General features: G+C 50.1%; 97 protein-coding genes across 97 annotated transcripts in view; 39 read left to right on the forward strand and 58 right to left on the reverse strand.

The window, feature by feature from the left end:
• Window positions 1-9,425: 9,425 nt before the first annotated feature.
• On the forward strand, window positions 9,426-10,412 carry N7496_004629 (macro domain-containing protein; the record flags this gene model as incomplete). Its single annotated transcript, XM_056697558.1, has 2 exons — window positions 9,426-10,054; window positions 10,115-10,412. The coding sequence occupies 2 exons, from the start codon at window positions 9,426-9,428 to the stop codon at window positions 10,410-10,412; spliced, it is 927 nt and encodes a 308-aa protein (XP_056556083.1).
• Window positions 10,413-10,872: 460 nt separating this feature from the next.
• On the forward strand, window positions 10,873-11,856 carry N7496_004630 (putative mitochondrial inner membrane protease subunit Imp2; the record flags this gene model as incomplete). The annotated part of the gene is made up of 2 exons (XM_056697559.1): window positions 10,873-11,369; window positions 11,481-11,856. 2 exons carry the CDS (start codon window positions 10,873-10,875, stop codon window positions 11,854-11,856), a joined length of 873 nt encoding a protein of 290 aa, XP_056556084.1.
• A 279-nt stretch (window positions 11,857-12,135) lies between these two features.
• On the reverse strand, window positions 12,136-15,579 carry N7496_004631 (sporulation-specific 71 family protein; the record flags this gene model as incomplete). Its single annotated transcript, XM_056697560.1, has 3 exons — window positions 12,136-12,690; window positions 12,759-15,383; window positions 15,469-15,579. The coding sequence occupies 3 exons, from the start codon at window positions 15,577-15,579 to the stop codon at window positions 12,136-12,138; spliced, it is 3,291 nt and encodes a 1,096-aa protein (XP_056556085.1).
• Window positions 15,580-15,975: 396 nt separating this feature from the next.
• On the forward strand, window positions 15,976-16,855 carry N7496_004632 (GLTP domain-containing protein; the record flags this gene model as incomplete). The annotated part of the gene is made up of 4 exons (XM_056697561.1): window positions 15,976-16,126; window positions 16,184-16,242; window positions 16,324-16,442; window positions 16,549-16,855. 4 exons carry the CDS (start codon window positions 15,976-15,978, stop codon window positions 16,853-16,855), a joined length of 636 nt encoding a protein of 211 aa, XP_056556086.1.
• A 1,134-nt stretch (window positions 16,856-17,989) lies between these two features.
• On the reverse strand, window positions 17,990-19,333 carry N7496_004633 (uncharacterized protein; the record flags this gene model as incomplete). The annotated part of the gene is made up of 4 exons (XM_056697562.1): window positions 17,990-18,369; window positions 18,442-18,916; window positions 18,997-19,104; window positions 19,181-19,333. The coding sequence occupies 4 exons, from the start codon at window positions 19,331-19,333 to the stop codon at window positions 17,990-17,992; spliced, it is 1,116 nt and encodes a 371-aa protein (XP_056556087.1).
• Window positions 19,334-22,107: 2,774 nt separating this feature from the next.
• On the reverse strand, window positions 22,108-24,579 carry N7496_004634 (uncharacterized protein; the record flags this gene model as incomplete). Its single annotated transcript, XM_056697563.1, has 6 exons — window positions 22,108-22,747; window positions 22,800-23,016; window positions 23,072-23,446; window positions 23,507-24,003; window positions 24,075-24,097; window positions 24,172-24,579. The coding sequence occupies 6 exons, from the start codon at window positions 24,577-24,579 to the stop codon at window positions 22,108-22,110; spliced, it is 2,160 nt and encodes a 719-aa protein (XP_056556088.1).
• A 689-nt stretch (window positions 24,580-25,268) lies between these two features.
• Window positions 25,269-25,685, reverse strand: N7496_004635 (uncharacterized protein; the record flags this gene model as incomplete). Its single annotated transcript, XM_056697564.1, has 1 exon — window positions 25,269-25,685. One exon carries the CDS (start codon window positions 25,683-25,685, stop codon window positions 25,269-25,271), a length of 417 nt encoding a protein of 138 aa, XP_056556089.1.
• Window positions 25,686-28,251: 2,566 nt separating this feature from the next.
• On the forward strand, window positions 28,252-30,251 carry N7496_004636 (uncharacterized protein; the record flags this gene model as incomplete). The annotated part of the gene is made up of 6 exons (XM_056697565.1): window positions 28,252-28,530; window positions 28,583-29,383; window positions 29,435-29,482; window positions 29,538-29,859; window positions 29,918-30,055; window positions 30,109-30,251. 6 exons carry the CDS (start codon window positions 28,252-28,254, stop codon window positions 30,249-30,251), a joined length of 1,731 nt encoding a protein of 576 aa, XP_056556090.1.
• Window positions 30,252-30,418: 167 nt separating this feature from the next.
• On the reverse strand, window positions 30,419-32,746 carry sly1 (syntaxin-binding protein; the record flags this gene model as incomplete). Its single annotated transcript, XM_056697566.1, has 4 exons — window positions 30,419-31,881; window positions 31,954-32,336; window positions 32,410-32,635; window positions 32,710-32,746. 4 exons carry the CDS (start codon window positions 32,744-32,746, stop codon window positions 30,419-30,421), a joined length of 2,109 nt encoding a protein of 702 aa, XP_056556091.1.
• A 1,862-nt stretch (window positions 32,747-34,608) lies between these two features.
• N7496_004638 (uncharacterized protein) lies at window positions 34,609-38,161 on the forward strand (the record flags this gene model as incomplete). The annotated part of the gene is made up of 7 exons (XM_056697567.1): window positions 34,609-34,891; window positions 34,960-35,455; window positions 35,942-36,044; window positions 36,120-36,640; window positions 36,710-37,352; window positions 37,410-38,009; window positions 38,075-38,161. The coding sequence occupies 7 exons, from the start codon at window positions 34,609-34,611 to the stop codon at window positions 38,159-38,161; spliced, it is 2,733 nt and encodes a 910-aa protein (XP_056556092.1).
• Window positions 38,162-38,830: 669 nt separating this feature from the next.
• On the reverse strand, window positions 38,831-41,183 carry N7496_004639 (uncharacterized protein; the record flags this gene model as incomplete). Its single annotated transcript, XM_056697568.1, has 5 exons — window positions 38,831-39,368; window positions 39,501-39,821; window positions 39,896-40,266; window positions 40,367-40,913; window positions 41,005-41,183. 5 exons carry the CDS (start codon window positions 41,181-41,183, stop codon window positions 38,831-38,833), a joined length of 1,956 nt encoding a protein of 651 aa, XP_056556093.1.
• A 1,170-nt stretch (window positions 41,184-42,353) lies between these two features.
• Window positions 42,354-46,799, reverse strand: N7496_004640 (DNA-directed RNA polymerase III core subunit RPO31; the record flags this gene model as incomplete). Its single annotated transcript, XM_056697569.1, has 2 exons — window positions 42,354-46,605; window positions 46,705-46,799. 2 exons carry the CDS (start codon window positions 46,797-46,799, stop codon window positions 42,354-42,356), a joined length of 4,347 nt encoding a protein of 1,448 aa, XP_056556094.1.
• Window positions 46,800-47,460: 661 nt separating this feature from the next.
• On the reverse strand, window positions 47,461-48,399 carry N7496_004641 (phytanoyl-CoA dioxygenase family protein; the record flags this gene model as incomplete). Its single annotated transcript, XM_056697570.1, has 1 exon — window positions 47,461-48,399. The coding sequence occupies one exon, from the start codon at window positions 48,397-48,399 to the stop codon at window positions 47,461-47,463; it is 939 nt and encodes a 312-aa protein (XP_056556095.1).
• Window positions 48,400-48,909: 510 nt separating this feature from the next.
• N7496_004642 (uncharacterized protein) lies at window positions 48,910-51,627 on the reverse strand (the record flags this gene model as incomplete). Its single annotated transcript, XM_056697571.1, has 2 exons — window positions 48,910-51,349; window positions 51,410-51,627. 2 exons carry the CDS (start codon window positions 51,625-51,627, stop codon window positions 48,910-48,912), a joined length of 2,658 nt encoding a protein of 885 aa, XP_056556096.1.
• Window positions 51,628-53,244: 1,617 nt separating this feature from the next.
• On the forward strand, window positions 53,245-54,873 carry N7496_004643 (snoRNA-binding rRNA-processing protein UTP15; the record flags this gene model as incomplete). The annotated part of the gene is made up of 1 exon (XM_056697572.1): window positions 53,245-54,873. One exon carries the CDS (start codon window positions 53,245-53,247, stop codon window positions 54,871-54,873), a length of 1,629 nt encoding a protein of 542 aa, XP_056556097.1.
• Window positions 54,874-55,804: 931 nt separating this feature from the next.
• Window positions 55,805-58,410, forward strand: N7496_004644 (SNF1 family serine/threonine-protein kinase; the record flags this gene model as incomplete). Its single annotated transcript, XM_056697573.1, has 3 exons — window positions 55,805-56,202; window positions 56,346-57,178; window positions 57,248-58,410. 3 exons carry the CDS (start codon window positions 55,805-55,807, stop codon window positions 58,408-58,410), a joined length of 2,394 nt encoding a protein of 797 aa, XP_056556098.1.
• Window positions 58,411-58,847: 437 nt separating this feature from the next.
• On the reverse strand, window positions 58,848-59,153 carry N7496_004645 (uncharacterized protein; the record flags this gene model as incomplete). Its single annotated transcript, XM_056697574.1, has 1 exon — window positions 58,848-59,153. One exon carries the CDS (start codon window positions 59,151-59,153, stop codon window positions 58,848-58,850), a length of 306 nt encoding a protein of 101 aa, XP_056556099.1.
• Window positions 59,154-59,493: 340 nt separating this feature from the next.
• Window positions 59,494-60,870, reverse strand: N7496_004646 (uncharacterized protein; the record flags this gene model as incomplete). Its single annotated transcript, XM_056697575.1, has 1 exon — window positions 59,494-60,870. The coding sequence occupies one exon, from the start codon at window positions 60,868-60,870 to the stop codon at window positions 59,494-59,496; it is 1,377 nt and encodes a 458-aa protein (XP_056556100.1).
• Window positions 60,871-61,656: 786 nt separating this feature from the next.
• Window positions 61,657-63,258, reverse strand: N7496_004647 (putative pathogenicity factor; the record flags this gene model as incomplete). The annotated part of the gene is made up of 1 exon (XM_056697576.1): window positions 61,657-63,258. The coding sequence occupies one exon, from the start codon at window positions 63,256-63,258 to the stop codon at window positions 61,657-61,659; it is 1,602 nt and encodes a 533-aa protein (XP_056556101.1).
• A 2,542-nt stretch (window positions 63,259-65,800) lies between these two features.
• N7496_004648 (glycoside hydrolase family 30 protein) lies at window positions 65,801-67,313 on the forward strand (the record flags this gene model as incomplete). Its single annotated transcript, XM_056697577.1, has 2 exons — window positions 65,801-66,659; window positions 66,712-67,313. The coding sequence occupies 2 exons, from the start codon at window positions 65,801-65,803 to the stop codon at window positions 67,311-67,313; spliced, it is 1,461 nt and encodes a 486-aa protein (XP_056556102.1).
• A 693-nt stretch (window positions 67,314-68,006) lies between these two features.
• On the reverse strand, window positions 68,007-69,023 carry met16 (phosphoadenylyl-sulfate reductase (thioredoxin); the record flags this gene model as incomplete). The annotated part of the gene is made up of 2 exons (XM_056697578.1): window positions 68,007-68,755; window positions 68,849-69,023. The coding sequence occupies 2 exons, from the start codon at window positions 69,021-69,023 to the stop codon at window positions 68,007-68,009; spliced, it is 924 nt and encodes a 307-aa protein (XP_056556103.1).
• Window positions 69,024-69,944: 921 nt separating this feature from the next.
• Window positions 69,945-71,437, forward strand: N7496_004650 (phosphoserine phosphatase SerB; the record flags this gene model as incomplete). Its single annotated transcript, XM_056697579.1, has 3 exons — window positions 69,945-70,748; window positions 70,803-71,060; window positions 71,114-71,437. The coding sequence occupies 3 exons, from the start codon at window positions 69,945-69,947 to the stop codon at window positions 71,435-71,437; spliced, it is 1,386 nt and encodes a 461-aa protein (XP_056556104.1).
• A 701-nt stretch (window positions 71,438-72,138) lies between these two features.
• Window positions 72,139-73,386, reverse strand: N7496_004651 (lipoate synthase; the record flags this gene model as incomplete). Its single annotated transcript, XM_056697580.1, has 1 exon — window positions 72,139-73,386. One exon carries the CDS (start codon window positions 73,384-73,386, stop codon window positions 72,139-72,141), a length of 1,248 nt encoding a protein of 415 aa, XP_056556105.1.
• A 599-nt stretch (window positions 73,387-73,985) lies between these two features.
• N7496_004652 (uncharacterized protein) lies at window positions 73,986-75,764 on the reverse strand (the record flags this gene model as incomplete). The annotated part of the gene is made up of 2 exons (XM_056697581.1): window positions 73,986-74,996; window positions 75,069-75,764. The coding sequence occupies 2 exons, from the start codon at window positions 75,762-75,764 to the stop codon at window positions 73,986-73,988; spliced, it is 1,707 nt and encodes a 568-aa protein (XP_056556106.1).
• A 176-nt stretch (window positions 75,765-75,940) lies between these two features.
• N7496_004653 (uncharacterized protein) lies at window positions 75,941-76,177 on the reverse strand (the record flags this gene model as incomplete). Its single annotated transcript, XM_056697582.1, has 1 exon — window positions 75,941-76,177. The coding sequence occupies one exon, from the start codon at window positions 76,175-76,177 to the stop codon at window positions 75,941-75,943; it is 237 nt and encodes a 78-aa protein (XP_056556107.1).
• Window positions 76,178-77,707: 1,530 nt separating this feature from the next.
• Window positions 77,708-79,514, forward strand: N7496_004654 (putative ribosomal assembly complex component Ipi3; the record flags this gene model as incomplete). Its single annotated transcript, XM_056697583.1, has 2 exons — window positions 77,708-78,052; window positions 78,135-79,514. 2 exons carry the CDS (start codon window positions 77,708-77,710, stop codon window positions 79,512-79,514), a joined length of 1,725 nt encoding a protein of 574 aa, XP_056556108.1.
• A 1,482-nt stretch (window positions 79,515-80,996) lies between these two features.
• N7496_004655 (uncharacterized protein) lies at window positions 80,997-81,599 on the forward strand (the record flags this gene model as incomplete). The annotated part of the gene is made up of 1 exon (XM_056697584.1): window positions 80,997-81,599. One exon carries the CDS (start codon window positions 80,997-80,999, stop codon window positions 81,597-81,599), a length of 603 nt encoding a protein of 200 aa, XP_056556109.1.
• A 156-nt stretch (window positions 81,600-81,755) lies between these two features.
• On the reverse strand, window positions 81,756-83,069 carry N7496_004656 (putative sulfate/molybdate transporter; the record flags this gene model as incomplete). The annotated part of the gene is made up of 1 exon (XM_056697585.1): window positions 81,756-83,069. One exon carries the CDS (start codon window positions 83,067-83,069, stop codon window positions 81,756-81,758), a length of 1,314 nt encoding a protein of 437 aa, XP_056556110.1.
• A 509-nt stretch (window positions 83,070-83,578) lies between these two features.
• On the reverse strand, window positions 83,579-84,525 carry N7496_004657 (putative short-chain dehydrogenase/reductase; the record flags this gene model as incomplete). The annotated part of the gene is made up of 3 exons (XM_056697586.1): window positions 83,579-83,641; window positions 83,699-84,423; window positions 84,483-84,525. 3 exons carry the CDS (start codon window positions 84,523-84,525, stop codon window positions 83,579-83,581), a joined length of 831 nt encoding a protein of 276 aa, XP_056556111.1.
• A 1,037-nt stretch (window positions 84,526-85,562) lies between these two features.
• N7496_004658 (amino-acid permease) lies at window positions 85,563-87,291 on the reverse strand (the record flags this gene model as incomplete). Its single annotated transcript, XM_056697587.1, has 2 exons — window positions 85,563-86,985; window positions 87,041-87,291. 2 exons carry the CDS (start codon window positions 87,289-87,291, stop codon window positions 85,563-85,565), a joined length of 1,674 nt encoding a protein of 557 aa, XP_056556112.1.
• A 983-nt stretch (window positions 87,292-88,274) lies between these two features.
• N7496_004659 (alpha/beta fold hydrolase) lies at window positions 88,275-89,225 on the reverse strand (the record flags this gene model as incomplete). The annotated part of the gene is made up of 1 exon (XM_056697588.1): window positions 88,275-89,225. One exon carries the CDS (start codon window positions 89,223-89,225, stop codon window positions 88,275-88,277), a length of 951 nt encoding a protein of 316 aa, XP_056556113.1.
• A 1,538-nt stretch (window positions 89,226-90,763) lies between these two features.
• On the forward strand, window positions 90,764-91,755 carry N7496_004660 (uncharacterized protein; the record flags this gene model as incomplete). The annotated part of the gene is made up of 2 exons (XM_056697589.1): window positions 90,764-90,985; window positions 91,048-91,755. The coding sequence occupies 2 exons, from the start codon at window positions 90,764-90,766 to the stop codon at window positions 91,753-91,755; spliced, it is 930 nt and encodes a 309-aa protein (XP_056556114.1).
• Window positions 91,756-93,301: 1,546 nt separating this feature from the next.
• Window positions 93,302-94,963, forward strand: N7496_004661 (sugar porter family MFS transporter; the record flags this gene model as incomplete). Its single annotated transcript, XM_056697590.1, has 2 exons — window positions 93,302-93,512; window positions 93,612-94,963. 2 exons carry the CDS (start codon window positions 93,302-93,304, stop codon window positions 94,961-94,963), a joined length of 1,563 nt encoding a protein of 520 aa, XP_056556115.1.
• Window positions 94,964-95,317: 354 nt separating this feature from the next.
• N7496_004662 (ankyrin repeat domain-containing protein) lies at window positions 95,318-99,165 on the reverse strand (the record flags this gene model as incomplete). Its single annotated transcript, XM_056697591.1, has 3 exons — window positions 95,318-96,184; window positions 96,236-98,587; window positions 98,824-99,165. 3 exons carry the CDS (start codon window positions 99,163-99,165, stop codon window positions 95,318-95,320), a joined length of 3,561 nt encoding a protein of 1,186 aa, XP_056556116.1.
• Window positions 99,166-100,225: 1,060 nt separating this feature from the next.
• N7496_004663 (uncharacterized protein) lies at window positions 100,226-100,837 on the reverse strand (the record flags this gene model as incomplete). The annotated part of the gene is made up of 1 exon (XM_056697592.1): window positions 100,226-100,837. The coding sequence occupies one exon, from the start codon at window positions 100,835-100,837 to the stop codon at window positions 100,226-100,228; it is 612 nt and encodes a 203-aa protein (XP_056556117.1).
• A 158-nt stretch (window positions 100,838-100,995) lies between these two features.
• N7496_004664 (uncharacterized protein) lies at window positions 100,996-101,768 on the reverse strand (the record flags this gene model as incomplete). The annotated part of the gene is made up of 2 exons (XM_056697593.1): window positions 100,996-101,294; window positions 101,528-101,768. 2 exons carry the CDS (start codon window positions 101,766-101,768, stop codon window positions 100,996-100,998), a joined length of 540 nt encoding a protein of 179 aa, XP_056556118.1.
• Window positions 101,769-102,808: 1,040 nt separating this feature from the next.
• On the reverse strand, window positions 102,809-104,029 carry N7496_004665 (F-box protein; the record flags this gene model as incomplete). Its single annotated transcript, XM_056697594.1, has 1 exon — window positions 102,809-104,029. The coding sequence occupies one exon, from the start codon at window positions 104,027-104,029 to the stop codon at window positions 102,809-102,811; it is 1,221 nt and encodes a 406-aa protein (XP_056556119.1).
• A 2,698-nt stretch (window positions 104,030-106,727) lies between these two features.
• Window positions 106,728-109,360, reverse strand: N7496_004666 (uncharacterized protein; the record flags this gene model as incomplete). The annotated part of the gene is made up of 15 exons (XM_056697595.1): window positions 106,728-106,854; window positions 106,956-107,069; window positions 107,122-107,176; window positions 107,239-107,332; window positions 107,405-107,573; window positions 107,652-107,706; window positions 107,754-107,832; window positions 107,890-108,217; window positions 108,431-108,474; window positions 108,539-108,580; window positions 108,644-108,704; window positions 108,796-108,833; window positions 108,889-108,911; window positions 108,972-109,068; window positions 109,136-109,360. 15 exons carry the CDS (start codon window positions 109,358-109,360, stop codon window positions 106,728-106,730), a joined length of 1,551 nt encoding a protein of 516 aa, XP_056556120.1.
• Window positions 109,361-110,008: 648 nt separating this feature from the next.
• N7496_004667 (uncharacterized protein) lies at window positions 110,009-112,476 on the forward strand (the record flags this gene model as incomplete). Its single annotated transcript, XM_056697596.1, has 2 exons — window positions 110,009-110,545; window positions 110,662-112,476. The coding sequence occupies 2 exons, from the start codon at window positions 110,009-110,011 to the stop codon at window positions 112,474-112,476; spliced, it is 2,352 nt and encodes a 783-aa protein (XP_056556121.1).
• Window positions 112,477-113,786: 1,310 nt separating this feature from the next.
• Window positions 113,787-114,676, forward strand: N7496_004668 (uncharacterized protein; the record flags this gene model as incomplete). The annotated part of the gene is given in 2 exon segments (XM_056697597.1): window positions 113,787-113,897; window positions 113,915-114,676. 2 exon segments carry the CDS (start codon window positions 113,787-113,789, stop codon window positions 114,674-114,676), a joined length of 873 nt encoding a protein of 290 aa, XP_056556122.1.
• A 1,203-nt stretch (window positions 114,677-115,879) lies between these two features.
• On the forward strand, window positions 115,880-117,499 carry N7496_004669 (glycoside hydrolase family 43 protein; the record flags this gene model as incomplete). Its single annotated transcript, XM_056697598.1, has 1 exon — window positions 115,880-117,499. One exon carries the CDS (start codon window positions 115,880-115,882, stop codon window positions 117,497-117,499), a length of 1,620 nt encoding a protein of 539 aa, XP_056556123.1.
• A 121-nt stretch (window positions 117,500-117,620) lies between these two features.
• Window positions 117,621-119,372, reverse strand: N7496_004670 (uncharacterized protein; the record flags this gene model as incomplete). The annotated part of the gene is made up of 2 exons (XM_056697599.1): window positions 117,621-117,785; window positions 117,858-119,372. The coding sequence occupies 2 exons, from the start codon at window positions 119,370-119,372 to the stop codon at window positions 117,621-117,623; spliced, it is 1,680 nt and encodes a 559-aa protein (XP_056556124.1).
• Window positions 119,373-121,199: 1,827 nt separating this feature from the next.
• On the reverse strand, window positions 121,200-123,090 carry N7496_004671 (amino acid transporter; the record flags this gene model as incomplete). The annotated part of the gene is made up of 7 exons (XM_056697600.1): window positions 121,200-121,231; window positions 121,285-121,915; window positions 121,968-122,085; window positions 122,149-122,210; window positions 122,263-122,729; window positions 122,805-122,853; window positions 122,914-123,090. The coding sequence occupies 7 exons, from the start codon at window positions 123,088-123,090 to the stop codon at window positions 121,200-121,202; spliced, it is 1,536 nt and encodes a 511-aa protein (XP_056556125.1).
• Window positions 123,091-124,038: 948 nt separating this feature from the next.
• Window positions 124,039-125,075, reverse strand: N7496_004672 (phytanoyl-CoA dioxygenase family protein; the record flags this gene model as incomplete). The annotated part of the gene is made up of 2 exons (XM_056697601.1): window positions 124,039-124,212; window positions 124,269-125,075. 2 exons carry the CDS (start codon window positions 125,073-125,075, stop codon window positions 124,039-124,041), a joined length of 981 nt encoding a protein of 326 aa, XP_056556126.1.
• A 2,864-nt stretch (window positions 125,076-127,939) lies between these two features.
• pex6 (AAA family ATPase peroxin 6) lies at window positions 127,940-132,492 on the reverse strand (the record flags this gene model as incomplete). Its single annotated transcript, XM_056697602.1, has 3 exons — window positions 127,940-128,390; window positions 128,460-132,210; window positions 132,303-132,492. 3 exons carry the CDS (start codon window positions 132,490-132,492, stop codon window positions 127,940-127,942), a joined length of 4,392 nt encoding a protein of 1,463 aa, XP_056556127.1.
• Window positions 132,493-135,933: 3,441 nt separating this feature from the next.
• On the forward strand, window positions 135,934-138,962 carry ace1 (putative C2H2 transcription factor (Ace1); the record flags this gene model as incomplete). Its single annotated transcript, XM_056697603.1, has 4 exons — window positions 135,934-136,483; window positions 136,584-136,828; window positions 137,196-137,449; window positions 137,507-138,962. The coding sequence occupies 4 exons, from the start codon at window positions 135,934-135,936 to the stop codon at window positions 138,960-138,962; spliced, it is 2,505 nt and encodes an 834-aa protein (XP_056556128.1).
• A 1,827-nt stretch (window positions 138,963-140,789) lies between these two features.
• Window positions 140,790-143,941, forward strand: N7496_004675 (PX domain-containing protein; the record flags this gene model as incomplete). Its single annotated transcript, XM_056697604.1, has 7 exons — window positions 140,790-140,895; window positions 140,985-141,214; window positions 141,301-141,609; window positions 141,674-142,310; window positions 142,369-142,465; window positions 142,517-143,657; window positions 143,717-143,941. The coding sequence occupies 7 exons, from the start codon at window positions 140,790-140,792 to the stop codon at window positions 143,939-143,941; spliced, it is 2,745 nt and encodes a 914-aa protein (XP_056556129.1).
• A 1,258-nt stretch (window positions 143,942-145,199) lies between these two features.
• Window positions 145,200-146,640, forward strand: N7496_004676 (uncharacterized protein; the record flags this gene model as incomplete). Its single annotated transcript, XM_056697605.1, has 4 exons — window positions 145,200-145,530; window positions 145,600-145,777; window positions 145,830-146,266; window positions 146,327-146,640. The coding sequence occupies 4 exons, from the start codon at window positions 145,200-145,202 to the stop codon at window positions 146,638-146,640; spliced, it is 1,260 nt and encodes a 419-aa protein (XP_056556130.1).
• Window positions 146,641-147,171: 531 nt separating this feature from the next.
• Window positions 147,172-148,476, reverse strand: N7496_004677 (ankyrin repeat domain-containing protein; the record flags this gene model as incomplete). Its single annotated transcript, XM_056697606.1, has 1 exon — window positions 147,172-148,476. One exon carries the CDS (start codon window positions 148,474-148,476, stop codon window positions 147,172-147,174), a length of 1,305 nt encoding a protein of 434 aa, XP_056556131.1.
• A 681-nt stretch (window positions 148,477-149,157) lies between these two features.
• On the forward strand, window positions 149,158-150,348 carry N7496_004678 (uncharacterized protein; the record flags this gene model as incomplete). Its single annotated transcript, XM_056697607.1, has 2 exons — window positions 149,158-149,410; window positions 149,483-150,348. The coding sequence occupies 2 exons, from the start codon at window positions 149,158-149,160 to the stop codon at window positions 150,346-150,348; spliced, it is 1,119 nt and encodes a 372-aa protein (XP_056556132.1).
• Window positions 150,349-150,843: 495 nt separating this feature from the next.
• On the reverse strand, window positions 150,844-152,789 carry N7496_004679 (S53 family peptidase; the record flags this gene model as incomplete). The annotated part of the gene is made up of 4 exons (XM_056697608.1): window positions 150,844-151,195; window positions 151,248-151,545; window positions 151,599-151,834; window positions 151,891-152,789. 4 exons carry the CDS (start codon window positions 152,787-152,789, stop codon window positions 150,844-150,846), a joined length of 1,785 nt encoding a protein of 594 aa, XP_056556133.1.
• Window positions 152,790-155,416: 2,627 nt separating this feature from the next.
• On the forward strand, window positions 155,417-156,997 carry trm5 (tRNA (guanine) methyltransferase; the record flags this gene model as incomplete). The annotated part of the gene is made up of 4 exons (XM_056697609.1): window positions 155,417-155,657; window positions 155,727-155,828; window positions 155,886-155,960; window positions 156,024-156,997. 4 exons carry the CDS (start codon window positions 155,417-155,419, stop codon window positions 156,995-156,997), a joined length of 1,392 nt encoding a protein of 463 aa, XP_056556134.1.
• A 390-nt stretch (window positions 156,998-157,387) lies between these two features.
• Window positions 157,388-158,179, forward strand: N7496_004681 (DNA-directed RNA polymerase II subunit RPB4; the record flags this gene model as incomplete). The annotated part of the gene is made up of 3 exons (XM_056697610.1): window positions 157,388-157,578; window positions 157,690-157,817; window positions 158,052-158,179. The coding sequence occupies 3 exons, from the start codon at window positions 157,388-157,390 to the stop codon at window positions 158,177-158,179; spliced, it is 447 nt and encodes a 148-aa protein (XP_056556135.1).
• Window positions 158,180-161,010: 2,831 nt separating this feature from the next.
• On the forward strand, window positions 161,011-163,226 carry N7496_004682 (putative C6 transcription factor (OTam); the record flags this gene model as incomplete). The annotated part of the gene is made up of 2 exons (XM_056697611.1): window positions 161,011-161,396; window positions 161,489-163,226. The coding sequence occupies 2 exons, from the start codon at window positions 161,011-161,013 to the stop codon at window positions 163,224-163,226; spliced, it is 2,124 nt and encodes a 707-aa protein (XP_056556136.1).
• Window positions 163,227-163,675: 449 nt separating this feature from the next.
• On the reverse strand, window positions 163,676-166,948 carry N7496_004683 (fungal specific transcription factor domain-containing protein; the record flags this gene model as incomplete). Its single annotated transcript, XM_056697612.1, has 9 exons — window positions 163,676-164,306; window positions 164,394-164,562; window positions 164,630-164,900; window positions 164,969-165,047; window positions 165,097-165,117; window positions 165,220-165,263; window positions 165,370-165,809; window positions 165,862-166,251; window positions 166,879-166,948. The coding sequence occupies 9 exons, from the start codon at window positions 166,946-166,948 to the stop codon at window positions 163,676-163,678; spliced, it is 2,115 nt and encodes a 704-aa protein (XP_056556137.1).
• Window positions 166,949-167,722: 774 nt separating this feature from the next.
• On the forward strand, window positions 167,723-168,880 carry N7496_004684 (uncharacterized protein; the record flags this gene model as incomplete). Its single annotated transcript, XM_056697613.1, has 3 exons — window positions 167,723-168,022; window positions 168,078-168,551; window positions 168,602-168,880. 3 exons carry the CDS (start codon window positions 167,723-167,725, stop codon window positions 168,878-168,880), a joined length of 1,053 nt encoding a protein of 350 aa, XP_056556138.1.
• A 917-nt stretch (window positions 168,881-169,797) lies between these two features.
• On the forward strand, window positions 169,798-171,222 carry N7496_004685 (VOC family protein; the record flags this gene model as incomplete). Its single annotated transcript, XM_056697614.1, has 1 exon — window positions 169,798-171,222. The coding sequence occupies one exon, from the start codon at window positions 169,798-169,800 to the stop codon at window positions 171,220-171,222; it is 1,425 nt and encodes a 474-aa protein (XP_056556139.1).
• A 974-nt stretch (window positions 171,223-172,196) lies between these two features.
• N7496_004686 (uncharacterized protein) lies at window positions 172,197-173,477 on the forward strand (the record flags this gene model as incomplete). Its single annotated transcript, XM_056697615.1, has 4 exons — window positions 172,197-172,364; window positions 172,429-172,533; window positions 172,589-172,965; window positions 173,021-173,477. The coding sequence occupies 4 exons, from the start codon at window positions 172,197-172,199 to the stop codon at window positions 173,475-173,477; spliced, it is 1,107 nt and encodes a 368-aa protein (XP_056556140.1).
• Window positions 173,478-174,008: 531 nt separating this feature from the next.
• N7496_004687 (mitochondrial 54S ribosomal protein bL21m) lies at window positions 174,009-174,803 on the reverse strand (the record flags this gene model as incomplete). Its single annotated transcript, XM_056697616.1, has 1 exon — window positions 174,009-174,803. One exon carries the CDS (start codon window positions 174,801-174,803, stop codon window positions 174,009-174,011), a length of 795 nt encoding a protein of 264 aa, XP_056556141.1.
• Window positions 174,804-175,255: 452 nt separating this feature from the next.
• Window positions 175,256-176,261, forward strand: N7496_004688 (rRNA-processing protein NSA2; the record flags this gene model as incomplete). Its single annotated transcript, XM_056697617.1, has 4 exons — window positions 175,256-175,258; window positions 175,332-175,342; window positions 175,411-175,953; window positions 176,045-176,261. The coding sequence occupies 4 exons, from the start codon at window positions 175,256-175,258 to the stop codon at window positions 176,259-176,261; spliced, it is 774 nt and encodes a 257-aa protein (XP_056556142.1).
• Window positions 176,262-177,202: 941 nt separating this feature from the next.
• N7496_004689 (serine/threonine/tyrosine protein kinase MPS1) lies at window positions 177,203-179,755 on the reverse strand (the record flags this gene model as incomplete). Its single annotated transcript, XM_056697618.1, has 1 exon — window positions 177,203-179,755. One exon carries the CDS (start codon window positions 179,753-179,755, stop codon window positions 177,203-177,205), a length of 2,553 nt encoding a protein of 850 aa, XP_056556143.1.
• Window positions 179,756-184,840: 5,085 nt separating this feature from the next.
• On the forward strand, window positions 184,841-187,141 carry N7496_004690 (putative cell wall protein; the record flags this gene model as incomplete). Its single annotated transcript, XM_056697619.1, has 1 exon — window positions 184,841-187,141. One exon carries the CDS (start codon window positions 184,841-184,843, stop codon window positions 187,139-187,141), a length of 2,301 nt encoding a protein of 766 aa, XP_056556144.1.
• A 1,911-nt stretch (window positions 187,142-189,052) lies between these two features.
• On the reverse strand, window positions 189,053-190,095 carry N7496_004691 (PWI domain-containing protein; the record flags this gene model as incomplete). The annotated part of the gene is made up of 4 exons (XM_056697620.1): window positions 189,053-189,517; window positions 189,574-189,738; window positions 189,835-189,925; window positions 189,992-190,095. 4 exons carry the CDS (start codon window positions 190,093-190,095, stop codon window positions 189,053-189,055), a joined length of 825 nt encoding a protein of 274 aa, XP_056556145.1.
• Window positions 190,096-190,752: 657 nt separating this feature from the next.
• Window positions 190,753-192,084, reverse strand: N7496_004692 (uncharacterized protein; the record flags this gene model as incomplete). Its single annotated transcript, XM_056697621.1, has 1 exon — window positions 190,753-192,084. The coding sequence occupies one exon, from the start codon at window positions 192,082-192,084 to the stop codon at window positions 190,753-190,755; it is 1,332 nt and encodes a 443-aa protein (XP_056556146.1).
• A 736-nt stretch (window positions 192,085-192,820) lies between these two features.
• Window positions 192,821-193,600, forward strand: N7496_004693 (uncharacterized protein; the record flags this gene model as incomplete). Its single annotated transcript, XM_056697622.1, has 1 exon — window positions 192,821-193,600. One exon carries the CDS (start codon window positions 192,821-192,823, stop codon window positions 193,598-193,600), a length of 780 nt encoding a protein of 259 aa, XP_056556147.1.
• A 51-nt stretch (window positions 193,601-193,651) lies between these two features.
• N7496_004694 (uncharacterized protein) lies at window positions 193,652-194,255 on the forward strand (the record flags this gene model as incomplete). The annotated part of the gene is made up of 4 exons (XM_056697623.1): window positions 193,652-193,718; window positions 193,767-193,918; window positions 193,974-194,105; window positions 194,145-194,255. The coding sequence occupies 4 exons, from the start codon at window positions 193,652-193,654 to the stop codon at window positions 194,253-194,255; spliced, it is 462 nt and encodes a 153-aa protein (XP_056556148.1).
• A 170-nt stretch (window positions 194,256-194,425) lies between these two features.
• On the reverse strand, window positions 194,426-194,959 carry N7496_004695 (DUF924 family protein; the record flags this gene model as incomplete). Its single annotated transcript, XM_056697624.1, has 1 exon — window positions 194,426-194,959. The coding sequence occupies one exon, from the start codon at window positions 194,957-194,959 to the stop codon at window positions 194,426-194,428; it is 534 nt and encodes a 177-aa protein (XP_056556149.1).
• Window positions 194,960-195,499: 540 nt separating this feature from the next.
• N7496_004696 (uncharacterized protein) lies at window positions 195,500-197,103 on the forward strand (the record flags this gene model as incomplete). The annotated part of the gene is made up of 3 exons (XM_056697625.1): window positions 195,500-195,842; window positions 195,899-195,904; window positions 195,962-197,103. 3 exons carry the CDS (start codon window positions 195,500-195,502, stop codon window positions 197,101-197,103), a joined length of 1,491 nt encoding a protein of 496 aa, XP_056556150.1.
• Window positions 197,104-197,167: 64 nt separating this feature from the next.
• Window positions 197,168-198,296, reverse strand: N7496_004697 (uncharacterized protein; the record flags this gene model as incomplete). The annotated part of the gene is made up of 3 exons (XM_056697626.1): window positions 197,168-197,493; window positions 197,539-197,939; window positions 198,001-198,296. The coding sequence occupies 3 exons, from the start codon at window positions 198,294-198,296 to the stop codon at window positions 197,168-197,170; spliced, it is 1,023 nt and encodes a 340-aa protein (XP_056556151.1).
• A 1,366-nt stretch (window positions 198,297-199,662) lies between these two features.
• Window positions 199,663-199,917, forward strand: N7496_004698 (uncharacterized protein; the record flags this gene model as incomplete). Its single annotated transcript, XM_056697627.1, has 1 exon — window positions 199,663-199,917. One exon carries the CDS (start codon window positions 199,663-199,665, stop codon window positions 199,915-199,917), a length of 255 nt encoding a protein of 84 aa, XP_056556152.1.
• A 1,435-nt stretch (window positions 199,918-201,352) lies between these two features.
• N7496_004699 (glycosyltransferase) lies at window positions 201,353-202,877 on the forward strand (the record flags this gene model as incomplete). The annotated part of the gene is made up of 3 exons (XM_056697628.1): window positions 201,353-201,882; window positions 201,940-202,557; window positions 202,619-202,877. 3 exons carry the CDS (start codon window positions 201,353-201,355, stop codon window positions 202,875-202,877), a joined length of 1,407 nt encoding a protein of 468 aa, XP_056556153.1.
• Window positions 202,878-203,137: 260 nt separating this feature from the next.
• On the reverse strand, window positions 203,138-203,547 carry N7496_004700 (uncharacterized protein; the record flags this gene model as incomplete). Its single annotated transcript, XM_056697629.1, has 2 exons — window positions 203,138-203,380; window positions 203,500-203,547. 2 exons carry the CDS (start codon window positions 203,545-203,547, stop codon window positions 203,138-203,140), a joined length of 291 nt encoding a protein of 96 aa, XP_056556154.1.
• Window positions 203,548-204,432: 885 nt separating this feature from the next.
• Window positions 204,433-205,368, reverse strand: N7496_004701 (uncharacterized protein; the record flags this gene model as incomplete). The annotated part of the gene is made up of 1 exon (XM_056697630.1): window positions 204,433-205,368. One exon carries the CDS (start codon window positions 205,366-205,368, stop codon window positions 204,433-204,435), a length of 936 nt encoding a protein of 311 aa, XP_056556155.1.
• Window positions 205,369-206,232: 864 nt separating this feature from the next.
• Window positions 206,233-207,882, reverse strand: tif1 (putative eukaryotic translation initiation factor 4; the record flags this gene model as incomplete). Its single annotated transcript, XM_056697631.1, has 6 exons — window positions 206,233-206,521; window positions 206,579-206,943; window positions 207,010-207,368; window positions 207,450-207,518; window positions 207,601-207,675; window positions 207,846-207,882. The coding sequence occupies 6 exons, from the start codon at window positions 207,880-207,882 to the stop codon at window positions 206,233-206,235; spliced, it is 1,194 nt and encodes a 397-aa protein (XP_056556156.1).
• Window positions 207,883-208,404: 522 nt separating this feature from the next.
• N7496_004703 (putative F-box and JmjC domain protein) lies at window positions 208,405-210,042 on the forward strand (the record flags this gene model as incomplete). Its single annotated transcript, XM_056697632.1, has 2 exons — window positions 208,405-208,691; window positions 208,863-210,042. 2 exons carry the CDS (start codon window positions 208,405-208,407, stop codon window positions 210,040-210,042), a joined length of 1,467 nt encoding a protein of 488 aa, XP_056556157.1.
• Window positions 210,043-210,174: 132 nt separating this feature from the next.
• On the reverse strand, window positions 210,175-211,057 carry N7496_004704 (low-affinity Cu transporter; the record flags this gene model as incomplete). Its single annotated transcript, XM_056697633.1, has 4 exons — window positions 210,175-210,292; window positions 210,359-210,524; window positions 210,702-210,906; window positions 210,971-211,057. 4 exons carry the CDS (start codon window positions 211,055-211,057, stop codon window positions 210,175-210,177), a joined length of 576 nt encoding a protein of 191 aa, XP_056556158.1.
• A 299-nt stretch (window positions 211,058-211,356) lies between these two features.
• Window positions 211,357-212,277, forward strand: N7496_004705 (chromatin modification-related protein EAF6/MEAF6; the record flags this gene model as incomplete). The annotated part of the gene is made up of 3 exons (XM_056697634.1): window positions 211,357-211,551; window positions 211,710-211,934; window positions 212,005-212,277. 3 exons carry the CDS (start codon window positions 211,357-211,359, stop codon window positions 212,275-212,277), a joined length of 693 nt encoding a protein of 230 aa, XP_056556159.1.
• Window positions 212,278-212,577: 300 nt separating this feature from the next.
• Window positions 212,578-215,912, reverse strand: ams1 (alpha-mannosidase; the record flags this gene model as incomplete). The annotated part of the gene is made up of 2 exons (XM_056697635.1): window positions 212,578-213,205; window positions 213,262-215,912. 2 exons carry the CDS (start codon window positions 215,910-215,912, stop codon window positions 212,578-212,580), a joined length of 3,279 nt encoding a protein of 1,092 aa, XP_056556160.1.
• Window positions 215,913-216,263: 351 nt separating this feature from the next.
• On the reverse strand, window positions 216,264-217,634 carry N7496_004707 (uncharacterized protein; the record flags this gene model as incomplete). The annotated part of the gene is made up of 1 exon (XM_056697636.1): window positions 216,264-217,634. The coding sequence occupies one exon, from the start codon at window positions 217,632-217,634 to the stop codon at window positions 216,264-216,266; it is 1,371 nt and encodes a 456-aa protein (XP_056556161.1).
• Window positions 217,635-218,215: 581 nt separating this feature from the next.
• Window positions 218,216-219,730, reverse strand: N7496_004708 (uncharacterized protein; the record flags this gene model as incomplete). The annotated part of the gene is made up of 1 exon (XM_056697637.1): window positions 218,216-219,730. The coding sequence occupies one exon, from the start codon at window positions 219,728-219,730 to the stop codon at window positions 218,216-218,218; it is 1,515 nt and encodes a 504-aa protein (XP_056556162.1).
• Window positions 219,731-220,463: 733 nt separating this feature from the next.
• Window positions 220,464-221,276, forward strand: N7496_004709 (HpcH/HpaI aldolase family protein; the record flags this gene model as incomplete). The annotated part of the gene is made up of 1 exon (XM_056697638.1): window positions 220,464-221,276. One exon carries the CDS (start codon window positions 220,464-220,466, stop codon window positions 221,274-221,276), a length of 813 nt encoding a protein of 270 aa, XP_056556163.1.
• Window positions 221,277-221,867: 591 nt separating this feature from the next.
• N7496_004710 (RidA family protein) lies at window positions 221,868-222,345 on the reverse strand (the record flags this gene model as incomplete). Its single annotated transcript, XM_056697639.1, has 3 exons — window positions 221,868-222,092; window positions 222,155-222,228; window positions 222,294-222,345. The coding sequence occupies 3 exons, from the start codon at window positions 222,343-222,345 to the stop codon at window positions 221,868-221,870; spliced, it is 351 nt and encodes a 116-aa protein (XP_056556164.1).
• Window positions 222,346-223,055: 710 nt separating this feature from the next.
• On the forward strand, window positions 223,056-224,453 carry N7496_004711 (gibberellin 3-beta hydroxylase; the record flags this gene model as incomplete). Its single annotated transcript, XM_056697640.1, has 4 exons — window positions 223,056-223,301; window positions 223,367-223,492; window positions 223,562-224,153; window positions 224,209-224,453. 4 exons carry the CDS (start codon window positions 223,056-223,058, stop codon window positions 224,451-224,453), a joined length of 1,209 nt encoding a protein of 402 aa, XP_056556165.1.
• A 547-nt stretch (window positions 224,454-225,000) lies between these two features.
• Window positions 225,001-226,986, reverse strand: N7496_004712 (uncharacterized protein; the record flags this gene model as incomplete). The annotated part of the gene is made up of 1 exon (XM_056697641.1): window positions 225,001-226,986. The coding sequence occupies one exon, from the start codon at window positions 226,984-226,986 to the stop codon at window positions 225,001-225,003; it is 1,986 nt and encodes a 661-aa protein (XP_056556166.1).
• A 3,783-nt stretch (window positions 226,987-230,769) lies between these two features.
• On the forward strand, window positions 230,770-231,743 carry N7496_004713 (acetate uptake transporter family protein; the record flags this gene model as incomplete). The annotated part of the gene is made up of 3 exons (XM_056697642.1): window positions 230,770-231,131; window positions 231,197-231,356; window positions 231,429-231,743. 3 exons carry the CDS (start codon window positions 230,770-230,772, stop codon window positions 231,741-231,743), a joined length of 837 nt encoding a protein of 278 aa, XP_056556167.1.
• Window positions 231,744-231,991: 248 nt separating this feature from the next.
• N7496_004714 (class I adenylate-forming enzyme family protein) lies at window positions 231,992-233,264 on the reverse strand (the record flags this gene model as incomplete). The annotated part of the gene is made up of 4 exons (XM_056697643.1): window positions 231,992-232,416; window positions 232,487-232,611; window positions 232,678-232,766; window positions 232,857-233,264. 4 exons carry the CDS (start codon window positions 233,262-233,264, stop codon window positions 231,992-231,994), a joined length of 1,047 nt encoding a protein of 348 aa, XP_056556168.1.
• A 53-nt stretch (window positions 233,265-233,317) lies between these two features.
• Window positions 233,318-234,169, reverse strand: N7496_004715 (uncharacterized protein; the record flags this gene model as incomplete). Its single annotated transcript, XM_056697644.1, has 2 exons — window positions 233,318-233,631; window positions 233,737-234,169. The coding sequence occupies 2 exons, from the start codon at window positions 234,167-234,169 to the stop codon at window positions 233,318-233,320; spliced, it is 747 nt and encodes a 248-aa protein (XP_056556169.1).
• Window positions 234,170-235,230: 1,061 nt separating this feature from the next.
• On the reverse strand, window positions 235,231-236,757 carry N7496_004716 (uncharacterized protein; the record flags this gene model as incomplete). The annotated part of the gene is made up of 1 exon (XM_056697645.1): window positions 235,231-236,757. One exon carries the CDS (start codon window positions 236,755-236,757, stop codon window positions 235,231-235,233), a length of 1,527 nt encoding a protein of 508 aa, XP_056556170.1.
• Window positions 236,758-238,090: 1,333 nt separating this feature from the next.
• N7496_004717 (NUDIX hydrolase) lies at window positions 238,091-240,729 on the reverse strand (the record flags this gene model as incomplete). Its single annotated transcript, XM_056697646.1, has 6 exons — window positions 238,091-238,443; window positions 238,716-238,749; window positions 239,036-239,517; window positions 239,806-239,832; window positions 240,063-240,219; window positions 240,703-240,729. The coding sequence occupies 6 exons, from the start codon at window positions 240,727-240,729 to the stop codon at window positions 238,091-238,093; spliced, it is 1,080 nt and encodes a 359-aa protein (XP_056556171.1).
• A 901-nt stretch (window positions 240,730-241,630) lies between these two features.
• Window positions 241,631-243,390, reverse strand: N7496_004718 (MRS7 family protein; the record flags this gene model as incomplete). The annotated part of the gene is made up of 3 exons (XM_056697647.1): window positions 241,631-242,689; window positions 242,758-243,254; window positions 243,324-243,390. The coding sequence occupies 3 exons, from the start codon at window positions 243,388-243,390 to the stop codon at window positions 241,631-241,633; spliced, it is 1,623 nt and encodes a 540-aa protein (XP_056556172.1).
• A 699-nt stretch (window positions 243,391-244,089) lies between these two features.
• On the reverse strand, window positions 244,090-245,825 carry N7496_004719 (glycerophosphocholine acyltransferase; the record flags this gene model as incomplete). The annotated part of the gene is made up of 2 exons (XM_056697648.1): window positions 244,090-244,819; window positions 244,897-245,825. The coding sequence occupies 2 exons, from the start codon at window positions 245,823-245,825 to the stop codon at window positions 244,090-244,092; spliced, it is 1,659 nt and encodes a 552-aa protein (XP_056556173.1).
• Window positions 245,826-246,634: 809 nt separating this feature from the next.
• On the reverse strand, window positions 246,635-248,926 carry N7496_004720 (fungal specific transcription factor domain-containing protein; the record flags this gene model as incomplete). The annotated part of the gene is made up of 8 exons (XM_056697649.1): window positions 246,635-247,070; window positions 247,125-247,204; window positions 247,252-247,391; window positions 247,445-248,193; window positions 248,246-248,325; window positions 248,372-248,486; window positions 248,549-248,654; window positions 248,704-248,926. 8 exons carry the CDS (start codon window positions 248,924-248,926, stop codon window positions 246,635-246,637), a joined length of 1,929 nt encoding a protein of 642 aa, XP_056556174.1.
• Window positions 248,927-250,227: 1,301 nt separating this feature from the next.
• On the reverse strand, window positions 250,228-252,518 carry N7496_004721 (arylsulfatase; the record flags this gene model as incomplete). Its single annotated transcript, XM_056697650.1, has 8 exons — window positions 250,228-250,975; window positions 251,031-251,118; window positions 251,174-251,187; window positions 251,246-251,557; window positions 251,616-251,792; window positions 251,846-252,012; window positions 252,087-252,395; window positions 252,453-252,518. The coding sequence occupies 8 exons, from the start codon at window positions 252,516-252,518 to the stop codon at window positions 250,228-250,230; spliced, it is 1,881 nt and encodes a 626-aa protein (XP_056556175.1).
• Window positions 252,519-253,184: 666 nt separating this feature from the next.
• Window positions 253,185-255,189, forward strand: N7496_004722 (uncharacterized protein; the record flags this gene model as incomplete). The annotated part of the gene is made up of 9 exons (XM_056697651.1): window positions 253,185-253,313; window positions 253,369-253,567; window positions 253,623-253,731; window positions 253,785-253,960; window positions 254,013-254,269; window positions 254,320-254,471; window positions 254,527-254,671; window positions 254,732-254,959; window positions 255,019-255,189. 9 exons carry the CDS (start codon window positions 253,185-253,187, stop codon window positions 255,187-255,189), a joined length of 1,566 nt encoding a protein of 521 aa, XP_056556176.1.
• A 439-nt stretch (window positions 255,190-255,628) lies between these two features.
• On the reverse strand, window positions 255,629-257,257 carry N7496_004723 (DUF2841 domain-containing protein; the record flags this gene model as incomplete). The annotated part of the gene is made up of 5 exons (XM_056697652.1): window positions 255,629-256,080; window positions 256,139-256,324; window positions 256,383-256,847; window positions 256,913-257,092; window positions 257,149-257,257. The coding sequence occupies 5 exons, from the start codon at window positions 257,255-257,257 to the stop codon at window positions 255,629-255,631; spliced, it is 1,392 nt and encodes a 463-aa protein (XP_056556177.1).
• A 4,164-nt stretch (window positions 257,258-261,421) lies between these two features.
• On the reverse strand, window positions 261,422-263,161 carry N7496_004724 (glycosyl hydrolase family 79 C-terminal domain-containing protein; the record flags this gene model as incomplete). Its single annotated transcript, XM_056697653.1, has 4 exons — window positions 261,422-262,226; window positions 262,279-262,791; window positions 262,850-262,949; window positions 263,002-263,161. 4 exons carry the CDS (start codon window positions 263,159-263,161, stop codon window positions 261,422-261,424), a joined length of 1,578 nt encoding a protein of 525 aa, XP_056556178.1.
• A 790-nt stretch (window positions 263,162-263,951) lies between these two features.
• The window catches only part of N7496_004725 (cohesin subunit SMC1), a gene marked incomplete at both ends in the record, with an annotated part of 4,026 nt that continues 744 nt past the window's right edge, over window positions 263,952-267,233 (reverse strand). The window contains 3 exons of the mRNA XM_056697654.1: window positions 263,952-263,969; window positions 264,036-264,710; window positions 264,768-267,233. The exon at window positions 264,768-267,233 is cut by the window's right edge and continues 496 nt beyond it. Of these exons, the coding sequence (XP_056556179.1) occupies window positions 263,952-263,969; window positions 264,036-264,710; window positions 264,768-267,233 (3,159 nt within the window). The remainder of the gene's footprint in view (window positions 263,970-264,035; window positions 264,711-264,767) is intronic.

A 267,233-nucleotide genomic window follows, 5' to 3' on the forward strand; every position in this document is an offset into this window, starting at 1 on the left:
ACACCTGGAGGAGGAGCTGAAGTCGGGATTAGCAGTGGGGAACTGATGCAAATCCCCCCTATACCAAGAGTTGAACATCAAGAATGGGGTGCGCAGAACCATGTCCGATGAATTTACCAATGACTATACCCAGAAGCTCTGATCCACCTCGAAGCTCCCCCCGGACAAGAAAGATAGCCAGATCGACGTAACTACCGACCCATGGTACCTTCCGAAAGGGTTGCTGTTTTAGTCCAAGTTCAAGGGGACCCAGAGACGGAGCTAGTCAGAAAGGAGCGAGTCCCGAAAGGAAAAAAAGGGTACGATGGGCCTGGATCTATTTTCCGATTGTGACTTCTCAGCGCTCGTGTAATTATGATACTGTAAGTACTCGCGTGGAAGTCAAAAGACGTACAGTAACAAATTCTGATGACAGAGCACAAACAGGGTATAGATAGATGGAGCCTAGAGGGGAGGAAAAATGATCGACATCGCGCTGGAGGCGAGTCAGCGACTCAGCGAGAAGAGGGGTGGCCAAACCGTTAGGACCGTTTGGGTCCCGCCCTGAACGGCTTTTAGTGCTAGCGGTTTAGCGGACTGGAGCTAACCAAGTTGATTGTTAGTGTTGTTGGCAGTTTGGCAAGACGAGTCCACTTTGTGACCGAGCAATTGAGCAAGCCTGGCTCGCCTTGGACCATGTTGATCGTTGATGACTCGATTCTCGTCAATCATACACTTTGTTAGTAAGTACTCCAATACCGGAATATCCGCACTTCCTACTAGGCTGATAAAAGTTACCTGTAGACGCCTAAATACGGAGTACAGTATCCTCGTGAAGGGGCTGTCCCAGCCTCCCAGCAAGTGGAGTCTGACCGATCGCTAAGAGGACGATCAGATAATCCTAACCACAAAAGAGGATGAGCGGCGACGCCTTTGCTCAAGTTGGCAAGAGATTAAGATCCGATCCCAATTTTAGTCCGTCCTGCACATCCCATTTTGTGTTACCGATGCTGCTTTTGCTGCGTTACTTGTTGACTCCATCGAACAACACACGAGAAACTAAAAAGTGGATGGGGGATTCATATCCCCTATTTCTTGGGAAAGTCACGCCCGGAAATCCTCCGAATAAAAGAAAAAGAAAATATGATGAAGATTTTTATAATATCATAATGATATTGACAGCGAACAAAAAAAAGAAATAGTTCATGGTCGATCGCAGTGGAATCCACCCACATTCCAACCTGCCAGTATTGTATGCTGGCTGCCGTCCCCCTCGCAGCGATGATCATGAATTCCTACAGACTACGAGTACAGGCCCCGGTACTAATTCGTACGTCGTTCGACTTCCAGACCACCGACTATGGAAAAAGGAAAAAGGGGAAGGGGCAATTTTCACAGACAGCCTTTTCAAGCGACTACTGTAACTTGCTAACCTGCTCTTCACCGCTATGACGATATTATAGGCGCCCGTATAACAAGCATTCAAAATACAGGACACCTCGGGAAGGGGTCTTGCCTTTTTCGAGATTCATTTATCTGATTTTCTTCCTTTAGCATCGAATGGCGTAGGGCTACGTACAAAGTACGATGTCGCTACTATATCCGTCTGCTTGGGACAGCCATTTCAGCCGCGCAGGATTGATTGTACTATCGAGCGTAAGCTCGGAGCCGAAGGTGTTCAGCTAATTTCCAATGGACTACTCCATACCGAGTTAGTACTGTAGTTAGCTAACGTCCATGCACCCGATGCAATTTATCTAGCATATTACCTAGCACCGGGAAGAAAGAAACAAAAACAAAAACAAAGGCCCCAGGAGAGAAAAGAAGAAAAATAAAAACAAAAAACTGGGTGGGGACTCCACTCTGCACGAAGGCCCAGACGAGCGACAGCACGGTTCATGCTCGCTACTCGTCGTAGTCAAACCTCCGTTTAGCAGGACCGTTCCGTGACGCCACAAAATGTCAGGGATCTGGGCCAAGCAAGCCCCCTCCCCTCTTCTCTTCTCTTGCCCTTGGGACCTGGGACCTTTTGGCACCGGTCCAAAATTAGGTCCGCACGCGCCCCAATTTTCAACCATAGGTCTGGGTGGCAGGGTGGACAAGGTGGGAAAAAAGGGGGGCTGTCACTGGGCTTTTGCTTCGCTCGGGGCTTGAACTCTCCGAGGAGTGGGGATTCTTCCGGTAATCAGTCCGATCTTTTAGACTTAAACGAGTCAGTTGACAGCGGCTGTCACAGAAGCAGGTATACCAAAGAGACACCATAAGAGGAATTTATCTGTACATCAGGGGGGAAAGGACGATGTAGCTAGTCATGTACTATGCCTATCTGATCGCTGGACCGTAAATCCTTGAATCACCCCCACTGGATAATCCATGATCGACTAAAGAGAGAGGAGAAATAACGCGCATGGCAGAATCCTGCAGGCTCTGATGGTCTGGGTCCGTGTGCCTGAGACTGACAGGCCAGGATCTAGCGTAACCGGTTAGACAGGGAGGACAGGGGAATATCTGCATCGCGACAGAACGGGATTGCTACAGTACTACATCAACAAAGCGGGCTATGAATCGTGTCTACTGTCTAGTGCTGCAATGAATGGGGCCACGCTATTGCGATTTAATTTAAGAAGACTCGCTTTCGTTGACTATGTACTACTGTAAATCTTTTTTCCCTTCTTTTCCTTCTTTTTTGCCCCACTAGATTAAATTAAAAGATTGATGTTTTTTTTTGGCCGAGTGACCAGGGTGGGATGGACCCCCGAACTCCTCATCGGGACCAACTAAATGTTAGATCTGGGTGCATCATGACGGCGTCATGCTAGAGGTACTTTATTGTATTCTACTTGACGTTGGATCGTGTATCTTTGTATCTGTATCTTTGTATGATGTCTACCTGTACTAGCTCGGACGGATGGAACTAGTGTTAACAGTTCGGCTCTAGCCATATCACTTATCCCTTTGTGTACTCACTATGGAGTGCTCCAGGTGAAGTACATTACTCCATGATCTAATTACCGACAGCCACCCGTCGGACGCACGTGAAGACCGGGGTGGTAGGGCTCTATTGGTTCCAGCTCAACTGGTTAGCCCTACCAAGTACGATCCCGCAAATTGCATCATGTTGGCGAGCGTCTGAATGGTGTTGATGTGTACTAGTATGTTCATAGAGTGACTTCACATATGTGTTCAAGTCTGGAACTACAGTACGGAGTCCTAAGGGGGATAAAGTTCAAACAAGGCTGCCGTTTTAAGGAGAGGGGGTGTGTTAGAGCCACAAGCACTAACTGTGATTCACCTAGCAGCGCTTCTGCATGTTCCAATCTACAGTCCTAGCACACACGGGAAGAAACTTTGCTAGATTGATTGCTATTTAGTTAGTAGTTTCTTGATGCGACTGCTCTGTATACTACAACGCCGTCTTTTTACTATTATTATGTACTCCCTTTCTCCTAAATTCTAGACGTTCCGTTAAGCAGTCCAGCAGGAGGAGTAAGCCCAGTCCCATCAGCATGGTAATCCCCGATCTATCACCCAAATAGAGCAACAGCCCCGAGTCAATGGATCGCCCCCTGCGTCCGAAGCCTTGAGTCATGTAGTAGCTCGAGCTACGAGGTCTATCGCTTTCTTGTGGGGAGTTTAGTGGCCCGATAGAACGGAACTTACTAGACGGTACGGGAAAATCCCCATGGCGACAAGGGGGACCCATTGCACACGACAGGAAAAGAAAATGGGCCACGATGGCAAACCGGACCGTTCTCGGACCCACTATTGATAGACCGCTTCGATCGGCGCGTGGAGGAGAGGAAGAATAATCATTAGTCAGGTGGAAAGAAGGTCAGGATTTGAGGCTTCGATTCAATAGATGTACGGAGTTACAGTAAGAGCTAAGCGCTTCACTCTTGAAAAGGTGAGAAAATATCGGCCATGGCATTAATAACGGCAAGTCTAGTGCGAGATAAACAGACGAACGTACTGGCCGATGCATGTATCTACAATCTTTAGACCAAAGATATAGTATTGGATTGAAAGGCCCCCCATTGTAAGAGTGCCTACTGTCTACAGCATTACCCTCCGAGGACATGCATATTCCACATTGAACTGGCAAGATTGGCGCGTCGTGCTGCCGAGATTCCCAGCCCGAGGGAGTGGGCTGGCCGTTTCTCCCTGCTCCACGCCATCTTAGGCAAAGGATCCGAAAGGAGGGCAAGTCTCCGCCGACCCACAGGCTCAAGGACGCCATTCTGCTTTCTTGTGCAAATCCCGAGCTACCGGAGATTTTTATCCATGAGCCGCTTTGGGATGCAAAAAGTGGACGAGCCAGAAGGTACCATGGTCAGTGCAATAATACAAAGATAAAAACAGTCATCAATTAGCAACAATGAACAAAGTAGGCAAGAGGGGAGGGCTTGGTCAATGCTTCGAGGATCGGAATATCCAGCTGACATGACCATTTACTCATTCCCTACTTGGCGATTCGGTTATTATTTTCCACCCCCCCCCCCCCTTGGATCTTTGGAATCCTTCAAGATTAATCTAAGCCAATCACACCACTTCCAAAGGAATAGAAAAAAGGTTCCCCCGAAGACACAATTGCAGATCCACCTAATCACCGTTGAGCTTAACGGCAAGAGACAGCCCCCATCTCCAGGTTTCATTGCCGGACAATCAGAACCCACAGGACTTCCCACCCATTGCACATCTTCGATCGGCAAGACAGCGAGAAAAAAAAACGGAAATAAGAAGCGGAATCCGATGGAGATTTCTGATGGGCTAACGGCTAAACGACGACATAGCCACGCGACGGAAGAAATTAATCTCCATTTGCTAAATGAGATCCGCCGCCGGTGGAGTCCTAGTGGATGCGACTATTGCTCCAGTTTCTTCTAGGGCCCGTCTTCCAGAACATCGACATCTTCGGAAAATAAATTGCGGCACAATAAACGAGGTAGACGACAGGAAACTATTGAATTGCTCTTGCTTCTTTTTGCCTTCTATCCGGTACAAGCACCTGGTATTTACACCCATCGCCACTAGTATCGTTCTTTCTCCACGATTGACTTCTGCACTCCCGTGTCTAGGAATGGATATGGAGCCGGCGGGTTTTACATGGCATGGCGGTGGCAAGGAATGGATCGCTGCCCGCGGGCTTGTCATGGCATTTGTAATTTATATTGTATAGTCGGGGTCTGCTTGCTTATGATTGCATGACTCAAGAGCCTGTGTCCATTTCGGGTCGAATTTTGACTTTGACTGACGTCGGAAAGGGGAGGGAGGGGAAACAGGAGGCCTATCAAAGTAGGGGCCTGCGCAAGCAAGATTTTCAGTATATCCCTCGGTCCGGCGGAAACACAACGAGATGGCGAATCAAGTTGTTATGAAGTGCATACCAGTGGCGACAGTAGATCAGTTTCTCGCAGGCCGTAGCATGGAGCTAGTGAGTAACGAGTAACGCAAATTACACCTCAAGTAAAGACAAGGGAAAGCCACGGGGATAAGCTATCAAGACATGTAGGTACAGCGCTGGATTCGATAGAGGGAAGTCACGAATCAATCGCTCGTTACGGGGTAGTACGTTTCCATTGCCGCTGAAGCCTGCATATGACAGGCGGCTCGGATGTCCACCATATAGAGCGACGCTATCTCTTGGACTTTTGTCTACAAAGCACAGAGTACGAGGTACATATTATTATCTAGTCCCGGCCGAAAATAGGCCTAGAAATTCCCGAGACTAGGGCTTCGATCTTGATCTGCCATGCGTGTCTTATGGACCGGGATCCTTCCGCTTGTCTTTGGTGGTGCTTTCTTGCATTCTCAAGGATCTCATGCATCCCAAATTATGAGCCAGAGTCATGAACGGCAGCAGATTTGCGACTAGTAAGAGCCAATTGGTGGGCATGGATTAAATTGTCACCGTTTCATGACAAGCACAGGTTCCCCGGCAGCAAGTTGGTCTTTGCTTTCATTCTTTGATACCCCTGGTCGGTGTGATTCCAGTGTGACTTCCTAGTTACATCATCCGCGGCGTTTCTACTCACGGTAAAGTCCACATTAAAGGAGGTTTCCAGTGTACGAACCCCCTTAAAAGGCATTACTGCAGTCTCGCAAGGTAGTGGTGGGTGCTTTGAAAAATCCCTCGCCCGTTGATTACAGACCCTTTGCTTTTGGCTTCACGACTCATACGACAGGGATGTATTCCAAATCTACGCTAGTCGAATATATATATCCAATCCGTATGTTTATCTCAGTATTGAAGACGCTATCAGATGCACTACCACGTAGCTAGCATCTGATTATAGATCTATGTGGAATTAAATGGTATATGACCATCCCACTTTGCCATGTATGTTATGTTAAGAGTTACCATGAGCAAGCTGCAGATGCAGGTTTCCAGCTATTTGTTTACAGCGGCATGTTTGACAGCTGCTTATGCATGAGTGTCTGCATTAGCGATCAGTCTAGCCGGCTTTCATGTACTCCAGCGCCAACCAAACGAATCCTAACGCTGCGGCATGGAAAAAGAGGGGTTCGTTGGTCTCAGATAGGGGAAAGAATAAGCAACTAAGATGATATAGAGGCCGAAGAAACTGAGTTTTTGTGACAGCTGAGTTACCTGCGTGTCGGGATCTAGTCATGATTTGGAATCCTGCCTTAGTACCATCAACTAAATAGGACAGTTGCCTATGGTCATTAGCAAGTTTGCATTGCATGGTCCATATTTAGATACATTTAGCAAAAAATAGCAAATCGAGTAAACGGTCATACAGTACTTTAGCCAGGCACTTTGTTTAGACTATTCTTCTTGCTCTGCCGTACCTTGTCTTTTCCATCCTTTAGGTTCTCTCCGTCGCTAAAAATGGCAGCACTGAACTGTAACCAATAGGGCGACATCCACTGCGTATCCACCTAAGGTGCCCCCGTCCCGAAGGCAGGGTTGAGATTTGACTCCACAAGGAACCAAAGAACAGCTCAATTGATCAAAATAAAGGAAAATTGCAAAAAGAAAAGAACCGGAAGAAAGCGAAAGAAAAAGGTTCAGTTCAACTCCATCGGTCTCTCCAGAAGTAGGGCCACCTAGACCCCAGTGGACCCCATTCTGCTCCTCCTCTTCGACGCCACAAGAGCCCCCCTCAAATGGAGAAAAGAAGTTTCTTAGTCTCCGAAATCTCCTAGCACTAGCCGCAAGCCCCAGCATCGAGCTTGAGTTTCCTGGGAACCTATTACGACCAATGACCATCTTCGGCTCCAAGATCGTTCGCTCCAACAGGAAGGAGTCTGGGCGAACTAGTGTCCATCTGTGAAATGAGACCGATCCGTGCGATCGACGGCGACAGCACAACAGCCGAACGATCGGCAATCTTCAATCAAATCAACCAACGCGACTGGCGACTATCGACCGCTGATCCATGGTTTTCAGAAACGTCAAGTTTATGACAGCTAAACGGCTGTGGTTTTTTCAAATTCCCCACTAATGCGCTCTCAACGATAACCTTTTTCGGTAGCACTCCAGAGGGAAGAGAAACAGGTGATGATGAACAGGAAATACAAGAGCGGGCTCCACTCAGTCGAACTCCACGGAGAATGAGTCCTGCTGATGATGTTCCCCGTAATTGGATCCCCGATGTCTCCTACTCTTTTCATTTTGGTTTCTCTCTCGGCTTCTTCTAGCTCGTTCGGAAGGAAGTTGTTTTGGGTATAGTTGAATGACTCTCAATGGGAGTAGTAAAACTTGTAACTATAGCACACAGTAGTTGACTTGAAAGCTTCTCAATGCTTTACTGGCCAGCGTCTAAACAAGAAAAGAGAGGCTAGGCCAAGAAGTTCCGACCTCTTGGCTCCATTTACACCCATGTTCGTTCCCCGGTGGCTGGGTAATGTGGATGCTCATTGAAAAAACCTAGTGCGTACAGCAATAAGACAGAAGTACCACTTCGTACCCCTCAATTCCTTCACGATACCAGCACTATCAACATCGCCAGAGGTCTGGAATAGCAAAGAGATGATCTTCGGGCGGCTATCAAGTCGGTTTCGCCTCGGTGTCGGCCTCGCATCCGGCAACACCCTCGTACTTTTAGTGCATGCGATGAGTCTACGACGATGAATACCCTTTCTGTACTCCGTACAAAAGGGCATGTCATAGTCTCCCTTTAGAGAGGCAAGCCAAGGTAATATAGGACACTGCGTGTGTATTTTGCACTGCGGGAGAGACCTCAATGACTGTGCTCCGTTACTCTCATCCCAGGGTTCATGTGTCACCGAGGTCGTGTCTTGGCCAAGCTCGAGTTCACTACCTACTTACCTCCATCTTTGACCCACTAGTACCCATTTTCAACCGGAGAGGGGGGAGGGGCCATCTTCAACTCTGGAACTATCTCTAATTGTCCCCCAGTAAGCTTTGCTAAGGACCAGGGTCACCAAACCCCGAGCCTGGCCTGACAGCCCGGGCTGTCCCGCCTGGGGGGGTACTTTTGCTTCTTTGGCTCATTGGTGGCTCATTGAGGCCCGTTAGACTGGTACAACAGGGGGTGGGATTGAGGTCTGGTTGGTTGAGACTGGCAGTGGAGAGGGAAAAATGACAACGGAGGTCAATCAAGAACCGGCGGGCGCGATCAAGAAGGGCACATCCCTTTAGGTCGCGTGCAGATTGCATATGCAATGCAATTTTCCGTATGGAGCGCTTCCGGTCCGATCGAGTCCATCAGCAATAACCATGGCATCTCGCTCAGGATGGTCCTTCTGCCCTTGTCGCCGGGGAAGATGGCCCGTTCCAAAACTTATCTGCTCAAGCGTGGGGCCCTGGGGCTTGTACAAAGTGCATGCTTCCTCTTTCTTTAAGCTTTGCATGAAGGCACTTGGTGTATCTCATTTTTGGGGGGTGTCTCAAAAATATACCTTGTCGTGAATAGTGCGGTAGGTAGCCGTTATGACAGCGGGTAAGTGCTCGATCTGGAGTAGTTTGAGTGAGAGGCGTAGACTGTGGTCTAGAATGCAATTGCTCGTGCAGTACTTGTTTCAAGATTCCAGGGCGACCTAAATCGGCCGTTGTCGCTTTCTTGAGGTAATCATATACGTCTCATCAAAGGATGTGATGTGATTGTTGTAGTGAATTGCGGGTTGGCCTATGGTATGGGTCGCTTGGCAACCGGACCTCTTCCGAACTGTCTGTAAATCTCTCCCAGTTAGCTCTGTCCTAGGAGAAGAATAACAAGGGAATCATAATTTCCCCATTCAAACGAATCTCAGTATTGCAGATGGCTGCGGTTGATATTTTCAAGATAGACTCGAGGTAGACGCCGTGCAACCGTTGTCATCCACGTGACTGCTGTGTTTGTACGTCACTTTGGGTGATGGACCAAGAGTCTCTTCTTTGGCCAACAACCTCCCATCCTCCGCTCTTTCTCTTCTCTCCTCTTCTCTTTCTGCCTCATAGAAGCAAAATCTCACCCTCTAAAATGCCTCTTTCGGTTCTCCGATTATATGACATCCCGACAATATCGGAACTGTACCGAGATGTCAGCCTTGGTCAGAGGCCTACTGATCGGACTCCAGTGCAGTACCTCAATGATATTGTCTCCACCGTTCGCTATGATATCACCAAACTTGACGTTGACTGCATCGTGAATGCTGCCAATAGCTCACTGCTTGGTGGTGGTGGCGTCGATGGTGCTATCCACCGCGCCGCCGGCCGCGAGCTTGTCAGGGAATGTGCCACTTTGAACGGATGTGATGTTGGTGACGCCAAAATCACTTCTGCATACCGGCTGCCCTGTGAGAAGGTGGTGCACACTGTCGGCCCAATCTACGACAAAAAGTACAGCGAGGATTCTGAGAGCCCCGAGACCCTGCTTCGCTCTTGCTATCGCCGCAGCCTTGAGGTGGCTGTCGAAAATGACATGACTTCGATCGCATTTGCAGCTATCAGCACCGGTATCTATGGCTACCCCAGCAAATTGGCTGCGATGGCTGCTGCCGATGAAGTGCGCAAGTTCCTGGAACTGCCCGAGAACAAGGACAAGCTGGAACGAGTGATCTTCTGCAACTACGAGATCAAGGACGAGATGGCTTACAAGAGGGTTCTTCCGTGAGTACAACCTGTTATTCCTACATGGGCTGAAACATGTGAACTAACAGCGATATACAGGAAGGTATTCCCACCCACGGAGGAAGACCTGGCCTCGGACGATGAGTCGGCCAACGAGGGAGATAGAATCTCGGAGAAAGGTTTTACTCCCAAGGAAGACTTAGCTCATCAAGAAGAAGTGGCCGCGAAGGGAGATTCGGACAACATGGAAGATGTGGCTCCCAAAGAGGACCTGACTGACAAGAACAACTCGGACTCTGTCGAAGACGCGGCTTCCAATCACGACCTGCCTCCCAAGGAAGACCAAGCTGGCAAGAATGGTGTACATTCCGAGAACGATGTGTCCGCCACGGATTAACGGGCCTCACAGAAAGACCGAATTCCTGTGCTGGTGCTTCTTGATTGTGATGGCTCGGAGTCGAGGCTCCATTCGCTGCGTCGCTACGGGCACCACGTTTCCATCTTGCTGCCGCGGTATTTCTCCCCTCTAGCACTCTCGCCCCTTGTCTCCTATCTCTGATAGATAAGGATTATGCCTTTATGCCTGTATGAATAACGAATCATGATTGGACGTTCTCTACCTGATGATCCTTGGGTCTAAGGCCATCGTATTAAAACAAACAATGCAAACTTCAAGCTTCTTATCGATTTCCTGTAATCACGAAAGTCTCCGCGGTCATCGACAGTATAGTCCACGAGGATCTATTCTTACAGAGGCCACCAACTACCGACATGCATTCCTAGCTACAATTTCTCAAAGCCAGACCGCCATTGTCCTCCCCTCCGCGCATCCCCAACCCCCGCGCACCTCCGCAAACATGCCACTACCCGACCGCAAACCCCCAAGTCCAACCATGCGCGCCCTCAACCCTAGAGATGCAAAAGTCCTCGCTCAGACAGGGCGCCTTCCTCCCAAGAACGCACCAGCCACTACACCACCCCCTCAACCAGAGCCATCACCAATCCCAGAACCAGGCAGGCCCAGCCTAACCCGCAAAAGGCCGATCCACACCTTCTTCTCCAACCTCCGCCAACGCTACACGCAGCGCTGTGCAGCTCTCCCACGACCAATTCGACTTATGGGCCGCGGCGCTCGTATTTTCGTCCCACTCCTTCCTATCTGCCTATTCTTCTCGGAGCATGTCGCGCAAATAATGTGGGTCAAGGGCCCGTCGATGACGCCGTATCTCAACGAGGACTATGACCAGATGCACACGAAGAGCGATATGGTGCTGGTAAATATGTGGTCGATGCATCGGATACTGCCATGGAAGAATGATCGGAGGTTGGAGAGGGGGATGATTGTTACATTCCGGTATGAATATCGCCTTTTGTGCCTTTGACGGATTGTTGCGACGACTATCTATGCACCGTCGCGTTGAAGTTGCACCTCGAGACTAACTTTATGCCCTCAATGTCTGTTTAGGTCACCTGCCAACTCCTCCCATGTCGCCGTCAAGCGTGTCGTTGGTCTCCCCGGTGATCGCATTACCACTCGTGAACCGTGCTTGAAAGCTACTCAGATCGTACCTTACAACCATGTCTGGTTGGAAGGCGATGCGGAGGACCCAGACAGGACGCTGGACAGCAATACATATGGACCCGTCAGTATCAGTTTGATTTCCGGTCGAGTTGTTGGTGTGCTGGCTCCACGTATGCGCTGGTTAGATTGGACACAGTGGGAATCTGGGCACTCGGATGAGGCTGGTTCAGATAGTCCATTGGGACCTAATTATCGGCAGGAGGTACGCAATCGTGTAGTAAAGGAAGCTGTCAAGTTGGAGCGGCCGCCGGATTTTTGAAAAACGCACTCATGGGGACATGAGCGAGTACCAGTCTAGGGTGAGCATATTCATCCGGGGCAGCATCAGGATGCTGTCTACATTGTATATATAGAGATCTCTTCTGAGATATCACTGTACTATTACTATTCATCCGTGGCGTGTACTATATATAGATGAAGCAAAGAACCATGCCCAAAAAGAAACCAACAAGCTCCCGAAATGCTAGATGCGTGTGCGTGCTCGGGAAGAAGAAGCGAAGAAAATGCGAGAAGAGGAGGCGAGAACAGACAATGGGTATTATAAAGAGACAATCCGAATATCCTCCTGCTTCTCCTGTTGCAAACGATCAATCTCTGACGAGATACTCAAAACCCAGCGGTCCTTCTCGACACGGCTACGAGCCTTGAAAACAATCGTACGACCATGTTTGCCAAGGGCCGACACATGTCGCAAAGTTCGGGTGGCTTTACCCTTTGCGCCTCTCTCTTCAGCACGGAAGTAGCTTTTTCGCAAAGGTTGCCAAATCACAAATGTGATAGCCGAATCCTCATCTCGACTAGTGAATGTGTCTGACGCAAGATAAACCCGTGGGAGGGCGCGCAAGCCTGGGTTATTGCTGTCGAATGTCTGGTTGGCATAGAGAAGGTCGGCCTCAGTGGCTAGACCAGAGTAGATGTAGCAGTCGCTTAGGTCGATGGTAGCATCATGATCTTGGTGAATATGGGGGATTTCAGTACCATTGCGCTGACGAAGCGTGCTTCGGAAGATGACGAGTTTTCCTGAGGTGAGAATCACATGGCATTTGGTGAAGGTGGAGTGGCGACGGGGCTTGCGATAGAGTTGACCAGACATCTGAGGTGTTGTTAGACCAGAACTTTTGCAATATGGATGCTTTTCCTGTGAGAACGGCGTCATCATACCTTGATCGGCCGACAACCAGACAACGCACACATATTGTGTAGATGTGGAGAGGTCTCAGCCTTCTTAACCTCCCACTTCTGTGCAAACTGGCCCATGATCGATTCCATTTCTTCGTCAATCTCCAACAGCTTCAAGTTCCGCTGGCGCATAGCTTGGAGTTCGGCAACATCGTCGAAGCTGCGAGTTCTCCAATACTTCACCAGCGCACCCAATCGCTTAACCCATTCGTCTCTCGTGGCAGCATCATATGCCTGCAGGCGAATGACGAGACCATTCTCAAGCACCAGTTCAAACGTCCGATCATGTTCGAAATCCTTGGTTGTACCGTCATCTCGACGAGTATCCTCTGGTTCGGGGTGGAAGTCCACAGCAGGCCCTTCTGAAATGTTCGGGTCCGCAGAACTACTCCCGAGCTGCATGTTACGGACCTCGCGTACTTTACAAAGGTCAATGTACCCATCGGCCTGCCCGATATTGTGCACATTTCTCTGCAGTTGGGCATATGCCTCCTCGTCGTGCCGCTGAACAAATTCGTGATTTCCATTGGTCAGCCATGTGATTTCGCCATCCTGAATGGGATATGGCTCAATGTCCCAAGACATTGGCATCACCTCCATTATCTGGCGAGCAGAAGGAATACTCGACTCCTCCATCGGGGCTAATCTTGGCGGTGTGGGTGGATATGCTTTTGCCGGTCGACAAAATAGTAGAAAGTGATCCTGTGAGTAGAAGTACAGTCGTTTGTAGAACATCTTGTTCATACGTTGATGCAGCCCCTTTTGTGAGGTAAGTCGAATCAAGAAACCCTCGACTGGTGGAGGCTCCACTTCTTTGGCACCTGCGCTCTTTATGGTCGTAGGATAATGATATCGTGGTCGAAGCTCGAGCTCGTGTGTTGACTGCATGGCGATAGTGCCGTACATGTTCTCCTCATTCGCACCAAATATCCATTCAAGGCGATCATACCGCTTCCAGGCAAGACCCATCTTTTCTGTTTTTGACCAAACCTTGAGAACTTCGGACCACTCGGGGCGACCCTCAAGCATTTCAACACAGCCCTTGATAATAACTGAAGCTGCAAGTTTGTCTTGTGCTGCAGCTCGCCTCAATATTGTAGTGTGGCGATTATCATTACCCTTCACGCCAAGCTCCGCCTCCAGTTGATCGAAAGGGTGTTTGAACACCAGTGAAACGCCGAGATCAGGAACATTGATGGGAAGCTTGCTTGGACGCCGCCAGCCAAGTATCTGCCTGATGAAGGTGTACCACTCGGCGGCATGGACTGTCGACTTGGGACGGATAATGTGGATTTTGGTGCCGTGCCTGCATGGATGCCAGATCACAATAGTCTTGTCGAGAGCCGAATAGAGGTTGACCTTGGTGTCTTTGTGGTTGAGCCGTACTTCATAGTAGGGTTTCGATTTGTTGTGCGGGCTCTGGGCATCTGGAATCACACGGGTTCGGTACATTTGCAATGCAAACGGGGTATCTACAGTTGAACCTTTCCGACAAACGACTAGAAATTCTCGCCATTTGTCCACGGTTCGTGTTTCCATCCTCAAGGAATCGTTCTCGGTGTAATCCTCTGGCAGCGTATCTTGTAGGGTCTCTTCGACAGAAACCAGCATTTTCTCTGCTTTGATGATTTCTCCATCTTGGACTTGGCGCCGACGCGGACGGTTTGCAGAAATTGTTCCCTGGGTTCTGGCAATTCGAGAGCGCAGTCTCTGTTGCTTGTCCATGACATTGTCATCCAGGTTAAACTTTGCCATCTTCTGGGTGATCTTTCGCTGTATTGGCCCATTGCGTCCTGAATCTTCTGGTTCAGAGTCATCTTCATTTTGCGGCTCCTGTCGGTCGAGTGTAAATCGAGATACACCCGAAGCTTTGCTCTTCATCCTTTTTGTATTTCTTGGTCTGGTCTTGAGCAACTGCGTGGTAGAATCTGCTTCACTTGGCACTGCAGAAGCACTTGAGGCCAGTGGGCTCGGATTGCTATCCCCAGTAAACGTCAGGTGCTGGGACTTTTGTGATTTGGATCGCTGGCTTGGTATCGGTCTGTTTGGCTGAATAGTTGACAACGTCCGGACGGTGTCCACAGAACTTGTCATATTCTCCCTCGCTGTCACGAATGATGAAGCGGCCTCTCCATTGTCATATATATCGTCGGTTCTTCCGATGCCCATTTGCGTACTTGCTCGAGGTGTTGCATCGGAGTCCTCTTCAGAAGACGGCTCATCTTCAGACAGCGATTCAATAGTCTCCGTCTCCTCCATGGGGTGGGAGAGAGTCCGCAGCTCCCCCGTTGGCTCATCAGTAGCTTCTTGCGTATCTTCTGCACTTTCATCTTCTGGCGCAGACTCCTCATTCGTATTGCTGAGTGTGATGGCAACCTCCTCCTCCTCCGTATCACCCGCAGGGGTGTCCGCATGGTCAATTTCATGTTGGGTGTAATGGGATGTCACAGGGTCGACAGAAAACGAAAGCGTCTGAGATGTGTAGTTCTTGAACCGTAGTCGTGAGCGATACCATGACTTTCGGTGTCCATTGATCCAACCCTCTGGAATCGGTCCGATAAAGAAGCGCCGACTGGTCATGTATAGGTGATGAGCGGAGGCATGGCGCTGTATCATAGAGATGACCAGTTAGTTTGTTATAGCAGAGCCCGCTTTGATTTTTGTAGAGCTTGGAAATTCAATTTTGACCTACCAGCTTTTGCTCCGTATGGGACCCTTCTTGCAAGCCCTGGTACTGCTCATCTTGCAACGGAGGAGTGCTCTCTGTGGGCGCCGACCCGTTGGGCTGGCCTGATGTGCTCATGGCATTGGGTGTATTACCTACTTAGAGTAGGAGCAAATGACTATAGAGAGTACATTGAGAAAGACAAGCTCTGCAGCGGGGAAAGGGGGGGGGGGAGTGGACAGTAGAATGATCGTCAAGGCACGATAGGACTCAATAAGTTGCGATCGATCAGGATGGAGATCAGGACACCGATGACGTAATGTGCAAATAGTGCAAACTAGCTCCAACGTGTTTGTACTGTTTGCACCGGTTGTTTCAGGGAGCCCCGCTCTCTAATTGGCTTGCGTGGCTCACGGCGGTGAGGGAACGGGACAGCTGTTGACATTCCCCGCCTGGAAGTGGGCTGGTCCTTCCCCTTTGTTGCTTCTTCTTTCCTGGCAATTGTTCCCATTGTTCCATATTTGCGTTCTCACCATGCCTCGCACCAACGAAGTCCATGCCCCTGGCACCTGGTTCACCACCATCCAGCGATCCTTCGAGGAGGTGCCAATTGACGCCGCCAATGGCAACGCTATCTCTACGGTGGAATTCCTCGAGGCCGCTGGTGCCTTGGTCACTCTGTTCGGTTTGTGTTACCCTAGCCCTGCATGCAGAGCTAGTACTAATTCCGGATGAATTGTAGATGTGATTGGCGGAGTTGGTTTGGCTGCTGTCAAGAGCGATCTGTCTGGAAACATCGCGGTATGTTCCCCATCCATGTACGAGGAGCAAGAGGGACGACGAGACGGGATCGGATGAGGCAGTTACTTACTCCTATGGCAGAAAGTCCAAGAGAGATACAACAAGGCTCCCGCCGAGTCCCAAACTCTGCAGGACCTCGTGCGGAATGAGCTGAAGTCGGGGCAACACAAGGCTACCGAGGGTCTGCTGTGGCTGGTCCGGTAAGTGATGAAAATACACTATCTCTCCAATGCAATCGGTGGTTTCACTTATGCACGCAATGTCGTCTGTATGGGCTCTTGCTAATAACATATTTTCTGTGAATAGTGGCCTTCAATTCACCGCCTCTGCCCTCCGCCTGAGCATCAACAACCCCTCCGAGGAGCTCAACGCTTCCTTCTTGGGAGCCTACAAGGCCCCCGGTGGTCTTAGCACTCACCACGGTTACCTGATCCGCAAGGGTACTGAGGTCGCCATTAAGTCTGGTGTGCCATACCGAAAGGACTTCTACTCGAAGCTTGGCGACAACCAGGCCGATGTGTCCGCTGCCCTGGAGAAGGAGGTCAAGGCCCTTGAGGACGTCGTGGATATCTTGCTGAAGTTCCAGGCCACGCCCGAGGCCCAGTGGAAGTAAGATAGTTGTTTTCATACCCTAAGATTGGGCTGTGGTAACACGCATTGTGCGTGAGATCTACCCTGTACATATTGAATCTCTGTCTCTGCGAGTGCATGAGTTTCTGTTTCGTCGTAAGAGCAAATTCCACTTGCCCCGGTGGCTTCAGCGGTAAATAGTATCTATTTTATTGGCCGTCTACTCGTGCGCAAGGTAACCTACTTACCCTTGTGTTGGAATGACCCCAAAGGAGAGAAATTGTAGCTAGTGATAGTCCGTCATAGATATCAACCCTCCTTAATGGAGTGACATGAATGGTGCTCTGAATAGGGATTCTAAGTCCTAAAAATATCAGACCAATGACTCGACAGCAGATGCAAATCTCCTAATTACTCAAACCCTAGGCCAAAAATTGAAGGGCAAAAAAGAAATGATCTCAGGTTATTTGTAGGAATAGCCGAACGCGGGGGTCGAACCCGCAACCTTGAGATTAAGAGTCTCACGCTCTACCGATTGAGCTAGCCCGGCAGGGCTGGTTGAAGAGCGAACAGATTTATGGCTACATAACCCTGTCTTAACAATTGAGCTCAGCCGGGGTGTCCACGTGGCTGTCTTAGCTTGGCTTTGGTGCCCCTTGTACGGAGCACTATCGGGATTAATTAATTGTGAAGAAACTGGGGCTAACTTCTTGATTAATTGCTTTAGCCTCGGCTTTAACATCAATTGGAATCAGGTGGTCGCTAGCTAAGTTTCGGCGGATATATATATATTTTGAGGTCCTAGATGTGCCCTGGGACAGGCAAGCTACCTTCGCGAGCTTATTAAGTGAAGTGTGGTCCTATAGTTAAATCTCGAGATCAGTTGTCAACTCTAGTTTGAACGAAGCTCTAGAAGATACTACACGACCCACAGTGAAAACCGATTCAAATGAAATCCACAGGGTCCTTGAAAAGAGAAGCGGCTCATAGTGCGCGTATTTCCACCATTTCCAAGGCTCCAACCGTCTTGAAGGCCAGCCCAGACCAAGAACCTTAATGCCATTGTACGAAGTCGCTTAAATCATCATATCTATCTGCTACTTGGAAGCACCCCCGTTCATCAAAATTGGAGTATATTCAAAAATTAAGGGTTCCATTAACAAAATGCAATATAATGCTATTCTTCATTCTCCGAGACAAAGAACGTCTTTTGCACGTTCACACCTGAAAAAAACGTCCCCTGCTCCTGCTTCTTCGGATTAAGATCTTCCTGGCTGCTCGTGCGACTCCCTCGATTCGAGGTATGGATAGTCGTAATCACGGCATGGGTGTCTTCCGGGTCCAGATCAGGTCGCCAGTACTGAGGTCCAGCGGGATCGGAGCGAATCGCATTCACGCTCGAGAGAGGCATGCTGCCGCCGGTTCGCTTGCTTCGAGTTCCTCCGTAGCTGGGGTCGCGGAACCAGCGGAATAGAGGGCGGAGTGTAACGAGACTGCCTGCTGCGATACCGAGGCCGGCTTCGACGTTGGACCAAATGGAGATGTCGGTGGTTGCGTCTGTGGAAATAAGGAGCATTAGTCGATATTCTCTCTCTCCCCCAAGAATATATGTATACAAAGGGAACTTACACAAGAAGTCTGTGTCCTTGTAATCGTGGAGATAAGGAATACGGACGATGACCGCAGCGCTCGCAACACAGCCCATACCCAAAATACCAGCCAAGGCGGCTTTCGTCCTGGTATTCATTTGGAGGCTCCACACAAGGAAGATGGGGAGAAGTCCCAAGATGAGATCACAGCAGGTGGCGGTGACACTATAGACGTAGGCCATAATAATGAGGTTATCCACATTCATGCAGTGGCCATGGACATCCGCATTCGGGTTGAGCTCCAGTCGAGCTCGTTGCCAGAAGTACGACGCGGGTTGGCATTGCAGAGTCAACATAAACCAGAAAACCAGACCGACGACCGTGGTCACAGCGATAACTCCCCACAGGATGAAGGCATGAACCCGGGCGACGGTGAGGCGGAGGAGAGCGACGGCGATGGATATCTTTGCGATGGCGCATGCCCAGACGTAACTAGTTTGGCCGAGCCACCACCACTTCGAGTCGAGAGTTAGCACTGGCCTCGTTTTTGTATCCCACTACATGGTGACCTGTCGCAAAACATTGAAAAACTTACAAACATGGCAGTCTCCAGGGTTCCTCGCATCACGAGGTCCAATGACTTCTGACCAATTCCATACAATGCGCCAGTGATTCCGCACAGCGCAAATAGAACGTTAAGACACTAGATAAAGGGTCGTTAGTAAATCCAAAAAAAGAAACCAGGGCAACCCCGCGTAGAGCCAAGGCCACTCATTTACCATTGCAAAAACCATCAGCGCATCATCCCAGCCAAAGGCCTTGACGAGCTTGAGTCGAACAAAGCATCGTAGGCAAACCGAAATAAACGAGATTCCCAAAAAGACAGTAGTAACGATAAAGATCGTCTTACTGCGACCCTCCAATGGTAGCATTGTGATATGTCCTATTGAAAGTGAAAAGTCGTGGGTCACTTGCAATACATGATTTTCCCAAAACACAAGTATAGACGGCCGGTCTTCTTCCTGTCCACCGTCACTCCCAAAGGGCTACCAAACCGAAAGGAAAAAGTTAGGGGAAAGAAGAAAAGAAAAGAGGATAATGAATGAAAATCCACTGGCGAGAGCCAAGCATTAGAATCGTAGTCAGTGGCAAGACGGAGGCCCGCGCAATTCAAGCGGGTCGATGCGGCGCGGATCTCCGTGGGTTCGGGCAACGCGGGTTGATAATAATTATAAGATTATTCGAAGAGTAAAAGAGAAAAAAAATGAACTGTGATATGCACTCTTCGACAAGGCTAGTGGGATCAACGGGCACTTGTGACGATGCTAACGAGATAATAATGGAAGATAGTCTCCATTTATTGCCCGTGTCGGCAGTTTTAGGGGCCTTTTGGGCGTGTGAAGTTGTTAACTACGAGCCGAAGGGGCGGCTTGTGGGGTTCAAAGTTAGTTTTTGCTTGCGTGCACGCGGAGATGGTCATCCACGCTTGGAAACAAGGTGTAACTATGTACTATATCATATCTTCATCCACTGACAAACTGTTATGAACATCTTCGATTGTATCTCGCCCGTCACGAGTCAACAGGCACTGGCTATTTTATGACCAGGCGTGAGGCGTCGGGCACTATTCCATGGAATTCAATAAAATGTGGAGGGGAAAGTTAGAATCATGAGAACCCTGTCAAACCTTCCCCAGGGATAGCGAATCCGGTGAATGCCATTCGCCCCTCTCGCACTCCGTATGGGGGCGACCCATAGATTTTACTGTAACCCTTGATGATTGCTTCCTTGGAACCTCGTCAACTTTGCGGGTTGGCTACTAGCCGACTACAGTACCTTTACTTGGCAACCTGGGCTAGAATAGCTTCGACTCGAGCCGCTCAGACCTTCCTATTTTTCGCTAAAACCCGCCAACGACCCAGGAGTTCGGGGACATGACTCGAACAAGTTCTTCACGCAAAATGGCGGATTGTGAATAGGCTTATTGACCAACGAGATGTGCGCAGCGTAGCATCAAGTGGATACTATTTCTTGGCTTCCACATGCAGAGTCCAGCCGGTCGCGGCGAGCCTCGTTCTAGTAGTTGTTCTAGTCCACAAGAGAGGAAAAAAAGGAGACCGTTGCCACTGCCATGGAAGCAGTGAACAGAGCGTTGGAACGATAGTCTCACTACTGTACCATGTTCTAGGTCTGCGATCTTCGGGGGAGGGGGCGGCGCGTGTCATCTGGGTAGCATCTGTTGTACTACTATTTTGCGGCTGAGCCAGGGGTTGGGATGATACAGCGGATTTCTGAGCCATGACATTTTTCTTTTCCATGGACGCCTTGTAAAGAGGCAATCGCCTCTTGAACTCTACTTTCCAATGGGCTTGCTGCCCTGGCGGACAACCGAGGCAAAAGTGGTCAAAGCTCGTGAACATGAGGGTCTTGGCCTATAGAGGAGGGGCCATGGCGATGTATAAATTCATTGATCTGAACCACATCTCGATATTAACAAGAATCGACCCTCTGAATCGAGATCTTTCTGACTTGCATCTCGTCGGCAAGCCTGGCAAGGAGACATCCGAACAGCGGGAGAGCGTGCTTTGAGACGGCCGATCACTTGTACCCAGGGGGCTCCGCTTGTTAGAAACGAGGTGTGATCTGCAGAGTCAACGGCAGGTCGGAGATTACCTGACGATTTTGTCGTCTCCGCTTTCTCTCCAGAAGAAAGTGGACCATAAGGGAAAGGCATGAGGAGATCGGTTGACAAGTTGACATCTTATCGTGTAAAAGCCAAAAAAAAGGGGATTATTCTTGCCAAGCAACGTGGTTCTATGGTACTGGGACGTCTAGTAGAATTCCAAGTGGGAATTCTTGATACGATGTTGCATTAATCCCTGCCCCGCTAAAATGATGTACAGTGTGTAACTGTCCGGTTGGATTGAAATCAAGCATTAACATTAGGCAGAAATTGGAATGACTACGGAGTATAGTGGCTGGAGAACCGTTAGCAAAACCTGAATCATGATTCAGAAAATGGACAGTATGTAAAACAATGCCAAGAAAAGACCATTTTAGCCCATTTTCGGAGATGAATCCTATCATGGCCATTGGGCTGCTGCCGACCGAATGTTCTTCGGCATCTCCCGACCATGGAAATGTGAGCTCGACCATGTGGCTCTCTTGGCCCTATTGAGATTACTGTATAACTATAACCAAGTCTACAGCCGCTGACTCGCTACTCAGATTCTCTGCGCTCGTGTTCGGGGATTGCCGTTGCGCATTGCCGTTGGATCTGCACAAATACCGGAGCTAGCAGGTGCAAGCTGCGCCCGGCACTTTAGCGTCTAGGTAAGGAGTACGGAGTATAGCTTCATCTCATTCGGCTCCCGAAAGTGAGGACGAGTCCACCACGGGACGTGGGGCGGGATAATAACCATATCGAACCGTAGGGCTATGCACGTTTAAGGGGTAGTTGATACCGGCTGCTTAAACAAAAGTTCAATTCGGTAGACAGATATCATGGAAAAGACTTTAGAGTATGATCAAGAGTGGTTAACCATTCAATCCCTAGATAACCATTCAACGCCCAAAGCTATGCACATTTCAGATAAGGTGCTCAAAACGCCCGTCAACATGTCAAAAAATCAACCAAGGACAAGACTGGGCAGGCAAGAAATAACACGGAGGCGCAATGAATGTGCACAAGAACGAAAGTTATAAATCATGCATTGGCTTGTAAATTGCCAGTGTAAACGCCTTCAAAATCAAGTCCAGCGAGCATCCCGTTAACTCTGTCGATTTCACGACTTAGATCCTCGACATTCACCGCTAGACTGCTCACTTCGTCAAACTTGCGTCGGCGGTTCGCGTCTGCGATCATCTCGGAAACAAAGAATTTCTGTTCCTCGAGGACTATCAATCGTTCTCGAAGGGATTTTTCTTCCGCCTCGAGTGCTGATACGGCACTGCTAGCATCGCTGGCAAGGCTGCTGGTGCTGCCACTAGCAGCAATCCGATTATTATATTTGATGGAGGCAAGCGCAGAGTCTTGCGGTCGAGCCCCGGCTGGAGAGCTATTGATTGGTGTGCTCGGAGAGGACGTACGGCTAGGGGTGAGATCTCCTGCGGGCGCATGTTTAAGAACCTTGGGAAGGGATTTCAAGGGGAGCATGTGAATATGCAAGAAATTGCTGGCTTGTTGATATATAGCTTTCTGTAGTCGCTGTTGAGTGGGGGAGGGGGTTGGTAGATCACGGATCCGCCGAGCCGCAACGTCGTACTTTGCAAAGGAATCGATCAGTCGCTTGCGGACTTTCGAAGCATCGGCGAGCTGTGCCGGAGACGGCGGCCGCCTTGGATCTCTATTTCCTTTATTAGCAAGGCAAATTTCTTGGATGAAAAGTATAGGCATACTGCAATGTAGTAAGAAGCTTTTGGAACCTGGGTAAATGAAGGCGGATGCCTCTTTCGAATTGCACCAAGTTCTCATATGCTCTGACCTCGGGAGGTTTCTTGGAGACATCTGCGTCAAAATCTCGGCGATCGAAAATTGTACTTTTGCATTCTTTGCAAAGCCTCACATCAACACTGATAAGATCTTTTGCAGTGGACTTTTCTGATGCTTTGGAAACTGTATAGAAGTATTAGTAAAATTCAAATTATCAGTACCGCAGCTTCTGACTTACGAGGCGCTATGCTTAATCCAATTTCACTGGAACAGCCCGTGTTTGGATCACCACAGACAACCTGCCCGCAAGTTCTGCAGTGGTGCCTCCGGAACGAATATCCAGAGAAATCTTGCTGGCAAAAAGGGCAACGTGAGACGCTGGCATCGTCCTGCCAGCTGACGACTGTTTGCTCCAAAGATTTCCGTTGATCACTCTGCCATGCAATGGAGAACAGTTTCGTTGAACTATTCTGTATTTGGTCAGGTGGTAGACTAGCCAAAAGCTGCGTCAGACGTGTTAACCGTTTCTCGAGGCGAGAGACTTCGAGGAAATCCTTGTCAACGGTCTGCTTTCGAATCTTCTTGAATGCATCCGTTTGGTCTCTCGTAAATCCTATTGAACATAAGCTTTGGTTCTTTGCCAAACAAATCGCCAGGGCCACGCCACACTCACCAGTATGATCGTTGTAGCCTTCTCTTGATTTGTAGCATGTTTCGCAAACTCGAGCCCAAATTCCTCTGACCGGTTCATGCTGTGCCGACCTTGATAGTTTGATCTGGTACATTGTATGTTCCTCGCAAAAAAGCTTGCCACATTTCCGACAGTTCACGCAACCATTGGTCGCATTGAGTCGTTTACCGCACGAGGGCTCTAGGCAACTATCATAGAGACCAGGAGCTTGCCAATGTTCCTTTGTGATAAGATCTTCGGGATCTAGCAATTTCGGGGTAATCGAGGGCTCGGGTGCTCCTGTGTGGACTGCTAGAGGGCGACTGGCCGCGGAAGTGGTTTGATTCTCGTTCGACTCGAACACGTCCAAGCCCTTGAGCTTCTGGTTCAGCACAGCGAGAGGCTGGAAGCGCCTCGCCTTCTCCATTTGCACCTTGAACCAGTCCTTGACTTCATCTTGTCTGTCGTCTTCTAAATTCTGGTGGATGTCGTCGAGATGCCTGCCGATAGATCAATCGCCGCGCACGAGAATATCGAGGGATAAGGGGGTGAGCTCCGGGGTATTTATTACCTATTAAGCTGCAGCAAAGTCACCTGAGAGACTGTTAGTATAAAACTTCATCGACATCTAGGTAGTAATTCCAGAGCAGAGGGAAGCATTGACGTACCATCTCCTCATTGCAGATCGGACACGACAGCCGAGCCCCCGGGGCGGCCGGGGCTGCTGATATTGAAGTATCGCCATTCTCCAAAGATATGCGTGAAGTAAGGTCTTGGGTTTCGGCTGAGAACTGAGATGCGGAGGTTTGGGAGCTGAGGGAAACGCTGCTGGTGGTCGGCGATAGCACCCTTGGCTTCGGCTGCGGGGACGGGGCTGATGCGAGTGCGCTCGGAGTGCCTAGAACACGACCTCCTCCCAGCGTCCTCCTGGACATGATCACGGGGACATGAGAAGCGCTGTTAAGGAGGATCTGTTTCAGCCCAACACGAGGCGCTGGCTGCACAGGTTGAGGTGTCCGGAGAGAGATGTAGCGTAAGTTCGGGGGTGACGATGCGGTGGAGCCTTGCGCCTGCATATGATGCCTCAGGCATCAACGTCTTTCAGCCTCGGGCGATCAGTTTGAGGACTTTAGCTGAAACAATACAACTTGCAAAAACTATCTTGGTTTCACTACTTACATGTCTGTAGTGTGAATGGAACCTTGATTATAATCGATTATCGATTCTCTATATAGTTATGCTAGTTGTGCTTGGTTTCCATATCGAACGAACTAATACAAATGCGTGGGAGGCAACCAAGGTACAGGTATACAGGTATCTCGATCCCAAGACAAGCTTAGATTCCCATCGAACAAGGCCTAATTCTATCCGATGCAAAGGCATGTTCTACAAGACTAGCTAAAATGACAGTAAGAATTTGCATACTCCGTATTCCTGCTCTTTCATATATACACATGAAGATGGAGGAAACCCCTCTCGAGTTTTGTCTGTGGAAAGCCTCGGTAGACAATAAAAGAGTGTGTATTAATGATCGTGATATTTTCCTGGTTGATTAGAACAGTTCCATAGAAAACAGGTGCTTTTTTTTGTCATTTTTAGGCAGTTTTCATGTTTTTTTCTGGGTCTCTCAGGACCATTTTGCGCCTTTTTCCCGTAGAATTTCGCATCATTCTCGCAGGAGTCGTGAAGTCATGAACCTCTATACACAAGCTTAGATGTAAACCTAAGACGACTCCACCCATTATTACCATATTGATTCCTCAGTCTACCGCTCATAATCCCGGTGGTAGCTGGTACCGGTGTTGGGGTTATCGTACTCTCGGTGAACATGAGTAGTACCATCATCCCGACGGTCAACGTCCCGGTGGCGGTAGACGCCGCTGTTATCAAGTCGCTCACGGTGATGGCGGCGGGAATCATCGGTGCGGTAATCTAGATGCTGATCATAGGCACCGCTGCTGGGGTCGTAGGAAGTGGTGCCATAGCCCGTGTCATAGGTAGTGCCGTAGCCAGTGCTGGCGGCACCATAGCCCGTTGAACCGTACCCGGTAGTGCCGTATGTGCTGTAGCCAGTGGGGTCATAGCTAGTTCCGGTGGTATCGTACGTTGTACCGGTAGTATCGTAATCGTAGTTGTCGTAGGAACTACCGTAGGTACGGTTTCCGTAGCGGCGGTCGGTCATTTTCGACAATATGCTCAACTTCCTCAGAAGTCGGTGTTTTGTTTTGTTTTTTGTTTGTTTTATTGCACTTGGCTGTTCTTAACCTTGAATAGAATTCAAACTCTCATCCATGTTGAATATTTATAATTGATTTTGGTGGCGCTTTGTGGTGTGTTCGACACCACCGGCATGACTGTCCACTGACATCACTCGGCTTAATATGAAGCAAATCGCCAACATGGAGGCAAAGAAGTCGGCCGAAACATGATGGAAATCAAAACAAGGGCTTTCAGAAATTTCGATGATTAGCTCATTTTTCTGGAGAATGTTGTTCTAGGCTGTCGCCTTGGGAGGCGAAAGTGTTGAGCTGGCGGTTGTGGAGACGAGTCGCAACTAGACAGATGGAACATTTCCTGAAGAGGCAACATGAGTTCATATGAGGAAACCTTGTTGAATTGGATCTGATTACAGTTCTTGGAATCTCGATTCTTCTCTTGTCTCATCTTGAAACAATCATAGGAGGCTGGAATACTTGAGAAAACTTGACAGATCAATTGTAGCATTGGGCGAGGATTCTTTGTCGTTTCATTTGTCAATATCTACATATTGCAATCTAAATTATAACCTAGCCAACTTTGACCTACCGGGGTAGCAGGAATTTGCAGCAAGTTAATAGACTTTCCCCAGACCCGCATGAATCCAATCGCTCTTTCTCGTTGGTTTGGATTGCTGCTATAGTATAAGACGGTTCTCAATGGTGGAGTCATCCGAATATAGCTACACCCATCTTGAATGGCCGACACAAAAGCCGCTGCATCTAAAATTGTCTCGCAGTGGCCATTGATGATCTCAGCGTTTTCAGCCGCGTGGTCGCCACATTGATTCAGCAGTGAGAGGCAGACAACCCAACCAAAACTGTACAATGCCAATGCCATAGCAGTCTCAGAGCTCGTATGGGAGAATTTATCTGGCACACAATTCCAAAGATCTTGTGACTCCGGTGCTATCTCCAGAAAGGTATATCGAGGCGACGATGTCAAGTTAGAATTGCTATGGACCAGCTGGCGCCATAGCCCTTTGAGCAATCCTACAGCCACGAGGGGACTGGCCGCATTGCCGGGAATTTGGAGAAGTAGATCAACAACGAGGTCCGATAATCGCTTCTTTCTTGCGTGAAACGGCACGTGAATCCATTTACTGGATGCAAAGGCAGACTTTATCCATTCGTCGAAAGACTGGTAAATCTGAGACAAGGTTAACTATAGACCAGAGCAATAATTTGAGATCTTGTACAGTGATCAGAGATCTTACCATATATAGTCGAATAGTACGAAAAATAGGATGAAGCGTGCCCTGCATACAGGCTTCTGGACCAAGGATTTGTAAAAGAGCGGCTGCCGCCTTGATGTGCTGAGAAAAAGCCCTAGGATGGGTGGGAAGGATGACTTCGGAGTAGGCCAGGATAAGCGCCATTGATACGTTCATCTCGCTTACTTGAGTATTTGAATGTTCGGTAGAGATCATCATATTTCGACGTTGGAAGCAAAGGGCACGATGGTACCATCTGTATGATGAGGCGATTGCGCCTTGGTTTTGTTCATTGGCTCCGTAGAGAGCTAACGTTGCGGCGAGAACAGACTCCCTCCATCCGGAGAGACTCATATGTTCTGCCTCGGAAATATAGATTTCAAGCCATGATTGGCTTTGAGTCTTATTAGAGCCTGACCGGATGAAGAAGGAGATGAAGGATGCTCTGAGTTGCCTCTCTAATAAGTCACTTGGATCTGGAGTGTGTATGCCACTTGTTATTGGGGTACTAGACGAGGCTTGCTGATTGAATCTGCTTGGCTTTCTTTCGGGCTGACGGAGCTGTCTAATGTCTTGATTTTCAGGTTCGATTCTTTCGGACTTCATTGAATCTTGGCCATTAAATGCCAGAAAAACGGCACCGACCACTGAGCCGGGACATTTCCTTCCAGACTTTAGACATCGAGCGCATTCTGGCTGACGTTCGTCACACTGAACAAGTCCATTTCAAATCAATTAGAAGACTTCTTTGATAGCCAAGAATATGATTCACCAACCTTGATTTTCCGCTGCCGGCAAGTTGCACAGCCTCGGCTCATTCCAGCTCTACGAACCATGACTGATCAGGGACGTAGCTATGGGGGGGGGGGGGGATGAGTCACACAGATCAGAGTGAGAAACGCCGTTTTTCGAATTTCAAATTGGTTAAAGCTGAAATCAGAGATTTTTGCGAGATAAATGATCTCGTGGACTTTGGATTAACGATTTCATCCCCCGCTATGTAAGCTGGAAGCCGGCCAGGGCGGAGGCTAACCGGATCAGTCAATTTTTGCGAAATGGGTTCTAAGAGATTGTATCATGATTGGTGAGATTCGAACTAGCATGATGTATGTACTGTATACTGTCTCCAGGTCTTATTAATAATGGTTTTTGCAAGAGCCGTCATTCGAAGACCGAGATTGGGTATAAAAGCCCTCATGTCTTCGTCGAATTTTAAAGATTCCAGATTCAGGGTTACCAGCCAAGGCCTGAGATACTATCATCTTCTAACCGATTCGACATGAGTGAAACGCAATCTTGGAAGCTAGCTGGCGAGCATAAACGCAAGGCTTTGCTGTCTTTGATTCCATTTGAATGGCGCTTGACAGACCCTCTCCCATCACCTGCAGAAGTGCCCGATCTGCGAAATGGAACAATCCAAAGCCATCTATCCAGCCGAGAGATTATGATTACCGAAATGGATTGTCTTCTATTGTTGGAGCAGTTGGCGAGTGGTGCACTTTCCTCTCATGAAGTCACCATGGCCTTTTGTCATCGAGCCGCCGTAGCACACCAAATGGTCAGTCATATGGACTCGAGACACCTGGCACTCTCTAAACATTTATTTACAGATATCCTGTCTACACGAGATATTCTTCGACGCTGCTCTCAGAGACGCCGATGCCTGTGATACATATCTTAAGGAACACGGAAAGCCCATGGGAGCCCTCCACGGTTTACCCGTCAGCCTCAAAGACGTGGTCAATATCAAAGATGTTGATACGACCATGGGGTTTGTTGGATTAATCGGCAATTCCACAAAGATATCCAGTGAAAGCCAGATCGTGGCTTTGCTTCGACGACTTGGAGCAGTTCTCTACGTCAAGACGAGTGTCCCGACTGGTTCATTCTCGGGCGACACGTCTAACAATATCATACAATACACTCCAAACCCATGCAACAGGCGTCTCACTGTCGGTGGCAGCTCCGGGGGAGAAGGAGGGTTACTCGCTCTTAAGGGGAGCCCGCTCGGTGTTGGCACCGATATTGGAGGTTCGGTGCGCGTGCCTGCGGTATGGAATGGGTGTTATGGATTACGACCTTCAACAGGACGGATTCCTTATGAAGGAAGTGCATCTATCGTGGATGGACAGACGGCTGTTCCCTTTGTACTTGGATTCATGGCACCATCAGCTGAGGCTATTACCCTTGCGTCGAAGGGCTTGCTTAGCCTAAGCCCCTGGATGGACGATCCACTAGTCCATGAAATTCCCTGGCGGGATGACATCTATACGAAGTTCAAGGAGAGCGCGTCCGGACGTTCTCGGCTTGCATTCGGTATTATGAGAACAGATCATCATGTCAATGTCCAGCCACCGGTTGAGAGAGCGATGGATATAGTAGTTAACAAACTCGAGTCTTTGGGACATTCGGTATGCTCATATCCAAAGCGTATCATCTATCTCTATGCTAATGAATTCCAGGTCATCGACTGGAATCCTCCCAGTCATCTAGAGGCAGTCTCATTGTGGGCATGTACTCCGCTTCACCCGTTACCACTTCCCAAGACACTAATACCGAGAATAGGACAAGGCCGTAACCATAGATGGAGGCAAATCATTCCATGAGGCAATCAAGCTATCCGGAGAGCCACCACACAGAGTCGACCTGGGGCCTTTAGATGCTGCAAAGCCCGAGCCCGCCACCGTATTCGGCCTCTCGCCACAACCCGAGGCGAACGCAACCGAGATCAATAGCATCAATATTGCCATTCGCAATTACAAAAAATCCTATCTGGATTATTGGAACAGTACGGCTGAGTTTACTGGAACCGGGAGACCGGTAGATGCATTCTTGATGCCTGTGGCTCCGACGCCTGCGCCTGCACCTGGGAAGGTTCGCTATTTTGGTGAGGAGTGATGCCACTATATCTAGGGAAGGAGAAGAAAATTACTAACACCAGCTAGGATATACTAGTGTTTTCAATGTTCTAGACTTTAGTGCTTGTGGTGTGCCGGTCACAGAGGTCCAGAAGGACGTGGATCGATATAGCAATGCGAGATACTCGCCGCGGAACAAGTTGGATGGACTCGTGCATGATGACTGTAAGTTCCTCTTTTGTGGCGATGATTAAATTTCATCTGACACTCGACTGTAGATGATCCCGAATTATCAGATGGAGCCCCGGTCGGCATTCAAGTTGTCGGTCGAAGATTACAAGAAGAAAAGGTCCTCGCGATAGCAGAAGTGCTTGGAAACGCAATCAAGGGTACCTCGGATAGGGGAAACACCAAATTGTAACTATTTTGCTAGTTGAAAATGATGGTATACGTTTGTAGACACGGATGAGTGCTTGTGCTTGCATTATAAGTATGTTTTACAACCATCGAATCTACCTTGCTGAATTGGCTGCCAACGATATCTTTCACCACCCAAAAAAACGCAAAGGGAAAAGCAGACTAGGGTATCTAACTCTCCCGACCCAAAGGTGCCAACGAATCTGTCAGGAACTCGGTCGCGTTCATCAAATCCGTACTACCGTAGACGACCCGGCGACGACCAGTCGTGCGATTAGCGGATGTCGCACCATCCGCTCCTGACTGACCACTTGTCCGGTGTACCCAGTCCTGCAAGTTGCCATATTCATCCATGCTTCCACCGCCGACAGTGAAAACGATGGCCTCGTTGAAGGCCTGGCGACGCTGGCCGAAAGTGGCATTTATGCCAGGGGCCTGGGCGCCCATCCCACCGGGCATCTGAGTGTTTCGCGATGCCGAGGCAGGAGGCATGGCGCCGCGCGCATTGGCACTGCGAGGGTCGAAGTAGAGATAGTTCTCCGTCTTGGCGATAGCCGAACTAGACGCCGCGGACGGGTCCATGATAGACTCGGTGATCTTTGTTACGGTCAGATCCTTGTTTGCGGGTAGGAAGTTCTTCACGCCGGAGATGAGTGAGTCGAAATTGGCACCCAGGGCACCAGAGGTGATGCGATCGGTGAGACGGTTGGAAAGCGAAGAGAAGCCACGGAATAGATCTGAGGACTGCTGCTCTGGGGCGGCGGTGGTCATCATGGTCATCCGGGTAATCTCACGGACCTGCCGAACATAGGAAAGAGGAGTGACATCTGATACTCCGGCCGTAGTCAAGGCCTCCTCGAATTGGGTCATCTCAGCACGGTTCAGCTCAGTCTCTGTGCTGAGGAACCAGATGATAAAGATCCGCAACTTGTCCAGCGGGTTGCTACCCTTGGCGGGGTCGTTGATCAATTCTAAGAGCTGCGACTTGGACTGTTTGGTGATATTCTCCTCCAGCTCGAAGAAGTTGTCCAGCTGACGGTCCTTGATTCCCTTTAACAAGGCAGTGGCGATGTTCATGTGCATATCAAGGACGGCTTTACGCTCTCGCAATTCAGGGAGCAGCGTAATAGCCGCCTTGAGGTGCTGCGCAGAAGCGCTAGTGTCGTTCTGGAGGTCTTCAATAGAAGAAGCACCAGTCTTTTTCGTAATCTCGTTCGCATCATCCTTATACCGTGTCAACTCCGCATCAATGTCTTCCGCGACCTGAGGGAATGGCGCCCCCGCGTTTCGCTGCCAGAAGAAGTCGTTGCTGTTCAGGTCGTACGACTTCTTCGCAACCTTGCCCGAGCCCTGCTCGTCCGCATCCAACGTGATCCGATTCAGGCGCATCTGAAGTACGTCTTGCACTAGCGACTGGTAAGTCCAAGAGTGAGAGAGCATAGGGACCAGATCGACATTGCGGTCCATGATAATCAAAACGGGGCGAGACGAGGGTACTCCGGGCAAAGCTCTTTGGTTGCCCGAGAAGAGATTATCTTTTGAATTGAGAATGTGGTCACGGAGTTTGCGGTCAAGCTTTGTAGCGATCAACTCGGCCGCACCACCCTTGGGGCATCGAATGATTGGGATCGTGCCTGATTGAATCGGTTAGACAAAGCACAATAAACAAGTACGAAACCTTCAAGCTTGCCAAGGACAGCACATACCCATTGTAACGCTCACACTGAACAAGCCACTGACAACCTTATCGACGATGGCATCCAGGTCCTCGTCGCTGGTCTTGCCACTGTTAATCTTATAGTACGCATCATTTCCAAGGCCCAAGCTGAAGAGATCCGGTTCAGCGACAATGAAGTTGAGGTACTGATCAAAGACTTGCGCAATATGCTCCGATGCGCCGGAAGTGGCAATCTGCGAAGCAAAGTCCTCGAGGAGGGGCCGAGGCACGGAGGAGAGGAAGTTCACGTAGGCTGGGGAGTAGAGCCCTTGGGAGAGATCGCGAGTGATGGCTTGAATGTTGGCCTCATTAGGTTCGACAAGGTAGACGACCGGTACATCGGGAATGGGGTATCGTTGGGAGTGGATATTCCTTCGGACGTGTTCATTGTTAGCGATTCAGGTTTCTCACGATGGCCAAGGGGCTGACTGGGAGGATGCCGTACAAATGGATAGTCACACCCCAAGTTCGAAGATCATTGACTCGGAGCACACTGCTGATGACATCCCGGCCCATGCCATCGAACACCAGGACCTTCCAGATCGGGTCGCCATCTTCGTTCAAGATCGGGGTGGATTGAGAGATAAGACCGCTGTGAGCGGATGACTCGTGTGCATTGTCATCTGTAGGCTTCGGATCATGATTCAAGTTCAGCAGCTTCTGGATTGACGCTAGATTACAGGGTGTTCAGTCAGCATTGGATAATTGTCGATATGTCGCGGGGGAGGAGTATGCGGCCACTTACCGACCTGTCGGTCTCGGAGGGACATGGGATGCGCCATGGCAGAGACGAGCACCACGGGCAGCGATCAAGGACACGGTCACAGTTGAAGCAGCTTCACGACATGAGATACAGACTCAGAAAAAGGTCACAAGCTGGCTGATGTGGACACTCTGGAACTGTTGACATCGCCTCCCACTGGTCGCTCCAGCTGGCCGCATCACGGAGAGGATGACATAATACAAGAGCAAACAGTGCAAACGTGGAGATCACATGGGAGTTACCCGCGCCTGTTAAGTGTAAGGGCGTTTGGTAATAATAATACAGTAAAGTACACCCACCTTGCCTTATTTCACAGGGTAACTTACGCGCCATAAGGCGGAGATCTAGTTCTGCCTATTACCGGCGGTCTGTAGGTTTTCATTCCCTTTCACCTCGACTCCCTTTCATCAACCATCAACTCCCACATCCTCCCCCCATCCCCCCCATCCCCCCTTTTCTTTCTACGTAAAGCAAATGGCTATCATGCTAGACTGGCTCTTTGTGTAAGGAGCCTGACTCTTCTCTCACTCGACTGAGTGTTTTCTGAGACCAGTCTGAAGGAGCCTAGAAGGAGCAAAAGACCTGCAGAAGGAACGGGAAACGGACTGGAACAAGTACAAGCTCGAAAGTGAAAAAGACACGCATTTCAGAGAGACATAAGCTCTCGGGATCATTGAAGGTCTCGCGGTCGTTCTATTTCTTTTCTTCAAGAGTATTGCTGCAGGAGTGTCATCTTAAGCCGCTTAAGACGCCAGACCAAAAGACCAGGGGTTGTCGTCAGCCACGGGAAAGAACCACAAATAACCTGCAGAGCCTGAGAGAGCCTGGCAGCCTGAAGAATTTGGCATCCCAGGCCACCAGTGAATGCCTAAGGCAGAAACAACACTCTTTCTAAGACGCGGAAAACTGTGGTCATTCAGAAAACCGTGGTCGTGAATCGGCATATTTAAAGGTACGAACCACAGTACTCAGAGAAAGATTTAGCATACGCTATATTTTGTGTATCAACTCTCAGTTCTCGCGGAGCACTTTGAATCAGCTTCTCATGGTCTTTTCTTCATCACTTTTTAGTTGATCCACCCGTCTGGTCTTCGATCCCCGCAAAATCCCTTCGGCCGAAAGATCTTCCACTATCCGAGTGATTTCCATAGCGGGAAGGCGGTGACACAGCTCAAATCTATTGGATGCACGTGATACCGGGAGTGTAGCAATAAACGTCTCTGAAGAGTTGAATTGAAGTGTGCAGCCACCATCATGGAGCAGTCTTCGGCACAAAATCAGATGCCGGGTCTGCCCCATGCGGGAGCTCCACAGGGGGTCCCATCGGGTGACTATTGGACTTCCCTTGATGCCCTATACCCAGATCCTCAGCTTCAAGCTCAATCAGCGCCGCCGTCACAGCAGCAGAACCCGTCTGCACAGCAGCAAGCTCCAATGGGTATCACATGGGATCATCCTGTATTCCAACAGCAACAGCAACGAGGTCCACAACAGCAAAATCCTCTCACACCTCAGTCGGACCCTAATCACGGCATATACTCGACAATTCCCCCTCCCTCTTGGCAGTCGAACCCGTTACAGACACCAGCTCAATATGGCAGTTCCCCCCAATATCAAACCCATCAACAAACCCCTCAATATCAGCAAGGCCAAATGACCTTTGATCCTCTATCCGAGACCTCGACATTTCCCTCATACTCCTTCCAGCCCGGCTACTTCCATCCACAACAACTTCCTCTCCAAGACTCCTTCCCCGCTCGTACTCCCCAAACCCAACACCAGCAGCAACCACGGCAGCCGCAGCAGCAATCTCATCAGCAACAGCAGCAGCAGCAACCGGGATATTCCGCTAGCGCACCGCAGTCCTCCATACAATACACCATGCCCTCGGGTTTCTCTCAAGATCTCTTGTCCAATACCATCGACCTCACCAACGACGACTACACGAATGCTGAAGCAGGAGTCTCCCACCAAACAATTGATCCGTCGTTCCTCAACGAGATGGCCCGATCGTCAAACGTAGCGCATGCTCTTCCCAACAACTTTCCCTTCGGAGGCTCGGTGGACTATGAGAGGGCCGATGGGCTCTTCAATTATTTCCAGAATGATCTTTCGGTTCAGCCACAATTAATTACACCTCATAATACCGGGGTAGCACAAATGGGTATGAGCCCTATATTGAATGACTTGTTTGCCATGTTTAATTTCTTTTCTTACTAATTGACGATCTAGGCGGACTTGCTCCGAGACCTGCTGGAGTCCCTCATCAACCACTTGCCCCAGCCCCGAAGAAGGTTCCGGCTAAGAAGGCTACGCAAGCCAAAAAGACCGGTGTAAAGGGACAGAAAAAGCACCAGGAAGAATCGGACAGTGGAAGTTCTGACGAATCAGATTTGGAGGTTGAACCCGAGCCGTCTCCGCTTCCTGCGGTTCGCTCAAGTGAGCCTCTTGAAGCTGCGCACTACGACACAATACAAGCAGTCTGGTCTCCGCGTAATTTACGTGTCCCCGCTGAGAAAGTTAAGGCCTCCTTGGTTGCCTTCAAGGATGTCGTGAAAGGGCTTCGCGATGGCTGGAAGGATCAAGTCCAAGCCATGAAAACCGCAGAGAATCAGGGAGACAATGACAAGGCCACCAAAATTAAGAACGCCGTGGCTCTCCAGCGCCGCATCATGGAGAAGATTATCTCCACCACTTTAGAAACAGGCCATCCTGTTATTGTTGAGAAGTATGACCCCCTCCCTTTGAGCTTTTGCTTTCCCCGTTCTACACTTCCCCCCTGTGGTTGGCATGGCCATAGTCTTCCCAAAGCAAATCGAGAGCAACACCCACGTAATTTTGTCCTTTGTCGTTCTGGATTAAATTCACTTTTGATTAGAATTGATCTTGGCTAGAATTAAAGACTCTGTTTCAGTGTCTTGAGGCTCAATACACGGCTTTGTGTAATTGAGCCCAAGCCCGCTGGAGAGGTCAAAAGCTATAAGTGGCAATCACTAAGGAAATTCGTCCGGAATTCCTTCAGACAAGCTACTCTATGCTATCATACAGAATCAGTGGAATTGACCCAGGCCAAGCGGAATGGAAGAGCCTGTTAATGCTCTCGTTTTACAAAGACTCCCTATCATGTTGCATGCTAGCCCATGCAGTCTTTTCGCATCATCTTTGTTTTGTCCTATTTGTCCAATCCAGATCACTAACCGTCATAACTATACAGGATCGGCGAACATCCAGTGACGTTATCGGTGTTCTATTCATTCCTGGCGGATCGTTTCCAGGCCACTGATCTGGAAGGTTCGTTGACATTGAACTTGCTGAAGGTATGTTTGTACCGAGAATTGACTCGAAGTTCAACCCCATTATAGATCCACGTTTAAATGCTAACCATTCTCCAGCTTCTCGCCCGTTTTGTGACTGTAGATGAGGAATTGCTGCAGAAAACTAACATGGCCAAGCTGCTTCCCCGATTTGTCAAGAAGGGAACACCGGCTGTCAAGGATCTTGCGCAGACTATCCTAGACAATGCTGCCGCATCTACCAAAAGGAAGCAGAGTAATTCAAAGCCAGTTAAGGAAGAGTCCCCGGCGAAAGGAGACTCGCCGTCTGTGGAGATCGTGGGCGGCAAACGCCCGCGGGATAGTGAGAGCAATAGTCAACCCGCTACGAAGCGGATGATTGTCACTTCCAATCCTAAAGACACCGTGAAATCTTCCGCTGTTTCAAACGGTCCCATCAAACGTGTCGCGGAGGCCTCCCTCAACGGAAAACTTACAACTACTCCGACAGCCCCTCGCCCCAAAGCACCAATCGCTCCACCCAAGCCAACTGTGATCTTTGGTGCATTAAGTTCAGCATCCAAGAGACTTGGCACGACCAACGCGGAGAGAAAAGCGGCTCAAGCGGCTGCAAAGTCCACGTATGTAAAACCTGATTTACGAATCGATATACTTGCATCGCCTCATGAATATTCTGACATCCACAACAGGCCTCCACCTGAAACAAAAGAGAAACCGGCTGCACCGGCTCCTAAGCCTGCATTCTCATTCGGTGACCTCATGGCGGACCTTAACAAGCCAAAGCAGGCGGTAGTCGTAAAGCCTGCTGAAGAGAAGCCCCCGGAGACCGAGGAGGAGCGCCAGAAGCGCCTACGAAAGGAAGCGCGGCGCAAACTACGGGTCAGATGGAAGCCGGATGATGCTCTGACCGACGTTCGGCTGTTCACGCACGATCCTGATGAAGAGCTTGGCCCTGGAGATGGGTCTATGCGAGGCATGGGGGATGTGAAGGGTGAGGGTAGTGTCCTCAAACTTCACAAGGATCTGGAAGAGCTAGAGGAGGATGATCTTGGTGGTATTCGGGAGACTGTTCTGAATGCCTACACTGGTCTATCCGAGATTCTCATCGAGGCTGCAGATATGAAGAGCGCCAACTTTATCAAGCGTGGCGGTGATGAGATGCCTGTCAGCACGGAGAAGACCGCACAAGATCAGCGCGAGGCTACCACTCTCATGGTGTTCCACGCCTCCCCTGCCGATGTCCCTTCAACCCCGAAGGAGCCCCCTACTGCTGATCCCAATGAAAGCGTGGCTGAAGTCATTCCATTTGGCGAGATCCCGGACAATATCAAGGTATGTTCTGAGTTTTGCACTAGACAAAGGTTGGTTGATTGTTAACGATTGCAATAGGCCCGACAGGAACGCTACTTTGACTATGTCAATCCCAAGCCAGCTGCAGCTGCAGCTTCGGGCTCCGCGCCAGCTCAACCCGCCGCTGCAAGCGCTCATGGGTTCGATTTGCCAAATCTACTCAAGCTCATCAAGGCTGGAACGGCGCCGCAACAGTCTACTCCTCCTCCACAGTCCCAGCCAGCCCCTCAGCAGGCGCCTATGACCGACCTCGAGCGGACCATCAACATGTTCCGTCAGCAGCAGCAGCAGGTCCAGCCTGCAGTTCCTCAAGTCCCGCAGATGCCACAAGTTCCTGCAACACAGCCACAGGCTGTGCCGGGCGCCGTTGATTTCCAACAGCTCATGAATGTCATGCAGCAATTCCAGCAAGGAACTGGCTTCCCCCAGCAGCAGATGACGCAATCGCAGCCACAGATGCAGCCTAATTTCGGGGCCATGTTCTCGCAATTCACTGGTCAGAATCAGCAGGCTGGTCCCTCTACTCAGGGCTACGAGGACCCGGAGCGCAAGCGGATGCGCGATAGTGCTCCCTACGAGGACCCCTACGACAGCCAATGGAGTCGCGGAAAGCGCACCAAGGCTCATGATCCAAAGCCTGTAAGTTTCATTCTGACTCGGTTAAGATGGAGATGAAAGTCATCAAATGCTGACTCTGAAAATAGTACAAGGTCGGACTAGTTGCCTGTCGGTTCTGGAAAGAAGGCAAGTGCCGTAAGGGCGACAACTGCACTTTCCGGCACGACTCTTAGACTCGTTTCGATGATCTCGACTAGATAGGTCATAATCTGGTCGCTCCCGGCAACATCCCCTCCCATACGCCACGAATCCTTCCCCTCCGCATTGTATTCTTACCCTACATCATATCACGATCATGCATAACAACCCCGGGAGAACCTCTTTCAGCCAGACAGTACGAGGTGTTGGTCGAGCTAGTCTTGATAGCGCTGGCGGAGGTCTGGCAGAATCAGGTTTCCTCGGGGTTATTTCGTTTACTCTCGCAACGTTTCGCATGGCCACTCCTGTTTCCCCATCGTACATCGGCATGGGACGGGGTGGCACCAGGCGTTTTCATCTTGATCTTTCTCGTTTCTCGTCTCTTCAGTTCTCGTGGCTTATGGTTCACCAGTATCTCATATTCTTTGCCTACCGCGGGTTGCGGAGGCTTCATTCTTAGCAGGGCGGGTCGCAGATAGGGAGGTCATCTTATGGCGCATGTTTTCTTTTCCTTTCTTTTTTTTTCTCGTGGGAATAGGGGAAGGGAAGGGGTCACCATGTACATTAAGATAATTTATTCCCTGCAATGAAGATTTCGATCCGATATCTTCCAAAGATATCAAAACCATGTAAATGTCTAGCGTATCATAAACTCATCATTTTAGTATCCACCTGCATGCCCAGTAAAAGCCCAATGAATGCTACTACGCAGTGAACATATTCGCCGGCTCCCCAACCAACCGACACGTATTCAGATACATTCTCTCCAGAGTCGCCCTCATAAGCTCCACATCAATCGATTCCCCACCCCAATACCCCAGCGTCTTAATGGCCACACGAACCAGCGCAGCCCACCGCCGCGGCGGATGCAACATCCACACGCCCGTCCGACGAGCATTCAAAGTACCCAGCACAGCAGCGATGATCTGCACCGCAGCGCCAAACGTAGACCGCAGAATACTCCAGATCCACTCGTGGCGGTGATGGTACCACCAGTGCGGGATGAGTTCTGCGCAGTTATCAATCGCCTTTTGGGCTTGGCTGGAGACTTCGTGGAAGAGCTGGGTGTTGCTTTGGAGGTAGGCTGGTAGGGAGTGGTAGTGGACTGCTAGGTAGAGGATTGGTCGGTAGATCTTTTCGAGGGAGATTGCGCGGCGGGCCCAGAAGTAGAAGTGGAGGTTTTTGGAGTCTGGTTCTGGTCTTGGTGAGGCTAGGGCTAGTTTCTCTTGGCTCATGTCGTGCCTAAAGGGGAATATGGAGGAGTGGTAAGTAAGCTGTGTGTCTTGTCTAGTGGGATTATGTTTCGGGGAGCATCGGGGAGCTAGTCAAGTGGCCCTGAAGTCTGATGTATGGGGTTAGATTGACTCGACTTACCAATAATCAACGACTTTGACAGCCTCGGCGGTCCTTTGGACTACGCTTCCAACATTGGTGATCCATTCATCTTCTCCGGATCTCCACATATCGATGAGCATGTCGTTGACTGTTCGGCGGTTGCATATAGCTCCAATATACAGGATCCAGCCTCTTTCTTCATCCGACCTGTTATTATCGCTTGGTGGCTTAGCAGGGCTGTCACTGTCATCCTCCATCTTGTCCTCCGGGGAGGTCGAGTTCGCCTTTGAAGGGAATGGGTCGGAGTAGCCCAAACTTTCTAATCCACTACTCCAAAGAGGAAGTTCGCTTTGCATTTCACTGCGAAATTCAAATTGGGTAAGTGGATACCCATTCAAATAAGGAAGGACTCCCCAAAAAAGATCCAAACTTACTGTTCAGCCTGTATACAAGACCAATATAAACGTGACTCGAGATTATTATAGTCCGCGTCGGCAGTCCATTGCTTCCTGCATAGGGATCGTAACCGAACTTCCAATCTGCAAGATGCCTGCTGGAAACAAAACCATGCTTGCAACGGACGCATCACATGTCTGTGATAGGAGCCCGCGAGAAGAAAACAAGCGATATCAGTGGGCGAAGTATGTAACGAGCCGAAACGCTGTTTCGCGGCATGAAAGTATGCCTCCGCGAGTTCGATATTAGCGTCTGTCGGGGGTGGCCCGGAGAGACGATCTAGATCCTCGGGGATCTCATCCAAGGGTATGAAATTCGAGACAGTGCAGCCTAGCGCGCATGCAAGAAGCTGCAATGCCGGAACAGAAAAAATAAGTAAATATCCTGGTATGTCTTTTTCTTCTCCAAGTCTAAACTCAATTGGGGGTCTTATGGCAAGGCATACACACCACTTGACATGATTGCCCGTCCCATCCTGGCCCCTGCACGGTGACCTCCCTCGCATAGTGCTCGAGCTTTTCTCTATCCAAAACCGGGTTTCGACGGTGGATCAATCGGAGATACTTCTTACATAAACACTGGATATCATCGAGTAGACCAATACCAATCTGTCGGGGCGGGATGCCCGACTGTGGCTGGCTATCCAGCGAATCGAGGAGAAAAGAGCGGATATGTCGTTCAGATTCGGTAATAACCTTATTGAAAACAGGCCACCGGAGCATATACTCGGCGGAATTGGCGGCGTACAGTGCCATGGGGTCATGATCGCCCGGGCGATCTTCAAGTCCGGAACTACTCCCATGTAGATTGTTGCTCCCCGATAGAAGATCGTCTCGGGGGCTATTATTGCTGTGCATACCCATATCAAAAAAGGAACTCCGGAGAGATCGGGTCGAAAAGATAGTGGATCCCCGATCTTGTTTCATTTCCTCTATTAGCGAAGTGAGATGGCTCAGTTGGGACAGGATCTCATTGTTGGTTGAATCAGAACTCGCCCTTCAGGAAGTGGAGATGGTTTAGCTACTGCAGCGGCGGCCTGAAAAGCCAAAAAAAAGCAAGACAATAGAGCCATACACAAACCACTTACTGGACAGGATGCGGCGAAGTCTCGGGATAGATGCAATCAACCCCCTGAATGGCACAGTAGCTACAGATTGGTCTGGTATTGTCGCACCGGGTCTTCCGTAGGCGGCACGTCTGACAAGCCGTGGGGGCTCGTGTCCGACTCTCGCGCTTCCTGACGAGTCTAGGCTCGGCGATATCCATGATGCCCTCGTAGTAAGATCAATAGTTTACTCTATTCAGGAAGTGCAAACAAAAAAATGGTGATCATGCAACAATCTCGGGGAGCATCGGGGAGCCGGGGAGGTGATGTTCTGAGGGTTTCGACAGAAGCAAGTGTGACCCATGGACAGCGCGGCGTACTTAGAGGGGAAAAGAACAACCCTGTCGTCAAAGCCGAAGCGGACTCTAGGCTGGAAACAAAGAACTGGACATTCGATCTTCTAGCTGGATACTGGGCTTGGCGGGTGTTGACGCTTGTGGCGTGGCTGGATGAGGTGTCGAGGTCGGCTCGAACAAAGAAACGGAGGCTATAATGCTGACAACCCACGCTTCGGACCTGCAATGACCATGGTCCGAGCAGGGATCTGATATTTTTTGATTGGAGAAAGCTGGGAATCCTTGATTGCTGTTGGACAGGTTCTCGTTGGGCGTGCTCTCCCCGAACAGGCGCCCGAGCACATCCAGGGAAGTCGAATCATGGAGCGTGTGTGCTGCAGAACCCCAGAATCGGTATTTGGTCATTTTCCGAGTGATAATGATCTTGATATAGGTATCAGCGCTTCGCATTTTCCAATCCAATGTTTGCAGAGGAAGACTGGCTGTCTCTTTGGGGTTAGACCGAGCAGTTGGCTTTCAGTCCTCCGTCATAAAGAGATCAGGCAGGGTATCCCTCGGATTAGAAAACCCAATAGAGGGGCCGTGGAGAGAGTACAAGTGCGATGTACACTGGAGGATACATCGAGGGACTGGCGGATTGAAAACTCGACACTTGCATCCCTGCGCAAAAGTACTATTCGCAGAAAGGGAGACAAATCCTCCCAAATCACGCAAATACGAGGTCTTGGAGAGAACATGGCCACTACCACCGAGTGTGTTCAACTTACTACGAAATCGCAGCTCACAAATAAAAAGAGAATTCGTCTTTTCCATATCATCACTATCGCTAACGTTGCAGAAAACAGCCGCCAAAAGGGCGCTAGTGGGGGGTGGTGTACATGTACAGAATGGGTCTGCCTCAGCAGAAACATGGAGACAGAAAAACCAGGAAGCTCATAGAAACGAGTCCCTCAAACGCCAGGAAGAAAATGCTGATGAAACATGCAAGAAGGAAGGGCATAGGAAGCATCCAGATAGTAGTAGAAGAGATCACCACTACCGGACTCTCTTCTTCCCTCTAGCGGGCTGAGGTGCTTCACACAATTCGGTCCAAGCATCCTCGAACCCAGTCTTCCGCGCGCCAATCTGTCCCTCGTAGAAGTTGAGCTTGCGTACAACCTCCATGGCACCGGTACCCAGACCCATCGTCTTGCCCATGATAATACATTCCGAAACACCCTCGATAAGGTCAGTGCGACCAGCACCACCGGCGTCGAAGAGGTGATCGGCGGTCTTCTCGAACGATGCCAGCTGGAGAACGGAGTCACGCATCTTGGCCAGACCGAAACGAGTGATACCCAGGACTTCACCCTTGTAGGTCATCACGTCGGCCAGGAGCTGCATGTGACGAGGATCAATGTCCATGTCCTTCATGACTTCACTGATTTCAGTAATGATGGTGCTTCGGGCGGCCTCGATACCGAGCACCTCACGAGCCTCCATGACGTTGTTGGTCCTAGTGTGCAAACCGTCCACACCAGCAGTAGTCATACACTCCCTCAGACCGTAGCCTTCCACTAGCAGAGTGTTGGTGGTTCCCTTCTCATCAGTTCGAATAATGGCACGGGCAGCCTGTGGGTGACCCATGATCTGAATGTTGGGCATCATGCGCTTCAGATGCTTCAGACGTAAGAAAGGATCGGCACTGGTAGCAGCGATCTCGGTCTTTGACAGGCCTTGCTTGCTGGCCGGATCAAGGTCAATGATGAGGGAGATAGAGTTGCGAGTCGTTCGGAACTTGAGGTCGTCGCCCTTGAATCGCTTGTGATTCTTAATGGCGGCAAGAATTTGAGGCACCGTGATCTCGAGCTGCAGATCATCAATCGTCTTCTGGTTGATCTTGGCAGTAATGTAGGCTTCATTGCCCGTCCAAATCTCATTGATCGAGTGAATCACATCGCGGAGATAAGTCTTCTCAATGCGACCCTTGACAATACGGGCAGAAGCAATTTGATCCTTGGTAACCAGCTCGCATGCAATGACCGGAGTACTGATTTCCTTGGAGGCGTTGATAATTTCCTTGATACGGGGTACACCCTGTGTGATACTCATACCGGCGACACCAGCGAAATGGAAAGTTTTCAGGGTCATCTGAGTACCGGGTTCACCAATGGACTGGGCACCGACGGCACCGACGGCATGGCCGGGCTCGACTTGAGCTTTCTTGTACTTCAACAGACAAGCAGCGATGAAAGCCCTGAGGGTGGTCTCGGTCAACTTGCCGGTATGGTCCAGGCCCTGTCGGCTTCTAGAATCGGAGGGGTCAATGTCACCACCACGGGAGATCAGCTTCTCAGCCTTGGCCTGAACGTATTGTTCGATAGAATCGAGGAAGTCACGAGCACTCTCAAACTGATCGATACCATGGTCGCTGCGATCCATGTAGCCCAATTCATTGCCCATGAGATCCACACGAGTGAGCTTGGCACGCTCCTTCTCAAGCATCTCCGCGCAGACCTCCATAATTTCTTGCGGCAATAAGCTTCGCTCGTCATTGTCGTAGGTGGTTGACTCGGAGTGGATGAAAGTTCGGTCGAAGTGCACCGGCTTAGCCTTACCCTCCATATCCACGGGATCCAGTTTATCGTCACCATACTGGAACTGCACAATAGCGGCGGACGAATTTCGCACGGTATCATCGTATCTGGTTGAGAGATCCTCGAGTGACTTCATCAACCGACGAGACATGTAACCAGTTTCGGCAGTCTTGACAGCAGTATCGACCAGACCTTCACGACCGGACATGGCGTGGAAAATGAACTCGGTAGGCAGAAGACCAGAGAAGAAACTGTTTCGAACGAAACCCTTGGAAGGAGGCTGACGCGCGTTCTTCGGGAAATGAGGCAAGGTTCGGTCCTGGAAACCATCCTGAACACGCGAACCACCGATAATTTGCTGACCCACAAGGGCAACCATCTGGGACACGTTGATACTGGAACCCTTGGAACCGGATGTAGCCATGATCAGGGGCGAGTTGTACTTGCTGAGCTGGGCAATACACTCGTCACCAGCTTGCTGACGGACCTTACTGAGAATACCAGACAGCTGGTTCTCCATTGTCTGCAGTTCGTCGCAGCCGGGGTACTTCTCCAGTGTGCCGGCCTTGTATTTGGCAATGACTTCGTCACAAGCAGCGTAAGCCGCTTCCACCAGATCATTCTTCGACTGAACCAGTCTGGCACTGGGATAAACATCTCCGATACCGATAGAAAAGCCAATGTTGGTGAACCAGCGGGCTGACAGCTTCGACAGACGGTTCATACCTTCAGCGGCAGCTGGTGGGCCATAATCACGAAGCATAATGTAGAACACATTGTCCTTCTTTCCGGAACCAATGGTGGATTTGTCCATGACACCACACATGACTTCGGAGTTACGAATCACTAGCCAGCCATCATTGGGATCCAGGTCCTTCGGCCGGCCGTCCTTGGGCTGCTTGAATTCACGGCAAGCAGCGTCAAGGTTGACAAGCACGGGGTCCTCCTTGTTAGGGTGCATCAAAATGTTGAAGACCTGTTTACCGGTCCAAAGCATCTGGGGCTTGAGAACGGATGGGGGTGGGAGATCGAATTTCGTTTCATGACCCAACATGTAGAGACAGATCTGGGTGAATGAGCGACGGTCGAAGAAGTTGTCTTTGCTGCTCAGCAGATATGCTGCACTGATGAAATCCTGAATGGCGGAAATGATAGGCTCTCCGTTCTTGGGGGTTGCCAAGTTGTTCTTCACACCCATCAATTCCATAGCTTCAGCCCTGGCCTCTTCCGTCTGAGGAACGTGCAAATTCATCTCGTCTCCGTCAAAATCGGCGTTGTAAGGGTTACAAACACACTCGTTCAGTCGGAAAGTTCGATGGGGTCGGACTCTGGCAAAGTGAGAAAGAATACTGAGCTTGTGCAGCGAGGGCTGTCGATTGAATAGAACGATATCACCGTCCTCAATATGACGCTCGACTGTATCTCCCTCCTGAAGTTCGTTGGCAACGTGCTTGAGGTTACCGTACTTCAGCATCATCTTGAATGTCGAGTCCTTCTTCATGAGGTAGTTGGCGCCGGGCCATTTCTTGGATCCGTTCAACACACGCGCTTGGAGCTTCTCTTTGTTGTAACGGGTCACAACCTCGGGATATGTCATGTTCTTGGCCACAAGTTCCGGGACGGCGACTTCGTCAACTCGCAAGTTGGGGTCGGGGGAAATGACTGTACGACCGGAGAAATCGACACGCTTTCCGGACAAATTACCACGGAAACGACCCTGCTTTCCCTTCAGTCGCTGTACAAAACCACGGATAGGCTTGCCGAGATCAGCCTTGTTCAGGCCCGGGACATCGCTGTTGATGTAGACTGCAATTTGCAATTGCATGTAATCCCAGCATTCCATGATTGTCTGCACTGGAGCACCTTTCAGCAGGGCGTTCTTGAGATTGATATTCGACTGAACGATATCTCCAAGCTTGGCTGTGAGATCATCTTCTGTCGATGCACCTTCTTGGCCCACAGACGGGCGAATACAGACCGGAGGAGCCGGGATGAATTGCCACAGGAACATCTCTGGTCGGGCTTCCTTCGGATCCAAACCCAAGAGCTCACAATCCGTGTTGGAGATTTTCTTAAAGAGCTTCAACACTCGTAAAGCATTCATATCATCCTGGGCCTTCTTGAAATGTTTTTCGATCTCCGAGTTGGAGTTTCTTGCTTCGGCGAAGGATCCGTCAAACACCGTCTTACTGATCGGAGGCTGCTTCTTGACGGAGGTTGAAGAGTTGAATGCGCGGAACTTGTCGTGGGTGATCTTCAAAGCACTAGAACCGGCCTTTTTCACGACACCGTTGATCGCCTGACAGTGTTCGCATTGTCGAGTCTTCCGGCAACGTTCATTGATGCGCTTCGCAATTTGCATTCGCCGAAGGTTATCCAATCCAGGGCGGCGCATCTCACGCAGGAAAGCACGGCGCTCCGCCTCGGGGAGCAGGATGCGCGAACATTCCTTACAGATTTCCTGAAGGATTCCAATCACGCGCTTGAAGTAACCGACATGGAAAGCAGGTAAGACCAGCCTGACGTGACCGAAATGACCGTTACATTCTTTCAACATGTGTCCACAGGTCTTGCACTGTGCCGTCTTGTTGGAAATACCCATGCGCGCATCAAGAGGGCCATTGGAGACAACCGCTCGGTCATGATCGAGGTCGAAGAACTTGCGGTCCGAAACTTCCACCACAGCTTGACTGACAATATCATCGTTGGTCCTGCAGGAGAGAAAAAAAAGTCCGAATGTTAGCGACCGGTCTCACGCGAAAGCAGCACAGCTTGGTTCTCAAGCCGAGAATAAAAGTGGGCCCACATACAAAACGCCAAATTTCAGTTCTTTGATCACTTTGGGAACACGGTCAATGACCTGGGCCTTGCCCAGGTCGATCTGGGAGCTCTCTGGGGGCTGCATTGCGCCGTTATCAAAGGTAGGACATGGCAGGGTGACTCAAAGCTGACTTGATCGTCGCAGGCGGGTGTCAGCCGCGATCAACGGGGATCACAGAGTGACAGATAGTCAAAACCTGCGCAGTAGTGACCTGAGATAGATAGAGAGTAAGAATATCGGGCAAGATCCCGGGGAAAAGTGATGAGAGCAAAGAATTGCGATGGCCGGAAGGAAATGAAGAACACCAACCGCAGCGGGGTTGGTCACGAACTTTTTTTCTGCCGTTGAAGCTCACACCGCCCATAAGCACGGATCAAGCATGTCGCCAACCAATCAGATCACTGGGAAGTAGTTATGCCCTTGCATACTTGTCATGAAGACCTCTGGTCTAGGATCTGTCCTATGGGGTGTTGAGTATCCAAAGCAGTTTCAACGCTGAGATAGCTATTACTCTACTGAGGACATGAAGCTATGTGCTATGTCCCAGGCTAGGGTATCTTCCAGTTCCGTTGTTACCTGCAAGACTCTTGATAGTTTGGCCCGGGTTACCCAATCATCTCTACACTGGAGTAAGATTGGATAGAGATTCTCTCAGGCTACATCGCAACATTGTGAATACTTAGATGATAGATGTATTTGCTTTAAACCCAACTCCAAAGCTATGGACATACTAGTAAACACCACTTCACGACTGATTCAACCTCGAAAACCCACCCTCAGGAGGCTGCAACCAATTCCTCTCATCATACTCCCACCCCTCAGCACCCTCAATAACATGGAAGGTATAAGCATACCGGCTCTTCTGGCTAGTATTCTTCTCACTCTTATGCAGCACATTCCCATGAATCAAAACCAGAGATCCAGCCTTGACAGTCAAAATCTCCAAATCCTCATCACTAGGTTCCTCAACCTTCTCCTCCTCCATACCCTTCGGCACCGAAGGCCCGTCATTCTCAATAAACTCGGTACCCTTGCCATCAGCCCTCCTCACGAATCGGCGGGCGATGTGGCCGCCCTTCCGACCCTTGTGAGAGCCCTTCCACATACCCAGCGTCGCATTGCCGGGTCCCGAATCTTGCAGGGCGTACCACCACCCGACCGCTGATGGCGGGTTCGTGTAAAGGAATTCCGAATCGCGGTGCGAGGGAACCGCGCCGCCAATGGAGGGCTGCTTGCAGATGACCATGCTCTGGAGGACGCGCGGGTCCATGAAGCCGAGCGATTTCGCTACGGCAGCGTTTTGCTCGTTCAGAGAGATCGCCTTGAAAGGAGGCGAGAGCGTGTGCAGAGAGTGTCCGATCTTGTTAACTGCCAGGTTCTTTGGCTTGATCAGTGCGGGGCGACCCGTGAGCGGATCAGGCTCGGAGGTGAACGCGTCCGGCTCGAAGAAGAACCGGATCTTGTCGCCAGAGTTTAAGAAGTAGTCATCGCCCACGTGCTCGGCCTGGTCATCATCGCCAGTGGTGAATTGCGTAAGTGGATGCGAGTCCAACGAGAAGTCGTTGAGAAGAGTGTCGGTCTCGGCCAAGAGAGACTCGATCTCAGCTGGGCTCAAATAGTCAGGGACGACGAGGTAGCCGTTCTCGCGGAACGAGGCCACTTGGGATTCTGTCAGGCCAGCCATTGTGGTGATGTAGAAGAAGAAAGAAAAAGATGGTGGAAATGGCGAAGTTGAAAAGGCGGGGAAAGTTGATAAGCGATATGGATCTGCCGAGATTGGCGAGATTGCGTGGGCTGTCGCGGAAGACCGTCGGTATGCGTATACTAGCTCCGCGATAAGAGCTAAGACTTCTCGAGTAGCCGACCCGTCTGAAGGTAGTTGACTAATTTAAATGACTCTACCTAAATCATTATTGGAGGGATTAATAGAAAAAAAAAGATTAAGAGCCAAAGTCCAAAAGTAGGTATCATTCGTCTTCGTTATACAGAGCAGACACTAGATGAACAATGCAAAAAGGCCAGATCCAAAAACGCCGCCATGCCGGATATCCAAAAGAGAAAAAAAAGCAGTCAAATACACAATTTGAATCATAACCGTAAGTCCGGGTAAAAAAAAGGGCCACCCAAGACAATCACATAACCGTACATAATATCGTCATATGCAAATCAGATGTTGTTTGTTAGTCGTTTCTCTTTAGCTAGCATACCCCATGGTAACCGATGGCCGGGAAGGCGCATATTTACGCACAGCTCGGCTCGGGCTGCACGCCACAGATCCAATGTCGATGGTCTTGAGCTCTCGGCTCAGGGCGTCCATGCCTGGGTTGCCAGTGCTCAGATGGCTAGCGGCAACGGGATATCCTGGAGAGCCGTGGGAGATTGGTACCTTCGAAGGGATGGGAGGACCGGTGTTATAGTCGTACAATGGGGAGCGAGAGCCCGGAGAAGGAGACACGGAGCCCCGCGAGGAGCGTGGTCGTTCTGCTGAGGTTGAGGTACTGTAGCCCCGGCTGTGCGAGTAGCTACCGTAGCTCTCATGGCCCCGGTCCGCACGAGGCGGGGTCCGATCTACAGGTTCACGGGTGTGAACATGGGTTGGTGTGTACTTCTTGCTCGGGCGATCAGTCTCGGTGGTAGTGCGGAATCCCACTCGAGGTGGGCCAGCGGGGCGAGAAGTGTCGTTGCCACGGGATGTAGGTCGCGGGGAGTGCTTGAACCGGATGATAACTTCAGGCTTGCGGCTCTTTCTCTCCGGCTCGGGTGCCCAAGTGTCTGTAGGCAGGTGGTCGGATGGATCAATCTCACGGCCATCGTCGCCGATGATGGGCTGATCTGGGTCACGGACAGGCTCAACCTCAGCCCGCACTGCCGCATCTCTGGCTTGTGAAAGAGACTCATACGCCGGCGACGGTTCCCTGCTGTTAATTGACCTGGAAGAACGCGGATTGAACGAGTCGTAAGAGTCGGGGGAGAATGGGATCGAAGAGCCCCTAGAAGGTGGGGGTCGTGGACTGACGGACTTGCGTGCAACAACCATGCGCGTATCCGGGCTCACGGAACCGCCTCGACTCCTGATAGAGCTTCGATCATCGATGGGCTGTGGAGATGTTCGGAGGGGATAGATAGGTGCCTCGTACGGCATGGGAATTGGCACGGGTGCCTGTGCAGGCATACTGGCCGGGATCATGGCCGAACTGCTCGACGCTGACAATGGTTGAGGAATCATCATCTCATCCTCCATGTGGCTAGTACTGCCTTTACGGCTAGTTCGTCCCTCATAAACCCGATCTTGTTCTTCGCTTTCGTAGCCAGCCACCAAACTCGCTGGCATGGATGGAGACGGGTCCCTGGCATACCCAGGGCTGTAGGGTGTGTAAGGTGAGGGTGATTGGCTGGCGGGCATCTTCACGGGGGATGGTGGTTGGGCCATTCGAGACCTATGAACAGGAGGTGGGGGAGGAGGACCGTCCTCATCCTCATCTTCCACGCGCGGCTGCATCGTGGCGTATTCAGGATGATAAGGATCACTTCGAGGAGCCGGCAGTGCCTTCATGATGCGTGGTTGATATCGATACTCATCTGCTGGTCCTGAGGAGGAGCTTGGCCGTGAATATTGCAAAGGAGCGGGTTCGTCGCCGTGACCAGATGCCCGGGGCGAGAATGTCGAAACATGGCCAAAAGTCATCGGATTTGCGCCATACTGAGGTGAGACGACCGAGTTGTACGCATCCTCTGGGCGAGGAGGCCTGTCGTACAGTGTCCTCCCATGTGGATCAACCTCGAATGGCGGCTCTGAGGTTGAACGATAGTCCCGAGGAGGCTGGTCGTAGTCGATATGACTGCGCATCGTAGGGGTGGGGCGAGGGTCGTATTGAGGTTGAGATTGAGGTTGAGGGTGCTCATTATGATATGAAGGTTCATGGGCCGTGCGTCTCATCGTACCGGCAGGTGGCAGGGCTGGAGGAGGGGCGGGAGCGGAAGTTTGGTTGTCCCAATCTCGCTGATATGGATCAAGAGCATCGTATGTTCCTCGGCTCTGCATACTCGGGGCAGGGGGGTTGTAAGTTGGAGCGTCATATAACGGTTCGGCATGGGTTGACGGGTAAGGAATAGTATCGGGATTCGTAACTGGGGCGGGTGCGGGCATGGTATGGGCATGATCGTGCATAGCTGGTCGTGACGGCTGAGGATGTTGCAGTGGCGGAGGTGCTGAGTGTGTCTGCTCCAGCACAGAGGGCCTTGGAGAAGGGGCAGTTCCAGATGGATCGGTAGGCAGTGGGCGCCTCTTGACTTTCTCTAATGATCGCGGGCCAGATAGTCCCGAGCTTGAAGGGCCAGCGGCAGCAGCCTTGCCTTGAACCCTCTCTGCCGCTTCTTTCCGCTTCACAATGACAGCCTCATCTTGTTGGCGGGTATCATAGTATGTCATCTCAATGCGAACATCACCAGCATATTTGCCTCGGCACTGGAGTGGGTGCCAGTGGTCATTCTGGCTTCCTCCAGGAATGATCAAGTTCTGCAGGTCAATCCAAGTCTCTCCAATCAAATCTGTCTTTTTATCGTCGTTGAAGATGGAGACTTTTAGCTTGAAGTAGTCTGGTGACTCGTGTACTGTAAAACGGAGCTCGTGATCCCTAGGAATTCCGTCACGTTAGTAGTGATAAGCTTGGGAGTGGTTTGTTGTATCAACATACCATCTAGGAGTTTGTCCACCACGTAGGTCGGTTGGAGTCTTCTTTGCTTCTTTGCCTAGTCGTGCGGCACAGTATGGGTTCTGCTTGCCCATTGTCTTGCGATTGGGCAGGTTCTTCGCACGATCGATGATGGCGACCAGTGTACCAATTGGGGGGCCATCGACCGACATATCGGCGAAGATGCCCGCAGCATGGTTGATCTTGGAGAGCTTAGACATGGTAATAGGCAGAGCGATCACTCAGAGGCTCTTCTGTCTCAACCAGGTTGAAAACCAAGCTTAGCTGGGGGGTATAAATGAGGGCAATCCAGCATTGAAGATATCTGAAAAGAAGAAGAGAAGGAGGAGGGGGAAAAGATAAACGCCCTCTTTCTGGAATGTCAAAGTTGGTATTGAGGGGGCTGGGGGGATCCACGCTGGGACTGGAATGAACGGGTGTGATTGGGCAGAGCCCCTGATTCAGGCTGATTCAGGCGTCTCGGCCATGGTGGATCGGGGCGATATGACAGTACGTGACAGTACAGCGATACATGATTATCGATAAACAAACCTTCCCATTTGGGCCTTTCAAAACTACGTCAGCCCTATTGGCACTTTTTTTTCCCACTTCAACTTTTACGCCTCTCCAGCCTCGTTCGGCAGACAAAGCCCAATATGCAAGATAGATTACATAGTCTCCATTTCATTCCACATCCTCACTCATTTCACCCAACCCCAGCCAGAAATCGAGAATGGAGTGGATCGGCGGCGTCAGCTTCACGCAGATTCCCCAGCCACCGCGACCACCGCTAAGTGGACAAGGGGCATCCCACCCCTCCAGGAGGTGCAACGATTGGCGACAGGCCTAGAGTCGTGATCGTCATCCTTCGATAGCGCCGTTTATGAATCCTGTTTCATTCGACCTGCTGGCGCAGCTGTCAGGCACGGCTCTCCACATGTAAGGTTGGCTAGATGTAAATATTGCTATGGCGACGCGCAAAACACACCGCTTCCTCCCCCTTCTTACTGGATGAACGAGTCCTAGGAAAGAGGAATCGAATATTTTTTGGAACTATCGATAATACCGGCAACCTCCTCCCTTCATGGTAAGACAGATCTCGATAGTCAATCATTGCCCGACCCTCCCTGCTTCCGATGTCAGACAGTTTGGCTGTTGCCTGCCTCACTGCCCCGGGGCGATGCCGAGACTTCCGACGATCCGATCACGTAGTCGCCGGGCCATTTCTATTATTAAAGGCGATTTCGGGAAGAAAAACCCGGGAGCCTACAAGCGCGATATACTACGAACATATGATGTAGCCATATATAGATCATCCGGGTGATATAGATGTTTGCCCGTTGGTGATATCTCAAAGTAACGAGTGATATAGTTCCTCAGCAAAAAGTAGTATTTGAAAGGAAGTCATAGTTCCTCTAAGTACAGTGGATGACACCTATTTTGAGAAGAATACTCGCACTGTGAGCTGTCAATATTGCAACAATGATACAACTTCTGCAGTACGGAGTACAGGTGCATACAGCTGTCCATCCTCGATGTTGGACCCCACCTAAATTACCTAATTGAGGTGATACGGAATTATTGACTGCCTTACAGCCTTATTGCCTGAAAGCTTGGCATCGCAGTGTCAGAGATTCTTTCTGCCTCAGGCCCCAAGACCTCTCGCCGCCAATCCCAATCAGGGCGAAACTTTTTTGATCGGCAGAAAAAAAGATCCTCCAGCCTTTACGACCAGACACCTTTGCGCGCGCCACGAGGTTCTGTCTCGGCCTTTTGTGTTACTTCCATTGACTCTTACGCCTTCTACTGGCGCTTGAAATAGCACCCCACACATCACCATGGCGGCGCCCGTCCTGCCCCTGCAGCAGGTGAAACTCGCCTCGCTGCCCTCAACCCGCCTTACGCCAGAGCAACAATACTGGCGCACCTTCAAGAACCCTCTCTTGATTCCTTCGCCGGCTAATGGCCCCGTTAATCTCATCACTCAACCCTCCGCACCCTCCTCCTCTGCCGCATTCCCATCTCTGACACAACCTCCGGACGTTTTCACGGTGACCACTGGCGCCCGGGTCCAGATCTACTCGATTCGCACACGGAAGCTTTTGCGGACGATTACTCGGTTCGACGATACAGTTCGCGGCACAGATGTCCGTCCCGATGGCCGTATCTTTGTGGCGGGTGATGATACGGGTAAATTGCAGGTCTTCGATGTGAACTCGCGTGCCATCTTGAAGACATGGACGGATCACAAGCAACCGGTCTGGGTTAGCAAGTTTTCACCCAGCGACCCGACGGCGCTCCTGTCGGCCAGTGATGACCGTACCGTTCGGTTGTGGGATTTGTCTTCAGACTCGAGTGCGCGGACATTCGTTGGCCACACGGACTACGTGCGAAGCGGTTCTTATATGCCCGGCTCGATGTCTTCGTCTGGATTGCTTGTGTCTGGTTCTTACGATCGTACTGTCCGTATTTGGGATCCCCGTGTTGAAGGCCGTGCGGCCATGACGTTCAAGATGGCCGCCCCCATTGAGACTGTGCTGCCCATGCCGGCGGGTACCACTGTTCTGGCTGCTGCCGACAACAAGATCGGCGTGTTGGATATCGTTGCTGGAAAGCCGCTACACATTATTCAGAGCCACCAGAAGACGGTGACGTCTCTTGCCTTGGCCTCGAACGGAGAGCGCCTGATCAGTGGTGCGCTAGATGGCCACATGAAGGTCTTTGAGACGACTGGGTGGAACCCCGTCTCCGGATCCAAGTACCCCTCCCCTATTCTGTCACTCAAGGTCATCACCTCTGGTATGGCGTATGAGGATAGACACATCGCCGTTGGTATGCAGTCGGGCCTGCTCTCGGTCAAGACCCGTCTGTCCGGCCAACAGAAGGTCAAGGAGCGTGAACGCCAAAAGGAGATGCAAGCACTTTTGGAGGGCAAGTTGGAGGAGCACGACCGACAAGTCGCAAAGAAGCAGAAGCTGCGCGGCTCCGGTTGGGAGAAGCGTCTTCGTGGACGGGACTTTATCGGCGAAGGGGTGGATATCGTGATTGAGGGCCAGGATCGCAAGAAGCGGAAGAAGGAGCAGCCGTGGGAGAATGATCTTCGCAAGGGTCGCTACTCGGTTGCTCTCGACCAGGTCCTCTCATCTACCGACAAGATCGCCCAACTCACCCTCTTCACAGCCCTTCGTCACCGGTCCGCCCTCCGCGCCTCGCTCAAGGACCGCGACGAAGTTACCCTGCAGCCCGTTCTACACTGGATCTACAAGCACATCCGTGAACCCCGTCTAGTAGATCTGTGTGTCGAGGTTGCCATGAATGTCCTCGACATCTACTCGGGTAATCTGGGTCAGTCTGCCCAGATTGACAAGCAGGTGGAGCGTCTGCATAAGCGAGTGCGGGATGAGGTCGAGATGGCCCAACATGCATGCCAAACGAAAGGCATGCTGGATATGTTGAAGGTTAATTAACCGGGACCGTTGCTGATGTGAAGCTGGGCTTGGAGTTTTATATTATTTTGGACCGGTGTCTATTTGGGATTTGGATTTTTCCAGACGGTGTATATGGCGGGCCATTGAGCATGTATATTGCATAGAAAATAAAAGTCGACCATTTCCACATTTCCACCTCTAGCTTTAAGGTGATTTGAGTTTTGCGTACTCCAGCTGTAATCTGCGGTCTCTACTACAGGCTGTCTCCCTATTGGCCTTGTACCTGGTATGTACTATGCCCACTTAGCCCAGGACTATACATCCTCAGGACATTATATCTAGGTGAAGTGGCGGTCTAGATAATACTTATCTTAGAAATTTGGAATACCAAGATAGCTCACAGCTAATGATGAAAATAATGAATAAATTCTTCCAGGTCGTTACTGGTCCTGCACGGAGCTCTCCTTGGTCAAGGTACTTTGGTACTTTGTAAGCCGAGTTTATCCAAACGTCCTCCTCTCAGCCACCACGTCAGGTCCCAACTCGTGATCGGCCAGTTCACCTTTTTCTTTTTCCCCCCACGACAGAATCATCCATTTCGGACTGGTCATCTTTCTCCCCGCTCGCGATACCCGAAATCGTCCTCTTTGGAAATCCGCTACCGTCAAGTTTTCCGGACATTCCAAACCTCTCTCCCTCCTTTCTACTTCCTCGGTTAACCCTTGGCAACGTGCTCAACCCTCCACCCCCTCCATCCGCCCCGCCCCTCAACCATCTGAGCAACAAAAAACAGCTGTTCAGCTCCACCCTCGGTTCTATTGTGGGGAGGGTCGAGACCGACTGATTGGCGATGCTCTAGACGGGAGGAAAAAGCGCAGAAAAAAAATTAAGAAGAGACGGCACAGTCAGCAAGCCCGCTCCGGACCCAAGAAAATCAATCACGTCACGCTGGTCACGCTGTCCTTTCATCATGGCCGCCGCCCTCGACGAGGAAGATCTTTCGATCCCCCTCCCTCCCACCGACCGTCCGCGTGAACGAGGTGAACGTACGAGCAAGACGACTACGAGCTCAAACCCTTCCGCTATGGCAATGCCTCCGCCCTCGCGCCCGACCGGTCGTCCCGACCCCACGACTCAGTCCCCGGCCACCATGCGGGACATGCAGCGCCTCGATCAGTATCAGACCGTCAAGATCCTAGGTGAGGGCTCTTTCGGTAAGGTCAAGCTTGCTATCCACCAGCCAAGTGGAAGGCAAGTCGCCCTCAAGATCATCTCGCGGCGTAAGCTACTGTCTCGGGACATGGTTGGGCGCGTGGAGCGAGAGATTCAGTATCTTCAATTGCTACGACACCCTCACATCATTAAATTGTAGGATCTAGCTCCCCTTGTTTCTTTGATTCTGTTAAAACCTCCGAGGAATTGACGCCTTGTTCCCTTCATTCCCCCCTCCGTTTTAACAATTGCTCTGGTCTGTACTCGTTGACTGACCGAGTTGCCCCGCCTCCCGCTAGATACACCGTGATCGCCACCAAGACCGACATTGTGATGGTCCTCGAATATGCCGAACGCGAATTGTTTGATTACTTGGTTCGAAAAGGAAAATGTGGTGATGATGAGGCCCGCAAGTTCTTCCAACAGATTATCTGCGCCGTCGAGTACTGCCATCGACACAAGATTGTCCACCGTGATCTGAAGCCCGAGAACCTCCTCATCGACAGCACGAAGAGCGTTAAGATTGCGGATTTCGGATTGAGTAACATTATGACAGACGGAAATTTCTTGAAGACCAGCTGTGGCAGTCCGAATTATGCTGCCCCCGAGGTCATCTCCGGAAAGCTCTACGCCGGTCCAGAGGTGGATGTTTGGAGTTGCGGTGTTATTCTCTACGTTCTGCTCGTGGGCCGCTTGCCCTTCGACGACGATTATATTCCTGCTCTGTTCAAGAAGATCGCTGCTGGAAACTTCCACATTCCTGGATACATCTCTCCCGGCGCAGCCCGACTCATTCGCGCCATGCTTCAAGTCCACCCGGTTCACAGAATTACCATTCAAGAGATCCGGGAAGACCCGTGGTTCACTAAGAACCTCCCCAAGTACCTGGAACCACCAGCCGAGGAGTTCATTGCTACAGACGTGGATCTGAGCAAGATCGATCCTCGTAAGGTGGGCGCTGGAAAGCCGGTTCCCGTGAAGCATAAGATTCACCAAATTGCCGTGTCCAAGCTGGAACGAAGCATGGGATATGATCGGGAAGATATCGAAGATGCCTTGCGCCACCCGGAGCCTAGTGCAATCAAGGATGCCTTTTCGATTGTCGTTGAGAACGAGATGATGCAAACCAACTGTGAGTTAATTATTCTCCAATGGGTGAAAACCTACTAGAGGCTTCCTGGCTAATTAATGTTTCACACAGCTCCAACCGACGACAACCTGTTGGCCCAGAGTGTGTCACCCCAGCCAAAAGCACCCGCACCTGCTCCCGCCCAACGAACCCCCGCGACTCCAAGATCTCAAGAGCAACCAGCTGCGACACCTGCCGTTGCACGAACCCCCAGTGTCTCACGCCGTCCCCGACCAGAAGAGACTCAACAAGAAGACCCCGAGGAATTCGAGCCACAGCGTCTCAGCCATGTCCGCATTCTACCTACGAGTCTGCCTTATGTCCATGATCAGCTCATGGAGCAACGTGACCGAGAACAGAGAGCTCGCCTCGAAGAGCGCCGACGGGAAGCCGCTCGTGCCGAAGAGGATCAATCGGGATCTGAACGCAGAGAACTGACTCCAGAAGAGCAAGCCGCCACTGCTCGGGCATTGAAACCCCATTCTCGCAGTGTCGTCGATCTGGACAAGTTGAGGTTCGAGCCGCCGATTGGCCATCCGATCACACAACAGCCTAAGAAGTCTCGAAAATGGCAGTTTGGTATCCGCTCACGGAATCAGCCATACGAGGCGATGCTGTACCTGTACCGAGCTATCGCTGCTCAAGGTGGAGTGTGGGATATTCAGCCTGTCGAATCAGGCACGACCATCGGTCCCGATGCGTCACCAGACAAACCCAAGCCTCTGCAAAGCAAATACCCCGACCTCCCATCAGACTACTACATTCCCAAGGACCCCTGGTTCATCCGCGCCCGCTTGCTGAAAGAAGGCGTCAAAGCCCCGGGACAATCAACCAGTGTCTACAACAGCCGCAGCGACCTCGAAGAGCTCCGTCGTCGTTTCAATATCTCCGGTATCTCCGTCCCGGGCGACGACAAGGACAAAGATATGAAATCTCCCTCGTCCGATAACGGCGGTCTCTCTGCACCCTCATCGGCCACGCAAAATACCAGCATACCCAGTATCTCGCACGGCGTCTGGGTCTTCGTCGATATCCAACTCTACCAACTCGAGGAGAACAATTACATGGTTGACTTCAAGTGCGATGGATACCAGAACGTTATTCGCGCCCATGGAGACACAGAGTGGCACCCTATTAGCAAGCGCTTCATGAACAAGGAGAAGGAGGTCACTAGCCCTTACCCTTTCCTGGATGTGGCATCGGACCTTGTGGCTCAGCTGGCCGTGGCTAGCTAGATGCCCTCGAATTTTATCTTATCTTTATGATCATGACAATTTTTCCCCATCATAGTCACTTCCCTTTTTTTTTCCGGTCTTCGCCTGCTGATGTTTTGTTAATGTTCCTTGCTGGTGTATGTATGTGGAGTATGATGCTGTACATGGATTTATGTTTGCATTTGGTGTGTTATGTTTTCGAAATTTTCATGAGCAAGCGTGTCGGTGATTTTCTTTTTCTTACATGACGTGGAGTTTATTGCTCTAGTATTTTTACCTTCAATATAACTTATGATACTTCTGATCGTGAACAAAAAAACATTTTCCATTACTTAGGCTCTCGAGGTGTTCCAGTTACCAGTCCGCCTTTTATTAACTGTTAATGTTTCCTAGTTCACTGCAACCATCAAGCTGGACCCTCACCATCAGTAAACGTTTCATTGACCACATGAATGGCATCAACTAATCTGAATCTGTCTCAGTCTCCCAACAGCATCATCCATAGCCCGCGCAACATCCCGAGTAAATATCCGCTGCCTTCTCAGCTCAAAACTCGCAAAGCACAAGATTTGCTTAATCTCATTGCACTTGATGTAGAAGTAACTATCCCCCAACGACGATTGATATACCCCAATATCTTGGACTGCCTGGTCCATGACAGATGCCATTGCGTCGGGTGGGACGTAGTATGTGTTGTTTACCCATGACGTGAGGTTTCCGATGAGTTCGTAGCGTAGCTGGATGAATTGGGCGAGGAGGTGCATTGTGAAAGGGAAATTGGGGATTCGAGATGTGGAAAGTGTTGATGGGACGATGACTTGGTATTTGAGGCCTTCCGAAGAGGTTTGGTATGTAGTTATTTCTGCAGGGACGAGGAGGAAGAGTGTTATTGCAGTGGATGGCTTTATAATGCTCCTTTGACTCGAGGGGGGTTGAGCGAGTAAGCAGTCTTTCTTTGAACAAGATTCTTTGGATAGTTATTGAACTGGACACCATTCTTTGTTCAAAGGTAAGAAAGCCCATTGAATAGAAACTTATTCCTTTCCTCCTTACACATAACTTGACAACAAAGAAACCCCCCCCCCATCCCCGAACCTTCTCGACTCACCTAGTCCGCGGACTAACCAGACCATAAAAATTCAACGGCTTCACACTAAACGCCCCATTCGAAGCAAGTTTATAATCCGGATCCTGGAACTCGAACGAAACATCCTTCAAAATACTCGCAAGAGTGAAAACAGACCAGCGCCACGCCCACGCCTTCCCATAGCACTGGCGTTTACCGTTCCCAAAGCCCTTCTTCGCTCCGCTGGGGAGATTCTCCAATCTCTCGCCGAGCATACGCTCTGGATTGAAGATTTCCGGGTCTTCGAAGACGGCAGGGTCGCGGTTGACCGAATGCAAGATTGTGATCATCGTTTGGTCGTGTGGGATTTCGTATTTGCCTCCTGCCAGGAAGACGGGGCTTTTGTCTCCCGTGGGGATAGGTTCGATGTTGAAGCCCGGAGCGACGGCTGATAGACGGAGAGATTCTAGGATGATGGCTTCGCAGTATTTAAGCTCCTTGAGCTTGTCGAGTTGGATCTTCTCATCGGAGCCGATGATCGAGTCGATCTCCGCGCATGCTTTGTCTCGCGCGTCGGGATTCTCCAGGAGATAGTACAGGGCGTACGAGACGAGATTAGAGCTGGTGGCGGCGCCAATGAACATAGTCACGACCTCGTCCACGGCCTCTCTATCGCTGAGTTGTTTCCCAGTCTCCAGATCCGTATTGTTCAGGATTGCATCTAGAAGATCTTTGCGCGATTCTTCCGGCGTCTCCTTGCGTCTCTTGATAATCCCACTCGCAAAATCACGCATGATCTTGATATCATTCTCAAAGCCGCGTGCATAGAAAAGCCAATTCACGAGACCCAGACGATTAGGCCGTTTCATTGCTTCCATCGTGATGCGCTCCAGAGCAGGGATGATAGCGGGATCTGGGCCTTGGAGGACTTCGACCCGCTGATTGAAGAAACACTGCATGCAAGAGGCCATAAGTAGACGATCCAGGTCATCCGTAATCAACACTGGCTGCTTGACGGTCGTCGTCCATTTGCGGGTCAAGTCTTGGATAACGGTCGCCATGTCGTCAAAACAAGCATCCGTGCCGGACTCTGTGACAAAGGGTATCATGATCCTATGTGCGATGCCCCAGCTCGATTCGATGTCGTATGCAGTGAACAGACAGTCATTTGCGCAACGGCGCATCTCGACAATAGGACCCGTGACGCATTTTCGGAATCGTTGCTGGTCGCATATTTCCTCGAGGAGTTCCACACTGCCGATGAAGACGATTTGCTTGCCTAATGCTTTAACCTTGAAGATTGGGCCGTATTCCTTGGCGAGTTTGATCAGTGAGTTCCATGTCTCATTGGGATTGACATTGAAGATGTTCCCTAGGATGGGAATGCCGGGCGGTTGGGGTATCGGGGTAGACATAGTCTGGCTGGTAGAGAATGTAGCGAAAGTCGCTCAGCAGTGGATTAGTTATGGAAATCAAAGAATGCAGACATGGCGGAGGGGCAATAGGTATCTTATAAGTTACAAGCGACCTGAGCCCTCGAAGTGGAAGGGGACGCGAAACCCACACGGGCTGAAAAAAGCACTAAAGGTATTCTCGTGGCTTGCTGAATGTCACACAAGACATTCGTACAGTAAACAATCGCAAGCGATAGGCTTACTCCTGCCGGGAAGCGCAGATTCTCTATGGCACGTCATCCACCGTAGAATACCACTGCAGGCAGTTCAATCTTCGTCCAGACATGTCACACAAATTGTAAATTGGACTGAATATAGCGGAAGCGTACAGTACCTTATTAATGTGCAAAAGCTGAGAGGGAGACGCCTCTGTTTTTTATTTCTTGAGGCTAGACAGAATAAAGCCTAGTTTGGTTCGAGAGGCGTTCGTAGGCGCCCGGCACCCACGAACCCAGTGGATTCCGGTGGTGACCAACTGCGCCATCATGTGGACGAGTCTGCAGAATTATGCACTTCCACCGCGAGGAGGCCATAAGAGGTAACTGTTAATAGAGCTGAATATTTCAAATCTGTACACGGAAGTCATAATTTTCGGAATTTACGTAAGGCAAACGAAAATCAACAATTACTCAATCAATCATTCAGTATCTAGGTGATAACTGACTTCGAGGTAAACACAGACAGCTACTCTAGACATTGTCAATTGTACATGGCGTTTTTATGGACGCCATGGCCAGCCAAGGCCAACTACTCCTCCTTCTTGGCGGGCTTCTTGATCGAACCCCGGGAAGAGATTCGACCACCCACCTTCAGGTGCAGTTTCTTGCGGCGTTGGAGTTGGTTAGCCGCCTCGGCGACGAGGTCCTCGCCGTCTTCACTCAGGTACTCCCCCTCTTCTTCACCGACGTCGTCCTTAACTCCGCCCTCAACTCCGCCTTCATCCGCCTGCTCCGCCTGTTGGCCGCTCTTCTTCTGAGCCGACCGCCGCTTGGCATCCTCCAACACGTCCGGGTGGAAGGTTGGCAGGATTTCAATGTCGGGGAAGCGAACGAGGCTGTTGCGCTCCCGGTACGCCGCATTTTGGGCGACCTTCTTCTCATCCTTGGTGAGGTTGCCTACAGCGTTGGCCTTGGTCCGGCTCTCTCGCTTGGCGTCCTCTTGTTTCTGGATGCTGGTGAGGTAGGCCTCGATGCGCCTGACGATGTCGCGAATGTCATTGAACGAATTGCCGGCGCCGACCTCCCGCTGGAGCCAGTCAGGGACGGGAGCAGTGATGGCGGTTGGGTGTCTGCGGCCGTTCTGGAGAAGACCACTCGGAGCGGGTCTCTCACCCTGTCCATCAGTTCGCAGGGCCTCGCGGCGACGAAGTCGGAGCTCAAAGCTCAGGACGTACCCCCATTCTTCCATGCGGTCCAAGGACTGCAGCAACAGCTCACACTGATTGAAGGGCCATTGCTCAGCGCGATATCTGGCCCGCTGGTAATGTTTTCTGCAATAATAGACCCAAACTGACTCGGGGAATAGCTTTGTGGATGCCTTGTTTCTGCCAAAGAGGTGGGAAACAATCTTTCTGAAGTGGAGGCCATCCGGGCTGGGACTCATGCTGCAGGGTTGGGAGAATTCGCAGAGGGGCTTGAACTTGTCATCGTCTTCCTCCTGCTCTGTCGGTTCTTCGGGCTGAACCTGAGGCGAGTTGGCGGCCAGTTGATCGATATGCTGCTGGCTATGGGCAGGCTGCTGGCCATAGGAATGGGACATGAAACCCGGAAGAGGTGGCAGGAATGGCGATGGCTGGGTCATTTGCGATGGGGAGGAACCGTAATACATAGCCTGTGGCACCTGAGGACCATGGGGGTTTCCTGCGTTCCAAGCACCGGTGGAGAAGGGGGCGAAGTTCAGCGAGGTGATGGGAGGCAGTTGATTTTGACCGTGATTGTAAGGAAGGAAAACCCAGGTTCCAGGAGGCAGGGCGCCGTTGCCATATGCCTGCTGAGGGATTTGAGGGTACTGAGGGTACTGAGGGTATTGAGCGTAGTTCGGAGTGACGGTTTGATATGGGACGTTGTCATAGACCTGAGGGGTTGGGGGTGCGGGAGCAACCGAAGTAGGCGAGTCATGGAAGTCGGAATATCCTCGCTGGTTTCCAGTCGGGACATGGGGCTCCATTTGCATCGGATGCGCATGGGGATGAGGGTGGGCGTGGGTGGTCTGGGTGTTCGGATTCGAGCTGGTGGTCTGGCGCTGCCACGGGTAGTCTTGTCCATCAAGGTCTGCGGTACCGACTTGATCATCTGGGATGCCCGGCAGCTGGCTGCCAGAGGGAGGCTGCCCAGTATTGGATCGATCCATGGCTGGGATAGCTTGAATGATCGTGAATGAATGTTCAGATGTGGGAACTGATGTGGAAAAATGATGCTTGGAAAAAAGATGGAGATGGTAGAGAGATGGGAGAAGGATGGTGGGAGAGGAGATGAGCGGGCAGGACAGGACAGAAGAAGTCGAGGATGGATGGAGGCTAAACGAGGATGGAAATCTCCTTCAAACAGGCTACGACTCTTCCAAATTGGGAATGTTTGCGTTGGTGCCTTCACGATTTCTCGTGTCTTGGCCAGTCTCCACGGTGATTGCCTTGAAGGAACAAACATGACCACCAAAGACGTTGCTGGATGCTTCTATTGAACTAGCAGCCTGGAGAAACAAGTCCAGACTCAGCTTCAATCTCAGGAACTACTATCATCAAAGCTGATAGACCAGGACTCGAATGCCATATGCTATATGGGAGTGCTGCGATTCGCCTTGAATCAACTACAGGTGACGTTGAGATATCCACAGCCCTCTATACCTCAGACCTTTCAACAGTTTATTCAAAAAGCTAACTACATCAGCTACAGACAGTCCTTTGAACATCAAAATTCTACGGCAAGCACAGAGGAGAACATACTGCCACGGAGCCAAGCATGCTGAAGACTTGACCAATGGGTTGAAGTCCTACGAAAAGACTGCTGTGTGTTGAAAACCTCGGAAATCTTCCCACCGAGGCTGCTGGACGAGGATAGGACCATATCTCAATGACTCGCTTTCCAATCGTAGTTATAACGAGTTGCAATCATGGCAAGCAATACAGCAGCATGCCTTCAATATAATAGGCAGAGGATTCCCTTGAACAATGACGACGTGAGTAGCAAAATCTCCGGTTGGCATGAGGCTATCTTTGCGACGATACTTGTCTTGAGTTTGGTTATCTGAAAGTTTATAAACATGGCTAATGAGATATGATTCTACTAGTTGAGCTTTGGAAGTATATTCGTTTAGCCTTCCGGTGATTGACCTTGATCGGAGTCTAATCCAAAACTTCCATACAATCGTTCGAACAACTGAGGTTCCCAAGCCGCTCCAATCAGCCCAAACCTCGAACCCTCCAATATGAACCACATCTTCGATTGGTCAATAGTAAGGTTTTGGCACCCTGAATCCCAATCTGCCCAGAATCCATACGCGGGTGCTTAATACAACCAGAAAAGCTCCTGCTCAAGAGCAACTTGGAACAAGCAAATCTGAACTGTGTCATTGGAGGCTCGCATACCCGATACAGACGGCGGTCAGTACGGAAAAATTCTGAAACTCAAGGCCATTAGGCTTCCTTAAATTTGCAGAGGGTTCTCTGTGTGTAGTGGAGTCTCTCTTCGGCATATTGCCTCGTCGTCCTGCTTACTGATGACTCTGACACCCATCTCCTTATGGTTTTCTCCAAAATATCCTATCTTAATAGTGCACGGATGCACACCGCTTTGGAATATTCAACTTTGAAAGTATGGAGACCTCGATATAGACCGAATGTTGAACAGCATGGCTAGGCTATTCAAATTAGAGGAACGGCGGAGACGCAGACAAAGCTTAGCAGCATAGCCAAGAATTGTAGATCAAATTTTAGAGCCAATGAAATTCACCGATTGGAGGCGATGATTGAATATGTTTCTGGAATTCGAGAGAAGGTTTAACCGACTGTATACCCAAATTGCACTCCGAGAGAGTCTGCGACAGCTGGGTAGACTTCCAATCATGGTGAGGCACACATCAGTATCTGGGATTTAACAAGATGTAAGTCTACCCCACCACTAATGTCGCTACTGTGGGGATATTCAGGTAGCATAGAAGCGGATGTTGACGCTTTGCCAAAGTAGGATGAGCGAGGTACCCCCAGACTGACGTGGTCTCTGTGCTGCCGTAAGGAATTAGCTTTGCAGGGTTCTCCGCTCATCCAGGTCGAGAAAAAAAGTCAGCCTTCCACTAGCAATTGCCGATAGCATTATTCCTGCAGAAAACTAGTGCTTGCATGAAGAAAGTCAGCTTAGTGATCCTCAGCTTAGTGATCCTAGAGAATGGCGCCCGCGCCCAATACGAGAGCGAGGTACCCGTTGACCAATTCCCTATTCGGGTTGCAGTAGAATGTTCGCGGATTGTCGGGTAGAACAATCGAACTAGATCCGCGGCAACTCATCTCCGAGTGTAAAATAGAAGCTTTGGATTCTGGGTGGCTATTGATCCCGCTCGCAGTAGTATCGTCAGGTTACGGGAAATTGCGGGGGTGAAGGATCGCTGCGACGCTATTCCCTGGAGGGAAATATGCCCGCCGATTCTAACACCGGGGTTTGGCGTGGATCATTAGAATGCCGGCTGAATGATGGTGTTAATTGGGAAACCGATATCGTTCATGGTATCCACTCTAGCTGAGTTGCTAGCTGAGTGCGACGGCATCGGTGTGCATTGCTTATTGTAAGCGCAACTCTCGCGGGGTATATAAGGCCATACCTGTGCCGACCTTGGATGATGGAACATATCTTCTCAACAGAGCATCTTCCACTCTACCGAGCTCGTTGTGAACAATTTCACGATGGTATACGCTACCTGGACACTCCTCAGCCTTGCTGCTCTCAGCCATGCGGCACCAGAGAAGCGAGCTGGCTCGGCATCAGCTTACAGCTCCAACTCTGCCGGGAATTACAAGCTCTCTTCCATCGCAGCCCCTGTTCAAGGCAGCGGCAGCCCAGGATCAGAGTCAACCTGGAAACTCAGCATTGATGATACAAGCTCTGGTCACAAGCAGACCATTGTCGGCTTTGGCGCGGCAGTCACCGATGCCACGGTGACCTCTTTCAATACACTATCCAGTTCCAATCTCCAGACCCTTCTTCAGGATTTGATGACCAGCTCTGGTGCCGACTTCAGTTTGATGCGTCATACTATCGGAGCATCAGATCTATCTGGTGACCCTGCATACACATACGATGATAATGGAGGTTCTGCAGACCCTTCCCTGTCAAGCTTCAACTTGGGAGATCGCGGTACTGCGATGGCAAAAATGCTGGCTACGATGAAGTCATTGCAGTCTAATCTGAAGATATTTGGATCTCCCTGGAGTGCACCCGGCTGGATGAAGTTGAATGGTGTTATCGACGGGACTACGACTAACAACAACTTGAACGATGGATACTTGAGCGGGGGCACGGGAACCTCAGGATACGCCAGTGCATTCGCGAACTACTTCGTGAAATACATCCAAGCGTACGCGAACCTCGGTGCTCCTATTGATGCAATCACCATCCAGAATGAGCCCTTGAATAGCCAGTCCGGCTATCCGACCATGTATGTCTACGCAGACGAATCAGCCCAGCTCATTCAAAACTACATCGGCCCTGCCATTGCCAACGCCGGTTTGAACACAGATATCTGGGCCTACGACCACAACACCGGTAAGTCAAGTCCATACACACAAACCGTGATCTCAATCTAACATTCCCAAAGACGTACCATCCTACCCACAGACCGTCATCAACGGCGCCGGACAATACGTCGACTCCGTCGCATGGCACTGCTACGCCTCCAATGTTGACTGGAGCGTACTAACTGAATTCCACCAAACAAACCCCTCCGTCAAACAATACATGACCGAATGCTGGACTCCAGCCGGAACCTGGAACCAAGCAGCCGACTTCACCATGGGACCCCTGCAGAACTGGGCAGCCGGCGTCACAGCCTGGACCCTGGGCACCGACAGCTCTGACGGACCTCACCTTTCCAGCGGTGGCTGCGGTACCTGCCAGGGCTTGGTCACGATCAATGGGGACAGTTATACGTTTAACCCGGCCTACTACATGATTGCGCAGTTTAGCAAGTTTATGCCGCCCGGTGCGATTGTGTTGAATGGGAGTGGCAGTTATACTTACTCTAATGGTGGTGGTATTCAGTCTGTTGCGTCGGTGAATCCTGATGGGACGCGCTCGGTGGTTATTGAGAATACTTTTAGCAATGATGTTTATGTTACGTTGTCGACGCAGAGTGGGCAGGAGTGGAGTGGGAATATCCCCAGCGAGTCTGTTACTACGTGGGTTCTTCCTGCAGTATGAATATGGGGTTGAACATGGATGCCATGAGATTGATGGTACAAACTCTCGCTACTCAATGGCATCGTTGTACCCGTCTACCCACCCGATTGGAAAGACAGAGCTACGAGGCGAGCGAAGGAGGGCGGGTATCGCCAACCAATGTGAATGTTTTCTTGGTCATTATTATATAAATTTCAATCTGATTATTATACATACAAATTAAGAATGTTTGTGATCAAGAAAGCTTGTTCAACTCGTTCGAAACCCGTCCCTGGATCGTTAGGGCTAGAGAGTCACGTGCACACCCTTCCGCTGCTTCCGATCCGCAGACCAAGGCATCTTATTTTACGAAGGACACTGAACACATAGGAGGTATTGAAATCATGATGCAATGATAATATTGTGCTTTTTGTTCTATCATGGAAAGGTCATTATCGTGGAGTAAAGTCCAACTCCCTATGTACAGAATCACACAGATGACAAGAATAGGTGAGGGGGAGTTGGGTTGGTAGGGGGTCAGAGATGTAGATCTCCGACCACCCTATTTTTGTCCAGAGGGGTTTACAACCCCAAGGGAAGAATCATTGATGTCTGGGGGGAAGGAAAATCGCTAAAGGAACAATCGAAGGTGGGGGGAAACAGGTATCATCCAGAGAACGCCGAGGAGGGTATGCAAAACGAAGTATGGAAAAGACGCAAGACAAGGACAACAGATCACTGAGCAGCAGAGGCCAGTGATGACTGCAGTGCCTGAGTCAAAGCCTCTTCCTGACGCTTGCGTTCCATCTCCATCAAGTACTGAGCGTACTTGGAGCGGGGGTTGTGGATACCGCACTCAGTCTTCTGCTGGCCCTTCCAGCGACCAGAACGCTCATCCTCGTTGTCAGCGACGGGCTGAGTCGAGTGCCAGTCACCAACGCTCTTGTAGCCACGGTCGAGGAGCTCGTTGTAGGGGACGTTGTGCTCCTTAACGTAGGCCTTGACTTGATCGAAAGACCAGTTGGCCATGGGGTTAATCTTGATGAGACCAGCCTCGTCGACCTCGATGACGTCGAGGTCACCACGCTTGCCACCCTGGCTACGACGACGGCCAGTGAGAACGGCGTGGACATTCATCTCACGGTAGGCACGCTGGGCAGGCTCAACCTTGGCGACCCAGTCGTAGAGCTGGTCATCCACCTCCCAAAGACGGGAGCCATACTTGGACTCAAACTCAGCGGCAGTGTCAGCGCCGAGAGGCTTGTACACGTGCACGTTGTTAAGAGGGTAACGCTTCCGGACCTTGTCCACAAGAGACAGGGTCTCTGGGAAGTGGTGAAGAGTGTCGAGGAAGATGAGGTCGACCATCTGGGGTCGGGGCACATCCAACTTGGATAGCATGTCCAGGGTGACGAGACCAGTCATGCCAAAGGCAGTGGTCTGGAACAGGTGAGGCAGTGATGTGATGCACCATCTCAGGATATCTGTATATAAAAAAGGGGGGTATTCGAGTCAGACCCTGATCTTCCGGCAAAAGCGGGGTTCCAGGATGGAAGAAAAAGCAATATCAAACATACCTTGAGGCTCGAGGAATTGCAGTTGACGGTTCAGGAACTGAAGGTGAGGCTTGGTGAAGACGATCTCAGGGACATAATCGTCACTGGAGCCACCACTGACATAGCCAGACTCGGTGTTGGCATCCCTGGAATCGATGCCATTGTCCAGGTCGGAGGAATAGTTCTTGGCTGGCATTGTGTGAAGATTGAGGGGGAAATATGATATGCAAGGATGGATGGCAAAGCACGAGTCAAAAAGGATACAGGACTTTTAACACCACAAGGTGGCGTTTTGGAGGCAGATGAAGAAGGCGTGGAGAGGGAGACCAAGTTGACGATTGCAGGAATATAAAAGAAGAGCAAGTGGATTATTGAGCACGACATCATCTCGGAGATTCGTGCCTGGCATTTCTCATCCGGCTCCAGTGCCGTCAAATTCTGCCGGGCTTGCAGGGACGCAATCACGCAATTTTGTTGACCGCCTTTGAGCACGCCATTAATGCGCAGTTGGTCCGTGTGCGCACCCCGAACCAGCCATTTTGCTGTAAGGTTGCCTTGTAAATCCGATAATCGCTGGCATTCTCGGAGCTTCGACTAGCTATGAAGAGTATAGCGTCCAGGCAATAAGGCTTTGTTCAACTGGCTGATAAATCCATTGGGCTAAGAAAAGAAGGGCGTGCACTCCTCCCAGCATATGGGGGATCTCCGCGGCTGACCAATGCATCTTTCCTGTTGCATGGTCGCAATTTGATCTCTAATCAATGATGTTAGTGGATTTCTAGAAGATCGGTGGAATCACTAGAGGTTACCGGATCCGTAAATCAGCTTTCTTGTAGGTTGATGTGCGTCATCATGAAGAGCTCTGGGCGTGGAGGTTCGATTGTCGTTGCCCTTCCATACTGGAACCAGATCGTGGCCCCACGGTGATTATGTGACCAGTCATGTGACATGAGCAGTAGCTGTGATCGTGGTCAAGGTCAGGTGACTTTGCGGGCAGGACCCCCCACGTGCGATCGTCAACCTTTTTTTGTGCAAGAGTCTTGAAGTGTTGTACAGTCCAAAGAACGAGGTGATTCACGTTGGAGGTCCTTGACTCTCTTCCTGTAAAGTTTTCGCCATGGCCGACTCAGCAACCTCCCGCCAGCGGCCTTCGCTTGGCCAGATGCGAAGCAATTCCTTCCTGCAGGACCATCAGCAGTATAAGCCTCCCATCAACCAGACAATTGGAGAGGTACTCAGCGCACAATTGGACGAGGTTACCTTGACCAACCCAATCAAGCCGGATCCAGAGCGTGTCACGGACAGCGGTATCATCCACAGCATCTTCAACCACCAGTCCAACCAACTCCCCCAGGGTACCCCGCGCATCGTCGCAACCATCTTCTACAAGTCCGCCAATCCCGTCCACCCCCACTACCACCCCGATGCCTCGCCTGCTTTGCAACCAGGTGATAAGCTGCCCTCACCACACATCCCTGCTGGATCAGCTCCGTCAGTCGATATTGAGAAGATCCCTCGGGAACCGCCTGCGCCGGAGCCCGAACCGTTGGACCACATCTATGGGCCATACGTCTCGCAGCTGTGCTTGACCAATTTCCTCCAAACTCTCGAGTCCCTGCCCACTCCGTATCAGCGCACAAACACCTCGCACCGCTGCCTGGATCGCGAAGAACACCCCCGTGTGGTGGAAGTCACCATCTCCCCGCCGCCGAACCCGGCTTACCTCTCGTTCAGCGATCTGCGCAAGCATGAGAGTATTTGGCGGTTCGAGCGTGAGTGGAATGTCGAAGTGGTTTTGCAGCAGGAGAGCGTGTTCCGCCGGCATAAGCGGCTGGCAGTGTTCGACATGGACAGCACTCTGATTGAGAACGAGGTCATTGATGAGATTGCCAAGTTTATCGGTGTAGAGAAGGAGGTTTCGGTGGGTTTCCATGGCATAGTAGCTGATGGGTATATGCTGACCATACTGATCTAGGAAATCACCGAGCGCGCTATGAATGGCGAACTCGACTTTTCGGCGTCTCTCAAGGAGCGCGTTGGTCTGCTCAAGGGCGTCCCGGCTGATGTGTTTGACAAGCTTAAATCTGTCATCACCATTGCCAAGGGTGCCCGGGAGCTGTGCCGTGCCCTGAAGGCATTGGGCTTTAAGATGGCTGTGCTGAGTGGCGGCTTCCAGCCTCTTGCTGAGTGGCTCGCTGGCCAGCTGGGTCTGGACTACGCAGTTGCCAACCACGTAAGCGAAGCGCTTACCCTAGCAAACGATTGACCCTTCTAATGCTCTTCTAGCTTGAAATCGATCCGGTCACCCAAACTCTCACCGGAAAGCTGGTAGAGTCCAAGCCCATCATCGATGCCGCCCAAAAGCGCACTCTCCTCAAATCCATCGCTGCCGAGAACAACATCCCTCTCTCTCAGACCATGTCAGTCGGCGATGGAGCCAACGATCTCCTCATGCTTCACGCAGCAGGCCTGGGTGTCGCCTGGCGCGCCAAGACCAAGGTTCAGCTCGAAGCCCCCACTCGCATTAACGGCGAGAGCCTCACCGATATCCTCTACCTGCTGGGCTTGGACAACGAGGACATTTCCGAGCTCGGCAAAGCCACGGAGTAAGCGATTCTGTGAATAGTCTTCTTCTCCAACGAGCCTTTACTCTTCCCGTGCCATTCAGCACAAACATAAATACCCATTACAATACGGCCGCTCTGATTGGGCCATTGATATCCACTTATTTGGAGCTTGGGACGGCTTGAAAACGCGCTAGTCCCCGCGGACATTCTGACTTGCATTTCTATTTGATATACGTCCAGCCCGAAGTCATTGAATTGATTACGAAGCAGAAGGAGTTGGGGTTTGATTCGGTGCTGCGTTCATGCGTTTATAGTCTGCTTTGGGGATGAGAGAACCATCTAGCAGTGTAGGTGTACACCCAGCAGCGCGCGTAGATCACGACCGACACGTAGTCAAGAATTGAAATGAATTGCACAAGGAAACTCGGTTTATGGTATATGATGTATAAGATGAAGGGGTTTTCGATAAAAGACGAGCACGTCACGTAGTCTAAAAGTCGCAACAGCATGAATGTACAGATTGAAAACCCAGCCGTGGTGATACAAAACGAACAGGGCCAGTTGAAATGTTGAATCAGACAGAAGTAAACCCCAGACCCCAAACCAAACCGATGCAAGATCAACGCCGAACGAGGAATGGTGTATAAACCAAACAAACAAATGGTGTCAAGGTTGAAGGAATTGACATGCCATGCATATTATCATATTTTCTTTTCTTCTTTTCATTTCGAGATAGGAAAGAGATTACCTGGCAGCCTCATCAGCCGAAGCCACAGTCTGATCAACGGTGGCAGCTCCAGCTCCGGAACGGCGCTTCTTCAAGACATTCTCAATGAACGCCTCACCAGCCTTGTAACTGCTGCGAACCAGAGGGCCCGAGGCGCAGTACAAGAAGCCCATTTCAAGAGCACGCTTACGCCAGAACTCGAAGCGATCGGGCGTGACGTATTCATGCACGGCCATGTGACGCTTGCTGGGGCGCATGTACTGGCCGAAGGTGACAACGTCGACATTGACAGCGCGGAGCTGGCGGAGCGCATCCTCGAGCTGCTCATCGGTCTCGCCGAAACCAAGCATGAGCGAAGTCTTGGTGATAAGGTCAGGACGAGCCTTCTTGGCCGCATCGAGCACGCGAAGGGACTGCTGGAAAGTGGCACGGCGATCACGGACGTGCGGCGTAAGAGCCTCGACGGTCTCGACGTTGTGAGCATAGACATCCAGGCCAGACCGGGCCACCAGGGCGACCATGTCCAAGTTACCCCAGTAGTCACCAGTCAAGCACTCAACAAGAATGTTGGGTGCCTTTTGCTTGATCTTGATCACCGTCTCGGCGAAATGGCGCGCTCCACCGTCTGCCAGATCGTCTCGGTCCACACTCGTCAAAACCACGTATCCAAGTCCCCAGCGCGAAATCGCCTCCGCAGTATTCTCGGGCTCGTGCGGGTCCAGAGGGGCCGGAGCCCGATTGGTCTTGACGCTGCAGAAGCGGCATCCACGCGTGCAAGTATCACCCATGAGCATGATAGTGGCTGTGGCAGCCGACTTATCACTGCCGCCCCAGCAGTCGGAGATATTAGGACAACGAGCCTCCTCACAAACCGTGTGCAGGTTCAATCCACGAAGATCCTTCTTCAATCGCTGGTAGTTCTTCGAGTCCGGGATTGGCGTCTTCAGCCACGAGGGCAAACGAGTCATTTCCTTCTTGCGGCCGGCGGGTCCGACCATGGCGGTTTTGAGGGCATATGCCTCGGATGGATCGAGGGGCTCTTCTTTGCCCCCAGAGACGAAATCGGAGAACGAAGGACCAGCATTCAGCTTGTCCTTGAAGGTCGTTGCTCGCCGCCGGGTAGTTCCCTCGGGTGTGTTGGAGGTGGCGGAAGAAGCATCCGTCGTAGCGTAGGTACGATGGGCGATGGGGAGGATCGACGAGGGAGATGAAAGGGTCGCTCGCACAGACGACAAGTGTCGTAGACTCCGTGTTGGTACTGCCATTGTAAAGGTGTGTATATGTGTAGGATTTGTCGGAGTCGAGAAATCCAGAAACAGATCCGCGCAAGAAAGATAGCGGCCGATTGAATCCCGCGGGAAACCGTTCTGACTAAGATTGCCCGACCGGGGGATTATTATTCCGCCGGTCTCGGTGAGAGCACCCGACGCCGAGATTAAGCTTGATCCAATCACTTAAGCTTGTTTAGGGTGCGGTAACCGGTGCATAAACATAGAGATCATAGGGTACGTCTTCTTCCCTCGGAATGTAAAAATTGAAAGCCATTATGATTATGCTTTACTATACTACTACCAAGCTAATTGTACACTTCCCACAAACGACCAGAGCAACACTTCCAAATGAGCGAATCGCAATGCAAGGGTATGAAAATAAAACGAATGAACGCATGACGGTGATAACAGCATAGGAAATATTCGAGTCAATCGAAGAATGGGAATCATTACTGGGGGGATGAATGAGAGGCGAGCGAAGGCGAAGTAGACTTGAAAGGAAATGATCAAGGAGAGATGTAGCATGTCATCAAAGGAGAGATGGAGGGAGAAAGAAGGATCAACGAGGGGGTTCAGGAAATTTCGAGGAAGGATTAATATGAGGCATTGGTTTCGAGGACTTGAGCTAGAACCTCAATGGCTGACTTGAGAGTATCGTCGGATTTGCCACAAATAGCAAAGAGGAGGTTGTCGATAATTCGTTCGACATCTTGACGCAGCTCGGTACTGCGTGAGCCCAGGACGCGATCTTTGATGCGACCGGGTGAGGCGGTTGGGAGTTGGATTCCTAGAGTACTGTATGCTTTTGCTGGGACTGCGTCCACGGCATACACATCGTTTCGTGATGAAAGAGAGGGTTTGCGACGATGTAGTTTTGCAAGAGAAAGAAGGTAGTTGCGGGCAATGAGTGCTGCACAGAGGCAGTCGAGCAGATTCTCTGCGACTGTTGGGAAAATAGTTCGGAAGGGTCGTATTAAAGCTTTTTCGTCGTTCTTCCGTAGAAAGACGATCACGGGCGAAGTAAGTCGAAGCATATGGCGAGGGAAATCCTTGACCGAGTGTTCAAGCTCGCCTAGAGTCCACTCATGGTCATCTAACGTCCACTGGCGATCCCATGAGGCCTGCTTTTCATACTTTTCATCTTCCGAAGTGTGGGAGGTTCGACCCGGAGAGTGATTTGGTGGCGATGGAGATGCCTTTGGGCTGACACTGCCTGATCGAATTTCAGGTTGTGGGGATGCCTCGCGCTCGCCGAGGGTGGATTCAGGTCTATCTCCAATAACAGTAGAAGTGATACTGTCAGAGGTCAATGAACCTGGATCGGAGTAGGTATCGTCATCCTTGCTATCTTGGTAGCTATCCATAGAGTAGCCGGATTCGCGTGTACCATATCCACTATCAGACATCTCCATCGGCGTATCCAATGGGGTGTCTGGACTAAATGCAGACACCTCCTCTTGCCGCTGGTCGGGCGTCATTGGAACACACACAGTCTGACGGACTATGGGAGGAGGAAGTGGTGGTGGCGGGCCCATGGGGCCCAAAGATGGTGATGATTGCCGGGAAATGTCCACCAGCCTTGGCTTGCTAGCAACGGCGAATCTCTGTCAAAGGAACGGAAGGTTAGTATGTAATGTAGGTAATGACTATTTGGTTTCAGTGGATTCGAAACTTACCACAGGCTCGTCCAAGGTCCGCCCACCAGGAATGATATCTAGTTTCGGCATTGGTGGATCTTGTTCGATAATCTGGAATTTTCGACGGTTGAATTCTTTGGGGTTGTCGTCTTTATCTAGCGGATCTAGTGGTACACCTTGCAACCATGTCTCACAATACGAGAAGTTGCTCGGGATCCAACTGGCTTCACTCGAGACAGTCGTTGCCCTTGGCCGTTGCGGTCTCGGAGAGGTAGTAGGCATGGAAGCCTTGGCGCTATGTAAAGAGGCAGGTGATGTAACTGGCGTCGGCTCCTCCTTATCAGGCTTTTCTCTTGTCGGTGTTAACGCAAGTGTCTCTTCGCATTGTCGAATCAAGTTCGAGTGTGCCTCGTGGACATTCGTCACATCCGTTCGTCGTTTTTCGGGAGACTTGACTTGCCGATCTGGAGGACGGTAGGCTTGATAGGGTGACTTTTCTTCAGTGGCTGTTTCCTCTGTCGTGTATTGTGATACGTCCACATGATCCATGCCGTCCTGTTGCTTGACGTCTTCTATGCAGTTGGTAACCTCTGAGATACTCTCAGTGCTCTCCACGTCGTCCGGTTCGGCGGGGGTTTCCTCGCTTTTACACTCAAAGTAGGATGCCTCGGGCCCAGTACTTGCCGGCCTGGATTCGGAAATTGGAGGACTGGGCAGCAGGCCAAATGCAGCCATGCTTGCGGATGTTAGGTTTTGGTCTGATCGCCACGTTCTCAGTGCATGGCCGGCCGGCGGCTTGGAAGATTGGGGCGTGTGCCTAGTGGGAAATGGCGGTGCACCATCGCATGACACAGATACAGGCGACGAAGCTGATACTGGAGAACTCGGTAACATCAATTGGAAGGGCTCCTTCATTCTGCGGACTGATCGAAAGGGCGAGATGCAGGATGGTCCTCGATCCGCAGGTCGACGGGGCAGAGACATCGAATGGTGGTCATGAAGCTCTGGTCGAGGCAATGTTGGAGCTGGAACGAAAGACAATGATGTCGGATAATGTCTGCTTGTTCTGCGACGAGGTTGATACGTGGGTGACCACCGGCGTGGCGATGGGATGGGCTCCGCAACGGGGTCTCCAATGACCGTGACATTGTGGCTCAGCGAAGACGGACTAGATGGTTGGTTCCGTATATGAGTTTCCATTCGGGCTGAAAAACATGCGCTATTGGGCATTTTCGAAGGACCGCGGTCTATGGCGGCCATGGCGCCCGGCTCTTTGGTGAGGTGATGACAAGCCCTAGTCCCGGGTTGAATTGAATAGCCTGTCCCAAAAGCAAAGCGGTTGCACAAGAGTGACCCAGATGAGATCGTGATACAGCAACAATCAAGGCCGTCGTATGTTGTAGAGAATTTTGGGATCAAAACAAAAGCAAAGGCGAAACCTTTGCCTATGCAGGGGCTTGAAATGTCCTTATACAACCGGAGTGGCGCTAAGGAACGAAAGGAACCAGTCGCCAGGTGGATAGAAGGGTCACCAGGGCATTGAAACTGTGCAAATCCCCCTTGACAGGACTAGATCATCACTCCCGTCATCAAGAATCCCCGGGCAAGTTGAACAGATTACAGGGTGGACAGTGAGCGTTGCCCCCCCCTTCTTCTAGGAAACCGTTCCCCAGGTCCCTCCCCTCCGGCACGAATCTCAGCTTGCACCAGGCACGGGCCATAGTAATAATAGTGAGAATGAGCTCACGCCCGTCCTTGCATTCCCGCCAGAGGTGAGATCTAAGCCGGGGAGGGTTCATGATTGGCTCTAGATCTACCATCCAAAGAAGCCAAGGGTCTGCAGGAGCCCGTCAACGTGGAAAGGAACCTCGCTCATCGCTTAAAACCGTCATAGTTGGGTGGTCGAGCGGAGCCCAGGAATGAGACAACTGGGATGGAGGGAGGGGGGAAAAAGCGACCGTAGCGAATCAGCGCCCTTGACAAGGGCTATAGGATCGACCACAGGGTGTTGATGAGCGGGCCCCAATTGGATGTATTGCATGTTGTGTCTCGTCGCAACAGGAGAAGGGATGCCCCTTGCATCGGAGCTCCTCATGCCTGGCCGCAGTCTGAAACTTGAATATAAAATGCTTCGCCATGGCGAGAATTCTTTGCATAGGCTCGGCCAAGGAAGAAGCTTTCGTTCAACAATTCGCCTCATTTCTTCCACAGCCTTGTGACTGTCGTAGGTTCTTCTGTGTTGACTGTAAAAGTGTAAAATTATTGTCTACAGTAGTACGGTTAGTTCATACTTTCCTAGCTTGACCCTAATTTCCACTTCTTATCGTGTCCCTTTCCAAACAATGACATGTCCAACTCGGGATGCTAAAATGATAGATTCCACTTTTATGGCTTTCTCTGTACGATTGAATAAATTAAAGTAACCTCCGAACCCCATCTTGTCAGATCGCGTCGCGACTAGAGTTTGGGACTCATCACATTGCGGAGGAAATATTAAGTACCGTAGAGGTACCTGCCTTAGGTACATGTCAAGTGCAAACAGTGCAAACTCCACCTTATCAATCGGACTTATCGCAATGAGAAAAAAAAATGGACGCGGCTGGAGAATGAAGAAAGCTCTCTCTGTCTCTTTTTACTAAACCCTCCAATCCCCTTCATGCACTACACCCCCATTCTCCATGCTTTCCGAATCATTCGTCGCGTCGACGCTGTCTTCTGCGAAAACTCCGACCGCCACGCTACGTGATGTCGGCATTTGCTTGCAGGAATTCCAGCCTTCCCCTCAGCTGCGATCGACTTTCAAGAAGAGCTCCACCACCACCAATTGCCTGGCTGTAAGCCCGTCGCATATCTTCTCCGCCCAGGCAGACAAGGCTGTGGTCCATGTATACAGTCGCGAAAAGGGAAACCAGGAGGCTTTAGTGCCTTTTCCGGAACGAATTCGCAGCATTGCGGTTGCCGGCGCAAAGTATGGAGATGTGCTGGTGTTGGGAACCGAGGGCGGCCGATTGATCCTATGGGAGGTACGACCAATCTCTTGTTTCGGATTACTTGTGGAATAATCTATCATAGTCTGGCCAGCTAACATGAACTACTGGACTTTAGACATGTACCGGACGTCAAGTGGCTACCACAGCTTCTCACCTTCAGCCCGTTACCTCTATCGTCGTCGACCCCACCTCTAATTTCATTCTTTCTGGCTCTGACGACGCCAGCATACACGTCTGGTCCATTCCCAACATTCTATCCTTCTCCAAGCCCGCCCAAGGCCGGGATCGCCAGCCTTCGAACGCACCTATCCGCACCTTCTCCAACCACCGCGCTGCCATCACCTCTCTTGCCGTTGGACACAGCGCTGGCCGCCACAATATCGCCGTGTCGACTGCCAAAGACAATACCGCAATTGCATGGGACTATCAGACTGGACGAGTCCTCCGAACATATCTTCTTCCGTTCTCCGCGACATGCGTGGCTTTGGACCCGGTCGATCGAGCCTTCTACGTCGGATATGAGGATGGAAGCGCACAATCAATAGTCTTTTATCGCAGCAACTCGGCACAGAACCCTCTCCACGACCCGTCTCTACAGTCTACACCAGCTCAGGTGTCAGCCGAAGATCGATGGCTCCCTCCCTCTGCGGACTCGGGTGCCATCAAGGCCCTCGCCCTCTCCTACGATGGGACCACATTATTGTCTGCTCACGAGAGCGGTAAAGTTCTATCATGGAATATTGCGCGTCGGAAATTCACAGCCTCCATCGCCGATTATACGCATCCCGTCACAAACCTGGTCATGCTGCCACCAAACGGCCTGCCGCTCTCTTCGCAGGACCTCAAGCGGACGATACATACAATTGTGAAGCCACGCGTTGACAATTCCTTTGCCGATCCCGCTCATGCGCCTGGCGCAGTCCCAGCCGAATACGCATTCAACACACACATCCTCGCATCATCAACACAACCAAAATCCCGCAAGCCCTCTCAATTCTCCCAAGCTCTCACCCATGCATACTTCCCCGATTCCATGATCGAGGAAGGCCTTGCCGAACTAGCTGCATTGCGTCAACCAGGTGGAAGCGATGTCATCCGCGTCGCGGCTACCAGTTCCTCCCATGCAGATACCTCGGTCCCGGCAACCACGCAGGAGGATACCCACGTTGCAGACCTTGAGGCCGAAGTAGCCATGCTGAAGAAAAGGGTAGCAGTGAACGATACCGCGCGACACGCGAATGCCAGCGAGGTTACGAAGTTGCGCTCGGATCTCGCCCAGCTGCAAGATTACATTAATGAGTTGCATGAGAAGCAGGAGGCAGCTCAGCAGGACAAAGTACAGCGTCAAGCTAGGAAGGAAGAGCGCGAAACCAAGCGTCGTGAAGCTTGGCTTGCTGCGGAGAAGAAGGGTCGCAATGGTGATGCCGTGATGAGAAAGATGGAGATTGACGATGGCATGCTGACGAGCGAGTCTGATGACCAGAGTGATGAGTAGGGGGTTGTCTTTCAATTAGAAAAACATTTTATCTTGCGGTTCCATGTTGATAAAATCGGGGGCTTGGCGTTATAGTGTCTCTATGCATTGCGGCTATTCCGGGATAAATAGCCATGAACAACAAACGTAAACTTTGACCATTCTATATTTTTATGTACACAAATAAACGTCCATTGTCTAATTGCATTTATCTTCTGATTTAATCTCGAGTGGAAAGGGAATTATTTTCTCTGGCCCGATGGTGACCTCAAACACCTGTTCTCACCTCCGGGCATGTAGTTTTCACACTGTTGCCTAGGTTTAGACGCTATACAATTCCAGCAAAACAAGACATCGTAGTAACAGTCGTTTTCTTAAATCCTTCCGTAGATTAGGTAGGTAGATACATATTTAATTAGTCGCGCTCCTTACTTATCCCTAGTTCCCCATCCTCTCAGCCAAGCTTGCGGACATGTAGGTATACCGCCATGGCCAAGCAAATATATATAGACACACACACACACACACACACTCTCTCTCTCTCTCTCTCTCTCTCTCTCTCTCTCTCTCTCTCTCTCAAAGGTCGAGATGAATATCCATCAGCGAGGCTAAATAGATGAAGATTCCTATTCCTGGCACTGCATGCCTCTCCAAACAAAATAACAGCAGAGGCATCAAGGGCCCACGATATCCATAGAGCCAACCCTGTCGGTGCTCGAGATAATCCATCCTGATATACATTTCAGACTATGACGCAATGATTTTGTAATGTACAAATCCGATGTCTGCGTAATTCTGTCCGCCATTTTTGTTAAATGACAGGATAAAATATTGCTCATTAGTTTTTTATCGAAGAGCTAGATTTTAATTTTCATTTCAGGTCACCGGTGTGCCTTGAATCGAAGTAGCAGGGTCGAATGATATCAGGTCCGGGTCGCGGCTATCATTCCGTATTGAGCGTTCATCTGTAACCATTCATTTCGTTCCACGGGAGAGTAACATAGTAAGACAGGTTTTCTGTCCATTGAGTATGGACAGCGAATAATGTAGCCCAGCCAGCAAGTTCTATGATTGGTACCACTTTCCACGTTCAAGGGGCGTATAGTGTTTTGCCATAGTCAGGTCCGATGCAAAGACCGAGCACGTTGCACCGTCAATGCTGATTCGATATCAATTCAAGAACAGACCCGTGTCAACAGCTGCCTTCTCTAACTGGTTCATTGCGGTGGTTCTTCCCCAGAATCTCATTTCGCCTCCGCCATTGAACTAGCTTGCCGCATCAGGGGATGATGTCAAGTTTCGCCTCGATCCTGGAGAAGCACCTCAACTTTTGCCACGAAGCAAATATATATGACTGGGACTGCTATACCCTCGCGCGTGCTAGACTCTTACGATTCTTACGACCAAACGCATCGTATTGCATTGCATTTCCAATATATCTAAGCCTAACGGGCCCAATCTAACACCTTCTCGACATCTATAATACTACCCTCCCCATCCAAAATGTCCGACTCGTACACCAGTTCATCCTACTACTACAGCTCAAGTCGCAACGGCGACAACGGCCCAACAACAACCGGCCACCGCTACTCAACAACCTCCCTAACCGAAGCAGACGGCACAACGATCGTCCGCACAGCCCGACAAGACCTCGGCCAACCCCCCGTCGTCGAAGAACACCGCTACGACAGCACCGGCCAAGAACAACTCGCCCTGCCCGGTCCAGGCGGCTCCTCGGCCGGCGGCGTACGCCGAATCACAGACCTCGACGAAGAAGGCTCGTCCGAGTTATCCGCCTTCGATGCGGAAAGTTCGTTTAGCAGCGGTGCGACACCGCAGTTTGACGGGGCGGCGGTCCCGTTTGGTACGAGGGTCGTTGATGTAGACACCGGTGCTTATGATGAGCATATGCATTATTTTGGTGATAAGTCGATGCGACATCATCGGGAGTTGAGGGATGCGGCTGGGAGGAAGTTTACGAGGGATGTGGATTTTGATCCGTCGGGGAAAGGAGGGACGGCGCATGAGAGGAGGCAGTTTGAGAATCCTGAGACGGGGACGAAGGTTGACAAGGATGAGGATGTGGAGGTTTCGGAGGTTCTTTAGGTTTGTATGGGAGGACTCTGTGGGAACTAGTAAAGCGAATTCGCTGTATATAGGCGGTATGCTAAATTGATCATGAAGTGATGAGATGTGGTGAATCTACTATCTGTATATGTTCAAAGAGATGTATTACCATCTCCATCTTCTCGCCAGCTTAATCTATCGTAGACGAAGACGTCCCTGTGACCAACGGTTACGCGCCTTTTCCCACCACTTGGGAATATCGTAAGCCCAATTGCACAGCATGCCAGCGATAAAGCCAATGGCATCATTCTTAAATCCGACCAACAGACCAACAGTCACCATCATAACTGTCCAGCGACGCTTTCTCTCCTCGTCGGTGCAAATGGGGCCCAGATGCTGTTCCGCAGTACCTATCACGCCAGAAGCGTGACTGAGGTCTCGAGCGCCAGATGTGTTGAGGCTCTCGCCAACACTCACGAGCTCCAGTCCAGCTGCAATGACCATAACGCCGAGGAACGCAGCCGGGAAACGCTTGAGAAGATCAACCAGGGTCTCTCCAAACAGCAGACCGATGATGAGTTTGAGGACTCCCAGGAACACCACACTCGCGCCCGAGCGAGCGCCGAAACGATACTGTGCTGCCAGACCGCCCGATCCATGACAGACGGGCATCGCACCGAACCAGCATCCAAGAATATTCATCCCAGCCACACTGAGACCGATATGAGTAATAGAAGGAGTCTGAACGTTGGGCAGTAGATCATTCGCCAAGTGAACGACAGCCACGATCGAGTTGAGCGTCGTGAGGGGAATCTGGCCAATCCCCGCATCTACGGCACCAACCCACCACTGATGGGGAGTCGGCACGACCAGCCAGGGATGCCAGATACTGAAACCAGGGAGATGAGCCACCAGCGCGGTGCGAATAATCGCAAAGACCAACCCAATGACGAATAACACCAGCGCATACGGAATCTTGCGATAGATACTGGTAACAATCAAAGCGAGGAACGCAATGATAGCCCAGATCCGATTATCCGCCCACGATGGACCGATCCAACCCAATGGGTGGAGCATGCTGGTACAAGCGGAGATAATCAAGGACAAGCCCGCGCCAACTTGAATTCCCTTGATCACCGGGATAGGGATCACATTGGCGAACCAGCGTAGCAAGCCCGTTACACTGAAAATAAGAATGCAGGTACCGACAAAGATACCCGCCGCAGCGATGGAACCATTGGAGAAGTTGCGGGCGATCGCGACCGCGGCGATGGCTTTCATGGGTTGTACGGGGAGCGGGATACCGAAGAATAGACCCGTGAGGATGTTGTAGACTCCCGAGAAAATCAACGTGCTGGCTAGTGAGACGGTGCCATTTACGGCTAGGGCAATGGCGATGGGGAGAAAGGTGCCCAAGTCGCCCAGTGATCCGGAGATTTCAGAGACATAGTTGCGTTTGAAGGTGCGCAGGTTGTGTGCGGAGACCTCTCGTAGTGTTTGGACGGTCATTTTTCAAGGTTCAGTTCGAGGTCTCCTCCTTTTCAGACCATTTACTAAAACCAGGACCAGCCACGGCTGATATTTGAGAGGGGAGGTGAAAGTTGACCAGGAAGTTGGAATACTGGAAGAGTGAAGTAGTCAAGGAAGAGGGGTGAGCTTATCAAGATCGCCCGCTCCGGATTGCGGGGTGACGGGGACTGGCGGCTGACGCGGTGAAGAAGATGCAATTGGTTGGGAGGGACAAGTTACACTGCATGAGAGACTTATCCTGGTTAACTTTGAAGCTGAATCTAGAGACTCGGGTCCTGACAGATGATGCGACACGACATAAACTTGTGTTATGCCCCACTCGTTATCTAAGGCAATCTAGAGTGTGGACATTCCCGCGGAGCGCGGAGTTGTCCTGTTGATAAGATCCAAAACAATGCAAGATACAGCTCTAAGCTGAGCCCCTCTTGATCTCTTTATACAAATCTACCATGACAATCACCCAAGCACTTCTACGACGATATTTCTAATTACCTGATAGTGAAACCACCATCAACGCGAATATCCGCCCCGTTAATCATCCCACTCGAGTCCTGATCAAGATTAGACGACGAGCCAACAACATCCAACTCTCTAAAGAACAAACATACCTGACAAAGAAAAACAACCGCATCAGCAACCTCCTCAGGAAGCGCAAACTTCCCTACAGGAATCGTCTTCAAAAACGCCTCTCGCACAGACTCCTCACCCCACGCCTTCCTGCCCAAATCCGTCCACGCGACCGTTGGCGAAACCGTGTTCGCAGTAATCCCCCGACCAGCCCATTCCGAAGCCATACTCCGAGTTAACCCCATCAACCCTGCCTTGGAAGCACAATACGCCCCATGCCGATGCAGCGCAGCATGCGCAGCTTGACTCGAGATACTAACGATTCTCCCGGGAGGCGGGGGGCTAGTCGAGGACTCGGCTGTCTTTGACGCGGCAAAGTACATGTTGGCAAAGGCCTGGGAGCAGAGCATCGGCCCAAAGACGTTGGTGGTAAGATGTTTCATCGTTTCTTCCGGTGGTGTACTCTCCATATCGCTTAGGGAGACGTAGCCAGCCGTGTTGATCAGGATACTGGGGAACGCCCCCTCAGTTGGAGATGAAGAGTCCGGCACGACGAGATCCTTGTGTAAAGAGGAAAAGGCAGATTGGACTGATTCGGGCGATGTGATATCGCACTCGTAGGTGTGGATGTCATTCACGTTGGAGTCGCCGCCATACCCGGCCTCGAGTAATTGATCTCGGCGGGCGGATTCGAATGAAGCGTAGAGAATTGCGAGGCGTGCGCCTTGTTGTTGTAGTTTATTGCCTATGCTGGACCCGAGGCCGCCTGTAGATGGAAACTGTGTTAATTAGGCCTTGATTATGCTGATGATAACCCTATCCTACCTAGCCCGCCTGGGAGAATGGCTAACCTGCGCGCAAACGCCATTTCGGTTGTGTATCGAACACCGATGGAGATGAATTGTATATCGTTATATGAGGAAATACAACACTCTTGAAAAAGAAAGCAAGCACAGTTAGAATTGTTTATTGAGGGGGTCCTGGCCAAGACGTCTTCCCCTCACGTCCTGGGCCGACATTGCGGGCAAGGATCGACATCTGACGTCAAAAATCCCCACATCGTGTCCTTGTTGATATTACGAAGATGCTCCGAGATGTTGATACTGCGAAGGTGCTATTACTGGTTTGTTGCCATGTCAGAAATCTGCAAGATCGAGATGCTACGAATTAGGGTCAAACTGTGGCTTTGGTAGGAGTTGTCGACCGGCTACTATTAGCCAGTCGGTCATTGGAGACTCGGTTGCTGAGATACAAGCAACGAAATCCCCACTACGATCAGAATTACGAGACTACAGCGGTTTGCTGCTAATCCACCTCTCATAGACTCCAACCGTAAAGGGCCACTTAGCAAACGACCCTACGCAGTGAAGGAGGTGGCGGGCACTCTCGACACATCGAAAGATGTACGAGATGGACAATACATCACTGGTCAGCAATGCTAGGTCGACCGCGAGATACCCAACAGGTTGGATCAAGCAGAGAGTAGTTCCAGACGTACACCAACCAGAGCCTGGAATTGCCATGCAAAAGTGGTGGGTCATAGACATACTCACCAGTGGCCAGCAGCAAACCGCAACCTACGAGGAGAAGAGTCCCGTCAGTAGCATCTGCCCCAGGCCCAGCCATGAGGCAAGACGCAAAAGACAAGGACAAGGAAAAGGAAAAAGGGAAAATGAGGCAGGCATGTCCTTTCGCTGGTATTGTCCAGATCAAGTTCTAACGGTAATTCTCAGAACGAGGTTTACTTTGCAGTAAAACCTCGAACACCCGTCATGCGTGCTTCCTATCAGGAATACTTACGCAGGCCCCTCAAGAAAACGGGAGCCGAGTATATCCACCAAGCCCTGTCCTAGTTCCAACATGTAGTTCCATCCCACCCAAAGTGGGCGAGAAACTCATCGTCCCTTAGACAACAACAACCTCCTCCTTACCAGATGGGTTGATTGTCACATCTTGCTCAACGGTGGTCTCAGTCTCCGATGACGAATCGCTGACCTTCAGGTGCTGGAACCAATCGTCCTTCGACTTGCGCCACCACTCGAACACCGCGATGATGGTGACACCGCCCATGATGACAATCGCATAGTTGAACAGACCCGAGTCCTCATCAATCGCAGCGTTGGAGTACTGAGGAGCACAGAGCACGGCGAATGCGAAAGTGTTCCAAATGAACGTGACAACGGCAGCCACAACTCCAAACCGACCCATGTCCCAGAAGCCAGGGCGGAAAGACGTCCGTGTAATAAACGCACGACCAATTCCAACGAGACCGTAAGCGGCGATCGATCCCGCAGCGGAAGTCGATACCAGACTGGCAAAAGCAACCTGAGATGGGAGCTGCGTGCAAAGCAAAAGTGCAGCAATAGAGGCAATGAAAATGACCGCATTGTGGGGCTGCTTGTCCTTGGAGACGCGCGAGAGAACGTCGCTGAAGGGGAAGACACCGTCACGGGCAACGGCGAAAACAAGACGTGAGACGGCGACCAGGGAGATCGAGGTGTTGAGAATGGCACCGATCATCGAGATGATAGTCATAACAACGTGAGCATGGGGACCAAGCGCGAGCGCGTACATGTTGATGAACGGCTGAGGCGCAGTAGTGTCGTAGAAAGTCTCGATAGACGGCATGCAAAACAGGAACAGGATGATGATCGGGAAACCACACGCAGCAGAGGCAACGGTCGACCAGAAGACACCCTTGGCAGCAGCCTTCTTGGCCGAGATGGTCTCTTCCGCAACGTGACCAGAGGCATCTTCACCGACGAGACAGCTCGAGACGAGGAACCAGGACAGCACCCAGTTCAAGCTGGGAGCTGTTCCTTCTCCATTGTACTCGGAAGTGAAGACGAACTCGGCGGACTGGAAACCATAGGTCCTCGACACGCCGATCGGCAGCCAGATGAAGTTAAGCAGCATATCGATAACAATGACGGCGAATCCCGTACGGAAGACCCAGGCGTACATGCGCGGCGGCAAGAAGTTCAGCGCCGTGGCCAGAGCTAGGAAGCCCAGCGATAAAGCCCAAGCAATGGCACGAGCTTTCACGTCAGAGGTGCTGATGGGGAAGCTGGTCTCTGGGTTGAAAATAACAATCTCTGACACAAGATAGTTGGCCACACCGAACGAATCACTCGCCAAGAAAGCAGTCCATGCAACGAGAGTCCAAGCAGCGATCAGATATGAGACAAATCGTCCAAGACGGCCACCACCCCACGACCTGAAAGCCCAGTAGTAGATAGAGCCAGCCGCGGGATAAGCAGAACACGCTTCAGCGAGACAAGCAGCGGTGATAATAGATAGAATACTACCCGAGACCCAAGAGCTCCATCTGAAAGGTTGTTAGCACCTATTGAATCCCTGAGCGAAAGACCTGAGAAACTTACAAAGCAGCAGGTCCTCCATTGCTAAGGGCAATGTAGAACAAAACTCGAATCCCACCGATACAATACAAAGCCGAGAACGAACAAGCAAAGTTATCAAAAGTACCCCAACCACGCGCCAAAACGGCACGATAGCCAAGCTTCAACAACTCGCGATCATCCTCCTCAGTCACAGACAAGAGGTGGTCTGTGTTCTGACTGTCACGCTCGGTCTTGGCTGCATCCGAGACAGCCTTAGCATCGGCAGAAACCATCTTAGCTGTTGACTGCGAACGAGTAACGCGGATATCACAACGAAAGAGGGAGGTTTCCTCTGTTTTTTCAAGAGATAGCACTGTGCGAAAGGGAAAATCAGGAACAGACTGTCTCGCAGAGTTTTTTTGTTTTCGCGCGGTCGCGCCATCACGTGTGGACTGATTGGTAAATGAGCAAGTGGACTCGGCCACCGGTTTTAAAGTGGGGATGAAAGCTTAATGGGATTTGGGATCGGACTACGGAGTACTTGAGTCCGGTGAGAAGACTGACAGGGGATTATAGAATAAGCATTGTCATCATCTTTGGTGGTTGACCTTGTACTAAACAATGTCCGTTCAAGTCCAGGTCCAGGCTTAATTAAGAAGAAAGGAAGACAAGCATTCAATCAACGAACTAAGAAAAGAACACCTACAATGAACCCCTTTTTTCAGGGACCAACAACCCTTTCATAGATTACATCGTGACATGGTTCCCCTTCCCAGTTTGCAAGATATCTTGAGACTAGCTTACTAGAAAATCGACTATTCCGATATCCGGAGCTATTGCAATACGCCATGCCACTAAATAACCGGCAAGGTTTCATGAAACTTTTTCTTCACGGAATAGAAGAAATTATCACAAAAGCGACAAGTTCGATCATGTCTCACTTGCCAAATCTCATACCAAGATGCTTCCCACATTAGATGACTTTTCTACACCCAAGATGGATAATAATAAAGGAGCTTGGTTGATTCGACATCACCGCTGACTATATGCTGACCAGGTTGCGTTTCATAATCAAATAGAAAACTGCCAGCGCTTTATTGAGACAAGAGGTACATCACTCTCAGCTTCCATTCATACCACAGAGCTCCAAGCTAGCTTCTCAAAAGCGCACGAACTCAATACATACTTAAACATGTATTGCCTTGGAGCCTCCATACACCGACTAGGGTGTACCCTAGCTTCGTTCATTCAAACATAAAATCCATCGGGATCTCTTTCAAAGAGCCTTTGAGACGAGCTCAGCGAGCTCCTGAGCCACAAATTCTGGGGCATCCTGTTGGATGAAATGCCCTGCGGCAGGCGCAAGCAGAGGGCCCTTACTCTTCTCCGGCTCCGTGATCTTTACCAACCCTTCGTTATACTTGTGCCAGTAGGGATTCGTATATGTCATAGACAGAAGCTTTGGGAGACCCATCCGAGCCGAATGCTCTGAGAAAGTCTCAAAGTCATGTCCGACGACGGTGACAAAGGGATGGCCCTTGGGCCCTTGAAGGATGGGCCGGTTACTTGCAGGCAGAAGCGTCCGCAAATTCTTTCGACTCAATCCTTCCTTATTACCGACATCTGGGTGGAAAATCCGTCGGGTACGCTCGCGAGCAGCACGTAAGGCCTCGGGTGTGATTTGAGAAGGGAGACTTTCGGCATCGAAGCCTTCGACGTCTGGATCGGGGAAAATAGACACAAAGTCGGAATTGGCCAGAACACTGTCGAGAAGCAAGAGACCGGCGACCGTGCCGGGATACTCTTGCGCGTAAAGGCGAGCGAGAGCACCACCAATTGAGTTTGCCACCAGAACCAACGGTAAGCTATCCAGGTCCGTAATTTTCAGCCTGTCTTCCGCAATTTGAGAGAGTAGCTGGCGAAGATCCCTCACGACCTCGAGGCAATCGTGACCATGAGTGGGGTCCGTAGCTCCCTCGTTGGCTGGATCGGCATCGGTTGTTTGTCCCTGGCCGAACCGGTCGTAAGTGAGGATAGCTGGTAATCCAGTTCCCTGGTGTTTTTCCTGAAGCGATTTGATGGTTGCCCCCCAAGCAGCCTGTGGGAGCCCCAAGCCGTTCAAAAAGACGATCAGGGCTGGACTGGGTGTCTCGGTAGACTTATAAAAAGTGTAGCTAAGCTTAGCACTGGGCTTAGTTGTGAGGGTGATGAATTCGAGTTCGGCCATGGTGAATTAGGGTAGTGCTCAGTTACTGCTAGTAGATGAGGATCTCTGGAGGAACTCCAATTTTGGGGGGTTGCTTTCAGCTTTAATAGCGATGGCCCTTTACAAGCCACGTAATTATTTAAAAACGATACCGAAGATATTCAAGCATCTATTGGATCATTAATGCACCAAATAGTTTCATGATTTTAGTGCTTATTTTCTGACTTACTGGTTTTGTTCACAAGGCTGCGATCCGGTGCGGCTGGAGTGTGGTGGGACTAGAATCAGACCCGTTCTGCCGACCCCCATCATGGAAGATATAGCTTGGCACGTTAGTGTTTATTTCTCACCTTGGAAATGAAGATGGTCTGAGCGGGCAACTGAAAATTTTGCTGCCGTTGTTTGTTTCCATGGAATATTCTGTAGTTGGGCGATATGGGTGAATAAAAGGACCCTGAAGAACACAGAGGATGGGTCTATGAAGGAGAGCCTAAATAGGAAGGAACAGAAACAATGCCTAACCTTAATCAGGATAAAAGACTCAGGGCCTGAGGCACCAAGGCCTCAATAGCTACATGTACATACATCCGGTGGCATCCGAGTACATAATCAGAGACTATGCTCGCTGCTGGAGCTGGGCGTCACCTTCGTGATTTTTTCTTCATTTGTCCAAAAGTAAACATCACCAGGTGAGGACAATCTCCCACTAATCAGCTCTTAATTCATATGGAGCTTCACGAAAGATCTCGAGCTGAGATGTCAGTCCCTAGTATGATCTATCATAAAACCAGGAAATATTAAGACTAAATCTCAATCCCTTGATACTAGCTTATAACCAAGATTTGGCTTTCCTTGAGGATCTTCAACTGTAGAAGTCGATTGAAGTAAATTCTTTTCGCCGCTTTGTCGCACTTGAAGGTCAATACAATACATACAATCTCAACCTTCACATCGAGCTTCCCACATTCCATCATGTCGCATTTTTGCAGCAAGGAGGCCATGACTTTTGGTCCATGCTCAGGAACCCGTCTTCTTAGCTATGTGGGACCTGAAAACTACTGCATACCATGCTCTTGGTTGGAACATCGCATTCTTCGATCCACTCGTTTATTTATCTCCATATTCCACGTCGCCAGTCTTGAACTCTGGATAGTCTTAGGATATTTTTACCTCTCCCCACCTAGTGATTGTGTCGAATACAATGTGCAAGAAATCCCAGTTAGATTTAGTGCAGCCCTCTGTAAAAGCCACTTCCAAGTCAAAGAGGACATTAGGGCGTCCAACACTGCGGAGGCTCGGACTCCGATATTCTCGTATTGCTGCCTTGATTTTGCTTTTGATGAGCCAGTAGTAGTGATCAGCTACCCTGCAATGTCAAGTGCCAAGCTTATTGGACGCCCTACAAGGGGGGTGAGCTGAGGCGGTGTTCTTGGTTACTATCGTGGGAGAACGGGAATGGTTATATCCAAAGTCAAACCCCCTCGTGGAACACGGAATTTCTAAAATTCTTACGCTCCAGTCTGAACAAAGTGGTGTTTTTCGATGGTGTGGTGATCAAAATGCATTTATTCTCGGCTTCCAGGTGTCTTGCACTAAGTATCGCTTCCACAACTTTGTTTTCCACGGCTTTGGCTACGAAACCGGTCGAGAACAAGCCTCCGAAATCACTATTCACATTCGATGAGCTATGGGAGCTTGAAAAAGGGTTCTGGGATGCTTTTCTTTACCCTGCGAACACGAAACAGACACAGGGAAATGAGTCAACCATATTCGCAGCCGATGTGAGGAAAATTATCCCTAGTGATTCCTGACACGGAGACTGATCCGCAATTATGATAACTAGGTGCAAGGGCGCGTGGACATAACTCGTACTTTCGATGGTGACGAGCTCAACCGCGAGTACATTTTCGGTCTCTTCTCAGACCCGGCGCACGTCAGCCTCGTTGGGGTTCCGATCTCTTATAGTATTACTCAATTCTCTGCCAATGACAACATCGCCAGTGCGACAACGGTAGTTACGTTCAACGCGACGACCTTTGGCGTTCTTATTCCCGTCACTATTGATACATGGATCGAGTTTAACCCGGACGGAAAGATCGCTCAGTACGATGCCACATTCCGCTGGTTCGAATACCTTCTGGATTTCCTGCTTGAAGGAGTTGCGACCAAAATCAACGCAACTTCCCCGGATCAAGCCGTCGCATATGTGTCAGACTTACTGGCGAAAACTATCTGCGCAACCCATGACGAGTACTGCACAGGATCCGACCAGCAATATACCGACAATAGCGCTTGCTATGATTACTTGACCAAGTCGATCCGCTTTGGCAAGAGCTATGAGCTTGGACGGAATACTTTACTTTGCCGCGAGGTTCATGAGCATATGGTGCAGTATCACCCGGACGTCCACTGCCCGCACATTGGACCAACTGGTGGTGGTTACTGCGTGGATGATATGAGTTATGGCCAGACTGTTCTGCAAAAGTATTTCAATGACTCGTGGATTCCGTATGGGTATGGGGTAGATCAGGATATATGGCTGGACAACTAAAAAGGATCGCCAGCTGGAGTAGGCACTAGTGGCCCTTGTCACGACTAGCTATGTATAGCTCCAACTTGAACTTCAGTTGACAATTTGCCGAGGCTAGTAGATATTGAGTATGCACGATCCATTAAGGCGAAATCGAATGAGTTGAAAATTATTATCAGCCTTGTGATGATGTCTGCTAGTGTCTATAATTGCCTCGGGTGGTCACTATCCCGACCATTATTTAGTAATAGTGATTATTGGTGGCTGCCGGCTGCCGGCTGCTCCGGATTCTCCGATGCCAGAAGGCTTCTGGAGTCCTTGGCAGTCTCGCGCTTTTGCCCTGAATTAGATCGATCCGATCCCGTTCCACCTTTTGGCATTGTGGCCGCGTGCTCGGTCAAGGAACCCTTTTTTTTCGTGAAATGTAACAGATTTACATGATGGCAATGGCTTGCTGCGGCAGCAAACTCCATGTGATAGTATAACTAGATCACCATCATTATTGATAAACTAGCCCGACATGACAATCAATTCCTTGTCCTAGTGCTGGGCAGTCGCTCGGTCGCATAGGTTGTAAAACGCCGAGTGACCGAGCATTTTTAATAGAAATACTTAAAGGCCCAATTGCTTCAGTTAATACAATTCAACAAACTTTAGGTTACCGTAGCATCCCCAATCGTCCAAATCACCAGCATGAGTCAAGTACATCACAAATTCGACGGGGGAAACCCGGAACTCGCTATCAACCGCCGGTCTCGGCGGCTTGTGGCTGGCCCGATTCCGGTTAAGTGGCGCTTTTGCAGGTGCCGAAAATCGAGTAGAAGGAATAACCTTCCGGCATTGTTCTTCGCGCCGATGTTAAAAAGTCTATTCATGAACCCGGCGAGAACTGTCAATCATGAACAGTGTCTTCTTTAGCCAGCGATCTAAATCAATAGTGTCTATATAAGAATCCCCCCAACATCATTCTATCCCCGGATTTCCATTACTATTACTCAATCCTTTTACTGAACCGAGGTATCCGCCACTCCCCACAGAGATAATTGTGGGGAAAGACGGTGAATGCTCGAGAGAAATGGCTGGGACGCTTTTCGCTTGCCCGTCTTAGTAACCCAGATGGTCACCAAGCATTGACTACCGTTCATGAAAACGTTAGACCTACTCAAATCTAGAAGATAATTCGTCAATTCAAAGCGAAACTCGGGGCTTTCTGCAAGCCAAGTATCCCAAGTAGCCGCATGGCGTCCTAGTCAAGTATGGTTTATGTGGGGTAAAACGCTGGTCCGCCGAGGGTCAAAGTTTCGCCAATTTTCTGATGATCAACGGGGAGCGGCGACCACCGAAAAGTCCTCGTCGTACTTAGACTTGGCTCGGCGCAAGCGGTGGCCAACCAGTACAATATATCGTCATCAGCCTTTTCTTTATGAAAGAATAACACACTTGCCAATATCAACCTACATTTTTGGATTCAACATTCACTTTGGTTGGAATTTCTAAACAATCCATCTAACAGTTCCCGGCTTTTTTGATTTTTTTTAGCCGGGGGCTCTATAATATTCTCGCCACCATGGGTTTGAAACCATATTTCGGCCTGCAGGGCAATGCACTGCTGCGAGCATGCGTCATGCTGGTAGTATGTCCTACATTTACTTGTTACGGATATAATATGAGTGTTGCTGGTGGTCTCTTGACGCTGTCGGCATTCAACAAGCAATTCCCTCGGATGGACACTATCAACACCACCGGCGCACAGGAGGAGGAGAATTCACAAATACAAGGTGAGTCAATGAGAACGATACCAGGGATCTAAGGTGTCTGGAATGCCATCAATAATCATCTTCGGACTCATCTTTCTAATCCATGCATTGCTATATCAGGCACTGTCATTGCACTATATACGGTCGGCGGTATTTTCGGCGCTCTTTCCTGCGTCTACTTTGGTGATCTCTTTGGCCGACGCAAGGTCATCTTCTTTACCAACCTTATTTCAATCATTGGTGCCATTCTCATGGCTACCTCCTTCAAGTTCGCTCAATTCATCGTTGCCCGTCTAGTACTTGGTCTCGGAACTGGAGGCTATGTTGCAACAGTACCTGTCTGGCAATCAGAACTTTCACCTGCCCACAAGCGAGGATCAAATGTCGTGACTGACGGTATCTTCGTTGGTATTGGTGTCACTCTCGCGCTCTGGATTGACTTGGGATTCTACTTTGTGCAAGGTAGCTCCGTCTCATGGCGATTCCCTCTCGCTTTCCAGGTGGTTCTCTCCGCGATCGCCATGATTTTCATTTATAAGCTGCCCGAATCACCTCGCTGGTTGATCAAAACCGGGCGAATTGAGGAGGCCCGTGTGGTTCTAGGAGCGTTACTCGAGGACGAACCCGAGTCTAGTACCGTCACCGAAAGCATCGAGACTATCGAAGCCTCTCTCGCCTACTGCGGATCCGGTAAATGGACCGATATGTTCACCAACGGGAAGCAACGACTCTTCCACCGTACCTATCTCGCTGCCACTGGCCAAATGTTCCAACAAATGTGCGGTGTGAACCTCATTACCTACTACGCTACTACGATTTTCGAACAATATCTCGGCATGGACCCCGTCCGGGCTCGAGTTCTCGCTGCCGCTATGGGTCTGATGCAGCCTATGGGTGGCTTCCTTGCCTTTTTCACAATCGATCGTCTCGGTCGCCGACCTCTTATGCTTTGGAGTGCAGGAGCCATGTCTATCTGCATGGCCGGTCTTGCAGGAACAACATCCGCCACGGGTAACACCGGCGCCCTTGTCGTTGCTGTTATCTTCCTCTATGCTTTCCAGTTCATCTTCACCGTCGGCTACTCGGGTCTGACGTTCCTCTATGCCGCCGAGATGGCACCGCTCCAAATTCGAGCTGCCGTCAGCGCAGTGTCGACCAGTACTGTTTGGGCTTTCAACTTCCTGCTTGCTCAGGTTACCCCTGTCGGCTTTTCGACTATCGGAAACCGCTATTATATCATTTTCGCTGTGCTCAATGCCGCGATCGTCCCATCTGTCTACTTCTTCTTCCCTGAGACAAAGGGCCGTTCCTTGGAAGAGATTGATGAGATCTTCGCCCAGTCGAACAGTATCTTTGACCCACCGCGTATCGCCCGTGCCATGCAAAGGGTGCACGTTGGTGAAGTCCACTCTGAGAGTGGTGAGCAAAGTAGGTCGAATGATGATGTCCTCAAGGAGGATGTCAAGTCATGAACGAGGATTACGACATCATGATTTTTATTGGCCTTGTATTGGCCGAATATGACATTGGCTCTGCTGGATTCAGAACTCCCCCTCATGTTTGGATCTCCCAATTCTGCTAGAGCTTCTCCTCGAGCACGGGTCACTCGGGGATTATTGAAAAATAGACTATACCCTAGCTATCACATTTTGTGCATCAAAGGAATTATCACATTCTTCTTCGCTCAAATCAACTTTCAGTCGTAGCTATCTGGCCATCTAAATCTGGCTTATGGGCGGTGGCAACTTGTCACTCTTTGAATAATTAGATTATCCCAATTGGAGGTTCTTGTAATTTGATTCATTCGTGTACAAATACATTCAACTTCAACCCGTCCTCTTCTGAGGGCCCAGTCTTTCGTATGCCCTCATGGCACTTTTGCTTGTCGACACAGCCTGAATTGCTCGCCGATTGCCCAATTTCTCCGCCAGATCTTGAGGAGTAAGCCCATTCTGATCTTTCCACCGCAGGGCATAATCGAATTTCTCAGTGTCAAGCAAGAGTTGAATTCCAGCCCCATATACCACCGCTGAGTGCAGCGCTGTCCGGCCTTCGTTATCGGTATAGGTAGCATCGAAGTCGGATATTGTCAGGAGTAGATCCAAGGTCTCTGGTTTCGGTCTACATGCAATGATTCTCTGGAGCAGACTCTGACCATCGTAATTCGTCCAATCCAAACTAAGATCTTGCCTCATTGGGCGAATTTCCTCTGAATCGAAAAGTAGTCTGATTATCTGGGTCGATAGTCGCAGGGCACTGTACTCGAGCGGCATCCGGCCGTCGGAGTCGGTCACATTAGGGTCCACCTTTCCAGAGGCAAGTAGGATCCTGGCAACAGTGTGTTGGTTATGCCTAAACGCAAGATGAAGAGGTGTAACGCCATTTCTGTTCTGGTGATTAGGGTCAAGGTCTTCGTGTTCAAGAATGCGGCGGACCAGGTTGACAAGGCCGTTAGCCGCTGCCGTATGCAAAGCTATGCTTCCGCTCGAATTTTCGATTCTGAAATCCACTCCAAGCTCTAGGAGTTCACAGGCAAGTTTTTCGGATCCATGATAGACTGCTCGGTGTAATGGCGTGTCTCCGTTGTGATCTCGGTCATCCACGTCAACCCTCCGAGACTTCAAAATAATGGCGATCATCGTATCATCTTTCTGGTTTATAGCATTGTGAAGAGGGGTGTTGGGGTCGATATCCTTGATTCAATGTCAGCAGTGTCATGTATGAGTGGATGAAGAGTTGCTCACTACCACATTGCCAAATGACGCCGTCTGGAGGATAGGATACATGTAACTACTATGTTCCCAGTCGTCTAGATTAACATTCACTCGATTCGATTTGAGCATCACTTGTACTACCTTCCTGTTCTGGACTTCAAAGGCTCTTTGGAGGGCTGTCAACTTATTCGGATCGTGTATGTTAGGATTAGTCTTATATCGCCGAAGAAGCATTTCCACAATCCCTGCAGTCCCAGAGTGCAATACGGCACTGTGTAAGGGAGTTTGGCCCGTCTGAGAATTAGGCTCATTGGTGGAAACCTGCTCGCATTCAATCAGCGCTTCACAGACCGATTCGGGCGCAAAATGAATCGCAGTGATCAATGGTGTCCAGCCTTTGTCGTCCTTGACGTTCTTGTCCACGGTAGGATAACTAAGTAGCTGCTTGACGGCAATCTCATTCCCAAACATTGCTGCCACGTGCAATGGTGTCCGGCCATTTTCGTCGAGTATGTTCAAATCTATACCAGTATACTGACATGAGACCTTCAAGGTTTCTTCGTGGTTATATTCAGCAGCCCAAAACAGCAAATTTGGCCCAGCAACACCAACTTCAAGATTCAATTTTTTGCGATGGAGCAATCGGAGCAGCAAGTCCTTGAGCAGTGGACCTTTTGCGGTATGGCTGACGTGGAAGAGACATTGCTCCATCGCGTAGGAGAGGAACCGGAAATGATGCCCGGTCTCCTTTTGAGGTAAAAGGTTCATTTCTCCCAGAACTTTACCCATGTCAAAACCGGGCTTCTTCCTGGTCCTGAGAAGTTTCACTGCGATGTCCTTAGCCGTGCCTGAGAACCCAAGACTCGACTGAATTATCGTAGATGGTGCCAATCCAACTCTCAAGTTGAGCGGTTCGGGACGCTTAACGAGTTGCTTTTCAAAGACACCATAGTTCAGGTATGTGATAATCACATCTGCCATGTGCCTGTGCGCCATATCGACAGTCAATGTCCAGTCTGTCCGAGTACCAGGATCGATCAAAAACTGCTTGACACTGCTGTGTACGAATCTCACGGTCATCCCTTCTTCATCTACCATCAGAAGGCTTCCACAGCAGGCCAGAGTATCGAGAATACTATTGGGAAGCCGTGAGGAGTTCCAAGTCGTGTCCCCAGGGGTTACACTTAACGCTTCGCGCAATTCATCGAGGGTCAACGGATGGTGAGCCACTGCAACAAATTCGAAAATGGTCTTCCGGTACTTGAAGCTTGGGCGGCGCATATCATCTGCCTCATTGAGAACACGAGAGAACGTGGTGGACAGGTCAGGAGGCAGGTCTGCCAATGCTAAGCGGATTGCCTCATCGGTGTCCATAAAGCATAAGCTGTCAATCTGGAGAGCGACCCAAAGGAACATCCCTTGTGAGCCTTCCAGTAATTTGTCTTCGATTTCAAGAATAATAGCCGGGTCTCCTACAGTCAAGCTTCCGGACTCGATGCGAGCTTCGAGTTCTTCTGCGATGAATGTCTCGATATCGGCCGCGTTGTTGGGAACGGATGCAACAACAACCGATGCCAACTTGTTCCACCCCCAGTTGATAGAGAGAGGGTATCTCGGTGTCTGGCGAAGGGTCACACAAATCGATACCGAGAAACTGTCCTGCAAATATCGCATGTCTTCGATCAGGTTCCTCCGGTCTTCAGACGTACATTCATCGAGACCATCAATGACCAGGAAAGCTTTGAAGTCAGAAGGGAGGCTTAAATTCAACATGCGACGCATCGTCTCCCACTCATCGAGGTTTGCCAGATCCCAATCTTCCAACTTTTGGGCCGAAACTGGCCCTTGCTCCAAGAGTTGTCGGGTTAATGAGCCAAGTACAACCCGTCGTAGTAGGCTTTCAGGCAGATCATGGCGGGAAAAGAAGAATATAACGGGAATGGTCTTGGGAGATTGTAGATTGAGGTAATCCACCATGTTTGCCATTAAGACAGACTTGCCTGATCCGAGAGGACCAGTTAATATGAGGGTGCCTGAGGTATCAAGGTCTTTCCATCTCATGAATTCCGGACACTGGCAAAACAAGGTCGTATGTCCTGACTTTCGGGCTTGCTTCCATGGTGTGATATGATCATAAGTAGAGCAAAACTTAAGAGCACGGAGGTATTCTCTCATTCGACGTTGATAAGAGTTTGACTTTCGCGATTTCGTTGACAATATCCTCGTGTGTACATCAGCCTGTTCCTCGATTCTTTGAGCCATGAGATAGTTGACCTCGCCCTTGATTTCTTCGGCCCATGTCTCCAACTGCGACTGATATTCCGGTAGCTCTGGGTCATTCAGTGTTGATCCCAATTTTCCAAAGGCAGACTTCTTTGTAAACTTCAATATGTGGTGACACAGGTGGACAGCCACGATGAAATATTCACACAACGAGGACCGCAAAGTATTTGATCGAGGATATAAGAGAGCGAGTTTTTCATAGCGCGGTGCAGATCGACCAATAGTCATAAAAACGTGTGAAAGCTTTTCAAAATAGTTCGAAAATCCCAAAAGCATCTTGCAGCGCCCTTTCAGCTACGTCCGGTAAGAAAATCAATCACAAAAGGACAACTCACTAGCAGCGACATCCGCACCAGAGTCCAAACACCACATGCGATCAAATTCTGTGAGCCTCCCACCAGTATATCTCCAAGACCCGCAAATTGTTGAACGGATTGCAGAAAGCTTGTTGTCCGAGTGCCCAGACATCGACGGTGTTTTCTCGAAAGCTGCTGATCAATCTCTGCGGTAAGATACATAACATCGTTCGTAGAAGGAGGGGCTCTGCACGCGCGCGCCGTATGATTATCGAATTCCGCCTTTTGATCAATAGACAAGTCGGCTTGAAACTCCGCAATCGCCTGAGAGAGTCGTATTTGTGGTTTAAGGCGCGACGCAGACGCCAACGCCTTTGACATGGTGATGCGATGAAATACTCGGCTCGAACCAGGCTTGCGCTGGTAGCTGGAGCTGGAGGAAACTCGAACTGGGACATTGACAAGGACGGCGCTTAACCCGGGTGGTGATTCGTGAGGCTGAGGTGCTGAGTGGGTGGAGATCTGCGCCACAAAAGGAATCTGTAAGTACTGGCCTATGAGCAGAGCTCGCGACGACTCACTAGAGCAGGCCAATCAGCTGGCGCCATGAATACATGTAATTAGCGATACGATTCAGGATCAGTATCCTCCAAATCTCCCAGGCTACGTAGATCCTATTTACTCGCATCGCAAAGTCAGCTCGCACGCTAAATCGATCTTCTTAGTATACTTCCTTCACCATTATTTGCATTGTTCTCCCTCCATGACTACATAGCAACTTATTCCTCTATTAAACTTTTAGCAATTCGGGGTGTCTTTTTTAGCAATTCTCTAATTTTAAGCTACTTTCGTCGATCAGGACCCAAGGGATCGCTCGAGAGATAACTCTAAGGCCATCTAGGAGCGCCCTGTAGAAATATCTGCCCGAGAACTGGTTTTTGCATCGTATCCAACTACACTTTTCTAGATCTAAATTTCTACATCAAGAGAAAACCAAATCGATCAAATTGAATTCAAGCTAGCTACATTAAGGTACATTTGCGGAATAGCATCCATGCCCTTAGGGAACGCCATCACCCTCCTCCCCAGAGACTGAACAAGGCAACTTTGAGGAAATAGATTGGGGGAAAACGGCATCTTAGAAAGAAAACAATTTGGGAAAAGCAACATGATGGAAACAATGTGGGGAAAGCAATGTGGTAGAAACAATGTGGGAACTTGGAAGGGAAAAAATCGAAACAGCTTTGGGGGGAAAAACATCACCTTGGAACGAAAACAATTTAGGAAAAGCAACATGGTAGAAACAATATGGGACTTGGAACGAAAACAATTGAAACAACTTGGAGAAACTGGTAACGCTTCGACTGCGGCGGTTTGCTGTCTCGAGGGAAAGCCCACTGTAGATAGAACTGTCTTTTCCAGAATTCCGTAGAGGGTGCTTCTACCAACCATTTTTGTGACTAGTCTGCGTATCGGTTTGCACTGAATCTGGATCGATGGTCCATTCGGGGTTGAGGGTGGAATTATTAGAGGCTGGTCCTCTCTGGACTGTTCTTGCATCAGTTCCCTTCTGGCAGTGAGGAGTTGATGAGGCATAGCCTGGGCTCTCTTTCTCTTTGTCTATTCTCACTTTCAAGTCATCAAAACGAGAGTCGTGAGCGGGCAATGAGGAGATAACTGATGTAGACGCATCATTCTGTACGTCCTCATCAGCTGAGTTGCTTGTCAGGGGTGGCAGTCCCTCGAGTTGTCTCCGGGTTGCAACGCCCCAATCCCGAAGACGTTGTTGATGCTCTAAGCACCAGAGTAAGACAGGCCGTGTCGCACGGGCATCCTCCAGCGCGCTGTGGCCGTCTTGGCCTGCTTGGATCTTCTCTCCAATGAACGTCTGGGTTAAGTCTTTAAGGGCCCATGTACGGGTCGGCTTCCGGTCAGGAAACACGGCATTGCTAGTAGTCAAGATTGCAGTTTCGATGATTTTGTGGTGGTAAATACCCAAAACTTTGAAGTCGTTCGACAACGCATGCCCAATCAAGAAGGTCTCGGGCCCCATATTGTGCCAGAGGCACTTGCGGGCATTGTGCCACCTTGAACAATCTTTCCATTTCGCTGAGCGTCATTGAGGGTTCTGGGAGTGATTCCACTTGTCCGGGTTTGCCAGTTTGAGACTCGCTGGGTCGGTTGCACGCGACAGTCTATTATGATATGTCTCTATGGCGCTGAGGTAGCCAACCTCAGTGGGTCTCCACAGACCACCATTTCACATTCAAGGACAATTCCTAATCTTACGCCAGGACTGGGCATGATAGGGATTCCCGCACTCGAGTTGTCCGGGAGCTGAGAAGAAGATGGAGTAGGTGTGGCCTCAAATTCCTGACGTCGAACGCCTGGTCGGATTTTGTACTGAGAGCCATCGGCTCTCAGGTCTAGGGCAGCATGGCCCCTATCGGACTGCAGCTTGCAGCCCGCACCACGGAGGGTATTCTCGTCATGGCAGAATGCCATGAGGGCTGTATGGAGGGATGATAGTGTTTGTGTCCCGAGCGTATCTGTTTACAGCTGTCAGTCAATACTAGCTCATGAATTAGGACGATACCCACGACATGGGAGCTTTGTCTGCTAGGATCAAAGGGTTGTGAATCCGAGTGATGTCTTATGACTGAAGTCGAAGCCATGGGTACCGCAGATGTTTCTAAGAAATGACTCCGTGTATTGTATAGGATGTCAAATTGACTGTACTTACCAGGGAGCTGACTTTCTGTTTGGCTTCCGTTGGCGGTCTCTTCCTTTTCCTTGGTCTTGCTGGTCGACTCGGAGCCATCGTCGATGTATTCCGGCCAGTCTGATCCAACCTTCGAATCACGCACCCCATCAGCAGCGGCAGGGCTACGCTGGAGGGAAATATCATCTTCCCACCCCGTTAGGGTGGGCAACGGCGTCTGAACACCATGGCCCTCGGTGGGTTTTGCCGGGCTGCTCTGCATATCTAGGATCGAAGAGATGTTAGAGCTTTTTAACCGCGAGCTTGATGGACTGGAATCATCTACCTTTGGCGTTGGATGACTGTATGTTGGCACCGGAAACGACCTTGGCTGGCTGGTCGCGACGAGATGATGCGGATGCCATGATAGAATCTTCGGGCATGTGCTGTAGCGGTTTCGGTCTTCTAATTAAATTAGTGACCTTGATACCGGGATTCCATTCGGTTCAGACTGTACCTTTGCGCGGATTTTTGAAGAAATTCTTGCATGGGAAGAGAAGTATCTGCAACTTTCTGGGGGTGGATGGAACTTTGGGGTGGAGCAGGAGATACGGCTAAGCTTGATCTATCCCTTTTCGGCCATGATAATTACTCTGATAGAGGGCAGAAAGCTTATCTAATGTTACCTACAATGTTTGCCGCCCTTCTTCTGTCCTCATCCTTACTAGCTAGACTAGAGGGGGGAAATCTGGCCGGGCATCGAGGTCAGATGGCCCCCGTAGAAAGACGAAAACGGGTGATAATTGACCGAAAACTCGGAGTCAGTATCAAATATTACTAGTAAGTAGGAGCTATGTTTTGGAAATGTATTAGGGAGCAACCCTTGGCAGCTTTGAAATGGATATTCGCTCTAGACGTGCAGGGAGCAGCCGAGTATGATCATGGATGGCGAATTAGGCAGTTGACATGTTCACAGCTTTGAAGAAAATAGCTTCAGTATACAAGGAGTTACATATTACCACTCTTACCTTACATGCATTCAATATTTTTGAACTAAACTCCCATTTTGGTATGTAGATCAGATAGATAGGTTAGATTGGTAGACACATAATTGATATCAGTATGGCCATGAACATAAACTTTCCGTGAGCTAGATGTCTTCGAATATTCAATGGGAAATTGGCGTTTTCTTCACAGCTTCATGCCCGGCCTCGTAGATCTTGTACACGATCATCATTCTCAACAGAGATTCGCTCTTTCCTTTCTTGACAGACAGTGCATCTGGAAAGGGCTCACATCTCTGACCCCCGGCAGACGAAAAGCCTACGACCCATCCTTCGGCAGACACCACTGATGATCTCTCTCAACAAAGTACCGACGCATCAGAATTCCAGCTCCAGCACAGCCCCGAACGTGAGTCATCAAATCTTCCCACGTGTAGGTCATTTGACAACGACCCGCGATGATACGTTTCACCCTGGCATCAGACAATTTGGGGTTGATGCCCGAATACTTGAGCAGGGTATCCGAAACTTTATTCCTCTCACTGAGCCATAGACATCCACGGCACATGTAGCGGCGGTCAACTTCGGTCTTTCCCTTCGGGATCCAGGGGAAGGGAGCGCTCATAATGCTGACGATTTGTGGAGGCATCACGAGAGTGGGACTGTCGAGTTGGGTAGGGTCGTCAGGGGTTTTGATCTGCATGTTTCGGAGAACCCAATAGGCAGCAAGCAGCCCGTCTTTATCAATGTCTGGATCGTCGCGATGACGGTCGTCGTCATAGACGGAGGCGTAGCGACACATGGTCTTCCGGTTACCCCAAATATCCATCGCGGCGATAAAGGCGCCCTTGGCGGAGACGAAATCCCCCCGACCAGCCGGCAGAGGGTCGAGGATACTCCACACGTTCCAACAGAGTTCCTTCATTGTCAAAATGGGTAATTTTCGAATCTGTCTCTCGTTCATGCAAAAGATAGCCATGGCGTCTTTGACAGATATACACCAGTAAGCCGGGTTGCCCGCGCTGCAGTTGACGCAAACGCGTTCTCCGAGAGGCAAAAAGAGCCTCGTGCCATGGCGGCCACAGCATCGGCAGTATGGGTACCTCAACTCTTTGCCAAGATCGTTAATGTTGTTGCAAGTCTCAATCCCGTACTCACTGTACAGCTTTAGTATGGGCATGGCGAACTGCAACAGGGGTTTGTAGGACGGGTGGTTCTGGACCAGGTATCGGGACATGCGAGAAGTCTGACTAAAGACCACTGCGGATTTAATATCGAGCTGATCCATGACTTGGAATATGATCTCGAGAGGCAGCGCTGACAAGGTCCCTGGGCCTGAGATCAGGGTATCAGGCGCGGGGGTGACGTGCAAGCGTTCGGGGAGCTCGAGGATAGCTTTGAGGGCTGAGGCATCATCATCACCGTCCAAGGCAACGGTGTGACAAAGCGCCTCTTGACTATGCCAGTTGGAAGGATTGGTGGCCCAGGCCCACTCCTTGGAGCAGATCAGTGCTTGTTCGTATTCAGCACTCTGCGCCATTTTGAAGAGCAGAGCTCGGGTGGTAAAGGATGTGGTCAAAGCGCAGGGAGGTGATCGAGAAGTTGAGAAGTGGAGAAGTTCGAGTGAAGGGGAGTTGTTGTGGACGAGAGAAAAGGAGAAGAAAATGAGGGACAGAAACTACGTTTGTGTCAACAATCAATCCTGTGGACGCGTTGACGTGTTGAACACAAACACGACAACTTGAATAGCGTCATGGAACTTTCCACTACACACTAGTCACAACTACCAACAATATCGGCGGGCCCTGAGATAGAATGACAAATATCAAGCCAGGACAAAATAGCAAAAGAACCAATCAGGTGTAGTATGGATATGAGTTAAAATGAATGCAGCTAATCTAATTATATTGAACATAGCCATTATATTTATGTCTCAGAATAGTATCTTGTGAATGTGGTTTATAGAATAGAAATAGCGATCCTTTCACCTATCTGAAGCACCTGTGGCCAAGTGGTACGGCGTTTCTCTCCTATTTTCCTCTTTCAGACCAGCTCTTAAAGCACATTCTGGAAAAGAAAAGATCCTGGGTTCGATCCCCAGCAGGTGTGTCATAAATAATTTTTGTTACAATGATATCAATGTTTTCTAGCTATGCCTTTCCTACTAAAGTGAACTGTTATATTATTTTTTATAATCTGATATCTTCTCTAGTAGTCCCCAAAATAAAAATATTTCTTAAAATAACTCTATTAAATAGCGCCTTAGAGTTTTAATTCCGGCGGGCGGTTAGCCTTACTCCCTTAACTCTACTAACGTAATTCCCGCCCGAGTGAAACACCCGGTCGAGTGAAACACCTAACCCTACTAAAGAATTTCAAAATCGATTATCTCAACCAACACCCATTAATTCCACTAGATATGGCGATTTTTACATACATTAATCCTGTGACCAATCTCCCTACACCCACTACACCTAGGTGGTGCCCTCTTTGCTGGCATAATTGGCTGACTAGGCAATTCAACCTCTGCATGCGAATCTACCACATCATCTTCCTCTGGCTGGTTTAGCTACTCAGCTAGCTGTATAGCCTCTTTAATGGTTAGACCTTCTGCGCAGGGTATCCTCCTAGTTGACCGATTGCGCTTTTTGATTATCTTCTGTCGGAATTTAGGCGGTGACCATAAAGTCGTAGTAATGCACACAAGAAGATAGTGTGTACATAGGTAGGTAAATACTCAATATAGTGTCTGAATACACGGTTATGAGTCTATCGGTCGTGCGCACTTCTTAGAAAGAGAAGAAGTACCACGATTATGGAAGAGTACCACCGATCTAGAAGAGAGATCAAAAGGGATGATAAACTTGATTCAATATAACTAGAAAACAGGGCAGTATTTATCTTAGGAAACATAGTAAAAGATCACATGAAACAATAAGAAATTGGAGTGTTGAATAGTCTCCTGCCTAGGTAGGCAATTCAATGCGAGATCGTTGAAGATCAATCTTGATAGATCTTATAGAGAAGATCTATAAGCGATGAGGGGTAGTGGGTCTTCGTCACATGACCCCACAACATTCATATATTGACAAGAATCTACTAGATCAGCGATCGCATAGCCCTCCTAGCCTAACTAAAACCGTGGTAGATCAGATTATTAAGGGTAGCTATCTATCCTTATACGGCGCTATATTACTCGCAGAGGATAATACGAATTTACGTATAGCGAATGAGAAGATGATCAAAAAGCGTAATCGGTCAACTAGGAGGATACCCTGCGCAGAGGGTCTAACCATTAAAGAGGCTAGCTATACAGCTAGCTGAGTAGCTAAACCAGCCAGAGGAAGATGATGTGGTAGATTCGCATGCAGAGGTTGAATTGCCTAGTCAGCCAATTATGCCAGCAAAGAGGGCACCACCTAGGTGTAGTGGGTGTAGGGAGATTGGTCACAGGATTAATGTATGTAAAAATCGCCATATCTAGTGGAATTAATGGGTGTTGGTTGAGATAATCGATTTTAGAATGTTATAATGGGGTTAGGTGGCCAGGACGGCCGGGAATTACGTTAACTAACTAGTTAGTTAGGACGGGAGGAAAATTTCTGGCACATACTGAATGAATGTGTCAAAAGTGGGAGGTTTATATGGAAAAATCGGTCGTGCATAGAAGATACCCTATTTATAGACTATAGACTATATTACCTTAACATAAATTGGAAAAGGGGTTATTATTAATAATAAGATTTTTAATTTTATAATTTTGTAAAAGGCTCCTGAGGAATAGGAAATTAAAGAGTCTTTTAGGTCAGGTTAGGTAGTAGACTTGTAAAACCCTCTTTTTATAAGGAGCTAACTCTAAAGTAACTAGCCCTGAGCTAAGCTAACTCCAATCGTTTGTTATTTAAATGTACAGTACGTGATATTCGGCCATGAATTTATCCAAAATACTACCTAGCCTAGCTACTAAGCGAAGAGATTTAATACACTCATTTTTCATACTAGTAAGGGCTAATAGTATCCTACCCTCATTATTAGCCGATTTAAACGAGGGTTGAGCTTGAATTAGTAGCATACTAGAAAGGTGAATTGGGTACCCAGGTTCCGCAGGCTTCAGGCACCAACATGGGAATAGTCTCATAACAGGTTGGTATATCATAACATGTAGTATGTACGAGCCTCCTGCCTAGAATTTCTTAAATATGAGTGATCCCTCCCCCAGTCGAGATCCATTAAGGCTCTTAGTCGACGCCCCCCTTTTTCAATAAAACAGCGTGCAATTGTTCCTCGGCAGACGTGATAGTCTTGGACCATCTCCACACCGGGATTTTGCGTTCGTAGAGCTCGTCTATCTCAGCCGCAGACCGACTACAAAATCAGTTAGTCTCCAGGCGTCTCATTCCTATGTTTCCTTGCTTGCAGGGGATAGGTTGTTGGGAGAGGGGGAAGTAGGATATTTATCGACTTACCCCTTGGTTTCGGGGATGTAAAGCCACATAAGGATACAGACAGGCACTGAGAAAGCACCAAACACGAACCCGGACTTGAGATTCAAGGCCAGGAGCATGGGTGGGGCGGCATAGCTATGGGTGTTAGATGGAGGTTCTCGCTGAGAAATAAGATGTGGTAACATACCCAGTTGCGATACCTAGCACTGATCCGACGCAGAATGAGACAGGGCCGGTCTTGACTGTTCAATTGCCCGTGTTAAGACATAGAATTGATTGAGAGACACAAGGACCGTGAACTTACCTCGGAGGATGGCAGAAGGAATCTCAGCCGCCATCAGGTAGTATGCCATGGAGTTGAAGGTGAATGCAAAAGACCATATGCAGCAAATGACCAACTAAGATATGTGTCAGAAAGAGATATTACCTTATACCGAAGCGTGAGGCTTAGGGTTGGAACAGGGACATACTAAGGTGTGGCTGGCGGCGGCGTTGCCAGTCGTCGCTCCTGTCCACCATAGACCACCAACGACGAAGAGAATGACGACAACGATAGTCTCGAAAATATTCATGAGAAGTCGACGACCAATAAAATCAGTGCTTAATGCCCATATAAGGACGGCGAGGAGGTTGCAACAGCTTGGAAGAAGCATGATGATTAGCAATCCATGGTGTTAAAAAAAGAGCTGTGTTACTCTTATTGGATGTAAAACTTACGAAATAATCACTGTGCCGAGGAAGGGGTCGCTCAGGCCGGCCAGCGAAAAGAAGTCTGCATTGTTAGCAAGTCTAGCTTCAAACGAAGTATAGGTAACATACATGTGGAATACGTATTGATGATTGTAATACCACCGAGCTGGCCCATAACGGCGAGCAGAGTAATGGTAAGGGTACGTTTCTATCAACAAATTAGCCTCGACCCTGTCAATTTTGCATTAAAATAAATTGGACTTACCAAGTTGACGCCCTGGATGAGATGAATATACTTGGGTTCTGCTGCTAACGCCTCCCTCTCGTGCTCGATGGTTTTGGCGATAATGTTATACTCTTCATCAAAATCATAGCCCTCAACATTACCATAGAGCCACCTCAAAGACTTCATCGCCTTCTCCTTATCTCCGCGGCGGACATAAAACCAGGGCGACTCTGGAACGAAGATAAAGAAGAAAATCATTAGTCCAATTGGGGCCCAGATGATTCGCACGGCTGTAATATAGTTGTCGGGGTGAGACTCGTTAAGCTGCTGCATCATAACAGCGCTGATGATGCTGCCTGCATTGCTCCTATTTTTCCCAAGGAAAAAAAATATATTAGCACAAGAACAGGATATGATAGCACGGAGTGCAAGGGAAGATACCAGACAGCCTGAAAACTAATCATGCCTCCTCTGATTGTATTTGGGCAAATCTCCATGATGTAGACCTGGCATACGACCCTTCAAGATTGGTTAACACCAAAGTCGCTGTGTAGTGTTGGCTAGTAGGGAAAACACATACTGAAGGACACCGACACCTGCGCCATTGCACAATTTTCCTAGGGCCTGTGATAAAGATATTAACCGCAGTCTAAACAAACCCCAGTATATCATTATTATTTGAGCTCACCCATATAGCTGGTGTTTTCGCCGCATTGAGAAAAGCACACCCCTGATCAAATTAGCTCTGTTTTCGGCTTGGCCCTAGTGCTTCACCCCCTGGAGCATCACTCACAACAACCAGCCAGAGCCAAGCAAGATAGAAGCATGGTTTGCGACCAAACCTTTCGGCGAACCTACACAGGTCAGAAGCTGCGGCTGGATACCTCATAGTCGTCCCGATCCTTCCAAGCCGTACCGGGATTATGTACGCCATGCTTGACTTACCAGGAGATGTAGGTCAATGTAACCAGTTGCCCGACATTCTGAGTCGTTAATAAGCACCCAGGTCAATTATTGGGAGGCGGAAGATCGACGTACGAGGAGAGAGCTCCAGGTGGACACTGATCATCGTGGTGAGCATGGGAAGGATCTCCGGTCATATCCCCAGGTGCCTAGCTTACCCCAAGTAGCATCCAGTGCGGCAACGCCCGAGGCATTCTTGTTCCCAAACTGCTTGATAAATCCGGCATTGGCAACAATACTGTTTCCTGCTTTGAGCTTTGTTTTTCAAACAATATATCAGCGTCTGATGTTGAAGACCGATCTTGGTTATCGGCGGACTCACTTCGAAACCCTCGCAGACGTAGCCGGTATAGACAGCGAGCGAGACCAGAGCGACGCGTCGAAAGACCCAGACAGTCCGGCCAAGGGACATTTCATCGAACCGCGACTTGACGAGATTCTCCGTCAGGGGCTCACCTTGACCTCTATCGCCATCGGGGGAGGTCGATTCGATCAGTGTCGCCACAGGCTTCTCCCCTGCTTCATTGTTGATCTCAGGCTCCGTCATTATCGGCTTGTCAAATGCTTGCTGTCTGGAATTGAATGGAAAAAAGTTATCGTGGTGTGGCAACTTCTCTCTGGGCCGAGGAAGGGTTTATATACATGAGTTGAACGAAGTCTCACGAAGCGCCTCGCCTCCTCAGTGTTGCTCCACGATGCCCTGAAAGCGAAACATGGAGAAAACCTGGGGGCGGGCGAATATAGCACGCTATGATCAGGTGGGGAAAGTGAGAGCCGGGAGGGTACGAAGTCGCCTAAATCTGGCCCAGATATTCCAGGATATTCCGCGGACTGGAACGAACAGTGCACCAATAGAATACCCTGTAGCACGCGTTCCACGGCATGTGGCGTCCGTCCCTGGGATACCTCCCCACTCGGAACTCCGCGGGCAGGATCGTGAACAACTGCTTATTCCCCTCAATGCTTCGGTGTAGTTTTCAGCGAGATCATGGTTGTTTCTCCCAGCGCACGATGGTTCTCTTTCTATTTTTCTATTTTTCTAAAACGGCATGGCAGGGGACCCTTGATACTTACCAACGCTCTGGTTCTAGGTGTTCTCTCGCCTTGGTGCTATTCAAGGCCCAGATCGCCAGGGCAGCTTCAATTAGTCCCGTACAGCAAATCTCTCCTCCTTTGAGCATCACCTCCTACCGCCATGTCTGCCACTTTTGACCGAACCTGGATATGGCATCCAGCTTTCCCTGAAAACCAACCGGACACGGCAGGCTTGTTGGTACATTTCCGGAGACAGTTCACACTCGGCATCGAGTCGCCCAAGTCGTTGAAGATTCACATCTCGGCTGATACGCGGTATAAGCTCTATGTCAACCAACAGCTAGTATCCTTTGGCCCCGTCAAGGGGGATCAGAGCATGTGGTTTTATGATGAGGTGGATATCGGTCCGTTCTTGCGGACTGGGGAGAATCACGTCGCAGTTCACGTCCTCCGGATCTTCTACGCGACCCAGTTTGCGCCTTCCTTCCCCCGTTTGCCTTCTGGTGGCCTGCGCGTCCTCGTGCCCGTCGACGAGGGCGAGTATTCCGAGCTCCTCCGCACGAGCGAGCAATGGGAGTCGGCTATCGATCCCTTCGCCAGCCTGCGCGTCGATGAGCCCGAGGACGTCTTCCTCCACACCTACGAGTCTCACCAGCGGCAACACGCCGAGAGCCCGCTCGACTGGAAACCCGCCAAAGTCCTGGAATTTAAAAACTCGACAGGCAACACTCCACCCTAGCACCTGTCCCCGCGCCTGATTCCGCCTCAGCAGATTCAACCCACGTGGTTCACCGAAATCCACAATGTGCACAGCGATGTGCCGCTCGAGACGTGGCGCGCTGTGCTCCTGGCCGGACCCCCGAGCAGGGTCGTGGCGCGGACGTGTGTCTGGCGCCAGGCTCCTGTCATCAGTTTGAGCTTGAGGTCGCCGCGCACACAACGGCGTTCCTGCGCGTCCGGTTCCTACGCCCTACCAGCGGCGGCAGCTCCATCCGGCTCACCTACGCTGAGAGTTACGAGGATGAGCCGGACCTCTACGTCGGAGTGCGGCGCAAGGCACACCGCCGCGACATGACAAAGCAGTTGATCGGCCCGCATGATAGTTACCAGCTCCAGGGGCCGACTAAAGGCATCGGCCCCGGTTACTTTGCGGATGAGGAAGTGACGGAGGTGTTCGCTCCGTTCCATTATCGCACCTTTCGGTTCATCAAGATCGACATCGCCGTTGAGGGTGCGGAGCTAGTCTTCCAGGGGATCGACGTCGACTCCTGCCACTATCCGCTGGATGTGCAGGCGCAGATCACGGCGGGCCCTGGGAACGCCACGGTCGACTCTCTGTGGACGACCAGCCTCCGGACGCTGGTGAACTGCATGCACGACTGCTACGAGGACTGCCCGTTCTACGAGCAGCTGCAGTACGCCATGGATACTCGTAGCTCGGCTCTGTTCACCTACTGTGTGTCAGGCGATGACCGACTGGCGCGCCAGGCGATCATCCAACTGTACAACTCCTTCCAGCCCCGGCTCGGCCTAACAGCAAGCCGGGCTCCCTCGCACCGGCAACAATTTATCCCGCACTTCTCCTTGTACTGGATCCGCTTGCTTAGCGATCACCTGGAGTATTTTGACGACCATGTCTTTCTTTCCCGCTTCCTGGCCGTGGTCGACGCCATCCTGACGTCCTTTGCTGCGCGCATCGATCCACACCTCGGGCTAGTGAAATGGGACATTCGACCGGGCATCTGGAACTATGTCGACTGGACAACCCAATGGAAGCCGTATGGCTGCCCGCCAGTCTGCGAGCGTACGGGTTTCTCCACCTTCACCAACGAGATCTACGCCTACGCCTTGAGTGCTGCTGCTACCCTCGCCGGTGCGCTCCAGCGGCCCGCGGTGGCCGACGAATACCGCGAAAGGGCCCGACATATTGCGGTGGCCGTGCGGAAGCATTGCTTTGATGGCGAATTCTTCACCGATAGCCTGGTCTCGGCCCAGGCCGACGACATGTTGACACCGCGCAGCCAGCACAGCCAGGTCTGGGCCGTGCTCGGCGGCGTGGTCCGCGGCGCGGAGGCACAGGAGCTGCTGCGCAAGAGCATTCGCCAGACTAAAGCGGGGAGTTTCGTGCAAGAATCGGTCGCTATGTCCTTCTATACGCTGCGAGCATTGAGCCTGGCCGGGGGCAGCCTGTACGATGACCACTTTCACGCGTTTTGGGAGCCGTGGCGCAGCCAGCTCGCTATGGGTGTCACGACATGGGTCGAAGATGGGGACGCTCAGCGCTCAGACTGCCACGCCTGGGGCAGCGCGCCGCTGTACGAGTTCACGGCCGAGGTCGCCGGGGTGCGGCCAGCGGCGGCTGGGTGGAAAGCCATCCAGGTACGGCCGCGGATTAATCTTTACACGGAACTGGACGCACGCCTGCCGCTTCGCATGGTGGATGGGAAGATAAGTGGCATGGTCTACGTCTCGTGGGCGCGCGGAGCCACTACGACGGATGTACGGGTCCGTATTAAGGTTGAGATGAGGAACGCTGCTCGGCCGGTGCCCGTGCATATCTACCTTCCTGGCCAGGAAATTGTTTTGGAAGTGGAAGGATCGGAGGTTTGTTTCTCTACTAATTTATAGAATTCTGTCGAGATATGATGTTTTATAGAATTTTTACTCCAGACATAGATGAAGGCACTGTTGGCAGAGGGAGTCAATAACTTTGTGAATTGTAAGCTCAGTATCAGGTAATCAAAATTGTGCATTGAGTATATAGAGTAGCATCTGGATTTTCGTGCAATCAACTCGCAAACTGGGAGAGTTAGCAGTGAGTATATAGAGTAGCATCTGGATTTTCGTGCAATCAACTCGCAAACTGGGAGAGTTAGCAGTAATTGCACGGCTGGTACCACGTGGCAAGACCCTCGATGGTGGAAGTGAGCGTGCCATTCGCGGTGAAGAAATTTACCAGCGCGTCGACGCCAACGCTGAAACCCCCTTCACTGGTGACTTTATACCCAGTTTCCTCCGGGCCGGTCGAACTAATGTTCGAGAACCAATCTAGTACGGTAAAGGTCAGATTAAGTTGATTGCTGGTGACCTTTTCGAACCCAGACAAGACGTTCAGCCCGTCGTCGCTGAAATCATGGTACCCCACCGCCACCGACTGGATCGCGGCCGCCTCGGCCGGGTTATGCGCGATCGACACGGCCGCATGTCCGTTATGCTGGCCATAGAGCGTGTAGTTGCCCTCAGGGATGATAGGTAAACTGGGAATTTCCATCCCTGGCGTGTACGGTAGTCCCCACGGCACGTAGTCCGAGATCTCTAGCTGCGGCGGGTCAACAAGGGCGAGTGGTGTGCGGGCGGTGAAGGTCGCCATCATCACCCGTGCTTGTCGGCCGTCTGGATACGGCGATATCTCACAGGGCAACGGGTTCGTACCTCCACAGGCCGGAGGAATCGACAGCCACTGATAGTAGGAAACGCGGGTGCCATCCAGGCTCCAGCGCGGATCTGCGCCGGCATTCCAGTTGGGATCGTTGACGGCACCTGAGCTGCCGTTGCCCGCCTCGTTTATCTTCTGCCCAAAGTACAGGCCGCGGTCGCCGGCATAGTCTAGCAGCCATGGCTCGAAAAAGCGGCGGTTGCCATTATTGCGCACAGAAGACACTGTGGCCGTCGCTACGATGTCGATGATCGGGGGCACGTTACGAATCGCCGACATAAACATCATTCTCTGTGTGTCGCGCGTGTCGAGGACAACCTGCCAGGCATTGTCCGGGGATACGCTGATAGGGTCAGCGTACTCTGGGTGAGCTGTGATCCGTCGCACGGCGCCTGTGGCCAGACTGACCGCGAAGAGGTCGATGTTGCAGGATTCCCAAGGGGAGCCAACATAGGTGATCTCCGTCCCGGTGCCCGTCCACCCGCGTAGCTCACCTACGGAGATGGCAGACCTGTTGATGAAGAGCTCGCGGCCATCCTCCGACACCGAGAGAGGTTGCGGGAGGTACGGGTTGCTGACCACCGTGACGTTGACGAGGTCGTATCGCAATGCTGTCACATTAAATGATAGCCGTGCGATTCCGTTTATTTGTCCGAGCGTGCCGCTGCTGCTCTCGGTGAAACTGTTCCATGTGATGTGCTGGTTATCCGGGTGCAGCCGTATCTCGCGCAGGCTCATCCCCGCGGTGGTGCCGTCGTCCAGAAAGAGCGGGTAGATGTGCGTCTTGTTGGGCGTGCACACGTCACTTCCCAGTACGGCGGCGCCGCAGTCGATGATGTTAATGCCCGAGAGAGCGCGTCGGCCGTCAAAGAATGTCTGCGGGTACGAGGCCAGATCGCCCATCACGCCGACCCTATTGGCGGCCGGCACGCCGCATGTCAGACACTTCCATCCGTCGCCGTTAGAGAAGGTGGTTCCGTCCGCCTTGAGCAGGATGACTTGGGTCCCGTTGAATATGCTGGCGGGATTGGGCGGGAGCGGGGCGCCAACATATGTGACCGTCGCCAGGACATTGAGCCCGTCGGAGGTGAAGTCGCCACTTTCCGAGCCCATCGGCGCGATGCACCCGGTGCCGTGCGGGTTGACCAGCGTGGTGCACGCACCGGGGCTGGTATCGGCCAAGGCTGGGGGAAGGGGCAGCTCAACGACCTCGATGGGCTCGGGGAGGGGCGGCGGAGGATATGTTGTGCTGATCGTCCCTCCGCTGGCGAAGCGGTCGAGAATGCACAAGGTAACCGCAAAGACCTTCAAGAGGGCCGTCATCCTTTATCGGCAATTGGCACAGACGTCTCTACTGAAAGTTGCTGGTTTCTCCAAGAGGAAGGATCTTGAATGATAGTCACAAAAGACTCTCGTAGTTGAAGATGCCGCTATTTATGCTGATTTTTCCTTTAAGAGGGTCCCCCGACATCTCCACAGAACGCTTTGGGCAACAGAAAACGGTCAATTTCTCCGCAGAAAACGTCTACATATAAAGAGCCAATTAGTGAGTCTGTTGACTCGACACACGGAGTGCCCGACGGGGGAGGCTAACAGTCCCCGTGGGGCAAAGGACAAGCGGAATTGGAAAAAAAATAATGCAGGAAAAATGTGGGGGTTCTGCACCATTCCTGCATCAATGCCAGGGAGTATTTAGATTTTGCAAATATTAGGATAGTCGTATGTTAATACCCTTTTATGCTACGTCACTTGTTTCCTAGTAAGCCCTCTACAACAGAATCCTAAATTCTAGCTACTTTCTATATATTGACCAAATTTCTATATATTTTTTTATTATTATCTATTTACGGGTAGGTCTATAAAGGTGTTGAGTTTAGATAGTATAATGAACACTTTACTGAGATGCAGGGGCTCGTTACTAATAAAGACTATCAGATTCAGGGATAATTCGTTAACAGTTAATAAGCACTTAGAAATCGAACATGTATTGAAATATTGGAAGTTTTGCGCTCTGCTATTGAGCTAACATGAGTCGAATATACAGGAATTTGTGTATTTATTTCAGAGTAATCAACTTTATTCTTAAGTGGTATACAAGCAGAAACTGAATAATGTAAACAGTCTATTATGAAAGCTGCATAAATACCAAGTGCGTAACGGAATTGAAATCGCTTAATGTAATTAACATATAATGAAGATGTGTTATATTTCTTTCATTGAAAGGAGTAAAGACTGATAAGCCTCAGTTCAGGCGTGTGGCCCCTAGTACAATACATTCCGCGGACTGGATGTCTAAATAGGGTAGAACCGCAAAAGCTTGATCATCCCGATCTCTGCCAATCAGGCCTCCACTAATCGGCGGTAAGTCTATTTTGTCATTTTACAGGTCATGATTGGTGGAGCCAAGCTATAGCATCAATCCTCTCCGCGGAGTACAAAGTGGGCCCATAATATGGTCGGCCGGGTTGTGTTGTTGGTACACACCATCGATTTATAGCTGTCTACCACCTTGCTTCTCACAACACTAGACTCCTAGCAGACCAAGCAACGCAGCAGTGGTATCCTCGGTGTTCTCTTCTAAAGTCTACTGCCAACATGCCTCTGGTGCGCAATCCCATCCTGCCAGGGTTTCACCCCGACCCATCCATCGTCCGAGTGGGTGAGAACTACTACCTTGCCACCTCTACCTTTCAGTGGTTCCCCGGCGTACAAATTCATATATCCACCGACCTGGCCAACTGGGAGCTGGTATGCCGTCCGCTGAGCCGCAGGAGCCAGCTCGACATGCGCGGCCATCCGGACGGAGGCGGCATCTGGGCCCCTTGCCTCAGCCACGATGGCGAGCGCTTCTGGCTGGTGTACACCGACGTCACTCGCAAGGAGGGCTCCTTCAAGGACACACACAACTATATAGTCAGCGCGCCGGAAATTACCGGCCCTTGGTCAGATCCCATCCATGTCAACTCGTCCGGGTTTGATCCCTCGCTGTTCCACGACGATGACGGTCGCAAGTTCTTCATCAATATGCTTTGGGACCATCGCCGCCGCCCGCAGCTATTTGCGGGAATTGTGCTGCAAGAATTCGATGCATCGACCGGCCGACTGGTCGGAACCCGGAAGAACATCTTCCAGGGTACGAAGTTGCAGTATACCGAAGGACCGCATCTGTACAGACGCAACGGATGGTACTATCTGCTGACCGCGGAAGGCGGGACCCAGTATAACCACGCCTGTACGCTCGCGCGTGCGCGGGATATTTGTGACCCATACGAGGTGCATCCGCAAGAATATATATTGACCTCCAAGGACACCCCGCTGGCGGCTCTGCAGCGTGCGGGTCATGGCGACCTCGTCACCACCCCCACGGGGGAGCACTATCTCGTCCATCTCACGAGCCGGCCGGTCACGGCGCGCCGCCGATGCATCCTCGGACGAGAGACTGCTATCCAGGCGGCATACTGGGGCGACGATGACTGGCTGTACGTGAAAGACGGGCCGGTACCTTCCCTCTACGTGGACTTGCCTAGAGCGAGGGACGAGGCAGCATACTGGGCAACGCAACACTACGTTTTCAAGGCGGGCCATGAGCTGCACCAAGACTTCCAGTGGCTGAGGACACCAGAGCCGGACCGCATTTTCTCCATCGACCCGGACGACGGCGGGCTCACTCTAATAGGCCGCGAGTCGATCGGATCGTGGAGCGAGCAAGCGTTGGTCGCTCGCCGGCAGATGCATTTCTCGTTCAACGCCGAGACCGTCCTCAGTTTCAGCCCGATAGACGAGCGGCAGTTCGCCGGTCTCACCGCGTACTACGCACGATTTAACTTTTTCTACCTAACTGTGACCGCACACTCGGATGGGCAGAGGGAACTACTCATCATGAGCTCGCAGGCGTCGTTTCCATATGGTGACCTCGATCTTGAACATCTTTCCGAGCCCGTGCGCATCCCCAACGAAGGTAAGGTGCGTCTCGCGCTGACGATAAGTGGAAATCAACTGCAGTTTTTCTATGCAATGGAGGGGGAGAAAGAGACGAAAAAGATCGGGCCTGTATTTGATGCTTCGATACTATCAGATGAATGTGGAGGCCCAGGAAGCTTCACTGGGGCATTTGTTGGTATGGCGTGCTCTGACCTGAACGGAACCCATATTCAGGCGAGGTTTGACTACTTTACGTACCAGCCTGTACATGATGAGAGCAATGTTTCGAATTGAATACAGTGCATTCCGTGTATTTGAACCAGCCCCACCTAATGTAATTGACGGATGAGGGATCTCGGGAGAGCTATCCGCAGTGAGTGCAGGCGCTTTAATGCCGGCTATGAGCAATCATACATCACATAGGACCTGTTGCGAGCTCGTTGGATGCCTTGGAGTCGAGCCTTGTCAGGAAATCCAGCAGCTGGTCAAATTGGAACCGGGCCATTTTCTGAACCGTTTCGTTATTGGCATTATGGACAAGCTCCAGCAAGGTACTGCCCACACGACGAATGCGCTCCACCTTGGCAAGACAATATGATTAGCACTGGGAAAGATGAATGGGCGCTATCTAGGGATAGATGGCGGAACTTACCGCGGTTTCCCCCTGGACCTTGAAGCAAATAAACGGCACGATCTGCATTTCGTGCAGGAAATCCTGGGAAATTTCGGTTTTCCGTATCGCCCACGCCAGAGAAGAGTTATCGAGGCCCATGATAACGGTACACTGATGGTCGATGCAGGTCTGCAGGATAACCAGCTTCATGCAGTGGAACGCGGTCATGATGTTGCTCCTCTGCGTCCAGAAACATGTGCTGTGGAAAGCAGCCACTTTGTCGTCGGTGACGCCCTCGACATGGCCCGGTTGACGTAACCAATCTGGGAGCCGGCCGGCCAGCCCCGTGAAGAGCAGATAGGCTTCAGTGAGATGTGCCAGCGCGAGGCCCTCTTCGGCAGGTGACACCAAGCCTTGCTTGATGCGCAGGGAAAGTGCTCGAATTTCGGCGATCAGGTCGGCTGCGGCAGACCAGATGCGTCGTTTGAGATGGAATCCAATGAAGATTCGGCGTTCCAAGGTGCGTTGATTGTTCGTGTCTTTGCTCTGATCGAGCATCGGCCCCTCATCGTCACTGTTCTCGAGCAGGCTGAACTCGCAGCTGAAGAACATTTCGTTAAGGATCGGTGGCCGTGTTTCTAGCACAATTGCCGTCTTGTCCGCCAGAAACAGCAGCCAGAACATCGCGCGCAGTAGGTTCGACTCGAGTTTGAGGTCCCGCTGCACGGCATTTTCGTTGTACAGCCGGAGTCGTTGGGCAAGGTATGCGGCTTCGGCATGGTAGTGGTGAGAGGTGCCCACCCGGCCTGTCCGATTGTGCATGGCAGCCGAATACCACATCCGGATAGCCAACGAGGTCGAGTTCGGGTGTTCCAGGTCGTATTCCTCGTAGAGCTGGAGTGTCGCACGCGACGCGAGCAGGAATAGCCGCGAGAGCTGTATCATTTGGGCCAGCCGACTTTCCGACATGACCGCCGTGACAAAGGCGCAGAACGCGGTAATCAGCGTAAACCTGCGCAGACATTCGACCTGGTGCTGTGTGTCGTAGGTCGATGACGCGAGTTTGGCGAGCGTGGAATGGCCCTCATGTGCCAGCAATGTCGCCGCGTCATGAAGCGTCGGCTCGTGGGCGATTGGCGTGTTCGGAAACAGGTACTGGAAGAAGTAGTCGATACATTTATTTACCAGGTCCGCGATAGACTCTGGAGCGAGGATGGCGTCAACCTCGGCAACCAGATGGGCGTGGATATGCCCGGGATCGTGGTGGAAGCTGCTCACGCTAGACGCGCCACCTCTGCTTCCGGGATCCAAGATCAGGGCGCTTCCAGGCTCAAGTCTAGGAGCAGTAGTGGAATCGGCAGCGTGCAGCGCGAGATCCTGAACGTTTTCAGGTGTCGCAGCGGCCACAATGCCTCGGACAGCTAGGCGCTGCCGCCTCGGCGAGCCACGGAAGACGCAGCGAAGGCCGGAGATGCCGCAGTTGGCACACGGCTCCACTCCGTCGCATTTGACTTTGCGTCGACGGCAGGCGTCGCAGGCGTGCGATGGGGGCATTGATGCATCAAACAGGCACACAGCGACTGGCAGGGTTTATTCGAGGATGCTGGCAACTCCTGCAAATTATTATCTATCCCGCGGAGTGGTAAATTCGAGGGCCTGTGGGGTAGTGGGCTTTGTACCTCCTGATTGGTCCCCGCATCCTGAAAGTGGGACCCTCGTTAGTTTGTTAGGCGGGGCAGGGGGACTGCCTTATATAACTAGCCTATAACTAACTAACCTAGTTAATTGTATACACTGACTAATAAAAGATTCTTAGTTACTTTATAAGAGATTCTATTTTGAATAGTATGAAAATAATGCGAATAATAAATAAATCAAGGATTGGCTATTGAGAGTGCTATGCGGCTATGCGGCATTTAACATGTTCTTTTAGCGTTGATCTCGGGCTTCGCTATTGAATTACACCGACTCGGTAGACTAAGAACCACAAAGACCGTATACTTGTCGTTCTCTGTTTTGTTAACATGTGACCACTCAGCATAGCTCAAATCTAGGATGCTTAATAATGTAACCCATGCCCGGTCAAGCGAGCGGTGCAAGCTGTATCCGTATTAAAGGAACTAGAATTGAATCTTTGTAAGGGGCCGGTTAATATGAGAGTAATCTAATGTAACCTGGAATTTTTGAAAGATGCTCTAATGAATACGCAATGTGTGTTAATTTTAAGTGAAACTATAGCCTAAATAAATCTTTCTTGTAATAACGTAATTCGTAACAGAGTGGATCACATACTCCTATTACACAGTTTTCAAGACAGATCATATCAACTATAAGTCTATTACTATTGAACTAGCGATTCTTACATTAACCAATCGCTATAGCGGATTGCTTCATATGCAATACTACTATATTATCTTTAACAAGATAAATTAGCTGCTAGGTTAGCTATAGGCCATCTATTGGGTTTTATGCTCAGCATGCTTAACCATTATACGCTAACCGGGTTTCAGTTCCCCAGGTGATCAGCTGGATCAGGCACCCGATCACCTCATGGGCTTTAGTAGTAATTATATGTGATCAGGTGGGATTCAGTAGGATTAGGAGAGGCAATCTTTGATCCAAGGTAAGGTTACTCTAGGAGTCACTCTCGCCAATAAACTTCTCCTAGAATGGAGAAGAAAATTAATGTCGTGAATCTTGTATGTTGTTCATTCTTTTTTAAGCTTCCAGATTAAACCAGTAATAAATTCGAGAAGGTTCTACTATATACTATAGGGGATCAATAGCCAGCCCTCCGTAGTTCATGAATTCAAGTCGAGTTCGTTGGGGTCAGTTGCTTTTGTTGATATTCGCGGAACATAAGATAGTTAACTACTGTCCGGGTTTGAAGTGACGTAAGCAGGTCGGTTTGCCAGTGTAGTCGTCTTTAACCTGGAGCTAGGTTCATTCTGAATTGCTAGTATTCTCTAAAATCTGGGGATTGAGAATGTGATTGGCATTATTGAGGTTATCGTAACATGATGTAAGGAACGGCTACGAAATACCCCCAAAAATGCCCCGTAGCATGCTTTTGTGGCACAGAAAACATCCCTAAACGGTATACCTATCAGTAATTTAACCTCCTCACCTCCCACATAGTCGGTTGTGTCAACAATTATCAAGAAATAAATTCGATATGGAGAAAATCCCGCACGTCAGAAATTCGAAGCGAACTAACACTTACGTGGCAGTGAGATGGTGAGAAAGTACAGACAGGTATGTATATTCTTTCCCGTGGCCTCCACTCCAGCATCTAATCCGGCATGATACAAAGAGGAATTTACAACCGGACAGCTTATGTTTTCCCATGGAATTGCCGACAAATGCCCACTCCCATGGAGCTCAGCTAAGCACTGCTCGTGGCCCAGTGAATGCTGCGGAAATGACTTAGCACGAAGCCCTAGAAATCGCATAATGAAGAACTTACTTTTCCTGCCACAAACCCCATAGTAGAGCATACTCAAGGCCATGAAACCACAAAACACCACAATCGCGTAGTTCATGCTCTCTTCAGTAGCAGGCAAAACTGTTGGCATACTGAAAAGTATCATCTGAAAAGCAATCCAAGCGAGGGCAATGATGTTGAGGACTAATCCAAATCTTTTCCCACATGTCCAAGCAGCAGTATTGACCTCAGACCGTTTGTAGTAAAGGGATAATGCAATGGGGATTGCATAAGAGACTGCTAGAGACACAACTTCGACAGATACAAAGGCCAGGAAGGCTGATGAACTGACAATATTGATGAGTCCTAAGAGCATCTCAACAACGGTAGTAAGGCCGATAGCCAATATAGGAGTTTCGCGCTGCCTATTGACTTTTGCCCACACACTTGACAGCGGGATCCCTTGATCCCTAGCAAACGCCCAGGTGCATCGACTCGCAGCGACAGTAACGCTGATGCTACAGAAGCATGCAATGCAGAGCACAAAAAATGTCAGCACCATTCCGCCTCCTGGTGATCCCATAACGGCACCAAAAATGTAAGGAAGAGCCTGACCATTGCTTCCTGTAATTATGTCGTTTAATGGAGGCAAGGTGGCACATATTGGGAGTATCTGTTACAGGTTATCAGCAATATAAGATGCATAAAGGTGAGGAATGACCTACAAATAAAAGACCAGCAAGCCCACCAACCGGTATTGAGAGGCTTAATGCTTTGGGAAGTTTGACGTGCGGATTATCACACTCTTCCGCCATGGAAGATATCAGTCCAATTGAGGAAAACCTTCTTCTTGTCAGCGCGAGCTCTTTCCCATGTTCTGAGCAAATGCCTCACGCGTAAACTGACGGAAGAATCCCAATCCAGAAGGAAAAGCTTCCCCAACCACTCAAAGTCTTGTCATAGTAGCCCTTCAAGCCCGTCAGTATCCCCAAGTCTGGAAAAAAGATTATGGCATATTACCAAAGTGTCACCAATTGAGTGTCTACCGGCCTTAGCTTTTGTTGATAGGCAGATAAGCGTAATCATGATGGTGGCGATGGTGAATACGGCACAGACGGCATCGACTATTGGCAGGGAGCGATTTCCGAACGAGCATGCGAGAAAAGTTGCGAGACAAACACCATAAAGAATTAAGAGCAGTTGCCAGGGCTCAGCAGCCCATTCCGGAAGGTACAGGCTGATTGCCGCAGAGATCAGCGATGCAAATCCAAAATTGACAGAGAGTGTGATAGTCCAGTTGCCTATCAGCCACGTCCAACCAGTGAAAAATGCTACTATTACTCTTCTTTTTGGGTCAGTGAGCTGGAATGCCCAGAAATACGGACCTCCAGAGACTGCATACCGCGAAATCAGCTCGACAAGCGAAATAGCCACGCATTGTTGAGTAAAGAGCACGATGATCAATCCAAGGAACATGGGTAGTTGACCTACAGAATCATCCACGGTCAGTTCAACTACCATGACTTGTACAGTTACCATGACTTGGTATCTGCACAGCATACCTCCGCCATAAATAGCACTAATTAATGGTGAGCCGAATCCAAAAGGAATCTGATTGCCATATTAGTTAACAACCGAGCACTGCTTATGTTTCACGTAGGCGGAATTTACAGCGGATATTGCCAAGGATTGAAACAACAAGGTCCACAGAGATCGATTGCGGTGTAGCTCAGACATGTAGCCAGCCTCGAGCAGTGCCAGGTTGTTGATATGCAACGTGTCTCCAACATCTCCAACATGGTCGCCGTCACAAAGCTCTGTGGGAGGCTTCTCAATTGGTGCCTCCATCATGGACGTGTGTGTACTAAAAGCGGGAGAAGAATGTATTCTAGATGATGCATGCCTATCACTTATATCTTTCTAATGCTTCCATTTGAAGACGTGTTATCGCCAGAGCATCCATCTTCGCCCAATTTGTTATCATATCGAAGGCGAGATCTGCATCACATCTAGCTCCAGACTTAACCCCACGCAAAGCTCCATAGGTGAAGCACTCTTCTCTCCTGGGATCTAGACTTGTTAGAGCCCTCGAATGGGACATAGGGAACATCGAACATTACTGATTGGTCAAATCACAATGGGGATCTTTGATATGCGACAGAATTCTCTCCTTACTGCACGGCAGATCTAATATGGTACCGATAAGAGGATACTCTTATCGGCGAGAGATAACCCAAGCGCGTTTATCTCCCTAGCCTCCGGTCCGACCGGCGCTGACAGTCGCCATTGGCTACTTACGGGCACATACGTTCAACATACATTTCAAGTAGGTAATCCACCCGTGCTGTGGAAAGCTGCTTGTCTCCAACCCTTGATCAGTGACTTTAACTCCCAAGCAAACCACTAGTAGTATTAAGTTCTTGTTGATCTAGCTCCTTGAATGATCAAACTTCTATCAAACGCCTCACGACGACAGTTTTTATGTACCTGTCTTCCGCCATTTCTCTTGAGCTGGATTTCACAGATGACGCGTAGCATACCGTTCGTTGCAAAAGGGTCAAAATTCAAGGATATTACTATCGACAAACCTCAGAAGTGCAGGGGGGAGATCACGCCTCCGAAAATATGTAGTCATGCTGGTACGAAGACTAGCCTTTTACGTCCAAAAAGGTGGAGGTGGGCAAAAATGAAAATCGTAGCGTAAATTTAGCCTTCTAAAGATGATCCTATTAATCAAAATTGATGCTAACTACAACTAGACCGTCAATACTTTATGCACAAAATCCCCCCTTAGTATCAAAAGAGATCTCCATCCAGATATTCCCCGGGCTCCAGAAGCAAAGCTCGTGGATCTTTGAGGTCAACCCACCCGCCAAAGGGACTAGAAACAGTGTATCCAATCATCTTCTGCATTTCAACTGGGTATCTCTTCACACTCTCGAGCGAATTAGCGAGGTATTGGTTCTCTTCCTGTTTGTTGTGTCAGAGGTAGATAATCTTCTTGCGTGCGGAAGAAGGAGAAATACCTGTCTGAGAAAGCCTTTGGTCATAAAGCAGGAGAGGACAAGTCGCTCCTCGTCAGTGGTGGTGTTTGCACTGCCTCCGTGGAAACAACTGGCGAGCATGATGAAGCCATCACCGGGTTCGAGTTCGGCATAGTAGGTCAGATCTTCGTTTGGCGGGGTGGTCTTCGCCCACAGATGGCTTCGGGGGATAAATCTGGTAGCCCCATTGGCCTTGGTTGTCTTTTTACCTGCCACGAAAAACCCAATGTTGGTGTCACGGCCAATCGTGTAGTCTTCGTGCGAAGCAAGCTCGGCCAACTCGTTATGGAATATCATGTCGTCGCGGTGAAGTTCCTGGCGTCTTGCGCCGGGACCAATACTGAAGACAATAGTGTTATTCAGTTGTGGCTTCGAAACACTGGTTTCGAGCGTCTGGCCCAGCCAGCTTTCGTGAGTAGATGTCAAAAGGGTATCGCACACATCCCGGTACAGACGGTTTCCAGGGATTAGATCAGTGAAAATTTTAGACTTCTCGACCAAACCCATAACCCGCCGAGTCTCGGGAGGGAAAAAGTCACCTTTCCAAGGACAGTCCTTTTCGATCCAAGGTCGAATGTCGTTCTCAATGAGGGCTAATTGGTCGGTATTAAGAATTCCGCGTACTACACACCCTCCGTTTTTGATCAATGATGCGACAAGCTCAGGTGCGGTCACAGTACTGGCATCGAAGGCATCGATAACGGCAGCCTTAGAATCCTCAGCAAGGTGCTTTGGAAAGTCGCTGGTCGGCGCATCGGGGGCAGTCATAGGGGTTTGGGCTTGAGACATGAAGATTGTTCGCTTTGAGTAAAAAGACTTGAAACGAGAAAAAAAAATAAATACGGACAGAGAGAAATACAAGTGGGTGATGAAAGTAGCATGCGTGCCGCTAATAAATATAGGAGCAGGAAAGACAATCTTCTGGATACATCTTGTTTCGGAGAAAATGGAGCAGGCCCACTCCTAAGCGCATTTATCTGTCGAGGCAGCCTCTATCCGTCCATCAAAATAGAAGCCGCGGGGAAAATGATACCGAAATATGGTTCATGGTGACCGACCGAGCTGGCGCTGACTAACAATAAGTAGGATTCCCTAAAGTGGAAATCGAATCTGGTACTAATCTAACCAATAATTTCGCTGTTGGATTGGTCCTCCACTGCCTCCGATAAGCGCGCTTCCAGGTTTCTCAATGATACCGGCCACCCAATGAGACCCATCTGCCACCGCAAACTGCTTTGTGCGTCATTCTTGACCCTCCCCACCGCGATATCGGTCTCTCGATAAAATCCCTAATTTTGTGGTTTCATATCATCCTATTCCTAGAGATATGGCTGAAACGCAGAGACGGACTCGTGATGGTTGTATTGTCTGTCGGCGACGGCGAAAACGTTGCGATCTCCAAAAACCGACATGCGGAGGTTGCAAGCGAAATGTCTTGCTCTGTAGGTGGGCCTCGACAGCAAATCCGGACGATCAATCGCCAGTTGAGGCCGAAGCTCTGATCCCTACCCCCGGAATTTACGCCTTCAGGTGACTCGTATGGGTTTTGGCGTTGCTAGCCATGTTCTCAAGGCCCCAATCTCCTCTCTACTCTACGAACATTATTTGCATGAGACCGGGAATGCCATATCTGCTCGCCGAGGGCCACTCAACTCCTTCACTCGACTTCTCCCTCGCCTTGCTATGTGCTATCCGAACACGGTGTTACAGAGTCTCCTTGCTCTGAGTGGGGTACACTATGGCAGCCGTGTATCCAATGTTGAAGTCAATACTATGACGTTTACTCACCTAGGCGTTGCTCTACGATCATTAAAGCATAGCTTAACAGCTTTTGTTAGCACCCAGATCCATAGCGACAGCCTTCAACTGCTAGTCACTACGCTAATTCTATGCTTCCTCGAGGTAATATTACTCTTTTTCCTTCGCATACCGCTACTAACTCGTTTCTCAAAGACAATCAGGGCCGATGAAGATGGTAACTTTGTACATCATCTGAAAGCGGCAGATGTACTTTTCAATCGACTGAAAACTTCACGGGGGCAAATACCCGTCGACGAGGAAGTATTAGACTTTCTGACCGAATTCTATGCCTATATCAAGAGCATCTCGGTTTTAGCCGGACCATCCATCTCACATGCTTCATCCTCGAATTTTATTGAATCAGCAACCCCTCTGCTCGTTGGTCAACATAGCCCAGGAATTCTCGTCGGCTGCGCATACGAATTGTTTAATTTAGTTCCGCAAATTGAGGCCCTGTTAACCCGAAGGTGGAATTACCCAGAGACCACACCAAAACACGAATTAGATGCAGCATGGTGCCGATATTATACTATATTACACGCCCGTTTGTCTTCCTGGCAGCCTCCGGAATGCTCTTCGACAGAATTTGCTTTGGGTGGTTGCATGTACCAGCAAGCTCTACTCTGTCTTATCGAGAAAACATCACCATTCATCGCCGCCCAGCATCTTCAAACCGCGATTGCTTCTCGGGTGACTTATTTTCTGGAAATTTTAAGTTCGCTTCCTGTCGGAGCACCTGTTTCTTCGACTATCGTCTGGCCACTGGTATTTTTTGGCGTCTTGACAAACAACCAGACTCATCGCATCTTGGTCTACAACCGTCTCTCCCACATGCAGGACATGTTTGGATTCGGAAATATCCAGTCCTCCATGCATTTTTTGCGGTTATATTGGGATCAGCAAGGCGAAACTTCAGGCCTCCCAGATTGGCGAGTCAGTAAAGGGACTAACGACTTGAGTTCTATCATGAAACAAATGAACCTCAATATTTCATTTTTGTGAAATGTAAGTAGTATACTTAGACCTTCTTCTCACCGCTCACGCACTAATATATAAAGGACCAACGAAAACACTGAATTGGAGGGTTTGGCAGGTACTTTCTCTAATGGAACTGAAAGGACGGCGTTTCTTAAATTCCATCCCGTATTTATTCCTCCTACTTTAAAGTTCAAATAAAGACACTTGGTAGGTATCAGAACATATTTTTTGCTAAAACTCTCTTAAGAGGGATTATAGGCTGTCATGACGATTGGAAGTAATTACCCTTATACATTCATTACTTTCGAATTATATGGTTTATGTCTGTTTTTAAACATCGATGTCACTTTGATTAAAACAGAATAGGAAGATTGGGAAATAGTGTCTAGGAACTTCAAGCGAGGAATGAAAATGGAGCGTGTGAAGTATAAAACATAGTATACAACCGATCTTCTGCTGTTTTCGAACTTCAAAATACATGGTAAACTTTATTTTTACATGCCATGGTCCAGCAACCAATCCCTTAGATCACCGTCTTCTCCACTCCGGGCGTCAACCAGCACGCCTGATACCCTTAATAGAATTCCCTATACCCTCTATACCTAGCTATATACCTACTTAGTATTATTTATTTATAGTCGTTTAGTTAAAGGCTTTAATCTAACGTAGTTTAATAGTATAGTTAGGTTCTATAAGTTTTTAATATATAACCCTATATCCGTAGTTATATAATATACTACATTCTTTGACAAAAACACCAGGAGGGTATCCATTCAAGTTACTTAGTAATATTTATACACCCTATTAAACGCATAGTAAACCTATGTTCACGGTAAAGTGTAAACTGTAGCCGAGGCAAATCATACCAGGATCCCCTACTCAACCTCTTCCATAGGATTGGCAAGGTGTCCAGTGCGAACGATATAATCCTCCTCATCCTCATCGTCCACTTGACCGTTGGCCATTTCTTCATCATCACCCTCCAGGGAGGCATCGGAATCACCACCAACATGCGAGCCCTTGCCCTTCTTGCCAGCAACAGCCTTGCCTTTGCCTTTGCTGCTCGTGGTTGATTGACCACTGGCACTGCGTACAATACCACCAGGCCACTGCTTCAAGCCCTTAATGCGGCCATGCAGACTGCCGACCAAGGAGCCATCTCCATTGCTCGTGGGAGTTCCCACGGGTGACGGCGACGCTGCGTCCAGATTGAACGCTTCCATGGCTTCAGCAATCGTCTGCGAGCCACCGTTTCCACTCTCCTGCTTCTTATCGACAGATTCGAACGTTTGGCGGATCCGTTCGAAATGCTCCAATTCCTTGGCACTGCGAGAAGTTAGTCTCATTCATTATTCAAACCTCTCTTTTCGCACTGAGTGGTTCATTAACACATACCTGACACTAGGGACGAGTTCTCCTTGTGCGGAGAGGAAGTCTTCCTCCGTCACCGTCACCGAAACGTCCTCGGGGGTTGCCAGATGATCGAAGAAGTAAGCCGTGGTCACCGGACCTCCAGGCAGCTGTTTGATCTTCTCGTCGACAGCTGTAGATTTCCGTGTAATTGCCTTCAGCATGGCATCGGAGCAAAGGGCGTACAAATCAGCACCGGTGTATGTCAAAGGAAGTTTATCTGCCACACGGTCAAGCGAGACATCGGGGTGAAGAGCGAATTTCCTCGTAAGTGCCTCCAGAATAGTTGCCTGCTTCCTGTGCGTATCTGACACACCCAGGTAGAGCATCTTGTCGAAACGACCAGGACGCAGCAGTGCCGAATCCAACAAATCCGGACGATTGGTTGCGCCAATGACGAAAACGCCTCCGCTGTTCTCCTCTCCGCCGTTCATACCATCCAGCTCGGCCAGCAGTTGACTGACGATACGATCCATAACACCACCGCTGTCTCCCTGGTTACCACGTTTGGGTGCCACGGAATCCAACTCATCGAAGAATACAACGCACGGCCGGGCATCCCGAGCGCGCTGGAAGACTCTGCGCACGTTCGCTTCGGATTCACCAATATACATGTTGAGCAATTCGGGACCCTTGACGGAGAAGAAGTTGAGAGAGAACTCGGTAGCGATGGCTTTGGCAAGTAGCGTCTTGCCGGTTCCGGGTGGACCATAGAACAGAATACCGCTACGCTTCTTCATGCCCTTGGCAAACAGCTCCGGACGTTCAAGAGGCAGTTGGATCGTCTCAATCAGAGCGTCCTTGACGTTAGTCAAACCACCAACATCATTCCAGCCAACATTGGGGATCTTGGGTGCACCAATCGAGTCGGCGAAGTTCTTGCGGGCGGCCTCGACAGCGAAATCAAAGTCGGCTTTGGTAACTCCACGAGCGCCATCTCCACCGGCAATCAGAACATCCCTCACGCAGACTTCAGAACCGGAAAGCTGCTTGCTGGCAGTCTCTGCCAGTTTCTCGAGGCGGGCAGTTCTGGCACCAGCAGCGCGTTCCACCACGTCGACCAGATCTCCCGCGACTAAAGCGGCAGTCTTGAGCGCCACGGTTCCGAGTTCCACATCGGCCGACAGCTTGATGCCACGCTCCGCAACCACATTACGCAAGATACCCTCACGTTCCTTCTCCTCGGGGGCTCCCATCTCGAACTCGTGGGTGAAAAGGCTGCGAATTCCCTCGGGAATCTGTTCAACATCGGTAGTCGTCGCAATCACGACCCGGGCCTCACCAAGAATATCGTTCATGGCAGTCACAATACGGTCGGCTGTCAATACTTCAATGTGCTTGATAAGCAGGGCAGTGCAGTTCGCACCACAATGGAATGCCCGCTCAGCACGCGCTTTGAGATAAGCCTCAGTCTTGACATCACCGCCGTTTGCGCCGCCCTCTGTGAGGATATCATAGGCGTCAATGGGGAAGGTGTGGAGACCGATATCTGCACAGGCACGCGTCGCAACGGTTGCCTTGCCGATGTGTCGCTGTTGAGACTTCAGAAGGATAACGACGGGCTTCATGCCCAGCTGGATAGCCCTTGGACTCGTTGCTGCCGCCATCAAGTCGCGGATGCGCAGCTGCAAGGGGGCAATAAACGACTGTGGAGGTTCTGTGGCGATACCATGAGGTGCTGAAGCGTCACCAACGGTCTTGGGGATGGACTTGACGCCGAGCCAGTACTCCCAGCCGTTACCCAGAATACCGGGCACTCGGCTGACATCGCTACCGGCCTGGACCATGCGAGTGCTGCTGGGGTCAATGACCGCAACACCACCCCATTGATCCTCGCCCGTCTCCTCCATTTCCTCAATGCTAGTAGGAGCCACTTGCCCGACACGGAACCAGGCGACGCCGACCTTGCGAGCTTCCGAGCTCTCCGGCTTAGAACCCTGGCCTAACCGAGCGGTTATATCATCATCTTGGTTCGCGCCGTCACCTCCAGCTGTGCCAGAAAAGACCGCTCGGCCCAATCCCTCGTCGACACTGATACCAACAAGATCACCACTCTTCAGTATTCTCCGGCGAGACTCAAAGTACTGCTTGAGCCCGGCAAAGAGAGCTGGCTGGAGGACTCGGTCCATCGACAAAGGCGTGGAGACCTTGAGCAGTGTGACTTCCTTCGCCAAGGGAGGGTTCTTCACAGCGCTGTTCTTCATGTGATGCAAGAGGCCAGGCTTCGACACGCCGTTGGCAGCTGCAAAGGTCATCGGCGAGATACGGAGGTACTTAGGGTTCTCAATGTTGCTCAAGAGCAATGGAGGCACGAAAACGGAAGGGGTCAATCGCGTCGGAGCCAGCTGCGAGAAGCTCGACCGGCGAGCACCGGAGTGGTTGATTGCATACCGGGGCTTAGCAGATGGAAGCCCTGGCAGTCCGAAGACCTTGACAGGGCGCCAATCTCCAGCATCTTCGGTGGCATCGTTATTGAAGCTACCAAACTTCAGCGATGCGAACATGCCGAGTTGGGGCTCTTCGGTCGCTTCGATTCGCACCCAGTCGCCCGAGAAGCAACCAATCTTGGCAAGTGTGCTGATATCGACAAAAATGAACGAGTCCACGTCTTCGTCATCGCGTGGACGGGGATGAAGAACCTCATTAGGCACCTGTTGCAAGAGTCCTTCGACCTTGAAAACCTTCCCACCGCCGCGGCCAGGCCGCATAGTTGCCGATGTGAAGTTTGACGCAACTGAGCCCGGGGTATGGATGCCATCCATTCGTCGACCGCCTGCCCTGGGTGTGGCGGAGGTGATAGAAGACATAACGCCGGATGGAGGTTGAGGAAGCTCGGGCGCGGAAAGCGAAATCATGTCTTCGAGAGAATCGTCAGAGTCATCGCTCATAGATCCAGCTGATCCTTCGGTCTCGGATTCTTCGGCGGCAGACGTTGTTTCCACCTCAGTGCCACTCTCTCCAGCCTTATCCTCGGCCGCAGAGTAGAACTGTTCATTGGAGGTATCGTCGGCTTCATCTTCGGCCACTTGTTTCAGGAGCGCGGATCGCGGTGGCAGTGTTTGTGGTACCCGGTTACCCTGCTGCGAACGAGCTTGAACAAGAACCACCTTTGTCGTCGGGCCCAGGAGACCCTGTGAAACTGGCTCGCAGAAAGAAATGCGAGCGGGTGGCGCGGGCGCATATGTAATAGGATGTGGAGGAAGAGGGAGTGGAAGAACGTCACCCATATGCACGAGTCGTTGTGCAGTCAATGCCTCGCGCACGGCTGCAGTCAGTCGTTGCTCGGCGTCGGCCGCTGCCTTCTTCGAAGGCCGTCGTGCGTCGGCAATCTTACCGTTCTTGGACCACACTCCATTCGGCCCATGAACGTTAGATGAGAAGCCACCGCCAAACTTGTTCTGTACATCGTCGTGATTGCGGAGTAAATGGCGCTCAACGGTCACAAAGACGGTATCAAGATGCAACGGGGCGACATCGAGGAGCCGGATCTCCACGGCCCGGTGAGTCTGTAGCGAATTCCGGGATGGGTCGAGCTTCCCGAGGGCCTGAAGGAACGGTTGCAGGGTATCGGCGGAATCGGGAAAGAGGACGGTAGAATGTGAGATTGGCGTTTGCGAGCGCTCCGAGCTGTGAATTCGCACAGGTAGAATCGTCCATGCCTGGTCCTCCACCGAGGAAAAGGTCGGGGAATGCGGGGAAACGGCTACATAGTGAACACCGTCATGCGTCGCAACGTCTGATCGAATACAGCATTCCAGTTAGCGAGACATCCTTTTGCCAATTTCAATTGTAATCATTCGACAATAATCGTCTTTGCTCTCGACTCACCCTGAAGCGACTGCTGCGGAAAGAGGTCCTTCGCCAAGTCCTCCGATAAGAGGCCGACATTGCCACGGAGCTGAGCATCCAGCGCCAGACGAGCAGCGACCGGAGGCTTATTACGAAGTCGCCTTTTAGCGACACGTTTCCGCCGCTGCCGAGGCTGCTGGGAGCTCTGTCCGTAATGATCAAAGTCCATTGGCGCGGTGACTCCAATTGCCGTCGGGAAAGAGCGCGGGGAAGGATTGGAATAGGAGGGTCTCGCGAGAAGAGACGACGACAGAAGATATCCAAGCCTAAGCAGGCCACCGGCTCACCATTCGATCAGGCCAGGAATGTGCAACTGCAATGTGGAAGCGCGGGGGAGAAGGACGAAATGCGCCGGATCCAGAATCCGGGGGAAGTCAACACGCGGGCAACTCGGCACCGCCCGCATTCTGCCAGTCGCCTGTTCCGAAGCCGAGGTTCATGATGCTCTGGTTGGGCCAAGGGGCGTTCGGCGCTCGGCTTTCTGTCGGGGTCAGTCACATTCTATGTGATCAGTCTGGTGGTTGCTCATCTCTTTAGATCTCATTTTGCTAGGTAGTGGTGAGCTCCGCAGCTATTGTATCCTATGCTCACTCGTCACCCCCGGACACCATCCATTATGTGGCAGCCCTCGGCTTGTGATACCAGAAGGAGCAGTGCACTGCAGCATCCGGTGGAAGGCCGATATAGTTTACATTTTAAAGTTATACATCATTCGGGAGGACAATCTTAATTTGTCGTGTATTTGGACGCTATAGAACTTCGATTTTGTAAATGTGGCTACTAACGAAACTCGACGCTAGGCATATAATGAAGGTGTGTGGCGAAGATTGACTCCAGCGTGATATATATTCCTTGCACATGATAGTGCTGACGGTAGTACATCTCTGGCAGCAAGAACATGGGGAAGTCAGTCCGGTCGAACACTAGTACAGATTCGTTTAAATTCCTACTGGTCAAAAAATCTAAGCACTTTGATGGAACATGCTGATATTACCAGCGCGTGGTTCGAAGAACCTTATCGGAGTCCACTTGGAAGTCATCCTGGGTCAAGGTCCCAGTCAAGCACATCTCTGCCAACGCTTATCCACAGCCCCTATAGTGGAGGTGGATAGCCCTTGTTTCAGATCATTTGATCTGGGATACAACCTCTCATGTCAAGATATTCTGGGATTACCAGACGAGGCAACTTGTGGGGGCTATGCCTATGCTCGACGACTTGGAGCAGACCAACACCGTGGATCTCCGTTTGTCCAGGGTCTTTCCCTAGAGCGCGCCTAAGACCTGCCATGTGGCATCTGATTTACACTCAGGGACTGTTTACATCCAAGTCCATATAGAATTGATCATATGATTTGATTAACCAGGAGCTACTACGATATATGGGAGCTGTAGTGTTACAGATTCGTCCGAGCCAACCAGATCAAAGCTGGCCACTCAAGTCAGCTGACTCAGAACCTGGATGCAGATACTCAGGTCTAGAATTCGCGAAATACTGGTTACAGGTTGAGTAGGAATTAGGTAGTTCTTTATACAAATCGCTCAGAATATTCTTGTGAGTACAGTATGGAGCCAATATTCCAAAGTGGACGCTGGCGCCTACAACCCTCACTGCCGCCTTGAGGATGCCTAGCGCAAGACCCGCTACAGCCTAGATGACAACCCTCCCCAAGGCGCCCGTGAAGTTAGGCATGGGGCTTCTTGGGAATATATAATGGCGAGGTGAGTCCACATTCTCCATTTACACCTTGACCTCTACTCGACTGTCCATAACGACCGAGACGGAAGACACAACAAAGTTCGCAGATACTCTTCACCGCCACATTTCATGACTTACACTCAATACGACCCTATCAACGGGCCAGATTGGGGGTTGAAGTGGCGGAGCTGCCGCTTGGCACGCAGGGAAACGCGCCCAGGCCGGACGATCTGAAAAAATAACCCATGTCAGTTTCAAAATGCCAGGCAGACAAGAAACACGAAAGACACGGCAAAAGAAAAATGGTAAAGTGCCAGTCGATACGAGCCTACGAGAATACGAGGAAGAGGGGCCAGCGTAAACGGCCGAGCCATCCGCGAGGCTCTAATTCACGTGTGGCGGGTCAACCCAAAGAAGAAGGCCGACTTTCCGACGGCGATTTCCGGTTGGGTTTGGGTCGTCAGGGTCGTGAGGGTCTTTGTGATTGAACAATTGCATGATTCCCGGTCCATCATTCGTCCGTGTGGAATTGTGGATGTGGAGATCAGCGGATCGGATGTGTTCTTCCCCCGGACGACTGGCCTGGCAGGGCTAACTTGCTAAGCATGTTCTGCTCGGATGAAAAGAAATGCTTGTGGCCTGTGAACTAAAAAGACCAACACTGGGGTTTCGTCCATTATTTCTGTTTTAAATGTGCCGTCTTGCGAAATGGCGAGAGAGAGAGGGAGATATTTTCCGCTTTTCTCTAGGCGGCCAAATATCTGACGTCGCCCTGCAGAAAGACCGGTCTGGCGAGAAGCTGACGATGCAGGCAGTGATTTTTCTGGCCTTTCGAATGGAAGCAGAAATGCACATCCCTGGTCGCAGGGAAACCTTGTTCGAAGGGGGGATTTGAGGCTCTGGCTTTGGGCCAGCAAAAAGAACCAAAAGGACCGGAGCAATTCTTGCTCCGCGGATCCCGTCGTGTTCCATTTTAGGAGTCCGTGGTGGAGACTTGTATTTTACAGTTCATGACGGGATGGGGCCATGTGTTCGACAAGGCGAAAGGGTTTCCCATAGTTTTTGGCCTATCCGTAACCCGTTGGCCACGCTCTTTGGCCGCCCCGACGGGCTGAGGGTGACAATACCGTACCATTGGCAAAACCAATCAACGGCATTTGAATCTGCTCAGCCATCGCGCACGATACCCCTTCGGGGCTAGCGTCTTGGTCCCATCAGGCAGACATCTAACGCGCAAGTCCATCTGCTCAGTCTGCTCCGTCATCTTTCCTCCTGCTCCACGATTCCTTTTTCTCTCCTCGTATCTGCTTCTTGCAATAAGCATCTCGTTCGCCATCGTCTGCGCCGTGTAGAGTCCTCGTCGTCGCCAGTATTCGTTCGATTTAGGTGGCCGAACTGCCCCTCTTCGCCCTGAAACTCCCTGGTCGATAAGGGTCTATCGTCGACCGTTGCGATCGTCGATCCCCTTGGCCTCGCTGGCATCGATATCTCTGTGATAGATTGTGTCCTCGATTCGTGTAGGCTTCTCAAGGCCCCTTGGAGTGCGCTAGATCGGTTGATCCGTTAGCCTGCCTAGCGACGAGTGCCTCAAAAGCCCACCTCGTCCTTTAGTCGCCTTCCGTGGTCTCCTGTTCCTGGATCCGTATTCCAGGGCTTGATTCCATCGTCACAATTCTCCAACGTTTGTTATCTCGTCAACACAAGAGGGCACAGGTGCCCTCTAAATATAAAGTCCCGGTTCGAAATCTCTAGTTGGACCAAATCTGGAGTCCGGACTTAGTCTCTGACTCGACCGTACGTCACATCGCGCATCAGCCGGACCATCTATCTGGTGAGTCACTGGGGATTAGCCAATCATTCGGAAGGAACTGTCCTTTTGGGGCATTGAATACGGTCGTACTAACGCTGGCATCGATGCAGAACCAATCCATCATGGTGTCTGGTCAATTCGAGTCCGCTCGGGTGCATCCGCGCCGGCGGCCCGTCATAAACACCTCGCTGGCCCCCGAGGGGGAGTCCAGTTCTTCTAAAATGCAACTGAAGAAGGGCGAGACGTTCAATACCCCGACCAGTCCGCCGTCGAGTGATCGTGATCCAGTGCTGAACATTCGATCTCTTCCTCGTCGCTCGCCAACTTCTCTTGACGCGATTGCCGCTAGTGAGCAGCGTATGGCGTCTATTCTTGAGCGCTTGACCCTTGATGATCAGCCCGAGGACAAGTCGTCCTCCGTTGATGCGCTCGAAGGTCTTCGTAGTGTGGACGAGGTCAATGCCGAGTCCAAGTCTGCCGTATCAACTCCCTCGATGCCGTCGAGCGAGGATGGATATGACCTGTTCCCTTTGGATAAGAAGGAGCAACCGCATCAACAACAACAACGCGACCAAGACCACGGCCACGAGTCCGATAGTGGCCTTGGGTCCTCAGTCAGCAGCCGGGACTCGCTGGCTGACCCAACTGAGAAAGGTGAGTGTAAGCATGTGATGATTATCAAAATCCCCATAGCAAACAAATCTTGCTTCCCTTTTGGGCCAAAGGCTAACCTCATTTTTTCCCTTTTGGGTAGTGAATCATGATCTTCACATGAAGCAATCCCCATCTTCCATCAATTTCCTCCAAGGCACCAGCGCTCGCCGGCAATTGTCGTATGCTGCTTGCAAAAAGATCGAGCGCTTTATTCTCGTCCCCATTCTCAAGGAACCGAAGCTTAAGCCGTTCCACCCTCTCGTCAGGAGTATTCCGACTCGCATCGTTAACAAGCAAATTGTCTGCCTCCGAGATCTCGAAAAAATCCTCTTGTGGCTGGCTCCTGTAAGTCCAAATCTTCCCATTGTTTGTCTTCTCAATCTTCCCATCTTCTTCTTCCATCTGCTTTGCCTATTGCTGCCTTGGGTCTCCCACCTCTGCCTTTTTCTATCCGTCATCCTTTTCCAATTCTTGTCCTTTACCAATCCTCCTCCTCTCCCAACCCTTCTCCCTCTCCAACTCTCCTCCCCTCTCCAACTTTTTTCTTCTCTCCCCAACTCTCTACCACTCTCTACCACTCTCTACCACTCTCTACCACTCTCTACCACTCTCCACCTCTCCCAATTCCCAGACTTCCTCTCCCACCTTACTTTCTCTCCTCCTCCTTTCCTTCTGGCGTTCTGGTTGAAGCTCATCAAGTCTCCTGCTTCAGAATTTCTCGGCGTCTCGGTCTTCATATCTCGGCTTCAGCGAGTTTACCATCCAGTGTCTTCACACTTCGGCTTCTCATCTCAACGCCCGGGATCAACGCCTTCCCGCTGATCGCCCTTACACTAACGGTTACTTCCTCGACCTCGTCACCCAGGTTCGACGCTACGCCGCCATGATTCAGGCTAATCGCCAGCGGGTCCAAGCGACCCAGGACGCTCAGGCTCAGTCCACCGACAAGGACGAGCAGTCCTCCCTGTAAGTTGACCTGACCCGCATTTGCTCCCAATTCTCACCATGCTGACGGTCTCACAGTATCTCTTCCGCCTCCCTCGAGGGTGGTCTCTCCAAGAATGGCCGCTCTGTTGAGCTGGTTTTCGTACAAGATGGTCAGCTCATTTCCGCGGCCACCGGCCTGCCTTACAAGGGAGATATCCCTACTTCCATCAAGCGCACCATCGATCTCAGTGATGAGCAGCAGCCCGACGAAGGTGTTCAGCGTTCCATGGCTCGCCGCAAGAAGAATGCACCTCCCATGGACATCAACCAGAAGTGTGCCCACTGCGACAAGGTCTTCAAGCGTCCCTGCGACCTGACCAAGCATGAGAAGACTCACTCGCGCCCCTGGAAGTGCACCGAAACCGACTGCAAGTACCACCAAATTGGATGGCCAACTGAGAAAGAGCGTGATCGCCACATGAACGACAAGCACTCCGACACTCCCACCATCTTCAGCTGCACTTTCGAGCCCTGCACTTACAACTCCAAGCGTGAAAGCAACTGCAAACAGCACATGGAGAAAGCTCATGGCTGGATTTACGTTCGCTCCAAGCACAGCTCTCGTGCAATGGGTGCCAGAAGCAACCGTGGCACGTCCATGCGGGCCAGCCCCGCCCAGGCCAGCTCTGCTCAGGCTACCCCTGCCGTTCCTGCCACTCCAAGTGTGTCTACTCCTGCTTCCGGCCCAACCGACTTCAGCACCCCCAGTGTGGGCCCGACTCCCTCTCCTTATGAGGCTGCCATTGAGTTCCCCGAGAACATGGACTTCAACTTCTCTGACCCTCCCGTGCCCCTGGGCAATGGTTTCCCAACCTTCATCGAGACCTTCAATACCGTCGGGGCCGCTGATGCCGTCGAGACTGTCGAGACCGGTGTGGAGAACTACATCGGCTACAATAACTCGCCATACCATACCTCCTCGTCCGGAAGTGTCGCAAACGACGGTAGTTTCGAGAACTACGGGTTCAACCCCTCTCCCCAGCCCGTCACCTATCCGGCTGGTATGAGCAATGACCAGGTCCTGAGCAATGACCCGGTCTTCACCACCATTGACTTCGACGGACTCGCAGGTCTCCAGGCTCAATTTGCGGCCGCCGATCCCGAGGGCCTCATCCCTCACCTGGACGGCTTCAATCCGTACCAGGTGCAGCAGCCCACTGACTCCAACATGGAGGGGTTGCCGCTGGGTATGAAGGAACTCACCGAGGAGGAGTTCATGATGGGCGTTCAGAACGTCGAGAACCAGTACGTTGGGGCTCCTGCCCACTTGTCCGGTCTGTCCCCCGGTGCACAGGGGAACATCATGTTGTTCTCCCCAGAACTCGGTATGTCGGGAGGCAACATCTCCCAGGACTTCCCTTTCGGCGTCGCCATGGCGCAGCAACATGGCACCGACTTCACCCTGTTCGGTGAACCCGTTCCCGCCCCCGGCCCTCAGCTGCAGGGCACTCAGCAGCCCTACGGCCAGGGCCAGTATCTGCCCACGAACTAGGCGTCCGTGGACGATACAATTGCGGAGATGATGGCCGAAATTGACATGGCCATTCTGTCGGAGCAGCTGGGCATGGAATGCTCACCTGACTCGGCGCTTGGCCTGTCAATGCTGTAAATGGCGTACCTGGCGCTGGTCTGGTCTGGTCTGTTTCTTTTTTTGTTTTTACATGCAATCTCGCATGTAATCTAATGACGGAACGTTTCTTTTCTTTTTTTCTTAGTTGATCTACTAAGATTTAATCTCTCAAATCTGATCTCTGATCTTTGTTTCAATCTGATTTCATTTCATAGCTGAGGAACTCTGATCTTCCTCCTTGATAGATATCACTGTAACGATTCGATCGAAATAGACGGTAGATGTAGCAATCCTTGATTAGTCCCCTGCGACGGTAGTGTTATGAGGTTGTTAGTCCTGTTTCCTCTGGGTACTCGCCGGAAATCTTGTCTTGCCGCTACGACAAGCACACTTCGCCCGTCGTCCTTGTCTAATTCTCGTCCTTTTCCAAATCTCTCCAACTCTCGACCCTCTCCCACTCTCCACGGCACAATGGGGCACACAGAGTCTACATGCAGCGGAGTATCGAAGCTTCTTGTTGATGACACCCCCGCCGACCCTTGACCTCAAATATGCATGAATATAGCCATATGCGTTTCTTAGAGAATCATTCCTGGAATAGCGAAGAAGATGATCATAAAGACCTTTGAAAGATTTGTCGAAAGACAAAAGCTTGAAGAGTATCTAGTTCAAGTAGAAACTGATCTGCTTATCACTAGCTGGGGTAATCATAAATGCAGAACCTAAGAGAATAAGTAGCAATACAAGGTACGATACTCCGTACATACTCCCAGATTTGCCTCCCTGACGCGGCCAGCTCCACCCGGACCCAGCATTGGCATTCATTGGCACTGCAGGAAATTGACGCCCATAGGGCTGAATATCATGCTGCCTAGCATGTCTGCAGGGCTGAACGTTGGCAACAAAGTCAGGCCGCCCGTGCGGACTTGGGAGAGTTGCATCGAGGGAAGATGCTTCGAAATGCCCAGTTATGATAATTGACCCCCTATTATTATCGCTGCCCAGTCCCTTGGCCGTGTGTCCCCATAATACTAGCTTTAACCATGCGTGGTCTGCCAAGTTCGGGAGAAATCGTGATCGTCGTTAGGGAGAATGGGTTTCAAGATGGTTGCACGGAGTAGCAATAGTATGATTCCAGATACAACAGAGGAATAGCTAGAGAGAAGGGATCTTGTGGATCTATCATGTATGTAAAATCTAAATTTAAATTAAACCTATGGGCTAGCCAGATGATCGAAATGCCATGTCATTCCTGATCAAACACGGTGGCTGTTCATCGACCGACGATCATCCAGTCGGTCGGGAGTTAAAGGCAGCCCGTGAACGAATCTCCAGTGGATGAAAAGAGGACGCGGCACAGGCCAGTGGCCCAGTGACGACATCGGCTCCTCCACCCACTTTCTTTCGACCACAACATCTTCTGGTTTTTCTCATCTCTACTAGCAATTGCTCTCTATAACAGAAAAGACTCCCAGATTGCAGTCGCACATAATTTCTAATTCTTCCCCTCAAAAGACCTCTATCCCTCCACAAGCCTCGTTAGGGAAACGCTCACGGGGGCTGTGTGGGTGGTGCCCGGCGACTATTGAATCTCGGCGACAAGCCGCAGCCCAGACCTGACCTGTCCAGACCAGGCAGACGAATTCTCCTTTCTCCCATCTCACCACAACCACTTTCTCTTTAAGCAGACTCAGTGTCCGATCAAGACCAGGACTCTGCAACCTTTCCGACCGCAGACTCGCGCCTAGCATGTCGGCGCTCGATGAGAAGATTGTCGCCAACGGCGGTCAGACCGGAGCTGGTCAATCAGCAACCCCGCCGGACGGACAGATCCTGACGGGCAAGCAGGAGCACTGTAAGTGGACGAATGATACACGCTGGGATAGAGGTATTGTCGCCCGCAAATCAACGATCACTAACGTCTTCTGTGAAATTGTTCTGTAGATCTCAAGCGCGAGCTCATCTCTCGACAAGTCCGCGGCGAAATCTCCGAGCTTAACTCCCCAACTGCCTTGCAACGCTTTGGCGCACCCTTTCGATCAGATTTCGGCGAAGTCGCCCCGGTCGACTCGGAACTGCCAATTTTACGATACATCTTCGTGCATCATGTCCGGAATTTCCCATTCCTCGACCAGGCGCAGGAGAAGCAGTTTTGGCAGGATAAGCTACAAGTGGTACGTGTGACCGTTTCCTAGGGATGGGTGGGAAGAGGTCTTGCAGGCGGGTGACATACGGTTCTAACACGCTCTCTCGATTCTAGTTCCTCGAATCCTTTGCCAATAAACATGTCTCGTCATCGGAAGATCGTCTAGAGGAGACCAAGCGCCGGAAACTGGCGCGTAAGAGCGAGAAGCTCGTGGAGCTTATGATGGTTTCCGGCGTGCCGACCGCGTCGGGCTATGAGGAGCGTATTCAGTTCTCAGAGATGGAGATTGTTGAGCGCGGTGCGAACGAAAAGGGTCTTCTGGTCAACATGCCCGAAGGTCATGCCATCAATGGCTGGGACGTTAATGTGGCGGCGGTGCGAGTGACTTCGGTGAAGCGGACGGTTCGGTATCACCCTCACGCGGTGAGTATACGCCTCGAGACATTCACGTTGGAATGAATATTGTTCTAATGGTATAAATCTACAGGAATTCATAATCCGTGTGCGCAGAGAAGGCAAAGAAGAGATCCACATTGGCCGGAGATATGGCGAATTCGTCAAGCTTCATCGCAGACTACGAACCGAATTCCCCGGAAAGCACTTGCCACCCCTCCCCCGCAAGAACAAGTCCTCAACGACCTCCAGCTGGTTCGGCTCCACTGACGACGACAACGAATCGATTTCCTCCGTCTCTACTCAAGATGCTAGCGCATCAGACGAGGCAACCCCAAGCACGGGCCGAACACTGGCCCCCCCGTCCGAAAGTATCGTCCGCCGATCATTATCAAAGAGTTCTTTGCGGTCTTCAAAGTCGCCCCGTGCATCAACGGAAGTTGTGTCGCGGCAGACGGTTCTGTACCGCGAGGAACAGCGTGTTTCTCTTCGTGCGTTCCTGCGCACCATATTGCAGAACAAACGGATCGCCGAATCCAAGTCTATGGAGGAGTTCTTGACTTCCAAGCCTATCTCATTAAACGAGGAGGAATTGATTGACGTGAAACGGCGTAAGGAGATGGATGCAGTGAGAATTGAGGAGCAGAAACGCTTCTACGAAATCGCCCGGCAACGTGCTGCCGAGTTGGATGTCTACATGGAGCAGTTCCGAAGGGACATTGTGGAGAGCAGTATGTTCACATTCCCATCATCGATGCATCGAGGGCCACGCTAACATTTTCTTGCTAGATGGACTAACGAAGCTTTTCGCCGAGATCCGGGAGAAACCCTCCATTGCAGAACTCAGCCCGCAATACCAGAAATTTGCCGAGTGGCTGCGCATCGAGTGAGTTGCGATTTACATTTCTAGGATTTTTCCTTTGACTGACTTAACTAGGGTTGCTGCAACCGTATACCACCTGTTCCTTGCCGAAGATAATTCCCCCGAGATGTTCGCACAGGCCAAGCGGATCCACGGCCTTGTCCCTTACACCTTGATGAAGAATGTGATCCGTATCGCTAACCCAGCGGCGGTCATGTCTAGCGTTTTGGACCTATTCCTAGCTCAGCCTTTCGGCTCACGCTCTCTCTTGCAGCGCATCTTCTCCATGACGCTGAACGAGGGTATCAAGGATTTCCAGAAGCACATTAATTCTCTGGTTGCCAAGGTTGAAGACACGGTGTTGACCCAGAAGCTGAAGAGTTTCGTCGATGCCGAAGAGGCTATCAAGGATATCATCCGAGAGGAGGCGGAGGCCGAAGACGTCGACATCATCGTCGCCATTCTTCGCTCCGAGCTTATCCAGCCCGAGCTGACCCCTGAGCAAATTGGCAAGGTGTTTAACAGCTGGGTGGCATGGAACCATGCGGTCGACAATGTCGACATAGAGATGCAGCAGGGTGCTCAGTGGTTCGCCAACATGAAGCAGCTCCTGAAGCTATACACCCGCCAACGCGACAAGGCCATGATGCTCAGCATTGTCGAGGAGCCCGTCACCCTCCAGCTCTTCCGGGATCTGTTTACCATTTTCTATGAGCCTCTCGTTCGGGTGTACAAGTCTGCGAATGTGTATAGCAGTATTACCGACTTCGCCTTGTTCGCCGACGACGCGATAGCGGTGATTGAAAGCGCCCAGCGTCAAGATGCATCGGCTGATCCCAACCAGACCGTGCAGGCCTTTATTGACCTGTGCGCGCGTCATGAAGACAGCTTCTACAAGTTTATCCACGAAGTGCACTTGCACGACAACGGGCTCTTCCAGTCATTGATGTCCTGGATTGAGGAAATCCTTGAGTTCCTCCGCAAGGGTCCACAGGGCGGTAAGATGGATATGAACGCGTTGTTCCAGGGTGCCGTGGGTGTTGGCCAGATTGACAAGGAGGTTGCCCTGGAAGAGATCAACGCCTTGATCAAGTGGCAGGAGGACCGCAAGAGATGGCACTTGAACAAGACGCGGCAGAAGATGGCCGCTGAAGGCGCCGGAGAAACAATCCCGGGTACAAGCACCTTCAACAGCAGCGACTTTGGTCTTGATGAGGTATGTTGCATCCACTTTCCCTACCTTCCCCCGACACAATCCTAACTATTTACTTCCAGGCCGACCTCGAAGACCTTGCTATCTCTGACGAGGCTTCCGACTCCGAAGACGAAGACGAGGAGGATGACGAGGACGACCCGATCGCAGTCGAGCGCCGTCGCCGCATCAAGAAACAAGATCAACTCCGCCGCACAGCCGGCGAACCCGTCAAGCCCGAAGTGACCGAGGTCTTGAAACTAATGGATCCATTCGTGGTGATGCTACGACACGTCCTGGCTGATTAGACTCGCTCTATCTACTTCCTTTTTTATTCTGCAACCCGATACCACGAATACTTTGCATGTGTTTTTGCTTCGTGATGACTCCGGCCTAAGGAAGGGCTTTTGCATTGTTAGATTTTGATTGGTTGATTGCATTTTATGAAGACTTTGGTTTGCATTACATCTCTGGCACTATGTGGTTTTAGTGACAGTGCCAGTGCACAGGTAATACGGGTAGACATGCTTATATCCTGGCGAAGCTGGGTAATTCACAGAGTGGAGAGGATGGCTTGCATGTTAAATAGAGGGGGTGAATTACATGAATACATTCTAATTACATTGCTGCGACGCTTTTCTGTCTTGATAGTATACTTCCAGGTCATCTTTTATCAGTCCGATGCTTTGTTTCTCGGTATGTGAAGGAGTTGAATTACCGGCATACGGTCAGGATGACACCCTTTCATGTCGGATTTGTGGTCTCTTTGCCAGTGCAGCAAGACACTGCTCGTGGGGGTACAACCTAGATCGAGTACTTTCAGTCTAAAAAGCCTTTTCCTATTGGATACTCAGAGTTAACAGCAGGATTTAGACTCATTTGACCTTTAGTCGCTGCATAAACACGAAATATCAACCCCCATGTCACCGCCACACGTCTACAACTATTCACCATATTCCGCGTCGGAGAAGCCCATTTCCAGGACATTTCCGGGCCAAGACTCGGAAAAAACAACATCTTGGCAACACGGAGAAAGCCCGGAGAAGGTTAAAGTTGTCCTACCCCGCAAGAAGCAAATAGGCTTGGCCCGCGCTAGACTGCAGGGTATCTGAGCCCATCCTGCCCATCCACGAGACGAACGAAGCTCTGAGTGGACACTTATCCGTCCCCGCGGACCACGCGCGACCGCTATTTTCCATATATGATACCGGAAGGGGCTTGGATTTGCGATCGTCGTGTGGAGAGAGAAAGTGTTGTGGCCTCTGTCCCCCGCGTTTTAGGTTATCGGACCCACTGGGTGAGATGTTTGCCAAGGCCGGGGTACAGAGGGTTGGATGACGGCTGGGGTTGGAAGCTTGGACCCGATGGGCTGTCAAGCTCAAGTCATCCATGCGAGAGAAAGTCGTGGCATGTCTTTGCCAAGAGGGCATATCCGACATGGTGTATATATACCACCTCCCGCTGCGGTCGACTGGACTGTCTTGGAGATATCTACTCTGCGGTTGTTGACCTTTCTGACAGGTGGATCAACTACGTTGTCAACTCCACATATATCATTTTGCAGCCATGGGCCCTGGATCAATTCGCAAGGAAGATGTCGAGATTGTCGATCAGCCTTCTCACGTCGAGAATCTCCCCAAGCCTTCGCATGTCACGGAGATTGACACCTTCCGTGTTGTCGGGCTGACCACTGACGATGAACAATTCTATACCGCTTTCTCGGAGGAGCGTCGAAAGAAGGTCTTTCGAAAGGTGGATGTTCGGTTAGTCCCGATGCTGGCGTTGCTATACTTGATTTGCCATATCGATCGGGCGAATATTGGAAATGCCAAAATTGAGGGCATGGTTCAGGATTTGGGTATGACGGGGGTCCAGTACAATACTGTGCTTTCTATCTGTGAGTGCTTCTGTTATTAGCTGTTGTCGTTGCGAAGGACTGTTGTTGACGGGCTGATGTTCGTGATAGTCTTCATTCCCTACGTGTTGTTCGAAGTGCCTAGCAACATCCTTCTCAAGAAGTTCAAGCGCCCTTCTACCTACCTCGGCGTTCTAGTTGTTAGCTGGGGCATTGTCATGACATGCACGGGGCTGGTCAAGAACTTTGCAGGTCTCATGACTACCCGAGTGCTACTGGGTATCTTCGAGTACGTATCTCTAATCCTCACGCCTACAGTAAACATCACTGATAAACAACAGGGCTGGTTTCTTCCCCGGTGCAATCTACCTCTGCTCTTACTGGTACATGCCAAAAGACCTAGCCCTCCGCATTTCATACTTCTACTGCGCCAGCGCACTGTCCGGTGCCTTCTCCGGTCTCCTTGCTGCCGCTATCGCTAAGATGGATGGCACCGGTGGCCTTGAAGGCTGGCGATGGATTTTCATTCTGGAAGGACTCTTGAGTGTCGTTCTCGGCGTGATGTGTTTCTTCTTCCTCATAGACACCCCGGCGTTCTCTACACGCTGGCTATCCGCCGATGAAATCCGATTCCTCGAACTTTCCATGTTCATCAAGCAAGGTGGAACAAGCAGTGAGGAGACAAGCTTCAAGATGCGAGATCTGAAGAAGGTCCTTCAGAACTGGAGAATCTATGTGCAAGCTTATTTCCTGCTTTGCCAGTCTGCCCTGTCCTACGGTAAGACTCTTGATTAACCTCGCTCTTTAACAATGAACTAATCAAACTATGCGTGCCCAGGAACCAAATTCACCCTTCCCACCATCACCCAAGCCATGGGTTTCAGTTCCACCAACGCCCAACTAACCTCCGCCCCACCATACGTCGTCGCAGCCATCTCAGCCATCATATTCGCCCGCCTATCCGACCGCTTCTACTGGCGCATGCCCTTCGTCGCGATCCCCATGATAATCGTCGTAATCGCCTACGCAATCCTCTTCTCTCCTCAACGGCGCCCTCGACTCCAAGCGAGGAGTAGCCTACTTCGCCGTCGTCCTCGGCGTAGCCGGTATCTACCCGATTCAATCCGCGGCCGCATCATGGAACGCGAATAACATTGCTCCATCGGCGCGACGAGCCATCGGTATCGCGCTTATGAACTGCGTTGGAAACGTCGGCGGTATTATCGGGAGCTTTATGTATATTGAGAAGGAGAAGCCTAAGTATCCTACTGGGTTTGGGTTGAGTCTTGCGCTTGCTGGGTTTGGGTTGTTTGTGGCTTTCTTCCTTGAGTGGAGTTATAAGAGGGGGAATGAGCAGAAGGCTAAGGTTGCGGATGAGGCCAGGGTTAAGTATACTGAGGATGAACTGTTTGACATGGGAGATAAGTCTCCGCTGTTCAAGTATGTGCTTTAGCTGGGGTTTTTACGACCGAACGGGCGAGGTATGAAGAGAATGACTTATGTGTTGTTTGTCACTTGAGGAGGCGTCATGATTTAAATAGCTTGTGTCAATCTACTGCTACGAGTAAAGGTTTTGGGCATCTTATTCTCTCAATTTATAATATAGTCTCTCGAACCGTGGAGGGAGAAGTTTTCATCATATGTCGCAAAAATTACGTTATTTACATTCGCCCTGGAATATCGCTAAATCGTAAAGTTGTCCAAGATCTTGACCACCTCAGTGTTGTTATGCATGGTTGCGATACGCTTAGGTGTCACGCCTTGCGAATCGGCTATACATGCATCAATACCCTCAACCTCGAGTAGCCTCTGCACCATTTTTGGCTCGCCACGTATTGCCGCATGCCACAGGGCCGTTACTCCAGTATTATCGGTGAGGTTGACGTCTGGGCAACGTGAGCCGGAAAGAAGACACTGGACGACCTCAAGATGACCCTCCTCTATAGCAACCATCAAGGGCGTCATGCCATGAATGTTGCTCAGGTTCAAATCTACCCGGTCATGCTCCTTCAGGATGGAAACCATTTTCTCAAGACCACGATCTGCTGCACGAAACAGAGGTGTTTTGTGCTGCCAAGTGTCATGTTGGTTTGGGTCAGTTTTGTCCCATTCCAGAAGGAACTGGACAATCTCCTGAAGATTGCGTTCAACCGCCACTGTGAATACCGCATGATCTGTCCCTGCAATTCCCCTCGCATCTCCATTGGGGTTCAACTTGGCACCATAAAACGACACCATGTGCTTCATAATATCACATTGGCCAAAAATGGCAGCGGAATAAAAGACCTGTTGACAATGCTCTCGATCATCGAATCCATCCAAAATGAGACGCAAATGAGCGGCAAGAATCAATGGGGTATCTGGGTTTTTCTGCTGCGCAGCTCGCGAAAGTGGAGTGCGACCGTTCCTGTCTCCGACTTGTGGATTGACTCTGGCGCAACCTAGCATCACGGGGATCAAATCCGGCTGGTTGATTACAGCAGTCATCAGTGCTGTCTCTCCGTTCTTGTCCTGCAGGTTGACATTGACACGCTTGTCCTTCAGTAAGAGGCGAAGAGCAGAGACTTGATTCTTTTTCACAGCCCACGTAATAGCCGGACAGAGGTACATGCGATCCCGTATATTGGGATTGATATCTTCTCTGGCAAGGAGAATATCCAGAACATCTGATGAACCATGGTATGCAGCTAAAATAATCGGAGTAGCGCCCCGAAGGCGAGACAGGTCGGCTGTGATCTGTGGATCGGTCTTTGCCTTGAGAGCTTTGGTGGCAGTCTCTTTTTGGTTATGGATTGCGGCCCAGAAGAGTGCATGTGGCTTCTCACGCTTCGCGTCGTCATAATACAATGTACTGTTCAATATCGCATAATGAGCTCTGCTGACTCGAACGAATGCGTTGAAATCGCGGGCGGTCGTGAGAAATCGAGCAACATGGAGGAGGAGCTCTGGAGGCAGGAAGAGCGGAGATTGAGGATATGTGTCACTCATCTTGCAGAGAAGACCAAATGGTTGGACAGGCGTATTTGGAAAGATGTTTTATCGGTTTAGTCAAGGTATAATTGGGGCAATAATTGCTGTTAGTTGTACTCGACCTCGGTGTTGGAGACACAGTGCAGGTCGAATATACAAACTCATGTTTTCAGCCTGTGCTATAATTAAGGCATAGGACTATAAAAGCATGGGATCCTTAGATTCACTCGCTGGACGAACACGAGATCGGCCAGTCATAGATCTTCAAGCTAATTGATAGCCTATATGGGGGAAAGCGCCTAAGCCGGGGCTGTCAGCCGATCAACGAACAAATTCGACTTCACCCAAGAATCCAAGATGAAAGTTCAAAAAGTGTAGACTGTACGCTTGATAAGATAAACTTACCCAAATAAGAAGTAAGTTATCGTTCGCGCTAACTGGTGGTACCCCGTTTTGAGCGTTGCAAACGGATCAAAACCGGTCCGTTCTGGGGTACAGATAGTCCGGGCAGTTTTCCACAGCCTCAACAAACAGACGGCTCTTTTGATCTCAGGGACTCCCGGCTGTCATATTGGGAGATCCTTCCCAAAAACGAATGTCGAGAGAGGAAAGGAGGGGAAAGGAATGGCGTGGGGTCACAAAAAGGTCCGATGAGCCGATAAGATAAGATAACGCGATAAGCGCAGATAAGGAGTTTCCATGGCGACCATCCAAGAACGGACGTACCTCAACTGCATCAATCAACTCCAGCGCCTGGTAGTGCTTCCACCGGCATCCCTTGGGGCATACGATAGAATGTTTTCACCAAGCAAGATATTTTCAAAATCACCGCACACAGCGGTGCCTCTATACGGCCTCTTCAAAGACGGGATCTGGTGCTGCAACTGTCCTGCTCGGCCCCCCGCAGCTCGGCGCCAGACGAAGAACGGCGGAAAGAACCATGGACGATGGTGTAAGTTTACAGGGGAGGAATCATACTGGGCTTATATAGTTCAAGCTAAAGACTGACTATCCAAATCCCCAGTTTATACCTGCGAACAGCTACCCCCAAAAAAGTGTGGCTTCTTTCTTTGGGCCGACGAAGCTGAACCCCGCGAGAAAGCCGTCGTTCTTTCAAACTCCCATTCCGAACTCGATACACTCGATTCAGTTCCACGAACTCCTACCAAATCTACACAGCGCGGTCCGAATGGCTTGCTGACACCACAAACCGAGCGCCGCGTAATCGATATTCCACCGCGAGAGTTCAAGACACCACCCAAGAGCGCAAAGGCGAGAATGATGGCAGAGGATTCTGATGAGTTCGGCTGGAACGATGACTCTGATGACAATGACGAAATTGCACAGGTCTTGTCATCTAGTCAAGTGAATGACACTATATTATCGCAACCGGGTTTTTACCCAGACTTGCCATCGAAAGCACCGCGCACACCCAGAACAACATCCCCCGGCAAGCGCAAGCTGTCGGAGTTTGCGTTTGACCGGTCCAATAGCAGTTCATCGGCAATAGCAACACCTACTTCAACTCGCGCTACCCAGTCATCTCGATTTCCCCCGTCCTCAGCCGAGCTATGCATGACGCCCACGCCAGTCAGAAATCATGATGCACTCAGTTCATACACGAGGCCCGATGAATCTGACCTGTCAAAGGACGCCTGCGCTATCCTAGATAAGCATGGTGTCGTGCTGCCGAATAGCGCATACGATGAACTTGTCGAGCTTTTGAATCGCCACGATCTAAAGATGAGAGGAGTTAATCGTGCGCGAGATATTCTACGAGTGGCGATAAAGAAGAAAGATGATGAGATATTCCATCTTAAGGAGAAGAATACAAATCTCCTTGCACAAAACGAGATGGATCGAAGTATCATCGATAGTATGAAGCGTTAATATTGGAATAATTTGGAAAGGCTGGTTTAGCCTATGACGACCTGTTTTTACTGTCGTTCTTGTTTATTGTTTCTCTTTCCCCCTCTCTTTGGATTGGTTGTTTTATTTCAAGCCCAGCGCTGAAGGACTATTTTTGCCCGCAATAACGATGTGATGATTTTTTTAATGCAGCAACACCGACTCTTACTATATATCACTTCCGAAGTATGAGGTTCATCACATGCCCGACTTTCTATTGATTTCAGAGATAGGTCGGGACAGCATAGAGTATTACTTAGGATCTAAGAGTAAGCATCGTTGAGGGAAAAGCTCTGCATGCCATGCCCGTTCCAACCCGAATGATGAAACTCAAGTTAGGCAATCGCCATGTTTACTATCGGGAAGCAGATTCCCTATAGAGATGAGAACGAGAAACATCTTGATAAATCAGCTCATTTAATACACATTATTGAACCAGCCACGTTATATACAGGCTTCCTTAGAAGCATCCCTCATCTACAGCGACAGAACCAGCTCCTTCAACTTCTGGAAGTTGGGGGTACCCAGGCCAGTAACTGGGTCCCAGCCCTCAGTGGCATTCCAGTGAGCACCAGGGATGACCAGACTGCCGCTGACAGCCTCGTCGCTTTGGGGGTCAACACCACCGCAGCCGTATGAGCTTCCACCAGTGATATCGTTGAGTGCCTTGTAACCCTCCGAGTACAAGAAGGGGTTCAAGAAACCCAGAGTCGACTTGCCAGCGCGCAGACGAGCATCGTTCAGGAGACCGACAATACCAGCGAAAACGGGGGCGGCGGCGGAGGTACCGCCAGAGCGGGCCTTCTTGCCAGTGTAGATGACCTCGTAGCTGTAGACAGTTAATATTGGACTGCGGTATGGGTGAAGGAGGGAAAACGTACTCGGGATACAAGCTGTGAGCAGAAACGTCGGGGAATCCACGGCCCTCAAAGTCGGCATACTTGCCGTAGTATTCCTTAGTCTCTTCGCTGACCTTCTTGAGGTACTCCTCGATGGCGGAATCCTGGAACCAGGCACGAGAGAAGTAGTTGGAGAAACCACCGGAGGAGGCATTCCATGCGACTTCGGGGCTCACGTCTGAGGTACCTCCAACTGCGGTCACGTAGGGGCAAGTGGCAGGGAAGATAGGGTTGAATTGGGGAGTGACTCCATCGGTAGCTTGGCAGGCCGAACCGACACCTAGTTATGTTAGACCATATAGAGGGTTTAACGGGGTATAGAGGCTATCTTACCCTCATCACCGGAGGAGTGGATAATAGTCAGACCACGCAGCGTGTTCAGACCGATCAGGTTGCAGACACGGCGAGCATATTTCTCAGGAACAGTCTGTTCGTCATCACCGTAAGAGTTGGAGATGACCTGGGGAATCTCAGAGTTGGCCTTCGAGAGCAAGTACTCATAGTAGATCAGATAAGGCTCGTTCTCGTCGTCCGATGCGGTAGGCTCATCAGCATCGGGGTTGAAGGGGCTGTAGACAAATTTTTAGTAAATATCGGGAATTGTAAAGACGTGGTTGATACTTACGCAACACCACCAGTGATGAACTCGTGGACAGGCAGAGGGTGGGAAACAGCGACAATCAATTGCACGTCCAGGTTAGCTTCGCCGAGATCCGACTCGCTAGCATTCTGGTTGTTCACACCACCGTTGAGCAGTTCCACGGTGAAAGACTGAGAAGCAATGTCAAACAGCTCCTCATACTGCGTCAGATCGGATTCCGAAGCAGACTGGTTCAGGAAACTGCCGAATCCAATGCGGCTACCAGCAGAAGGCTCGGGAACGTAGTCGCCAACGTTGTACATCTCCTTCAAGCACGACGGGGTAATGGAAGTCTGGCACGAGGCAGAGACCTCAGTAGACGAGGCCTTGCGGGCCTCGACCATTCGAGCCTTCGAAGGGGCCGGGATAGCTCCACGGGTCTTACCAAAGAAGACGGTAGGCGAGATGACATCGATGTCGTCGGTCAAATCGCTTGGGATGGAGTACTCGGTAGTACGCAGCTTGACGGAATCACCGCTCTTGTAGTACGCAAAGGTAGTGTTGAGCAGCTTGTTGGCGGTCTCGACAGTACTAGTGAAGTTCACAACTGCACCGTCGGTAGCAATGTTGGAGATTCCCGCGCTCTTCAGCCATTTCAGGACTGCGGTGTCATCGACGACAGGGAATTGGGTATCAATGTCGTCCTTGCTCAGCCACTGTCCGTATGAGCTCTTACCGGGAGTCGAGAGCTCGGTGAGCTTGGACCCAAGCTGATCAAGGTTCTGGCGACTCAAGGCAATTGACAAGGCCATGGTCGAGCTGGCAGAGGGCTCATCGACAAGGGACCAAGTGCTTGGAACTCCAGCAGCCAAGCTCTCCCAGACTACGGCCATAGATTGGCCGGCCAGGGCGCAGAGCAGCCCAGCGTAAACGTTAGAGTGCATGATAGATGCTCTAGAAGTTCAAATTTCTTCTATGGATGAGGATGAAGCAAGGAAAGGGAGAAGGGTAGGGATCGGCAGGTCTATTTATCTATTTGCAAGCTTCGCAATCACGAAATGAAATTAGCTAAATGCATGTCTTAACCGTAAAAGTAAGGTGTGTTCACATAACGCGATGAGGAGATACTATCAATCTTTTACCAATCGACCGGCGGGGCTCCGCATTTCAGACGTTACATCGTGTGCGGAGGGGGTTATCGGTGGTGCAAATGACCCCATTGCTGAGCAAGCTTACCTTGCGGCATTTAGTACCTTGCGAAGATGATAGACAGTCGGACTTGACGACTCTGGACTCGATATCTGCGAGTATTGTGGCCAATTCGGGCCGGAGATTCCTATCAGTACTGCGAAACGAAAGCCATTCCATATCTTCTCCTACCACAAACAATAGCATTATTATGATTAGATGTGGGGGCTCGGCTGCGATCGAGCGAGAGATAGCGATCGTCAGGGGATTACTCGCTTGGGTAAACTCCGGAGTCCGCCGGCGAATCCTCTCCACGAAGCTTGGCCTAAAGAAGCTTTGCCGAGACTCATCGCTGATTGCTTATATCCAATTAGGCGACACTTTTATGACCACTTTGGCGGGTTAACCCGGGCTTTCCGGTCAACGGAAAATCGCCAAAGTGGGGCGAGGCTGTCAAGAGCATAATTCATTTGCTGTCTGCTGAAGAGTGGGCGCTGGCTGTAGCGCGAAGGAAATTGCTTGTGCTCCGAAGACCTTTTCACTATTCTTAAAATGGCAGTTGATGTTACGATGTGGCGCGTAAGTACTATTCTTTTTCAAGAAGGTGTGCTCTAGGGATTCCGGGTATCAGCGTCTTTGAAGTACATCCATGGGCGGGATATATGTAGCTAAGAGGTGTGTACTTCCAAGGTTTTTGCACATAATAAATGAATCGAAGCTCGAAATTTGGCCCTAGACAGACTGCGGTCACTGAAATAGCTCGTAAACATCTAAAAAAAGATAGGCTAGTTTTCTGGGTATCATGTTTAAGCTAAGTCTGATGGCTGGATCGTTGATCGCGGTTGACTGAGGTTATCGGGCGTATTTAGCGTAGGTACTAGCCAATGGTGTCATGCTATCCATGGATTGTCTTTACAGTAGCCGATATTAACGAGTCTATGTCACGCGTCTATCCTCCTCATTGGGGATGGGAGTGAAAGCATAGCGCTTTTATGATTAGAATAGCGGCTGGTTTGATGTCTAGGCTTTACTGGTCTAGGTACTAGATATGTGTTGGCCCTAGGCAAAGCTTTATTCCTCTATCTGCTGTGCGTTGATTAGCTTTGCAAGCCAGAATATTTCCTTGACTCGGCGTGTCTTGAGAACAAAGCACATAATTATGCTACTCTTGGCCTCTAGGAGCCTCCAAATTACATGTAGCGTATTCGTGTCCTACGTCTTTGATTCCATCGAATTTCTAAATGAATCGCCAGAAAAGAAATATTGGAGACCACATATAACCTTTCCAGCCCAACATAGCGGTAGGTAAGCCGGAACACTGGTTTCCACCTAAGAAACAATATATATAACCACATAATTTCAAGCAGCAAATACGGAATGAATTATATATAAGCATGGAATTTAAGATAGAATAAATACAAAGACTAACATGCTCTTACGGAGTCAATTGAGGGCAGATGCCTCTCTCGACCATACACGTTTGGGAAGAGATAGATGAGTGGTTAGATGAAACAGTGCTGGGTGAATTAGAAATACAATTCACTGGGAATATAGACTGGGACATCACTTTGATTTAAATGATGATTTCGCCTCGGTAACGTGTTGTCGCACACGGGGGAGAAGATGAACGATTCGCACAACTTCCCATACGCTGTTATGCGACTTAATCACTATACTGTAGGTAGCTTGTTCAAAAAATCGAAATAAGAGATGGAAGACATAGTCTAGCCAGAAACGCTTCAACTTCCTCTGCTTCCAAAGATATTTGGGGATATCTTTTGAATTGTCTTTCTGGATAACACAGGTACTATCTCTCGATTGATCTTTGAAGGCATGGCTGATGATTTTGGCCTTTGGTCGGGGGTTCAAACTTATGAAACTCCACTGTACCTGATGTAGCTGGCAAGTTTTCATTATCGTGATACTTCTTGCAAAAGTTCAACTACTTTGTGTTTCACACAGTAGCAGCCCTGGAGGTCACCTTCAATTCCATGGTCGATTTTGTGACTTGCGCTACAAAGCGGACTCTGATTTGTATACGATTTGAAAAGTGCAAAAAAAAGATATCAATGTTCCCTCGAACCGGAATCGAGCCGGTGACCTTTCGGTTATATGTGGATCCATTACAGCCGAACGTGATATCCAACTACACCATCGAGGGTTTAATTGATGCCATAATCATTTTTAGTTTGACTGATAAGCCAGAATCACGTGGCCGATAAGGACCTGCAACGCAAATTATCTCCGATGCTTAAATCGCAACTTTCTTCCAACAGGCACTCACTCTGACAATACGCCAAATCCCCCCGCAAGGTGCTGCCCTTCCTTGTCAATGGAGTCAGGCAGAGAGAAATTCCAACCAGTTCCCCGCGAACTGCCCGCCATGTTCCGCCCACCCGTCAACCGCGCGATGAAGACGCTCGACCGATCGTTCTTCCGCAAAACCGTGTCCATCGCCGCCGCGAAGATCTTCGAGAAGTCGCAAATTTCAAATGTCCGACAAGCGCTCGGCAAGAACCGCGATCTACTGGTTCTACCCCGCCTCAACGTTGTGCGCGATTTCAAGGAACAAGATGGGGCAGTCCGCAAAGGCCTTTTGCTACGGGAGGATGTCAAAGCTGATGGTGGGTGATGAATGAGCTCTAAATGACTCTGGAATTTTGTTCTTGCATGGATTCTGATTCCTATGACAGACAAGACGACTTGGTCGCCGGTGATTAACGAGCTCGTTGAGAAGGGTGCTGTGGACGTGGCTCCGTATGATCTGGAGTTGGAGTATGACTACTGGAGCTATGGTATGGCTAACTGACTTTACATCTTCCATCTGTGTCCTGAAACTAACTTTTTCATAGCCGAGATTGCCAGCGCGATTCTCCCAGAGGAAATGGAAGAGGTCCCCCAAGGGTTCACACAGGTGGGGCATGTCTGTACGTTTCTGCCCAACGCACCATAACCAAGCGAGGCGCATTGGAACTAACATGGAATTACAGTGCACTTGAACCTCCGAGAGCATTGGCTCCCATATAGACATATCATTGCCGAGCTTTTGATGGACAAAAACCCCTCCATCCGCACTGTGATCAACAAAACCGAAGATGTCGGCTCGCACAGCCAATTCCGCACATTCCCCTTCGAACTGCTTGCCGGTGATAACGACTTGAACGTCATTCAGCACGAACAAGATTGCGAGTTCCGATTCGATTATTCCCGCGTCTACTGGAACAGCCGCCTGGAGACCGAGCACCGCCGGCTTGTAGAGAAGTTCGGGCCTGGCCAGATGGTTTGCGATGTGATGGCAGGCGTTGGTCCCTTCGCCGTGCCTGCTGGACGGAAGCGGATCTTTGTCTGGGCTAATGACTTGAACCCCCATGGTTACGAAGTGATGCAGGATGCGACCAAGCGCAACAAGGTTCAAGACTTTGTCACCCCATTCAATAAGGATGGACGCGAGTTCATCCGTTTCGCGGCGAAATCGCTCCTCGAGACTGATCCCATGACTGTCACCATCCAGCCCAAGCCCAAGGGAAGGAAGGATAAGAAGAGCAAGGGCAACGATGGCACGGCGATTAAGCAGGATCCGCCGCAAAAATATATCCGCCCGCAGTTTGTTGACCACTACGTCATGAACCTGCCCGCGACCGCCATCGAGTTCCTGGATGCGTTCCAGGGTCTCTACACTGGCAAGGAGGAACTTTTCACACCCAATACCTCTCAGACTCTTCCGATGGTGCACGTCTACTGCTTCTCGGGCAACTCCGATAACGAGGTGGATGACCACAAGGATATCTGCGAGCGGGTATCGGAGCGCATTGGATTCACCATCACTCCCGAGGACCGGGTGGGTGGCACTGGCAACCCAGCGATTGAACTCGATATCTTCAATGTCCGACTTGTCAGTCCCAAGAAGCAGATGTTCTGCGCGAGCTTCCGTCTCCCTCCTGAGGTCGCCTTTCGCAAGGTTTAGAGGTGTATAGTTGGTGCATGAGCGGCGTTTAAAAAAATCTCTTGTTTATAGCTGGGGAAAAGAAGATAGACAAAAATTCACCACTTGATACCCTGAAATAATCCGAACTAGAATGTTTCTCCTTTGAAGTAAACAGTACTTTGGTATCCCTCACAGGTATAAACTTCAGGTGATGGTATACCTGATTAGGAAACCCAAAGGCGGTATACTCACCGCCCCCAAACTGCCGCGAAAACCTGCACAGTTTCAACATCCCAAACTGCCTCAAGCCCACCAAGCTCCTGCCAACGACCCCGCCATCTCAAATACCCTGTCCGCTTTGCTTAAGATCCCTCTAACAACCGATATTACGCCTCACCACTTCGTTGAATCTCCACGGATACAGGGACAATGAGCATCCAACTTCCCCCCGCAACTCACCGCAAGCGCGCGCTCCCGCAAGGCGAGCTCGAGGCCGCCTCCACGCTCAAGCTCGGCGCTGATCAGAACACACATACCCTCTCTCTATCCGAAGCCCGTCTCGTTATCCACAAGGTCCTCGAGAACAAGCGCCGCGGAGGAAGCAAGTACGAGGAACCAGAGTACGTTACGTGACTGGCCAGACCAGACCTACCAACCCAACACAAAGACAGGCTACGATGCGATTGGAGCGGAGCAACGTTACTGACTGTGTGGTTGTGTCAATTGTACAGGAACCTGACCAAGACATTGGACTACCTGGATATCTTTGCGCGATTCAAGGATGAGGAGAATATCAAGGCGGTGGAGCGGTTGTTGAATTCGCACACGGAATTGGAGATGTTCGAGCGGTCGCAATTGGGTAAGTGACATAAGTGACAAGTTGAGAAGCTTAAGCTTGAGTCTGGCGTTTCGCGTCTGGCGTGGTGCTGGCCGGGTCCTGGGCTGGGCCATTTCCCGTAAATGGCCGTTATCGGAAGATTATACCCCTGGTATATTCGGGAACTCTCGTGATGATTGTGGCTATGCACATATATACCTTGTCAAATTGGTCCGTGAGGTTGTACTGACCAGGGTCCGTTTTTTTTCTTTCTAGGAAGTTTGTGCTGTGACAATGCCGAGGAGGCCAAGTCGCTCATACCGAGTCTGCAGAACAAAATCTCCGATAGCGAGTTGCAGGAGTTGCTGGATGAGTTGACCAAGTTGCGGAATTTCACCGAGTAGACACGCCTTGTCAGGGTGTTGAAGGGGAAGGAAAAGGAAGGCACTGTCAGTACCGTTTGGGCCCGTAGCTTGTGGCCAGTGTCTTGGCTTTCAGGCATACATGTGTGGCCGTTGATATCTCATTTACATTTTTCGTTGGGCATATGGAGTTATTTTTTGGGCGTTTGGAAATGATTCATGGGGTCCTGGAGGATTTCCGGGCGGATGGAGGGAGCGTTGCACATAGAGCCGATACCATAACCAAATCATAGTGCCTGTTGAGCCAATTGCAACCGGTGTTCTTGAATAGAGTCCCGTTGTACCCTTTTGCTGGGTATAGTATGAAGTACGGAGTACTCGGGGAGAAGTGGGAACGTGCATGGAGTTATTATCAAATCCGTTGTCCGTACTATAAGTACATATTGCATGCCTCTTTCCATAGTACACACTCTGTAGGTGATTTCCGACACAATTCTACGCAACTTATGTTCCATGCGTCCGAAATGATGGTGTTTATGCCATCCTCTGCGCATATTCCTCATACTGCAGTGTATAAATCTCAATTCCGAGCCAATTCATGCCCAACCAGGACCATCGACCATCCCGAGATCACCCATTGCCACTCGGGGCTAAGCGTTTTACAGGGAAGGCGAGCACATGGGCCGGGGACTAACTGGCCGTCTCCGTGGGCCCCTTTAGGTTCCACCGGGCGGGTCTCTCACCGTTAAACTCATTGCAGAGTATGCCACCGGAGCACAGTGTGCCTGGGCATAGGATGGACTCTATGGAGTACAGAACACGCCCTTCGCGTATAGTTATGTAAGCATAATAATGACCCAAGAGTGTACACCTAGTAGTTAGTTTAATTATAACTATTCACGCGAGAATCCGCGTCTCCAGTCTGAACTAAACAAAAAGAACACCCGTGCAGACGACACTACCGCAACGGTGGCCCCATCGAGTAAGCAGTTGAACCGAGGGTTCCTATAGGCCCGATCAGAAGGTGTATGGTTTCAGAGGTTGGAACTTGGGGTGCATCTTCCCCCCCGTTGATCGGTGGGCTCCCCACAAGAAAGATGTGGTTTTTGACTTTGTGGGTTTGGGCTGCTTTCTGCAATGCTCATCCTTTGAGGAAGTCGTGATTGGCTGTGGAAGTAGCCGTTATCAGAGATCTGTGATTGGGTGGGGATGGGGACTTGTTCCTCAATATGCTCATTGAGGCAAAAAGGCCTCGGCTGCTGGATGGCAAATTGAGTCAGTCCTGAGTCTGGGGATTGGATTTCTTGGCTGGGGAAATGTCGGGTCGGAGAAGACTGGAATGGGATGGGATGTCTTCCTTTTGTCCTTTGGTTTACTCTTGATCAGGCTGGCGTTGTTAGGTATTGTATGATTCACGGGATGGTGCATGTGAGTGTCGAGGTCTGATCTAGTCAGCTCATGACTAAAATAAGTACTCCGTACATGCAGGGAAATCAAACTCGGCGATAGCACGGAGGAAAGCATAGAAATCATCATCATCTAGTATGTAGTACTGACTTCTCCGTACTCCGTGATGGACAGAGAATATGAATCAGGTAAACCAGATCCAACCCCAGTGACGGAGTAAGTCGAACCAATCAAAAGGCCCGGATCCACGCAGAGGATTAGGTAAGAGGGATTCGTCGTACGTAATATGATGGCGGCTCATCTCCTTTAACCAATCAGAAGCAGGCAACTTATCAGAGATGACAATTGCGCCCGCCTAATTATTATTCATCGTTATTCCTCTTATTCATCGGGAGCTGGCTGGGACTGGCTACAGCCGATTCTTGTTACGAAACCGAAAAGAGGATCGTCTGGGACTCGGAAACACTGCACGGCTAACTATCCCAATCATGAGACGAGTATATACTCGAGTCGATGTCATCACTTGGTCTTTTCTTTCCACTTTCTCTAGCTTCTGGATTACAATCTACAAGACTACATTTCTACATTTCTACAAAACTACCACCACTACTACTACTCTTCTCATGCCCGACAGCCAGCAAGTTGCAACCGGCACACTGCATCGACCTAGCTGCTAGGTGTAGGAATGACGGAGCGAACTATCCGCCATCTCATCTTGTTGCAGTCTCTAGCGGGCTCATCGGCCTGATAGAACTGGTTGAAACTGACTGATTATTGCTTATTCTCTTTTTCTTTTTTTTTTTCTCTCTCTCTCCTCAGGAACAAGGTATATACTACTTTGCTACTTGAGAGTATTGAACCGAATAGTTTATACTCTTCTTTTTTTTCTCTTCTCCGTCACCGGAGTCCTCTGATCGTCGGAGATAATCCTTCCTTCTTTTTTTCCTGATAAGCTCTCGTGTACGCGGACCCCCTTCCACTTTTCCTTATCTCTACCCTTCACCTTTCCTCCCATCATCAATGGTCAATCTGCCAATTCCCCATGGCCCACGAATGACGACGATTCACGGCCACCGGCTAACTCTCGTAGTGGCTTGGAGCTGTTCCTCTTGCTTCTTCCTTCCCCCCCAATCCCAGCTGTCGATTCTCCCCAGTCCGGCCAGATTGTGGAGTGACTAGAAGGTCCAGTCCCTTCTCTATTTCCGCGCCTCCCCGGATCCTACGCCCCCAACACTGGACCTCCGAGGACCCTTACGTGACGAATTCGATTTCACGAATCGCAGCCTATCAATTATCTATCTCTGTACCCCAGCATTCCCATTATCTCTGGGAATACTCCGCCCAAGCCGCCCCAGGCCCCCCCCAGGCCCGTCCCGCACCACCCCCCGGTACCTGACAACCCCCCCAACTACGCTATTAAACCTTTTTTATCTATAAACTACTTGATTCCCACTACCCACCTTCCCATGGCCACCGTCATCACTATCCAGCCTTCCCCAACGGCTGGCTCGGCTGCCTCCCCAGCCTATTCACAGACTCACCACTCGCCCCCCGAGCATCTACGTCGTCGTGCTCACCCTACCTCGACTGCCACACCCAATACTCTCTCACCATCCCCGGTTGCCGGTCAATCCAATCTAGCCCGTATCCCAGGACGGGATGGAGCGAGTTGTGACGCCTGTCTTCGTAGAAAGAGTCGTTGCGCCATGAATGACATCACCAACAAGTGCTACTCGTGCGATTTCCACCGCCAGGATTGCACGTTTACTCTATCTGGGGGCCCCGCGGAAGCTCCTACGAAGAAGAGGAAATTGGACGACTCTGCGCGGGAGCATGGAGAATCTGTGAAAAGGTATGCGATTGACGCTGATCTCACATTCCGGTGCTACTCTGGGATTGGGAAGCCTTTATCAACAACATCTCGCTAACTCGATATCAATTCAGACCCTCCACTGTCCAATCAAACCATTCTATCTCTGAAAGTGATGCCCCTCGCCCTCAACACACTCAAGCCATGATCCGTTCGGGCTTCTTCAACCAAACCACTCAGCACATTGGCATGACCACGGAGCTGGAGCCCACCTTACTTGAATACCTCCCATTGGATGAGTACCACGAGTGTACCGTCTCCGCCTCGCGCATCCGTCGGTGCGCCGACGACTGTACCTTTATGCGGGTGGTCAACACCGTGCCTATCGGCGACTCGCAGGCCGTGTCGCTGGACGCTATCGAGAGCCTGGTTGCTCCGTACGGGTCAACGTTGATTGAGAAGTTCTTTGAGCATGTGCATCCCTCATTCCCCATCCTCATGGAGGATGCGTTCCGCCAGTCATATCGTGAGCGTCGACAATTGTCGCCGCTGCTGCTCGCTGCCGTGTACGTGTTGACATTGAAGTTTGTGGATGTCGGCGTGACGTCGCAAACAGCACGGAGACCCGATGCTTCGCGATTGGAGAGCACGGCGCTGAAGCTGCTGATCGAGTCCTTGCCTTACCCGAGTATCTCGACTATCCAGGCTGGTCTGCTTTTGACACAGAAATCTACCTTGGCGACGGCGTCTTTAAATGGCCAGCTGGTTACGGCCTGCTTCGAGCTGGGTCTGCATCAGGACTGCTCGAACTGGCGAATGAAGACTTGGGAAAAGGGTCTGCGGAAACGTCTGGCCTGGGCGTTATACATGCAGGACAAATGGTCCTCGCTTGTGCATGGTCGCCCTTCGCAGATCTTCGCATTCAACTGGACCGTCAAGGACCTCGTGGAGCAGGACTTCTCAGATGCCTTTGCGTCCGGCACGGACTCTGCCCATGACGAGGGAGACGTGGGCCATGGCCCCCTTCTCTTCTGCCATATGGTTGCATTGACGACCATCCTCTCCGACATCCTGGACCGTTTCTACACGCTTCAAGCGATCGAGGACTTCCGCGCTGCAGGCAATCAGCGCACTCGTATCATCCTGGATAAGGCGAAGCCGGCACAGATCCGGTTGAAGGAGTGGTTCTCATCTCTACCGGCGGCGTTGAAGATGGAGTCCTCCAGCGGCGAGCTAGTTGAGACCATCACCGATGAACACGCCCGCAACGGTGCTCTGCACTTGGCTTATTTCGCGACCGAAATTACCCTGCACCGCTGCATCGTGCGCTCACTGGCCGGTGACGGTACGGACTCTTACCTCGCACACATCTGTCGCTCTGCGGCAAAGACACGGCTTATCTCGGCCATGGACTTTGTCAACCGACTGCGGCCTGCGCACCTGCGCTCATTCTGGCCCGCCTCGGCGCGCACGAATTTCTCATTGATCGGTTCGTTCGGCATGCTCCTACGCATCACGGCGCCAACCAATGAGGAGGCTGAGTTTTACCGTGTTCGGCTGTGCGAGTACCGCTGGACACTCAGCGTGTCTCACAAGAACGCCGAGTTTATGGGCTTCGCGCTGGAAAGCCTCGACCATGCGACGATGCTGGATAAGCATGTCCCCGCCAAACCGAGTATCGACGAGCTGATGGCCACCTCGGCCAAGCAGCCTTCGCGACCGATTATGGGCCCCGGCGATTATGACGATGCCATGGGCGACGTCGATATGCATGGAACGGCAGCCAGCTCGTCTGTTATCTCTGGGTTGGCCTCGCCGGCGACTAGTGTCAGTGATATCGAAGGCGATGAGACGCCTATGCCACCTCTTTAAATGCCACTGCCTGATGAACGTTATACCCCCTACCTCTTCTTTTACCCTCTATGTTCTCCTCTACCTCTACATCACCTTTGTGTCCTTGACACACTCACGACATCTTCGGCGTTCACGGACTTCCCTCGGATGAAAGCGCATGATCGAATACCTCTTTGCATATTTGCATCTACCTTCCACATCACCCTGCCCGATCAAAGCGCGAGCAGGATCTTCACAATTACGATGTTGGAATCTGTTTTTTTTTAAACTGGTCTCATTTGAATTTTAACTTGATATGCCCGGGATATTTTTGCTTGGATATTTGGATATTTGGATATTTGGAATTGGATATTCCACTGGATATGGGATTAAGTGGATTGTATAGACTTGGACAAGCATAGATTAGGCTATGGATGACTTATGATATTACTATTGAACTTTGATTTGTGCTTTCTTAAGGTAAAACCCTAGAAAAATGACATCTCCTGGCCAAAGGCGAAATCCTCGAGTATCGAGGGATCGACCAGGTTTGCGAGCATTTCCGTGCGTGTTCGGTCTTGTGGCTGGTGGGGATCTTGGCTGAAGAGCGAGAAGAAGAAATCCTCCTCGTTTGAGCGATTGTCTAGTCCCTCGCTGGTCATGTTCTCGAGGGGGACAGCTGACGAGTGATATGCTGGTGCATCCACCTCCATTCCTGGGAGTGACGTCCCAGTCGTAGACGGAGCAGAACCCCCAAACGCGAACGAAGCCGTCCCCGTCCCAGTCAAGGCACACCCACACCCACCCGACAACCCAGACACCTTCGCCCCAGAACCAGACACAGACCCAGAACCAGAGCTAGCGATACCCAGTCCAGACCCCCTACGATTCATCTCCCCCCGCCTCCTCCTCAACAGACACGTCCCCGCAACCTCAAGTACCTCCCTCAACATCTCGGCACACCGTCTCGCAACGATAATATCATCCATCGACTCGAAGATCTGCAGTGACTTCTCCACGTCCTCGAGGAGTTCGTCGTCCGGTAGATCTGGGTAATTCGATAGAATGAGGTGGAGGAGGATCATTGAGCCGTACAGTGCGTAGGTTGTGTTGTACCACCTGTGCCGTGAACGGGTTAGAAATTCACCAAGCACATTATGAGGTTGGGGTTAGGGATGAAGGAAAGGTTGGAGGTAGTCGACTTACCAGGTTCGAATGTAGATTCGATGCATGAAGGATTCGTATTGCATCGTTATACTATTCCGCGCTGCTTCAAGGCAAATATGTAAATGTTGACGGAACTCGGCAGAGTGCGTGTTAGACGTTGCCGCGACGAGGAAGGGTCTATGAATTAGAATGCGGGTATTATAGTATCCTAGACGAGACCAATAAGCAATGAGAACCCGAACTGACGAGTTCAATCAAAACTATAGAGGACATACGCAGTCTCAGGACTAATTTCTGTTTAAACGCCCACTCGGGATCATTTAGTGTCGTTGCATCTGGATTAAGGAACGAGGGTATATTCGCCTTCCATTCTAGGAGACGTGCGTCGAGGGCCATGGCGAGTCGGGACTTTTCGCTCATTGAGCGTTGCGTTGAGTGGTAGAGTTGGTGGGAGGCTTCGGACATTATTTGTGCGAGGGAGACCATTGTCGGAATCATGGCTATGTCGTTGTCTTCTGCGTCGGGGTCGAGGGGACCGACGTTTATCTGGAGTTTATTATTAGAAGGTTATTACTTGGATGTGAAGGGATAGTGCATGTCGGAGACTGATTTACCTTGAGCTTTGGGAGGGAAACTTGATAGTAGTGTAACTCCTTCATGCTGTCCAGGCGTCCGGAGGAACAGCACATTTCGCTAGATAACGTCAGAACATGAATATCTCGACCCTGGTAGAATTACTTACATCTCATGAGAGTAGATGCACCTAAGGAAATGTTAGTAGAGACTCATAGACGGGGATATAGACCGGCATACCACCACGTGCGCTTTGCTTCCTTCCTCATGGCCAGAGGCAAAGAAGACATACTCGAAGCCAACCCAATAGCCGCCGCCGTTCGCACAGCCATCCCGCTATACATATAGCAACTATGTGGCTGCAATGAATTCTGACGAAACACACTCTGAAATGATTCCTCAGTAACTGACTAAACCCAAACTCCATCTCGAGAAACCATACCATAAGAAAAAGCGCCTGCGCAGCCTCGAGACAACTACTCTCAAACAAATCCCCAAGTGCCCGCTTCGCGATGTCAAAGTAGAACTTTGCAAAATCCAGAGCCGAGAATCGTGTTTCAGACGGAAGTGTCTTTTCTGGATCTTCGAGTTGCTGGGAGAAGTGGTCGAGGAGAGCTGTCTCGTTCGGACTAGCATTGATCGCGCCTAAGGCTACCACGGCAAAGTAGAGGCCAGCAAATTTGATAGCACCACGGAAGAGACCGGGTCGTCTGGAGATGGGCCATGCTTCCCGTTCGCAGCGGCGCATGAATGGACCCTTGGTCAGGACGGGGTGGATATAGTGTTTGTTGGTGAAGTAGCTGCTGATGAAAATCTTTTCAATCTCAAGCTGGGCTGTGTTTGTTATATTGGAGAAGACATCGGGGAGACTAATATCTTGGGCTGATTGGAAGAATCAATAAAAGTTTTTGGTGAAGGAGTTGACCAGACTTACAATTGTTGACAGCATCGGCATCAACTTGTCCACTGGCGAATGAAGGACTACTATTCGTTGCACCCTCAACGCCGTTGAGCGAACGTGGCGAAGGATGACCAGTATAGTCTGCATTGTACAGCAAGTTCACAATGGAAAGCTGTGCCTTGCTAGTCAACGGTCCTGCTCCGGGGCATGTTGCTGGCGAAAGCGGCTGTGGTCTGTTTGTAGCAGCTGCCGTATATGGCCCTGTAGGTGGATATTCGGGAGCACGTGTCTCTGCTTGGTTCTTTGCTCTTGTGTAGAGGTTTCCTAGGAATGCTAGGTTTGACGAGTTGCCGTAGAATTCAGTTCCTTTGGTGTGGAGGTTTAGTCCACTCAAGCCGTCTCGAGACGCTGCGTCACCGATCTCTGAGTGTACAGCTGGTAATAGGATGGGATTTTAGTATTAGGATGACTCGAAAAGCCTACAATAAGCTCTTACTGGTAGTTTCGTCATTATGTATCGAAGAGACAGTTGGTGTGTCCGGAGCGGCAGGATCCCGCTCAGCTGAGTATGACCCGCGAGATGTGTCTCTCAAAAAATGATCAGAAGACCCAGAAAATCCAGATCCTCGAGAACCTGAGTTTTCCTGGGTATTGCTCTGATATACTCCAGGCCATGGCGATGGGCGCCCAGCTTTATCCTGGCTTGATGGAGCTCAGCAAATGGATACAACCAGTCATATGCACCTGAATGGAGTTTTTAGATACCATACGTTTGATTAGAGCTCCGGACAACCTTCTTTTTCTCAGATAGAGATGTTCTAGCTGGTCCTCGGCCACTAGGGGAGGTGCGATAAATGCAGTCAAATGAATGATCTGCACCACTTGTCAGACTTTGACTCTATTGCCATGTCCGTTGCATGTATACTGCAATTTGCCACACTTACAGGCACAATATGAGCAAGGCTGTGCTTGGTCACACTGCACAAATAAATAAGTATGGGTTGTTATTCACCCGTGATCATCGAAATGAGTTCGGTGGATATCACATACCTTCGTTTTCCGGGAGCGGCACGTCTCGCACGCGCGTGAAGCTCTCGGCACGCGACGTTGCGAGGCCCATCGTGCTTTGCGCTCGACAGGGTCCATAGTGCGTGAAGAATCCGGGACTATCGTGATAAAGGGCTGTACCTCCTGCTCCGTCGGGGGTTGTTGTTGGGAAATAATTGCGACGGAACGTGGAGGTCCAGCAAAAGCGGCAACAAGGACTGCCGAAACCGACCGCCACTCTTTCTCCGATGAGGGTTGCTCCTCCATGATCCTCAACGCGGGGTCTTGCGGGGTCCGGGGTAATTTCTATCTACAAGCATTTTGATTTATTGTAATTAATATATTGGCCATAACCATCAATGTTTTCTATTATTTTCCTGTCACTGCGAGCGAGGGCCCAATGGTTGCCGTTTAGTACTTCGGCTAGGAAGTATGGCCCTAAAAACAGACTTGTTCCCTACATGCAACGCAATATATTGATGTCTCTAAGTACGATACTATCTGAGAAGCTCATTCCAAGACCTAAATTATGTATTAAATGGGGTTTCCAGCAACAATTTGAGAGGGCATCTGATTATCTATGACATAGAGGCTCCGGCTTCCGACGGAAGCTGGGATCCGTCGGGTAGGGAATGGTATCCACATACATACTGTACTCATCAATGAGAACTTACCTATCTGCGTAAAAAGAAACAGGGAATGCAGGGGACATATGGTTCGAAATACATAGTTATTGTTCAAATCTCAACATAGTAGACAGTATGAATAGACCGAAGAACGCACATATAAAGCCGTCTATCGAGAACCAAAATGGACGATTCAACAAAACGTTTCAATCCTCTTCATCATGTCTCTCGCCACTGAAAACAAAGATCCCATCGAGGTTTCTGCACTTGATAGTGTCAGCGATCGCACCAAAGCGAAATGGGCTGCTGGTTCCCCAGAGGACATTGCGGCTCGCCTCCCTCCGATCTTGGACTTGACCATCGAGAATATCACTGAAAATGTGATGCAAATCAACTCCATGTGCGACAACCCTCGCCTTCGATATCTTATCACAAAGCTTGTGAAGGCTTCGCATGACTATGCCCGGGACGTGAACTTGCAATTCGATGAATGGGAGCAAGCCTGGCAGTTTCTCACTCGTGTAGGTAACCTAGCGAAATTTCCCTGGGGAGCATTACATTGACCAGTCGTCGCAGGTCGGCCGAATCTCCACCGATGTCCGTCATGAGTTCGTCCTCCTGTCGGATATCCTAGGCATTTCAGCTCTTGTTGATGCCATTTCATACCCCGCTGTTCCTGGTGCGACCGAATCATCCGTGCTAGGTCCATTTCACGACGAAGAGGCTCATTCGTTTGAATATGGCGAGTCTATCACTGCCGATGGGACTCCCGGTGAGCCAACAATTGTTCGTGGCTTCGTCCGCGACACCGATGGTAACGTAGTTCCCAAGGCACTGATCGACGTGTGGGAGACCGATGGCAACGGGGTATACGATCTCGAATACGCGGGTAGCCAAGAGCCTAATTGCCGTGGCAAAATCTTCACTGATGCTTGTGGTCACTATCTCTTCAAATGTGTCAAGCCAGTGGCTTATCCAATCTCCAACGATGGTCCGGTTGGAGAGCTTCTTCGCAAGTTGAATCGACATTGGTACCGACCTGCTCATATGGTACGCGAACGGTTATCATTCTCCTAGGACAGATTGCTAATTTTCAATAGCATTTCATGATCATGCATCCCGAGTATACCAAGTTGATCACTGCGGTCTATTCTAGTGATAGCAAATATGTGGAGAGTGACACAGTTTTTGGCGTCAAGAAGAGCTTGATCGTCGACTACCAATGGTCTGAGGATCTTGCATTGGCCAAGCAGCACAATTTAGTTCCCATGGTGAGGATTGTGGACGGTCGTGAATCTCGAGGATTCTGGTTTCTCGATCAAGACTTTGTCCTGGTGAAGAAAACCCCACCTCCTCCGCGTAAGATCCAAGATGATTGAGGGAAATAGAATGGCTGACCTAGTCTAGTTTGAGTCAGACGGGGATATTGAGAACTATTTTGCTTTACAAATTTCAGATTCTCTGTAAAAGCCCTTGTTTTAGAATTAGCTATTGATTGAAAAAGACAAAGTAGTCGAAAGTAGTAGATCAACAGAGTATGGGTCACAAGGTGTGTCTATGTCTCAGTCTCCGTCAGGATGTGCAAAAAAGCCTAGCTCAGCTTCTAGACTTGATCAAATAGTACGTGTCCATCTCGTGATATGACCAGTATGTATGAAAATCGAGATTCTCAAAGTTCAACGTTGCATCATTACATGCCTAATTCGAGAGCAGGCGCTCTGACGAGAAATCAAAGTTCAGCTCAGGGAAGGTAATCATGACACATCGGCGACCCGGCGATTATCGGCGATAGAGATGCACGGTCATGATCGTTTCCGACGGACCTACATCCTATTGGCTTGCAGGTCAGATAGTATCCCCGCAAAGCGCCTTGCTTCCCCAAGACATGCTGTAATAGTCGCAACCTTCTTGGTTGTATTTCGTAATAGAAATCAGATCAGCAACATATTCCCCGCATGGGCGAGAGAATGCCGAGGGTAAACGATGCGAGTTCTATGGAGGGTCCGGATTAGAAACAAGATAACAAGCCACCCTGTTATCGGCTGCTTCCTAGTGATATCAGGTACAGTATCTTATCAGTGACTCCGACGGGAGGCATCCGAGAGTTCGCGGATAAGGACGGCGAGGGCGAATGGGGTTATAGCCGGCTATTTCGAGGGTTGTTCGATGCGATCATATAAATATGGTGACACATGCCTCGTGATAGTTGACACTTTCCATCTATTCCAATTTCAGACTTCTGATTGTCGCTTAACTATCAAGCCACTAAAGCATCTACAACTATACGACACTCAACATGGCTATGGCCTGGGATCAGAATGCACTACGGGCAGACTTTTGTCATGCATTGTCAGAAATGTACAAGAGTGAGGTCCCACTATATGGGGACCTGATCGACGTTGTGTGGGAGGCGGATGCACAGGCAGTACGGGCGAGTAAGACGCTAGGAGGAGCCAAAGCTATCAATCCAGACGACGTTTTGCCTTCTCGCCATCGAGTCGAAAGACACGGAGCTATCAGACTTGGCACAGCATACGAGTTGAGCACGATACGTCGCATGTTTTCAGTCATGGGCATGTATCCCGTGGGGTATTATGATCTGAGCCTCGCTGGCTTCCCTATGCATGCCACAGCATTTCGGCCAAAAACACAGGACGCATTGTCACAACATCCATTTCGGGTCTTCACCACAGTCCTACGGATGGAGCTTTTGACAGAGAAGACGCGGAAACTGGCACAGAAAGCATTGGCACAGCGAAAGATCTTCACTCCCAGACTTCTCGAGCTTCTTGACTTGGTCGAGAAGAACGGTGCCTTAACGCCAGCTGAGTCTGCCGAATTTATTCAGAATGGATTAGAAACATTTCGTTGGCACTCAAAGGCGACGGTGACTCTTGATGAATATATGCAGCTTAAAGCTGAACATCCTCTTATCGCCGATGTCGTCTCATTTCCCAGTTCACATATCAATCATTTGACACCTCGCACAATCGACATCGACCTCGTTCAACGACTCATGGTGGACCAAGGGATGCCAGCGAAAGAGCGGATCGAAGGGCCTCCAAAACGAAGTTGCCCTATCCTTCTCCGACAGACAAGCTTCAAGGCGTTAGAAGAAACGGTCTACTTCCGAGATACACTCGATGAGTACGTGAAAGGATCTCATACCGCACGCTTTGGAGAAGTGGAGCAGCGAGGGTATGCTTTGACACGAAAAGGTCGTCAATTATATGACCGGATTCTAGACCAGGTCAATATTGACGCAACGAAGAACAATCTCAAGGGAGGCGACTATGAGAAGGTGTTGGAAGGCCATTTCAAGGCATTCCCCGATAGCTTGTCGGAACTTCGCGACCAGAACCTCGCTTATTTCAGCTATCGAGTTACCTCAACCGGCGAAAAGCTCACGGAAGATGGCGCGGTTCTGTCAAAATTCGGGAGCAAAGCATCTATCCAAGAGCTTCTAGACCAGGATATTTTGGTCTATGAGCCTCTCACTTACGAAGACTTTTTGCCACTGTCTGCGGGTGGCATCTTCAATTCCAACCTTGGCAGCGTATCCCAGTCAAAGCAGCTTATTATGAGCGCGGAGCCGGATCTAGATGGGTTCCAACGTTGTTTAGGTTCCTACATCGCAGATGAATTTTATCTTTACTCCGAGATGCAAAAGGAGTCTATTCAACGTTGTAAACATCAGCTTGGGTTGGAAATCATCGTCTAAGCCTTGCATCCTCCTAGCAAACGAAGTGCCTTGCTGCCTCATTGCGTTCCTTCTCATCGCATCAGGCTTCGGTAATTTTTACAATCCTAATCGACGTCATGTCACCCTACTATTGTCAAAGTCATGCCATTAACGAGATCTTTCTAATTTGATGACTTCATTGCTTCGTATCTAGCTATCGAATAAGTAGGTATCTTCGCATCTTCCTTGTAAATCATGCCGTTTCGGCGGAGATTGACTTCACACTCATATCATCAATGCATAAAGCCAAAAATATGCACACAAGTGGTTATTTTAGTTCCTTGAGCAGACTTTGTATCAAACCATTTACCAAGATTTGACAAAAAAAAAGAATCGCCGTTTAGCCGTTGGGCAAGTGGAGAAAGTTATCTCCTCATACGACTTCCCCAGAGTCTACATTCAGCTGTGGGTACTTGGGTAGATATATCGGAGGATACCGATGGACCGACTCGCGACGAAACAATACCCTGATTAGGCAGGCATAAAAGCAAGTCGACGACATCTTCAAGTTCGGTTCTACTCCAACTCCCGCGTCTTCAACCCGTTTACCCGAATACGACTAGCACAGTCTTACCAAGATTCATACCATGATAGGAACCCTATATACGTTTTGCTCTATATGGGAGACATGGTGGCGACTCTGCCTCGCTTAGCCCAATGCGGCCTTCGGCCGGGGTAATGTCGTCCTTGGAAGCGCCCGGTACTCGGCAACCCGATCTCTTAGCTATAGAAGGCGGTTCCTCCCGCCTCCCGGCCGGTGTGATGCCGTGCGAGAACGAAGAATAACACGAGGCTCAGCGAGGTGGCTTAGACATCTCGGATCCGATCTATTTAGATATTTCTCCAGATTTTCAATAAGAAAAGTTTCAAAACAAGTAAAATCTATATAAATAATGGGTGGGCTCCGTTTATCAAACGTCCCATCGTGGAGATTACCCAGATCATTGAACTGCATGGCATCAATTCAGTATCTACCATCTGATGATATCGCTTGGCGCATATATGTTGGTACAATCACTACCATTGTACCTGCCACTATCGTAGTGATCCTACGATACATCGCTCGATACGTTGCTAAAGCTGGTTTTTGGTGGGATGACTACATTATTGTAGCAGCGCTGGTAAGTCCATAGGCCTTTTCTAGTACTCGTGCTGTACAAGAGACTAATTCTACTCTTGGAACAGATAATCAACTGGGCTCTAGCAGCGACAAGATGGGCCCAGATCGCAGATTATGGCTTGGGTCAACATTATGCACATGTAACCGATCAAACCGAAGCACTGGGCAAGGTATGAATATAACCCTGGTTCTACCAAGTCAAGCCGTTCGCTAATTAGCTGATAGAGTTTCCTAGCTACGCAAATGTTATACTTCACGAATGCCGTTCTCACCAAAGCCTCCTTGCTCCTTCTATACCATCGAATCTTTGGAGTCGTGAAAGGATTCCGCTGGGTTCTCTGGGCATCTGGGGCCTTGGTGATCGGTTATTACGTTGCCTGTGTGATCGTTTTAATGGCCGGCTGTAGGCCAATGTCTAAAATTTGGGATCCCAGTATTCCAGGAACATGTATTGACTTGATCGCCTTCTTCCGATGGAACGGTGTTGCCAATATGCTTCTCGATGTTTTGATTCTGTGCCTTCCATACCCGATGGCGTGGCGATTGCAGACGACTTTACGACAAAAGTGGATTCTTACTGGCATATTTCTACTCGGTGGATTGTGAGTCTTCCTCCCATCTTTATCATTGTTCTTTGCACTTGCTGATAAAGAATAGTGTCTGTGTTGTTTCCATTCTTCGTATTACAAGCTTCGATTTCAACACTCTGGACAATCCCACCGATGTCAGTGTTGTACCATCGACCTGGTCCTCCGTCGAGCAATCAGTTGGAATCATCTGCGCATGTCTTCCAACTCTCCGACCTCTTCTCAGATGGTTGACTGGAAGCTCTGCCAGCAGTATCCGCAAAAGGGACAGCTCTTCATCCGAGTTTCCTCAACGAAGCCCACTATCCGGTCAGCCATCACAGACGGATGAGGAGAATCCTCTCGAGTCTTTGACATCTCCCACGTCTCCTACTCCTCTCGTGTCCCAGGTGAACCTGGAACAAAATCGTAGGTCATCGTCTCCAGAGATGGGTGCTATTGAAGACCAGGACCGTAGCTCGTGGGCCCTTGAGGAATCTTATGGAGACCCTGAAAGGCATATTCCACGACCTGAGTCCTTTGCATAGGCAGGCTGGTCCTTTCGTTTCGATCATTCGTGCGAGTTTTAGATTTCATGATACCCCGATCAGTCATAATAGCAATACAGATTAATTCTTTGAATACATTCCAGCAATGTAGGGTATTCAGGAGACTCTCATCGTATATCAGGGATGAAGCAATAGTATTGATCGTAATTGAACATAAATATATGGCGAGATGAGGGTGCGTACTATACGCCATCGCCTCCTCATTTGTTCCAATAACGCTCAGTAGTCAATGGCCTGCAAGTAATTTTGGAATCTGGGCTAGAGTATAGCACCGGTCATAGCGAAAAATTGAAAAGTTCCATTCTGGATGGACATAATTTGAAAATAGATATAGAATACAATGCACGAGAGATCAGCCCAAAAAATCCCATCTATCTGTACAAAAACCATGATGCAAGATATCAACGCATCATCTTAGCAAGTCACGAGTCACACCCGGAGCGCCGCAGGAGAACAGTTGTGTCGGCCATGCACAGCCTTGTCTCTCCCCTCCAAATCGCCTTCATCATATCATGACCGAGCCTCAATTTTAGGGGTATCCTCGTTATCCTCAATGACAACGGCGCCCTCCTCCAACAACTCCTCGGGAGTCTTCACCCGAACTTCCATCACCCGCATAACCGTATAGCGGTGCTTGCTCCGGGCCTGCTTGGTGTGTCGCTGTCTCCGCTTCGTCTTCTCCTTGATGCGCATGGGCTCCGACTCGACACCAGTGACGCGGACTCGGCACTCGAACAGGCGTTCATCGAGATGCGGCGAGCCCTTCATTGTGAAATCGCGCGAACCAAGGGCGGTGGCCCGGTTGAAGCGGAGAATGTCTCCAGACTTGACCTTGGGCATGAGGAAAGGAAGACGGACGTGGTCACCCTCCGTCAAGAGGTAAGGCCGGGCGTGCAGCTCTGCAACGATATAGTGTGGCGATTGACCAGCCAGGTGCGGGAGGCGCGACATGAGGGACTTGGTCACTTCGAGAGGAGAATCAAAGGCTGGTGCGACCGGTTGTTTGGCAATTGGGACATCGGCGCGCGTCTGAGGGATGGAGGAGGGAGAGGATGGGTCGTAGGAAGGCACCTTGGGTGCGTTCTTAGTCTCGGGCTGGGAGGTTTGCGCACGAGGGGTAGCACTCAATGATGATTCGGAGTTTGGAGAAGAAGATTGAGGCTGGATCTCTTGTTGCTGTGTTCGGAGCAGGGCGGTTTGGTGCAAGCAAGCTCGTTGCCGAAGGGGAGCTGCAGAGGAAATAGAGGATGGAGCAGACAACCGCAAGTCAGCGGCTAGGCTCCGGAATACTGAACGTGAGAACATCTTGAGAGAACCTTTTCCCGTTGCGTAGAGCGAATTGCGGGAAATCAATGGTTCGTCGTTTGGTCGAGTTATTGACAAGAGCGGCTCTCCGTCCTTCGAGAAAATCATCAACTGCGCTTGTGGCCGCATGGTTCCCCGTAGAATCACGTGCCTTCACACGGTACAGGGTCAGTCACTCAATAACCATCATTTGAATATAAAATTTGTATTCATTTACTAACAATCAATCTGAGTGTCAGTTTGTATTCCTTTAATTCTAAATTCAGCAATCTGGTCATCATTGCGCATTGTAATGTGTGTAGCAAAATCAATCATATTGGGGCTGGTCGATAAGGAGATCACATGATCTGCTATCTTTGCCGCAGAAACAACTTTTTCAGTCTGCGATTAGATCTTGCAGGCCAACCCCATCTTACTATTTTCCTACCACTTGTGCTCATTTTTCGTTCATCATGGTATGTCTTACAGCCTTAAGCTTGCTAAATCCCGTTGGAAGAAACCAGCTAATCGAAATTTACCCAACAACAGCCTCAGAACGAGTTCGTCGCACCCCCGCCCCAAACTGCCCCCGATATTTCCGCCTCCCAACTAACACATTCCCCTCTAGGTATATCGAGCGCTGGCAGAAGCAGCATGGTAAGCGGCTGGATCACGATGAGCGTGTCCGCAAGCGCCAGGCTCGTGAGGGCCACAAGCAGTCCTACGATGCCCAAAACCTGCGCGGTCTGAGGGCCAAGCTGTACCAGCAGAAGCGCCACAAGGAGAAGATTCAGATGAAGAAGCGCATCAAGGCCCAGGAGGAGAAGAACGTCAAGTCTGCCGCTCCCGACGAGCCATCCAAGACTCCTCTGCCCCAGTACCTTCTCGACCGATCCCAAGCCACCAACGCCAAGGCCTTGTCCAGTGCTATCAAGGATAAGCGTGCAGAGAAGGCGGCCAAGTTTGCGGTGCCTTTGCCTAAGGTTAAGGGTATCAGTGAGGAGGAGATGTTCAAGGTTGTCAACACCGGAAAGAAGACCCACAAGAAGTCCTGGAAGCGTATGATCACCAAGCCTACTTTCGTCGGTAACGACTTCACTCGTCGGCCCGTCAAGTACGAGCGATTCATTCGTCCTATGGGTCTGCGTTACAAGAAGGTGAACGTTACTCAGTATGTCAACTTCTTTCCCTGGAGAAAGTGGAAAATAGCCACTGTCCACCATGAATCAAGGCTTGGGAAATGCTAACAATGAATTTACTAGCCCTGAACTCGGTGTCACCGTTCAGCTGCCCATCCTCTCCGTCAAGAAGAACCCCAACAACCCCCTCTTCACCCAACTGGGTGTCTTGACCAAGGGTACCATCATCGAAGTCAACGTCTCGGAGTTGGGTCTCGTCACTACCACCGGTAAGGTTGTCTGGGGTAAATGGGCCCAGATTACCAACGTGCCCGAGAACGACGGTTGTGTCAATGCGTAAGCGATTCTTCCACCCCTATGACTTTCTTTTCCCCCCTTACTAACATCATCAAAGTGTCCTCCTCGTTTAAATGCTGCCTCACAAGGCCGCTACTATTTATTCCTCATTCCTGGCAGACAGCCCCGTCTGTCTTCGATACCACCCATGCTCTCCAGGCATTACTGTGATTGGTTTTTTTTTCTCGTGGTTCATATGGTTGATAGAGAACCGCTCTTCGGTGTTTCTGGCGCATACAATGTTGTTGGTTCCTTCACGAAAAAGTATTTTACCTGCTCGACCCTTTTGGGGGGTGTATTTAACTAGATGAGCTTAGCTACATGCACACCAAACAATGAGTTCATGATAAATCAGTCTGTGGCAGAAAGGAAAATAGAAAAGTCGCCTAGAGAATTAAGTTCTTGAAGGATGGTACTACGGTTATACAGATCCTAAAGTAGGAACTTCGTAACTTCGTTGATGGTGGAAAAAGATGGTCATATTAAACGTGGTCACCATGACGGCAGCCAAGTGCTCGAAACTCCGAGAAACCCAATGCTTGACTCAAACATGCCAATCAATGCAAGTGGATCAAAAAAGGAACGAAAGGAAGTTCATGAACATAAACAAGTAGAAATCCACGAGCAACGCTTATGGTACTTCGACAAAGAGCATCACCCGTATACCACCAATGGAAGAGGCGGGCGCATTGAAACCAAACATGGCGAAAGTGATGCAGGAAATAGAATGTGGAAGGAAAGAAAAAAGCAGTCAGATAGATGTCAGTCAGATCAGCTATGAGATAGCTTCTAGACAATGAAACTCCGAATTTGTGGAGGGACAAAGAATGAACAGAGATAACACCATTAAACACCGGTCATGAGGTCATAGTAACAAGAAGGGATGGATGAACAAGAGAGGTATAAGAAACAAAGGAAAGTATGTAAAAGGACCGGCCGAGCACATCAAGTACCTTCTTCTTCGAGTGCTGCTTTTATTTTTGCAAAGAAGCCCGCAGGCCATGCAGCCAACTCTTCTTCTTTGGGAATGCCACGGGCCCTGCAGTGGTTGACAACATTGGCCAGAATGCGGCCCAGCATGTCCTGCGTGACAGGCACGGCACCCTCGAGTTGGGCATCGGGGTGCAGGAAGGGATCCCGCGGGCCAAGCATTTCTTCAATGGTTGGACGAAGAGTCTGATCGCGCTGAAGGCATCGCTTCAAGGTCTTGATCAACCCAGGTGGCACCGGAACACCGCCGACACCATGCGTGGGGAAATCAATCTGAACCCGGGGGTTGGGAATGGCCATTATACGCTCGTAGTATTTGGCGATCTTGGCGAAAGGCGGTTGACCGTACACCATCTTGTACAGAATGCAGCCCAGACTCCATACATCACTGGGTTTGCCTAATTTCATCATCTTGCCCACACTGGCCGGGAGGCCCAGTGATGCATTTGAATCAACCAAAGCCTCTGGAGACATGTAGTTCGGTGTTCCAACTTGTTGCTCCCGGTGGACGTTGACAGTGTTATCTTGAATGGCATTGGCAATGCCAAAGTCGATCAATTTCAATCGGCCCTGGACCATCAAAAAGTTGGCTGGCTTCAAATCAGAGTGAACAATGTTGAAGTTGTGGACAGCTTGAACACACTCCAGCATCTCCTTCCAGTAAAATCGGACGAAATTGATATCGAACACAGCATCCTCGGCATTGAGACGGTATGTGAGAATCTTCTCCAGATCAGATTCACCAATCTCCATCAAAACACTGAGGCAATGCTTGTCCAGGTTGAGTTCCCAGTCAAATAGGCGCACTACCCGATCCACATTCTCGAGCTTCTTCAAGAGATCAATCTCACCCTTGTAACCCGTCAAAGTCAGGGGGTCGACGTCTTCCAGGTTGACCCGCTTGAGAGCAAAGATCTTGTAGTTCTCAGCCATCACACGGTACACACGGGAGCTTCCACCGCGACCAATACAGTCAAGACGGGTGAAGTGCTTGTGGTTGATCGAAACCTGGGTGCGCTTCTTTCGAGACTGCGACGTAGAAGCACCACCGGTAGCAGTAGCAGTTTCAAGAACAGACATCTTGGGGGGCGGAGGGGCCGGTCGGTGCGGAGTGTTGTTGCTTCGACTCGCGAGGATCTTCCGGGGGGAATCGCCTGCAGGTGTTGCAACCGCAGCATCCTTCTTGTCCGTGTCGTACACAACCGCATACTTCTCGGGCTTGTCTAGCAAATTGAGGCCCTGTGATTTGGCGCGCTTGAACGTTGGTGGAGGCTCATTCTCTTGATCCCTTGCAGAGGGAAGTGATGGTGGTAATGACGGTACCTTGAAAGCAGGCTGCTCCTTAGCACTCGACGATTTGGACGACACTTCCGAGGACCCCGGCGTGGACTTGGACTGCGACACGTAAGATTTTGGTGACGAGGATCGAGAGAAGAGTCCCTCCCCACTAGCCCGGCTCGCAGGTCGATCTGGAAGAGAGCGATGCTGTTGTTGATCACGTCGATCGTCATCATGGGAGGGGCTGGGCTCTGCCCAGGATACCTTGGGTGATGATGGTTTCGTTGAGCGTGGAGGCTGATAACGATATTCAGCATTGGAATCTTGTGGCTCGTCATGCTCACGAATGATGTCTTCATTCAGCAGATAGTTATCTTCGTTGTTCTCTTCACTTTGCCGGCGCAACACACCTCGCCGTGCAGGTCCATTCAGGAATGTACCAGTGAGTCGCCCAACTCGCTTCACTCGCAGAGAGCTGTGTGGCGCAATATCCTCTCCAGTGCGACCGCGCAGGACTGATGAGGTGCCGATTCGCGAGACAGGGTCATCATCGTAACGCGATTTCCGGTCACTGTCCGACCGATCACCACTACCATACTCCTCGCCTGTCTGGCGTTCCGTTGAGCGTTTCACCGATGGCGAAATGGATGATGGAGAGCGGGTGCCGCTTCGCGAGGCATTAATTCGGACACTCCGTGGTCGAGGAGCAGGTGTGATAAAGTCATTCGGTCTATCTTGAGCTTCGGAGTCGGCACTCTGGCTATTCGAAAGCGGGGAGCCTTCACGGGAGAACCTCGAGGAGGACGAGATAGCACCAATTCGAACGACCCGAGGCGCAGGGCTTCCATTGGATTGATCATGCGGGGATGCATTCCGCGGCGATTGGCTATGTTGTCGCGACCCCGTCGCTGAGCGGCGTTGATATGACGAAGATGGTTGATGTTGGTATTGATGGTGTTGTTGAGCTTTGTGCAGATGTGGCGACGAACCCAAGCCGTCTCCATCTAAAAGCGCTTTCACCGAAGCGCTAAACTTTGGTTCTGGGACCTCATCATCGGAGCTGTCCCCAGTGTAATGTCTTGAGATGGAAGGTTTGGCGTCGGCGTATTGGAGCGCTGGAGAGGCCCGTCTGGAACCCGAACGTGAAACCGCGGATCGGGACATGGGTCGGGTCGATTGTTGATACAGGGCGTTGTTGTAGGCGGACGAGAGGGAATTCGGAGAGGCCATAGCGAGCAAAGCACTACATTGAAGTCGTGTATCAATGCTGGCCTCGGGGTGGCCCGAAGGTGTCGAATGTTTGTTGTTATTCACAAAAGGAAGGTCCGCTCATCTCGACCCGAGGATCCATCGCGAGTTGTGAATCGGCGCGCTATGTAGTCACGTGATGTGATGTTGCCATGGTGACGGCCACAACAAGGAATGCCTCGATGGGTGTGTATACTCCAAAGCAGATCGAGAGCTGGCCCTTCCTTGCTTGTTGGTGGTAGCTTTTACAAAGCCTAGGAATATTTCTAAGTTGTTGTCTTGATTGTGTAGTATATTGAGTATCATTTCCAATTCATTCCGTCTGATGTAGGTTTGTCGGAGAGAACCTTGATCCAACACCTATCAATTCATGGAATCAGCCGTAAACATCTCCCAACAACGCCTTAGGTAGACGCTATCATAATTTGGTTGTACCATGCTGTATTAGTTATATACGTTTGATTAATCATCTTACTTGTGTAACGACTTCAACAACCTAAGGCAAAGGTAAGTCTATGTATCATTAGTTGGCGAGCAGACGGCATAGGTGGAAAGTCAGCCTCGATATATATCTTCAACCTCCGCGTATTTTGAGCTTTGGACCCAACAGCTTCCAGGAACCCACACCTGCCTGGAGTCCACCATCTTAAAGCTCTAGGTCAGGTCCAGGGTTGTACCAATTAGTTAAAGATCAAACAGCCATCATGGCATTCAAATACAAATTAATTAGGTTCTTCGTATCTGGCCCGATAATATCCCCCAGAATTGAAGTTTCCACAGTGTTGACGATACTCCCAGGGCACTCTGCACCCAGACCTCGTACAAAGTGCGAACGGCAGTATGCAGAGTAAGATCTAAACTGAAGCACTGGGTACAGGCATTAGCAAGGCTAATCATGATCGCCCTAGTCCCAGTTACCCTTCAATCGCATGACTTTGCGTCACAGCAGCAGCCCGGTGTACACACTTCGTAGAGCCTAGAGCACCTCATTCCAACAATGACCCAATAACTCGAAACTCAATTGGACAGCCCCTGACAACTTGCATCGGCTAAGATGACCACAGATAAGAGTCAGACTGGTAAGACTACAGGTACGAATTTTTAATTCCATGACTCCCAGCCTGCATATGAGCTATCCAATTTAGACATGGAGGATTTCCTACATGAAATCCCTCGTTCTTATGCGAAAGCGGACCTGACGCGTCGTGTAGTGCATGGCTGCATATCATAAATGCTTCGAAAAAATTACACTTCATCCTTGTACTACTGAAGGGAACGATTTACCCCTGCGAACGATGCGGGAAATTCTTGGCGAGATATGCTCACAACCTTACCAGGAGTACATGTGATGCCGCGCAAAGATCCACTTATTGAGAAAGGGAAAATATGATCCTCGTGATCGGGTCGCTTCTCGGTCGCATGGCCGAGGTAGGTCAGTGCAAGATTAATTGCTTTTTGAGCAACGAGATAAGATCTATAAAAAGATGAGGCTGTGAAAATTGAGGATCGTGAGAATTGATAAGATATTTAAACTAGCGCGAATGGTTTTTGACGACTTTACCATGGTTCGCAGATTTCAGATCATCAGGCCATCATCAGATCATGAGATTGGAGTAGCGAAGTCCGGGCAGGAAGAATAGGGGTCTATAGTCTAGCGGTGAAAACCAAGTGCTCAACGGACAGAATAGTGAGATTAATCTTGTCATTTGGGCATACAGCGAGTCCACGGGACAACAAAAGAAAGGAAGATATGGTCAGTGACAAATTGGTTCCTGAACTGCCCGGAATAAGCAACCGGACCCTCGAGCCGGATAGCGACCACATGGCAACATCGCGGACGATACGACATCATGGGTTAGCTGCAACCAAAGTTAGGGACGGAGCAGCCAATTTGCATCTGTGACCTGTTGGAAATCGGACTCCTCGCAATCTGACCGAGAAGAAGAAAAGGGAGAAGGGGAAAAAAAGAAAGACTATTATTCGGATATCTAGCGAAGTCGGAATTTCAGCGTCGGCATTGGAATACTCCTTCAGAAAAAAAAACACGGACAACGATCGATCGAGAGTGTTCTTTTTTTAGTTCATTCACGAACCTTTGTGGACGAACCTCGCGGAGTAAATAAGCTCACACCAACACTATATCTGCGACGGTTCACGTCGCGATATGTCTTTGAGCCCTGGAAGACCTAAAGTATGGAACGATGGGCAGCCCTGAAACCGCGATCGCCTCACGATCGCCTCCAAACTGGATCCCTCTCCCCTTCTTGGATTTCGGGCTCAAACGAACCGGTTCTCCATCCGAAGCGTTCGAGGGGGGTTTGCGCCAATGGCGGCGCGCTAGTTTCATTCGAGCATGGGTAGTTTGTGGAGTCCAGTAGGAAGCCACCAGGGCCAAGTGGAAGAAGCTTAAAGAGTTTTAGTCAATACGTTGGTCGGAAAAGGAGTCGAAAAAGGTTCAAATTGGCCCTGCTTTCGAGTAGCACGACGCCGTATTCCGCCTAAGCAGCCTCGCCGAGGTACCCGTTGCGTGGAAGATCCGGGTAACGGGACCCCTGGCCATCGGCGGGGTTTACTAGAGGCCCCAATTTTAGGGCAAATCATTCTGAATCCATAATAGTTGTGACTTAGCTTTTGATTTTGTTAGCTACTCACGTACTCTTCTCTCCTATGGGTCACTCTGCATAGCTGCGACGAAGATGCGAGTGGATATGTTTCTGGGCGAACTACGTACGAAGTTTTGAGGACCTGGCTAGGTCACTAGTACTATTGTTGTGATGCGGGCGGTGGCTTGCTCTAGTTTAGCTGTCTAGTTTAGATAACAAGCAAAAGCATCGAGTCTCGAGCCCAACGCCAAAAAAGGATTGTAGAGTGGTTATGATAGAGCCTTTTTTTCAGTCCAGCTTAGATAGCATACTCGCCGTTGATTTGGTCGATGGAATTCCCGAATCCCGACAGCTGCAAGATCTTCGCTATTTGGGTAATCTTCGGAAAATCCGCTGCTTCTCTCGTATGGCGATACACATGGAGATGGAAATAGATACACAAATAAACAATAATTGAACCGTGGCTACCACATAGTACTGCACTCCATTCCCGACCATGGGTTCCTCCAGATCCTCCCTGATCCCGTTTTAGGTTTAACCCCCAAGCTCAATAGGACGTTTCAGAACCCGAGCAGCAAACCAGGTCGATGGAAAAATCACGTCGAGCCTCCGAAAGTCAATTGCTGATGGGTTCCTTGACACATAGTTGGACTTGTCTCCTTACTGTTTGTATGTGGCCTAGTGGAATTGAAACCATTGAAAAGTGGCCGAAGCCTCGGTTAGCCTATACCTAATCACGTTTAGGCTGTGGATTACATGCATTGCGTGCCTGGTGCCTGACCCAAAGTCTTAACTCGCGGGAATTGGCAAAAAGAGAGACACAGGCATAATACTTGATACCGAGGGCCGAAGTACATGCAGTAGTACAGTACTCTGTACTCCGTATATTGGACTCGTTCGCAACGGACAACTCGGAACTGTTTCGGATAAAATTGCCCCATTCTCTCGCTCTCTACATTGTATCTTCTGCAGAAGCTCGTAGGAATCGTAAACAGTTAGTAGCTCCGAGAAACAAGTCTGTTGATAGAACGAAGTAACCACACTACCAAGTAGTGATACTCCGTACTCCATACTGACTCTAAACTTGAAGCAATAGACTTACAGTTACTAGGCTAGACTACTTTTGAGTGCTAAAAAAAACTCCTCAAACTTAAAAAAAGGGGGAAAAGAAAAACAGTCGAGGATTACAACATTTCGGGTTGTGGGCCGTCAACCGTTGGTGGATACCTGACGATCTCTTTTCCCCTGGGATCCCCTGGGTCTAACTGGGAATAGTCCGGCCATAGTCCGGGCCATGGCCAGTTCTAAGATGACCGCATAGCATGCACAACGCTCCATCGTCCAAGCCTTGTTGCTCCTCGCCTGTCAACCATGCTGGGATCCTCGCGATGACTACCCCTTTGAGTCTTGGCAGGAGAGACCCGCCCAACCGGCTCTCGTGCCTCTCGTCAACACTGAATTTCGACCGCCAAAATAAGGAATGAACGCCTTCGATCAGTAGTCCCGAGGCTGAGCTGGCTCGATTGGCTTGAATTGAAGGCCCTTCGTTCCTGGCTAGTGACCACGGACCACCATTATGGCTGGGAAAACCCGTAGCAAATCTTGCGGAGATTTCGGCTTCGCAGTCGGTATGACAATCGCAATTGATCGTCCCGTCCATCTGACACCGTCTCTGACCTGCCTCGCCACACTTGGACGGCACGACCGGCTGCAGATGTTCCCACTCATGCTGTAACCAGCCTGCCCGTGGTGATCGTTCACTGGCGAGTTGAGACGGGCCTCGCTCCACTCAGCCTGGCAACAGATCCAAGGTCTCTTCCAGTCCCTGCCCGATAACCGGGAGGCTAAAGCCAAGTCCCAAGGGGGCGGTGGATCTGTGGACGTGGAACATTGGATAGCTCGAATTGTGGACCGAGGGCCTTTTTTGCTTTCGAGACCGGGGTAACCAACTTGTGCAGGGCTCCAGACTCCGGTCTATACCCCTTCAGGCCATGGTCTATCTGGTTCCGCTGTGAAAGGCAAAGAAAAGAAAAAAGTGGAGAGGCACTAGGGCGTCTCATGGTGTGTTATTCTTTGCTACGGAGCCCACGGAGCCAACGACTCGACTGTGCCTGACTATCACTCGCTCATGGCTGACCAGGGAAAACCCCGAGCCATTACTGATCCGTGATCCTTGATCCATGATCAGGGGTATATAAACATCAAGGATCTTCGCCTGGATTGGCTTTTCCCTCCCATCTTCACCAGTCTATCGCTAATTGCTTCAAAGGAACGGCTTCTGGTCCGTCCTATACTGTCCCTTTCTATTCCTTTTCTTTTCTTTTCATCTTTTCAACTCTTTTGGGATATCAATTCCCTATCCATCCATCTGTACAAACTACAATCTTACAGCCATTGTTGCTATACACTCGTTATCACACGTTTGATACCCTCCATCAAAAACCGAACACATTGATCACCAACTATGCGTTCCGACCTTCTTTTGCTCGCCACTCTGGCGAGCTCTGCTCTCGCTTATCCTACCGAAGTCGCTGTTGAGCGTCGTACTTTCGGTCTCCTGGCTAGCCTGATCGGTGACGCTGCCTCCGATGTCATCAGCCTGGTCGACTCCCTGCTCGGCCTCGGTGTTCACGGTTCCACCTCCGTCCTGGCTGGCTTGAGCGCTCACGGTGCTGCTGCTCTGGAGGGAGGTGCTTTGGGATGTACTGCCGGCGTTATCGACGCCAGTGCTCGTGCTAAACTGAAGGTGTGGCTGGCTGGCCAAACCCACATTTCCGGTTCCCTGAAGACCTCTTTGCTCACTTGGTGTGAGGGCTCCGGCTCTGCTACTCTGAGCGCCGACGTTATTGCTGCCCTATCGGTCTACATCCCTACTTGCGCCGACATCGCCGCTAAGGAGTCGATCTACGTTACCGTCGATGGTATCTTCTCTTCCACCGAGCTCTCCTCGACTCTCGTTTTGAGCGCCTCTGCTCAAGCTACTCTTTCTGCTTTCCTTGATGTCCACGTTAACCTTGGTGCTCACATCCAGGCCGGTCTTAGCGTCTGTGCTGCCGGCGGTGTGATTGCTAGCTTGGAGGCTGAAGTTAAGACTTCCCTGATTGCCTGGCTTAACGCGTCCGACTGCCCTCTGGAGGCCGCTCTTAAGGCCTCTATCCTCGGCTGGTGCCACGGGTCGCACGCCAGTGGCCTTGTCGAGATCGGTGCTATTGCTGATACCGCTCTTTCTGCTATCTCCGTCGGCGCCTCTATCGGTGCTTACGTCGAGGAGGCTGGTGCTCTCTCTGTCCACGCCCAGGCTTCTCTTGCTGCCTTCCTGAACACCAACCTCGCCGTTGACATTGATGCTGATATCCTGGTTTACCTTAAGGCTTGCGCTGCTGGTAAGCTCGCCGCTTCTCTCGATGCCGATGCTCGCGCTTCTCTTGCGATCTGGCTGTCCGGCTCCAGCTGCTCTCTTGGAGTTGAATTAAAGGCCGTCGTCCTGCTCTGGCTGTCCGTTGCAGCCTCTGCCGAGGTCTCCCTCGACCTTGTTAGCGGCCTCCTCGTTGATATCACCGGCTTCCTGACTGAGACCATCATCGCTTCCTTGAGCATCAACCTCCGCAGTGCCCTCGGCCTCCTCGCTGGTGGTGAGAGCCTCGCCGTCCTCTCCTGGGACGCTCGTGCTGAGCTAGCTGCCTTCCTCGGTGGCTGCACTGGCATTGACATTAGCATTAGCATCCAGCTCATCATCATTGAGTGGTTCACTGGCTGCAGCATCCCCGGCGCCCCCGCCCCGTCCTCCTCTGTCCCCAGCCTGCCCTCTGCCACCCCCATCGGTGTCTCCAGCACTCCTCTCGTCCCCTCCGGTTCTCTCCCTACTGGCTCCGTCTCTGTCAGCATTCCTGCTGGTGGCATCCCTACCGGTTCCATCCCCTCTGGTGGTGTCCCTACCGGGCCTGCTGGCTCTGTCTCCGTCACCGTCCCCTCTGGCTCTATCCCTACCGGGCCTGCTGGTGGTGTGCCTGGTAATGGTGCCTCGTCTGTCATCCCCGGCGGCCCCGAGGGTTCTGGTGCCATTCCCTCCGGCTCCGTCCCTACTGGCTCTATCCCCTCTGGTGGTGTCCCCTCCGGCTCTGTCCCTACTGGCCCTGCTGGCGGCGTCCCGGGTAACGGTGCTTCTTCCACTCCCTGCGAGACCGCGCCTACTGGCACCTCTCCAACTGACACCCCTGGCTCGGGCTCTTCTAGCTCTGGCTCGGGCTCTTCCGGCTCTGGCTCTGGTTCTTCCAGCTCTGGTTCTGGTTCTTCTAGCTCTAGCTCTGGTTCTTCCGGCTCGGGCTCTGGTTCTTCCAGCTCGGGCTCTGGTTCTTCCGGCTCTGGCTCTGGTTCTTCTAGCTCTGGTTCTGGTTCTTCCGGCTCTGGCTCTGGTTCTTCCAGCTCTGGTTCTGGTTCTTCCGGCTCTGGCTCGGGCTCTTCCAGCTCTGGCTCTGGTTCTTCTAGCTCTGGTTCTGGTTCTTCCGGCTCTGGCTCTGGTTCTTCCAGCTCTGGCTCTGGTTCTTCTAGCTCTAGCTCTGGTTCTTCTAGCTCGGGCTCGGGCTCTTCCGGCCAGGGCTCCGGTTCTAGCTGGTCTGGTTCTGGTTCCGGCCAGGGCTCTTGGACTTGGACTGCCGGTGGTGCTCCTGCTCCCACGGCCGCTCCCACTGGCTCGGGCTCTGGCTGGGCCTCCGGTTCCTGGACCGAGACCGTCACCGTGTACCACACCGTCTACGCCTGCGAGTAAGCGGTTACATGCCTTGTCAAACCATATGAAGAGATGCCTATACCTCCTCTTCTCCACGCGATTGTCTTTGCACCATTCTAACGACACCAAGATGACCCTTTGACACTACGTGTACTGGTGTGGCCCGCAGTATCTGTTCTAGATGCGGGTCGCCCACTCCCAACCTTCCCCCCGTTTCCCGGCGGTGATTTGTTCAGTGACTCTCTGTCGTTCCTGTCTGTAGATATTTAATTATAATTCTAATCTGCTGTGGGAGATTCAAATTTGGCCCTTGTCCTTTTCTTGTGTCTAGTATAGACGTATTAATTGTGTTCCGGCTTCTGTATAAGTTTGTGGCTTTCGGGAAACTAGTTCAAAATGTTATTTTATATGAGGCGAATGGCAAGCACTATACCCCAAAATACCGTACTAAATACGATTTTTCAGGTCATAGGATACCAACGACCAGAAGCAATTTTTACTTATTTTTTAGCAGTATATAAATTACTAGCATTATAGATAGGATAGCGTAATTAAAATATCCAGTCAAAGATTATAATACCAAAACACGCTCCGATCGAGCGATGCAGATTCATATATCAACAATATCACCTCCTCGGATATTTCTCAACCAAATAAGAGTACTTAGTATATTAGCGTAAGTGTTGAGCTATGACGCTATGAAATATTGCATTTAGTATGATGTTTTAAGGTGACCAGGATGGCCATGAATTACGTTATATCGTACAGGTAGTATAATACTCAAATTCTCATATGGGTTGTGACGAAAGTGGACGACCGGACGGTTAGAACGGAGTTGGTAACTAGCGAGTGCTTGAAATGGCTGATGCCTCGGACATAAAAGGGATGTGAAAGGTCTATCTCCTGCCACGCATCATCATCTTCTTCTCCTTTTCCTTCTCTACACTTAACAGTACCGAATAAGACCTTTTGCCAACGGTCGCTTGACTCGTAACATGGATTTAAATATAGGTTAAGTTAAACAACAGGAAGTAGTTGGGGAGAGAGAAGAATGCACTGTGGCAAAACAAGAGTACGTCTTATCCTGGCCTTCGCTTTCAGAAACAATGGAAGTAGGCAGCAAGCAGTGCGTTTATCGGAGGAGGACTTTAAATGGAGACGCAACATGAGATGTGTCGACTAGCCCGAGCATTGGGGTGAGCGACCAGGTTGCTCACGGAGCTGCTCACGGAGCTGCTCACGTTTGCTTCACGAACTGTTCAGGCGGCGGGATGACTAACTCAGCCTCTGCTGCGGGGGTCGATCGCTTCCCGAGGTGACAGTTTTACCGTCACCTAGATTATATACCCAAACTTCTTCGGGGCTTTGGGGGTCTGTTCCAATTAATGTATCAGTTATATGGGATATATCGTTGTCTTGGGGGTAACGGGAATGAAGTGAGAATGGGACTCAGCAGACATACAAATGAAATGAGAACATGTTTCTTGTAACCACTGCTTTGGGGTTTACTTCACTCACTTACCAGTGCGATCTTGGCCAGGATCTTGTCAACGGGGGTGGTCGTTCGGGCCCCGTCATGTGCTCCCACACGGCCCTCCACAAGGGAGATCGTCTATATTGGGCTGTTGCTCGGGCTGTTTAGGCCCGGCAACCTTCTCATCCTCACCAGCTATCATTTGCTGGTCGAGGCAGCCGCTCGACGTTCCTCTCGACAAGGAGGGGGGGACGTATATTTCGAGAGATCACTTTCGAGCCCGCGCCTCGCAAGGGCTGCGAGACTCGAAGGCGATCTGTGCGGGGGATTTCTGGGGGGAGGTAAGCAGGGCGAAAAAGAGAGGGGGAATAGATCCTTGTGGATCATTGAGAATCGTACATGGTCTCTTCTCCTTGCACTCTGGAGATTGACCTTGAAGGCAATCGCCTGGGGGAGTGCGAGATGGGCGACGCCGCTCAGGAGAACCAGAAGAGGAACGAGCGGGGGGAGGAGTGCGAGACGGCCGACGGAATCGAGGACGCGAACGAGAGGAAGAGCGAGGAGGGGGAGTGCGAGAGGGACGACGGAAGCGAGGAGGCGAACGAGACGGAGAACGAGCACCAGGAGGAGTGCGATCGGGTCGGCGGAATCGTGGAGGAGAACGGGAGGGAGAGCGGCCGCGCGGGGGGAGTGCGATCTGGGCGTTCCGAAGGGAAGGAGGACGAGGCGTCGCGGCGAGGAGGGGATTCGCGATGGCGATAGCGACCGTATTGAGGGAGCGGTGAGCGAGAGCGGCGTCGATTGTAGGATCTTCTTCCTCCAAAGCCGCGGTCGCCTCGTTCGGCACGCTCTCGGCGTCTCAGATCATTCAGCTCGCGCTCTCGGATGCGCTCCTGTTCTTTCTCGCGCCGAGCAGCTTCGGCAGCTCTTTCCGCCTCAATCTATGTATACAACTGGTCAGGAACAGCTTTAACAATAAAGGGGATGTCCGTTTCACCTTCTCTTGCATGAGCTCCAGCTTCTTGGCCTCTAGAAGCTCCTTCGGCACACCCTGAGGGTTTTCCTGGCCGCTAAGGCAGAGGGACCAGAGCTCCTTGCAGAACTTGGGGGTGTCCTTGTCGAGGAACCCTGTGAGCTGGATTTGGAGAGCTTTGATGTCCGGCTATTCAACAGCGAGTCACAAAGTCAGCAAGAGTGCATCATATGGGAGTGGAGACCAATATCGCATTTCAGCACACAGAGCAAAGAGACAACATACATAGCGAGAGCCCTCAAGAAGGTTGAAGCACAGCTCGATGACAACGTCATCCTCATTTCCGAGGATATCAGAGATGCGCTTGGCGATCCATCTACAGCAGTCATGTGTCAGCCTTTCGACCTCTTGGTGTCGTCCAAAATCCGAGAAGATAGCTCACTTCTTCATGACCTCGATATTCACTTTGGTCATGTCCACCTTCTGGTTGAACTCGGGAGGGAACTTGGTTTTTTTGAGGAGCTTTGCATCCACAGGGGTCGCCATTTTTGGGAGCGAAGAGTGTGAGGGGGGAAGTGCGACGCGTCGTGGAACAAGAAGTGAAGAGGAAAAAGGTGCGGTGGACGAGAAGCTATATTATAAGGCGGTCTAGTACTGCTGGATCTACATGGAAGCGGTCTACAGGGCGGTCTAGGGTGTCCAAGGTCCAATTGGAAGTGTGGGGAAACGATCGGGCCATTTGGAGTAAGAAGAAAATAGAATTGAGTGGGAGTTTCTCTAGTATGAAGGATACATGGTCTATAGTTGGAAATTGCTTTTTATATGCCGGTTGATCAGGTAGTGGGAATACAGGATAGCTTGCAATTGATCGGCGGATACGCTAGACAGATACATGATCGATCGCTAGGCTATGAGTGTGCAGTACTGAAAAGTGCGCTATTGGTACGACTGACATCTTTACTAGCATTACAAGAGACAGCTGTTTGAGCCTGTGAAGTACCTGGTCATCAATATACATCACTGTTCATTCACATTCAACGGCGACCCACATGGAAACGCCACAAAGTGGAGAGACAACACCTCTGTTGTCGATGATGGACCATGGAGAAATGCGGCTGGAAGATAGAAACAATTCAGATATCATGCATCTCACTTCCAGCCATACTTGTGAGTTCAATATAGAACAGTCACTATAGATTGTGTTCATTGCGACGTTGGGTCTAACACCTCTCGAATCCATTCCGCAAAGGGCGTAAAGAAGAGACAGTTTTTGTATTGAGGTCTGTCACAAAAATCAATGAGCGCTTTGTATCTTTGCGTCGCTGTAGCCCCTGTGGCATAGGTGAGTTTGGCCAGATCCACTGGACAGAGAAAAGGAGGTTGTCGTGCATCTTCACGAATTGAACCTGTACCCTGCATAGCACAGGCATAATAGACGCAATGATCGATACCAAAACAGTGTCCAAGCTCGTGTGCGGCAGTACGACATACTCGGCCCAACCAGAGAGTTGAAAGGGCCGATGGAGACGGATTGATGGTCTCCAAGTCCCGATAAATGGACATTGCGGCCATGAGGGGTGAAGATGAGTTGGAGTGTGGGTCTTTGGACTTGTTTGGCTTTTGCAAGTTTGATGTCTTTTGTCGCTTTACATTTGACCGTGATTTGGTACAACACGTGGAGATGTATTCCTCGCAGTGCGATGCGGGCCAAGCATGGAGTCTTTCAACCGATTGGTGCTCGTCCAACGCCGGGTTATATCTTGAGCTGGAGACCACTGCAACCCTGCTCGCACCATACGCACGACCGCAAACGAATTCATCATCTTCATCCTCGTAGAGATCCTGATTAACCAGGAGCAGAAGTGCATATGCATCCTTGGGCAGCATAGCGATAGCAGCATCGAGTAGATCATCAAGATTCAGCTGACCACCAGAGATACCGTCCGGCGCTGGACGGGTACGGATGCGAATACATTCATTTCCAAACTTTAAGGCGACATATTTTGGCCGGCGACATTTTCGATTGCTTTTGAGCTCCTCATCCCATACGGTGAAAGCAGGGGCTAGTCGAGATAAACCCTTGACAGGCAGGCCATGGTAAAATGCTTGTAGATAATCGAGGATCGCCTGAGGTGACGGTTTCGTGACTTGATGTTCTTCGTCGAACTGCTTCTCCCATGCTCGCATGAATTGAACTTCATCCTCAATTTCTGGTGCAGTGACTACATATATCGTTTTTCGTTTCACAGACACTGGGTTGCGGTCTTCTTCATCAAGCCATTCTTGGAAGCTCTGCGGTGGATACTCAGGGTCTTCACTGAGGTCGTCACCGGGTAGTAGCAAAGGCGCCGGAAAGGTCCAAGGATCATCAATTGATATTGATTCTGACTCAGCAACCTTTGAGGGCTTCTGGGGCCTTGTTGCTGCTAGGCGTTGTTTTGCATCTGGTCTTTTGAAGCCTGCCTTCGAGGCATTTTGTGAACAAGCCACAGAGGCTGACGAATGTGTGCACCGAGGAGTAGAGATTGAAGACATATTTGTGTAGAAGGAGGGTGCAATTTTGACCACACCACAGCAGCAGAATTTGCTTGATAGAAGTTTGGCACAGAGTGGATAGAAGAGAAGGTTGGAATTAGGTTGAATGTTTTGGGGCGAGGGGCGGGTGTGGCTACGATCTTGGCTAGCGGGGAATGCCCTATAGAGCCAATCGTGAAATTAAACGCCTGTATAGTCAAGAATCTTTGGGAATTATATAGCATACGAAGTTCATAACCGCATTATCAGATCATTTCTTTGAAATCAATGGAGAATACCCCTAAAGAGTGGCGTTGCCAGTTCACGAATCAAAAGGCATGATCATCGAGTATAAGACATCAGCGCTGAGAAGGGGAAAGCAAACAGATGGCTGTTTTCACTTGCTTCAATTGGTCAGGCCTCAACTCTAGAGCGCGCTAACAGCGTCAACGGTTATAAAAGGCACAAATATAGAAGGGTACTAATGTTTGATTGTTTGCCCGCTTTGATTAACCTTCCTGCTCTCCAGAGCTAGTGAAAGCCGACGGGCGGAACAAGAAAATAGGGAACAACACGTCAGCTCGACAGGGAAGTCCCCAAAAGAACATGGAAATCGCGGGTACTCGTGCCTCCGAGGAGCTAGATACCTCTAGACGCCCAATATGGAGTCGCCAAAGGTAAGTCCATATCCAAGATGGGAGCAGAACGGGACCCAGAGTGCTGATGCGGAGACACATTCAGATATCTAGGATCTTTGATGTTCAACTTGGGAGCCTTCTTTCTTCCAGCACTCTACAGCACTCTCAGTAAGCTGTGGGTCGCCAATATCGACTCGAGCCAGGTGGTCTTGACAGAGATCTACACGTACATTGGCATCGTCGCCGAAGTCCTCAACGATGCATTTCCACGTTCTGCTTGGCACATCATTGGAGATAAAAGCACAAGATCGGTCCGTTCACGGTTCAATCTGGCATACACCTTGATGATAGTTACTGCGGCCCAAGGATTTATCCTGATGATCGTCTTTCTTGCATATCCTCAAAGCTTAGCAAAGGCCTTTGTTCCTGAGGAGGTTCAAGGAATCTCCCTCACTTATGTGAGGCTGTCTTCGGTTCAATTCTTGACCTCTGCAACGGAAGCTGCTCTGTCATCATCAACTCAAGCTCTTGATAATCCTGATGTCCCTTTGATTTTCAGCTCTGCCAAGTTTGTTATCAACATTGTGCTAGATTTCCTGGTCATCTCCAAATTTCACGTCACGAAGCAAAACCCGACAATTGTCTCTCAGGCTGTCGTGAGACTTGTTTGCGATATTGTCTCCGTTGTGGCCGGTCTATTGTACTTTTCTCTCATGGTTGCACGGAAAGTGCAGAAAGAACCAGACGGGAGAGAGCACTTGAGCATCGGGTTCTCGGCCTTCATGACTCTTCTTAAACCTAGCGTCTACACCTTCACAGAGTTTGCGATCAGAAACGCAATATACCTCTGGTATATGCTACCGCTTGGGGTGTTTTCAATACGATCCGCTGGGGAGTAGTTATGGTCCCAGTGCAAGCACTCGAGTCATCGACCCTTGCGTTTGTCGGTCATGCATGGGGAGCCTTCTGTGCATCAAAATTTACAAGTCACCCAAGAGCCTCCCGAAAAGAGAATAAGTAAGTCCATGCCGGAGAAGAATGATAGTCACTGACATGTTGCTATAGAAATAATCCGACCAGCGCTATTGTCACGTGTGATCGTCCTCATTTTTGAGGCGGTCATTTGCATTGCGCTTTCCATACGAGGAATAGATGGACTTGCCTACTATTCGTCTAATTCTAGCGATGTGGCTGCAATTACGCAGAGAATGTGGAGGGTAAGTCTTTAGCCTAGTTGGCTGACTGAAAATTCGTGTTAATTCTGGTTTGTAGGCCATAGATTGGACGTACATATTCTACGGGTTGAACTACCAGCTGGCAGCAGTGTTGCTTGCTGCTTCGCCTCGTTGGTTTTTGTACCAAGCACTGGGGTCAAATTTCCTTTGGATGCTCCCATGGGCGATAGTAATGACCAAAGTGTCACTGCCAAAATCTCAAGCTTAGTCATATTACGCCATCATCTTTGGCGGAGCTATGGTCTTTGATTTCTTCGATGTTAGTTTGACTATTCTTCTCTGGGTTTACAGACTATCCAAAGGCCGAGTCAGACTGTAGGCTCAGTATGGGTTAGAAGGGCTTTTAGGATATTTGGGGATCTCGTGAAATTCCAAGGACCTGGGCATGGATGAAGCAAATAGGAAAGAATATGGAAACTTATCAGTCTAAGTGAATTTTGAACTCCTGCTATGTACAAGGGGAAATTTAAAGCAGTAATGCATGGCTTGCTACCTCCCAAGTATATGATCGCGATGTTTGAATCTCCCATATTGTTTGATCTGGTCGCGGAAGTCCTTTGCCCATTGCAAGTGATATGCATCCCCGAGTTCAGTGAACAGCCTCACGGAAAGTTCCTGATCCTCCAAGTCTTCCGAGTGGTTGAATGGCGAGTAAAGATAGCGCCGCTGGATATTAGGGAGCTTTTTATCCCAGCCTTGTTCGATCGTATACCTTGAGACTGACAAAGCTTTTGCATCTGTGGCGTAAGCCTCAGGTGTATCTCGGAAAATATTTCGAGGTACTTGATCGAAAAGCAGGATCAGTGCCAATGCACCCTCTCCTTTACCTACTGATCTCCAGTGATCAAGATCACCAGCCTTGGCTGCGCTGTAGGTTTGACCGAGATGCTTGCGAACATATTCGTCGTCTGCAGGGCTCCCATACCAGAATGATTTTTGTCTCAGATAATTTCGCGAGGATTTGTTACCAAACCAGAAATTGAGAACACCTTCGTATGTTTTTGGAGTCGTTGTCTGTCTCATGACAGGCAGAAATGCTTTAAAATGAATATGAAGTTTGACGGACGCTGAAATTAAAACCAACGAAGTCCAAAATAAAGTACAGCGCGCCGCAACACTGAAATGACGTCACCGGGGCTCTGCGTGCGACCTCGGGCTTGAAGCATATCGAGACAGAACATTGTCTGCTTTTTATAGTGTCGAATTCAGTCATTTAGCCCTCCAAGAGCGACCCGATTAAAGCCGTGTGCAAACAGGAACCTAGGCCCAGGGTTGAGTTTAACATGTACAAGTCCGCCATTTGGCGGTAAATCCGTCGCGACCTTCAGCCTTGTCACATACCTCCGACATCAAGCTTAACTCCGGCGTTCCACTCTAGATCGGCCCATCGAGCGGACAATACGAAAGCCGAATGCGCGAAACCTGGTAAGCGGTTCTTTTCCCCACTTCAATCAACTTAAACTCTCACATGGACGGAAATTCACCTTATTGGGATACTCTCATTCTTTTGAACTGCATATCGTATTAGAGGGGATCAGAGGTTGATCTTGCGCGCTGCTCAACATGCCTTATATTCTTCTACAAAGCGCGACTATCCTAGTTCCCTCGGACAAGGCTGATGACTATGTTGTCCCTCTACGACAGCACTCCTTATTGATCGAGGGCAACAAGATCGCACAAATTGCTGCTCATATAGCCCCTCCAGATGGAGCCCATGTAATCGACTGCACAGACAAGATCATTTCACCCGGCTTTATTGATACGCATCATCATCTCTGGCAGACACAACTCAAGGGCCGCCACGCTGATCAATCTCTCGTTGAATACATGCCGAATGGAAACAGCCAATCGGTCAACTATCAACCAGAGGACGTTTTCTGGGGGTACTGGGGGGATGCCTTGAAGCGTTGGATGCTGGAACGACGACCGTTGTTGACCATGCTCATGTGAATGTGTCACCAGCTCACTGTAAGCTTACTCTTTTAACAATGGCCTGTATGCTTTGCTAATCAAAAACTCGCGCAGCCTCGAATGATATTGAAGCGACTGTTGCCTCTGGTATTCGCTCCGTCTTCTGTTATGCACCGACCCTGAGAATCAAGACGTGGAAGCCAGAATTCACATTCGACGGAGGTCTATTGGATGACTGGGTCATTGAAAACTTCGAAAGACTTGGTGCATCGGCCCCATTTGGCAATGGGCGAGTTCAGCTTGGCCTGGCATTTGATGGGTTTATGCTACCCAAGGAACAAGTAGTCTCGCTATACGAGCGAGCGCGCGCTATGGGAGCCCAAGTTGTCACGTCGCATTATGTGCGGTCTTATTTTGGTAAGAATTTCAATCCACCTCAAAATGAATCATTCCTGACGAGAGATGCAGGATCAGGCTCGCTCGTTGACACACTAGAGGAACTCGGCCTTCTTGGTTCAGACGTCCTTCTTTCACATGCAGGCAACCTTACATCGAGTGATATTGAGAAGCTCAATGAAGCAAAAGCATCCATTTCCACTACTCCAGACACGGAGCTTCAAATGGGACATGGCGATATTGTCTGCTTCAGAGAAGGTTGTTTTGGAATCGGCTCCTTGGGTATAGACTGTCACAGTAATAATTCCGGGGATATGGTATCACAGATGAGGCTTGCTTTACAGCATGAGCGGGGTACTCGCAACGAAAAGCTCATTACCAAAGGAAAGGCCCTTAAATCGCTGAACTTGTTCGTCCAAGACGTCTTCAGCTTGGGCACAATCAAGGGAGCCCGGGCTATCCACATGGAAGACAAACTGGGCTCTATTGAAGTTGGAAAATTAGCAGACTTGGTCATATTCGACGGCAACAGCCCTGGGATGATTTGTGCAGCCGAGCAAGACCCTGTTGCAGCTATCGTCCTCCATTCTTCGGTCCGCGATATTGATACGGTAATTGTCGACGGGGAGATCCGCAAGCAGAATGGAAACCTTCTACCAACAGATATCAACCCTTCGCTCCCCGATGTGACTATTGCGAGGCAGACAGTTGAGTGGAGGCAGGTCGCTAAGCAGCTTATTTCAAGCCGGGACGCGATTGAGGATGCGCGAAAGAAGGCAAATGCCGATGATCCTGAGTTTTTGGTCCAGGAATTTATGAAACTGATGCACTTGGAAGAGGACAGATTTGTCAAGATGTAGTTTATGAGACAATTTTCTTTACAGATTGATAGTCAATGCAAATTTGAATTCTCCTCTCCGTCATTTATTCCAATCTTTGTTTGGGAAGGATTGGGTTTCCACCTCTTGTTTGGGGCTTCAACTGTCCAGAAATGATCTGCATAGCCCTCCAAGCTTCCCAGTCCCTAACTGAACGAGTCTCATCTTGCTCACCTTCTCCGAGCGGGGGAATTATCCCCCCTTTCAACCTTGACATTGATGCGTTGCGACGAGCTCTGACGAGATAGGCGACACTTTGACGAGGTACCGATCCCTGTTCGCCCGGAGCCCTGATGACGCGGTGCAATGAGCTTCGAAGAAGCCCTCCTGTCCATTCCACCGTAGTGTCACCAACATTCACAATTGCACACCCTGGACAAGGCCGAATGTATCACCAATTCTCCAATGTATTCTCACTGCCAGCTGGGAGGACTTGTAGGCCCCCTAGGACATTGAACAGTAGTGTCATTGTTCCAAAATCAGTATGGCCGCCCAACGTGATTGAGCTTTCCTGTTGTGCAGGCTGCTGGTGGCTACGCAGAATGCGTACTGAAGTGTCGGATGTCTCATCTAACGGATTCAATGAGCCGAGTGTGCCGGGACTGACCCCTAGTTGCTCATCCAGACGGTATTGGATCGTCTTGATGACCGTATGAGAGTGGAGAATGAATTGTTTGATATCATTTCGCCGACTTTCGATAGGCTCGGCATTCTTGCGTGGTGAAACATTCCCGACAATATCGTCCTGGTTGATGCCATACATTTCCATCAAATCCTGTTTCCCATCGTCCGTCTTGAGTTTACCGGTCGCTTTGTATCTAAGTAGGTAAGAAAAAGGTAATTTTGATTAACTCCATGGTCATGAAATGCATAACTTACCCAGTAAGATCCCGTGGGGGATCATAAGCATGCTTTTCCAAAGTCTCCGAGCCAAGTGCAAAAGTCTCAGTAGTGAGTTCGAACATCTTCTCTGCATCCTGGAGCAAGGTAGCGCCCTCGTCGGAATGGATCAAGTCCAATAAAAAGAACCCGTATTCCCTGCATGCTTCAAACATGCTCACGGTGGTTTCATGGTTACCATTTTGTAACTGCTGGAAGGAGATTTGAGGAATCTCAAGAACAGGAACATCCTTGGGGAATGGTGGGCATGGATCGAAATAGCGAGAGGTCGGCATCTTATATTTGAGAATCACGCTAAATTATGGACGATAAAGATTGAGAGGCATCTGTTAGCCTTTAAGTATGTTCATGTACATAATGTCCAGCATTGGCCCCCAAATTCGGCGTCTTCTCGACGCGAAGCGGCTCAGGCCCCCTTCCAATACAAAAATGACACGATCCACATCGAAAGCTTGAAAGGACGCCTAGCCTTAGACCACTCAGCAACACGACCATTTTATCTATGACGATGTATGGATGGTTTCCTCCGCAAAATGTCTTTCAGGCCCCCAAACCACTGGGAGAATAGTCTCGGGTTGAGGCCTCCACCATTGTCGCAGCCTGTCCGCTCGTCTGGAACATTGCCCGCATTTGTCGGTCAGAAATATGGGATTGGGGGGCCTATATATTCGAAGGGGCAGATTGTAACCTGACAGTGAGTCCGGGAAACACAGATTATGGGAGACACGCGATCAGGTTGGGGTCCTAGTGAATGCAAGATATTGTGGCTGCGCGACTCGGAAACCGACCCGACCAGCATCCCCGTTTTCACATCATAGGCAGTACAGTTCGTACTTCTGAGATTAAAAACCCCCGCTCTTATTGGTTTATAGAATATTAATCTATACAGCAATTATACAGCCACATGATGAATTGATGCACCGCATTGTAATACGATCACGCAGGCTGGCTGACGCGGGCTGCGCTAGCGTAGCTTGTGTAACCCTTACTAGTCACAACGATCACGACTAGTTAGCAGCCTATTGATGATCCCTACTAGGAGAACTTGATCGAGACTCATGCATTGACTGATCCTTTAAGCCCTGCTATTCTATCATGTAGGGTTTATATAGATGCCCCTGCACAATACCGAGCTGAAAATGCTGTGGCTAAGTCGGTCGCTCAATAATTATTCATGTATAGACGAAGATCTAAGCCGGTCACTCTTCCCAAGTGTTCGGTCTCGCCGGAGGTGATTCCAGGTATACAATTGACCAAAAGTTGTAGTGAGATGAGCCTCGGATGGAGCTTCAGCTAGCAAAAACTCAAAATCGTTACTTGTCACTAGAGATAAAGCATGGAAACCAACAAGTTCCTTCTTAGCCGGCAGACGCTTCAAGTTCATAGGGGGCGATACTACCTACAGTACTCATGGCCGTAAGGGGCAAATGAAAAAGCACAAATGATGCATCAACCAATGATAATTGTCAGATGCACCTATGAAATCACTCTGCGCGGTGGATCACCCAATTTGCTTTTTTAATCTCTTAATAGCCTTGCATAATTGTCTCTGCTTTTTCTTGTCTCACGACCTCGCCCTTAAAACCTCTAGACTCGCCACATGTCGTCCATCCCCTTCAACAACACCAATCTATCCCCAGGATGTGGAAAAGCAAGAACTGGCTAGATCGCGATTATGGATCGATAATGCCTGCGAACGAAAATGAACGGAATAATGAATATGACGAAGAAAACCTTATCCCCTTGACGATATTCCCAGATCTGGAGGACCCCGACGAGGTCAAGCCGAAGCATCTGCTCCTCTTTATTCTCTCTATTCTGTGCTTCATTCTGACGGGGATATTCGTTTTGGCTTTGATTAGTGTGAGGATGTCGGATGAGCCGGTCGAATCATGACATGAACAGGAGTTGAATGTTTGTTGCTCTCTGTCATTCAAATCATGTCTCGTTGGTCTAACATGGTGTTTTCATTCAGATACATCCTTATCTCTTCTTCCCTGCTGGCGGGGTCCACCTTCCCTATCCCTCGTCTACATGTCGACTTCGACCTCGATATTATACGAGAAACTGCGATTCTTCGGCACTGTTGAAGTTTGTATCTGGGAATTTGGCCGTTGACGAGATGGAGGAATACAAACACAATATCTCAGTTGCTGGGAGGGCTACATTGATTTGTAATATAATTTTTTGGTACTATTTCTTGGAATTCATGTAAATATGCAACACGCTATTTCTAAGTGTTAAAAGTTCAGCCACTGCGCGTAGAGCTCGAACCTGATCACAGTTAAATACATGCGAGAGCAGATTCATCGTGTAGAAGACCCCTAGACCAAGTCAGATCTACGTCACGAGGTGGTTAACCGAAGATTTACCGATCTACATATGTGATAAGAATTAGACTTTGGTCAGGAACATAGAGCATGGTCCGCGAGTCATAAGAAATGCGCGCGTCTTCGGGAATTCGATACTGTTTTTCCTCATCGTGCGGTGGTGCTTCCTACCCAGCACACCCGAAAATCGTTCCTACCGTCCACAGAACAGCGAACAGCAAGATTGAGCAACGCCTGAAATAGATGAGATACGTTGGTATAGACTTTCAAACCACGAATGCTTAACAAATGAATATATCTCATCGCGCCACGTGCATGGTAATATCATAGAATGCCTGACATTTCTCTCAAAAGTGCCGAGTGGATCACAGTAGTTGGTACTGTACCCGCGGAGAGATATCCCAATAGTTCGACGATAAAGTTGGGAAATTGAGTTTCGGGACTTGTTCGGATTGTTCTTCGCTCATTGGACTCGGTTTTACGCCGGGCAAACCTAAAGTATATCTAGTACAGCACTTTCCCTCCGAACCCCCGTGTTCTGGCTCTGATAAAGTCCCAAATTTGAGTCTTTCGCAACAAACGTGTTTCAACTCAACTTTCAGCAATATTCCCTGTCGCGAGTTGGTACTGACACTTAAGTGCCATGCCATGGTATACGATCGGTGAAATCCGTGTTGCCGAGCTGGTGATCTGTATATTCTAGTGGTATAACTGATCGACAGGGTAGCGCTGTCAGTGGATCAGACTCCCTTCGACCTACTTTGCTCAATAAGGGACCACACGGCAATTAGCAAGGGTACCACCATCCTATTCAGTGAAAGATAAGAGGCAACAATGTCCGTGTAACCCATCTCATCTGACGAACTCTGTGGGGCGATCTCGTATGTCTCCGGCCTGTCTCCAGCCGTTTAAAGTGCCCAAAACCCAGATGAATCTCACAATGTCCCTGTCCCGTCCTCCTTTTCCTTCTTTTTCACCAGTCACCCCTTGGCCCTTTCAATATGGCCCCATCGCGGAATATTCTGTTCCTCACCAACAGCGAATTAGGTCAATGCAATGTCGCCTTCGCAGTAGCTGAGGAGTTCTTACGTCGCGGTGAATTCGCCGTCCATCTCGGCTCGTATAGTCCACTGGCTGAGCTAGTCGACGAATTGAACAAACGCATTGATTGCGGTCGATCAGCGGAATTCCACGAGATCCCAGGTCCTTCAATGACGGATTTAGCGGTTAGCAGTAACGTCGGTCTTCTTTTTCACCGACCGGGTGTGAAAGGTGCAACGCAGGGTTTTCAAAAGGTCGCTACCGCTATCAAGACTTGGAGGCCGTCGGAGTATCATAAAGCCTACAAGAGCTGTATAGCTATGATCGAGAAACTGTGCCCGGAAATTGTGGTGGTAGATCCGATTCTTCATGTTGGACTAGATGCATGCCGAACTGCCAAAGCTCGAGTCGCTATACTTTGGCCTGTTCCCCTTAAGGATGTGGTTATCGCTATTCAACCCAAGGCGGGAATATTCTGGAAATACCCCGTGTATGTTTTCCATCTTGGAGCCTATTTGGGGATGCAAATGCTGACTTGTTCCCCTAGTACTGGCTCGGGGTACCCGTTCCCACTACCATGGAAACTCATATTCAAGAATATCTATCTGGTATTTCGCGTGGTTATGGCACTAGCAACCGGAAAATTAAAACCTGATGAACTCCAAGATGGCAAGAAACCGGAAGGACGAAGTCCATTCCCACTGGTGAACGCATATTCGAAGGACTCTTTGAGCTTAACACCTGCCTTTGAAGAACTCGATTTTCCACTGCACGTCCCAAACAATGTCATCAGTTGTGGTCCAATTATCCGACGATGCCCACCACTCTCGACATCAGATCCTGGGCTGGAAGCATGGCTCAAGAAGCCCACTGTTTTTATCAGTCTGGGGTCACACGTTCGACTATCCGAATTTATTGCCGTTCAGATGGCGATGGGAGTCCGGACAGTCATTAAAGAGCGTCCTGATTTAAGAGTTCTGTGGAAACTCAAGTATGAGTGGGAGAGTTCAGATGAGTTTCAAAGAGTTTTGGGCTCGTCCATCACCGCTGGATCGGTCAAAGTGGTGTCCTGGATCCAGGCGGACATCATGTCTATTTTGGAAACTGGGCGGATCGCCACGTATGTCCACCACGGTGGAGCCAATTCCTACTTTGAAGCATGCAAGTAAGTAGTCATCGATCCTCTGGGCGGGGGAATCTTCAAATTTTCTAATCGTTTGTTCTAGGGTCGGTGTTCCTCAAGTCGTACTACCCCAATGGCTTGACACCTATGACTGTGCAACCCGGGTTGAATGGCTGGGAATCGGACTCAACGGCAGTCGAACTGCAGCACCCGGTGTTGAGGCAGAGGAGTTCTCAAAGGCTTTGCTCCATGTTCTGAGCGATGAGGGAATTCGGGCCAAGTCAGCTGCAGTCAAAGAGCTCTGTAAGGGCGAAGGCCGTATAGAGGCTCATAACCGCATTGTCGAGTTTTGTATGACATAGCAGCCACATATCATGACATCCTTTGATGTATATACCCAGTCGCTTTCCGTTATATCGCAAAGCATTCTCTCTGCACGTTGAGAATGGTCGGTCTCTGATGTAGACACCTCAACGCCGGTAGGAAACTAAACCACCGGAAGACACCATAGCCTTGAGTAAAACATGCGTAAATTTTCAAAAATGATATCATGGTCGTATATTTGATGAAACGCTTCAAAGACAAAACAACAGCACGACGAGTCCCCACAAACTGAGCCCACTCATGCCAACTCTCTCAGAACTCGATACACATCCTCCCTGGCTTGACGCAACTCATCATCCACTTCACCATTGACATGCCGAGACTTCACTTCATAATGTAACTGGACAAGCTCTTTGGCGCGTTGTAAGGCTTCTTGCTTGATAGCTTGACCATCCGAGGTGGCAACCAGCTCACTCTCAGCAGACGTGTCTTTAGCGGAAGCTAGTGGAGCACTGACAAGTGCAAGGGCCTCATTGTGTCCCTGGGAGATGTTAGTGTCCATGCTTTGATCCCTATCAGACCCTGCACCGCTGGCGCGTGTGTCGGGATGAATGGATGGTGGGGCGTGTTGGAGATGGTGGCAGGAGTGCCAAGACTTACACAGACGCGGAGCGAGGTGAGATCGGATAGTATTTCCGCAACCTGCATTGTGGATGAGGATGTCTTTGAAGATTGAGGATGAATTCTTTTCAGACGGTTGACGGGAGGTACGGTACAAGGACGATCAGGGAAGGAGAGGGATAGAAGTCTTGGCATGGGTTGCCACAACACGTTAATTCGGTTCGTACCGAGTATCCGTCCACAACCACATACCAACAAGTTATATTGGCTAGATACTCCTTACTGATCAATAATACAGAGACAACGACACCAAAAACTGATTTGTTAGTGAGTCGATGACTGAGGATCGGTGCACCGATTATCTACAGAGCACCCTGTCGTAACTGTCAGAAAGTGAGTGGCATACATCGATATTACTGAACTTCGAAAAAAGATATAACCGACGAGAAGCTGGCGAAAAATGATTCGCCCGGAAGAATAGAATTCACGATAATCGGTGCGAGGGAAACGACAGCAGAAATTTCAGTGCAAATTCCAGAGAGACCACCGACCAGCTGCAAACTAGAAAACACACTAGATTTCACTCCTTAAACGCCGCAAAAAAAGAGGGTGAAAAAGACGACATGAAGAAAACGAAAGCAAAGTCCTTGGGCTTAAAAAAAAAAAAAGAAAGCTCCGTATCATCCGAACTGCTGAACCGTGCGCCGGGGGCCAGAAACCGAAGGGACAAAAAGCACCACGGAGAGAGAGGAAACAAGGCGAAGCGAACAACGGCACCCACACCAGCGACTGAGAATAGGCGGAAGGGTATTGATATTGATGATGTCCTGGTGTTTGAGATGGGTGGGTGTTGATCTGTTGATGTGCACGAGGTGGCGGAGGCGGTTATGGAGGGAAGTATCAAGGGTTCGTGCAGGTGAGGTTCTCTTCACTGGTGACCGGAATTCGACGGTGGGAAACAGGCCGATCCGTTCACTTCTCATCAGACTCCAGGTCGGAGTCTGTCAGGTCTTCCTCGGTGATGGGGGACAGCTTGACAAGCCGGTACTTGCAGGTGTTGTCCGGCATCTCGAACGAGCCATCGTCCTTGACATGGTCCAAGGCATAGTTCTGCTGGTCCATGTACTCCTGCTCGTAGATGAGGTATTGTACCTCACGAGTCAGCCAGGTCCAGTACCAGCCGTTCTTGCGCAGGGCGTGGGTGAGACGCCGCCGGTACAGGCTGTTGTCGCACCCAGCCAGGAATGCCTCGATGAACAGAGAGTCATTGGCCTGACTCAGGCGAATCTGATCCCGGCGGAAGTTGTCGGCCTCGTCGAAATAGCCCCCGAGGGAGCGGTCTTCCTGATGCATGACTGCATCGAGCTTCATGGCGAGGGCGTCATCCGGCGAGAGTTGGTCGTCGTTCTGGTCACTTCCCGTGGTTGACTCGGGGCCGCTGCCCTGTGCAGACCGAGGTGACTGAGGGGAGCCATCTGACACCGCGCTGAGAGCAGACGAAAGTGAGGAAGCGGCATCCTCCTCATCGCCGTCGGAGAAGAATCGGGGCTGGTCGTACAGGGCCGCAAGCTGAGCCATGCAATCGGTGAGAACTTGATTGCCTAGCTTGAAGCGGGCGTCGTAATGGTACAGAGGTACCAGGGCCTTGCAGACGAGACGGTGCAGACGGCGGATGCGATGCTCAGCTCCATCCGAGTAACCGGTCAGGACAGTGACCATAGACGCGACAATGACGATGAGGTCATTGAGGAAGTTGGAGAGTAGCTCAGTGAGCTGCTCACCTTGGTTCAGCTGGTCCTTGATATCCAGCAGGCGGGAGGTAAGAATGCCATTCTGGCGCCGGAATTCGTACAGCCAGAGGAGGGCGAGAGGGGAGGCAAAGGTAGGAGAGGACTGAGACGTGGACATGGCGATGGCGTAGGTTTTGTGAAGTAAAGGAAGGGTTTAGACGAATGGGAGAGGAAGAGTGAAGAAGGGTGGTTTGTGAGGACTGTGAAGAGTTGGAAGAGGTCGAAGAGATTGAGAACGATGGAGAGTTCAAGAAGCGTGGAGGAAAAGAAAAGAATGAGATAGAGCAGAGGGGACGGAGTATAAAAAGGTTTAGGACGGCCAGGGTGAGGTGAAGGCAGCGATGGGAGTCGAGCAACTCACACCCTCGCACCCTCACCCCAAGGCAGACTTCCTGCGCTGCCTATTCACAGAGAAAAGAGCAAACATCAGTTCGTCTGCCTTCCTAGCCTCCAGTCAACCAGGCTACGATCATGATCTTCACATGGGATCGTGATGCTTCACTCACTTCCTAAACGGGAAAGTTAACGGATAAAGGATCGAATACACTAGGCATTCACAGCAGTACCTATTGAGAGATTGTAAACAGTCTATTCTATACCACACAGATAGTTGAAAAGAAATCATATGAAACCGTGGGGAAAAAGTCACATTTTGGCCCGATCTATTTGATTAAGTACGAGAAAGCGGCATTCTTAACCAACCAGAGCGAGCTAGATACAGAGGAAAACGGAGAATAAATGCGGGAAAAGAAAAAACCGCGACAGCACGAGGGAGCATAAACATGTCACATCTCCGTGACGTGTAAAAGGGGAGACATAGGAAAAGCATAGCAGTGTCCCCTGGAAGTGGGCCGACATCCGTGATCGAATCATTCTGATCAAGAGGACGAACCATCATCCTCCAAGGGACAGAAAGCCACTTTTGACGCAGTTTCTGCGATCATAAATCCGCATCAAGACATCATGAAAGGTGGAGGGGCGTTTAGATGAGGTCGGCAACGTTCATGGGCATCTCCTCAATCTGGGTGCTGTAGAACTGCTCGATCTCACGGAGCATGCGAACATCGTCGGCAGTGACGAAGTTGATGGCAACACCCTTACGACCGAAACGACCACCACGACCGATACGGTGAATGTAGTTCTCACGGTTGGCGGGGAGATCGTAGTTGATAACCAGGGAAACCTGCTGGACATCGATACCACGGGCCAGGAGGTCAGTGGCGATCAGGACACGGGAGGAACCAGAGCGGAACTCCTTCATGATAACATCACTAGATAGAAGTCAGTCAAGAAATTCCATATATGAAAGATATCAAGTAAACACATACCGCTGACCCTGCTCCATGTCACCGTGCATGGCGGAGACAGTGAAGTCACGAGCAGTGAGCTTGTCGGTGAGCCAGTCGACCTTTCGGCGGGTGTTGCAGAAGATGACGGCCTGGGTGATGGTGACGGTCTCGTAGAGATCGGACAGGGTGTCGAGCTTCCACTCCTCCTTCTCAACAGCAATGTAGAACTGCTTGATACCCTCAAGGGTAAGCTCCTGCTTCTTGACCAGGATGCGGACGGGGTCACGCATGAACTTGGTGGTAACCTCGAGGACGTCCTGGGGCATGGTAGCGGACAGGAGGGTGACCTGGGTAGACTGGGGGAGGAGCTGGAAGATGTCGTAGATCTGCTCGGTGAAACCGCGCTGTAGAAAGAAGGAATGTTAGTATATGGGGAAAGCCCTATCACAACATCATCGGGGTTAACTTACGGACAGCATCTCATCAGCCTCGTCGAGGATGAAGAGCTTCATGTGGTCGGTGCGGAGGACACGGCGCTGGATCATGTCGTGGACACGGCCGGGGGTACCGACAACAACCTGGGGACCCTCACGGAGAGCGGTCATGTCCTCACGGACGTTGGTACCACCGATACAGGCGTGGCACTCCAGGGTCATGAAGTCACCGATGGCAACAACGACCTTCTGGATCTGCTGAGCCAACTCACGGGTGGGAGCAAGGATCAGAGCCTGGCAAGCCTTCAGGTTGGGGTCGATCTTCTGGAGGGCAGAGATGGAGAAAGTGGCGGTCTTTCCGGTACCAGACTGGGCCTGGGCGATAACATCGTTACCTAAAGGAGGGGGAAAGGAGGTTAGACCAGATTCTTGTGTATTGACATTATTGTAATGCGCGATCGATCAATAAAACTCACCCTTGATGATGGGCATGATAGCACGCTGCTGGATAGCAGAGGGACGCTCGAAACCGTAGGCGTAGACACCTAATCAGTCAGGTTAGTGAATTTTCCACTGAGCCCCGCCACGGGCGGGATGATTTCCCACCCCACGAAAGGATTCACATACCGCGAAGCAGCTCAGGCTTGAGGTCCATGGCATCGAAGGAGTCGGTAACCTCATCGTAGTTAGACTCGATCTGACCTGTAGTGAGCGCGAACGTGCGATGTCAGCATTTTGAGTCTTTTCACATTTTCCACATTCCCCTATGTTTCATTGCCACACCGAGGGGTCGGGCGCAAGGTGAAAACTGTTTTTCACCAAAGCGACACATGGCGCTGAAAGGAAAGAGCCGTAAGAGCAGTAGAACGTACTCTCCTGGAGGTCCTCAAGACCCTTATCGTTCGACATGATTGCGGTTGGGTGATTGATCACAGACGACTCTCCGCTGTGACCGGGTGGGGTGAGTTTAAGCGAACGTGCCCTGTGGGGGAAAGTTCGCGAGCGAGGATCGAAAGTGCTAGTATCAAAGGCTCTTCAAAGGTGAAGAGCGGAGAGATACTAGAAAAAAGGTGTGATATGAGTTGGTGGTATGTGTTTCACAAAAAGGGTGGGAGAAGAGAAAAGGAAAAAAATCGTCGGCCGTCCGTGCCTTTTGCTACAACGCTTTTTTTTTTCACAATGCCTCACCGCCTTCCCAAAGTGGGGCCCATCGCACGGGCCTCCAAGCGAGTCAATCGAGATTGTCTTTGGGACGTTTCTTTTTCTGTTACTGTTCCTGGTTGACTATCATTCTCATTCGTCTATTGGGGCTTTGGGTGGTGGTGCATATTTATTCAATTTGGGCCGTCGTTCGTTGCCAACGGGGCTGTTGGGGGAAGTGGGCAGAAAAAAAAATTCCTTGAAAGCCCTAAAGATCCAAAGTGGCGGACAATGCCTGACATCACACTGCTACCAAGTTATCCACCGGCCGTGGATGGCCAACAGGGCGACGAGGCCATTCCCAGCCATCCACTAGGTGTAAAACCCAGTGGAAATGCCCTGCTAGCAACATGGAGTCTTCGCGACGCGATAGGCACTTTCCGGCTTTTACCCGATGAGTTGATTCTGTTGTTGCTAGAACACTTGGACGGTTCGAGTCTACTGGGCATTGGGCGCACCTGCAAGGCCTTTTACGCATTTACTCGTGCTGAAGAGTTGTGGAAGGCTCTATTTGTTAGGTAAGATCCTTTCTTCATTCTTACTGGGAAGATCAGGTCTGAATATTATTCATTGTGGCGTTGTTGTGTGTTGATGGGCATCGAACTATATTCGGTATCTATGCGGCCCAATAACTGCAACGAATATATACTACCCAAAAGTACCCGGTGACCAACTAACTTTCATCGCAGATCCCCATTGGACAACTTTACATGGCGAGGGACATGGCGATCAACATATCTCAACCTGCCCTCATCAAAAGTCCCCATGATTGATTGCTCCCACCTCTACTCCGACGTACTATACCGCCCTTTCAACTGCGCGCATATCGTGCTTGACCCCTATGTCACCAACATCCCAGTGCGCAACCAGATCCCGCGCTTGCCGGATCTTTCTCCAGAGGATTTCCATGCAGAATGGGCTGATCGACCATTCGTCTTGACTGAACCCGTCAAGGCCTGGCCAGTCTACAAGGACTGGACCATCGGGTCCCTGCTCTCTGAACATGGGCAGGAGAAATTCCGCGCAGAGGCTGTCGACTGGCCACTGTCTACCTATCGTGATTACCTGGCGGATAATTCCGACGAGAGTCCATTATACCTGTTTGATCGCGCGTTCGTCCCAAAGATGGGTCTGGCTGTTGGCCCTCCCGAGTCGACCCCAAATGCGGCATACTGGCCGCCATCGTGCTTCGCGGAAGACTTCTTCTCAGTACTCGGTAAAGACCGACCCGACCACCAGTGGCTGATTGTCGGCCCCGAACGCTCGGGCAGCAAGTTCCACAAGGATCCTAACGCGACCAGTGCCTGGAATGCAGTGCTGCGTGGGCCAAAGTATTGGATCATGTTCCCATCAGGCGATAAGCGAGCTCCACCACCGGGTGTCTTCGTGTCTGATGATCAGAGCGAGGTAACATCGCCATTGAGCATTGCCGAGTGGCTGCTCAACTTCCACGCAGAGGCTCGACGCACACCGGGCTGTATGGAAGGAATCTGCGGCGAGGGCGAGATCTTGCACGTCCCATCAGGTTGGTGGCATCTGGTGGTCAACTTGGCGCCGTCTATTGCGATTACACAGAACTTCATCCCTCGTGCGCATCTATGCGCTGCACTGGATTTCTTGTCCAACAAGGCAGACCAGGTCTCTGGGTTCCGGAAGAATGTCGAGAACCCCTACGAGAACTTTGTGAATGGCATGCAAGACAAATATCCCGATCTTCTGGCACAGGCCCAAGAAGAGCTACAAAAGAAAGCGGATGGGAAAAAGCGCAAATGGGAAGACATCGTTCATGGAAAGACTGAAGAAGACGAAAGCGCCACAGGGGGCTTCAGCTTTGGGTTCGGAGATGACAGCGACGTTGAAGTCCCTTGATATATTGGGTCTACATATAGTAGAAATCACTCATTGGTGAAAAGCCCATATGAAATGAAAGTTACGAAGCCTATGCAAACATCCCATGCTTTCCAATCACTGATCCAGAAACGCCGATATGAGCCCGCCACCTTAGTGGCAAGCAATAGACTTGGTAGCTGGAGTGCCATCGGCTAAAGCCAAATATCCAACAAAGGCACCAACCGCAACAGCCAGCATCACCATGCCATTGTATGTCATGAAAAGAAGCCTAGTCAGAGGAAAACAGGGGGATCAGAAGCACTCCCAACGAGGTAGAGGTGAAATATCAACTCACATGATAAAGAAGCTGTAAAAGACCTGAATGGCATACAGCGATGCCAAAGTAATTTTCCCCCGGCGTGCAAGCGCAGCCCTAGTATCCCGTCCTACAAGAAGTGGTGAGCCCTCGGAATGGATAGCATCGTGGACGTTAGCGGTGACCGGCTCGGGAATACCATCAACTGCAGAGCAAGACATCAATGAGAGAGCTCGCTCAAGCAGGAAGTGCACAAGGAGGAGCAACGGGCCATGTAAACCACAACCTCAACCTCACCCGCCATGCCAACGCCATACAAACACCATGTGTATCGCCGCATAGAAAAGACACTTGTTTATGGAAGAAGAGAGATTCAACATACCTCCACCTGTAGTCGATGTTGCTGCAAAAGCATTCAAACGCTGGTTATGGGCAGCTTCGTATTTGCGGGTTATTTGTCGGACACCCTCGTAACCAGCTGTGAGGAGGACGATAAGCACCAGGGAGAGGAGGAAAGAGACGGGTCCGGTGACGCGCCACTGGCGGAAGATGATGCAAAGGTTCTTGGAAGACCATGTAAAGAGCATCTAGAGAAGAAGACGTAGTCAGTAAAGGTAATAGAGCTATAGAGGGAGTTCCATGTGTACTTGCATTCATATCGCATTGGCCCATGTCCATATCGCCATGGCCCATATCGCCGTGGTCCATGTGGCTGTGATCCATCATCGAGTGATCCATAGTGAAAAAAAGGTTGGAACAGTCTCTTGAAGTAGCGCGAAGCCCAGTAGACTCGAACCAGATATCTCGAGCTTATGGTCCAGTGACACGAGGGGATCAACAAGGGCGTGATGGCGTGAACATGCAAACGATGCAAACAGCGATAAGAGCGGGCTCTCGCCAGCTTCGGCCGCCTCGCAATCCCGCCGCTTGCAGTTCCTCTTTCGACGCCCGCGAATTCCACCATTCTGGCCCGTGTATACGCTCTTTGCACATTCTCAATCTCTTTCCTTGAACCAAAAACTCGTCTTCAAACTGATATGGCGGACACAGCCCCCGCCCAGGCCGCTATGCCTGCGACTGGCGCACCCGCACCAACGAACGGCGTCACCACAGGAGCCTCGAATGCGCCCAGCGATCAGAATACCGCAAACCGCGGCCTACCATACTACGAGAAGTTGCGACGGGAGCTTCGGGATACGATACAGAAGAAGCGCCTGATGGACAAGAGCATGGTGAGTCGCGTCGCGCGCCAAGTCGCGCCGGACAAGCACTGCACCCGGCGGACCAGTCACTGGAAAACCACTGGGCGCATTGAATCTGGATCGCATCCTGCCAATGACTTGGCATTTAGCCTATGAATATCGTATATACTGACCCTTTCTCCGCACAGGCCCAACTCGAGGACCAGATCTTCCGATTCGAACAAACCTACCTCGAAGAAACGACGGCCGGCAACATCATCAAAGGTTTCGACAACTACATCAAGGGCTCATCAAGCGGCTCTAGTCTCGGTGCTTCCGGGCTAAGTCTCGGATCAGGCGTTGGCGGGCGGCGCAAAGCACAAGTAACAGATTCCGACCGAGTTTTCTCACGAAGCTCAGCAAGCTACATGCTGGTAGGTCTACAAAGCTGTCCATGAAAGAAAGATCCCGGCTAACAACGCTAATTTCTGTTTCTTTTGATAGGAATCCCCCGGCCCATCCTCCGCACAAACGACCCCCTCTCACGCCGCAACACCGACCTCCACAGCGGGCGGGAACGCGCCTTCAAACAAGAGCACTGGCGGCGACTCTACGACGGCATCTAAAGCTGGCGGTGGCGGCTCGTCCAAAAATAAGAAGAAGGCTAGTGGTGGCTCGAAGAATACCAAGGGCAAGAATCAGACCGATGATCTTTCAGATGATGCAGATTCTAAGCCACCTGTGAAACGATTGAAGATTAGCTACGGACGAGATTAGTCGGTTGCGCTGAGTTCCGGCTTGCATCTTTGTTTCTTGATGGGTTGAATTTGGAGTTTGGGAGGTTATTGATATCATGGAGTTGACACGGTGAAGGGTTAGGCGCTGATAAAAATGGGGGTTGTTCGTCTCAATTACCCATCATGTACATCACGGCTTTGGAGACTACATTATACGTTGCCATACACTACTTGCTTCCAATTTATCATGCAAGAAAAAGATGTGCATTTCCATAATAAAGACTGACCGCTGAGTGCTAGCAACATGATACCCCAGAATAAACCAACGGGCTGAAAAAGCTTATAGCTGGAGCCGATAGGTAGCAATCTCAAACGCTCGTACCTCGATATCCACTGTGAGGGATCCCTCTTTGGTCTTCTGGATCTCCAATTCCTCTTCGTCATCTTCAAGGACGTTGCACTTCCAGACACGCTTGACAGGCAACGAGCTGTGAATAGAGGCACGGGCCTTTCCACCGAGGGACTCGTAGACGCGTAGAATGACACTCTTGCCAGGGCGAGCGGGAATGCCACCCGTAGAGACGTCCTCGTCATCCTCACCACGCTTGACAGCATCCAAGACGATGGACGAACCGCCCTGAATGGAAACCGCCTTGAAGGCAGCGTTGTACTTAGAAACCTGGGAGCTGCCCTGCTCGATGGCCAGCGGATGGTTGAAGTTATAGCCGGCACGGACAGTGCGGGCATCAAGATTACCTGAGTGGGGAAGAATGGCGTAGCGGATGTGGTGGCGGCCCATATCGGCATGGGCGTCTGGGGCTTTGGGAGCACGGAGCAGCGAGAGGCGCATCAAGTTGCCGCATGTAGCGAAACCATACTTGGAGTCGTTGAGAATCGAGACACCGTATCCGTGCTCAGAGAGATCGGCCCATTTGTGGCAGCAGACCTCGAACTTGGCCATGTCCCAGCTGGGAGAGCATGTTAGAGGATATAACAAGAAGTTAATACGGGATTCAAAACGTACCTTGTGTTATAGTGAGTCGGGCGTCGGACAATACCATATTGGGTTTCGTAAGACGCCTCAGTGTTCGTCACATCAACTGGGAATTCAACCTTGAGGAACTTCATGGTCTCATGCCACTCGACTTCGCTCTCGAATTCGACGATGGAAGGCTCGGAAGAGACAGATGCAGAAAGGCTGATGGTGGTTTTCACCCAACTCTTCTCACTAATTCTCGTCTTTGTAACGACACTGGCTCGGTTCTGATCGTCTTCTGCAATGAACGTCTTGCTGACGGGAAGCTCCTTTCGCGATTCCAGGTGGAATACCTCCACATCCCAGGCTTGCCAGTATAGAGGCTTGTCGTCGAAGATGACCAGCTGACCCGCCTTGCCACCCTTGGGGATGACCTCTCTTTGGGCATCGACATCGAACAAAGAGATGATAACGCCGTCTTGGACGTCGATCTTGAGTTTGCCATTCTGCAGCCGGAATACACCAGGCTCGATTTCAGATACGGTGACTCTAGTGGTGGCCTTGAAATCAACTGGCTGGCATGCAATAACGCCAGTCGAGCCATCAACCAGAGCATACTTAGATCCATCGGAAGCAACCAAGGGTGCGGGAATCTTCACAACTTCTGAACGAGGCCAAGGCAAAGTATTCAGAGCCACGAGGCCAGTGCTTCCACTGACTCCCAACGCTGCAAGGGCGTCCTTGCGCAGCTTCTGACCCGTCTGGAAAATTCCAGCGTACAGCTTGTCGGAGTCATCGTAGCACATCTCAATGGAGCTACCGGGTAGGCAATCATGGAATTGGCAGAGAAGGGTTCCCTCCCACATTTCATCGATCTGCTCCTTAGGGTACTTGTAGCTCTTGTCCGAGCCACGAAGGGTAGCCAGTGTAGCCAGAAGCTCAATCTCACGCAGAAGGAATTCTGACTTGCGATTGTTGCGCTTATTGTTGGCCTGAGTCGTGTAGGTGCCGCGGTGCAGCTCAAAGTACAGCTCGCCATACCAGGTCGCGAACTCGGTACCGTTGGCAGCTTTTGCTTCCAACCTTTCGAAGAAATCGTCAACCGATTCGCCCATCTTGACCTTGGGGAGAAGGCCGATCTTATCACTGATGCCTCGGCATCGGCGCAACTTCTCTAGATGCTCGAAGGTCGGGCCACCGCCACCATCTCCTTTGCCAAAGACGAGCAAGGATGATTTGTCTTTGTCCATTGACTTGTGCTGAGTGATACTGCGCTTGACATCGCCGAAATGGGCCTCGGCCGTATACGTCTCCGAGGGGGGCATGTGGCACAACACTTGGCTACCATCGAGTGCAACCCATTGAAAGGTTGTATGCGGGAAGTTGTTGATGTTATTCCAACTCAGTTTCTGAGTGAAGAAGCGGTTCATCCCGGCAAGTCGGCAGATCTGTGGAATCTGCGTCGAATATCCGAACGTGTCGGGCAGCCAGAAAGTATTGACTCGTTTGCCAAAGTGGCTTTCAAAGAATCGTTGTCCATAGATGAACTGGCGGACAAGTGACTCGCCACTGGGCATGTTGGTATCATGCTCGACCCAGCTACCACCGATAGGCTGGAAATTGCCCTTTCGAACCCATCGCTTCACTCGGTCAAATACAGACGGGTAGTATTGCTTGAGCCATTTGAACTGCTGGGCCTGGGACACGGTGAAGCGATGCTCGGGGTACCGCTCCATCAGATCGCACTGATTTGACCACGATCTTGCAACCTTGCGCTTGGTCTCCGCCCAAGGCCAGAGCCAGCAAGTATCAATGTGGCAATGGCCGATCGCATAGACAAACGGATCTGTGTCGGGTGCGTAGACATCCGCGGAGTCTACCTTTTCGCCGAGGTACTTCTGCGCGATTTTCCGTGCCTCTATGATAGACTCTTGACTTCCATCGCCCGCAATGAAAGCGTCTATCATAGCATTGCCCACCATGTTAGCCTCGTGAGCCTCCCACGAGTCACCAGGGAACTCTCGAGCGGCATCGCCAATAATCCAGAAATCGTAGTACAGTGCCCGCGCTTGCAGATTTACCGCCACGATTTGCGCTTTGCTGAGCTGGTAGTACTTGTCCGGTCTCGGTGGCTGGATCGAATCGCCGCCGGGGGCGTTACCGAACATGCCATTGCAGGCCATTTCGATATAGAACGTATGCTGCTTCCCATCACGCCAGGCGTCCGGGATGATCCATTCAGTTCGCTCTCCGCCACCGGTCAATCCCTGCAAAGGGTGTCCGTCCTCGGTCCACACCAAGCCTTCGTTATTAGCATCCCAGTGGAACTCCAGGCGCTCCTTCTTCAGCAAGTCAGAGGGAACCGTGAGCTGAATGCGGAACCAATGTGTCGACCAGCTTGGACCGAATGACTCGCCGACGTGAGTCGGTCTGAATTCATTGGAGGTAGCTTCCTTGAAGGTCGGGCGTTCGAGGTTTGGCACCGAGTAGACCGACAGCTTGACATGGTCGCTGTCGGAAATGACTGCTTCGTAGTATTTCGCAACGAGATTCTGGCCTTCATATTGACCATGTGCTGTGATCTGGCGAAGCCTATCAGTATAGATCTTGGTGATGCGCTGGCCAACCGGCCGCTCGGCTAGTCGTGGCAGCGATCGCGAGGCTGGGGTGGGGGCAAGATGCGGAGCTTCTCCACCCATGATTGTGATGGCGTTAGTTTTGGGATTTAGGAGAGTGTGTAAAATGGCAATACAAGTGAGTGTTTTAAAGCGAAAGACTGTACAAAGATAGAGCTAAGATGTAGGTAGGTAGAGCAGCGAATTGGAGGAAGGAAGGAGGGAGGAATGGAGGAAAGGATGGCTTATGCACAGAAGATGGCTGGATGCGGAGAAGATGACCTCACCCCGCGTCCAGTTACGATCGGCGGGGGACAAACTATACTCGATCAAATGATATACAATGTTCAGAAACAACCACTATTTACATATATCAAGATTTCTATGTTTTCGATCGAACATGTCTATTCGTCATACATGAAAGGACTAATATGATCAGCCCACATAAGTAGCATACTTCGCCCACTCCTCGTCCGCCTTTAACCTCTCCCAATCTTCATCTCTAAGACAGATTCCAACCGCCATCTCTCCATTCGGCGATTTAGGCATAATATACATCAGAGACTCGAACGGAACAAATGCTGGCCGGCGAACAGCCTCCGGTTTGCCAAGCCCCAAATTAAAATCGAGCCCAAAGGTGTTGATCTTAGCCCAGGAGCTCAACATAATACCAGATGAAGTATCCACGCATGCTGTAGCAGAAGTTTTCGTCTTGTCTGCTGATCGGGATTGGAATGTAGCGAGAGCGCGGGTGTTGTAGGCCAAGTCGACCACTTTAGGATCCAGCTTTCGGCGAAGCTGAGACGCAATTGCTCCCAGTGGTTGCTCGGCGAGATGTTGCAGGTTGCCTTTGCTGTATGCCATATTTTGGAACATGCCTAAATAAGTGCTAGGGATCCCCATACGTTGGCGAACATCAACTGCTCGTGCAAAGGCAGATTCAGTACCGGAGTCGAGACGGTGCAGACGTGCCCGAGCTGTGCATTTCCAAATGAAAGCGCACACCGCGTCATCGGTCGAGACGAAAGCCCTTGACGAATCTTTGGTCTGGGTTGCTTGTGTTTTGAGAGCCTCTAGCGAGTCTTCTGAGAAGGCGACGTAGGCCCATGAAGACGGCGGTGGAGTTGTGGTGTCGCTAGTCTTCTTGTCAGGCGATGGAGGCTTCACCAACTGATGCTTGAGCTCCACGGCAGGGTCAAATGGTTCGTCCAGAAGGGTGATAGTCTTGCTCCTATCCATATTTCCAATGGAAAGCTCCTCGGCTGTGAATGCCTGATTGTGACAAGCCTTGGAGAGCAGGTCGATGATGTGTCCTTGTCCCGTCATATCCATGACATTGTGCTGACCCACTATCGTGAGCATGAGGCCGCCAGTGATGAAGGTCGCCTGTACGGCAAGGACGGGCGCAGATGTTGCAGCTAACCCAATTGTATTTCCAGGGAGATTGAGAGTCAAACATGGAGCAATAATTTTCTCGTCGAGCATAGTGAATGGGTAATTTGACTGTCGAAGACTCTCCAGGATCGGGGCAGACTCGTCACCACGAAGGTCCTTCACAACCAAGGGGATCTTTTCGTTTGAGGGTACAATTCTGTAAGTACCTGTGACCCCTTCACTGGCGCCTTCATTGATGACTTCTCCAGCAAGCCATGGAAACCCTTCTGCGAGTCTGTCAAGTCCATCTCTTAGGGTGTCGGTAATTTCCGATGATGGCTCGGATGCGGCGAAGATAATGCACAGTTGGGTGTATAACCTGTGCAGAAAGGGACTGTTGCCCAGGATGTCAATGCTATCGTTTTCCAGCATGTTTGATGGTGATGATATTTGCTTGCCTCTCCAGCTCCAAGGGAATTGTTCGCGTCTTAAACAGTCGCCTTCTGATATCCACAACGGGCAAGTGGAGATGCACGGACCCGCTTCACGCGCGGTCGGAGGTGAGTCAAGATGACTCGGAATTTGTCCTCTTTACATCACTGGAAGATGAGGCAGTCGAAGGTAAATTTCTACAAATTTGGGGCAGCGTTTAAATAATTCAAACCATGTCCAAATAATTTGAAGGCTTTCGCACTTTGTCAAGCTCAATAGGTACCTTATCGAACCTAGGAAGTCTGGTCACCTCAGTTAAGCATATATATATATCCTTGCTTCGCTAGGTATATATCCTCTGCGGGACATCCATCGGATGGTATTAGGTAGGCGACCGCCCCGTCCAAATGAAACCACCACCACCTAGTAGTATGTATTGATTCCACATGAAGTATATGAAACGAGATGAGGGTTATCTTTGATTGAATACTCGGTAAAAATTTCACCAACCAAAAGATCTTGGCGTTTAGGTACACGAGAATCCCATACGTAGACTACTTCCTGTCCAATTCCAAACCACCTTAGTACATTTCATATCGCCAATTGAGTTGCACCATCTCCTCGGTAACACCGCCCTTGATAGCCTTTGCAATCTCATCAGGATCGCCAGAATCCAATCGCCTGTTCTCACGCAGGACCAGCCAGCGATAGGCAGTGATAGTCACGCCGAGCAACAGCGCAGAGGCCATGAGAGCCCCGAACGCCGCATAGAAATGCGGCGACGAATAGTACAGATACGATGCCCAGATGTTCGATGTACCTCCAATGGCGTTGACCAAGGCAGAGGCAGCCGCACGTTTGGAGATGGGACGTGCAAGATGAAGGTTGATGGTCTTGTATAGAAGAAGCTGAGGCCCCACAGAGGCAAATGGTAGGATGACCATTGAGAAGTATCGTGCACCCACGTTCAGTGTGGTCATCGAGATGATGTACATGGCGACTGATATGGCAATGCACATCAGGATGAGTGGGTAGACGGTGTTCTTGCGATCGGAGTAGTACATGATCACATAATAGACGGCACCGGCGAGGATGTATGGTGGTGCGGTCAAAAGCAGACTGATAGTGTGGGAGAAGTTCAAAGAGGCCACCAAGGTAGGGAAATAGTTGGCAATGGACCCCTGGACTTGGGAAAGCATGTTGCAGAGAATCAGGAGAATCAGCTTGGGGTCGGACAAGGCTTTGGCAAAGCCTCGAAGCACACTCTCCTTTTCAGTTCCCTCAGCTGCACCAGCTTCGGATTCGATACGCCATACAGCGAGGGCACGCTGTTCTGAAGAGAGGATGCGACTGTTGTGAGGGAACTCTGGCATGATACAAGCACAGATGACACCGATTCCAACCGTAGCGCTGCCTTCAATGATGAAAAGCCATCGCCAGCCGCGGATACCATGCACACCGTCGAGCTGTAAGATAGCAGCAGCGAAGAGGCCGCCAAAGGCATTGCCCACTTGCTGTGCAATATACAAGCCAGCAATTCGCTTGCCGAGCTCGACCTTTGTGTACCAGGCAGAGAGATAATAGATAGCACCGGGGAAGAAGACGGCTTCGGCTGCTCCAAGAATGGCTCGGACGGCGAGAAGTTGACCATAGCTCTGGACAGCAGCTGTTGCAGCAGAGATGCAGCCCCAGAGTGCCACGGCAGCACATATATACATTCCAGGGCGAGAGATCTTCGTGATGAGCAGGTTGCTGGGAATCTGGAAAGGCAGATAGCCCACGAACAGGATACTAACGGCTGTCGCAAACTGTTCGGTTGTCATGTTCAGGTCGTCGGTGATTCCCTGAAGTTTTGCAGAGGCAAGGTTCTGCCGGTCGATGTAGTTGAGAATATAGAGAATACCGATGGTAGGAAGGACGAGGAGATCGATCTTTCGGACAATCTTCTTGTTCAGCCTGGCAATCTCATCCTCACCCAGTCCCCGAAGGGATTCAGGCAGTCGACGATATGCAGCGCTGGTAACATCGAATTGTCCCTCTGCAGACGATAGATTATCATCATCAATAGTGTATGCTGGGTCTTTCTTGACCTCCATTGTGATAGAGAAAAAAAGATGAGAAATAGAATTGATCACGTCTTCACAATGTGATTGACGACTAGTGCACTCAGAAAGGGCTCCCCTCAAAGGAGGGCCTGTATAATAAGAGTCCGGAGCTCTATCTCTCGAGCCTGTGCTTCTGATGACCCCGGTATCTCAGGTATCAGCCGACTAATGATCACTCCTTCTTTACAAAGGATCGTGACTCATTGATTCGTCGACGCAGAGTGGACCCATCATGAAGGTTGGAGATAAGCGGAGGGAGGAGCGCATAAATAAGCATTATCGGACCAATTGAGATCAATTTCCCCAGACGACCGACGGTCTGATAGAAATCCGGGGTACATGGGGCGAGGGTTGCATGGATTTTGGAGTTGGGAGGAGCTAACGGGCGGAGTGGAGGTCTGAGAGCCGAGAACTTTGGGAGGCAAAAAACGAGTGAGCTCCTCCCAGCGGAGTGGGGCTCCTCCCACGGGAGGAGTATAGCGGAGCCTTTCTATCATCTGGAGGGCTTTGGAGGGAGGAGGGAACACAAATGATGCATGAAGACATCCCCAGTCTAGCAATGACCAAATTGAAGACCAGAATGTGCTCTAGGTAAGTTTACGTTGATAAGTAGCCGATATTCTTCGATTAGTTGGCGTATTCTACATCTTTGTCTCAGAATCTCTTCAAGGCAATTGAACTATCTCTATCTCTATCTTTTTGACTTCTTTTGAATAACGCCAAAATGACTGTCGCAATGAGCTATCCCACTCCTCAAACGACTAAGATCGAGAACCCTCGACTGAGGCTTCTCAATAAGCTTAAGGCTGGCGAATTCCCAGTTTTGACCTTTATGGCTATCCCTTCCGTCAGAATGGCCCAGATCGTTTCCTTGACCGGCCTCGATGGCATTGTGGTCGATGCGGAACATGGTCATATCGGTGATGATGCGATGCACAACTCGGTGGCTGCAATTGCTTCCCTCGGCGTTTCGCCCGTTATCCGAATCCGTGGACCCGCTCATGACATTCTCAAGCGCGCTCTGGATACCGGAGCCCATGGCATTATGGTCCCTCAAATTAACAACGCTGAAGAGGCACGACAGGTCGTCGCATCTTCCAAGTTCCCGCCTCAGGGTGTCCGTGGTCAAGGCTCGGCCTTCCCTGCCATTGGTCATGGTCTGACGACACCTGAGTACATGAAGAGCGCCAACGAGACTATCATCACTATGCTTCAGATTGAGACGAAAGCCGGTGTCGACAATGTGGATGAAATTGCCGCCGTTCCCGGTGTCGATCTGCTTTTCATTGGACCTAATGACCTCGCACAGTCCCTGCTTGGCTATACTCCCGCTCGTGGAGACGAGCCGGAGTTCGTCGCTGCCATTGATAAGATCATCGCCGCCGCGAAGAAGCATGGCAAGTGGTGTGGCCGTATGACGAATGACGGAGCTGCAAGCAAGGAAGGAAGGAAGAAGTACGATATGGTTTCGATGACTGGAGACACCAAGGCGATTCAAAATTGGTATATTGCAGAGCTCGAGGTTGCTCGGTCATGAGGAATGAGTTGGTCACAATTTTGAAAATACTTTATAGAGATTCATGTACTTTGACGATATTCACATTTCCAATTTATAAGGCTTTTAACAAAGATCCACTCTTAATGTAGAAAAGACGAAGTCAATTGGCCTGGTAAAAATTGACTTGAAGGTTATTTTAACCTTGGTACTAGAGATTTGCCCTTCAGAACAACTGTGAAGGGAGGGTCAAGAATCAATCAGCGACATAGTTGGTAGTTACCTGCGGTTGTTCGATATCTCTGATAGAAAGGAACTCCACAGCAAAGGATACCAGGTTTGAGACTTGGAAAGCTCACAGTATGCAAAGTCCTCATAGTAATAAAAATGGACCTTTCCCTGATTATTACAGTTGGATCTCATGAATCGATATTATCAAGTCATAATGGATGTTGGTGGGCTGTTTAAATCAATAAGACCCAAGATGAGGGAAAATTCCATCAACATAATGTTGGTTCTACGAGAACTGGCAGTTTGACTAGAAGGACGAAAGTTTACGGAACTTGCTTTGATTAAAATAAACCATATGAAAATTTTGTGCTTCTATTCTATTTATTCATAACATGTCATTCCTTAAACCTGAGCAATGCACTCAATCTCAATGACGGTTCCCTCACCAGGGGGAACAGCCTGAAGGCAAGAGCGAGAAGGCATGGGCTTGGGCAAGAAATCAATGTAGACCTCGTTCATGGCGGCAAAGTCCTTCATGTCGGCAAGGTAGACATTGTACTTGACTACCTGCTCCAGAGAGGAGCCGGACAACTCGAGGACCTCCTTCAGGTTCTGGAGAACAGTCCTCTATTTAACGCGATAGTTGAATTAGCCGGTTATTCATTGCATCGGAACTTGGCCAGACATACCGTAGCTTGCTTGATCTCTCCGGTGGCTGTTTGGCCTGCACAGAAGACAAGACCCGGGATCTTGGTGGCAGGGGCTGCAAGTCACGAACATTCTAAAATTAGTCGACGGTTCAAAAATGGACAGGGAAGATAAACCGACAGTTGTGAGGCTTGGGAGGGAACTTCTCGCTGGAAATAAGTTGGCGCGACATTTTGAGTGTGAGATGTGAGTTTTGACAAGAATGTTCAAACACGAAATGGGATGGAAAGGATGAATCTGTTGAAATGATTTCCTTCCCAAAGATGGCGATTTAAATCGTCGATATACCCCTCCCCCACCTGAATTTTCCATTCAGATAACATTACCCCGCCACCCATCCCAAATGAAAGCCATGAGTTTGTAATGGAGGAGCTCTTGGTACTCCTATCACATCCAAACTATCATGGCGAGCCGTTATCAAGTCTGCCCCACTTCTGGGAGGAGCTCCTCCCCGAATTTAGTACTGTAGATTAGATCCACTAATCTACAATGATGAACGTTGGCAACTAATGCGTTCGATAATATTATCTTGTCTTGATAGGAGGAGCAGCTGGAGAGTTGGGAGGAGCTGACCCAATGGGTATCAGGCCCAGAAGAACTGGAGCACTAAGTTTGCGTCAGAGGAGCATCCCAGAACCCGGTATGATTAACCGCGAGCCAGCAAGTCCGAATGGATCAATATGGCGCTCCTCTTGATTGTACAAGCGAATGGCAAGATCTAATGAAACGTGATACAACCATCTCCAACACATTCGCGACCGCTTATCGGCCTCTTGTAATACTCGTCAGCCCACACTTGGACACAACTTATATAATACCCATGGCAATTGACTGTCCATAGATCGATCAGATTGTCAAATTTCATTCCAATCACACTACAATATGGAACCCGCAGCTCCCTTTAACCCACCTTCGACGGATCTCCCTGGAAAGCCCGTTGTCCCGGAATGGGTTCCTCCTCCAGTCACACAAGAGAAGCACAACTTTGCTCAACTCAAGTCTATTGATCTTTCATTGCTTGATTCCGAGGACCCTGCTGTCGTGGAAAACCTTATTCAACAGGTCAAGACTGCTATCCGAGATGATGGATTCCTTTTCCTCGAGAACTATGGTGTTTCACTTGAGCAGGTAAGATTCAGAGTCAATACCAGACGAGTGATATCCAAAACGCTAACACTATTCGCTTTGTATAGCTTCACCGCCAATTCTCCCTTGCCCAATACCTATATAACAACATCAGTGAGGAGGACAAGCAGCGCCTCCTTTTCGAGCCCGATAGCGGTAAATGGTCAGGATATAAGCACCCATACGGCTTCAAGGTAAGAGAGCATTGTCCACTTTCAGGCTGTCCTAATTCCATACTAATCAATACTATTCTCCATGTTTAGCGCCACCGTGGACCTGCCGATGGTATTGAGCAGTTCAACTGGTATACCGCCGACTGGCAAGACATCGAGAACCGCGTCCCCAACTGTCTACATCCCTTCATGGACGAAATCGAAGCTTTCGCCAACTACCTCACCAAGTCCGTGAACCGACGACTACTCACTCTATTTTCTCGCGTCCTCGAGCTGCCAGATGATTACCTCTGGGATAACGTCCAGTCGCACGGTAGTCCCACTGGCGAAGGCTACTTCCGCCACGCTCTGTTCCGGCCAGTCAAGAAGGAGACTCAAGAGGCATCCAAGGGCCTGCGGATGCACGGTCACACCGACTTCGGATTGACTACACTACTTTTCTCCGTGCCTATCTCATGTCTTCAGATTTGGGGCCGTGATGAGCAGTGGTACTATGTCCCTTACAAGCCCGGTGCCCTGGTGATCAACATCGGTGATACTTTGGAGATTGTCTCGGGTGGTCACTTCAAGGCCACTCGCCATCGGGTCTTCAAGCCTCCAGTCGACCAGTTGAATGAGGAGCGCCTATCTCTGGTGCTTTTCAACAGCTCTCTTGGTGATATGCGCATGGCGCCAGCCGTTGGTAAGTCGACAAACAGTTAATGTGACTATGATTCTTTTTCTAACATCTCATCCAGAATCACCACTCATCCAGCGCGAAGGCTGTGTCGAAGAGCAAGGCGTCTACAAGGAGTTCAAGAGGCTCACTGATGAAGGACGCCTTGTCCCTACCAACAAGCAATGGAGAGAGATTCAGATTGCTACATGCACAGACCCCACAGATACAGTCAACAACCGTGTTGGTGCACACCAAACGATTGTCGATGGCAAGGTCATGCATCAGCGAGAATACATGGGCGTCAAGGTTGTCCTTCCAGTCTAAATGACCCAAACTTTGAGAATGATCTGGATACTTGCCGGGGCGGAGTTATGTAACCTTTTTTGTTATTTTGTTATACAAGCTTTTCGATTTAAATTCACCAAGACACAATTATCTATCCCGAGAAAGGCTGCGTGAATTGCACAGTAGATTTTACGTCACAAGGGCCAAGCTAAAATTTAGTATAGCTCAGTCCAAGGCTTGGAGAGCCCGAGAACCCTCTGGGTTTGAGTCGGGCGGTGCTCCTCCCAACGGGTGGAGCCATGTCCTCCAACCACAGATGACCCACTCGTGAACTAAGAGCCTTGGATCACCGGAGCTATAAGGTAGGCTGACTGGATCGCCGTCGGCTGCTATCGGCAACGGGACTAAATTAGTTTGGAGCTAAGGCTAGCGTGGTGTTTGTTGTAGTTGTATCGATTTCTCAAACCTCAGAGCTTTGAGTTGCGGGGAGAACGAATCCTGAGAGAATAGTCATATGCACACTTCAAAAATGGGGCTTTCAAGCGATTTAAATTCGTAATAATACAGTAGACGTAGTGTCACAAGCTCAGGTATCGTTATGAGCTTCAAGATCATCCAAACACGAAAGAATCATCTGACCCAGTCTCCACCGGCTTCTGCGTTCGAAAATAGTTCTTGCCCATGATACAGCTCCAGCGACATCTCCATCCGCCACGCCAACCACTTGCATAGCGCCTGAAACACCACCGTGGACAAGCTGCCAGGCAATAAGGAATGCCTTGTACGCATATATTGTGATCCATGGAGCTTCAGAGTCTGGCATGATTGTTTCATCCAGGTATTGCAAGAACCATTGAACATGTGGTTCGATAGCTTTGGCAGTGTCAACGTCGCATAGGAAGTCATACGTAGGGGCCAGAGCAGTTGATTGGCTCAACATAGCATCCATCGTTCCTCCAACAATACCCCCAGTATGTGAAGGCGACCACATCTGTAGCTCGAGCATAGCTGTCTGCCATGTAGCCATACACATTGCAGCATGTGTTGACCTTGATGGTTCGACTTGAGGATGTATGAACGGCAGGAGGGTGACGAGCGAGTTCTTCAAGCATCCAAATCTCTCCATACTAAGCATACCCGTCATTGTGGACCAGCCTGATATCTCGCGGGCGCTAGAGATCAAGAATTGCGCAACGTTAATCGCACCGTAAGGATCGAAATCAGGAAGAGCGGTCAGATCTGAATCCGGGGACAGAAAGCGTCGGACGGCATCCGCGTATTGTACTGGAGCGCCAGAATTGTTGGCCACAAGGCGCCGATGGGCCCATTCGGCAGAGGACGAAGCCGACCAGTGATCATCGGGAGAGGGCAGGTCATGTTTGATCTCAAGATGCGAGATTGAGCGAGGAATTGACAGAAACTGGTACCAGAGTGCATCGATTTGATGAACAGCAAATACCGTTCGCTTGTGAGACTCGGATCGGACAAACTCCCGCCATAATGAGTCCAGATCGGTAGATGCGGATGGTTCTTTGGGTCTTGGCTGCATTATGCCGCTGGCCCGGGCCAGAGAAATCATGTTGGAATGCATCTTCAGCCCATACGTCGAATCCGTACCACAAAGGTACATCATGGCACAGATTTGAAGGAGCAGGTAAGACTGAACAATAGCTAAGTTGTATGAAAAGTCTTCCGTGCTCGCCTCCTCCGAGGCAATCATGGTTCGAGCTTGATGGAAGCAGCGCGTGGAAAGGCTAGCACCCGATCCTTCTTTGTCTCCCAAATCTGGATCCTCCCCATATTGATAGCCAAGCGAAAGCATGCCGAGAATTAATTCAGGCGCTGCTTGCGAAATGTCGAAGGTCGATTGATGTATAAATGGGAGGAAAGCCGAAACGTGCGTAAAGAACAGATCACAGCCTCGTGTAACTTGAAATGGAGATAAGGATGTTTCTTCTTGAGGTGGAGTCAGACCGGTCACCAATAACGCATTGGAGATGTCGGGAGGAATGCCGAGATTGGCGAAAGAGGGTTGTCGGGATTCGTTGTGTGTTGTGGTGGTGGTAGATCTGAAATGAGGATCATGAAATTGTTGGGAGTTGCCGAGCAGAGCGGTCTCTAAAAGTAGATTCCGCTCCAGTAGACTCGCACTCTGGACTATCCTGTCAATAGCATGCGGATCGCCAGGTGAGTGCATTTCATCATGGCTTCCTTGCTGGGAGTGGTATAGTCCATCTACCTCGCTCTCTGCAGGGGACAATGAACCTGCAACGTCGGATCGCTCTGTCCATCTCTCCCTGCTTTGATTGGCAGTCGGACGCCGTGGCCGCTTTGGAGGCTGTCGTTGGTCTTCGTGTTCTGGGTGTTTTCTCTTCATATGTCGACTTCTGAGATCCGCGCGAGAAAATGTCACCGGGCATAGTGGACAAGTAAGCGATCCCTTGTCCTGAGACCGGTTATGTACGGCGGCATGGCGTTTGAGGTTCTCGCCTCGACTAAACCGCGCCTGGCAGATGACACATTGAAAGGGCCGATAAGGTGGCTCTCTCCTGGAGGCTGTCGAGACGGACATGGGTCAATTCTGATCTGGGGTATCACGCTGTCACTGAAAGAGGCGATAGTTGTAGAGGAAAGATGGTTGGACGAGGAAGTTGAGAAAGTTACCGACACAAACTCCCCGGACTCGGACTTTCCCCGCAGAAACGCCCCGCTTGGGATCCAATCAACTGTCAGCCAGAAAAGACTATCGCCTCAGCCCTGATCCAGAGTAAGTTTGGTCAGGAAGATGTGACTATCTTCGGTGCACTATGTCCTATTTTGCGTTGAAGCGAGACATCTCGAGAACAGAATTGTGTTATCGTGTCTTCTATCTTGCTATCTGTTATCTTGCATCGGAAGTCTTGCCGCAGAATCAACACTTCAAAGTGGCTCTTCTGGGGCATAGTGGGTCAGACCGGAGGAACCGCGAACGAATAACAAGGGCCCAACTTATCAGCCGGTCACTGTCCGGCAATTGGGTAGTTTGGCGGCTATGGGACCTGCCCATGCGTTGATGTTCTAATTTCGATAATCTCGATATCAAATAACGAGCACTGAACTCCAACTCTATACAGCAAGGAAGATCCAATTTATCGACCGTCATGTATTGATACTCGTGAATTTCCGATCTGGTCTAAATCCACGTCAAATATTAAGGGGTTTACTCGAAAGGCATTAGCTCGCATCCAAAACGACTAGGTTTATTGTGTCCAATATAGGATAGAGTCAAGATTTTAGCCATACTGGTCATTGTATCACTGTGGGCAGAGATAATCTCACATACTAATAATGTCCGTACTTTCAATCCAGCCATGTTGTAGAACTCCGAAATATGACATACCTTTTAAAAGAAAATTAGTAGGCTTTCCTGGATAGTGCTCAAGATTCACATATTATCTTCTCTGCCAAGGTCACTCTACTCCCGCATCCAATGGTACGACTTGGTCCTCAAGGGACTATCAAGGTAACGGAGGATACCATATTGGAGGTGACTAGGAATGTTCACTTCCACATGGGCGAATACAGCCGTGCCACCGAATGGTGAGTGCATTTGTTCCTCTATCACAGGCAGATAGACTGACTGAGGCCGAGAAGGGAGAGCACCCATTTGCAAAAAATGCAAGCTGCGGCTTTGAATGTTCAGGTACCAAACCTCAACTATGCCACCTTTATAGGCCCTTTATCCATCAGAATGACCGATGGCCGAGGGCATGGCTTATTTACAACGGCCCCGGTCAAAGTGGGTGATCTTTTACTGTGTGAAAAGGGCTTTGCGTGCCTTGGTGGCAGTACGGAAACTATACCAGACGAGCCGCAGCTTGTTTCAATGATTACTCAAAAACTTCGCCAGAACCCGTCCCTAGAAACAAACATTGGCCACCTCGATTGCAAGACGGAAAGTCCCATCATTATAAGACGTCGTGATGGTAGTACCCTTGTTAACCTGAGAGAGGCTTCCATCTCTTGGTAACATGGTGATTACCCGAATACGTTAATAGACCTTCTGGGCTAGATCAGTGGTTCAACAGCTTGTAGCTATCAACTGCTTTGCCTCGAAATATTCGACAACCGAACATCCCACCACACCCACAGAACATGAGGTACAGCGACACTCACTAGGCTTTTAGCCTGTGGCAGCTCTATTTAACCACTCGTGTGTCAACAATACTTGGCGAAGCTTCAACGGCGATATGATAATCATTCGTGTATCGAACGATCTAAACGCAGACACTGAAATCACTTTATCCTACATACAACCAACGGAGCAATCAGATGAGCGTCAAATTTGCATCGAAGCTGGGGATTCGAGTGTCGTTGCAACATATGCAAGGACTACATCTCGCTAGATTTTAACTAAAAGAAGCGCAACCGCGAGAGAAAATGTGGGCCCTCCACGAAGGTCTTCTGACGCCAAACCCTTCCACGAGTGAAGAAGGTCTGCAGCAGCTAGGCGCAAACATACACCCACCCAGCTTCACGGGTACCCTGACTGAGCATTGCAGACTGTCATTTGGCCTATGCCCAGTTCTATGCTACCCATGGGGAGCCAATGAAGGCCATTCGATCAATGTTGGATGCTTTGCAGAGTCTGGGTCATAACATTGACCTCCCCGAGTCTTTAGGTCGACCCATCCAAATCCGAAAGTGGGGAATGATGAACGCCGACCTGATTCTAGACTGAATGACCCTCGTTTCTGCATATAATGTGGTGCTACCTGATCTCGCAGCCCAAGCTAAGGGTTATGCCAAGCTTATTTGCAAGATCTCAGTTCGGGAGGATCAGACTTTCGAAGAGGCGTATCAAAATTGCCGATTCTAGCCCGAGCATCAGCGCTAGATAATAGGAGACCTGCATGACTGAGAGGCTACGTTTTACTGTAAAGGATTTTGGTCTGTTTAGAGGGCAAAGTTCATGCTTGTAGATGAGGATTGTCGCCAGAATATCTCTCCCAAGCTTCGTGCAGCGAGAAGAGGAACAAGGAATCTAGTTTCATTGATGTCCGCGTTTCCTCTAACTGTCATCTCGCTTTGCAAGTAGACGATCACTCGATTCAACGGGCCTAGACTCAGACGTGTCTTCTCAAAGAAAATGTGGATACTCGAACCCCAATGTCAACCCTCCCTGCTATCCACACGAATTGATGCCGAGGTTAACCGCATCGCCGGTGTCCAAAGCTCCCAACGCCGATAAAATCATTTCGCCGTGACGAATGATCAATTGTTAAAGGATATCGGTAGTGGAAAAGTGGCAGTGCCTTGAACACCCCCTGCAAATAGCCTGCACTACTCTAGCGTGCAAAAATTCGCGCGTTAGGGTGGAATATCCCAAACGGGTTGTCGGTTGTGGGTCAACGCTCGTTTTTGCGGGGAACGCCGGCCTCCGGACACGCAGACTACAACACACGCAATTACTTGATGACATCTACTCGCCGAATATTTGTTTTAGCTGTTATTTGGGGATTGAATCTATTTATGTTATGACATGCTCAAGGGAGTTGCTGTCCTATATGCGTTGCTAGAGACAATGGCCGTTTAGTCTTTCTCGCAGTGTGGAGAATGGAGAATATGGAAGTTCATATCATTACGTTAGAGAAGGTAATTCAGCCTTTGAACCACCGGTTCGGCGCACCCCATTAGTTTATGGCTTTCTGTTAGTTTCCACTTTACTACCCCGTCTGGGGAAAAGCCACGAGAATGAAAATCTCCATGAGAGTAAATAAAACACGATTTCACAAAAACCTTCAAATTGATCATGACACGCAGCAAGAAAAAAGCAAGATCACAAGATCTTGTACGCTACTCATGTACCGTACTTGAAGAATCCTTTCTATATAGTTCTAGCCCTCTGCTATGACCAATAACCCTTCCAATTGACGCGATAGAGTTCTCCTGGATTGCGGCCCTACCCGTGATCCCAGTTTTCCGGGCCCAATCCCGATCCCCGAGTCCCCTGAAAGGACCCAATTGTTCAATTTCCATGAGTCACTAGCGGGAAAGAAGCTCCTTGACTGGTCAAACGTGCTAGCTGGGATGTGCACATGACGATATATCGGCCCTCGCCGTGTTCCTCTTGTCTAGTCCAGTCTCTGTGCGGTAAGGTGGCGAACCGGTTTCCTAGTTTTTTTTTCTTGCAGATGACCAGGTCTGTGTATTCGGTCTTATTTGGAGAGAGATATTTACCCAGAATGTCCCAGGCCCAGGAGTACTGATAGAAGCCACACTTATTTCCTTTTCACAGGCGGCCTGGCCTCCTGGCGGGCTCGATCCACGCAGTTCGATCCAACAACCCCTGACAACAGCCAAGAAGCAAGCATCAATGGATCAATTCATCGAGACAATGGAGATCAAGCAGGCTCAGGCCGAGGCCAAGATCTGTAGTCACCCAGCAGTAGACTCACAAAGTCCTACACCCGTTGGCTCACAATCCGGGCATGAATATGCCCTCGTTTCACCCGGCACACCAGTCGGGCGACCCCCAATCCCAAAGCCAGAAGAGATTCATTCCATTCCTGAAGTGCGCAAGTTTGCGAATCCTGCTCCCTTGGGTCTGTGTGCGTTTGCGCTCACGTCGTTCATGTCGAATATCATGAATGTACACCTCGGTTTGACGACTGCTGCGGAGAATGTTGGCTCTGCTTTGATCTATGGCGGTACTGTCCAGTTACTTGCTGGCATGTGGTATGTCAAAAGACATTTATGATTTCAATGGTGTTGCCGTTTATACTAATAATGATCTGTACTAGGGAAATGGCTTTGGGAAACACCTTTAGCGCTACCTCCTTCTGCTCCTACGGTGCCTACTGGATCACCTTCGGGGTCATTTCAGACCTAGAGGGAACCAAGATTATCGCTGCTTCTGACACAGTCTGCCAGAAAGAGATTCTCATGGGCCTTTTCCTATTGGTAAGTCCAATTTCAATTGTAACGTACATCATCTTGTAGCCTCCAAATTAACACGTAGTCTCCTATTCCTAGGCATGGTTCATATTCACCACGATGATGCTCCTTTGTACACTCAAGTCCAGCTTGGCAATGTTCCTACTGTTCTTCTTCCTCGATATGAACTATCTTCTCCTTGGAATTGCCAATATGCAGTGCGATCAAGGTCAGGTCGCTACCTCTGTGCAGAGGGTTGGAGGGTACTTTGGCTTGTTGGCAGCTTTTGCAGCGTGGTATAACGCATTTGCTGGTATCTTTGATAAGAGCAATGGCTTTTTCAACGTTCCCTTGGGTCACTTTCCTTGGTCACCTGTTGTGAGGGCACATCATGGGAAGTTTAAAGGGGTTTAGCCTTGGCTGCAGGAGGTTACGAGCGGATTTTGGTGAGGAAAAGTGTTCTATGTATTTCAGCGTTCTTGGCACAGCATAGCGAGTTGGTTTTGCATGTATAGTCTCTCCATAATTTAGCAATTTTTACCTATTTTCAAGTAATAATCCTTGAATTATTCAAGAGACTGGTAGCTTATCGTAGTTTGCCGTAGATAGTGGGAACCTAAGTGATTCATAGAAGCTAAAGTACTCATGACCATAAAAGCCCATCAGCGTTGCAGCCCATCCCAGTCAAACGGTCTAGCCCCAACAACACTTTCTCTCGGTTCCGATGTCCAGACTTCCACTTCACCACTCCCAATCGCCATCTCACTAAAATAAACTTCTCGAATCTTATCTTTGATCGGTTTCCCAGCCTCAGTAACTGGAATCTCACCGAAACTACTAACGACCTTCAATAGAGTAGGGAATTTGAATGCCTGGAGACTGCACTCCGTCGAAAGTCTGTGTCGTAGCTCTGCAAGGCCTAGCCTTCGTTCTTGATATGGTTGCCGATATACCACTACCGCAGCGACACGCTTTCCACAACCCGAGTCTTTGACGCCGAGCACAATTGCATGGGCAACATCGTCGATCTGCGACAGCGCGTTTTCGACCTCGGACGCATATATTCTCCATAAATAGTATCGGATAACTATTTGAGCTGCGTTAGTCATTTCACAGAGGGTATCGTAGATTTATCAAAGTAATTGAATATGAAATACCATCTTGAGACGCTCGTCCGAGGAGGTATACGATGTCATCTTCGATTCTTCCAAGATCACCAGTTCGAAAGAAACCCTCCGCATCAAAGGCGTTTTTCGTAGCATCTGGATTAGGGGATATGTATCTAATCATCAAGAATTAGCACATTTCCGTCCTAGACACTTGATATAATCGAAGGCTAAGAACTTACCTTTTAAACAGAACAGGCGACTTGATACAAATCTCGCCATGGTTGTCAATTTTCATATTAACATTCGGCATGCGCAGTCCAACGGAATCCTACCGATAGTCAGGTCAAACGCCAATCAAAGACTAATCAAACAAATACAACACCTCGGGCATGGTATAGAAGTGAATAGAAGCACTTACCATCGGATACGCCCCCCTCTTCCCATAATCCGTATACGCCACAACCCCAAAGCTCTCACTCATCCCATACCCAACAAACAGCGGTTTTCCAAACAAAGCCTGCCACACAAGCCTCTGCTTAGGCGCAACAGTCGAGCCCCCCGAAGCCAGGACTTTCAACTGTCTAATGCCCCTCAACACATTACCATAAAGTTCCGGATCCCTATTTTCCAAATCCGCAAGCTCGGATGCAACCCCATTCAACAGGGGAGGAGGTAAATGCAAAGACGTAACTGGAGGACAGTCTTCATCCACTAATCTCTTCAAAAACCACGTCGAACTAAAAATATCGCTGCAAAATTCAACGCATGCTTTGGATAGTATCCCCGAGAAAAATGTCATAAACCCGCCGGCCCAGTGCACGGGCATATGATGTAGATAGACATTTCCGCTGGATAAGGTAGATGGTTTGGGGAAACAGGTTAGAAAGCCGCCAGTCGTGCTGCTGCGGTCGTGGAAGACGCCTTTTGGAGGACAGGTTGTTCCGGATGTATAGAGGAGGGCGAATCCTTTGGTGGAACTGTGGGGGGGGGGGGTGGTGAATCTGAGAGGTAGAATTTGATATCGGAGGGGCTGGTGTCTGCTTTGTGTGGTGTATAAGTGAAAATAGGAATATTGGTGTTCATGGCTTTGATTATATTTTGGACTCGGTTTGCAGTACTCGGAACAGCGCAGATGAGTGAGGCATTGCATGTTTCGAGAAAATATTTTGCTTCTTCGGGGTGGACGCGAGGTGCTATAGAAGGGTTAGGATAGAAGATTAGTACGAGTCTTTCCACTTCAATTGACAATCCACACCTTTGAATTCTGCTCCTATACAATAAATAAAGAATAAACTTACATATAGGAACAATAACACCCCCAATCCCATAAATAGCCACCACCAAAACCGCAAACGCATAACAACCCCCCGAAACAACCGCAAAAAAGACATCCTCCCCCTCTGTCTTCAGTCTTCTTCTCTCCTCAACACCCAATTCCAACCAAATACACCGACTAACCAGACAAACATCCCTCAAAAACTCCGCAATACTCCACGACCCAACAACACCTCCTTCAACACACCATTCCCTTATCAAAATTACGGCTGGATCTTCGATCAAATTGCAAAAGAGATCTATTAGGAACGGTTCTGGCGGGATGGCCATTGGGGGAGCTGAATTAGCGATGCTACCGGTAGAAGTGGTAGTATAAGCCGAAGGCTGGTCATTATCCGTGATTGGTTCGCTCGGTAATTCTGTAGGAATTGTAGCCATTTTACTCGGTAAATCCATCGAATAATCTGTGTGAGCATACGCTTCGATGATAGGTCAACGGCGATGCCGGGTCGTCGGCACGATATGCACGAAATCGATAGTGCGGATGCGAGATAAGGGCTCGACAGTGGGGGGATGTGTCAATGCGACGCGTAGGCGGAAGCTAAAGGTGGAGGGGGTGAAATGTCGGTGACGGGAGGGTTTAAATGGGATTTACAGTGCATGGTTGGGGAATTTGTTAATTGGTTAGCTGTTTTTATTCATGGGGTTGGGGGGTGGTAGGACAGCACGGACAGCGCAGGAGGAGACACCGCTATTTTCATAGTGGGAGACTGGGTGTGTATTATGGAGAGGGCGATTACTTCGTTGAGTGTTACAAGGATAGGGTATGACGAGAGGTCTTTGTCCACTCAATCTGGTGGCTTCAATGGCTGGACAAGGGATGGGTGGATTGCGTTTGTTCCGCGATTGGATCGGAGGTTCTGGTTGATGTATATGCAGTTGAGTGTGTAATTGTGAGACGCAACTGGCAAACCGTAGGGTTTGAAGGACCATACAAGTATGCAATGTAGATAGCATTGATGCATGTCGTTTGTATGTCTATGTAGCCGTGCGACGCAGGGCAAGGATGGCTGGTCAGGGGAGGTCAAGTTCTTTACGAAATAATTGATGAACGAGGAGGAGATTGTGTCAATTCTTGCTGAATATCAAAGCAGCAGATTCCAGACTGGAAAAAATAGATTGAAAAAAGACATAAGAAAAGTATGTGGTGGATCCAATCCAAGTAAAGCCGTAGACCAATTCCAACGGTCCAGATGGCTAATCAAACGCCCGCAAAAGATGCTAATCAAGAATTCCCAATCCATGTCCAATCCATCCAAAAATGCTTGAAGAACCCGAGTATCGCAACGCTGAAGTATGAAAAAGCAGACGCAGAGTGTGCAGTAGATCCAAACCAAGGAAACAAGAACTCCAAATGAGCGGTCATCAAAATCATAAAAGGTGCACTCCAAAGCCACCAAGTATTACAACGCATAAAGAAAGATAGCAAGAGGCCAAACAAAGAAACCAAGAAGTAATCAAACCCAAGGATTGTCTTGCATATACGTATGCGGATTCACCGGCCCGATCAATTTAATCTGAGCCTTCAACTGTTCTCGCCGTCGCTCATCCTTCGACTCAGATATTTTCTTCTTCGCCCCGTCCAGCTTCAAGAGAACCTGGCTTCTGCCGCCCTGGATGACACGAACTGCCTCCCGCGATCCATTCTGCAATTGCAGCTTCAATGGTGGAGAGAGTGGTGGCGTGGGATTCGCAATTGAGAACTGTCCCACGGTCGGCGAAGTAGGGTTGGAACGTGTGCCGAGATATATCTGGTTCTGCGAAGCCTTCTTCTTGGACTTCTTGGGAGATTCCCAGATGGCGGGTCCATACTTTTGATAATTGGACATGGGCACGGCTAGTTGTTTTTGACGGGGCTGGAAGGAGCGGGCACTGTGTGGGCTAGCCGGGCTGGGGGGCATTTCGCTAGCTGTAGAGGCAGTCGAGATGGAGAAGGAGCGAAGTTGAACGTTGATATCGGAATGGGGAGCGACCATGATATCCTCCGGACGGTGGAAGGCGAGAGCTGCCTCGAGCTGTTCGACCGGGGCGGTTGACGGCCGCGGGGCCTCCTTGGCTTTGGCATCGGTCGAGTCGCGAGACCACGTACGATGAACGTACGTCTTAATTGAATGACGCACACCATATGCCAATCCCAACCCCGCCCGATCAAGTGAATGCCACCGGCGACTCTTATTAGAGACGTTCAATCGACCATCCTTCTTGCGAGATTTCCCACTGCGCGAAGCCAAATCTGGACTCGTCCTCCCCCCACCAGCCTGCATAGCGGACGGAGTCGCCAACTCCGGGAAGAAATCCCACTTCTTCTCACGGAAATAATGATTGGTCCCAGTGCGATTCTGCGACCACTGTGACAAGCGACCATACTGAGCATCGGACCTCTCGGTAGTGGAATTATTAGCGGACTCGTATTCACTCTCCTGATCGCTCGCATTCACCGACTCGACCAGGGATTCGACCTCGTCCGTGCGCGAACGACTTTCCTCGGCGATAGTCGGTGGAGATGGAGAGCGGAGCGGAGTCAAACCCAAACTAACGCGTTCTGGGTCTGGTCTTTGATCTGCGGGGGCCGGGTGATCGACCAAATCGCCGTAATCATCGGAGCCCGAGCTGACGAAGATAGGGTAGCTCTCTGTCGAGTTACGTGGTTCACTGGGGTCGCCGACCGTGAAGCTGTCGACGGTGAGTTCGCTGTCGGTGTCGCTTTCGTCGTCGCTCGAGTCGCTCCACATGGCGGAGTACTCGTAGTCGGGCGGGGCGTCCGGGAGGGGTCTTGCGGGGAGTGGCTTGTTGAGGAAGAGGTCGGAGCGGGTAGGTGAGAAATGAGGCTTGTAGAGAGTTGTGGAGGAGTAGCCCATAGTGATTGAGGAGGTGGTGTATGGAGAAGTGGGTGTTGGTGGAATGACTCGCTCGAGGCCTTCCAGCGACCGTGAGGGTCGGACTGGAGGCGGGGAACGAGCGTGGGGATAATTGGGGGAGAGCATTGAGATTGAGAGTTCCAGGTGGTTGTCGGAATGTTGGTAGATGAGGACTCAAAAATGAGTCGGATGGTCGAACTCGGTGTGAAGGATAAGAAGGATGCAGGATGTAGGATGCCGTGGTGAAGAGGTGAAGAGGGGAGAAAGAGGTGTAGAGTGAAGGAATTGGGCAGACAAAGAAACGAGGGTCGACAAAAAGAAGACCGTTAGCAGGACTCGAGGCCCAATGGGGGGAGAAAGTATACTAAATATAAGGAAGATGCGAATCTCCGGTATGATAAAAGAAATTAAATTCCAGGCAGGATTTATGCTTTCATCCTGCAGATGCAAAACAGAAGAAAAAGCCGTGCCTGGCAAACCACGCGAGGGGGAAAAGGGAAAAGATAACCTGCCAGAAGTGAACGAGTCAATGACTTATCTAACTAACTTAGTTACAGTACGGTGTACACTCCCTTTTGGATAAAGCTGGGGATTAGCCAAGCCTCAACTCCAGCGATCGGCGACCCCGTCGTTTGTGCACGGACACTGCAAGGGGGTTCGTGAGGAGTCAGACGACTCTGTCGTATTAGCATTCGTATTTAGATTTAGAGAGCTAAGCACGTACAGCTATGCAGTGGGAGTTCTGCGAAGTATATAGTCTATCCTAACTGTATACGACCTATACTTGTATACTATGGATACTCCTAGATGAATAACACCCATCCCAACTACTTCCCAACCAGCCCAAGGCAAATAATCCCTGCCCAAAGACCTGAGAACTTGAGAACCTGAGAACCTGATGACGCCACGCAAGGACGCCAACTCCATGCAGGACGCCGGATCGTCACTAGCCTCCGAAACCCTTGCACTACTACAACTCCACCTGGAGAGGGCCCAAGTCCTACTTTACATTACGCTACGGTAGTTGACCACACTAAATAGTTCACTAACGGGAGGGGGAGGATACTAACGGGTCCTGCATCGGCTCCAATGGATCGATTGGTCACTGGCACATCGCTGAGCTCTTCTAACGTCCCACTAGACCGGAAACGGAGTGCGGACAATCCAGTTCCTGTCAGATATACCCGATGGGAATGATCGTTCTGGCCCCGATACACATGGCTCAACTATTCAGTCTAACCTAGTCTGGTTATACTAAGCTAGTTTTCCATTCTTTCTTTTGCCTTGGGGCTAGCCTTGTGGAGTTATCAATGGCTTAGCTGACTAGAGTACCTATCGTATCGACTATGTCCAGTCTAGACTCCAGTTCTCAAAATATACACAGCCAATGTATAAGCCAATGTATACAATTCTACCATGTTAATCTTGGGTTGTACTGTACTCTGCACTTTATAACCATCTAACTCAATTTGGCCGCCCTCTCCATCGTCTCCCTCGTCAATTCATCCCCCGGCCGACGAACCTCACTCAACCGGCCCAATCGCCTCAACTTGGCAATCATCTCCTCGTCCCCGAAATGGCTGTTATGCTCGAATTCCGGCTCCCGCGCGAACGCGACCCGAGCCGCGTCCACGATAATCCGTGCCGTCATTCCAAACACGCGGTAATGCTGGACTTGGCCTGATTCTTCTTGTTGGGTCAGTCTGTCCACGGCGGCGTTTTGGGCCTTGTTACCCGTACTGCGAGGCTTGATGGCGTGGTTGGCGCTGCGGACAAAGAATTGGTGCACTATTCCCGAGGGAGGAGTCCCCACTTGGTTAGTCTTTGTTTTTCTTTTTTTTTCTTTTTTGTCTTTTATCTTTCCTGTTCAGGTTGGGGGCTCTTTTTCTTCTTTTGCTGGGGTAATCTCTAGAAGGATCGAAAAAGCAAGGTGAATCCATAGAAATCAAAGAAAGGGGGCAAGGGAAACAAGGTGCTCTCTTTGCCTTCTGGCGATCTCCACCGGGAGCATGGTTGGTGCGACACGGCGAACTGGACGGGGATATACTCGCAGGATCTATTATTAAATCATAATAGAACCATACTCCCGACTTGGTTTGTTTCCTCGCTTTGCTGTCCCTGGGGAAAGCAAATATGAAACCAAGTGGGTCTGGCGTTGACGGCAGGCCCACCCCTTTCCCACGCTTGTCGCACCGAACCATGTGGTGTGTGTCTTTGATCAACCCGTTCGTTGTGGCTGTGGAGAAGGGAAGGGGGTTCGGCCTGCAGGAAGATGGAGCCGAAACACCAAGGGCAAACGCTATGAGGCGATAGAGGAATTATGAGGCAACGGAATGTATCCTAAACAGGATAATGGACCGCCAGGGACTATGTAGGGCGGAAGCCCTGCGAGTATACAACTCACAACGGAATCAAAAGGGAAGAGCCCCGAAAACACCAGCATGGGACAAAAAGAGAAAGAAACAATAGAAAATGGAAATCTTGACTTACTCCTCCAATTACTATTATGCCACAAACTCCAAGACCCCCGATACCAATCCCCTTCCCCCTCCCCCTCCGAATTCCCCAATCTCAAAAAATCATCAAACCGCGCCGTAAACACGGCCGCAACCTCGCGCGCATCCAGTCGAGGAATCAACTCAGTCTCCGGATCCGCATTGGCCCCCGTAGCCGGGTCAAACGAGTGCAGCAGCGCAACGCACGGCCGCACCACCAGCTCCGTTTTGGCCAGGTTCGCCGGTAACTCGCAGAGATGCTCGACCGAGAAGGGTGGCGGCAGTGGCTGGGCGATATCGGGTAGCCCGATTTCTTCACAGGCTTCGCGGCGCGCGGTTTGGAAGGCTGCTTCTGATAGGGTGTCTGCTTTGCCTGGTGGTGAGATAGTGGCTGTTAGTGAGGTGTAGATTGCTGGATAAGGGTGGAGATATCGAAGCCACGTAGAATGATAAACGGGTAAGACCGATATTGTGAGGTTACACAACTATCTCTGGCATGTTGATCTTCATGTTCCCCTTTTTTCTTTGCTTCTTTTTACCCCGGGCCTCTTGAGATCCGAGGTTTCTTTTCTTTTTGTTTTCGACCTCTTTCTAACTTGGGGAACAACGTTGCTGATCTCAATTCCGGGGGCGATCTTGCATTGGTTCCTCTTTTGGGCAAATCTTCGTGCAAACTTACCTCCTGGCAAAGCAGCTTCTCCTGCGTCTAGATGCAATCAGGAAGAATCAGTATTAGCGTTCTGCGTATGCAATGTCGTGCAGCATCGGTTACTGCACACGCCTTGGACCTGCAAACAAAGCTGTCCATAGGCAGGCATCCCGTGTCCAAAACCATGCGAGAACGAGACCGAGACCAAGGCCAAGGATTAGGGTCATAGACCATGTACCAAGTACAGTCAAGCAGGACCCAGGGGAAATATCAGAGCAAGTACCTACACGAACTCAATGTCTTGGCCCGAATCGTAATCACGACTCTAAGGTCGCCCTGGAGATCGGCATACAGCAGAATCAACACCGCAGCCCGCCTGGACAGCGGGACCTCTCCATACGCCGTTGGCGGGGGCGTATAACCGCGTAATCGATCGATAGCTTCCTGTACCTCGGAATTAGTTTTTAGAGTTCAATCCATTGCCCGTATTATTCGCTAAGCGTTTTGCTTTGCTTGTTCTTGTTTTGGTCTCTCCTCCAGACCACGCGACACCGGGTTGGGTCTCAGCCATTGCTTTCTTCTTTTGCGTAGAGGTCGATGGGGATGGACATCCACGGGTGTTGGGAGGAGGTTTCAATTCCAAGGCTGTGTCTTGGTAGCGGTGGCGGCCCAATGAATCTTGAAGGGTGAGACTTCAAGGTGAGACTGGAATCCCCAACACCACAGTAGTCCTATCCATAAGGAACAAGGAAGGACAACGTATAAGACAGACACCCCACAGCTCCTCGTATCAGAGTCATGTCTCTCCGAGCGGATATCGACGGCCAAGAAGAAGCAAGTCAAGCATAGCTGCCCTCTCCAAGCGCAAAGGTGGCAAGACACCATCCATGCATACATCGGCTAGTCACAGAAGATCGTTAAACGTACCTGCGAAGCAGCATTGAGGGGTGCCATCAGCGTCGACGGTGTCGATCTCGTTGGCGTGCAGCCCAAACCGAGAAGTTGCGGTGCACTAGTAAACCTGCGAACGCAAAAGCGGGGACTTGTATGTCTGGAATCTCGTACACTGCTGCGACGGATAGTTTCAAGCAGCTGGAGCTGTCGTTGTCGCATCCCTCGGGATGTATAAGTGGGAAAGTGTAAATCGATCTCGCAGAGTACCCCGGTTCTATGAGCCCCAGAGTTCCGGACTAGTTTACTGGTCGCGGGGAAGTGCCAGCGTCGTAGCCGAGGTTCGGTGACTAATGGGCTGCCGAGCATGCTGAATTAGACCGATGGATTTCCCCTACTTGATGTATACACAAGGGCAAGTAGTAGTGGTTGAATACTCCGAATCTACCGTGTGAAACACTTCCAGAATGCATCATGTAATTTGTTATAGTTTCTATCAATACAGGAATGGAATGGCGCTTTTCGCCTCCAACCACCCACGTCACTGGGGGGAGCATGTCTCTCTTCCACCCAACATATACCAGACATTTCAATTTCAGTCTTGCCCATCTTGGAAGACAAGTGGCAGCCGACCTGGGATGGCGGTATAGCCCATCAAACATGAAACATGGAAATTGAGACAGGAAAGGAAAGCAGAGCGAAAGAGCGTGTGTCCAGCATCAGCAAAAAGAAGAGCCAGCCAGGCGCAAGCCAAAAAGGATGAATGAGATGAAGGAATGGGGGGAGATGTGAAGAGGGGGAATGAAAGTCTATCGACATAGCGGAGAGATAACACAGATGAGAACCGAAGAGTCGCCAGCAGCCAACAGAAAATATGGGAAAGCAAAAACATAGTGTGACAAAGATCTATAGTAACAGGACCGACCCAACCTACACCCCATCAAAGCAAAACTATTTCATAAGTTTACGAGCTCTGGCCCGTCTTGGTCTCTTCCTTGGCGGCAGGAGTCTGCGCAACCTTTGCGCCCTCAGCCATCGCCTCGGTAGCTTCGGATGATTGCTTTTCGGCAGCGGCTTCCAGCTTGTTGTGCTCTTCCTTCTCATCGATATCTTCGATATCCTTGGGGGCAGCAACGCCCTTGCCCTCGTTCTCGCTGTTCTGCTCGTTCTCCTCCTCAATCAGCTCCTCCTGCTCCTTGATGACCTCCAGACGCTGCTTGTTGGTAGCAGCACCCTCGGCGTTGTGCACCTCAAGCTCAATCTCGTGGAACAGCTCTTCGGGGATGCTGGAGAGAACCGACTTGAGCGCATCAATCTGCGAGGCCATCTCGGACTCCTTACCACCCTGAGTATACATGTACGCGTTGCTCAGGACGAGCAGGGTAGAGGGAACGCCCTGCTTGAGACGCAGGTCCAACCACATGGACAGGTCCTCACGCAGACGGGCAGGGGAAACACCGTGGGTGCGAATACCACGGCTGGCAGAGGCCATCTGCAACTCAGGCACGGACAGCGAGGTGACACCCTCGTAGGAAATAGCCCGGTCGTCACGCTTAATCTGGCGCATGCGGTGGCGAATGTTGTAGCGAAGCATGGCATCAGTACCGAACGAGTTCAGGTTCATGTAGCGGCAAATAGCGACTAGCTGGGGGCGCGATAGGTTGTCGAGAGTCAAGTCATCCTTGAAGATCTTGCAGACCTTGATGACGTCCTCGGTGGAGGGAGACTCGCCCGTAGTGCGAATCTTGCGGAAGAAGTCTGCAAACTCTTCGTTCTTGACAGTAGCAGCGGTCAAAGGCAGACCAGTCTCACGGAGTGTGTTACGGAGGAAGGCAGAAACCTCCTTGCGGGTCGAGCTCAACTTGAGAGCCTTGGTCTCGCGGCCCTTCTGACCCTCGTAGGTGCTAGGAAGCATATTGGGGAAGAGCTTAAGGGCGACTGGGAGTAGGAGTTCGGCAAAGGGAACAATGACGAACATCGAGAATGGAACGAGACGGCCGAGATCCTTGACGGTACGTTGAAGCTAAACGGCAAACTAAGTTAGCAATTGCCATAGGCCACGAGTGTCAGCTTGAATAGGTAACTACATACCTGACGGTGCTCTCTCCGACTGAGCTCATAACCACCGGCCATCTTCAGCGCCAACCGAGAACTAATCTTGACCTCGGTGGCAAGCAACTTGGTACCATCCCAGTAATGCTGGGCCTCCTTCTTAATCTTCTGACCGATGGTCAACTTCTTAGTCTCCTTCTTCTCCTCAGCCACACTCTTAGTACCCTCCACTGCAACGGCCTTGGTAGCCACATCACGAGCACGGGTCTTGACGACGTCCGACTGCGATGAGGCAGCAGGCTTGACAGTCTGAGCTTGATCCTGGGGAATCGGCTTCTTTGCTTGTTCTGCATTGAAGCCAGGCGGCGGGTATGACTGGGGCGACGAGGTCGAAGTGTTATGCTCGGTAGCATATCCGCGCTGGGGGAGGAGGATGGCGAGAGCCGACACCTGGGCTGGGATGCCTCGGCCATTGTAAAGCAGGGTGTTGGCCGCGGCCAGCGAGGCCGGGCCCAATGCGCTAGCGCGAGAGCGAACTATTCAAGAAGAAACCCAAGTTAGACAAAAATTATAGACGTTTATCATCATCTTTAGAACTATCTTACCGGTCAGCGCCGGTCGCAATGCGGTGGTATGGCGCACCAGGCGGGCTGATCTCATTGTGGCGGACATTTGCGGAAATGTTGGGAGGAAGGAAAAGGGAGCCCGAAGAATCGAGCAGGCGACGGCGGACTGGCGCAACAACGACAGCGAATAGGGAATACGATCACAATATCACGATGATTCAAGAAAGACTCAAAATATGAATGGTGATGGATAAATGTAATGCTGACATTGGGAGTGGCCGGAAAAGATGTTTGTGACGCCCGAGACCATCACGTTTGCATCACGTGATAACATCCGGCTTCGGGCTTTTGGTGTCGGAGTTAATTGGATGGCGGTCCTTCACTGAATTAGCGCAGCGATGGTTGCCGATCCCGCCAAGTCTCTGATGGCCGGAGTCCCGAACGGAGTTGCGTGGACCCGCTCGGGCTTAAGGTAAAGATGGAGGGGAAATCGACGAGTCTAGATAAGTGATTGGTTTATATTATCGATGTGTGAATGTTCATATCATTGTGATCGTGACGGTTTCATTAATGACAGAATATGCAGTTGGCCCTTCCATTCCTTTCGCAAAAAACAATATGTATAAACTTGCCCGAGCATATGACAAAACACGCAAAATTCAAGGATCCGAAAAAGGGAGGATTTCAAGACGAATATCAGGCATCCAAACCGTGCATGCTAAACTCAAAAATTATATCCGGGGAAGAAGAAACGTATGCGCTAGAGGGGTATCATGGGATATTAAAGACAGAAATGCCCTAGCGGCTAAGATCTCTGACGAGCGGTGGTATCGTTGACCTCGTGGGCAGTAGTTGCTGCCGCCGAAGTGGGATCCAGAAGCGGAATTCGATCGATGCTGCCACGCTTTTCCAGGGGAGCGGGAGCACCGAGAGCGCCACTGGCAGGAGTGTAGCTATCGGGGAGAATGAGCGGGCTAGTAGCAAAGTCGGGGGAACTCTGCCATCGCACGACATCCTTCTTCAACTGCTCTAGCTCCTTCTGGAAGCGCTTGCCAAAGACATCGATATAGTATGTTGCTCCATTATGGATGCTCCAGATGAACAGGGCAGACATGTAGACACCACTCGCCCATCGTGACCAGAACCAGATGGGGCAAGGAATCATGGTGGACAGGGCAAAAGTGTACTGAATCAGCATGAAAGCTGGTTCCTGCAGCGCATTCGGAAGGCCGAGAACAAACTTGCCAATCCAGGCCTTAGAGTATGACTTGCGAAGCCAGGTAAAGCTAGTCGGACGCCCTGCAGCGATTTTGTCGGCGCGGCGAATGGTGATCATGAAGTGGTACATCAGTTGCCAGAACAGATAAGGCAGGGTAGCCCAGAAAATCATCGCACCCAGAGAATAATGCTCTGGATCACCGGGCTGACTGAACTTGATGGCGTAGACGGCTGGGAAGCGTTCCTTGAGCATCTCGACCGGGGTCAAATGGACGATACAGTGCAGTGTGACCGGCGGCATGATGTGGATGAATAAACTGGATGAAGAAAATCGAGAATGTCAGCTGAATATCCCACGCGAAGACCTTGGGTTTGAAAAGGAGAAAACTCATACCTGACCACCTTGTCCATGCTGTGGAAGACCAGAGAATTACGCCACATGGCGATGGCGGCCGCGTTATTGCCAAAGGTCAAGCAGTACGTACTGATAAATAGCCGCTTGGAACCCGGGAAGACCCAGATCGAGAGCATGCAGAGCAAGTTGACAAAGTAACACAGATCGGCCAAGAAGTAGTGGTACCCCTTCGCGTGGTAGGTATAGTAGCGGATGGGCATAAAGTAGGCCAGCTGCGCAGTGAACCAGTAGAAGAAGAACTGGGGGCAGGCGCCAATAAGATAGCCACTGAAGAAGATGTTGAGCACACCGGCGATAAAGGAGACCTTCTCGCGCAGGGTCACGGTGGCCGTTTTGTTCCACTGTTTACCCAAACGCTCGACACCTTCCTTCATGCGGCGACGGTATTTCTCGAGCTGCTCGTCGGCAGTCGGCACTCGACGCTTGAACTCGCCCACCACTCGTTCCCTCGCGGTCATCCCCGTAAATCGCAGCCTCTCCCGTTGTTTGCGAACCCTCTCGCGCTGCATGTTGAGCGCAAGTTGCCATTTCTCGAACCGCTGCGACAGCTGAATATTGTCGAGGAGATCGAAGATGGTGAGCTTGTCAAGTGGCGGAAACGTCTCCCAGTCCTCCTGGTAGGAGCCACTGTTTGAGAAGGACGGGTTGCGAGAGTGCTTCCCGGGGGAGGCGGGCGGCGAGTAAAAGTCATCGTGCTCGAAGTCGTCCAGGAACGGGTTGTCTACCATCTCTTCGATAGAGGGCGTAGTAGCCAGCGAATCCGCCCCTATGGTGGAGTCGGACTTGCGGCGCTCTCTGGCGCTGGATTCCTCCATGAGAAACTGTTGTTGGAAGGAGAAGAGGGTAGGACCGTCCCGGTAATGGGGGTAGGGTCGGCTGAGGAAACGACTGAAGGTTAGCATACCCATCGTAACAACAAGAAGTTGTTTTTTGGAACAACAGCGAAGTAGCGGCCAGAGCGGCTACTGGGCCTTCTTATCTGTGCGCATCTTTGGTGTTTTCTTTGCTTTGAGGGGCAGGGTAAAAAAAAAGATGTACCCTACCTTATCGGACCGCCAGAGCCTCGGATAGTATCACGCGGGAGTTGTAAGCGCGTTGTGGTTGGCGAGCCAAACAAACCGTATGCAACGAAAGGTGGATTATCTCACGAAAACGGCGTGAGTGTGAGGGAAAGATGGCAAAAGAGAAGAGGATTTTGGAGAAAGTTAGCAGCCTCAAGGAGCAACCAGGAAGCTCCATCATAACACACGCCCTGGTGGGGATCGGCCATTGGACCATTTGGGAGCCAATCAGATGGGCCCGTTCGAGCCACATGCTTGGGGGTGAGAACTTACTATACACGGCTGACGGAGTCGTTCTTTTCAATATGGACATAGCTTTTGACAGGTTAAGTATATAAACCGTAAGTATCATTTCTATCGTACAGATCGGTAGAGTAGCTCCGCTGCCTTCAATGTATTTTAATCTTTGTTCGATAAACAGTATATGGTGGCGAGAGTGTCAACCCAACAACCTAAACTATCCCCAACGGAAGTCATGAAGGTATAGTACTTCGGTCCAGTCCGATCAGATGACCGGGGAGATGACCGGCCATGCTCATCCTAGGCTGCCACATGGACATATCTAGATCATGATATGACAGCTGCGGGTCACTTTCTCGGCGCAGTTTATACTACTGACCACCTTCAAATATAACGCTACGCATAACACGCTAAATTCAAATTCGCTCAAGCTGGCTCCAAAACGTCTCCGGATCACCGGTCTGATACACAGATGGTCCCGACTCTTCCAACAGCCACGGCCAGTCAAGTGATGGTTCATCCATAAGTCCATACTCTGATCTTGTGGATTCCATACCGTTTGTATCTAATCGAGGCCCCTCTGCTAGACTCATTGTATGGGGGACAGCTGACGGGGCAGATTGCATAGGCGGCGACCAGCCCAACGCACTATTCACATCAATAGCATCTAGACGAGGTGAAGGTGCAACGGTGTGAGCAGCCGTGTCTCCGTCTACCCGATACTCGAGAAGCACTTCATCACCTCCGCCGATAGCAGCGGATCGAGCACCGCGGCGGATTCGTTCTACTTTTGCCCATCGGAAATCGCGAAAGTCGAATTCGGCTGGATCTTGTCCGACTAAACGGTATCCACTGAAATAACATGAGACATACCCGACACTAGTCGGAAGGTGGAGGGAGAAATACCTGTGAAATGCGTCGATATCGACTTGGTTGAGAAATTGCGCACAGTCAAATCTTAGCAATCGATGAACGGCCTCGATATGCTGGATGATGTTAGCATCATGCTCTTGAGCAAAGCATAATCACTCACCAACTGCCTTATCCCTTCCGACCGACGCCCAAGCTCCCGAATCACAGTCAACAGGTCAGGTATTGCTGCTATGAACTCTGGAGCTTTGGGGTCGACATAAGGATCAATCTCAGCCAAGCGCCGCGGCTCAAAAAGAAGGACTAGTACGACCGGGTCAGCCCCAACCCACTTTGATCCAAAAGCCATAACTTACTCTCTAGAGCAACATAAGCCTGAATGCCTAAATGAGGGTCCAAAACGATTCCCGCCTTCAATCCCTCCGCGAGTATACTCGCAATGGGCAAAGCATGCGAGATCCTCTTTCGGCGTACATGTGCCACGAGATCTGCTTTTGTAGAATCTCGCTGGTATACCAACAGCGCTGTCCGACCAAGAATAATAAACAAATTATGTCGCAAGACATGTAAAAGAAGAAAAGTCAGTAGTCGATCACGATGGATAAACAAATTGTCGGTATTGAAGTGAAACCGCTTCGGGAGATCCGAAACGATTGATTCGACGTCTGCTTCAATGATAGCAAGCTCGGCGATCATCTCTTCAACTGTCCGTTCACGGTGAGAGGCGCGAAAGGCAAAGTGGAGTGCACGACGCCGAGCAGCTGCAATTCGTAAAACGTAGCCCCAGATATCCAGCGGTGCATGCTGGATATTGCCAGTGCTCGCTCGAAGTTCGGTATTTGATTCAGGAAACAATGTTTCTGTCATCACGTTCTCATTTCCTAGAAAGCTTGCTTGATCGCAAGGGAGCTGTAGGCGATATGAATTCTCATCGACGGAGTGGAAACCGTATCGACCTCCATCAATCATGGAGTCGAAAAAGAATGTGCTCCACGCAAGGCGACGGAGTGCTTCATGAGATAGAAGAGGTGAAAGTTGTAAGTGAGAGGGAAATTTGGCTGGGTAGGTTCGATCAAAAGTGTGTAGGGACATCATTTGCATCATTCTAGGTCGTCAGGAGCTAGCCAAAAAGAAAAAGACGAGATATCTGATCTTACCTCGTACAATTCGCCGATAGCAACCAAGCAGACGTAAAGTTACCCCGGTTGAGTTCATAGTGTTGAGCCAATAAAATGCTCTGCTTGCTTTAGCTGACTATCATCAAAACAATATCGAGAACGTACCATAAGCTGTACCGCTCCAAACCCCTGATAGATCCGTGGAAGCAGAGCTTCGAGAGCGGCATCGGCCCAAGCATCTGCCTTGGCTAGGTTTTCTGGAGAAGGGTCTCCGGCAAATCTTCAAAAGAAATTAGTCTCTTGTTTCAAATAGTGAGCACTACATAGGGATGGGGCTGTTACCTCGTGGCACTAGCGATCATCATAAGAGTCAATTCGCGAGGGGCTTTTCCTTCGGCGAGGAGTCGATTGAAATGCAGTTGATGAATGAATGCAACGAAACCAAAATCTATATCTGTTAGTTTTCTTAAAACCAGCTGGATCAGAAGGATACGTACGATGCACGGAAGCAAAATACAATTGAATTAGCTCTTCTAGTTCTCCCCCCGTCGGCAGAGGACCTAGTGGAGTTGTGTGCTTCAATCCTGGCGTCTGATCTGCGGAGACATGAAGAAGTGACAAATTCTCGATACTTTCGTGACTGGCTGGTGAAGGAAATGCATCTTCTGAGATGCTTGTGTGCTTTCTGCGTGGTGAAGATCGCAAGCATTCGACGCCCATGCTAGTGCATGTTTCGCAAGCGCTGTGGGCATCCCCAATACACTTGAGCTATATGACATTCTTAATTTTATTTCCATAGACCCTTATTTAGGAATACATACCTTCTTCTCTCGACAGAGGACACATGCGGTGGAATTAGGACGTCGAGACTGCCTTGCTCGCTTTTGATTTGGGCCTTGCCAACGACATTCCCTATTGCCTTTGCAACATCGAGAGCAGACGGGCTTCCTCTCGTCACATTTAACCTAACATTCTCAATCGTTAGACTTGATATGCTACTAGGTATGGAAAGACTCACTCTTCTTGACCTACAGGTACGACAACCAGTTTGGGTGCGGTGGATCGCAACTTTTATTCCTGAGGACGGATTATCCTGCATGTGCGGTCTTATATCAGGCTGACCTGCTTCGGAAGTACTCATCTTCTAGATAGATGCCAGAATTCCAGAAGCTGCAGCTCTTGCATGTCCTTAGCAAGACGGCATGAGAGAACTTTGAAAGTGGAGAGGGGGCATTATGTGGTCATTGAAGCGCGGTCTCACGCCATAATGCGGGGGCCCCACTTGGACGGGATGACTTCGGATGATTGAGATTGAGTGGAACGCCCACAATACTCCAATAATAGTCACGTTTTGGTCCGTTCTACGGCGGACGATAGAAGGGACTTCCCCAAAACTCCTAAATCCTACTAAGTGCCTTTACCGCTTTTTCCACCGGCCTATACGCTCTACCCGAATATCCCAAATCCTCTTGCCTAGGTACATATATATATAGCTTACTATGTCGTAAATCACACCGAAATATAACTATGTAACTTCATATGAGTTCGTTGATGAAGCGTTATCTATAGCCCTATCTAATAGTCTCATATATACTAACGTGGGTGATTTAGGAGATAAGGTTAGCTATCAGATTATTAGTCTTGAGATTAGCTATGAGGTTATAGATTAGATATATTTAATTTCAGCTTAAGCAATCTTATTATTCGATTGATTTTCTATTTCAATCGGCTTGCTGTGGTAAAATCGCTTTCTCTAAGGGATGTAGGAAATTCATATATTATATGGGACAAAAAATGGCTGAAATGGAGATTCTGCCGGTTTGAAAATCGCCAACTAAGAGTTTTGGGGAAGTCCCCTCTATCGTCCGCCGTACCGTTCTTTATTTCCTTATTCGGCAATGTTCATTCTATTGATATTTAAGGGTCAATTGATAGGCTTTATTACCGTATCTATGCCATGTCCGCTAAGCATCAAGCATATTCATCGATCTATAAACGACTCCAATTTCCCGATCAAGAGATTATTCACAAACAACTGGACAAGAGCCCCCCTTGGCACCCATCCACGCCTTCTGCAGCTCTGTCTCATCCTGCCATAGTTCTGGCGCCTCGTCTTTTCCGAGCCCAGGAGCCATAGCACTCTCTCCCCAGACAAGACCACACTCGACAACGTACTCCTCCCAGTGCTTCATTAGTTCAGCCAGCTTCTCCGGCTCGGCATCTGCCAAGTCCTTTGTCTCTCCAGGATCATTGGCAACATTGAACAATTCCCAGCCATCATCTCCGTCACCCGCACTTCCCCGGGCTCTGGAGATATGAACGATCTTCCAGTCACCTTTTCGCAATGCTCCCTGAGCAAACAGTTCCCACCCGATGGGCTCAGTGGATGAGTGAATGTGCCATGCCTCATTAGGTTCAACCTTTTGACCCTTGGAAAAGAATGGGATCCAAGACTTTCCTCGTACGGCGTGGACATCCTTGCCTCGGAAAGTAGACATTTTCCGAGTCGCAGTGATGTTTCCGGCTGAATTGATGACTTGTGTTTTCTCTACAACGGGGGCTTGGGAAACTCCCGCTAAATCGAGGAATGTCGGCAAGAAGTCCATTACAGTCGTGAAGGAACGATTATATGAGCCTGGCGTGAAGGAAGATTGGAAAGTGTTTGAAGGAGGCTTGACGATGCATGGAACCAGAATGCCTCCTTCAGATGGGAAGCATTTGAATAGTCGCGATGGTGCCGTCGATGCCTGCGCCCAAAGTGGCCCCAACCTAGTACCTTTCAGTTAGACATCTTCCAAATTATTGGGAATCGAGGAGAAATTACCAAGTGAACGAGTTGAAGGCACCGATGTTATCGAGCGAATTGTCGTAGTACTTGTGAATCGCGTCTGTAATTCGATCGCCCATGACGGCTAAAAAGGTGTCAGAAGAAGTCCAGTCTGTCTTTAGCGGTCAGTTGTGACTTACGGATTGCTTCAAGCCTACAATCAGTTGTCAGTCAAAATCCAAAACGGCATTCAAGGAATCTTGATTACTTACGCAGCACCCTCAGCTCCATTATCGCTCATGAACACGACAAAGGTATTGTCGTACTCGCCGGTCTTCTTCAAGTATTCAATCACCTTGCCAACATTGACATCGACCGTATCCACCATGCCAGCATATGTTTCCATAGCACGGCTGGAAAGTTTCTTCTCCTCGGGGGTGAGATCTGCCCACTCTCCAGCGTTGACAGACTTTGTCTCAACCCGGTGTGGGACGACCGACTCATCGATGATTCCCATCTCAACGAGTTTCTTTAGGCGACGTTCTCGCAGGGCATAGGGGCCATCATCGTAGATTCCTTTGTATCTGTAATCTCGGAGTAAGTTCTGCTCTCAAGCTCATCTTGTGTTCCACGAAATCTTACTTGTCGCGCTGCTCCTTGGAGCACTGCAGCGGCCAGTGTGGGGCAGTATATGGCAGGAACGCAAAGAAAGGCTTTTCCTTTTCATCTTCCGACCGATTCTCGAAATACTGAATCAATCTGTCGGTATAGTAGTCGGTTGAGTAGAAGCCCTCAGGATCTGCTGTTGTGTTGGCAGGCCTTGATAGGATATTAGAGGGGCCCTTTGTACTAGATGTAATAATTTAACTCACAGGTCAACCTTGGTACCATTCTCCGTATGCAGCGGGGAGCCTCCCATGGGGAATCGCTCCTGCACAGGCTCCCAGCCGTAGTGGTTGCAACAGCCAGGAAGCATCGCAAGAGCTTTCTGAAATCCCCTCTCAAAGGGTCCTTGACTAGCGCGCAGTCCGAGGTGCCACTACAAGCGAGTATTAGCCATCGTTCGTGCTGGATGAACGGCTCACTAGTATCAATCACTGTGTAATTTCCTACCTTGCCAGACATGATTGTGAAGTACCCATTGTCGCTGAGAATTTCAGGCAAAGTTGCCACATCATTGTTAAGATACCCCTCGTACCCAGCCTTTCCACCGAATCGTTGCGCGCCATGCTTACTCTCCTTGTATTCAATCAGGACACCCAATCCACCGAGGTGAGCATCGGTTCCACTCATAAGCATTGCGCGTGTTGGCGAGCAAGCAGCGGCAGCATGGTGATTGAGCATTCGCAAGCCCTCCGAGGCCAGCCGGTCAATGTTAGGTGTCTGGATCTCACTTCCATAGCAGCCGACGTCGGAGAATCCCTATCATCAAGACATGTTAGCGTCGTTTGAGATTCGGGTCCTGGGGAGGGAACTTGCCAGGTCATCTGCAAGGATGAAGAGGAAGTTAGGTCTCTTGGACCCCGATTCAGGAGCACTACCCATGGTTTGATAAAAAGTGACTGGCAAATACCGGGTTAACCTCTCGACAGCGCGGAATAGCTAAGCTTCATCAATCGCGTGATGGGGGGCATCCGCACTATTTAATGGTGACATTTTGTACTACGAACGCGGTGCCCCGCACTAAAAGAAAACCACGCATCATGGGAGGCTTAGATTTCGAAATCATCATTCCCACGGCACAACACATTCCCGGCATTCCACGTGTGGTTCTGTTCTCGTCCTTAGCGCTGTCGTAATTCACAAGTGCTGGTGGGTTCCGAGCGAGGTGGATCCGGACATGGAAGAATGTGGGTCTCGCTCGGAAACGCTTCAAGCCCCTAGGCATTTCTACTCCGAGCGCGGCACTTTCCCAAGGGCTAGACCAGCGTTGAATCAAAGTTAACTGGCTTTTGCTCTCGTGATTTCATAGTCCGATGATGTACCCCAGATGTGGGGAAGTGATATGGGCATCCTTGGCACTATCTCAGGAAGCTCGAGGGGAAACCTTGTGCAACGTTGTCAGGAGTATATAAGCTCGACGGGGTAAATCATGTCTAAGAAATGTCACTTATTACGATTTTTCTAGCATATATCATTGACTTTGATCAATATATTGGGTCGCGGTAGCTTTTTGAACAAATTTTGGGAGCTCTGAAATAGTGTATCGCTATGGATGGTTCCCCTTCTGCCTGGTCCATGGTGACGCCGATGCTTCTATTTTCTTGTTTCTGCCTTTTGGTTGGAGATATTCTCTTTGGTTATGATACAGGCAGCTTTGGTGGAATTCTCGCAAATCCAGTAATTATAATACCCCGCCAGGTTTCCTAGTGAATGGCCACTAATATCTTTTCAGAGCTTTGTGAATCAATTTGGCACCTATAGTCCCCAGACTAGAAAGTACTCCATCGACTCCCTCCATACATCTCTTCTCACATCGCTAGCATTCATTGGCAAATTTATCGGTTGCCTCTTTGCCGGTCCAGCGATTGAAAAGTATGGCCATCGCACAGTGTTTTTTGGCCTGTCCATAATTTCTGTGATTGGCATTATCAGTGAGTTGACAGTTTATCAAGCATGCATTCATCATTGCTTACTGCTAGCAATCAGTCGAGATAACTTCCGCTGGAAGTGCTGCTGGAACTGGACGTCTTGCGCAGTTCATCGTTGGTCGGATAGTCGTCTACATCTCAGTTGGTTTGGTGGAAGTCAATGTAACGTGAGCTTTCTACACCCTTCCTCGTATATCACGAGACTAACATTTAATATCAGAATTTATCAATCCGAAATTGTGCCAGCCTTCTTCAGAGGATTTGTCATTGTCTCGTTACAATTGTTTCTCACTGTTGGGTCAATCCTTGCCTCGGTCGTCAATAAGGTTTTCTCTACCTCTACGGACTCCGTTGGCTGGAAGACTATTACAGGCATCCAATTCGTTTTTCCCGTTCGTAAGTGTCTCGTCCATTTAAAATCTGTTCTGTTACTGATCAATATGTACAGTGATTATCGTGTTTACATTCTTCATACCCACCTCTCCCCGATGGCTTCTGTCCAAAGACCGTAATGAGGAAGCCGTGATAGCGTTAGGTCGTCTAAGACCCAAAGTGGACACCACCAACGGAAACTGCGAGATGGAGATCCGATCCATTCGAGAGGCTCTTCAGCAGAATGTGCATAAAACTCCATGGTCCGATCTCCTGCGTGGGACCAACCTCCGCAGAACTATAATCGTCATCATATATTACTTCTTCCAGCAGGTCAGCACACTTCCTTGTCATCAATCAAGATGAGGCTAACATTGTGAAAGCAGGCTACGGGCCAGGCCTTTGTTTCAACATACTCCGTGGTTTTCTACAAAGCAAATGGATACGCCAAGTACGCCTTCACTTATCCCCTCATCACTGCTTGCCTTGGCTTCCTTGCCATTTTACCAGCGATGTATATGGTTGACAGATTCGGGTACGTAACCCGACCTCAATTCCTTGAAAGCTTTCTAAATGTCAGGATTCTATAGACGTCGCTTCGGCCTTATGTTCTCATTCTTCTTCCAGACTTTGTGGCTTTTCATCCTGGCTGGGATAGGCGAGAAAGGCCACAAGTCTACTACGGAGAATAATGCCGTTGTTGCAGTCTTCATACTGTATGCAGTCTCCTACAATGTAAGTCTCATCCATTAACTCACCTCATTCTCTTGTCTAATTCGCTTGAACGACATCTAGATGGGCGGTGGGCCGATTCCCTACCTTATCGGGGCCGAGGTCCCGAACGCTGCAGTTCGTGAGAAAACGCAAGCAATTGGCACTTCTTGGAACGTTCTATGGGCCTTTGTGACAAATTTCGCCCTTCCCTATATGATCGACAGCATCCATTTCAAGGTTGGCTGGGTTTTTGGCAGCCTTGCCTTATTGGGTCTTCTGTTTACATTCTTCTTCCTTCCAGAGACCAAGGTGATCAACTCAGATGCCCCAAACGCAGATATCAAGCTAATGTGGATCATGGTTTATAGGGCCGATCACTCGAGGAGATTGACGCTGTCTTTTCAGTCCCCTTCAGTCCATTCCGGTCAACTGACTCGGAAATTGCATGGCGATCTCCTCCAATTGAGGGCAAATCCTCCAATGTCCCAGACTCGACAGGGAAGGACACATGGAAGGGATTTTCTCTAGCTGCATCATAGATTACTATTCTCAACCCGAAATGCCGTGATTCTCAAAGGTCGTACGTGTGATATGAAGGTTACAAGGGGCCACGGCTTCTTATTCTAGCGATGTAGCCGGTGAGGTGACAGAGTGGATGAGCAGAACGGCTTGAAAAAGACCACAAATCCGTTCTCAAAACTCTTAGGGTCCTTAAAATCCCCAAGACTTGCGTCCCATATATTGCGAGTGCCATCATTGAACTTTCCTTCTGAATTATCCCGGTAATTTTGTATAGTAATCTGACTCAAGATAAATGACACCAAATAGAAAAAAGAAGAGTGCAGCCCAAAATATGTTCCAAACAGCCTTCCCAATATATGCGGTCGCTCGTACTGTATTCGTGTCTCGTAACCTTATCCAAAATTCCAACGTGTGCTCAGAACGAAAAAGAAAAACGAAAATCCCTCCAGATCTAGTTCAATATCCAAAATGTGAAACCTGGGGAATTTGAGGCACACCAGGCCAGTAGCCCCCAGGGGCTGTCTTTTCGGTGGGCATGAATTGCTGCCCGTAGTATCCTGGTAGGTAATTCGGCTCGGTGGGGATGTGCTTAACAGCCGTGGGAGATGCTTGCGGCATCACGCCAGGGCCCATAGTGGCTGGGTATGCTCCAAAAGTTGGGCTATGGGGACCACTTGAGTCGCTGGTAGTAGGAGACAGTGGCATGCCCTGTGAGCTCGGGTGTGCCACGGGGGCGTTGTCGTCTAACTGCAAGCTATGCTCAACTCCAAAGCTCGGCGTGTCTTGGCCATCCGACTCTTCATCCAGCGCCGTGATTGGGGCAACATAGATACTGGAAGATAACTCATCCTCCTGACATATGGCCTCCGGGAGATAGGTGTGGATGACCTGAAGGCGAGCTTTTGCGTCTACTTCCAGTCAGCGGAGTGGTTTGGAGACAAGTCTCGAGGGCATTGATGTACACACCTAGATTTCCATCCAGATACCTTTCTTCCATCTCTCGCACGAAATAGATCTCATCCAGTACTTGAATTCGGTGTGAAGGTGTGATTTGGCGGCGAACGTCTTGTCCAGCTTCGCGCAGTTTGTCTGCAGTGACACCGTGGCTATCCTTCAGCTCACAGAGTATATGTACAAGCAGCTTCAGGCGGTCTATAGAGAGTGAGCTATGGTGGTGACAATTGGTGTTTTTTGTCTCTTCATTGCTTACCTCTCTTAAGGAGATGATCTGGCTCTCGATGCAGAACACCAATTGGCCACCACGCTGGCTTGGTCTGTTCCGGATCCACGCGCTGCGATACACCGGCAATGACTTTGCGTCCATTATAAGGAAAGTGAACTTGTTTCCTCGGTTCCACGAGCTTGATGTATGACTTGGCAATAGCTCGACAGTTCAATTGCTGAAAGTCCTCAAATGCCTTCTCGTAGTACCGTCGTAGTAGATCCTTGTCCCCAACGCGGAGCATGGTACGTCCCGGCCGAGGAGTAGGCGATGGTGATGTGGATTTGGGTCTAGCGTTGGCCGTGCTCGCTCTTCTCGTGTCGCGTCGTCTCCTCTTGTTCTGATCCAGGAACTGACATGGTATCAACTCAGCAGGCCTGGTCAGCCCGGCATGTACCAGTCCCGGGCTAGGTTGAACGCCGAAAGGCGACCGATCCGCCAAGTGGCTAGTATCTATGCGAGTTTAGATACCAGTCAAGATCCGACGAACGGAATGTGTCTTGGAAAAATCGGCTTACTGGGATTGAATTGGATGTTGGCCATGGGGCCAGGAGCGGCCAATTTCACAAAGTTGTCCGTCACCTCTGGTGTGAAGATAGCTCCACCACAGCCAGCAATTGACGCAGATGCTTTGACTCGAAGTTCACCATTGTGATCGAGATAGATCATGGCGTAGTGTGGGTGAGGAACTTCCATTGCTGGGGCTTGCTGTACAAATTCCAAGAGTTAGTATCCGTGTTTCGCCTTTTTATACGACTTGTAGATCTCGCAAATACCATCTGAGTTACTTGGAGCAGGGATGTGTCAGAATGCCTTCGCTCAAGAGCATCGCTAATGCCTAGATGTGGTCGATTCATATCCATGACATATGCTTGGGGAGAACAGCTGGTGGTTTAGTCGAACTCCTCCTTGCTCGAGTTGGAACAATGGCGAGATTTCACAGCACACGGTAGGAGTCGCTTAGACTTTTCCTTTTAATCGGCGATGCGCGGCGCTTCAGGGGTATATGAATTTTCTTTTTGAGGGCCGCAGAATTATCTGGCCGTGTAGAGAGTCGGGGGGACACTGCAGGACGCCGATGGATATAGATTCCGGTGCCAGTTGCAAGGAAGGGGATGGGATGCACCATAGTTATACATGGGGGAAGATCATGGAAACGCGTTAGGAAGAATCCCGCCGAGTCTAGTTTCAACAGGTACCAAAGTACTGTAACCTCCATGTAGCCCCAGTATTGGTAGATCTCCACATGACGGCGTTTCCTGGCTATGGGAATCGCCGGCGTGCTAGCTAGTTGATGCAAGGACGAAAGCAAATATCGGCGGGGCTGAGCTGGTGGCAATAAGCCGGCTTCTCCGGTTTTTGCGTTTAACAATCTTTGTACAATTTGTACATTTGTACCTTTGTATTCCGCCAAACAATGGACCTAGAGCCTTCGATTGGATCACAGTGCATATCTTTCCTCTTCCAATCCTTCCATTGATGTTATTTCTCACGGTCTCGGTCATCTGCGGAGAGAAGTACGGAATAGTGCGCAATGACAGCGATGAAGGTACGAGCGTATAATCGCTCTGCGCTGCTCATTTGTCGCGTCTAATTCCCGGTACCCACGGTTCGACGCCTCCAAGGGATTCGAGATTGTCTACCTCTGGATAAAAGGTAGACGATCTTGCGCTTGGACAATCCACAAGCCACAACTGGACGAGCATCAACCCTGCAGAAATAGTAACCCATACGCCATTGTACACTAGCCACGGTATTATTATTGGCAGTGATGAAATTTGAGAAACTACAGTATAGTTTCTCCAGAAATTGACAAAAGCAAACAGGCGTACAGACAACGTCAACCGTAGAGATGGCGGTAGCTTGTCAGGGGATATACTGGTTTAACTCAAGCACCCAAATGTACAGAATCGGAAGATCATCCAATGAACTATGAAGGGAAACTGTTTACTCGCCAATCATGATGTCAGATCGCCGATCGCAGGAGTTGGCCTCAAGTCATGGCTGTAGGATCCCAGTCAGGCGGTGGGTGGGTCAGGGCGTCTCCGGCTGCACAACCTAAGAAAACATTCTCCGATAGAAGATGCATTATACTCGACATCGTTGGCATCAGCTGGACAATTCAAACAAAAAACGCGAAATTCTATCTTGCTCCAACAGCGGGCAACGCGTCTGGAACCCCGAAAGCGGGCACTCCAGGTTAGCAGTGGGTACGTGCATGATCAATCGCAACCCCATTAGGTTTTTGCTGTGTAGGTTTCCATACAGGTCAATAATACGATCGTCTGTGCGCGCATCAAATCGGAGATGAAGGCGAAATAGAACGGCCCCTTTCTCCGCTTTTCAGGGCCCATCCAGGTCCAAAGGGTCTAATCGCCAAACGGCTTGGGGAATGTGTGTAACCAATAGTTGGGCGATCCACGGTTCCTCAGATTAAGGTCATTGCAACAACCATCGAATCTTGAGCTTATCCAAATCCATGGAACTTCGGACTCGGGCCGCTGGGTAGACGCCAACATGGGTAATTACTCTGTTTGACATTTTTTTTGACTTTAGGGCTTGAGAGGTAAAGGTGGAGGTGGAGGTTCGAGTTCAGGACCAGGCCACCTCCTCCCACGACAATCACCATTCTTTTCTGCGTTCTTTTTTTCTTCTTTCTTTTTCTATCATTGCTTTTCAACCTTGACAAATACCCACAGATCTAGTTACATCCCCATGAACCCTTTAGTGCCGCGCACGTACGGCCTTTTCTCGACTGAAAATCGCTGCAGATCGAGAGCAACCCGAGCAATGGCCGAAGGTTGACCCAAATTCAATGTTTTCGGCCGGGTCAGTGGCTGAATGAGGGTACTATGACTTTCATGCGTCCATTAGGAACGGTTCCTTTGTCCCGGATCGACAGTCAAGGCTCCTTCAAGTAGATGGGGACCTGCGGATCACGAACGAAATACCTGATCGTCGCAACCTACGGGATATGGAGAGAGACCAATTGGAATCAGCCCTTTTATTCGCATATGTACTCGCTATGGTGCCTGAAAAAGACGCAATCCGTACCACTGAAAGTCTATTTGACGGTAAAAGGTACGTTTTCCCTTCATACTGAATGCTATGAAGCCTGCCTTTTTCTAAGATAGGTCTTTGCTTCTTCCTGTTATGTAAATTGACTATTGCCAATCGGACTGGCGCCATGTACTGACGGAGAAATCACCCATGTAGCATCATTGGAAGGGCTCTGGTGCCGCCCGATGGGCTGAGGGGTTCCCCACTCTAACGCCAGTCGAGATGCTTTAGACCGGCATAACAATGAAAGAGAACAGGCTGTGGAGTACGGAGTAGACTACTATAGCGGCCGAAAAGCTACCTTTGAGCACGAAAAGAGATACTTCCTAATAGAGAGAATGCCAGTATACCAAAGTTAGTAATTTGATGACACTGGTTCGCCCAGTCCAGTTCCCAGTTTCCATCAGCAAAACCTGGATATGTACAAAGTACTAGTACTGACTACTAGTCAATTTGTTCGCATTTAGCAGATAGCACCTCCCTCTGCCATTTTCTCACCATCCGCGGCATAGCCTTATCTTGGCAGAAAGCCAAAAAGTTGGCGACCTAGCACGGATATTCTGCTCGACCAACGACCCATCTTCCTAATTATTCTCTGTGCTGTACGGAGTACTCCATACTGAGTCATCATGACTGAGCCATGTCTGCCTTCTTGGCAATTCTAACTAACTAACCAGAAACACATTGACTAAAACTATCCAGTCAGTGGAGGTGGCTTCGAAAGCGCGGGGCCTCATCCCCCTTGCGTAGCAGCGGGGCAGGCGACACATACACCCAAGCGGCCTCGCCCTGTGCAACACTGTATCCGAACGCCGATGCACCCTATCCGAAGATCCAAGCGGGTCTGAACGCGACCACTGGTACTTTGAAAACTGTGCATATCCATGCTTGCTCCCGCACTTGGCCGGTGCCACGAATCCCGTCAGTTTGGTAGGGAGTTAGTGGCCCCAAAGTACAGTCCAAAGCGCCTGGGTTCCATCGGTGTTGCAGCCTCGATTTCCATTGTAAGACGATTGCAGGGCGACGAATCCTACAACCAGAGACCAGGAAATGCGTCCCTTGGCTTGCATTCAAATCGGATCGGCGGCTCCACTGGCGTAGGTGGCTCGGATGGCTTGACGAAACAGTCAAAGTACTCATCAGCCACAATAACACCGACCATTATCGACGAGTGTATACATTGGCTTGGTACTCGATATCGGGTTCACACTCGGCTCGGCGATATTTCGGATGAAATTGAGGATCATAACCATGATGTATCATTGTAACGCAGTGACGCTGATATGTCGAGGCTCTGCAAAACGCAGCGAGGGAGCGGGGGCGCTGTGGTCGGGATTTGGAAATGATGGCGGGTCAATTTTGGTTTGTTCTACACAGTCGAAACAGGGTGAAGAGAAGTCTTCTAATGCCAAGACTCGTGTTCAAATCAACAAAAATCGATCATCCGGGACCGCTTTACCACAATAAGTAGTATTCCTCTTTCGGTAGGGCCGATCTCCTCCACGGCAGCTCCGAAGTCTACATTGTATGTTTGTCTTACTCTGCACTTAGCCCATTCTACGGCAGGCTTTAATTAATTCAAACCCTCGTAACAGGTTCAACATCATCAATGAGTCATCAATTGAACGAAATAATAACAATTTGATGTCTGTGCCATTCATGTAGATGGTTCAAGATTCTTTTAAATGAGAAAGAAGCAAAGCATATCTGGTTGGACCGCTCCCTAGTCCCAGCATCCAGACCCTCAACCTGCCCACTGAACATATATTCATGATTTGATCATACCAATCATCTATCATATTTCACACATACCGAATGGATCCGAAATGACTCGCTACTCTCCCGCTAAGCTTTGTGCAAAGGGGATCCCCTGATGGCCCCCCAATCTAGCGGATATCTTGCTGTGTCTGACCTCCACCCACAAGCCACAGCAATCCCTCCTTATCTATACGCTAATAAAATTCACACTAGAGGTTTAAAATAGCACCACTCGAGAACGGCAACTCCACTTCCACCAACCCCTTGGAATCCACCTGCACAGTCTGGCCAATGGTGACATTCAACAACCGAACGGGGCTACCACCCTTCAATTCGTAGTTATATGACCAACCATCCCAGGTAATACCCGTGATAGAATCGGTTCCATTTGCCGACAGTCGCTGCACTGATAGGGACTTGCTCGACGTTCCAGACAAATGGAACTGGTAGGTGGCGGATGGTCGCGAGGCCGAGGCGGAATCTACACCCGTGTAGTTGTACTCCTGCATGTTGATCACCGCGATACGGGCAAGTTTGCCATCAATATACGCTGCGTAGGCAGCTTCCGTTTCATGAGCCATTGGGAGGTTGATCACCTGAACGTTCGAGTCCTGCTTGTTTTGTTTGCCGTGCAGCATAGCTGCGACCATGGCATTGCCGTAGTATGGTGCCTTGGTACCCATTGCTGTCTTGTTGGTTTCAATAGGTTGCCAAGATGCATATCGATAGTCTGTACCCTGATGCATGTGAGTGCGACGAATGTTCTGGGATGCACAATAGAGGTTAAAGTCGACGCCCCAAAGGGCGGCACCAAACGAGTTCGATAGACCCGGCTTGCCCTGGTGGTAGAGGGAATTCATTTCACCCAGGATATAAGGAACTCCTTTGGCCAAGTTGTTTTCCTCCAGGTTATTCATCACAGCGACATGATTTCCAACGCTGTTGATAACCGCGGTATGGTTCATCAGTGTGTGAGCAAGAGTGACACCTGGAGAGTCTGCGCCTCCCATGTAGCTAGTACTTGTCAGGGCTGGCATTGAACATATCGCTTCATATCGCAACTTACTTGTGCATCGAATTCATCCCAATATCATGGTCAGAATCCAGACCAGCCTCCCAGGTCTTTACAGGATCTAAACGATTCGCTGTACCCGCGAATGATGGAGCAATATACTTGTACTCTCCATGAGTCAACATACTAGGGCAGGCTTTGGACAAGTGGCGCTGAATAATGCGCGTCTTGGACAACCATTCACCGACGTAGTCACTCGCTGTCCAATTCGTCGGACGAACTGCTCCGGAGAACAAATCGGGTTCATTGCCCAGTTCCCAGTGGGCAAATTGGTCATTGCTAAGGGCCTTGCATGCCAGTGGAACAGTTGAAACTAGAGTATCCATGGCCTCGGTCGTGTTCTTTCCAAGGTTGAATCCGTGGCTGAATTTAACGCCTGGCCAGGTGTTGTACGCCTCGAAATAGGAAGGGCCGATTGAAATAATGTATGGATAGTCACTAGACACGGATGGGACCACGGTGCCATTGATTTGAGTCTTGAGGTTTGGATCGTATAAAGCAAAGTCCCTTGATGAATATTAGTTCAATAGTCTCCTAGATCCCACGCTGATTGATGACTACTCACTGAGTATTTCCGCCAACTCGGATGTATGGCTTCACGCCTTGTAGCTCAGCCAGGTTGTCCAGCAGCTGGTTGGAGAACTTATTTGGCTTGGATTTGTTTCCTGTAAAAGGTCAATCCAAGCTACTTGAGGTCTATTTCGTCTCATAAAATACCTGCAAAGTCTGGAAAGGATGAAAATTCGATCGAAAATGAGACAAATGGAGCCAGGACTCCTGCAGCCGCGTCCTTTGGCACCGTCTTGCTCACACTAACCGCGGAACTGGACGGCACAGCGGCCACCGCGGCGGCACTAAAAAGTAGCGAAATTATCATGGTATCAACGATGGATAAAGGCACCCGCAATGGCGATTGTTGGACCAGTTTCGAGTCGATTAGATAGATTGTTTCAACCACTGATACTTCTGTACTTGGATGTCGGCAGCGTGGGCACAATTTATATGTACAATCCAATAACTATAGCCGAGACCACACGAATAGGTTAATGAGCTTGGACTTATTCAACCCTTCAAAAGCCGTCATCACCGGCACGAAGTCCAAATAACAGCGGAACATGCCGTCTGTCAAGATGGCCATTGGAGCAAAATCCGGCCTAGTAGGGTCTCTAGTGCCGGGGTTATCGGGATGACGATGCGGGGGTTACATCTGGGGTTATGGAGAGGCGATCGTTGCACTTTTTATCAAGCTTCGGCTATTGACATCAGATGCCTTTCTCAGTCGGTGACTAAAAGGGGATTGTGCTATATCTACATCCCATCATCATAGCACACACTGTACAAGGTTGCATGTGTGGAAGGGTAATAGGAAGATGAGGCCTTTGCCCTTCTGCAGATTTAGCTAAAGCCCTTTTGGTACGGCCAATGATGAAGAGTGGAAATGAAATCGACTACTCAAATAGACTGAGAAACTTGGTATCGATTAACAATGCTGGATAGATACGACATAGGCTCGGCAATGGAAGCCAAGCTGCCGCTCCACCTGTCACCGTCGCTTTGCGTAAGAACATAAGGAGACTTGAGCAAATCGATGAGGCTAAGAATAATCTACACGAGCGAAGAAAATAAAGAATGTGTCATGAAATCCATTTTGACCCTCCTCAAAAGGCTTAAGTATATTTGCGGAGCTATAAGAGAAGATGTTAGTCAATCCGATACAATAGTGCTGGGCATTTACAACGGGTAATACTCACATCAAGGGTCAAAGACTTGCTGCTATTCTCCACCTGGTCTCGGTAAATACCAACGAGAGCTTCACTGTTTTGGAACAGTCCAGTCTTCAAACTGATGACAATGAACTGCATGCCAGGGGCGGCGTGATCTTGGATGTAGTTGGCAATGCGAGCGACATTGGTGTTGTCGAGAGCGGCGTCAACCTCGTCCAGCACGAAGAATGGTGAAGGTTGGTAAGAGTGGATGGCAAACAGAAGAGCAAGAGCTGCCATGGTCTTCTCTCCACCCGACAAGTGCTCCATGTCTCGGAAACGCTTGAGGGGAGGCATGGCGTGATACTTGATACCATCGAGGTACGGCTCGTCGGAATCCTCGATATCCAAGTATGCTTGTCCACCGAGGGGGTAGTTGGTGCTTCGGGTCAGCTCGCGGTAAATGGGGCCAATCTGCTCGGAGATGTGCGTAAAGGCCTTGTTGAAGAGATCGGAACGCCTCTTCATTATTGCCTCGAAATCATCCTTTGCCTTTCGAGCATACTTACGAGCATCCTCAAAGTCTTTCTCGGTGCTACGAAGTTTGTTCTCGACACTCTCCAGGCGTTCCATGGCTCTCGTATTGGGGGCCATCTTGTCAAGTTCACTATTGAGAGTGCGAACCTTCTCAAGCAGCTCCTCCTCAAGCTTTTCATCGGTACCCTGGAGAAATGGTTAGTTGTACTGAAGATCATCCCCGGTTCCAATTTAGCAACGTACCTCTTTGAGTGATTCACCGAGAGAATCGAAATCGACTTCAATTCCGTAGTCTTGCACGACAGGAGTCTCATCCATGTCATCGGCCTCGTCTACGTCCATAGCATCTGGGTCGGCGGCCTGCACCAAATCATCGATGGGGAGCTTGTCAAGGCTATTGGACGAGTCGGTAAGCGGGATGTCAATATCCTCAAGCTTGCATCGTCGCAAGAGAGCGTAGCGACTAGACGAGTTCCGCTGGATTTCAGCTTCGAGGGCATTGATGTTCTTGAGGGCTCCCTCAACGTGCTTGCTGCGCTTCTGAAGCTCCCTACGTTGCTCAGCCAGGTTTTCCGCAGACTCTGCATAGATCTCCTTCTGCTTCTCGAGATTCTCGCGCAGCAGTTCAAGCTCAGCATTTGACTCGTCCAGGTTGTTGCGAATCTCTTCTTGCTCGCCCTTGAGCTCTTCGATCAAACTCATGTCACGCTCATACTGAGCCTTGAGGCCACTGATTCGGTCATCCGTGGCTTGGATTCGCTGCTTTTCGAAGCTCAGCTGGTTTTCAATACGGCTCTTTTGTGTTGTGAACTCGAGCTTCTTTTGGGAGGCCTCTTCTTGCAAGGAACCCTGTTGGGCTTCGTATTCGCGGATATTCTCGAATCCCAAACGCTTGCAGAACTTGCGATAGATTTCATCTTCGACCGTGCTGACGGAGGCTTGCGTGTTTTCGATAGTCTCGTCCAACTCGTCCAGATTCTCCTTGCGCTCGGTGTACTTCGGTCGTAGGTCTTCGTGCTGGCGTTTCACAAAGTCTAGCTCGCTGCGCTTGCTCTGAATATTCCTCTCCAAAGCCTTCAGCTCCTCTTTGGCATAGCTCAGCCGCTGCTCGAGGCCAACCAGCTCTCCTTGAAGAGTCTCCTCCTCAGAGCCCCGTCGATGGCTCTTGGGGAGGTTTGCAAGGTCTGCCATCAATTTGTCTTTGAGCTTGTAGAGATTCTCAACTTCAGAGTCCTCCCAGCGCTTGGAAGAATTCTGCTGTGGGCCTCGTCCACCGGTCATAAGACCGCCTTTGTGAATCACAGTGCCATCCAGAGTCACTGCCTTGGCATCGACATTCCGCTCGTAGCACAGGTATTTCGCAGTTGCGAGGTCATCACAGACGATAGAGTTGCCGCAAGCATAGCTGATAGCTCGTGCAACAGAATCATCGTAGTCGATGGTCTCAATAGCAGGACGCATGCCCCGGTGCATACCCTTCAGGTTCGAGTTGAAAGCCTTGACTTGGATCGTCTCCAAGGGAATGAAAGTGGCTTGGCCGGCACGCTGATCACGCAGATGCTGAATGCATTCCTTGGCAGTCTTTTCATTGTCCACGACAATGGCGTCAAAGTGACGGCCTAGAACAGTGCTGACTGCATCGGCGTATTTCCTCTGCTTGGGCCGGCAGAGGTCACTGACTCGCCCTTTGACACCAGGGAAGATGCGCTTCAGAGTCGAGACCAGCTCCTTGGCCCGAATCTCCCGCTCATTCTGCTTCTTGCCATCATCGGCTTCAAGCAATTTCTTCAAAACAACCTGAAGCTTCTCTTCAAGCTCAGTCCGCATCTGAGAAATCTTCAGGCGTTCCGATGTCAAGGCGTTCAAATCTTTCTTCTTCCGCTCGATTTCCTTGGAGGTGGTCTTGACGGTATCTGTGAGAGTCGACTTGCGTTCATTCATATTGAACGCCTCGGATTCGAGATTCTTCAGCTGCCATTCGGTACTTTCGAACTTGCCCTTCAGGCTGTTCACTGCCTCTGCTTCCGTCTTCCGTTGCCGGCGAAGGTTGTCGAGATTGAGCTGGTCAGCGGATGAGCGCTTGCTAACCTCTTCCCGCAACTTGTTATATTCCTGCTGGTCGGCTTCGCTCATCTGGACTCCCTGTTTGCTCATGGTCCTCTGCCATTCAGCTTCCCATTGGGCTTGGGCCTTTTCAACGAGCTTGAGGTCCTTCTCGAGCTGTTTGCCGTTGTTCGACTGTGCTGTCCGTTCTTTGCCAATCTCCGTGATTTTCGAGGAATAACGCTCTACTTTCTTCTGTGTAATGTCGACCTTCTCGTCAATCGGTACCAGGGAGTTGTTAAGGTCTTCGATATCTTTCTCCTTCTTGACGATGTTCCTCTCGGCCTTTCCGACATCTCTGCCAACGCGAGCATGGTCCTTCTTGGCCTCCTCGACGTTGTGTTCGTACTTTTCCACGCCGCGGCGGTATTCCTTCAGCTCATCCTGGTATTTCTGGATGTCGGCGCTGGAAGCATCAATGAGACGCTGGAAGTGGAACAGCTTCCACAGGATGTGAGTGATGATGGCCTGGTCGCGCTCTTCGGCCTTCTTCGCGTAGGTCTCTGCCTCCCTCTTCTGTTCCTGATACTGCTTGACCTCGGAGTTGATGCCTCGTCGGCGGTTGAGCTGAACAGTCTGCTGTTCCGCAGCCTCTTCCGCCTCTGC

Source organism: Penicillium cataractarum (assembly GCF_028827025.1).
Source record: "Penicillium cataractarum strain IBT 29864 chromosome Unknown utg000004l, whole genome shotgun sequence".
NCBI lineage: Eukaryota > Fungi > Ascomycota > Eurotiomycetes > Eurotiales > Aspergillaceae > Penicillium > Penicillium cataractarum.